The 278,110-nt window shown below is 43.2% G+C and overlaps 2 protein-coding genes across 3 annotated transcripts; both read left to right on the top strand.

Annotated features, from left to right (window-relative positions):
- Positions 1–48,909: 48,909 nt before the first annotated feature.
- Positions 48,910–67,802, top strand: API5 (apoptosis inhibitor 5). The gene is made up of 14 exons (XM_054972373.1): positions 48,910–49,042; positions 52,181–52,342; positions 53,489–53,582; positions 54,584–54,649; positions 55,026–55,177; positions 55,665–55,871; positions 56,016–56,120; positions 57,157–57,246; positions 58,237–58,418; positions 59,574–59,667; positions 60,735–60,791; positions 62,227–62,303; positions 63,291–63,427; positions 65,241–67,802. The coding sequence occupies exons 1-14, from the start codon at positions 48,974–48,976 to the stop codon at positions 65,318–65,320; spliced, it is 1,572 nt and encodes a 523-aa protein (XP_054828348.1). The 5' UTR covers positions 48,910–48,973; the 3' UTR covers positions 65,321–67,802.
- Positions 67,803–69,764: 1,962 nt separating this feature from the next.
- Positions 69,765–173,926, top strand: TTC17 (tetratricopeptide repeat domain 17). Of its 2 annotated transcripts, XM_054972262.1 has the most exons (25): positions 69,765–69,981; positions 92,426–92,515; positions 93,873–94,042; positions 94,801–94,912; positions 96,737–96,868; positions 97,188–97,297; positions 98,174–98,318; positions 98,649–98,788; positions 99,001–99,161; positions 99,851–99,963; positions 103,435–103,581; positions 104,110–104,225; positions 104,534–104,708; positions 105,815–105,892; positions 110,197–110,421; positions 113,056–113,242; positions 137,893–138,063; positions 139,187–139,440; positions 142,577–142,742; positions 148,116–148,236; positions 150,693–150,852; positions 152,159–152,242; positions 160,518–160,637; positions 161,784–161,927; positions 172,838–173,926. In XM_054972262.1, the coding sequence occupies exons 1-25, from the start codon at positions 69,766–69,768 to the stop codon at positions 172,967–172,969; spliced, it is 3,669 nt and encodes a 1,222-aa protein (XP_054828237.1). In that variant the 5' UTR covers position 69,765; the 3' UTR covers positions 172,970–173,926. The 2 variants fall into 2 exon arrangements, with proteins under 2 accessions (XP_054828237.1, XP_054828239.1); XM_054972264.1 differs by lacking the exon at positions 152,159–152,242.
- The last annotated feature ends 104,184 nt before the right edge of the window (positions 173,927–278,110 follow it).

The following is a 278,110-nucleotide window of genomic DNA, read 5'->3' as shown; positions in this document are numbered from 1 at the left end:
TATGATTACAGTAAAAAGGAATTGTGGGGAGGCATGGGGAAGCAGGCCCACCAGTGGCAACATGTTGATGTAAAACCTTGCCAGTGATGCTAGGAACAAGCTGACACCAGTGGAAGAAGGCTTAGAAAGCCCAGCGCCAAGAAGTCCAGGGCAGAGTGGGGAAGTGGTGATTAGCACGGAGGCAAGTTGGAGTCATCTCCCTCCCTCAGCAAGGAAAACAGGAGAGGGGGGTGCTCCAGAAAGGAGGAAACGGAGGGTGTTGGTGGCAACTCCATATTATCCAGCCTCTCACCAAGCAAAATTTGGCAGGGATGACCCAAGTGAAAGAACTCAAGGCAAGGGAAAGCTGGGGTGATTAAAGGGCAGCAGGGCCACAGCGGTGAAGGAAGACCATGAGTAAGGCTGCCCAGAGAGCTGCAGTAGCACAGTGGTTAAGTGGTTTGTCTGCAAATCAGCACTTCACTGGTTTGAGCTCACTGGTTTGAGCCTTGGGTCAGCCACTCCTCTCAGCCCCAGCTCTTCAACTGTATCATGGGGATTATAACAACACTAACTTGTTTACCGCTCTGAATGAGGCACTAATCTGCCTAGAAGAGCAGTATATAAGCACAGTTATTTATTATTATTATTTTATTATAAAAAGAAGAGACTGGAAAGGGCCAATGTTGAGGCTTAGGAAGGATGCATAGGGAGCTCCTGCTTGGGGTGAAACTAGTCCTTTGAGGTCCTGCCCCTTTTTCTTAAAATAAATTTTCCTCCCATGAGAGTCACATCATGATAGCTTTACCACATCAAAAGTGAATGAAAGAATCAAGCCTCAATTTCCCAAGTCTCCAGCAAAGGTGTGTTACTCCAGTGCTGCTGCTATAGGATGCTCAGCCCTAAATCCCTTTTACTCTCTACAATGGATGGTTTTAAATGAAAAATTCTTTTTAGCCTTTCCTGAAATTTATCAAAATTATCTATCTCTGCCACAGATATTCTATTTGTGCATGTTGATGTCCAGCCTCTCTTAGATGTCCAGTCTAATTACACATCAAGGAAAACTTACCTCCACAATCTGATTAAGCAACATGTGAGAAACATTTCCTTGGGGTTTTTTTTGAGCAAATCAACTTTCAGTTTAATTCCCCCACCCCCCATGGCTGGCACATGCTGCTGCCTTGATGTACACAGGCCCAGGAATACAGGACAGGGAGGAAATACAACAAATCTGGGATGAATGGTACCAGTCATCCAAGCTGCCAAGCACAGTCCTTTGTTCTCCAAGGTTCTCTGCATGTAGAATTTGTGTTGTTCGGTATTTGGGCCAAGCTTGGATTCTTGACAGTTTCCATATTTTGAAGAGCAAAATTTCAAATCATTGTAGCTTTACAGCTCTGAAAACAAAAACTATATGCAGAACCTATATACTGTTCTGCAGATCTACCATCTATACCTTCCATTTATTTATTTGTATTGTCTTTAATTGTATTTCTTTAAAATATTTATATACTGCTTCTTCCCAAATCAATGGGACTCTAAGTGGCTTACATCATTAAATGAGCTAAAATCTCAGTCCACAGAGATATAACACAAAAGAAGGAAGCAAGCCATTACCACCAGATACTCAACCAAGAAAAATGATCAAATCTACTCCCTGCTATGTTTTGAAGAGGAATTATTTAGGTTTATAATGCCTTGCCTTGGTAGATGATCCATTGGATTCCCTCCATCTTTTTGATGACCTCTCAGAGCTGGTCTATGTATTAAACTTACAGCATATATCTGAAGAAGAGAACTTTGCCTCTTAAAAGCCCATACCCTAGAAATCTAGTTGGTCTTTAAGATGAAACTGGACTCAAAACTAGCATGCGCTCGGATTCGGTTTCATTTTCTTGGCCATGTCGGACGCTCCTCTCCGCAGGTCCAGGAGGAAGCGCCCGAGCAGCCTGACCGGGCGGCTGACCTGCAAAGGTTAGCCCCCAAGACTCCCAGTGAGGGTGTCAGGGTCCGGAGTGCGACGGGAAGAACCCCCCCCGAAGTCGATGCGGGGGGTAAATTGCCCGTTTGCTCCTATGGAGGCCGGCAGACTTGCGCAGCACTTCACGTGCTGCCGGGCCATGGAGAACGGCAAAAAGCAGATCTAAGGTGAAAACCTGTAAGTAGCTAATCTCTTCTGTTACTACAAGCGTATGCGAAGGATTGGTGGGATTTGAAGCTAAGAAGGCTCGGATTTCTTCCCCCTTACTGAGTACCGAAACTTGGCTGGCGGATTTCCCCCCCCCCCTAAGATGGCGACGAAAAAGCAGAGCCCCGCTACGGGCAAATCTATCTCGACTGCTTTGCAGGGGAAAGGAGAGTCTCTGGAGGAGCTAGTAAAGCGGTCGGTCGTCAAAGCCATAAAGCCCTTTGTTGACAAGTTAAACAAAACTGATCAAAGGGTTGGCTTAATTGAGAGTGAAGTGAAAACCATTAAGGAAGCAGCGGGGGGGGGGGCGGAAAAGTCTGCTCGGGAAAACGCAGCACTCATGAGGGCAACAAACAAAGACCTAAAGCTGTTGGAGAACCAACTGATCGGTTTCAAGTGGATCGTGCTCAGACAATATTGCGTCTCCAGAATGTAAAGGAGGAGGAAAATGGGAATTTAAAGGATTTGGTGTCGGAACTTTTGGCGATACCCGTGAAGGCAACTAAAGAAGAGTTACAAAGCGCCATTTTGGAAGTCCGTCGGGCTTCTTCAAAATATGCAACGAAGCGTCAGCTGCCTCGCGAGATTATTATTGACTTTTCATCTAAGAAGATCCGGGACACCATCCTCTATAATTCATATAATGCGGACTTGGACTTTCTGGGCAATAAGGTCAAGATATTGAAGGACGTTCCATTTTTAGCTCGGAAAAGAAGATTTAAATATAAAAGGTTTGCAGCTTTTCTGAGGAAACGTGAAATAAAGTACAAATGGTTATTTCCAGAAGGTATTTGGTTCAGCTATAAAGATCAAGCTCACAAAATAACATCAGAAGATCAGCTAAGGGACTTTGTGTGTAAACACCAAGATTTTCAGTAAGAAGAAGAGGATTTCAAGCCTGAAGGGGGAGGGGAGGAGGGAACGAGCACAGTGACTGTAGCTGTTCAGAGAGAATTGCGACCGAGACCCAAAGGGGGGAAGAAGACCCAATCCTGATTGTAGTTTGTATTTTATAAGATCTACCAATCTAACAGCATTTTACAAAGTTTTAACGTTAAATAATTGCAGTATGAAGGGAATGCATTACTTGTAGATGTAGTGTTTGTGTTGTTATGTGTTGTTTCTTCCCCTTCTCCCTGTTCCCACTTTTTCCTTTTTGTAGTATTAGTAATTAAAAAAAAATTTAAAAACTTTCAAAAAAAAAACCTAGCATGCACTCAAGAGGCCTATTCCCATTGCTTAGCAAATATGTCCAATGAATACATCCTGCTTCCTCATTATATGAAAGATCTCCACTCAGCAATGTGCTCTTACTGAGCCAAGTTGATGGTGGTTTGGAGACACCTTACATCACTGAGAAATAGGGTTAGTATATGAATGCTACATATTAAAATAGTGGGAAATTGACAGGTTGGGGGGTTCCATGTGGTACAGCTGCTCTCCAATTAAGCTGTAACCTTACAGTTGAAGGGCTACAGAATGCAGCCTGGGGAAGCACTTCTGTTTCCCAACCTCACACTAACTTATTCAGTATGGAGAATGATTGACTGAAGTTTGCGGCAACCAACGTGTACACATTATTACATGGTACAATTCAGAGCCCCTTCCTTTGCTGCCTCTGTCTACGAAAGGATCTTTGAAAGAATTTGTTTTTTCTAAAAGACAATCTATCAATAGAAGGAATTTGTGGCTTTTCTTTTAAGGCGTAACTGAAAACAAAGTGGATAAGGCTTCTTTGTAAAACAAGGTTTATTGGAGGAAGGGAGCTGCCTTTGCCACTAAGTGTCAGAGGATTCTGGCCAACAGATGAGGCTGTTTATTAGTTTCCTGAGTCACAAAGAGCTAAAGAATAAAACAAGAGCAGGGGAGTAATGGAACAGGGAAATTCTTAAACCCTAGCAGCTTATTTTTATTATTTAATTTGTTTACATTTTAAATTTTTCATTTATTTGTGCAAAGTAAAAGAGAGAGGGGGAAAACAACAACAACAGCAATAGCAACAAAAATAATGGTGGTGAATCTATACATAAACTTCTGACAACTCATCTCCTGCCCTGGTGTGCCTCCAGAGGGTGCTGTTGTGGAGGGAAACCTAGATGAGGCAGCCTGTCCCTCCAGAGAGCGCACCATGGCAGGGAGCCAAGGCCAGGATCAGGCATGGAGCAGGTGGCAATGCCCACCCCCCCTTCACCTAGCTGGGATCAAGAGTGAAGAAGGTGGCAATGCCCACCCACCCCCATTTTCACCCAGCCAGGATCAGGAGCAGAGCAGGTGGCAATGCCCACCCCTCTGCCTTCACTCAGCTGGGATCAGGTGCAGAGCAGATGGTAATGCCCACCCTCCTTCATCCAGCCAGAATCAAAGCATGGAGCAGGAAGCAATGCCCACTCTCCCCTTCACCTGGCCAGGAGTGGAGCAAGTGGCAGTGCCTGCCCCCTCTTCACTCTACTGGAATCAGGCATGGAGTAGGTTGCAATGCCTGCCCCCCCCCTTCACCCAACTGGGATCAGGTGTGGAGCAGATGGCAATGCCTGCCCCCCCTCATCTGGCTAGAATCAAGCACAGAGCAGGTGGCAATGCCAGCCCACTGCCTTCACCCATCTGGGATCAGTCACAGAGGAGGAGGCAATGCCCACTTGCCCACCCTTCCCCTTTCTAGATCCTGTTGTATTTTTCCCCACAATGTGCTTTGTTACTAGTGTAAAAATAAGTCCATATGCAATTATCATCTATATGCAATACATTCAAAGGTTGATAAATGTATAAGGTCTTCAATCCAATGAGTTATGGAAAGTATTATACAAGTCTTTTATAGTGAAATCCTAAGCAGAGTTACTCCACTCTGAGCCCAATTGAAATCAATGGGCTTAGACTGGAGTAACCCGCATGGAGGGTCGATTTCTGCTGACCATTGGTCAAGTTCCATCAGACATAAAAATAATTTAAAAGTACATAACCATCCTCAAAAATAAATGAGTATTTTATTACAAAAACAATATAAGTAATTTTCTCCCAAAAGGATCGAACAACCAGACATGTGCAAACCATATGTTTAAGAGATGCATCTTGTAAGTTGCAATGCCAACAACTAAACACTGTACTTAATCTTTTATTTAAAAGACACTATGCTCTCCAATGTACCCTAAACATAATTTTTGCTGAATAAGTCACAGCATAAGATCCATGGAAGCAACAGGTATAAGGCTTAAAGCCATGTCCCAACTGTCCCATTGCTTTGGCACAACTGGACAATGATGTTCCTGAAAAATTTGCAGGTGGCGAAGAAAGGGAACAAGGTACATCCATTCACTGTGTAGTCTATCTCACTGCCTACCCAGTGGTGGTAAGACAAGTATATCAGAGAAAACTCTAGCTGCTTTGTCCCACACCTGGTAGTGGTGGGTATGCAGGGAGAAAACAGCAGCGTATGGGAAGTTTACTGTGCAGATGAAAGATTTCCTTTGGCCACCCCAGCACTCCCATTTGATATAAATACATTTCCTGTCTCATAATTCTTTGCCCCTACAATCCCTTAGTGTGCTTTTTTATTTTCCTGGTATCATTGGTACTGCTCCTATCTGAAGAACAAGTTTATCATGAAAAATGTGAGAAGAACAGAATACTCCCAAAGAGCATTGATGCCATGTACATTTGTTCCAATCCCCATTTGCTACATCGATTGTCTGCATTCTGCCAGCAGAGCCTTGTGCTTGAGCTTCTAGAGGCAGAAAGACTTATAAGCCTTCCTTCTGCCAAGCTCCTTAGGTGCAGAGAAAATGTATGTGCTCTTTGCTGTAACAGTCACTGTGCAAAAAAGGAAAAAAGGTCAATACTGTATTTTCTGCGCTCCTCTGACATCAATGCATTAACCAACAGATGCTGTTCCCAGAGTTCAGCAACTTTCTCATAACTCTAAACAAAAAGTAAAACCCAGTGGAGCCAGGCGGAGTCCTAATTTATCAGAAACAAGGTATTTACTTATTTTTCCTTAGAATTTATATCCTACCACATGGCTCTACAGAGCACACAGGGTGGCTGGATCTGATTCCATGAATTTCCCTCTCTTTTGCATCAGAACCCTGTATCTAAATCCCCAGGAGCTCCTAATCATGAAGCAAATTACAAAATGGGGGGACAGAGGACATGAGAATTTAGTTACTAACACCATCCCAGATCCAGTCCGTCCCCCCGTCCCCCAAGTTCAAGTATTATGGGAGAGGGAGAAAATCTACCCACTTTCTCAAGCTCATGCATAATTTTAAAAACCTCTATCACATCTCCCCTTAGCCATCTTTTTTCTAGACTGAAAAGTCCCAGACTCTCCAGCCTTTCCTCCTAGGAAAGATGCTCCAGCCCCTTGATCATTTTGCCCCCCTTCGTTGTACTTATCCAGCTTGTCAACATCCATTTTGAAATACAGCAAACAGAACAGCGTATAGTATTCCAAATGAAGCCACACCACAGTTTTATCGAGGAGTGTTACAATACCAGCCATTTTATTTTTAATTCCTTTCCTAATAATTCCTACCACAGAGCATGCCTTTTTCACTGCTGCCACACACTGGGTCAACAGTTTGATCAAGTTTTTCACTACAACCCCAAGATCTCTTTCAATCTGTCTCAGCCAATTTCAGACCCCATCAACATATATTTAAAATTAGGAATGTTTTTTGTTCCATTATGCATCACCTTCACTTACGCAGGTTGAACCTCATTTACCATGCTGTTGCCCACTAACCCAATCTAGAGAGATCCTCCTGTAGAGCTTCACAATCTGCCTTAGTTGTAACTATCATGAATAATTTACAAACTTGGGTATACCTCTGCTCACCCCCCGATTCCACATAATTTATAAACAAATTAAATAGCAACAGTCCCAATACTGTTCTATACTTGTCTCCATTGTGAGAACTATCCATTTATTCCTACTCTCTGCTCCTTGCCATTTAATCAGGCTTTCATCCATAAAAGGGCCCTTTCTCTTATTCAGTAAGTGCTAAACTTACTCATGAGTCTTTGATGAAGAACCTTGTGAAAAGCCTTTTGAAAGCCCAAGTATATGATGTCTACCGATCACCCTTATCTGCATGTTCAATTTTTGAGCAAAGTAATTGAAACAGTGGTGGCTAGACAACTTTAGGTTTTCCTGGATGAGGTAAATTGTTTACATCCTTTCCTATCAGGTTTTAGGCCTGGTGATAGGACTGTCTCAGTCAGTCTAGTAGATTAACTGTAATGGAGGATGAACAGAATCAACATAATTTGGGCCTCTCAGTAGCTTTCAGTACTACTGATCATGGTATGCTCCTGGACTGCCTTTCCAAGCTGGCAATGTGAGGCACTGTTCTGTGGTGGTTCTAGTCCTATCTGATGGGTAGGTTTCAGAAGATGGTGCTGGGTACCACTAAGTCCCCTTACCTGAGCAGCTTGAAAAAGTACTATGAGATTTTTTCCAAGGTCTCAGAGATTTTTAAGCCATAAATATTGGTTGGGTAGACCTGGAGTTTGAAGGAATGTTTGTTGGGGGGTGGCATTTAGGTGCCTTGTTTTGGGGCTTGTCCTGGAAAGGGTGGTTCAAATTGTTAAAGGATTGGAGTGGGAAACAAACTCTGTGTTTTCCCTTTCTTTAAATTGGCTAGAGAATTGAATGAATCTAACTGTTGATGTCTGTCCTTCTATCCCCATGACAGGCACTTGGCGGTAAGAAACAGACAATACAGCAATTGAGAGGGCAGACCAAGTTGCCCCAGTATCTAAAAGGCAAGAGTAGGTAACACCATTCACCTTAACTAGAGATGGGCCCGAATCGAATTACGACCCCCAAAACACATGAACCAGGCCGGTTCATGGATCGCAAACCAGTGGTTCATGGAAGCTCATTTCCACAAACTTCCACAAACTGGTCTACTGGTTCATTTGGGTCGTAAAGAGGCAGTTTAAATGGCCATTTCCCCAGGGAAATGGCCATATAAACTTTTCCTGCAGCTTGAAGGGGGATCCCCCCCGCCGCCTGCCAGCTGATAGTTTAAAGGGACCTGCTGCTTGCAAACGACAGGGCCCTTTAAACTGCTCAAACCCCAGCCCCCACCGCCACCGCCGCGCCAGCCCCAGCCCCAGCCCCAGCCCCAGAATTACCTTGCCCTGCCGGTCCGCAGCGTCCTCCCCCTCCTCCTGCAAGTGTGGGAAGGCCATTTTTGGCCTCTTCTGCTGTTGCGTGGGCTGGCAGGTGGAGGAGGAGGCTGCAGTGGTGGCTATTTGAGGGGTGAGAAGGTCATTTTCGGCCTCCTCTGCTGCCGCGCCACCCTGGAGGGCAGCCATTTGAGGGGCAGGAAGGCCATATTTGGCCTCCTCCTCCACCCTGCAGGCCCATGCAGTGGTAGAAGAGGCCAAAAACAGCCTTCCCACCCCTCACAGGAGAAGGGGGAGGATGTCTCAGGCCCACAGGGCAAGGTGTGGGGCTGGGCTGGGGGTGGGGCTGGGGGCTAGGGTTTGGGCAGTTTAAAGGGCCCTGTCGCTTGCAAGCGGCAAGTCCCTTTAAATTATCAGCTGGCAGGCAGCAAGGGGGGATCCCCCCCTTGCTGCCTACCAGCTGATAGTTTAAAGGGACCTGCCACTTGCAAGGCAGGAAAGGGCCCTTTAAGCTGTCAAATGCCCCTTTCCCTGCCACTGCTAAGCAGCCGGGACGGAGCATTTAAACCCCACATACCATGAACCACGAACTGGTTCATAAACTGGCCCCAGTTCGTGTCAGTTCATGGTTCATGAAAACCCACGAACCACGAACCTCATGGTTTGGGGTTTTTGTGGTTCGTGCCCATTCTAGTTAAGGTTAGAATCTGAGGATCACAAACAGAACAACAAAGGTAAATGAAACATTAGAAAAGGCTAAAAGGGAAAAATCCGATTCTTGCAGGAGATACCATCAGTATCATCTCTAAATATTTCTTTTTGTGGTGGCTGAAACTGAGGAGGGGTTCCCTGGGAATGAACAAGACATTCATTTTGCCAATGATCAGGCTGCTTACAGTACTGACAAACATCAGACAAATTCACATCAGACAGTACAAAAGGAGAAGAATGTGACACAGCAATCCCTCGACTCTGCCCCCCTGACACACTTTGGGCATCCCCACTGCGGATGACCTGAAATGGCAGCAGCTAAGCGAGAGATTTCCTCACACTTTTGAGCTTGTTCCAGTCTTAGTCGACATAAGTAGCAATAAAATAATTTCAGTCAATGGTGCAAAAATAATCTGAAACTGTTGTAAATACTTTTCAGGGTCTTCTCTTAGCTTTGGAAACTATTGTTTCCATAAGACAAGATCAGATGTCGAAAAGAGAACATGAGAGTATGCAATAACAACACCTCCTTTTTGGAGCACTGGGTAAGTTCGCAGTGGTGCCTGAACAACTGACGTAGAATCAGAGCCAGCCTGATTAACAGTTTGATTCTGAATACAAGCAGGGGACAAGACAGGAGCAGCTTGAGGAACCTGAGTGGCTTCCAGAAAAGGAACCGAAAGAGAGTGCACAGAAACAAAGTCTTGAGAGCCAAAAAGTCTAGGGTAGTGACAATAAGAAGGCAAAGACAGAGAAGGTGGAGAAGAAACAGAGTCACCCAGGGGGAAGAGAAGGCAGTTTAGCAGCAGTTTCACGGTTAGCAATATAAGACCAGGTATACCAATAATCAAGTTCATCAGTTTTTCAATCAATGTTATCCTTCTTTCGTCAGGGAAATTTAGTTTTCTTAGTGTGCTTTGGCTGTATTCTACAGCAGAGTTCTATTAGTCAACTTTGAGTTATATTGATGGTTGTTGTGGGTTTTCTGGGCTGTATTGCCGTGGTCTTGGCATTGTAGTTCCTGACGTTTCGCCAGCAGCTGTGGCTGGCATCTTCAGAGGTGTAGCACCAAAAGACAGAGATCTCTCAGTGTCACAGTGTGGAAAACTCACTACATTCCGACACGCACAGAAAACTATACAAGACAGAAGCACAGCCACCTAGACTATATGGACTCCCCAAAATACATAAGGATTCAGTCCCACTCCGACCCATTGTGAGTGCCATTGGTTCACCGACATATGAATTAGCTAGACATCTGGCCGATCTCCTGCAGGACCACATCGGGAAAACCTCGTCTTACATCAAAGATTCAGCAGATTTCATCAACAAAATCAGTTCTCTGAAACTCAATCCACAAGACATACTTGTCAGTTTTGATGTTGTATCCCTGTTTACCAAGGTTCCAGTAAAAGACACTATTGCACTTATTAATCAGATTTTCCCAGAGGATGTAACAGCCTTATTCCATCATTGTCTGACAACCAGTTACTTCCAATGGGATAACGAATTCTATGAACAGATGGATGGGGTGGCCATGGGGAGCCGTCTCAGCCCAGTTATAGCAAACTTCTACATGGAACATTTTGAAAAAACAGCTCTAGAATCAGCACCCCACAAACCTAGTGCATGGTTCTGGTTTGTGGATGATACATTTATCATTTGGAGCCATGGGGAGGAAGAATTGATGGGGTTTTTGAATCATCTCAACAACATCCACCGGAACATACAATTCACAATGGAGAAAGAAATCGAGGGAAAACTCCCATTTCTGGATACCTTGGTCATCCGCAAAGCAAACTTTCATTTAGGTCACAAGGTCTACAGGAAACCAACTCACATTGATGGGTACTTACACAAAAACTCCAATCACCACTGCCGACAGAAAAGAGGCATAATGAAAACATTAGTGGATCGTGCAAGACGGATATGTGAGCCGCACTTTCTCAATGAGGAAATTAATCATCTAAACCACGCACTTCAGGCAAATGGCTACTCCAGAAATGAAATCCGAAGAGCAATCAAACCCAGGATGAATCAAACAACCAAGGAAAAACAGTCTCCTACAGGAAAAGTGTTTTTGCCATATATCAAAGGAATTACTGATCAGATGGGAAAGCTTATGAAAAATCATAACCTTCAAGCAGTATTCAGACCCACCCGAAAAATACAACAGATGCTACGATCAGCAAAAGACAGTAGAGACCCCCTTACCTCTGCAGGAGTATACCGTATACCCTGCAGCTGTGGACAAGTTTACATCGGGACCACAAAGTGTAGCATCCAGACAAGAATAAAAGAACATGAAAGACACTGCAGACCAAAAAAGGAATGAGAATAGCACCCTTAACTGAAAAGGACAAGTCAGCCTCTCAGGTGGGACAAAACAGATAAGATCTAAAGAATTTGATGTGTGCCTACTGTCTGGTCGTTCCCGATGCGGGCTTGCCTCCTGGCTGGTTCGCCTTATTGTTCTGAGAACTTGTTCTTTGAGGCAAGCCGGGCTATCCCTAGAGGACTGAAACAGGAAACAGCCACTCTGTTTCTTATAACCTGAAAGCTTTATTTTTACCATGCACAGGCTCTGGGAGTCTCCTACAGAATAAATCACCTCATAACCTTATACTTGTTACATAAAAAAGAGCACAAGGAACCAATAGAAGTATTACAACACAACCATCTCCTTATATGGGAGAATTGACAGTTTTCTCAGTGTTGTCACTACACCCTTGGGCCTGGCATACATGACCTGCTTGCTTTCAGCTTATGGCTCCACTCCTGACCTCCACCAGTACCATAGTCAGATTTCCCAGGGACAGGTCCTGCAATAATAACATTTGATTTATATGCCACCCTTCAGGACAACTTAACATCCACTCAGAGCAGTTTACAAAGTGTGTTATTATTATCCTCACAACAATCACCCTGTGAGGGTCTCTTGCATACAGATGCAAGAGACTTTGACTTTTCAGTATTATGTGTGGTCAATACCTCATTAAATTCTAGTGTTCAAAAAACGTTGTTACTAGGGGTGTGCAAGCCAAAAAATTTCGGCTAAAGCCGAAAGCCGAAAGCCGAAAGAAGAATCTCTTTTGAATAAGCCGAAAGCCGAAACGGCCAGCCGTTTCGGCTTTCGGCTTTCAGCTTTGTTTCGGCTTTCTTTCGGCTTTCGGCTTTCAGCTTTTCAATGGGAAAATGCCTCCGTCTTCCCGGACGTCTGGAGGAGGCATTTTCCCACCGAATCAGCCCAAAATTGGTGGGGACCTTCCTCTAACCCCTCTCTAAAACCTCCGTTTCAGACCGATTGGACTTTGGGGGGCCAAGTTATGGCCCCCCAAAGCAGGTCCCCCTATCCTCCCATAAGAAAGCGAAGGAGCAGCATATTGTTAGCATGCTGCTGCTCATCTTCTTCATTATTTCCTATGGGGAAAAAATGAAGAGGCAGGCTTCCTTTGCCAGGGGTGCATGAAAAATGCCCCCTTACCCTCAGGGGCCCTTCTCCCACCCCTCCTAACACCCCCCACCAAGGCTCAGCCTGCTCCCACTTGGGGGGGCCATTTCATGGCCTCCCCAAGTAGGTGCTCTAATCTCTACCACTGACAGCTGGGGGAGGCTTGTCTTGCCAGGGGTGGCATTTTGCATGCAAAATGCCCCCCAGCCCTCAGGGGCCCTTCTCCCACCCCTCCTCCCACCCCCCACCAAGGCTCAGCCTGCTCCCACTTGGGGGGGGCATTTCATGGCCTCCCCAAGTAGGTCCTCTCAGCCCCTAATGTCCACCCCTTACAGCCCCACACAAACCCAATTCCCCCCCAGCTGCCACACACAGACCCAAATCCCCACATTAGCCCCTCACAGACCCAAATCCACCCCCACCTGCCCCACACCCATAACCCCAGAAACAGGCTGGCAAAGGCCAGCCCTCTCCCTTTGTTCCCTATGCTGGGAACTTCTAAACTCTCTTTCCCTGGGCAATTCTGCACAGCCCAGGGGTGCCACAATGGTGGGCACACTTCTGAGTGCCAGCTGGTCCCTGTGAAAGAGCACCTGAACCACAGACACCCTCCCTCAAATTCCCCCACCACCTACAGGGATGGCTGGCCAGCCAGTCCCATTGTTCCCTATGATGGGAACCAACTGCACAACAAAGAATAAAACACGAACAACACAAAATAAAGTTTTTTAAAAATTATTTTCTCCCTTTCAAAGTACAAGTAGGCAAAGCATTATGACACATTACACCAGCAGTCCCCCACACAGAAAAATTAAAACACAACTCACTTAACATCAGAGAATCACAAAACACGATTCCTGTCAAAAACACTTTATTTCTTGAACAGCTTTAGGTTACACAGCAGGGGGGCACACCAAAGGGCATGGCAGCAGTATCTTACACAAAAATAACACAACTCACTTAACATCAGAGAATCACCCCAAAATATTGCTGTCAAAAGCACTTTATTTCCTTAACTGCTTTAGGTTACACAGTAGGAAGGCACAAGAGGGCATGAAAGCAGTGTACTACATAAAAATAACACAACTCACTTCACATCAGAGAATCACACAAACACAACTGCTGTCAAAAACGGTGAAGTGGGTTGTATTATTTTGTGTAGTACACTTCTGTCATGCCCTTTGGTGCACCCCCCTGCTGTGTATCCTAAAGCTGTTCAAGAAATAAAGTGTTTTTGACAGGAATTGTGCTTTTGTGATTCTCTGATGTTAAGTGAGTTGTGTTATTTTTGTGTAAGATACTTCTGCCATGCCCTTTGGTGTGCCCCCCTGCTGTGTAACCTAAAGCTGTTCAAGAAATAAAGTGTTTTTGACAGGAATCGTGTTTTGTGATTCTCTGATGTTAAGTGAGTTGTGTTAATTTTTCTGTGTGGGGGACTGCTGGTGTAATGTGTCATAATGCTTTGCCTACTTGTACTTTGAAAGGGAGAAAATAATTTTTAAAAAACTTTATTTTGTGTTGTTCGTGTTTTATTCTTTGTTGTGCAGTTGGTTCCCATCATAGGGAACAATGGGGCTGGCTGGCCAGCCATCTCTGTAGGTGGTGGGGGAATTTGAGGGAGGGTGTCTGTGGTTCAGGTGCTCTTTCACAGGGACCAGCTGGCACTCAGAAGTGTGCCCACCATTGTGGCACCCCTGGGCTGTGCAGAATTGCCCAGGGAAAGAGAGTTTAGAAGTTCCCAGCATAGGGAACAAAGGGAGAGGGCTGGCCTTTGCCAGCCTGTTCCTGGGGTTATGGGTGTGGGGCAGGTGGGGGTGGATTTGGGTCTGTGAGGGGCTAATGTGGGGATTTGGGTCTGTGTGTGGCAGCTGGGGGGGAATTGGGTTTGTGTGGGGCTGTAAGGGGTGGACTTTAGGGGCTGAGAGGACCTACTTGGGGAGGCCATGAAATGCCCCCCCCCAAGTGGGAGCAGGCTGAGCCTTGGTGGGGGGTGGGAGGAAGGGTGGGAGAAGGGCCCCTGAGGGCTGGGGGGCATTTTGCATGCAAAATGCCACCCCTGGCAAAGGAAGCCTGCTTCTTCATTTTTCCCCATAGGAAATAATGAAGAAGATGAGCAGCAGCATGCTAACAATATGCTGCTCGATGGTTGTTGGGGGTTTTCCGGGCTGTATTGCCGTGGTCTTGGCATTGTAGTTCCTGACGTTTCGCCAGCAGCTGTGGCTGGCATCTTCAGAGGTGTAGCACCAAAAGACAGAGATCTCTCAGTGGACACTGAGAGATCTCTGTCTTTTGGTGCTACACCTCTGAAGATGCCAGCCACAGCTGCTGGCGAAACGTCAGGAACTACAATGCCAAGACCACGGCAATACAGCCCGGAAAACCCCCAACAACCATCGTTCTCCGGCCGTGAAAGCCTTCGACAATACAATATGCTGCTCCTTCGCTTTCTTATGGGAAGATAGGGGGACCTGCTTTGGGGGGCCATAACTTGGCCCCCCAAAGTCCAATCGGTCTGAAACTTTGGGAGTTTTTAGAGAGGGGTTAGAGGAAGGTCCCCACCAATTTTGGGCTGATTCGGTGGGAAAATGCCTCCCCCAGACGTCCGGGAAGACGGAGGCATTTTCCCATTGAAAAGCTGAAAGAAAGCCGAAAGAAGCCGAAACGTTTCGGCTTTTTTTCTTTCGGCTAGCTGAAACGTTTCGGCTTTCTCCTAAACGTTTCGGCTAACCCGAAAGAATCCGAAACACTTTTGTTTTGGCTTTCTTTCGGCATTCAGAAAGCCGAAACGCACATCCCTAGTTGTTACAATTAGAGTCACAGTGGATCTTTAGATTAAACAGCAACCCCCCCATAGATTCAAAAATGAAATCGATTATTCCTTCTTTTTATAATGGTCAATGCACCTTTAAGATGATTTTTTTTGTGAGGCTGTAGATACTTTAAATATAATGAGATGTAATGTTACAACACAGCGCCTGATCATCATTTATTAAACCAACTCGGTGGTGAGAATGTAACTGTTTACTGGGTTGTGAGTATATTTCAAAGGACTGTAAAATTGTTATTGCATCAGAGACGAAGGAAAAAAAGGGGGGGGACTCAACCCAAAATAGTATGTGAGACAGAAGGGTCAAGCTAACATTAAAAATATACCAAAATTACATAAATCTATTAAGAAGTGTATATACAAAATACAATTTAAAATATTAAAATTTTAATTTTGGTATATTTTTAATGTTAGCTTGACATTGCATCAGAGACAACAGGAGAATAAGGTTGAGTTATATATGTTTTTATTACAGGGACTATTTATTGAATAATACATTCGCCTTTGAAGAAGTTTGGTTCGAAATGGGAAAGTATCAATATGCTGGCAAAACCTGTTGGCTTTTTGTTACTGTGAATTTCGACTTTTCGATACATTGAATCCCTGTGACTTCTCTGGGTGAAGAGCAACTCATCTGAAGGGTGCACACCTATAGAAATAGAGAAAACAGGACAAGTCATCCAGGCATTTGCCACAACGCAAAATATACTTAACTTCTTCACTTCTCCATCTCTTAAAGGAAATAATGTCTTGTATTGAATGAACTCTCACTGATTGGGTATGTGTTAATCTCATAGGACTTTTGTTGATTATTCCTGAGATATTTATTCAGTGATATTTATTCATTGATTGATTTTTTTGTATTAAGTGTTATACTTCATAGAGGATATAGGACCAATCTGATTGTATAATATTATTACATCTTATAAGCTTGGCATTTTCAGCATGTTTGCACTTTAAAGAATATATTGATTTTGTAGCAATCATTCCATTACTATCCCCGTGCGGTTTGTTCCTTTTTGGTAGTAGCTCGTAATCTCTATGCCAAACTGACAAGGTTCCACCCTGTCCCCTATTCTCTTTAACATCTACATGAAACTGCTGAGTGAGGTCATCCAGAGATTTGGGCTTGGTTGTCACCAATATGCAGATGACACTCAAGCAGTTCATTTGAGATAAATATAAACATCTATTACATTTTGGGGAAGTTTTCAACACCCCTGCTCTGACCAAAACTGCATGAGAGATGTACTTCCTATAAGCCAGATACATCACTAAAAAACACATGTTGCCACCTGTAATTATTTGGCTCTGTCTCAGAGCCAAGTTAGACATGACAGCAGCCACTGGTTTATCTCTGTGGCCACTGACACCATGTTTCATGGAATTTGTAGTTTTTTAACACAGAGCCATGCACATGGGCCAGCTGGCTTGGCAGGAGCCGGGGTCTCACTGCCTCACCCTGGCATGCTGATGGAAGGGACAGGGAAGGAAGAGATTGCCCTGCAGTCCTATGCCTGGTTGCTTCTGCGTCTGCCAGCTACTCACCCGGCTCCCCACCCACTCCCTGCACTCTGGGTGATGGTGTGACACGGGTGTGGACAAACCCATGTGTCTCTGCTGCCATCTTCTTCCTGTTTTCACCTGGTTTTACAGGCTGAGTCACCTCTTTCTTCCTGGAAAACCAGGCAAGAGCAGGAGGAAGGGGGCAATGCACAACAGCCTGCACCCCCAGATGCACAGCCACTACCACATACCACCCAGAGCATAGCTGGAAGCTGAGCAAGCAGTCAGAGGCAGCAGCAGCTAGGTAGTAGTCTGCAGGGCAATCCCTCCTCTCTGTTGCCCCCACCCAACATGCCAGAGTGAGTCAGCAAGGCCATGCCTCCTGCCAAACCAGCTGTCCGGTGAGCCTGCACACCTGGTTCTGTGTTAAAAAACTACAAATCCCATGAAACACAGCATCAGCAGCCACAGAGATAAACCCGTGGCTGATGTCACATCTAGCTTGGTCTCAGAAAGCAGTATGAGCAGGAGTACAATGTGTTGGGCTCAAAATTAGAAGTTCCTGAGGGATTATGAGCTGATCTAAGACTGGGTGCTGATTGGCAAGTAGGGTTGTAAAAAGAGAGGGAAAAATATAAGAGGTGCAAAATGTAGCAAATGGAAGAAAAAGTGGGATTGATGGTGTTGGTGAAGTGGTCATTAAGTGAATTGGGCCAGATCTTAAATGTCACTGACCCCAGTTTGTTAGGCAGGATTGGTTAAAGAAAACTAATTATGTTTCTGGAGAAGTTATTAAAGGAGCAGAAAAATATGTGTTGCTTCTTCATCCTTTACAGCAGTTACAACTTCATATTTCCTCTTAGGCTAGGCTTTTGCAAGGCCCACTAGAAGCTGCCATTCAAGGAAGATAAGTCTGATAAATGCAACATCTTTTGTCTTCTGTTTTTGCTGCCAAACAAATTTCAGTCCAGTTTTTCTTCCAGATGGAGGCAAGACTTTCGAAAGAAAAAAGAAAGTAAGTATTGAGGAAGGGGCTCAAGACAGTTTTAGGAGACCACATGATGTCATGGTCATCAATTTGACCACATGGACATTTTAAACATACAACTCTTAGACTCTGGAACTCTGACCATTTTCAGACAGCATGTCAAGTGCATTAAAACTCTCCCAAGTAAGTAAACTTGAAGAGGAATTTTCCATTGCATGAAACTAAGGCAGCAATTAAATTGTTAATGCAACCATTTCAGAAGAGAAGGATCCACTTAATCTCCCACTCCAGAAAGCAAATGGACATAATCACCTTGCCAAGAGCATTCAGAATTCTGCTGACTTCTTCGCCCTATTCCAGAGTCAGCTGTATGGAAGGAAGGAAGGAAAGGATTTCACTGGGGGGGGGGAGGTGTGCCCTCAAAAACAAGAGCTATTTACAGTTCCATAAGCATGTTAGAGATGGCTGGGTTTTCAATGCTAGGCTTGTTCGAATACATTGTCGGTCTTGTAATTGACTGTCAGCTTGATTTACAATGGCAGCTGTGATGGGTTTGGTGATTTCATTCCAAAAATCTCTTTGAAATAAGTGAGGGGAAAAGTCAATCCACTGAAGCAACTCGATTTGTTAATATCATCAAAGTCTAGGGAAGGGTTTAGGTGCCACATCAGCTCCAAACACTCTTGGCTCAGAAATGCAGCAGCCTAGGAAGAGGCAGTTTATCAAACCAACCACAATAGCAGTTGGCATTAGAAAAAAAGATGTGAGAGGGAGGCAATGAATGCTCAGGAAGAAGAGCTGTGATGGAAACTTCTTATACAATCATGGCCTGATTGTTATGCCAGCCAGCTTGTAAAATAATTAACACAATTTGCAAAGTAGGCACTTGTGAAACCATCTAGTCATTATTAGTGTAGGCCTTTGTATGTCTGATGCTATAGGACCGACAGTGCCATCATATGTAGAGTTACACGCTTCTAAGCTCATTTACTAAATTCTGTTTTGGAAGGCAGGGCTATTTTACTTTTATTTGTTTAGAAAATTTATGCCCTACCCTTCTGCCTTCATTAAGGCCACCAAGATAGCTAAAAAATTTTTTAAAGATACACAATAAAACCATTAAACCAAGAAAAAAACATAATTAAAACAATTAAAATCAAAACTAAAATACATACAACACCATAAAAACAATTAAAACACTGAGCAGGAAGGAGGGATGATTGAGGGAATATAAAGCAGAACAAAAAGTCTTCACCTGCTAATGTAAAATAGCAATAGAAGGGGACGGATGAGTCTCCCTCAGGATAGAGATCCAGAGTTTTTGTGCCATGACCAAGACGGCCCTCTCCCAGGTTGCCACCCAATGCAAGGCCTTTGAAGATGAGTATAGTGGTCAGGTAGGTTCATAAAGGAGTACGCAGTCCTTCAGATATGCCAGTCCCAAGTCATATAGAGACTTCAAAGTCAACATGCACCTTGAATTGTGCCCAGAAACAGATTGGGAGCCAGTGTAGATGGGCCAAGAGAAGAGTGAAATGGTCTCTACAACCTGCTCCAGTCAAAATCCTGGCTGCAGCATTCTGCACAAACTGAAATTTCTAAACACTTTTTGAGGGCAGCCCAAAGTGCATTGAAATAATCTAATCTAGATGTAACCAGGACACGCACCACAGTAGCCAGATCTTTTCTGCACAGGAAAAGTCACAGTTGACACTAACCAGCTGAAGCTGGCAAAAGGCATTCCTAGCCACAGCTGCCACTTGCTTATCCAACAGTAGGCCAGGGTCAAGAGAGCACTCCCAAACTACAGGCCTGTTCTTTCAAAGGGAGTGCAACCCCATACACAATGGGTGACACTTTAAATCCTGAGTCAGACCTTCTTCTCACCATTAATAATTCCATCTAGGCAGGATTAAGCTTCATTTTACTATTGTTATTGTGCCAACAGTCAGAATGGTTCCTATCTAAAACTGTGGATCATTGGCCTCTGTGTCTCTTCAGATTCTTGATGAGATTTTCTAATGCTATGGACAACATGTGGAATATTTTAATAATTGTAAAGCATACAGAGTCCTGCATAAGTGAAAAGAGGTCAAATGCCAGGTGTTTTATCCTGAAATGAACCAGCCTGTTACCTTCAATTTATTAACCCTAAAATTTCAGTGGCTAACTGAAAAAGAAACAGGAGAAGGCTAATGATAGACCAGTTTTTGGTATGAGCATCCTGAATGCACAAAGAAGCCAAAAGCCCATTGCATTATATCTAATCACAACCAGTCAACCTTTCAAGTAGCTGAATTATGCTATACATTATCTGCCCACCTATCTAAAGGATGATCTCTCCCATATATCTTTAGAACCATATAAACCAATGCTGTGTGACTATTTGCATTAGTTTCATATTTCCCAGAAACTCCCACTTTCTGAGCTCTCTCATGCAGAGGTTCAATTCATAGTTGCCCATTTCAGGTCATTTTCACTCAGTATTCATTCAGGTAAGATTTGGCCCTTTCTTGTTGGCATTAAGGAAAGCATACAATACAGTATTGTTTTGGAGGGGTTTCTATTGAATGAATGAGTGATATTCATTATGATTTTAGGGTTGGTTTTACTATTGCATATTTTGTAAACCACTTTGAAAAAACTGTGTAGGGAATGGTGACCTAGAAATCTTTAAATAAATAAATAATAACAATCCCTGAAAGAACCCTGTACGATAGACCAATATTATTATCCCTATATAAAAAACTGAGAGGGGGATATGGGAGTGTCACTCAGCAAGTTCATATCTGAGAGCCAAACTAGACGAGACGAATTACACAAGGTCATGCGAGTGTCTAGAATCATGTCTGTTTCTAACAGCCCATGTCCATTTTACCCCTGATGAACACGTGTCCTGTAGCCCTAGTCTGTGCATGTGTCGGGTAACTGGTGTAGTCGTGGTTGCGAGTGTCCATAGCCATAATCAGTGAGTTGCCATTGCAGAGCATCAATTTTGAGCGGCTTCTGCTTCCCCCTCTTTTTGCCCTTAGATCCAGCTTACACTCAAACTGTTTTGCTTTTAATCTGTCAATATTTAAATTGACAGAAATTTAAATTTAAAGGCATGATCCATGGGTTTCCCCAGTTCCTCTCATTTTCTCTTCACAATAGTAAAAAATGGGGCAGCTGATGGCACCTACTTTGAGGGGCTTCAAAATAACCTCCTCAAGGTCCAAAATCCTACAAATTTGCTGGAGACCTACTCCTCATTGTCCTCTAAAGACCCCCCCTCCATTTTTCAGGGAGATTGAACCCTGGGAAAGGCATGATCCATGGGTTTCCCCAGTTCCTGTCATATTCGCCTCACAATAGTAAAAAATGGGGCGGCTGAAGGCACCTACTTTGAGGGGCTTCAAAATGACCTCCCCGAGGCCCAAAATCCTTCAAATTTTCTGGAGACCTACTCCTCACTGTCCTCTAAAGCCCCCCCCCCCCCGCCAAAGTTTCAGGGAGATTGAACCCCAGGAAAGGCATGATCCATGAGTTTTCCCAGTCCCGGTCATTTTCTATTCACAATAGTAAAAATTGGGGCAGCTGAAGGCACCTACTTTGAGGGGCTTCAAAATGACCTCCCCAAAAGGTGGCGGATGGAACTTTCTTTGGCGGTCCTAAAATGGCTCCCCAAGGTCTTAACTCCCTAAAACTTGAGGGGTCTTTAGAGGACAGTTAGCAGTTAGTCCCCTGAAAATTTTGTAGTTATTTTGCAAAATGCCACCCCACCCCCCTGGATAGCCACCATAGTTTTCCCTATAGATAATAATGGAGATTGGAGGTGGCTGAGGACAAACAGGCAGGAAAGAGTTTACTCTGGATGACAGCAAGATACGCTGTTGTGACTTCCAACATGGGGATTGCCCCCCCCCTTTGCATAGATGCCCTCCCTTCCTGGCAGGCCGAGCTGCAAGATCTCAGCAGAGGTGTGGAACCCTCATTTTCAGCAACCCCTGGAAACCCAGAGGGTTTTTTCCTGATACGTCCAATTGAGTAAATGTCTCCCTCTCAGAAAAGCTGCAGAGGAAGGTTTGAGCACGAGTGAAGAGAAGATGAATCATAGGATACCATCTCTCATCTGGGAGGAATGGGGAAGAAACACATGCCAATCCGATCATGAGATTGAGTGCAGTGTAGCCACATTGTGCGAGTGAACAGGAAAGCAATGGGGAAACACATGTAAGTGCATTCATGTGTCATACGCGTGTAATTCATCTCATGTAGTTTGGCTCTGAGCTGAGATTTGAATCCATCCATCTCGTCCCTTGTTCTTTTAACCACAACTATGCTAGTTTTATCACTCAATGGACATCTCACCTTTTCGACAATGAAGGACAGCCCTATCCTGTCTTCTGTTCAATTCAAATACCAATTTAGCCAAAACAACCAAAAATCTTCCCTGGATGTTTAGGCTATTCCAATCCTTACCACCATGAGGACTGGAAACGTGCTGTGTATTCAAGTGAAAGCTCTCATTATCAGTGTTCTTTGATGACAATGGGCATATTTTTCTATGCACAATGTTACCATTTGGGCTACTCTCTTGCCTCTTTCCTGCATTCTGAAGTTCATTACTCGGAGGTTTTTCTTTATCCCTGAAGTGCAAAACACATTTCTGCTCCAGTATTATTACAAGACTAACTCAGCTGAACAACTGATTCTTTTCTAGTCTCTTGAGTGGTGTCTCTTAATTTGTTTAATTCTGGCTTTGCATATTATAGCATACCTGCCAAAACCTAAGGGAACTCATTAAAATACCTTTATTCTGCCCTCCATCCCAGTGGAGAAGGTAGAACAACTGTATTAATTACACTATAATTAGATCCCAATGTCCCATTAACATTTCCCAAAAGGTACTTGGTCATGAGTCTCCCTCAATTTATAATCCCCCAGGTTGAAATTTTATTTATTTTTCTGTCTGCAGCTCTTTGGGGATTGGTCTTCGGCCACTTTTAAATATGAGAAAAGCTGTGCTACAGCTGTGTCACTTTATTGAAGTAAATTTGGAAATTTCCTCCAATGATCTCATTAGAACCATACTAATAGTGAGAGTAGAAGACAAAGGAAAACCCCCAAATGTCCTTGAAGAGTCACACTATCCATATAATACTAACCAAGGAGTTCCAGATACCACCATAAAGTAGAATTACACAGAGCAGAACAGGAAGAGCAGTCCAGCAAATACACTAGGCTGCGTCCATGCAGGAATGATTCTCCATCATGAATGCTTTGCCCCTGTGAAGGCAATGGCATTCACAGGAGCAATGGAGTGTCCATAGGGAAGTTTTCCCCTGTACTTTCCTCCATCACCCCCTTGCAGCTACCATAGCCCTTTCACGTGCCATCAAATGGGTTTTTGCCTGCTTTTTTAAACAATCAGCAGTTGCTATATCACTATAGTGTTTTGGATTGTTCCCCAGAGAATCTGAAATCTGCTCCAAAGTAGATCCAGACAAGTGCCTTTACAGGTATCTCCTTAAAGGTATGTGGAGTTGAAAGTTTTGGAGCACCTTTCAAACCATATATGGGAACACACAGATGCACCTCTTTCATATTACTTAGGTATACACCTGGGCCTAAAGGGTCTGGTTTGGAGAATATTCGTGAAACACATTCAGTTGTTTCGGTTATTTAGATTGATTGAGGCACCCACTAGTATATACTCAAAAGAGGACATTTCCTCCATCTGTTTGCTTCCTACATTACAAGCCAGTCTTGTAGCACGAGAAGCTTCTCTGGCTACTTTGTATAGTCATGATGACTTTCCCAGAAATGAACACATGTACAAGTTATTCCTGCATATATAGAGAAAAGATTTACAGGAGCATTGCTCTGATATTTAAAAAGTAACATCTTATATCTTATGAGAAATCTCCTGCCTTCCAGGCAGCAAAGGCAAAACCCCAACATTCTGTACCATCACAAGAGCAACCAGGAAAGGCCAGCAATATTTTAGATCTGATGGGAGCCTGTCTCAGATTGCATTCCCTATCATCTTCTTTGGGTGCTACTTTTCCACAGATTCCAGGAGTACAGTCAACTTGTACCACAGCTTCAGAGTTTAAACGTGGGGTGCATGACATGACCATGAACTTGTACAGATAATTACAGAGTAGAATCCTACTCAGGTCTATTCAATGGGACTTACTCCCAGGAAAATGTTCTTAAGATTGCACTGCTAGTTTATCTGGGAAATCAATGCCAGTTCCAAACATGGGATTCTCCCCCTCAACCCAGCTGAATCCCAGGTCCTAAAAAGAGGTACATAACTTGCTTGTCTTTCAGTGCAGTCCTAAGAACACTTTTCTGAGAGTAAGCCCCATTGAGCAGTCCTGGGTAGGATTCTGAATAAGCCTGCTTAGCATGACACTGAGGCAATGTCATGCTAAGCAGAGTTACATACTTCTAAGATCATTGGAGTCAATGAGCTTAGTAAAGTGTAACTCTACTTAGGATAGCACTGTTAGACACCTAAAAAATAGTACTTTTGACATCAGTGCTAAACAAGATACATAAAACCACCCTTCCTAAAACACAGATACAAATACACAATGCTTGCATTCTTTAAGCAATGATTTTTGATAAGCAGGTTGCTAGGGTACAACACGAGCATGCAGTAGCCCTAAATAATTAACTTTGTGCAGGGCTCTCTTTTCTCCTACTTCCTTGGTGACGCCTTGCAGTTTCCCTGCTTTTGGAAGGGTGTATACTTTTTCTCTTCAACACTTCTCCCATTTTTTAACGAGCAACTAGGAATTTCTTTTGCAGCAAGGCTATTTGTATAGGTTTTGTGCTGTTGTTCCAGAGTGAAGCTAGCAAAAAAAGAACCCTAAGGGGAAATCTCTTTTGATTTCTATCCAAAATTGATCATTTTTAGTAAGTTTTTACAATTCCATCTCTGATCTACTTGCCAATTCTGGATCTATCAATAAAGACCTACGACTCCAAGAGACAGCTCAAAAAATAATTAAATAGCAAATACAAGAAGAGAGGATGACTGAGTTTCCTGCTCACAATTTAAGGGAGGTAACAGTAATAAATGTCAAAAGAAAACCATCGTCCCCAGTGATTATTGGTAGCTTTTGAAATATCACTTGAATTAATATTCTAGAGTCTCTGTTTCACTAAAGATGGTAACATGTGAATGCTAGATCCCAAACAGATAAAACCAGCCATTGGGTCTGCCTCTCAAAGGAGCCATTAGTTTCTTGGTCCCTGCATTTGAGGATGAGTGATTACTTTTAAGTTAATATTTTAGATGATAAAAAGAACTTGATTGAAAAAGAAATAAAAGGCAATCAAAGGTCTTCAGAGGCAGAGGAGGAAAGAGGAAAGTGAGGGGAAGCTAATGAGGTCAGTTTCCTCATTAAAAACTAAAAGTAACTGCACCATCACTGTGGCAGTTTTGCTGCCTAGAATGGCCAGCAGAATTTGGCTGGAATCTGACTTTTTGTCAGCAAACCCTTTTGGCTGCCTCATAGCTGATTTCAACATGTGAGCGTCATGTCCTACCTGCCTCTTTTAAGTTAATATTTCACAAGTTAATGCATCTTATGTCTTCAAATGGAGAGCAAGTTTTCTTCTTACACGTTTCTGATATGCCTGCACATTGACTTCCTCTGCAGCACACAAATGTTGCTTACCAGGAAAAAAATGTACACGTTTTAAAAATAATAAAGGTAGCTCCCAAACTGTCTTGCTTCTTCTCAGATTCTTGGTACATAATTGCTTTAGCACCTTAAAGACTAATTCGATTTCCATGGTATGAGCTTTGATTCTCGGAAGCTCATACCCTGGCATTCTAATTGATCTTTAAAATGCGACTGAATCTGAATCTTACTCTTCTACTACACACCAATGTGGCTACCCACCTGAAACGGATCCAGCTGGTTATCCCTCTGTTTCTGGGCACAGTTCAAAGTGTTGGTTCTTACCTTTCAAATGGCTTGGGACTAGGGTACCTAAAGGACCATCTCCTCCCATACTATTGAGCCCGATAGATCTGCCTCTCAAACCCTGATCTCTGTACCACCACCCCTCACCTTCAGATGTGAAATGGGTGGTAGAGACAGGGCATTTTCTGTGGTGGTACCTTTGGAAAACCCTCCCCCTTGAGGCTTGCATTTTGGATTAGTATTTAGTATTAGAATCTAATCTGGAGAACCGGGTTTGATTCCCCATGCCTCCGTTTGAAGCCATCTGAGTGACCTTGGGTCAGTCACAGCTCTCTCAGAGCTCTCTCAGCCCCACCCACCTCACAGGGTGATTGTCGTGAGGATTACACACTTTGTAAACTGCTCTGAGTGGGCATTAAGTTGTCCTGAAGGGCAGTTTAGAAATCAAATGTTGTTGTTGTCGTCATCGTCGTTGTTGCCCAGAACCTACTGTACTTTCTTTTAGGTTCCCTGACAAAACACATCTTTTTAATTAGGAGTTTTATCTTACCAACTTTTAAATGGTCTGTTCCTGTTTTATGGATTGTTTTCATGTTCTTTATGTCCAATGTTTTTAATGGCTTTTTTTTTACATATTGTGATGTAATTTTAATTGTAAGTCACCTCGAGTAAGACTCTGAAGAGGCAGCATAGAAATATCTTAAATAAATAAAACTATATTCTGAGCTTTGTGCTGGAAACTTAATTCCAGGAAAGGGTGGACCCAATTTGGATCAGAATCACAGAATGTAAAGAGATGGGGCTTCATGTCTTCCCCATCCTATTTTCCTGACCTGAAATGGGCTGGGGGGAGGTGCGGTTTGCTCTCATGGGTCTCTATGTGAACTCAGGGGGTACATCAAGTTTCTCCATGGGGGCATTTCCAGTTGGGGGAGATGGGAGAAGGTTTATGCCCCCTCTCCTCGTGAGCCATGGTGCTAATCCAAATCAGCCCCACTCATGCCTGGGATTAAGTTCCCAAGACAGAACGTGCAATGCATGTTTTATCCATAGACCTGCGTAGGGCTCTGAGAAAACAGAATGTGTAGTTAGGGCCACAGTTAGTTTCTTGCAGCAAGAACAAAATGTAAGGTGTTCATTTTAGGAAAATTTGATACTGATAGAAAATAAAAAGGAACATTCTCTGGCCGTGAAAGCCTTCGACAATATAACATTAGCCATGATGAGCAACATTAGCCTGGTAACGTGGTTAAGAAAGATTAACGTGTAGTCTACATGTATTTACCTTTCCATATAATTCTGACCACTCTCTCATAGAGGCCCCACTCTATATGATCCTGCCTTCACAGGGGAGGTGAGCTATGAGGAACAAGGCCTTCTCTGTGATGGTGCATTGGTTTTGGAACTGCCTCTCCAGGTTAATTGGACTGGCTACTACATTATTATCATTTAAGCACCAAGTTAAAACTGATGTATAGAAGGAAGATTAATGTTGTTGATGAATGTTGCTGAAACTAGTCTTATCCAACAGTTATTGTCTTGATTCTGACTTCATAAATAAACCTCTGTTACTTTGGGATGACATGGTTAGTAGGCATTCTCCTCAGGTCCTTCTGTCGTCCCCTTATATATACAGTGTAGGGGTACCAGGTCCCCCAGGGGCCAAACTGGGCACATCAGTAGGGGCAGACACAGTGGGCATTTATCCCTCTTGCATATGCCAAGTATGAATGCACACCCATCGTGACAGTCACTACAGGTCGCATCAGGGGCACTTTACTAAAAATCACTCACACCCACCCCGCACGACCCATAGCTTCGACATCATGCTGAAAAACGACATTTTCTGGCATGAAGCAGAAGCATGTGCCTCCTCCTAAACTACCTTCCCCTCCACCAGCCAGGTGAGTAGAGGGGGCCAGGGGCTAGGAGAGGGGGCAGGGGATCCCTGCCCCAATGGGGAGATGACATCCTTTGTGTAGTGCAATTGAAAGCTCCTGGTTCTAGATGCCTTGAATCAACCTCAAATTTGCAGTGATGTCTGAATGCAGATATTTGGGCAAACTAGAGCCTGTTTCTCCCCACAAACTGACCAGGTTAGGTTGTAAACTTGCCCTTTGGGTCTTTCCATACCTCTGGACAATTCTGTGACAGGGTAATTCAAATGATTTACAAGCATGTGTACTTTGACTCCTTTCCACACATTCCACTAAAGACTTTAAAATATGCCTGAATGGTTTACACTGTTTGCCAAAAGTGTACAGCTAAAAGAGACTGATCTCAAACCCTGAATTTCAGCTTTATCAGAAACTATTTTAAAAAGCAGACTAGATTTAGCTGAATGGCCCAGGAGGGATCAAAAAGGCTTTATTGTAGAGAATTTCAACTTTAGAAGCAGAATTGCTTCACTTACAGTTACTCTGAGGCTGGGTCTCAGCAGAGTGTATGTGAATATAACTGTCTTAATACTATGTTCTTTAAAATAAACACACACACTTTTCTTGTGGCTTTTTGGAAACACTGAGTTCTTTCTGAAATACAGGTATATTACAGAAAGCTGATTGATACCTTTGCTAGACATCAATGTAGCATTAAAATGTTCAAAATATTTCATGTGGATTATTTATTATTTGACTATACCATACCTACAATTTATTTTTATCTAACTTAACAGCTATTCCAGTGGGAGGTGGGGTTAGTTGACAGATAAAAATGATAAAAAATAAAAGCAAAATAAATCAGTCCTAAAACTATAAATATGATACAAAAGAGCAGCAAAATCAACCAAGTACTAGCAGAAGACAATCTTAAATGATTCTAAAGGCGAACAAAAATATTTTCATCTTGTCTGTTGATGCTGCCCTCCTTTCTGCACCCCTCCCCCCATCATAGGGTTGCCAAGACCCTCTATCCTCCTGCTGGGAGCATTGGGACCTGGCGCTTACCTTCTGCCTGCTCCATTTAAACCCTCATGTACGTGTGAAGCACACGTGCACATGCGCTCTGGCATCAACGTGATGATGTCACTTCTGGAAGTGACATCACCACGCTGGCTGCATGGCAACAACACTTCTGTAAAGTGACATCATTGTGCCAGCTGCACGTGCAGCCCCGCATTCCACACAGAGCCAGTTCTGCTAGTTGGGGGCCCAAATCAGCCCCAAACAAAGCACAGAAATGCTCCTGCAGGTGGTGTAATGGTGTCACTTACAGAAGTGACGTTGCCTCACTGGTAGGGAGTGCACATACAGCTCATGCTCCTGAGGTGCCTGCTGGTAGCGAGCAAGCTCCAGGAGCTTTTCCCCTCACTGGGCAATTGGGGGCCAGGGGGGCAAATCCCTGGGAGTTTGGCGCCACTGGTGGGCACCTGGGAACCCTACCCCACCAGCCCTGCAGCAGCAAGCACCATCTCCAGGCACTGCAGCACTTCTTCCCTTGGCACCTCAGCCACCTCTCTCATCAGAACAGCAATTGCTGACACCCATACCCAACCCTGGGCAGCAATCCCCAGCCAAGCAGTTGACTCACCTTTCTCCTGCAGTAACATAGGCAGCTCAGTCAGGCCCGTGGGAGGTCACTAGCAGCCTGTGCAGGGCAGGCACAGGCCCCAGGCAGGAATTTGGAGCTGGAATTTCAGACAAGATGGCAATTGCTCATATTGGGAAGATGATGATCAAATGTAATAACTGAAAAATGCTGCTCTCTCATCTTAATCTGTCTCACAGGGTTGTTGTGAAAGGTGACAGCCATGAGATCCATTGATAAGCTGTGATGTGAACCCCTACTCAGCTGACTGGTGATAGAAATAAGTGTCCCTCCTCATTACAAGGATGACATTCTTTAGAAGAGAAAAAATGTAATTAAGACATGGTAATTAAAGATTGTGGCTAGGAACTGAAAACATGGGAATTGCCTATCTTTCAGTGATGAAGAAGGATATCAAAATAAACATGAAGCTGCCTTATACTGAATCAGACCATGAGTCTATCAAGGTCAATATTGTCTATTCAGACTGACAGCAGCTCTCTGGCTTCTCAGGCAGAGGACTTCCACATCACCTACTGCCTGGTCCATTTACTAATAGAATAAAACACCTCTACATTGTGGGAGCCTATAAGGGAGCTTGATTTTTCTTGGTCTTGGAGGAGTTTGGGAACCATTTTTCCCCTTAGGGCACATTCATAGACCCAGGTTAACATTAATTATTATTTATTTATTTAAAACATATCCTGCAAGAAAACTCTAAGGCGAGTGGCTGTTGAGGCAGTTTATTACTCCAAGGTATACATCAATGACACTTTCTAAAGTTAATCACAAAATAGCATTACAGTGAATGGACACCCTGATAATGGCCATCCTATTAATTTGATAGATCCTTACTCTTTCAAGCACAGGGCCTGGGTGGTTCTTTGCCGTTAATTCTGGTAGACATTCTGGGTTCTTTGGGCTACACAAGACTAGGGATGATGATTTGACGTAACATGTCGTTTTTGTGTTCTCTTCCCAAATCACCTCTAAGCAGGGCTTGTTGTTGCTATCTCAACCTCTCAGAAACTTTTCTGGACTCCAGCTTAGCCTGCCTTATCACTGTGCTTCTTACACTCTCTCCTTTTCTACTCAAAAGTGGCATTCTGGGCAAGTAATTGCTGCTCTGTCAAAAATAATGCAGTGCTCCATCTTTGCTGCATGCCTGAAGTATTATCTTCCCTACCGTAAAGAGAAACCAAAGTTAGACATGAGCATGTGTGTTACAGTCCCAAGTCAGGCCTGACAGCAAAGAGGAAAAGGCCAGGCTTATCAGCCTATAGCACATTCCATGGCCCTTTCTGAGGTGTCATCCATCACTCAAGTGAGGCTAGGCACTGCAGGCAGAGAGAACTACAGCATTGTAGCCTATGTTTCAAGATAACCTTTGCTAGAGAAAAACACCTTCCTGCCCTAAATACCAACCCAATCGTCATAGTCAATGAGATGATTTGCTCTCACTCCCTGGGTTCACTTTCTTTCCCTTAGTTGTTTTGAAACCTTTGAGACCATTTTTCTCCATTCCCAACCAGTTAAAGATATAGGTTAGTATCCCCTGTAAGAATCTAAAGTTATTTCTTGTTGGGTTTCATCTTTGGACTCTCCTGACCTTCACTACATCAGTGGCTCTACATATTTAACACATAGTATTTAGTGCCAAGCTGGAAATTACAATAATACATCAACTTTCTAATGACATGTGGATGAGAATGAAATCAAATAATCAACTGCTTTACCTAGAGATATAGTAGACAGAACTGTTAACAATATGAATAATGCAAAGAGCAGCATATTTAAGAACAATGACAATTCTTTTATGCCCTCTTTCAAATTCTGATGAATTGCTCCTGCTCACAAATTTATTTGTTAACTTGATGTAGCTGAGATCTTTGGAAGATGCCTATGTGTGGGGAAAGTAAGTTTAGGTGAAAATACAGAAAGGACTGTATTCACCCTGTTCCAGCTGTCAAGTTGGAAATATGGGCGATAGCTGTATGCTTGATATAGTGCCAGTAAATCAGAAGGATTTGAACTGAGGATCTCAGAGCTGTAAGTGAAAAGTGTGAGGAGAGATGCTCACTTGTTCAAGAAATGGGGAGCAGGCCACACAATATGCTGTCTGCAGGAAAAAATTAGAACACACTTAGGGGAGCATAGAGATTAGATTGGATTGAAAATTTACTTAGCCAACCTTTAGGGACCCATTCTTGCCTGTATGAACTGATTTCACTGCACTATTTGTCTTGGTAATGCAACCAGAATTGCTTTTGCCCTTCTGGGGATTCAAGTACCTGTTGCTCTAACTCTCCTGAGCTAAAACCACAGCAGTATTACTTATCAGAGAAATCTTTTACAATGAAAGCCCAAGCCTGTCTTATATTTAAAGACCAACTTCAAAATTTCTTAGTTAACATTGGCATTCTAGTGCCAAAAGCCCCCTTGTCTTAAAAAAGCAGTGGCCATACCCCAGACCTGAAAGTGCTTGGCTAGGAAATTAAAGGAGAAACAATTTATGTCTGAAGGCTGATTGGAGCTTGATTGCTGTCTTATGCATATCAGCTTTGGATTTGCATTTGTTTATTTTGGCTAAAGAACCTATGAAAGTGAAAGATGTTTGCCTGCTGGTAATACATAGCTGGGAGCATGCCCACCATATAAGGCCTCCCAAAGCTGGCACTGTAGTGCACACATAGAGGCATATGCAGCAAAGAAAATTCCTGGGATTCTGTGCATCTTTTCTCTGATATGCTCTGGGCTCAAGTGATTTTCCCCTGCTGCCCTGTGAAGTATACTGTGACCAATGAGACACAGGAACTGTGACTTGTGACGTCCCAAATCACTAACTGGCATATCTGAGACCTCGACACTTAATTCCCACAACAGCTTGGTCTAAGATAGGAATGAAACAAACCAATTATGTTATACAACCAGGGCTTTTTTTCTGGGGAAAGAGGTGGGGGAACTCTCATCCGGGGTGACTCCTGGGAGGAGGTGGTGCACGTCTCAATACATGCGTGCACACCACACCATGCTTGTGCTCCCAGGAAGGCATGATGAAGTCACTTCCAGGAAGTGATGTCATCATGCAGGCATAGCTACCCCAGGAGTGCTTCTGTGCTCCATGGGGGGGGGGGGGTCCAATTTGGCCCGGAACAGGCCGCTTCGCCACGAGGGAGCACTCCTCTGCCTGGCAGTGGCTGGATCTGGGTCATTTTCGGCCAAAACAGGCCCAAAATGGCCTGGATCAGCCTGGAACAGGCTGTTGCCACATGGGAGAGCACTCCCCCACCAGGCAGCAGCCCAATCCTGGCCGTTTTGGGCCCAATCCTGGCCATTTGGGGCTTGAAATGGACCCAAAATAGCCTAAAGGGACCCAAAATGGCCAGGATTGGGCCGCTGCCGGGTGGGGGAGTTTTCCCCCGCCCAGCAGAGGCCCAAGCCTGGCAATTTTGGGCCTAATCCTGTCTGTTTTGGGCCCCTTTCAGCCTTTTTGGGCCCAATTCAGGCCCAAAATGGCCAGGATCGGGCCCAAAATGGCAGGGTTGTGCTTCTCTGGGTGGGGGAGGTTTCCCCTGTTACCAGAAGTGGTTTCCTTGCAATAAATAATTTGTGGGGGGAATTAGCAAGCAAGGAGAACAAGCGGGAAATCTCCACCAATTTCTACCAGGTCCTTCCCAAAGTAGCATATGAGGCCGTTCTTGAAGTCAAACAATAACTTTTATTAAGAACAAGGCTTCATGCACATACACACAAAGCTACTTGGGGAAAAATAATTACACACACAGAGAGTCCTAAGAAACTTAGCCAGAGATTGGGAATAGAGAGAGAGGAAGTAAGTATATCTACCTATCCTGGAGAGTAGTCCAGTCCGCGGTGAGGAGAGAGAGACAGAGAGAAGCTTCAAACGTCCAGCGTCCTCAGCTAAGAGAGCAAGAAGCCCAGAGCAAACCTCAGGGAATAGCGCTTGTAGATCCGGAAACATGTCTGATTTGAATGAGGCCAGAGCTCTACCTTTATAGGTAAAATGTGCCCTGAGGTGGAAGAGCCCACCTAGCCGTTAGAACAAAGGCTCCAATGGTCAGTTCCTGGGGTTTGACAGAAGATTTGATTGCCGTGGTGGATAGCTGCCAGGGTGTGTGAATACAAATGTAAAACTAGTTCTAGCGCTGCACAAAAGGGATAGTTGGCTGATGAAGTCCACTGGAGCTAAGTTAAGTACTTTTAGGGAGGGACTGTTCTTTCCCAGGAATGACTGTATATACTTATGAATGTCATTTGCTTAGCTCCTCAATCACGGACAGGAGATCTCATCACAGAAGAAGGGAAAGGAATGTGTTAAGTGGGGATGATTCTGCGAGACCTTCATTGCACTGGGCACCTTCAGGGCCAGAGGGACTGCAAGTCCAATCATTCCTTAATCACCCCGCATTCCTGGGTGGCATTCTATTCATGCCGGGTTCTCCCAGGCGGGACTCAGTAACTGTTAGAGGCTCTCTAGTGGCAATACAGCAGCCATTTTAACTCCAGAGGCCTGGACATCTTTATTATCATAAACAGCCATATCCAGGACTGCTTATTAAAATGGTGGTGGCCGGTCTGACCACTTACACCCCTGCCTGGCTCTGGCCCAATCCAGGTTGTTTTTGGCCCGATACGGGCCATTTTGGCCCCAGTCCTAGCTGTTTTGGGTCCTAAATGGGCCCAAAATGGCCAGAACGGTCCTGAAATGGCCCAGATTAGGGCCAAACTTGCCTGGAACAGGCCACTGCCGGGCAGGAGAACCCTCTCCTGCACGGCAACGGCCCGATCCAGGCCATTTTGCTAAGGGCTAAACGGCCCAGATCGGGGCTGAACCACCCTAACTGGCCGCTGCCGGGTGGGGGAACCCTCCCCTGCCCTGCATCAGCCCGATCCTGGCCTAAATGGGCCCAAAATGGCCAAAACGGTGCTGAAATGGCCAAGATTATGGCTGAAACAGCCTGGATCGGGTTGCTGCCAGGCAGGGAACCTTCCCCCACCCGGCAGCAGCCCAATCCAGGCTGTTTTGGACCAAATCTGGGCCCAAAATGGCCAAAAAAGATATTTAAAAATACCCACATGACACCAGTCATGTGGGTATTTTAAAGAGCTGCTGGAACGCCATTCCAGGGTGTTCCAGCTCAAAAAAAAGCCCTGTATACAACTATTACAACATAGTTCTTCCCAGTGTCTTTCAAAGTATTCTGTATTTCACACAGAAAAATACAGCCAGACTTTCATATCTTTTCCAATGTTTGCTTCCAAAACTCTGTCTCTTAGTACCCTTTTAATATCAGCCTAGGATTTCCCTTGATCTTTCTTAGAGCCCTGCCCTGAGAGATTGATTTGATCTCTCTATGACTGGGAAATGCTCCCTTGTCCACAAGTTTCTAGTTCTGGCAATTCCTCACCCACAACTGCTTTGATCTATAGGAACAATATATATTGATTAGTGACTGGACATGAAACTGTGAAAGGCTGAAGGACGCTTCTTTTATTGAGAGCTGATTCTCTGCTCGCTCCATTTTCTTGTTATGAACATCACAAGCAAAGATTAATGATAGCCGTTCCACTTGTTTAAGCAGCTGATGTCTCAGCCCTGTATCCCACCTGGGGCTCCCTGCTGGACAATAACAATAGACCATTACTGAGCTAACCAAAACCCTATAAAGACAGGCAAAGCTTGAGCTTCCAGGCAGGCAAAGAAAAACTATGCTCTTTCAGACTCGCAAAAAGCTATTGGAGAGATTTTTAAAAGCATGCCTGTCTGTGGACCTTGAAAAATATTTAATGTAGATGTCTAGAAACTTCAAGAGAATGTTGTATTTTGGAGGGAGGGGGTCAAGTAGATATTTTAGACAGGGAGTATTGAAACACCATATGCAGCAGCTCAACAGCATTACTATTGTATACTATTTATCATTTTGTACTTTTTTATTTCTAAGTGTTATCTGTATGCATCTTACGTCTAACTCATAAAACCAATTGTATGTGCTTACATGAATACTAATGAAAATGAATCTCCTCTTTCTCACACACACATTTTTTGTCCCACCCTTTCTCCAGGGAACTTAGGGTGGCACACATTTTATCCCCTCATCTACCCTGTCTACTAGGTTAGGGTGAGAGAATGTGATTGGCCCAGAGAGCATTTCAATTAAGTGGGGATTGAGCACTGACTGATAAAAGTCAATGGTGATATGACATCTCTCTCAATGTATGGATCTCACCTTCTGCCTGCTGTGAATGCATCAGATTGTCCGCATCAACTTGATTTAGGGTTGCCAGGTCCCTATGCGCTCCCAGCAGGGGGGGCGGGGGCTGGCACTTACCTTGCACCTCTGGTAGTCTTTTTTGGGAAGTGGCATCATCACGCCAGCCACTGGCATGCTCCTATGCTTTGAACAGGGCAAATTCAGCCATTGGAAGCCAAAATTCACCACAGCGAAGCACACCTGAAGCTGGTGCAATGCCATCACTTTGGGAAGTAATGTCATTGTACTTCATTGGGAGCATGCCTAGTGTGTGCTTCCCTGGATTGCCTGCTGGTCGCAGGTGATCTCTGGGAGGGGGGTTGCCACCTCCCACCAATCACCAGTGATTGGTGGCCAATGGAGCAAATCCCCGGGAGATTCACCGCTGCTAGCAGGCAATTGGGAAGCCTAACTTGATTGTTTCAAATTGTCTGAGAACAGACAATTTCCTATTAGTGCATTGAACTACTGAGGGGATCCTGTCCTGCTCAATGCCGACAAATTCACTAAGTGACAGTTGACAAGTTAAGCAATATCTGTCTCTTCTACAGTTGCCACTTTCAGCCTGGGAAATTTAGAAGCAGTGCCTGTGAAGGAGGAGATTTATGGAGGGATTTCACCTAGAATCCATAGTATACCATAGAGTTTGCCCTCTGACGCTGCAATTTCCTCCCCAGGAACTGATTTCTGTAGTCTGGAGATCAGTTGTAATTCAGGGAGAAATCCAGGTTCCACCTGAAGGTTGGCCACCATACTCTCAGCCATTCTCTTACAAAGTGTACAAGGGCAACAATGCTGGCATATGTTACAGAGAAGATGATTTTCTTAAGGTGTTTCTTAAGAGTCCCTCTATGTAAGAAGTAAGGTGGGAAGCTTCCTGAGACAGGGCAATCTTTGTGGTATAATTCTGTTTCTGAACTCTCTGTCTATACCCATTTTCCTAACATCCACATTGCTGAGTTTTAAGCAGAACTTCCTTAATTACCAGCACCCCCTCCAACCATCCACAATTCTGCTGGCCTCCCAAGACAGGTATCCTATGACAGGCAAGGATCGGAGGTGGGTGGGGGTTGTACCACCTTGTTCCTTCTCCTGCACTGGAAGTTGCAGCACCCAACCACCTTTCCCTATGCTTCCTCCTTAGCCCTCACAAGAACCTGCTTTTTAAGGATTCCCCTTTCTTCACCTCCCTGGGTTTCCTTTCAATCCCCATCCAGCCTCCCTGAGTGGCCCTTCTCCTGGAAGGGTCAAGTAGATTGCAGTCTCTCAGCCCCTGTCACTCCAGCCGAATCCACACTTCCCTACCTTCCGCTTTTCATTTGCAGTAACCGCGCTGGATTCTATCCCGCAATGTCCCAGTCTGTGTTCACATCCCTTCTCTTACTGCTGCTGCCTTGCGCTATACTTCATCCACATCCCTGGTAGAATCACGCAATACGGGGCGGGTTTAGATCCGACGTCACTGATGATGACATCATGTTCATTTTTTTTCATTTTTTCATCAGACTTCCGCTATAGCGTTTTTTTGCTAAATTGCTATGGTGAGGCCACACCCCTATGATGCCTGTGATTGGTTTATGTTATTCTATGCCTTCTTCTTTGAAATCCATTGGACCATTATTCTGGCGGGCTAATTTGAACTGATATTTAAGGTGGGGGTGATCCAAACGGGCAGACTAATTATTTGATGCTTGAATGTAATGTTAGAATGACGGATTTCCGCTATAACAGTAATTTCAACCGTTAAAAAAAATTAATTTTAATAGCCTCCGATATTTCCGACTGTTCGGCATCCTAAAAATGATACGGAAATGGAAATGACGCCACCCCTTGATGTCTCCGCAGGGATTTTGGAGCACCCCGATTAAGATTTATGGCCGGGATTGTGCAACAATGCTGGGAAAGTCCCCTTTTTTAAAAAAAGGGGGGGGAAGGGCGGGCAGGCAGGCATGCTGCAGAGAGAGTGGAAAAGCTTGATAATTGCACGGCAAAGAGGGATGGTGTTCCGGAAAGGTTGCAAACACGGAAGTGGGGTGGTTTGAAGGGGGCGGTCTCCTTGTCAAACGCTTCTATTTGTCCACATCCACGGTGAGAACCGTGCAAGAGAAGCGTTTGCATGCATGACAAATTCGTCTGAGGCGCAACGCGAAAGACGCGAGAGAATGGCGGGATTGAGGTAAGAGTATGTGAACAGCCCTCTGAGAAGCAAATAATGGGTGGGGGGAAAGTGGAAAACTTGAGACGTGTGGATTCGACCTCCATTTCAGCCCAGGGCAAGGCATTTGACCTGGTAACAACAACAACAACAACAAACAAACAAACAACAACAAATGCACTTATATTCTGCTTTTCTAGACATATCAGTGTCTCACCCAAAGCAGTGAACAAGTTAGTGTTATTATTATCCCCACAATACAGCTGGGGAGCTGGGACTGAGAGGAGTGGCTTACCCAAGGCCACCTACTGAGCTACTGTCGCATGACCTGCCAAAATCCACTCTTCTACACTATCAGAAATGATACAGGAGCCAGGGCTGCCAGTTCCCCGTGTTGATGGGGCATTCCCCACCCCCAGCCACCTCCATCCACCATCCACCATCACCATTCAACTAGCCAGGAGGTGGGGAGGAAGGCACAAAATCTCCCAGCAGTTGCCAAGGTAGTATTGGGAACCCCAATTTCCATTCTTGCAAATCCCGTTATAATCTGGTGTGGGTGTGAGTGTGGTGTGTATATCCAGTCACATTAGTCTCTCAACGCTCTTAGGTGAAACTTTCTCACATCCATCGTGCAGCTCTCCAATGACTCTCTGAAAGCACCTGATATTTCCAACTATAATTAATGTAATCCTCATATCTAGGAGAAGAATCAACTGCTTTCGGACTGGCTTTGCCTAGAAACCTTTCTTTTATAGTTGTTGAGTCCCTCCTGATAAATGCATCTCCAACAAAGAGACACATAACTTGAGTATGTGCTTTGTGGGCACACAGATCCTGCTATAGGCAATGAAACAGCCAAAGGCCAAACTGCTTGAGGTGTTTTTGCCACATAAATGTACAATACAAAGTATTTTTCTCATTAGTCTTATCAGCCCTGTGAAGCATGCCTACTAATCCCTACCTCATGCTGATCCTTTGGGCCCTTCCAGCAGCCATTTCCAATAGTCATGGATTAATGATACACAGAAGTTGAAAAGAAATAAGAGAAAACCGAATCACAAGACACTAAATACAACAAAACAGTAGCTTCAAAGTTTCCAGGAAACATTAAAAAGCTTTCTTAGAAAAACAACATTTTCTAGGTGAATGTGTATCTTTCCAGAAGCACAGTATAAAAATAAGGATTTTCTATTTCCTTGACAATTAGCATTTCCAGAGACAAAAGTGAGGAATGTGGTTCAGTAGAGGGTCACATATGCTTTAAATGAAATTAAATGAAGGGCTTGATAAATTGCATTTTTAAAAATAAATTATTTTATTATTAACTTGTAACATACAAACTATAACAATAACAATATAAAATACTTAAATCGTATATTGCATTTTTAAATAGTAGCAGATTCCCATCCACAGAATGCAGAGTCAAATTGTATTGTTCTTCCCCCGCTCCCCCTACATATAGGGAATTTTTTAAAAAAAGGAAAGTTCTCCCTTTCTTATTAAGTTGTTTGTCTCCCATCAATGAGGAAGAGCATCCACACAGGAACCCATGATAAATAGTGAGGGAAATCCCTACCTATACGTTAACACCAGTGCTGTCAGTTTGTACTTTGGATGCACTGAAAGGGATGCCTCTAGAGGCCAGGGAACAAATTTGGGTAGCCATTCGGGTAACTTCGGAGGGGAGAGAGGGCTCAGACTACCATCTTAAGTGTGCCTGCTTTGAAATAAATGGAATCGGTTTCCAAACAATGAACGTTTTATCTGAACATGGTATTTTTAAAAAGCAGGTTAACTTCCTGGGCTAGCTTTAGGCATTTCAGCTTGCAAAGTCAAATACTGATCTGATGTCCTTGCAGGATCGTCATCTCTCCATTTATGTAACATGCATTTCCTGCTATGATACTGCCCCCACCCCCATACTGCTGCTGACTTTTTGTATAATGTTCCATATTCGTTGCACCAGACCGTCTAGTTCTCTTTGGCATGCCAGCTAATCCACTGAACCTACCATAACCTATTTTAATGCACAGCTATAAAAGATACTTTACTCTCATGATTTCTGGGTTCCTGCAAAAGCACATGGTATTCATGCTCAGTTCATGTTGACCCCACAGTAATTTAAACAGTAGATCAGTGCAATCACAGACAATGCATGGGGATTCTCAGTGCCAACAAAATGGTACAATCCACGCAAAGAAAGGGCATGCAAACCCCATACAACATGGTGCTTTCTTGGGTGTCCTGCTTCCCATGTTTCTGGTTTTGCTCTACAAACATGACTTATGGAAGCAACTGTATAAACTTGTGACTCTTTTACTTTGCAGACATATCGGTCCGATAAAGGATGTCTATACTTGATCTACTCCATAGCTCTTATTTTATGGAACCAGTATGACAACATGCACCACATCTTGAAGGACCCAAACATTTCAAAAGGTTGCAGGCTCACTGACACTGCATAAGGTCAAACTGACAACAAGAGTTGGTTTCCTAAAAAGCAGGCCTTGCTTGTACTACACAAACATGCTTTCAATGATGCATGGAAAAGAATTCTGCAGGTAACTGGCACAGATCTCCCTTGTTCTGCGCAGAGCTCTTTCTTAGCACTCATTCAGAATCAAAACATATTGTGGCCATGCAATCATTACCAAATTACAGAAAAGTGATTTCTAACAATGGGGGAAGCCTGTTAGTTGACAAGCAGCTACAAAGAAAGCTAGACTAGCTCAGCTCTTTCCTGGCTACTTTCTATTGAAAGGGCAGCTAATTGAAAATTATGCTTTTAAAGGAAAATCACTTTCTAATTCAGTATTGTTTAAAAGCACTTAAGGATTCTGTAGTCTACTGAATTTCCAGCATGCTTTGTATCCATTTTTTGAGAAGCCAACAGAGGGTGTTGCCAACTTTGACTTGGCAGGGCTACAATTAAACTTGACTGAAGGTTTGTAAGGGCTGGTTTAGAAGAACCAGTTAGAACAGCACTCATAGGACTCACTTTAGAATGCATGAAGGGAATGGTATATCTGAATGGTCCAACAGCAAAAAAAAAAAAATCCATGTATGTGGAAAGCAGTTTTGTAAAAGAGAAGGGTTCTACTTTACAGGAGTAAATGGATTTGAGAAGAGGTCGTATGTAGAAAGAGCCTCTTCTGTAGAAATAGCGTCTGGGCTATCTCCTTACTGTGTTATTTCTCTATTAGCAGGCTTTTAAAAAAATGTCTCCCTTTAGTCATGAAATTCATCCACTCATATTCTGAAATGGCCCCGTCCTGGACGAGATATACCACATGATTCTTCTGGAGGTGTAGCTTATTTCAAGATGCTAAGCTATAGTGGATCACAAAGAAGATAATTTTTCCCTGAACCAACACATGTGAGAGTCACACAGAGCTGTCTCCTGGGATAAGATTGAGAGAACTCTTGTTTTCGAATATCGCTGCTGAAAAGGTCCACCAGGTTCCTCCTCTATGTTCTGCCTTGTGGGCTATCAAACCACTCTGTAAATACATGAACAGATGTAGGTTCAAAACTGCTGTGGGTAAGCAGTTAATTATCTCTACCCACCTCTCAAATTATATACAATCTTAGATCATTTTTATGAGCTCCTAACATGTAAAGATGGACTCTAGCACATGTGGACATTTCTTTCCTATTGGAATTCAAACTATGTTTGCATCATCAGTCCCTGTAGCACTTATAGTTTCTCTTCATACCTTGTTTATTCCTGTAAAGCACCACTTTACATGATCCTTGTTCACATGAGCTTTTTCCTCTCAAAATTAATAAACTGTTTAGGGATTTGAGAAGTGGGAAGTTGCATGTAGAAACAGCCTCTTCTGTAGAAATAGTGGCTGGGCTATCTAGATGTTAAAATCTTGAGAGAGGGAAGGGCAGAGAAATAGCCTTGCTAGGTTGCCAAAAAAAAAAAAGTATGGGAAATGGAAACAACATGACTTGCTACCCAATCATCAACTTTTGTTTTTTTAAATAAAGGAAATCAAATCACTATTTCAAAGCATCAGTTGGAGTTTAGGTCAAAAGCAAAAAATAGATCATACTCACTGCTCTAGTTCACAGCGCCAGGGCTGAGTGGCAAAGGATGAGTGCCAGAAATTGCTCTCTGGGGCCATCTCTGTCAGCCACATCCAAGCAAAGCCCATTAAGTTCAAACTAGTTCCAAATCCTTAAATTCCCCTGTCAGTTTCGGGGGGGGGGGGGGTTCAGTCACATTTTCCTACTAATTGAATTCCTTTCCTCAGCTTTGCTGCTGTGCAAGTCTCTGCCAAATAACAAGGGATAGGCTGACCGTAGATAATAAAAAGGTAGTCACGTTGCCAAATGCACAACAGAAACAAGATGTGTGATAGCACGACTTTCCCAGTGTAAAGTGACCCCAATCCACTGAGAAGCATGACTGTAAAGCTGTTTCTCCATAAGGCAGAGAAAAAAATGTAAATCCTTCAGCGAAAGAAACAGTGGAAGTGAGGAAGTTCCTGAATGAAGAGATGGGAAATTTGGCAGGAAGGGATGCTTGTTGAAAAATTTGGCACTTTGAATTCTTAATGGCTCCTCTGCTTCACAAGAACAATCACTTCTCTTTTGCTGGACATCAGAATGCTGCCCAGCTTCTCTTGCCACCATTTTTTACTCAATTATCCTATGTCAACAGCTATAAGACTGGAGCAAAGGGTGTTTCTGTACATGCCTAATAGGGTTCTATCCACTATAGTGGTTATAATTTTAGCATTTCCTTCAAAAATCCCTATCAAAGTCAAAATACATTGGATGTTTTCTGAATATGTATGACTGGATATTTCATATTAAAGATTATCTTCAAACATCTGTGGTACGTTCCTTTTGGTAATACTGCCTAGCCAGCGTACAGCACACTCTTATGAGGATAGTAGTAGAACAGTAGATTGTCCAGTAGAACAGCAGGATTTGAGTCCAGTGACACCTTAGACACCAACAAGATTTTCAGCGTGTAAGCTTTCAAGCACCAGGGCTCCCTGAAGAAGCTAACGACGACGACAATTTATATATTGCCCTTCAGGATGATTTAATGCCCACTCAGAGCAGTTTACAAAGTATGTCATTATTATCCCCACAACAAAACACCCTGTGAGGTGGGTGGGGCTGAGGGAGCTCCGGAGAGCCATGACTAGCCCAAGGTCACCCAGCTGGCACCAAGTGGAGGAATGGGGAATCAAACCCAGCTCTCCAGACTGGAGTCTCACGCTCTTATCCACTACACCAAACTGGCCCCATTGAGCTCTGAAAATCTTGTTGGTCTCTAAGGTGCCCCTGGACTCAAATTCTGCAGCACACTCCTATGAAGAATTAGACACTACTATGCTCCCTGAAATATAATGAGTCAATTGCAAATACATCATTGTAGCTCTATATTCTTACTCTTGAAATCTCAGCTGTATGCCAACATTTAAAACTGTCTTGAGCAATCCTTCCGATAACAACCTAAAAGAGTATGCCTCCTATGCAGAGGATCAAGATACCCTGTCATAGTCAGACTTGCATAGTATCAACTTATGGAAATGTCAATGTTATCCCTCTCTATGAGAGACTTTTGTTCCCCACATAGAAATTACCTAGAATTCTTAAATTTATTTTTGTCCATCATAAATAACAATTTTGATCTTTCTATGTGAGAAAAAATTCATTGACTTCTTGATTGGGCACTTAATTAGAAGTGCTTGAGGCAGCCACTACATAGGAGGTTAATTGTCACAAAGGGAAATCAATCAGTTTTGAGGCAGATGTGGGGGCGGGGGGGGGGGGGGAGAGAAATGACTCAGAGTAGGAATCAAGACAAAAAGATCACACATGCCACTAACAGCATGGACCTATTGAGGAACTCTTAACCAGGAAATCTTTATTTGCCTTCTCCTTTATTCTCAGGTGCCCTTGACTGATTTGGGGGGGGGGTCCTTACAATAAATGAATATGCCTCCATTAAAAAGTGAAAATATAGCCATGAGGTTAGTGATATGTAAACAGCTATTACTATTCTACTACTAGATTGATCATCTTAAATTGGGGAAAGTATCCCTGGTCATTCCAAGTCCAAACAATCTTTTTGCTTTATATTATTTGTGCCATCCTTGTTGAGAAATGAGTGTGGTAAAGTGAGCAGGGACAAGAATGAAAAAGTGTGTATTGAGTGCCACCTGCAGGCCAGTGAAGCAAAAACATATCATGCCTGCAAGTGCATACATTTTTAAGTTTGTTCAATGTTAATAGCCTAGTCCACCTACCAGGCTGGGATGACTGTAGATAAACTAATTTACTCCCATCATATCTCAGTGGGATTAATATAGTTTAAATCTAAAGACTCTTGGATGTTAGATCTTATTGTGAGGCTATAACCCCAAACATGAAAACACTAGGAAATAAGCCCCATTGAGCTCTGTGGGACTTACATGTATAGCATCAACTGTGCCAGCACAGAGAATGGTTTCATAAATAAATAGTAATTGCCTTAAGGAATAAAGACTTGGCTGTCCTTATAGAAAAGTCAATGGAGGGATTCATTCAGTGGGCAAGCAGCATAATAATTGGTTGTATTAAACAAGAAGAGAGGGAATAATAAGTGAAATATCATAACACTCCACTGTGAGCATATGTTATGCCCTCATTTTGAATAATTCATGTAGTCTGAAACATCTCATATTCACAAAGACATAATATGAATAGCAAATTTCCAGAGGAGGATGATGGCAATTATTGGAAGCACTAGAGGAAAAAAGAATAAAACTACTGTTTGCAAGTGAGGCAGAGAGTGTCTCTTAATATCTCTACCACATCATGAATGTGGCCACTGCAGAGGCACTAACAGAGAATTATCTGAGTATTTTAACCATTTATTAGAGGTTTATTTTCATAAGCCATTGCTTTTTACAAAGTAATTTCCCCATAGTTCCTTGCATTGAATGATATAGGAATTTTAAAAACAAATTAAGGTACACATTATATAAGCACAAATCTGTTGCCATTATATGAATTGGGAAGCTAGTGTTTGGTTTAGAAAGCTCCTAAAACTGTGCAAAAACAACTTTCCAAAAAACAAAGATGGTTTTCAATAATCTAATGGCTATACCCTATACAACAAAGTCAATAGCAATGCCATTCGCAATTCTGTGTTGGAATGCTGAAGGTAGCATAGCACAACACTTGTGGCAGTTTGTTGATGCTGGAAACCAATCCTGGAACCATTAATAGCATAGAAACAGCCACTAGCACATGTGCACCCAAAGGGATTGGGAATATCTCAATGAGCCAAAGGTTTGAGACTGATCCATAGTGAGTACAGAATGCAGAATAAATTCTACAAAGGACATCATAAAGACTTGAGAAGTAGATGAACAAAGTGGAGAATTTCCTAGGTATCATGAATCCTGTGCAACTGACACGCTTTTGCTATGTGGGGATAGTCAATGGCTATGCCAATCAGCATTAGTCCAGTGTTTAATAGGGTTGCCAACACTGGGATGAGAAATTCCTGGAGATTTGGAAGTGGAGCCTTGGGAGGGGGTTAGGAAGAGGCATAATGCCATAGAATCCACCTTCCAAAGTAGCTATTTTCTCCTGGGGAACTGATCTCTGTAGTCTGGAGATGAGTTGCTATTCTGGGAGCTTTCCAGGCCCCACCTAGAGGCTGACAACCCTAGTGTTTAGCCAGGGCAGCAAGGGTGGCACAGACTATGTAGCATTGTAAAGAAGGGTCACTGAAACCGCATTTCATGGCCTCTTCTGCTCTAACGTGTGCCAATGCTTCCAGCATTTCATTTTTAAGGCTACATTGCAGGACATGGTCTTATCATGAGTGCCATTGATTCAAATGCTGATCAGATAGTAACAAAGGAATTGCTATAAAAACAGACAGCCCAGTGTGTTCATTTACTCAGTTTATTAGCTTAACTTCCCAAGTAAATTGGGGAAGACATTGATGGTTTAAAGCAAAAGCCAGTGTAAAATAAAGAATAATATTTTACTAAAATACAAACTTCCGTTAAGAAATATCCTCTACAGATCTTCTGTTTGGATCTGCTTATCATGGTTCATCCTGCACTTCCCTAGATTACGTCTGATTTTATTTGTCTGTCTATCAACAGCTGAGCCTGGTCCTCACCCACTCTGTCTGGATTGACTAATTTTCTGATTGCATCTTGTTTTAAACTGGCCTCTGTTTGTAACTTCTTCCTCTTCCTTTCTGCCTTTCTGTTGTTACAGTTTTTGTATAAGTGTGGCTGCCTGATAGACAAACAGTCACACATCTAATGAAGTCAGCTCTGATTAGACATGGGCACGACCCAAAAAAACCCCAAACCACGATTCGTGGTTCGTAGCATTCCACGAACCACAAACCACGAACTTCTGACCTTTTCCCAGTTCGGGAATTGCCCTGTGGCATTTCAACCGCCCTGCACCAGTTGCTGAAGCCGGTGTGGGGCGTTTGAAACAGACAGCCCCCTTCTTCTGCTGCCCGGGCAGCAGGAGAACGGGGCTATCAGTTTCACAGACCCCACAACGGTTTCAGCCTGTCAGATAAACCCAGTGCAGGTTCTGTGAAACTGATAGCCCCTTTCTCCTGCTGACCAGGCTGTCAGTTTCACAGACCCCGCACAGGTTCCAACTTGGGGTCTGTGAAACTGACAGCCCCTTTCTCCTGCCGCTCTGGAGCAGAAAAAGAGGCTGTCAGTTTCACAGACCCCACGCCGGTTTCAGCCCATCGGCTGAACCCAGCACAGCATCTGTGAAACTCCAAACCAGCCATGGAACGGCTGGAAAAATTCGTTTGTTCCATAAAAACATGGTCCCACGGAACGCGTGTTTCGCTGCAAACGAACCAGCCATTCTGTACGGATTTTTGTTCCGTGGTTCATTTCGTGCCCATCTCTAGATCTGATTCACAAAGCCTAAATTGCTATAAATGTTATTAGTCTTTAAGGTGCCTCTAGACTTCTTTTGCCTGTAGAGAGGTAATGCATATCTCAGTTCTAGTTTGAAATTTCTAAGTTTAAAAGTAACTAGAGAACTCAAGAACATACGGTTCTGGGGTTTCTTTACTAGCTAAAGGATGTAAATGTTTTGCTCTCACAAACACCTTCCTTCTAAGCAAAATAAATTAATACAATACTATGTGTGACCCAGAGTGCAAACTATCATGGACTTTTACTGCCACCTAATGGCAGTATTTGGCCTATGGAGTTGATCCCTGTTAAAATTAAACCTGTTGTGTGTTACTAAAAGGTACTTTTACCAGAACCGTAGCAAAAGCATTTTGTGGTAATATCACACTTCATATTACACTTGGATGAATGTAACAGAACCTTTTTCTTTGTGATTTTTTTAGTTTCTGATTTTTAGCTAGATGAGGCTAACATACATAAACATATTCTAATAACCAGATTGAAATTCTATAGCACCAATCAAGGTTGCCAGGTCCCCGGAGGCCACACTAAGGGGTAGGGATGGCAGGTACCTACCCGGCACCTACCCATCATGCCTTAAAATGACATAATTGCCAGCATGATGCGGAAGCAATGGGTTGCACTAGGGAATCAATTCTCTAAAAATTAGCCCCAAACGTGGTGATATCATTTTCCAGCACTATAAGTGAGCATGTGCACTTCACACACATGCTTCAGACCTGCCTCTGGCTCTTCCAGGTGCCTCTTCCTCTTGCCGGTCAGGTGAGCAGCAGTGGGGAGCAGGTGGTGGTGGAAGCTGGGTCCAGGGGCTGTACAAGGATATGTACAGCAACTGTTTTATTTTGCTGCTCTAGACTAACACAGCTGCTCATCTGGAACTCTATTTGCATTTGTGTGTGATTCTTTGCCAGGGTCATACAAACTAACATGGGGCAATCTACAAAGTGTAGGGTTTATTCAGAACTTCTGGAGACAATTTGGAGGCATTTGAGATTTTAGGCAGCCCCTTCTTTCTATTTGTAATGGTTTCTGACAGCCAGCAGAAGAGTTTCATTCTGCTTATTTCACCCCAAGGATAAAATCTCCACTCTATTAATGGTCAAGAAAAAGTGGTGCACAGCAAACAGGAATCAAACCAATCAGCAATGAGGTGGCTGATTGCCATCAGTGCAGGCTGTTAGTGAATATACGCCTGAGATCTGTATTCCATATGCATCTAACATAAAGGTAGGTAGGTAAAGGTGCAAGGACCGAGTCATTACTCACCCATGGGGGGACATCGCATCACGACGTTTTCTTGGCAGACTTTGTACGGGGTGGTTTGCCATTGCCTTCCCCAGTCATCTGCACTTTACCCCCAGGAAACTGGGTACTCATTTTGTGGTACTAGCATTCCTTTAGTGCCCGTTCTGGCCTGTTTTGTGCTGTTCTGGAAGCATTTTGGCAGGGAAAGGGTTAATAAAAGCATGCCAGTTCAGTGTTTTCACTTCTCAAATTATTTTCTGCAGTGTCTTTAATGTATCCCACTGTTTTTTGCGTCCTACCATTTCTTTAGTGGCTGTTCCGTTGTGTTCTGGGAATATTTTGGTAGGGAAAGGGTTAATAAAAGCTTGCCATTTCCATGTTTTCATTTCAAAAATATTGTTCTCCAGTGTCTTTAATGCTTCCCACTTTTTTGGGGGGGGGGTGGTACTAGCATTTCTTTAGTGCCTGGATCTGGCTGTTCCAGGAGCCTTTGGGCAGGGAAGGGGTTAATAAAAGCATGATATTTTCATGTGTTCATTTCTAACATATTGTTCTCCAGTGTCTTTAACACATCCCACTGTTTTTTGCGGTACCACTATTTGTTTAATGCCCGTTCCGGCTTTTACCCCTTCCCATAAATAAAGCTGTTCTGCCTGGAGTGAAGTAAAGTTTAAGAAACATTTTTCTTATTTAATCCCCCACGCGCATACATTCTTACACGTACATACGAAGCAACTGACGAAATTTTAATGCATTTCCTCGAAGAACTTTAAAACAACTACTTTTAAATGTCAATTAAAAGAAACACTTCTCCTTCTCAGCTCTGAGCTGCCGATCCTATCACTAGGCAGCGACAACCCAGGAGAGCCAAGCACTCGGGAGACGCAACGACTCCGCCTCGAACAGGAAACCTACCCCGCCGGCCGCCTTTTCTAGCTCTCGGACGCTCGCCAGGAGGCAGCCGTATCGGCAGGGGGCGCTGTAGGGAGAAAGAGGCCGGATGTTGCGGCCGGCCAAGCGCTTCCTTTCGCTTCGTCTGGTGGAGGAGGCGGAAAGTGGCTGTTGCAGTGGCGTTGGCAGGCTCGAGGACCAGCCGCTGCAGTAACAGAACGATGCCTACCGTGGAGGAGTTGTACCGTAATTACGGCATCTTGGCCGACGCCAAGGAGACCGCGGGGCAGGTGGGGTGCGACGAGGCGAGGCGAACGGATGGCGGGCGAGCTAGCTGCGCTCAGGGCGTTGAGGCCTATCCTGGAGAAAGAATTGGTGAAATATCGGGGCGCGGGGAGGGGAGGACAAGTTTTGTTAACCTTTCTGGGGAAGAGAGCTTGCTGGAGAGAATGGCTGGTGTAGAGCGTGTGTGTGGCGGCTGGGTGTGTTGCCCGTGCAAAGCAGCGTCTTCGTTCATTTACTCCCCACCCGGGCATAACTCCTTTACCGTAGTTGTTTATCTACGCCGCTATTCAGGGGGTCTTTGAGACGGAGGTGGTTGAAGTCTTTTCATCTAGGGATCCACCCCCCCCCCCCGGTCAGTTATGCTGAATCCGTCAGTTTCAGATGTGCAGCCTTAATGAAGGACCCCCTCCTAGTGCTGCTTAGAACCCATTCTCAATAGGAAACACCCCAAGGAAAGATGGTGGAAAGACTTTTGTCTTTCCTTGGTCCCCCTAATTGCGATCTGGGTAGACATAATAGGTGAAGTGCAGTGGTGGGCTAGAATGCCACAGTTGTGGGCTGCAGTCTGCAGCGTAGGGTTCTTCTTTTGTAAGAGTGAAAAACAGTTCTCCTTCTTGTAAACAGGCAACCCATCTATCATGAAGATGAATTTAGCATAACATTCTATCTGACGTGCTAACAATAACCGTTGTGTTTTGTATGTCGATGGGTCCTAATAAAATGATTTTTGCATTTAGGTTTTTGGTATACCAATCTACAACACACATTTGGGTTGCTGATTGATTACGTTCAGCATAATCTCTTTAAAGACCACCCCCACCCCCTTGTCTAAAGTGCTAAATCCAGAATTCTACCACTTCAGACTGCCAGCTTATTTCCACATACTGTGTAGCATGGCCCCACCCTATAGTGTATTGCATCCACAGAGCCTCAGGTGCATTCCCTTGCAAACATACTGTATTTGCTACCTAACATGATCCTCTACTTTTGATCAAGTTGACTTCTGCTGAGTGAATGAATGTTCAGTAGATGAGACTTCCTTCACCCTGCTAGCACCACCCACAAAGGCTTCGTGCAACCATTTCTTTTAAGGTAAAGGAAACCTAAAGTACTGTATGTTTCCTTTACTTTAAAAGAACGTTTTCTGAATCAGACTATCCACAAACTATAGAATATATTAGATGGTCATTCTAAAGTTTTGGGGAGAAGCTAGCAAGACATTAGAAAGTAAAGTATCCTTTACTTGATTGATTTTCAAAGCTAAAAGGTAGAACATGCTAAATCTTCAATTCTTTACTAGGTGAAGCCTGATCCGCCAAAAAACTCACACAAACAGTACAATCTTATGATGCTTAAATAAGATGTTCAGTCTTTGAGTATCTAAAGACAGTTCCATAGCTGCAGAACAAATACACAAAGCATCACCCTTTGCCTTTGCTAGTTGCTCATTTTGTTCCTTAACAGGATACTGGAATAATGTCTAGAAGGGGTGGATTCATTGCAGGAAGCCATGGAGTTTAGGCAGGTTCTTACCCATGTTAGCCCAAGCCATGCAGTGCTTTATTAGCACTTTCATTTGTGCTCATCAGACAATAAGAAGCCATTACAGATGTTACAGCACTGGAATATTATGCTCTTGGAGTACTATTCCTGTCAAGTGACAAGAAGTTTGGTTGTACCGGCTGACTTTCAGGACCATCATAAAGGACAGCATCATATGATTATTCTCAAAGCACCTTATCAGTTTGCCCCACAGCTCTTAATAAACCAGAGACCATAGGTCTAATATTATTATTATTATTATTATTATTATTATTATAAAAAAGGGTAACTGGCATCATCTGCATCGTATCTAATTTAAATAGAGTTGGCTTATGCTGCCATCATCGGGCCCCTTTGCATTATCCATTTGTGTGTGTGTTCGTAAGATTTTTTTTCTAATCTTTTTCTCAAATGTGAATGAACAGTTCCATAGCCCCACTAAGTTTTCACTTGGACAGGAGGAGAATTATCTACGTATTCCCTGGCACTCTGGCATTTCCTTTGGAGAGCTTGTAAGTGGTGGACACTGCTAATCTGTAATAGCCTAAGGTTACTTAGCTTTGATTACTTTGATCCAGGAAAGCATATTAGTTGTTGCCCAAAATGTGACGCTTTTATACTATTCATCTCTGTAATTTGTGTTAATGTTTGGTGTGGTTCTGTTTCCTGACACTTTTTATTCATAGTGCTTGTCTGAGTGTGTGAATAGTATGTGCGCAGCATCAGGCTATAATGGCAAAGTCCTTGGTGGATTTCAAGTCTGTTGATATTGTTACCAAGATTCACAGTCTAATCACAGTCTAATGCATGTGTATTCAGAAGTGTTCCACTGAGCTACATAAGACATACCATCTGATGAAGGGAGTTTTTACTGTCAAAACTTTATACCCTGGAAATCTTGTTCGTTTTTAAGGTATACTGGACTCAAATCTTACCCCTCTTCTACAGACTAATATGGCTACTCACCTAAAACTGTAATGATTTTAGTTTTAATTTCAGTGTTGAGAGATCAATTTTAGAAATTGCTTGGTGTAGGGTTGCCAGTCCCCCAATGGGAGTGAGGGATTCCCTGCTCCCCCCCCCCCCCCGCCCTCACTCATCTGGCCAGCGAAGGAGGGAAGGTGCAGGAACGGGCCTCCCAGGTGCACTCTTGGGGCGGCACGATGATGTCATTTTCTGGGGGTGATGTCATTGCGTCACCCCAAGAGCACACATGCACGCGCTGCTGCGCAATGACGTCCCCCATAAGTGATGTCGCCAGAAGTGACATAATTGCACAGGGGCATGAGAGAGAGGGACACAGAGAAGGTGGGTGCCAGATACCTGCTCTCCCACCAGGAGGGTAAGGGGACCTAATAATCCTATCTTGGTGCCATGTATGTTCACCTAAATATCTGTTATGTGGTAAGATGACAAGTCATAATGTGTTAACTAATATGTGCTATTTTACCCAACACTTTGTTGTCATTATGTGTTTCACTGTCAGAAATAAACATTTATGCAAATCTTTCCAATTAAGATAGTTAGTTTTCATAGATTTGAAAGCCTTGCTCTTAAGAGCCCTTACTAATGGTCTTCATTTTGCATATTTTCTCTTCTAGCACAAAGATGCATACCAAGTGATCTTGGATGGTGTCAAGGGTGGTGCCAAGGAGAAGAGACTCGCTGCACAGTTCATTCCAAAGTTCTTTAAACATTTTCCTGAGCTGGCAGATTCAGCTATCAATGCCCAGTTGGACCTTTGCGAGGACGAAGATGTTTCTGTAAGGATTTATTCTTGGCCTTAATTTATTAATTTTCTTTTGCTTTTTTTACTCCTTCTGAAGAGGTTAATATTAACTAATCTGTGAAGAAATAGGAAACGTTACTCTTCAATTCCATCTAATGACAGCCATTTGACTAGTCAAACATTTGGTCAGTTGTCCAGTCAAATACTTTTACAGCATTCACTTTATTAGAACAAAAACATACTTTTAGTTATCAAGAGGTTTGTTCCTTTTGCTAATTCCAAAAGTAAGTTGACTACTGTGAAACAATAAAACTAACTTTTTAAAAACCTATAATGAATTATTATAACTCAGAAAAGTGTCAGGTAATGTTTCCAGAAGTGTAATTTGACTGTTGCCCTGTTGTGACTGTCTGTCACAACATGATTGCCTCTTGGAACACTTCACACAGGAACGTGGGGAAGGTCTGAACCACTAGAGATATTGCCCAAGAAGAAGACGTGGTACGAAACGGGAATTGGAGAATCGTGCCTGCACCATCCCGTCGGCAATTCTGCCTCTTGGCATTATATTCACCTAGTGGAGACCAGCGAGTCAGAATTCCATCCCCCTTACTTCCTGGTGCTCTCTGTGATTACAAAACATTTCAGAACTTTTGAAACTCATTGGACAGACAAACATGAATTGATTTTGCATAGCAATATTTACTGATATATTTATTGATATATTTATTGTATTTATTGAATGTATTGTATTGCACTTTTGCACTTTAACACATGCTAAATATATTAATTGAAGAGTTTTTGACTGCACTTTATATCCCTGCTGTTCTTTAGTCTACTAGTGTTGCCCTGGAACAGCAAGGGCAACTTAAAATTTCAAATTACTGTAAACAAGTGAAATTAATATAGAAATCATGTACAGTAACACAAGCAGTGGAGTTTTTTGTTTTGTTTTTAGTCTTTAAAAGCAGTGATGCTGTGCAGACCGCAGGGCAATGCTTCCTGTTTGGGGATGTCTACAGTGGATATTAGGAGAAATTTTGCTATGTCTGTCCCTGCTAGTAAAAATACTTGAGTCGAAATGTAACTGAATTTCTTAAAGTTTTGTTGAAAGCTGGTAAAGATTGAAACATTGATTCAGTGTTTCTTCTTCAACTAATGAGTATGTATTTGTATATAGATCCGGCGCCAAGCAATCAAGGAATTACCTCAGTTTGCTACAGGAGACAATCTTCCCAGAGTGGCAGACATACTCACTCAACTTCTACAGTCAGGTAAGAGAGAATGGTGTTTGTATTTGTGTATAATTTATATCCCACGTCACTATTGCTCCTCCCTTACCAGCTTATTTGAAAAACCACATCTGAACTTGTGACTGATTGTCTCTAAGCCAGTTTTTTCAAGATAGGTAGCTGTGTTTGTCTGTAGCAGTGGAAGAGAAGAAGAGTCCAGGAGCACCTACGAGACTAACAAAATTAGTGGTAGGGTATGAGCTTTCATGAGCCACAGCTCACTTCTTCAGAGCTGTGAGCTGTGGCTCATGACATGAGCTATGGCTCATGAAAGCTCATACCCTACCACTAATTTTGTTAGTCTTATAGGTGCTACTGGACTCTTGCTCTCTTCCAGTTATTCCAGTTATGCCATAACACTATATATGTTGGGGTCCTATACAGCTTCAAGATTTGCATCTTAAAAGCAACATGGGCTTGTTGGATATGATGCTAAGTAAACTGATGGAGTAAAACCTTTGATACCTCAAAACAGCTAAAGTGTGGGTCATAGTTTTTAGTCAATATTTCCCCATTGTTACATGATACAGCCACAAAATATAAATATTATTTTTAATTAAACAAAATTGTTAACTATGTTTATAGTAGGGGGGGAAATTAGTCTGCTGGATTATTTCAGATTGTTTCTGTATCCTTGGCAACCGCCTTCTGGTTTCCTTGCAAATATTTTGTCACATTCAATAATTCTCGGATGAATTTCTTAATGTAAGAGATTTTTCTGATTCCTTTCAAAAGCTGCAGTTAGGCATGCTGACATGTTAGGAAATAACCCAAACCCAGCAGCATACTACATTTTATTAGCTAAAATGTCTCCATTCACAAAGTCTGCTTACTAATTTGTGATGTTTGTGTTGGCCCTAATAAAAAGAATTACATTACTGTTACATTTGAATCATTCTGCTTCCTAACTTCCAGTACTTGCCTTTGTTTAGGGCTTATAAAGTTATAAAGATTCTTGATTTTCACTATTATTGTTTTCCCAGATGATTCTGCAGAATTTAATTTGGTCAATAATGCATTGCTGAGCATATTTAAGATGGATGCTAAAGGTAAAATACACGATCTCATATTCTTGATACAACTTAGAACTTTAAATGTTTCTTAGACCCTGTTGACAATGTGAAGTGAGGCAAAAGATTTTTTACATTCCAGAGGATATAAGAAAATGGTAAATTGATGTGAATTTCCATTTTTTTTGTGACAAGCATTTTAGAATAATTTTTGAAGGTAACAAAAATATAAAGATCTGTACTGTAACTGTTATTCAAGGGTGTATTGCAGATTTATTCCTCCACAAGAATGTTTCTAATAATATGGTATAGCATAATGTAAACCTTTTCAGAGGTGTTATCCTTAATATTTCTAAGGTGCTTCTTTCAGTTATAATGGAATTTGTCTAATAATGCCTTTTGTTGGCTTTTTTAGGAACATTGGGTGGCTTATTCAGTCAGATTCTTCAGGGAGAGGATATTGTGCGTGAGCGAGCTATCAAATTTCTCTCCACAAAACTCAAAACATTACCTGAGGAGGTGCTAACAAAAGAAATAGAAGAGTTCATATTAACTGAATCAAAGAAAGTGAGTACATTCATTTTGATTTTTTTTTAAGTATAAAAATTATGCATTTTATCACAATTTTTATGGAGAAGAAACCCTGTTTATTTAAAGGTTTCTCTGCTCCTGGCAGTCTGGGAGTCTTTCCTGTTCCTGTTCAAAATATACTGTCCCATATTATGATGTGACCACATTACGTCAAATGAAAGATGCTGATTTAAAGCTGTCAGCAACTGTGCGACACAGAGAAGAGTGTTGGACATGGATAGTTAATCTTCAGATGTCTGATAGGAAACGAAACTTACTGGCTGCCCTTGGACAAAATACTCAGGCTGAACCTGACCCTTCACAGCTTGGAATCTATGAAGCTAAGCAAAGAGCATTGTACATTTTGAATGCAGAATGCTAGAGAAATTTTTAGAACTGCAAATAAATTCATTGGTGTCCTTCCTCAGTAATTTTGCCATGGCTATACATTCTCTTCTATTTTTCCCCTTTGTTTCTTTTTAAGGTACTTGAGGATGTGACAGGTGAGGAATTTGTGTTGTTTATGAAGATTCTATCTGGCTTAAAAAGTTTGCAAACAGTGAGTGGAAGACAGCAGCTTGTTGAACTGGTGGCTGAACAAGCTGATCTGGAACAGACTTTCAATCCATCTGATCCAGACTGCGTGGATAGATTGTTGCAGTGTACTCGTCAAGCAGTCCCACTTTTCTCTGTAAGTATTTCTCTAAAGCATGCTTGTTAATCTTGTCTTAGCAGTAGTTCCTTAAGTTAGTTCTAGTTGATAGAGAATGAAAGACTGATGTTATCCCTGGAAATCAGATAAAAGGTTACATTGAGTATTTTGCTTATTCCACAGAAAAATGTTCACTCCACAAGATTTGTCACTTACTTCTGTGAGCATGTACTGCCAAATTTGAGTTCCCTGACCACTCCAGTTGAAGGCCTTGATATCCAGTTAGAGGTAAGATAAGATAGTAATCTCTGTCATCTCAATATGAGTTAAAATTGTCATATATTGGATGGAAGCAAAAAGAAATCAGTCACTATTAATTCTGAACATGTCAATATTTTGTCTTTATGTTTTCATTTAAAGTTTTAGAGATAGCTTTGTATCCTTTAGAGATACTTTTGTATCCTTGAAGCTGTGCAGAACAAAACTAAAACTGATCTAACAAGTTTGCAGCCTGAAAAATTGGTAGAGAAACATTCTCCTGTTTTATGGAGTGTGACAAGTTACAAAGTACTCCATGCTAAGCACAGTCTTTGAAAAATCACCATCTTTGGCTGCTTTGCCTTGGATATTTGTTTGTGTTTGTGATGTAGTTATATTTTTTTATTATTATTTATGTTATTTATATTCCGCCTTTCTCACTGAGACTCAAGGCAGATTACATAGTGTGAGATTAGTACAATTAGTGGCAAGGACAAGGGCAGGCATTTCCATACAGTGTCAAGAACATTTCCGTAAACAATGTCAGAGGGTAAATGAATACAGTTTCAATAACATTTCCATAAACAATGTCATGGGGTAAAAGAATATATGTTTACAAAGATATAGTATTAGCAAGGATCCAGTATGGGGTTGCGGAGTTGCTGAAACAGAACATAATCAATTCTAGGACTTACGTTGAACAACATAAAGTACAGGTAGGATATAGGAGTACATATTTAAAGCAACAGATAATACGTAAGGCAACATAATGGTGAAATCTATCGTTTCTAACTCATTAACTAAACATCTGGGATCCCTTTCCTACAATACCACCCTCTTAGCTGAGAAAAAAGGTCTTTTTGAATAATTCAGTTTTGCATTGTTTGCGGAAAGCCAGGAGGGTGGGGGCTCTCCTGACTTCCTCAGGTAGGCCGTTCCATAGGGTAGGGGCCACCACAGAGAAAGCCCGTGTATGAGCAAGCCATTATTAATCTTGTTATTGCTAAGCAGCTCTTGTTTAAAAATATGCTGTGAAGTTGCAAGTTGTTTTTTTCCATCTTCACAGGTACTGAAACTGCTTGCTGAGATGAGTTCCTTCTGTGGAGATATGGAAAAACTTGAATCAAATTTAAAGAAGCTTTTCGATAAATTACTGGTAAGATGAGGGTCCTAGTGAAATAAAACAGAAGTCCAGTAGCACCTGAAAAACTAACATTTTATTCCAGTGTCACCTTTCTTGAGTCAAAACTCACTTCTTCATATGCAGTGAGAGGTATATTGCTAGTACCTGAAGAATCAAATCATGACCTGAATAATGATGGAAAGCTCCATTTTAAAACAGGCCATATCTTACAAGGATCATACTTTAATAGTTTACATTTTCCTAATTTGATTATACATCGTATAATCACTAAATAGAGTAATGTTATACTCTATAAAAGTGTTAAAAGTGCTTGAAGATTGGTTCTCCATGGACAGATAGATGTTTTTTCACTGGTAGCTATAACAGAATAAAAAGAAAGTCTTAGTAAGCTATCATATGAATAGGAAATGTGTATACTGTCTGAAATCAAATGTAAAGAATACACAACTGGGGCAGTGACATAATGGATAGTATACGAATGGAGTGATTGTGCTATTTTATTTATTTATTTACTTAAATTTATAGTCCGCCCTCCCCAACCAAGTGGGCTCAGGGCAGATCACAACAATTTAAAAAAACATTACAAAGTTCACCAGCAGTAGCCATTAAAAATATAAATAATACATATTCATTTAAAACATATATTAGCACCATGTATCAAAAATAAAACATAGCAGCACGTTATACATTCACCTATCACCGTCTATAGAGCAAATTACAGCGATCATATAAAGGTGTGAGATGACTTTGGGCAGGAGGGCACAGAATCTCACCCCCCCCCCCACTAGGGGGGAGGAGCACCGCCCAGCATCACCCATATATCTGGCGGAACAGCTCCGTCTTGCAGGCCCAGCGAAATGATAACAAGTCCTGCCGGGCCCTGGTCTCGCAAGTCAGAGCGTTCCACCAGGTTGGGGCCAGGGCCGAAAATGCCCTGGCCCTGGTCGATGCTAGGCGGGCCTCCCTAGGGCCTATGTGATCCTTCTCATTTCTGTTTCTCAGGAATATATGCCACTTCCTCCAGAAGAAGCAGAGAATGGAGAAAATGCTGGCAGTGAAGAGCCCAAGCTGCAGTTCAGTTACGTGGAGTGTTTGCTATATAGTTTTCATCAGTTAGGCCGTAAACTTCCAGACTTCCTGACTGCCAAGCTGAACACAGAGAAAGTGAAAGACTTCAAAATCAGGTACTATTTCGAATTACTTATGTAAATGTTTCACTAGAATGTCAGTAACGGAGTCATGGCTGAAATGTCAGTGTAGAATCCTATTCTAAAGGCAACTTGATGGACTTTCTGAGGTGAAATGGTTGATCACAGCTGTAATAGTTGGTCTTTCCAGGCTTGGGTTTAGTTACAGGGTTTATTGGAAGGAAGTTTTCCTTCAGTATATGAGAGCCTTCCTGCATGTAACCTATCTAAACTTGACTGAACATACCCTCTTAGCATTACACATACATAAGAAAGCTCCAGAGTCTGAAGTCTTCTCAGCTGTGGAATACTCAGGAGATGTGATAAAACTTCATACTCAGTATCTTCCCAAAGTGGTACTGACAGTTGTATTTTCACTGGTTCTTGTGTCAGGGATAGAGTGGTATATTACTATAATACATGGGTGTACAGCATGTGGTCCCGCAATTGTATGGCTTGCATTCTTCTCCCTTAGGCTGTGGGAGGGAGGCTCCTCCATAATCATGTACCAACTCCCACTCGGTCGTCCTGTGGAAATTTTCTTGTAGGGGATAGAAAATCAACTTTCGACTGTCTAGGTTGAAGTAGCTTTCTGTCTCCCTGTGGAATGGGAAACTTAACTGCTTTTCAGTCACAAGCTCTTTGGATGCAGTGGTGATATTTTTTTCATATTCCAAGGGGATTACCACTGAAATGCAATCCCTTAGAGTGTAAAAGGAAAACTTCCAATAGTGGAGGGCGGAAGCGGCTAAAAGTTGCCTGTCAGCCCAGAGAACAGTTGGCAGGCAGAGTTCTGAACCCCCGCTCCTGTTCCAGATGATATCATGGACCACCTGACTTAGCTCTGCTAAAAAGCCATAATGGCCCACATAACAGTTTTTGAATTGTGCTCTCCTGCTCTAATAATAGTCAGTAGAACTTAACCTGTTTAAAAGAGTTATTTAAAGTTGAATCTCAAATAAATCTACCCTGCTATTTATACTCCCTAAAGTCAGTATTATCTAGGTTATTCTGCAGAGCATATTTTACTAGTGGAAATTCAGTTTCCAGTAGTATTTTTTTAATTAACCCCTTTTTATTCTGTACTGAAATGCTTCACTTTGGTTTGCATATGTCCTATGTCACTACATACTTTTCAACTCTTTTTGCTAGACTACAGTATTTTGCTCGAGGTCTGCAGGTTTATATTCGACAGCTTCGTTTGGCGCTCCAAGGCAAAACAGGGGAAGCATTAAAAACAGAAGAGGTATGCAGCACTTTCCGATGTTACTCTTATCCATTTGAGTGAGTTAGTATAGTGTAGTAGGTACGTGAAAGAGCTGTGATCCAGAAGTTCAGTGGTTTAACTTTTATCCCTGCCAAAAATGCAGGTGACCTTTGAAAAGTTATTCTCTCAGCCTTATGCCCCCTTCTGCATTATAATAATATGGCTAACCATACCAAGCTGTAGTAAGAATTACCATGAAGGGGTTTAAATACTGGAATTGTTGTATAAGTGCTAATAATGATAATAATATAATAATAACATTCAATTTATATACCGCCCTTCAGGATGACTTAACATCCACTCAGAGCAGTTTACAAAGTATGTCATTATTATCCCACAACAATAATCACCCTGTGAGGTGGGTGGGGCTGAGAGAGCTAGAAGCTGTGACTGATCCAAGGTCACCCAGCTGGCTTTAAGTGGAGAGTGGGGAATCAAACCCGGTTCTCCAGATTAGAGCCCTGCACTCTTAACCACTACACCAAACTGGCTCTAAGTAGGAATATTATCAGCATATAGATAATATTGCTATAAAACTGGTGTATTATTTACACAACTTAGCTTGATTACTGACAGAAGCTGTAAAGGATCAACAACACATACAGCAGAAGCTGGGAACCTTTTATTGTCTACATGATCCAAACTACTGCAATGAAATTGCATGTTAAGTTGTGGTGAGTAACATAAGTTGCCAGGCAGAGCCAGTATTACATAAGTGTAGGGCTTGGACTGGGGTGAGCTGAGTTCAGATTTCCATAGTGTCTTTAAACTCATTGGATGACCTTGAGCCAGTCTGACACACTCCATCTAACTTTCAGGGATGTTCTTCAGGTGAAATGGGATAGCCATAATTTATGCTGCCCAGAGATCTTTAAAGGAGGGGCAGGATATAAATGCAAGTAGGAGTAGCTTATAAGCACAAAGTACATCAAATTACAGTAAAGTGCACTGAAAAATAGTTGTCCTCAAATGTCTTAAAACTTTTCAATTGTATAGACTTTAAAATTGTTGCAACTGAAAATGCTGTATGTTTTCTTATCTCGCAGAATAAAATTAAAGTGGTTGCGCTGAAAATTACAAATAACATCAATGTGTTGATCAAGGTAAGTAATTCTGTTTTTCATCCAAGATCTGTTAAAATCATTTCCTTGGGAACCCTGTTTTAGGAGGAAAGGCAGCATATAAATGTTTTAAATAAATAAAATAATAAAATATTTGAGGAAGTTCTAGTCATAAAACAATTATACACTGTATCAAGCCTGTGAAAAATGAAGTGCATGGTGGTGTATCTCCAGAAACAATACAGGGAAAATAAGTATTCCATACAATTTCATGAGCTGTAGATAGGAAGAGCAGTACATTACTTTTCGTCTTCAAGCAAAGAATATGAAATTCAGAATACTCTCATTTCACTTTATATTACTGTGATCGTGTTGGGTTTTTCCTCTTACACCAGCAATGCCTTTTTATTAATACTAGAGATAGCAATTAAAGTTTTTCAGGAAGCTTTTGTAACTTTCTATGTTAGTTGTGACTAAAATTAGTAGTGCATTGTGCTAATCTGTTCCAGGAACTGTTGGTGCAGCCTACTAATATTTGGGGGATAATAATAATAATAATATTCGATTTATATACCGCCCTTCAGGACAACTTAATCACTTTTTTAAAAAGGCCTCTACAAGAAATCTTTATTTCATGATTCAAGGATGTTGAGGAATTTAAAACAAAAACAAATTGTAAGGTAGTAGACAGAGTGTTGCATATTTGCATCTTCCCTCAGGCACAGCCTTGAGCCTATCTTTGAAATCTAACATTACCTCACAGGATTATTCTGAGGAGTGGCTGCCTTGAACTCCATAAAGCAATGGTGTAATATCAATGTATCTAATTCTCAACTTGGCCTGATCTGCGGATACTTAAATCCAGAGATTGGAGCCATGAACAGTCAAGACAGATCTTTCTACAAGAAAAGATGCAAGTTTGCAGAAAAGTGTGAAATCTTTTTTTAAAAATGGGGGGTTAACCACCACCCCGCGTCATAATAGAAGCAGCACCTGTTGCATTAAAAAATGGATGCCTTCTCTGTGGTCATTGCTAAGCAACCACAATAGTATTGCCAGCCTTGAAACCTTGGTTTCTGCCAGTAAAAGGCAGCGGAAGGGGGCAGGTCCCTTTTCTGACCTTTGAGTGAATACTTACTGGGCCAGGCCTGTCAGCAGCCACTAGATGACTTCTTATCACGCAACTTGCATGACTCACCCAGAACTGGCTGCTTGGTTACTGTTCAACAGCAGCTATCCTAAAAAAGCCAGTGTGGTGGGATACCCAGGTTCAAATCCCCACTCTGCCATGGAAGCTCACCAGGTGAGGGGCAGGAAATGGGCTGTGAGGGCTTTCAGGGAAGAGAAAGAGGAGCTAGTGAAGATGGGGAAATGAGATGCCTTGTGTAAATCCTTGCAGATCCCTTTCTTGTAGATTATAAAATGCTTCTAACATAGATTTGATTTCAGAATGAAATATTTCTCACTTTGCCTCTAGGATCTCTTCCACATTCCTCCTTCATACAAGAGCACAGTTACACTTTCTTGGAAGCCCGTGCAAAAGTCTGATGCTGGGTAAGTTGCTAACTAATGAGATTGAGTTAGTTGCCTGCATTAGAGAATCTTGTTTAGTTTAACACTGGAATTTTGTGTCAGGCTTATGGAGCCCAAAAACTTTAAGATGAAATTAATCTGTAATTTACTGTTGTACATGAGCTGTGATTCTTTGTTCAAGTTTCTTGATGATTCCAATGTATTGATCCAACAGAATGAGAGCGGTAAACAGATAATATATTTACTGTAAAATAGCAGTTTGTTAAATGCTCCAGTTGTAACTTTAATTTCATTACATATATTGTATGCATGATACTATGTATAGAGTCTGACAAGATCCATAAACACAGAGCATTCCCATGTGCACATAGGGGGAGTAGGAGTCTGAACCCCCCTTTAAGTGCTGCTCCAAAGGCTTCCTGAATTGTTCTTTGACTGTCACACAAGACTGAGGAGATACTTTGGATCCTGACTGTAACTGTTTTATGCTGCTCTTCCTGAAATATACTGAATCATTGTTTAACAAGAGTCTACCTAATTGCTTCTTAATTAAATGCAGACACGTGACAGGTTTTTCAAAAGAATTCCAGTCATTTTTACTTTATCTTATATCTGGAAAATTAATAGGAGCTCACTGACGTATGTTTTACATGTTCTAATAAGGAAAACAGGCTTACTAATAGCCTTCTTTCTCTAAGAAATTTAATCAAGATTATTCTTCAACATAACATTTGGTAGAGATTTTTTTACATATCTGAAATACTCACATAAAAAATCTTGTACTAGGCTGTGGGCTGAATCCGTGAGCTCATTTTTGTGGAGTAAAATATTTCCCTCCTACAGCCCAAAATGCCCTCCCCAAAATGCATTAGGGCCTTTTGGGCTGCGGGGGGAGTCATACTACACAGGTAGACATCCTTTCATCCGCAGAAACACTCAAGTGCATCCAAGCATGTATTTATCTTGAGATTCTACAGTATGTTGATGTGGGCTATGTTTTCTTTGAAGACAAAAAAGAGCTGGTGAAGATACAGCTTCAGATTTACCAGTGAAGAAAGCTCCAGCAGGACCAAAAAGGGATGCCAGACAGATATACAACCCACCCAGTGGGAAATACAGTAGTAACCTGGGCAACTTTTCTTATGGTAAGGATTGTATACACTAGGAAGAAGGGGTATTGGTCTTAAATATGATTTTGTCTCACGCTGATAAGTTCTGTACACTGAATATTTCTCATGTATGTTTTTATAATCTTGCTTTTCTCCCTGAAGGGGACCGAAGCAGCTCACAGCAACACACTACAAGATAAATAAACCAAAACATAATGCTAATTATTTTTCTTGCTATCTGTGATATCTTTGAGATATGAAATCAGCATGATTTTTCTTTAAATGTCTTATGAATATTATCTAAGATCTCTTCCTTTCATCACATCTAACTTCTTACCCCTATGAAATAATACAAGTTTGTCTAGTACTATGATTATTTCAATAGGATTTTAAACATGACCACGTAGAGTTGCCTTATACCAAATCAGACCGTTAGTCCATCTAGCTTGTTTACTGTGACTGGCAGCAGCGTTGACCTCAGGGCATAGAAATTTTTTCCAACATCTCTTACCTAAGATCCTTTATGTGGAGATGCCAGGGATTGGACCAGGGACCTTCTGCATTCAAACCAGGTGCTCTGCCATTGAGTAACTCCTCCCCCTGAACATGAAAGTTCATTTGCATTGCGTGGGAAGAAGGCATTGCAGGGAAATGGTGTTTGGATGTGCTGAATGCTATTTTACTTTCACATTGTTCTAACTGAAAGGTAAGTAAGAATTAGGCACTCACTAAAACAAGTCCATTTGTGCTATTTCCGTTTTTTCTAGAGAAAAGCTATATGCAATTCCAGTTTTCTTGTATCACTTTAAGCACTTAGAACAGATTCTGTGGTTTGCAGGTAGATGATGTGTTGCATGTAGAAGGTCCTAGGTTCAGTCTTTTGTACTCTAATTAAAAAGGATCAGGTAGTATGTGATGTGAAAAGCCTCTTCCAGAAACCTTGGAGAGCAGCTGCCAGTTAGAGTAGACAATACTTACATTGATAAACCAATGGTCTTACTCAGTATAAGGTGGTAGTTTCATATACTGATTAGACTACAAAGTGTCTCTTATGTGTACATGTGCTGTATCTCACAGGTTTACCAGAGTTCAGAGTGGCTTAAGTAGTGTGAGGGGCTGTGGGTCATATTTGAGAACCTTGCAAGCTCTGCTGCATGCAAAGACCTGGTATCCTACTACTTACATAAGCAGAGGCTGGTTGTGTTCTCTAGTGGAACATTTTATGTGCTCTCAAGCCAATGCTGCAAATAATCTCATAGAAATACCTGGATGGCTTGAAAGAATGGGGAAATGGTATGTGAAACAAGGCTATCGTGAACTGCATTGTACATGGTGGGTGTGAGTTGTTCTATATAATCATGTCCCTTTGTTCATGGTCACATGAAGAAATTTATGTAAAGAAACATCCTTGTCTAGTATTGTCTTTATTGGTCATTACAGCAATTCCTCCTCAGTCCTTTCCCCTTATGTTCTGCCCTTGCCCACTCTTGGTCTCTTTCAGTTGTTGTCCCAGTATCATGGAATAGCCTTCAAGAGGCAGTTTTAAGACCCCCAACTTTGGTGGCCTTTCATAACACTTGCAAGACAGTCTTCTTTAAAAGGGCTTTGTATGATTCAGCCTTGTCTTCAGTAATTTGGTGGTGACTGTTACTATTAAAACTTATGACTCGTCTGTATTTTCTGACTGTATGGTCATAGTTGTAGGCAATCTCAGCTTTGGTAAGAAAGAAGGTGTATAAATATATTAAATGAAAATAAAATCTGACAGCAAAGTCCATCACTATATTGGTATTGCTGCTATACTTAAAAAAATGTAACATTAGATGACTTTGTTTGCATTTATTTTCAGAACAGAGAGGTGGCTTTCGTGGTGGTCGAGGAAGAGGATGGGGTGGACGTGGTAATCGCAGTCGTGGGAGAATTTACTGAAAGTGGCATTTCCCATAACTAAAACATCTTTAAAGTTTGAAGGATTGACTGAAGCGCTGCATAGGTTGATGGACTGCCTTCTGCAAGAGACTGATTTAAATGTTCTTATACCTTTGTATGTATGATCTACTTTTCTAACGGACTACAAACTCATCCACAGTGAAGCTACAACTGTATTTTTGGATGCTTAGCAAGCTGGTGTTTTTAGTTGTTTTTTTCCTTAAGCATCTTCCTGATCTGTTCAAGAAAAAGCATGGGTATTCCAACTGAAGCTACTTCGGTATAGATGTTACATTCACAAGCATGGGTAATATACAGTGGACTATAGTGTAAAGTACATTCACATGCTAAATAATGGATGGAAATGTCATACCTGAAGTTGGTAGCAAATTTTCTTCTGATAAAATTTATTTTTTGCAATAAGTGGGGAAGTGATGTTGCAAAGAAAGTAGTACAAGCTGCCAGTGGTGGCATTGATTATTGATAGAAATCCTTCATTTTTAAAGCGTGCAGCGTGGTTTCGGATGACTGTGCTGTTATCAAAAGTCAGTCTATTTACTTTTATGGAGAATGTGGTGTTTACTTGAACGTATCTTGCTCTTCTCCAGATAGTATGTGTGTTTTGCAAATGGCATTTTTAATGTTCTCTATAAGTGTGCATATATATATGTATAATATATGCATACGCCATAAAGTTCTACAGAAAAATGATAAAATTGCTAGAAACTCTACCCCCAAAGTGGCAAATGTGGCAGATGTGATGTGATGGCAATTATTCCAAGGTCTGGGGAAGAGTAGTACTCTTTTCTGTGAACTGAGAATTTAAATTGCCTTGCCTTTAGAAGTAGTTTTGACTTTTTAATAGTTAAATAGCCATGTTAAAAATGTTAAACACAGCATATTAGATTACCATAATATTCCAGCTATTCAGTTGCACTTGAATGGAAATTTAGATAATCGTTATGTAACGAGGACCCTTATTCTAATGCTAGAAGCCCTTAAACTATATTAAAGAGAAAATGAAGTATCAAACTTTTTTTTTTAGCTTTCACCACTCTCGTTTCTTGGGTCACTTTGTGAAGAGCAAGGATCATAAAATGTAAATGTCAATAACAGGGAAAACTCTTAATGCAACACGGATATTTAAAGTGCCCCATGTTCATGCTTTGTTTGGATGACTGCAAGCTGCCCCATTTCCCTCCAGCATTTTTGTATCTATACTGCAAACCAAACACCCATATGTAAATGTATTCCCAAGAGGTTTCATGTGTATTTGTGAGCAAATTGGACACACACGTCTTCATAATCACTCTTCATTTTTACAATATTGTTTCCTATACCTAGCACAAGGTTTTCTGGTCAAAGTATTTAGGAAGGCCAGAACAAAAAAAGTTCAAGTTCAAAAAAAAGGAAGAGGTTGACTCCCCAGTTGCTCATGACGACAGGTGATTTTTAAATTACCTGATATCAAGTATGTGAAGAAACAGAGAAGCTCTAACCAAATGAAAGTATCTATGAGTTTCTCTACACAAGACATCTGGCATGTGTTTTTCAAGTGTCAGGTGACACAACGTTTCCTGGGAATTGTAGTTTTTCAAAGAATCGTTTGGGATCGCTGTGGAGAGAAAGTTCAAAAATACAAGCAAAAGTAGGTTAGAGGCATTTTCATAGTGTAGTTTATGAGCGCAAGCCTTTAGTCCCTCCCCCCCACCACCACTCTGGATAGAATCTGCCAGGTCTTAAAACAAAATTTTTCAAAAGATCCCTGGGGGAGAGGAACTTTGCAATTCCACCTAGAGTGTGGAGGGGTGCGGGGGAGAGAATTGCAAAGTTCGTCTCTTTTAGAAATGTTTTGAAAATGTTTAAGACCTGGCAAATTCCACCCAGAGTGAGGATGGAAGGGAGACTAAAGGTTTGCACACTAGAAAAATGCTTCTAACCTAATTTTGCTTGTATTTTCAATCTTCCTCTCCGCAGTGATCCCAAGCGACTCTCTTAAAACTACAGTTCCTAGGAAACATTTTCATCACCCTATACTTGAAGAACAGGTGACCGATGTCTTGTATAGAGATTCTACGTCTCATTATTTCTCTAGAAACTGGCCAGTTTTAAATACAGATTGATAGTTGGTCAAGATGGATTTTTACATACTGTCTCTCACTTTGGTATGTTGCATATTTTGGCAATTATGGCAACTTGTGGCTTTTCTAAGAATTTCAAAGACTAATTTTTTAAGAATGAGTAATCATTGCACGTAGCTTTGTGGATTTTTTTGTTTGGCTGGACCCTCAGGTTTGAATAACAAGATGATTTCAGATTTTTTCCATCCAGAGATAATGTGCAGATTGTCCTTAGAAATAGCTAGTGTTCTTCGCATTGCAGATGCAGTGAATTCGTTAGGTGATTTCCATTAAGCCAGTTCATTTTCTTTGTAAAAATTTCCTTTATGCCTTTCCAATAAATCCATTTTGTAATTTTGTTAGTGACACTGTTTTTTATTGGTTTTTAATAACTTGGTAAGACATTCTGAATTTGAGCAAAAGTGGTGTCTAGATTTTTGGAACAGATTTAATGGGGCGTATGTGAACAATTTTACTGATTGAGATGACGTGGTGCATTAAATTGTGTTAAACACATTTGATTTAGATTCAACAGCTTAGTTGTGTGCTCATATTTGTACTTGGTTCTGTGCCCAGGAAGTTGGAGATGCACCACTTGCAGTAAAATGTGCTTGTACTGATTAGGAAAAACTGAAAATAGAATTTGGTAAGAGACCTCCCTCCTTATGGACTTTGTTGCTACTTATCTTTCAAATTTTTCTCTCAGTGTGTAGTATAGACAAGCTTTTCAAGTTGGCTGAGCATACACTGTCAATGAATAGCACCATTATAAAACTCACCCATAACATTATGAAACTAGAGGGAAGTCCGTTAATATGGTAGAATATAATATGGAGAGTGAAAAACCAATAAACATAGTTTGCAAAAACTTGCTGAAGGGGTACACCAAACAACTACATTTAGTGAAATTTAAGCCAGTGTTGGTGTCATTTACCAAAACACAGAATCTTTTTTTATTACATCTCTGGCAGTAAGACAAAAAACTGGTTTTCACTCTTAGCTGCTTGCAGATCCTCAGCTCAGATTTAGACTGGAGACAGCTGCTAATACTGTGATCACACACACACACAGACTTAGACGAGGGATTGCTGTTAATTTTCACTTTTGCTGAGCACATTTTCATACTATTTCAGAAATTTGTTTTGATCATATATCTTTGAGGTGAAAAAAGAGCATATACCTATTGTCTGCCTTGAACCTTATTTAAGCATGACACTGGTTGAAGCAAAAGCACTTTCCTGTTGGTTTCTGCACTTGTACAGCATTTCATTTAGACCCAATTTATACATGCGAAAGAATGAAGACTTAAAATGCTTAACATGCTAGCATGGGCTGTTCTACTGCAAAGGTTCACATTTGGAATGTTTTTTGCAAACAAATCAAGAATTTGCTATTTTTCTCTATTCGCTGAGTTTCTCCTGCATCTATAAACAAGGCCTTAAACCAAGCTTGTACCCATGCTAGCTAGCCACAGTGCTGGGTAGCTGATTTCCATAGGTATAGCCCAGTTAAATATTGACACCATACTTGTGCAATGTTTTAACGAAAATGCTTGTGCTTCTGCTGCAAAGTTTAGTGGAAGACTGAGGAAAAGGAGTTCATTTAGGGTGCCCAGATGTCCTTTTTCTAAGGTGTGCCCTCTTAAATGTCCAGGTTCTGCTTTCTGTAAAACTAGCTGAAAATGCTATGGAGGCTAGATTCCTGAGCAACTACAGGGTTGAGCTGCCTGTAGTTGGAAAAAGTGCTATTAAAGCTAATCAGAATGTCAAGGAAAGGAAGACCATGGGTGCTGACTAGTTCTCCCTTAACGGTTAGCACCGGGATAGCAGGTGAAACTGGTACCATGGTGATTTGTGTTTAAATTACAGGAAGGATGTATCAATGTGCGTTTGTGAGTGCAAATTTGCACTTGCAATCTTTGGCTCATGCTTTTTTTGATCATCTGCAGTTAGCTACAGTTAGCCTCTGAGGACGCCCAGCTTCGTCTTGCACGCTGGGGCAAGCCAGGCCCCGGGCTTCTCGCCACGAGTACAGAGCAGACAAGAAGGGCAGCCCAGGCACGCCGGAACAGGGGGAGGAGCTGTTCCAGCTAGCTCTTCGATATGCGAGGCTCGGCCCTTTGGGGCTTCCTGACCGTAGGACAAAATGAGAGCGGTTTACGAGAACGCTTTGTCCGTGAAAATGACTGGCCTCTTGAGGACTCGGCAGTGGTTTGCGATGTCCCTTTTGGCAACGCCCCCTTGGCTGTATTCCGTTGCTCTCCCTGGGAGGGGCCGAAGAGAGCCTCTCCTTGTAGTCTCTCTTTCCCAGCCTTCCTCTGTCAGAATGGTGGCTTCAGCAGTTCCGCTTCCGGATAGCACGGCCAGGCGGGGCTGGAGGAAGATGGCGGCAGCTGTAGCAGAGGGAGCGTCCGGGCGGGAGCCGGTGCATGCCGCCTTGGGCTGGCTGTTAGGCTTCTTGTTGCTGCTGGGCTTAATGCCGCGACCTGGCGCAGCCACTACCCACTGGGTGGTCACCGAGGACGGCAAGGTCCAGCAGCAGGTAAGGGAGGGGCTCCTTGCGTCGCTGTGGACACCATCTCCATAGAAACATTCTCCCTCGTCCCTTTTCGGTAATGGGGCGTCTGTGCTGGAGGGTCCCTTCCCCTGTATGTGCTGCTTCAAGGAGTATCTGAGTATTGATGTAGCGTTGCGGGGGCTGGGGGGGCCGCACCAGGCACAAAATTTTGAGGAAGCGCCTGGTCCGTGGCCCACCCCAGGAGAGCCGCTTTGCCGCTGCTGCCGCCTGCCCGCCACTTGGCTGGTGCTGCCGGGTGTCCTGACAGGCGAGGGAGGCGAGCGGGGAAGCGGGCTGCCTCGCCGCTCGCCTTCTCGCCCCCAGATGCGCCGAAGGGCAGGGAGGCAAACAGGAAAGCAGGACGCCTCGCTGCTCGCCTTCCCACCCATTCACCGGCGCTGCTGGGCGCCCCAACAGGCGGGGAGGCAAGAGGGAAGGTGGGCGGACTCGCCGCTCGCCTTCCCCCCCTTCACCGGTGCTGCTGGGCGCCCCAACAGGCGGAGAAGCAGGGAGGCAAGAGGGAAGGTGGGCCACCTCGCTGCTCGCCTTCCCGCCCATTCACCGGCACTGCTGGGCGTCCCAACAGGCGGAGAAGCCTGGAGGCAAGAGGGAAGGTGGGCCGCCTTGCCGCTCGGCTTCCCAATGCTTTCGCCTAGCGCCCCGACAGCTGGGGAACCAGGGATGCAAGAGGGAAGGCAGGCCACCAAGCTGCTCGCCTTCCCACCCTTTCACCAGCACTGCTGGCCACCCCAAGAGGCAAGGAAGTGGGAGACAAGAGGGGTGGTGGGTCGCCTCGACACTCGCCTTCCTGCCCCTTCGCTAGGCGAGAGGGGAAACGGGCTGCATCGCCGCTCGCCTTCCCACCCCTTTGCCGTCACTGCTGGGCGCCCCACAGATGTGGAAGCAGCAGCCCTCTCACCTTCCCACCCCTTTGCCGGCGCTGCCGGGTGCCCCGACAGGCAGGGAAGTGGGGAGGCAGGAGGAAAGGCGGGACGACTCATTGCCAGGCGCCCCAACAGCTGGGGAGGCAGGAAGGGAAGGCAGGCCACTTCGCTGCTCGCTTTCCCGCCCCTTCACCAGCACTGCTGGGAGCCCCAACAGGCGGGGAAGCGGGGATGCAAAAGGGAAGGTGGGCCACCTCGCCACTAGCCTTCCTGCCCCTTCGCTGGCGCTGCCAGGCGCCAGGTGGCATAGAAGGCAGTAGAGAGGCGAGCGGGGAAATGGGCTGCCTTGCCGCTCGCCTCCCTGCCCCTTCGCCGGCATTGCCGGGTGCCCCGACAGGTGGGGAAGCAAGGAGGCAAGAGGGAATGCGGGACACTCACCTTCCTGCCCCTTCGCTAGCGCTGCCGGGCGGCACGGAAGGTGTTATGGAAGCGAGTGGGGAAATGGGCTGCCTTCCCGCCCCTTTGCTGGCACTGCCGGGCGCCCCGGCGGCACAGAACCCAGTGGGGAGGCAAGCAGGGAAGCGGGCTGCCTCATGCTCCTCTTGCCAGCACTGCCAGGTGCCTTGACAGGCAGGGAAGTGGGGAGGCAAGCAGGAAGGTGAAAGCCACCTCCCTGCTCGGTTTCCCGCCCCTTCGCCAGTGCTGCTGGGCGCCCCGACAGGCAAGGAAGCGGGGAGGCAAGAGGGAAGGCGGACCGCCTCACCGTTGACCTTCCCGCCCCTTCACCGGCGCTGCTGGGCGCCCCGAGAAGTGGGGAAGTGGGGAGGCAAGAGGGAAGGTGGGCTGCCTGGCCACTCACCTTCTTGCCCCTTCGCTGGCACTGCCGGGCGCTCCAACAGGTGGAGAAGTGGGGAGGCATGAGGGAATGCAGGCCCCCTTGCTGCTCGCCTTCCTGCCCCTTCACTGGCGCTGCCAGGCAGCACGGAAGCAGTATAGAGGTGAGCGGGGAAACGTGCTGCCTTGCTGCTCACCTTCCCACCTCTTCACCAGGGCGCCCCAACAGTGGGGAGGCAGGCAGGGTGAGCCACCTCTCCCTTCGGCTCCCCCCCCCCACCTTTCGCAAGCCTTGCCTTCCCTGCGAGGAAGCAAGGAGGCAAGAGGTAAGGCGGGCTGCCTAGCCACTCGCCTTCCCGCCCCTTCACCGGGGCTGCCGGGCGCTCTGACAAGCGGGGAGGCAAGAGGGAAGGTGGGCCACCTCGCCGGTTGCCTTCCCGCCCCTTCGCAGGCACTGTCGGACACCTCGAGAGGTGGGGAAGTGGGGAGGCAAGAGGGAAGGCAGGCCGCCTCGCCACTCGCCTTCCCACTCCTTCACTGGCACTGGCGGGCAGTGCGGAAGGCAATAGGGAGGCGAGCGGGAAACGGACTGCCTCACCGCTTGTCTTTCTGCCCATTTGCCCACTGGGCGCCCCAGCGGAAGCCACCTTGCCGCTTGGCTTCCCACCCCTTTGCCAGCACTGCCAGATGCCCCAACAGGCAGGGAAGTGGGGAGGCAAGAGGGAAGGCGGGCCGCCTCGCCACTTGCATTCCCGCCCCTTCACTGGCCCTGCTGAGCACCCCAAGAGGCAGGGAAGCAGGGAGGTGAGAGGGAAGGCAGGCCACCTTGCCACTCGCCTTCCTGCCCCTTCACTGGCACTGCAGGGCAGCGCAGAAGGCAGTAGGGAGGCAAGCGGGGAAACGGGCTGCCTCGCCAATTGCCTTCCCACCCCTTCGCCCGCACTGCCTGGTGCCCTGGAGGCATGGAAGGCAGTGGGGAGGTGAGCAGGGAAGTGGTCTGCCTTGCCGCTTCTCTTGCCAGTGCTGCCAGATGCCCCGACAGGCAGAGAGGCAAGAAGGAAGGCGGGCCCCCTTGCCATTCACCTTCACGCCCCTTCACTGGCGTGTCCTTCCCTCCCCACTTGCTTCACTTGTACAAAAGAGAGGTGAGGAATAATAAACTTATACTGCAAAAAATGTGCCTTGCAGGACAACTCTGTTAATTTTAATTTTAATGTTTCATTTTCTCATGACAAGGAACTGTTTATATTTACTTAAAGGAAAACTTCTGCTTATAAAGGTCCAATAGAACACTTGTGCAACTATTAAGACTTAGTTTGAGCTTAGAAGCCAACTAAATGTCTTTAAAGAGGAGAGGAGACGGTGACAATTTACTTATTAATAGGAAAATGTAGGTTGGATTTTAATGACTAAATGAAATGTCTGGTGGAAATTTGTCACAGGCGAGGGTGTTCTGGTTGGAAGTAGAATATGGAATTTACAAAAGGCTCGTAATCTTTCCTTTAGAAGTTCACATCAACATCTACAGTGAAAAGTCCTTGATTTAAAAACAACAACAACTGAGGCACGTTTAAGGAGTTCCTTTACTATCCATTCTCTTCTCTCCTTGTCTTGCTACCCTTGACAGGAGTTGAGAATGAGGCTGCAATCCTATGGCTGTTGACCTGGGAGTAAGACCTATAGAATGAGATGGGACTTCTGAGTAAACATGCATGTGTTGTGCTGTATTTTCATATTTCTTGTATGCTGTAGTGGCAGTGCTCTAATGATTCTATTCTTAGTCATATAACGTAATTAGAGTTTCAGATTTAATACTCTTGTCATTATGTTTCAATACAGAGAAGATTAGTAAGACCTGTTGGGCTGCAGATCAGAACTTGTGGGATGCATTTTGGTATTAGGAGCCCTGTGGCGCAGAGTGGTAAGCTGCAGTACTGCAGCCCAAGCTCTGCTCACAACCTGAGCTTGATCCTGGCGGAAGCCGGGTTCAAGTAGCCGGCTCAAGGTTGACTCAGCCTTCCATCCTTCCGAGGTCAGTAAAATGAGTACCCAGTTTTCTGGGGGTAAAGTGTAGATGACTGTGGAAGGCAATGGCAAACCACCCCGTAAAAAGTCTGCCAAGAAAACGTTGATGCGACGTCCCCCATGGGTCAGTAATGACTCGGTGCTTGCACAGGTAAACTACCTTTACCTTTTTTACCTACATTTTGGTACTTGTCAGTTTTATTCTGAAGTTAGTTTCAAGTAGATGTACATAGAACTATATGCATAATGCAGAAGTTCATCCACTCTGGCATTCTAGCTAATTACTGTAAAGTCTCCTGGGAGTAGTAAGTTTTTTCCCTTTACCCCTGTCAGACTTAGTAACTGCGGTGCTGTCCTCACAGACCTGGCCCTCTGGCTAATTTTTTCTGGTTCACTGTGGGCAGCATGCATTTCAAAGGTGTCTTTTTACTCTAGTCTTTGTTCCTGTTTGGGTTCTTCCTTGGTTTCCTTTGGGATCCCTTTTGTCCCCTTTCTTGTCCATTCTTGCCTAAATGGTTAACTTTTGAAGACCATGCTATAAGTGAGATCCTGTAGATGAGCTCCCTTTAGATTTTTGGACTTGTCATCTTGAAGTCTTGATGAATTCTGCTATTTGCTTGAAGGTAACAGCTGAAATAAGCTTAGGGATTTCTAATGTATGCTAGCCTAGCTAAATAACGTTTGTTAATTTACTTCTCCTGTGGCACTCTTCTAAGCTCTTTGATAATCGGCTTTTTGCACTTCCTTAATAAATTTTATTAATTCACTCTTGTGTGGAGTCTTTTCTGTTGTTGCTTCAAACTGAATCCAGCCCATTTGCTACAAGCTGCCTAGTTAATTTATCTCTGGACTCAGCTTGCCAGGTGCCTACTCTGCAAGGCCGACTCCTCTTTGTTTAATGTCCTGAGGGCTGGAGGCTCTCCTCTCAGTCTCTAGCTGTTGGATAGTCCGAAGGGCTGGTGGTAGCCACTACCTGGGAATTGGAAATCCACTTCCTATATCTATGGTTTTGTTCTTGTGACCACTGAGACCTAGGGCAGCCTTCTTGAGGAACCCTGGCTGGGGCAGCCCTCCTTCTCGTACATGGATTACTTTGTGAGGTCAAGACTCACAGGGGCATCAGTTTGGATAGTCAAGCCCGGGAGGTTGATGGATCCTAATTTTTTCCTGATGTCTCTTGAGGATTTTCTCATCAGGTGGACACTCCTTCCACTATCCTGATCAACCTGTGGAGTGCAGAGATTATCCAGACATATTTCTCCTAAGTGCTCTCTCCACTCCTGCAGAATCCAGAATGCTCCTTGGTTTACTGAGCACCTGTGGATAATGAAACAGTGAGGGTGAGGTGCTGGCTATGGGAGAGGATGGGAAGCCAGTGAATGGATTTAAATTCTTCTGTCACAATGATTTAGCTATTATTGTTGATTTATAGATTTTATTATTATGTATTGTGAGTCACCTTGAGTATTCAGAGGAGTAGAAAGACAGCACACAAATATATTAGAGAGCTGCCACATATTCTCATGAGAAATTCTTTTGGTAACAGAAATCTGGATGGAGATGTTAATGGAAAGCCAAACAAAAGATGTGTCCATTATTCAGGATAGGAAGTTACTAGAGCCATGAGTGAGAGTTTGATCAAAGGATTAGAGGTTTGCATAAACTAATTGACAATTGCCATCATTGCCCAACAGCAGTCCTATCTAGACTGAGATCTGTAGTTTATATCCTGGTCCCAGACAAGGGGAGACATGTGTACAAGCCAAACTTGGCTTTCTGTTTTGACTACTGCAGTTTCTGCTTCTGAGAAGAAAAACCTCTTTTAAAATGCTGCTCATCAGTTTAGCAGTGGGAAGAGTTATGACAAACAGAAAGCAAAACTTTGGTTGTGTGTTTTCTTTGCAGATTTCCTTTGCTTCCCACGTGTAACTGGGAAGTGCTGGGTTTCCCCAGAAAGTAAGGCTGTGAAATAGAAAAGCTTTATCTACTTTTGTCTCCTTTGTGTGTTTCCCCCCAAAGTATCAACAAATCAATGTGATAGTCTTATAATCCCTGCATTCTATGGTTTATGCAATTAACAGTGTTTAATGAGATTTCAAACTAAGAGTTTTTGCATGGCAACTTATGTTACTGACTAAAACCATCTTGATAAAGGACCATCTGCTGTAATTTGGGCACACATCTACTGTAATTTGGGCAGTTTAAAGGGCCCTGCCACCGGCAGGTCCCTTTGAACTATCAGCTGGCATCCCCCCCCCCCGCCAGCTGATAGTTCAAAGGGACCTGCTGCTTGCAAGGCAAGAAAAGGCCCTTTAAACTGTTAAATGCCCCTTTCCCTGCCACTGCTAAGCGTCCAGAAAGGGGTATTTAAACCTCATGAACCATGAACTGGTTCATAACTGGCCCCAGTTCCATGCCAGTTTGTGGTTTTTGGTTTGTCAAAATTCACAAACCACGAACCTCATGGTTCAGGGGTTTTTTGGTTCATACCCATGTCTACTTATAAACCATGTTGGTGCTTATTTCTCACACTTCTGAATGGTGAAGTACAGGGATAGTAATGCAGAGTTTTTAGTCTCCTTTGGATGAGAAAGTACTGAAAGTTTATAGTGTCTTTATAATATCCATTAGGTTTACAAATAAAAACCAACTTGAAACTGTTAGTTTCCAGTAAGGAAACCAGTGCTTTCCCCCCAGCCCCGGCCCCTTTCTGGTTGAGCTAATTCCAGTTTTTGCTCTCAGCTCTCTATCTGTGTCTCTGAATTCAAAATCAAACCATCTCCAAACATTTTGTGGCTGCTTACTGGATTTACTCATTACATCTGAACAAGTGAGGTCTGGCTTGTGCTTTCCTGTGAGCTTCTTAAGGGAGAAAGAGAGATGCACATCTGCAGAAACATTGGACTTCATCAAAACCAGCAAACAGCTAATCATGTGAAGCTACATAGAGAGCTGGTATTGTATAATGGTTAGAGTATTGCACTAGGTTCTCAATCATGATGGTTGTTGACAACCTTGGGCCAGTCACTCTTTGCACCTCACCTAGCTCACCAGGTTGTTGTGAGAAGACAAGGAAAAACCATATACATTGCCCTGAGCTTCTTGAAGGAAGAGCAAGCTAGAGATACATTAGATAGATCAGGCTTTGATGAATTTCTTTGGTTCTAGAACCAGCCCAAAAATGTGGAAGCCAGACTCCATTTTTCAGCCTTGAGAGTTTTTTATCTTTATAACCATTTTTTCTGATTATTGTTACCATAAAATCTAATCCTATTCAGTGTCTCATAATTTTATTATAACTATGAGAAAGGTGTTATAGTGTGTAAATAAACAGAGGGGTAAAGTTAAGTTTATATACAAACAAGCAAAGGCAAGAACTTCATGCACATATACTTTTATTTATTCATTTATTTACTTTATCTGTAGTCTGCCTTACACACTTAGACTCAAAATGGGTTTCACAATTTGAGTCAATACAATCCATAGGGCAGGACAGCCAATAAACAGTACAATAAGATCTGGGTCACAGAAATCTGAAACAGAGCTGAAACAAAGTACGTGCATTAATATGACACACTAAATTATGTAGAAATTACTTGAGTCACTGCTGTGGACAAATGACTAAAAGTGAAAAATCTGAAATTCAACCCAGACAAAATGGAAGTCATGCTGGTTGGAAAGCAAAGATCTTTTGATGGAGTTTGTTTGACCCTTGCCGACTCATTTAAGAGCCTAGGAGTAATACTTAATCTGTCTCTGCTGCCAGAAAACCAAGTAAAAGGAGCAGCAAGAATGCCTTTTTCAATCTCAGTCCAACCCAGAAGGTGGCCTCCTACCTTGATATGTCCAATCTGGCCCAGCTAGATCCACACAACAGTAACATTGAGACTGTAGTGCTATAATGCACTCTGCATAAGTCTCCCCTTGAGATTTGGTTATTATCAGGAGCTAGGCGGAGCATGCATATTTCTGTAGTCACTTCATTGGCTACCCATCAAGTCAAGTCAAGGTGTTGACTATCACCCAGAGGGTGCATGTACAGGGACTTGATGTTGCCAATTTGAAGGGTGACATCTGCAAAAGTCTCTACTCAGATGAGTGAAACTGTTGTGGCAGATCATAGGGGAGAGGCAGTGCAGCAGATATGAGGGACCAAAGCCATGAAGGGCTTTGTTATGTGAGAGTCTCTTTTACTACTGTTAAACCTTATCCATCCCTTGTGTATGGGAAGAGGTACCTCTCTGCTTTCCTACTCTCTCTTCAGCATAAGAGTATCCAAAGGACAGCAAGCTGGTCTTGGAGAAGGAGCAGTCAAGAGAAGCTCAATTGCTCCTTACAACATTGAACACTTCATTTATTTTGCTCTGGCATAAAATGAAACTCTTTTATTCCAAACACTAACTATGCAAGCTGAACACTTGGAAGTTTACTGATATTTTTACCATTTTTAAGGCTTCAGATATTTTGTATATTTTATTTCAGAATTGAATCTTGTTCTTTCACCTGTGAGAACAAATACTAGAAATATTCGTATTAGTTGTTAAAGCTTCAAGGGATTTGGTGGATTGTTCAGTTTAAGGCCAGCAGCCATTTTCTGTGTACAGATTCATACTAGTGTAGTTTCCAGTTCATTGTCCTTTTTTCTGTTCTGTGATTAATTCTGACAGATTTTTCATGAGATTCTTCCAACTACTGATATACATTTAGTTCAGTGCAATCTCTGATCTGTATTTGGTAAGTTTTGGGGATGTTGCTTAAGTAATCCCAGTGATTTAACAACTTTGTGCTAATGACTAAAATAGAGCTGTCCCTGCTTCCCAAACACAACTTTTGCTTCAGTTCGAAAAAAATACTTGTTTGAAAGTAAGACCATCTGGTTTGTGGTGGTGCTTGTTTCCCAGTAAGTATTTAAATTATAGGCTTAAAGCTGTGATACTCACTCAGTGGCTTGGGAGCCACATGTGGCTCTTTTACATGTAACTTGTGGCTCTTCTGAGCACCATTCCTCATTGTGGCACCTGCCCTGTGTTTAGGATAAGTGAGAAAGACCCTTGCCCAGTGCAGCTTGTGGTTAGCAGTTGACTCCCACTTTGAAACAGCTGCTGCTAGAGGAGTTGGTAAGCTGCAGACATTATGACAGGGTCTGAAGTAAATGTAGCACTTCTGATTGATGGTAATTGTGAATGTGGCTGTCTTTGAGGCACAGAGTGAGCACCACTGGCTTAAATCTATCCTATGCACCTCAGGAACATGCGCCACGCACGCGCTCCCAACAGGTGCAGCAACGTCGCTTCCAGAAGTGACGATGTTGCACCGGCCGTGGGAGCATTCCCATGCTGTGTTTGGGGCTAATTTGGGCCCCAAACGGGCCAAACCAGCCCTGTGCAGAGCACAGGAGTGGTCATGCAGCTGGCAGGTGACAGCCCTGGGGTGTGTGCATGCATTGTGCACATGTGAAGAGGATCCTTTTCTTTTTATTAATTTTTTTTTATTTTAATTACTAACATCAAAACTACAAAACTACAAACTACAAACAGAAAAAGGAAAAGAGAAACAAGGGGGGAGGGAAAAAACAACATAAGAACACAGACTACAACTACAAGTATTGAATTCCCTTCATAATACAAGTTATTTAAAGTTAAACTTTCTAATATGCTATTAGATTGGTAGATCTTATAAGATATGAACTACAGTCAGGATCAGGTCTTCTCCCCCCCCCCCCCCGCCTCTCGGTCTCAGTTCTCTTTGAACAGCTACAATAGCTGCACTCACTCCCTCCTCCCCACTCCCCCCTTCAGATTCTGGATCTTCTTCTTGTTCGAACTCTTGATGATTAAGCACAAAATCCCTCAGCTGTACTTTCGATATTATCTTGTAGGCTTGGTCTTTATATCTAAACCAGATACCTTCCGGAAATAACCATTTGTATTTTATATCACACTTTCTCATAAGAGCTGCAACCCTTTTGTATTTGAATCTTCTTTTCCGAGCTAGAAATTGAACGTCCTTCAATATCTTAACCTTGTTGCCAAGAAAGTCCAAGTCCACATTAGTCGAATTATATAAAATGGTGTCCCGAGTCTTCTTAGATGAAAAGTCAATAATAATCTCGCGAGGCAGCTGACGCTTCGTTGCATATTTTGAAGATGTCCGACAGACTTCCAGAGTATCGCTTTTTAACTCTTCTTTAGTTGCCTTTGCGAATGACCTCAAAAGTTCTGACACCAGATCCTTTAAATTTTCACTTTCCTCCTCCTTCACATTCTGTAAACGCAATACCGTCTGAGCACGATCCACTTGTAGTCCTATCAGTTGATTCTCCAAAAGCTTTACTTCTTTGTTTGTAGCTCTCATGAGTGTTGCATTTTCACGAGTAGATTTCTCTGCCTCGAGCGCTACATCTTTAGTGGTTTTCACTTCATTTTCAACTGAACCAACCCTTTGTCTGATTTCATTTAGCCTATCAACAAAGGGCTTCATAGCTTCAACGACCGACCGTTTAACCACCTCTTCCAGAGTCTCTCCCTTCCCCTGCAACGCAGCCGAAACCGATTTGCCCACAGCAGGGCTCTGCTTTTTCATCGCCATCTTGGGGGGGGGGGAGTCCACCAACTAAGTTCCAAAACTCAATGAAGGGGAAGATATCCGAACCTTCTTAAGCTTCAACTCCCACCAATCCTTCGCATATGCTTAAAGTAACAGAAGGGATCCGCTTACTTAGAGGTTTTCACCTTAAATCTGCTTGTTGCCGTTCTCCATGGCCCGGCAGCACGCGATGTGCTGCGCAAGTCTGCCGGCCTCCATAGGAGCAGACGGGCTATTTACCCCCTGGAATGACTTCAGGGGGCTCTTCCCGCAGCGCTCCGGACCCTGAGCCCCTACCTGGGAGTCCTGGGGGTTAACCCTCGCAGGTCAACCACCCGGTCAGGCTACTCGGCCGCTTCCTCCCGGACCTGCGGAGAGGAGCGTCCTACATGGCCGGGAAAATGAAACCGAGTCGCACATGTGAAGAGGATCCTTGTGGACAGCACGAGGTAAGTACAAGGTGTCCCTACCCTCCTGGCAGGAGGTGAGAGGGACCTGGCAACCCTATATGCAACTCAAAATAAATCCATTAAAATCAAAAAGACCAACCTGCACATAGGTGCAGATAAGATCAGTGGTTCTTTCCATATACTAATGTTTATTTTTCTGTCACACAATTCCACATGGTTGTGGACTACGAATTGATGACTTAGCCCTGGAGTAGAGGCAGTTTGTCTGAATCTTTTCAGGAGCTTGTTCTTGAATGAAATATTGTACTGTATGTTGGATCCTATTAGAGCTTCTGTGTAAAAGTTGCAACTTTCATTGAAATGGCTTTGTGTTGCAGTAAGTTCCATTTAGTTTTGGCTTACTCTCAACTGGCATGTGTGTAAACTTTACAGATGTACTGCTTTTTAAAACATGCAGATAAAAAAAAGATAGTTATTGGTACGAAATCCTGTAAGAGTAATCTTGACTCTTGACATTCCTTAGTTGGTGATCTAGTTCACTAGTTCCCTTATAAAAGAATATAACAAGCCAATGAGCAAGTTCCTACAGCTGAGATTTTCAAAACTATCTGAAACCTTAATTAAAAAAAACCTTTCCCAAACAAAAGAGATACCTCATTAACATGATATGGGGGTCAAATAGCCCCCACTATAAGACATAAAAACAGTGGGGTTCTGTGAAACCGAGCTCCTAAAAATCAACGATCAGAAAACTAAAATTGTAGCTTTTGGGAGCAGAGCAAAATCTAGAAAGTAGGCAATTAATGGCCATCAGATCAAACAAGTCGATAGTTTTAAATACCTGGGAATAGTTATGCAGGCCAACGGTTTTAGGGTTAAACACAGCAAGTATGTTGCCATTCAAGGGGAAAGACCGACAAATGCCATACTGAAATTTTTTCAGACTCGAAGGGGACGCTTCGTTCCTGCAGCTCTAAAGTTACATAAGGCCAAATCACTGGTGCATCTGTTATATGGAACTTTTTAGAACCGCCCTCCTCATGCTTTGCCCCACAAGAAAGAGTCCAGTCTAAATTTTTGAGAGCTGTTCTGCAAGTCCCAAATTGTGCATCCAGTACCTGGATACAATTGGAGTCAGGTATTCTCAGGAAAGAAACCAGGGTATGCATTCAATCCATTTATATGTGGCTAAAAGGTCATTTTAACCCACAAGGTTTGTTTCCCCTGATCCTTCATGATGACTTCCAGTCTAGCTGGCTCAAGGCTGTTCATAGCTGTATTGACAGAATAGGCTTTTCTCCCCAGGTACTCTTAACTTATGTAGCCAATCAAGCAAAAGGGCCAACCAGACAAAGAATAGAGGATGTTGAACATCAATCTGACATTTCCAGTGCATCCAAACTTGGAGTGTTGCTAAACGTCAAAAGCACTTTTGAGCCAGCAGCGTAATTGGTCTCTGTGGAAGTTTATAGTTTCAGAAGGGCGTTTGCACTAGCTAGGTGTTCCGCTCTTCCATCTGCAGTTATTGACGGCAGGTATAATAAAATCCCATACCTAGAAATGTTGTGCTCATTCCTCCTAGGAGAGGTTGAGTCTGTAGAGTATATGGTTTTTAGCTGTCCATTTTATAGGGAGGTTCATCTTAGATTTATTACTCCAGCATTTGATATGATCTCTGGTCATATAACTACCAATAAAGCAAGGCTTCACTGGTTTTTATCTGATAAAAATGTTATGATTACATGTCAAGTAGCTAAATTATGTGCATTCATTCTTAAACTGCAGGATTTGCATCTCAGAAGTTGTTAAAATTGATCTTTTAGACTGTATTTTCTTTCTGATTAATCTGTATGTTGGTTTTAGGACCTTAATAAACATAATCTGAAACAGTGAGATTTCGTTGCGAATGACACTGCCCGTAAAAATAAAAATAAATGATGCTTCATCAAGTATTTCCCTTTGGCAGTACAGGAATAGAATTACAGTAAAGACACCAGTATAAAAGGTTTAAGTATAATTTTATGAAGGTCACCCAATATTCTAATTTCACTTTTCTGTTCAGTGTAATAGATACAAAAATGGCTCTGGTGCTGAGTATACACTACAATTTTCAAAAAGTTAGGGGTGGAGAACATGAAATACCATAGAGCAATTGACCTTATGGCAGAAGAATTCACAGAATATGTAGGATTGAAACTTAAATGTTGCCAGCATTTTCTACTCCAGATCAACTTGAGTCCATTTCTCAGTCAAGGATTTGGTTCTCCCAAAATGTTGTATTTATATTTTATAACTAATAATGCTGTTGATATTGCTAATATTACATATAAAGAACCAGTTTGTGTGCTTGCTGAAATTTGAAAGAGATACTACTTTTGGTGACATAATCTAGCCAGAACTGAGCATGTTAGATTTAGTTGATTTCAGTGGACAAGACTGAACCATAAATTTAACTAACCAATTAACAGGAGTTAAGTGGACTTGATGGTTTTGTAGAAAGAAAGTAACCTGAAGTGGTATATAACTGAGAATCAGTGTGGTGTAGTGGACAGAGTATCATACTAGAATCTGGGAGGCCCCAGGTTCAGATCCCTATTCTGCCATGGAAGCTTGCTGGGTGACCTTGGAGCAGTCACATCTTCTTAGCCTAACCTATCTCACAGGGTTGTTGTAAGGATAAAATAGAGGAGAGGAGAACAATGTGAGCCACTTTTGGGTCCCCATTGAGAAGGGGGGGGGGTTAAATAAAGTAAAAAAGTGAAGTATTCGCCTTGGGGGGAAATCATTGACCATAATTTGATATGGTCTAGAGGCTACTTTATGTGCTGTTTTTTGGTTACAAATATTAATATTTTGTTTGGGGAGAATCACAATTTTATAATGTTTGAGTGGCAAAGCAAAGATCTGTTTCATTCCAACATATGTTTTATTATTTACATGCACGCACTCTTGATTTTTCCTTTGTGAAAACACCTGAAGAAACTCATCAGAGTCCCATGAAAGCATATCTCATTCAGTTTTAGAAGCAGCTATGGGTGGTTATACTTTATTCTTTCCTTTCATTCATTCACTAAGGACAAAGCTCCACTGTCCTAAAAACATTTCTGATAGTGCAATGTCTTCCATGTACATTTTTAAGGCACCATGTGGTCAGCAAGACACAGTGGTGTTGAATTAACCTTAGCCTAATGATAGCTGCTGTCATGCATCACCATTTGCAGGCACAAGCTTGAATCTAAATGGAGCATTTGTGCAGATTGATGAATTTCTGTTTGGTAGATATTACTTTCTTACTACCGTCTCCTGCTAATGCCCAAAATGCCACCTGTCTTGTCTCTTTCTGGAGCAGCATTTTGGAGGGCTGCAGCAGGAGGAAGAAGGCAAAGCCTGCTCTGTGAACAGAAGTAATTCCCAAAGATTTTGTAAATAATCTGGTTTACAGTTAAGAAAAGTAAGACTGCTCATCATAGTAGAACATCAACATTTGCATGTACTACCCAACATCAAGCTTAATTTTGGAATGGGATGAATCTCTTGTAGCTCTGCATTTTCTTACACCACTGTTGCTAGATGTGTCATAATTTTCCTTTTCTCTGTCTTGCATTTCATGAAAAGCAATAGGACAAAGAAAGAATTATTGTGTGATAGGGAGATTGATTTGTTCAACCGTCTTCAGAGCAATCCTAAGGGATGCTGCATCAGGGGCATACAGACACCTGTGTAACATCAGTGGCATTCATCTACTCTCTAAGGGCTTTCTAGAGGAAGATATGCCAATGGGCAAACCCAACCAGGCTCAGACAGCAGAGCAAGCTCTCCAGTCTTCATTGAAACGCCAACAGAATCCACCAGTCACACAACAGCTGCTGTTGACTGCTCCATGAGTGGCAGCTAAAGGTGGAATCAGTCTCCAGCCATGAATGCAGCTGCCGCTTGTCAATAGCACCCCCTCCCAGAGAGCCAGAGGACAAAGGCATTTGGCTTGAGGGACACCCTCCCCATGTGGCAGACAAGTCACTCACCTCATGGCTGATGAGGGCCAGACTGGCAGCAAAAGCACCACCCACTCACAAACACTCCCCTCCCCCAAGCCACACACCTGATTCCCCTGGAAAAGTAAAAACAGAAAGTCAAAGAGACCAAAAAGACCAGACCAGTTTCAAACCCACAACCCCTGACACTCAGGACCAGTCCTCAAGCTTCAGAGCCAGGAGAGGAGGTCCCAAAGAAACATGCCATCAGGGACTAGACACCTCGCTGACATCACCACTAGCCATATGGGACCAGGCTGAGAATATCACACAGAGCAGCATGGCTCAGTAGAATAGCATGGCTGGGGCTCCTAGTTCAAATCCCACTTGGGCAGAAAGGAAAGGAAGACTAAAGCCCCAGGTCTGACTCCCGTCCACCCTCCCCCAACAAATGGAGAAGGGAGAGCAGGATGGCCTACCCAATGGGATGCCCCAGAGATCCACCAGTTTGGCTGGCACATGGCTTCACAAATCCTCTGCTGCATCCATGGCCATGGTGCTCTGGTGTTGAACTTGCATCCCCACATGTGCTAACTATTTACAGGGCTTATCAGACGCCAGCAGTACTGTGGGAGAATGTGAGCCCCCCTTAGAGCCGCCCTTCCCAGAGCAGCTCCACGCTGTCTTGGACAACCCTCCAAGTCATACCCTGCTCCCTGCAGTGTGTCTGAGGGGGAGGAGGGGGTGTGTGGAGCTAAGTGAGGGCTCAGCCTCCCAGGTGCCAGCGAACCTCTGCTCTGTTACACAGCAGAACAAACAGAAGTCCAGTGGCACCTGGAAAACCTTACGGAGCCACCCCTTCATTGTCACCTCCAAGCCAGAGGCCATCTCCTGGGATGTGTGAATGGGCAGCCCTGCTGGCATCCAAATGATACTTGCCCATCCAACGAGGAAGTGCTCTTTCACTATCAATTTGGTTTGATGCTGCTGATACTGCCACTGCTGCATGGAGCTCTGACCCTACAAGGGTATGAGACTAAAGATTGCTTGGCCACCATAATGGGGGAGTACAGAGAGCCAGCTTCCAGGCACCCTAACCCACAGTTAAGCCCTGTTCTCTGCAGGGGGGAGGACCCGTCAAGGTAGTCTGTGCACAGCCCTATCTAGCTCTGTCTAGTATTCTTCCCTGGGAGCTTCCCCCTTTGTTAGGCATGGGCCATGGTGGCTAGAGGGCCAGAGTCAGGCCATTGCCACCCCCCCACATGCTGTTGGCCTCAGCTGTGGAGGCCAGCATTTGAGGGGCAGTGCCCAGCCTCATATGAGGATGACGAGGGAGGCTCCCCAGTCAGCTCTTGCCTGTCATTGTACCCTTGCCTCTTTGAGCTGAGCCTCCGGAGTGACAGGGGTAATTGTTAGAGGACTGCAAGGAGAGATGTTAGTAACACATTCTGAACTTAGCCGTCCCCCTGGGGTGTAAGTACAAAATGTTCACCCAATTTTGCTAAGTCCCCACTCTGTGCTCGTCCTGCCATTGAGGTGCCTTACACTCCAAGTCACACGGCAGGGAGCTCTTGGGCAGAGCCCTGTGCCATGTCCCCTGCTTAATGAAGTAATGGGTGTCCTGACCAGGGTTTATAGGGCCATGATTGGATGCTGGGGAGGGGGCTTGGCTGCTACTGGGGCACAAGCAGATTGGTTGCAACTTTAGTTGGCATCCTGTGCTCTTCCACGCCATTTGGTTGGGGCTAGCATGGGGGGGAGTCAGTCAACTTTCCGCTTTGCTTGGGTGTCTATGGGCTATGCTGTCTTTTTCATGCATAACATTCTGTCACTGTTTAAGGTGTTACCCAGCCTGGAGCAGTTTAGTGAGCAGACTGTCTCCTGGTCGGCTCACTCCCTATGTTTTTAACTTGTTTTTAACTACAATCTTGTGTACACTCATATTAAATACTTACTTGGAATATTTTTTAGTTTGTAACTTGACCTTGTATTTTCCCCCACTCACTCCCATGCCAGGATTTACTCTCGAGGCTCGCCAAGGCGAGGCACTGGGGAGCTGTACCAGTGTAACTCAGACTTTTGGTAATGTAAGTTTGGGATGCATCAGCAGAGGGGCTAATCAGATTCCTGAGCACCCCCACGCACCCCCGTCTTAGGATTGCTCTTTTTGTATTGTGTATGTATTAAGGATGTTGCTTTCCATTGTCTGGCTATTGCTCTCTATTAGAGATGGACATGAACCGAAATACGAACCAAACTTCATGATGAACCAGGCCAGTTTGTGGTTCGCCACAGTCCATTTCTGACGAACTGTCACGAACTTTAGGCTGGTTCATTTGGTTCGGTTTTTTGGTTCGTCACTGCAGACAGCCTTGCACCAATCAATCAGTTTCCAAGGCAACAGAGGATGGACTTCCTGCAGACCTTCTGCTGACCCAGAAGTGACAATTTGCTGACCTGGATGTGACATTTTCACAAACCAAATGAACTGGTTCATGAACTGGGGCAGGTTCGTGAAAGTTTGTGGTTCGTGAAATGCGACGAACCATGAACTGCACGGTTTGTTTTTTCTGGTTAGTGCCCATCTCTACTCTCTATTATTTTGATACTGTGAAAGAGGATATGGTTAATATTTTTGTTATGAGTATACAGAAGGAACAATTCTAAGCGGAGCTACTCAGAAGTAAGTCCCATTTTATTCAGTAGGGCTTACTCACAGGAAAATGCTTTTAAAATTGCATTGTAAAGAGCACAGATTGAATCAGAATTAGGATATAAGATCTCCACTGTAATGATTCACGTCTGGAGTATGGACTAGCATGATATCTCTGTCCATACTCCAAGAGGACTGGCAGCGTGAAAGCAGAACAAAACGTCTTCCAGAAGCTTGCTCTGTTTGCAATTCTTTGGATCCATCTCATCTCTTGAGACTTTGTCTTAAGCTAAACACTAATCCTTTTTATGTTTATCTCCCACAATGTATATCTGATTTCACACTGTCCCACAACGTATATCTGATTTCACACTGTCAACCTGATCATAACCCGCCACTAAATTAGTAGAAAAGCAAATAATCAGTGAATGGAGGTAACAATGATTCTTCTTGTTAATGTCATTTACCTCAAGAAATAAATTTGTCTTCTATTTTATGTCTTCCATTTTATGGTTCATAGTTGTTTTCCCCTCTAGATATCAGCAAGTAATTTAACTCTCATGAGAAAATTATAACCTTGAAGGCTTGCTTTCCTGTAGAGCAGCACTACTAAATTCAATGTACTTGTGAGGAAAATCAGGTTGTAGGCATTTAACAAAGTGGGACTATTATCTAATACTAACTAGATAACAACATTAATGATTAACCTCTCTACGTAAGGTAGAATTTTAACCTTAACAGAGTTCCACCCTTATTAAGTATAAAACTTTAATCTTAGAACCTAGCAACAAACACTGACTACACAGTACAAAATTGCAGGTGGTGATTGTGCTCTTTGGAAATAGCACTGTGCCATTTAGTGCCATTGTTAACATGCTCTCTTGATTAAAATGCATGCAAACACTTCCTCAACTAAATCAATCCTCAGATTAACTTGGCAAACTTATAATATTTGCTACGCTATATCATCAGTGTGTATGTCAGTTCAGTCCATCCCATGCTCCTGAAAATCAGGAGAAATAACTGTTCTAGTTATGAAACCTATACTTTTGGCTAAGGCCATGTCTCTCATTTTCCTCTTAATATTTCTGTTCCCCTGATGTATACATCAGGGAAGGGAAGGATATGTAATTTTAACAAGTAGGAACAGCCCTAGTAAAAATCTGAGAATTACCTTTTTTATTTCTGAGAATGCAGAAAGTGATATTAAAACATCCCTTGTGATGGCTCTTGTAAGTAATGACACTGTACTAATACATAGAGATGAAGTTATGAAGACCTTTCCTGTGTATTAAAGCCATCATTTTTCCACTGTGAGAAGTCTTCGAATGTAGTAGACTTCTGAATGATAGTTTTGTGTTTTGTGTGTTTAATCCTCTCAGAACTGAATGGATATATGATGTTGTTCTGTAATTCACTTGGCAAGATGTTGCAACCTGCTTGAGCTTTGGTGATGGAGTGTCTGCTTTAATGTGGAAAATCTTGGGGGGATCCACAAGATGCAATCTTATGCCCCATGTGGTCCAATTTCTGCATAAAGCCTTTAGGAGAAATCATTCACAGCTGTGGAATTGGATACCCATCAATATGTAGATGATATCCTGCTCTATATCTCACTTTCCAAATCTGGTGATGCAGTAGAGTTACTAAGTTGCTGACTGACAGCTGTGGTGGTCAAATGACTGAAAGCAAACAAATTGATACGGAACCCAGGCAAGACGGAAGTGAGGCTGGGTTCCATTTTCAATTTGTTTGGGTTAAGAGATCTTTTTTTTTTTTTTTTATAAAAATTTTTATTGGATTAGACACATAATATTTATTACAATCACATTCCCTTAGATTTTCCAACTCTAACCCCCTCGCTTTCCCCGTGTGAGGTAGCTAGGCAGTACTGGGGGGAAATAATAAGAGTAATGAGTGAGATTTTACAATTTCAAGTTAATAAGAACCCAGAACTCCTGCTACTGAACTTGGGAATGGAAGACATTCCAGCACAATACAGGACATTGTTATTTTACATGACAGCAGCAGCTAGACTTTTGTACGCGCAGAAATGGAAAGTACAAGAAGTGCCAACTATTGAGGACTGGATTTATAAATTGCTGTACATGGCGGAGATGGATAAAATGACAAGAAAATTGAGAGACCTTGACCCAGGACAGTTTAACACGGACTGGGAGAAGCTGAAACGATATTTGGTGAAAAAATGGGAGGTGGGAGGACTGTGGCAGTTCGAAAATTACTGAAATATAACAAAAGGAGAGGGGAGTGACTATACTGGGTTAAGAGATCTTGAAGGATGTTGTGTTTCCTGCCTTTGTTGGGGTTCAGTTAGGGGGGTGCGCTTCGGGTTTCCGATTCAGGTAAAATACCTGAATCAGATCTGATCTGTAAAGATTTGGGATTCTCAAATTGGAGCCAGCTTGCTGGCCCCGATTTGGAAATCCCAAGTCAAAGCTTCCTGAAGCATTCAGGTCGCTTCGGAAAGCTTTGAGACCCGAGTTTAAAGGGCCCTATCCCTGTCTCTTGCAAGCAGCAGGTCCCTTTAAACTTCAGCTGGCAGGCAGGGGAAATCTCCTCTGCTGCAGTGGTAGAGGCGATGGTGTGGCAGCGGCAGTTCCGGCCTTCCCAGCTGCCCAGCAGGCCACATGTTGCTGGATCTGTCCCTCCCAACTGCCCTGTAGCAGGAGGAGACCGTGCAGCAGTGGCTCCAGCCCTCCCTGCTGCTATGCAGGGCCGTGTGGTGGCAGAGGAGGCAGAGAAGGCCCTCCCTGCCCCTCAAATGGCCACCACGGCTGCCATTTAAGGGGCAGGAAGGGCCGGAGGAAGTGGTTCCAGCCTTTCTTACCACCCTGCAAGCCACTGCGGGTCCGGAGGAGGCGAGGCAGTGCAGCAGCGGCTCTAGCCCTCCCTGCTGCCCTGCGTGGCTGCGCAGCAGCAGAGAAGGCCCTTCCTGCCCATCAAATGGCCACCGCAGCTGCCCTTTAAGGGGCAAAAAGGACTGGAGGAGATGGTTCCAGCCTTCCCCACCACCCTGCAAGTCACTGCGGGCCCGGAGGAGGCGGTGCAGTGGCGGCAGTGGCGGCTTTGGCCCTCCCTGCTGCCCAGCTGGCCGCTGAGGCAGTGGAGGAGGCGGTGCAGTCCCACAGAAGCCTGCTCCATGCTTCCCCATCGCCCAGCTGTCCGCTGCAGTAGTGGAGTAGGCAGCACGGGCCATGCAGGAGCCAGCTCCACGCTTCCCTGCCGCCCAGCTGGCTGCTGCGGCAGCATAGGAGGTGACGCAGGCCCTGTAGGTGTCAGCTCCGTGCTTTCCCACTGCCCAAGCTGATCGGCCTCCCTTCTCCCTGCCAGCAATGTAAGTGAGGTGAGTGGATTTTCCCCAGAGGGGTGGGGGGTTGCTCCTCCTCACTTCAGTATGCTCTGAATCTTTATGGAGCATACCAAAGTGAGCGAAATACCAGAATCTTGAAGCGGCTTGCCACTTCGGGTTTCTGATTATTCCAGATTTTCTCCCCTTTGGGTAAAACCGAAGCAGGCAACTCAGATTTGGGGGGGGGGGGGTGGAATCTAGGGGTTTTAATGGTTCCAGTGCTGCTGCTAGAGAGGCAAGTAAATACAATGGCAGAAAAGCTTTCTCCTAACTCAGACTACTCTGAAGATGGCCCCTTCTTGACACGGCTAATCTAACTCTCTAGATCCACAGTAACATTTAGAGTAGACTATTGTAATGCATTCTACATATTCAAGTCAGAGACTTCGAGTGCTGCAGCTCAACTACTGTCAGAAGTTAGGCATATTACTCCCATTCTGTAGTCACCCCATTGGCTACCCATCTGTTACTGGCTCAGTCCAAGATTTTGGCCATCAGATATAAAACCTCATGGCCTTGGTCTCTCTGATATGTGGGATTGGCTCTCTACCTATGTTCCACCACAGCAGCTTTGTTCTGAACAGGGCCTTCTGCAAATGGGCAAAATCAACAACAGCCTGTTCATGCACATTCTCTGTTGTGCCACTCTCCCCCTTTATGGAATGGCCTACCTGAAGAGGTCATGAAAGCTTTGTTTTGGCTTTCTGCAAACTGCAAAACTGAATTATTCAGAAGGGCTTTTTTATTCAGGCAACAGGGCTGTGCTGTAAGGAAATTTTTAGAGAGATGCTTTGATAAAGGGCCAGGGACTGTAGACTATACTGGGTGCTATCTGTTTATATCGACATGCTCCTACCAGGTAGTTTCTACATTGTTTAATTTGTCATGTCAAGTTACTTACGTTTTGTTTCAGCAATGTTTTACCTCTGTATTCCTGTGTTTTAATTTTAACTGTTTTTCCCATTTCTACAATTCATACCATACTGTGTTTCTTTAGGTTCCAGTTGTTGATTACTGTATGTATGCAATATCTCTTTAAGCCCTACACAACCCTCACTGTTTCTGGGACACTTATTCTAGTGCTGTCTCCAGGGGCTAAGGTAGGGCCATCACCTGCTGCCAATGAAGAGTCTACTGGAAGGGAAAGGACAGAGCAGCATGTGGAAAAGCTGGTACTGAGCAAGCTTCTCTTCACGCAAAAGGGAAAGAAAAGGTGGATAAGTTGGCGACTGGTGATAAGTCATGCTTTCTCAACTCCTAGCCATTCCACAGCAAGCATGTCTTCCCAGCTTCCACATCCTGTCTCTTGTCTTTTACCCTTTTGCGCTAAGAGAGGAGCCAAGGACTGATGAGACATACTTGTTCTGGGTGATGAAGCACTATCTTTTCACACTGATGTTGACTTTTCCTGGTGTGTATTACCCAGAATGCTTTAGCCAATTTTTAATTTGCTTTGGGACCTGAGTGACAGGCATAGTCTAGAATCTCAGTGTCCTAAGTGTTTTACTTATATAAAAATGCAATTTGGATGGATTCCCTAGAATGTAAGTATCACAAAGATTTACTGTGTAGTTTCTGATATGGACACAAGGAGAAGTTTGTTTTATAAGTGGTATAAAATTTGTCTGAATGATACTGATTTGTGAAAACAGGTTAAAGAGAACTTAAAATACTGGCTATCTTTGACTGTCTTCCAGGTTGATTCACCAATGAACTTGAAACACCCTCATGATTTAGTAATACTAATGAGACAAGAAACAACTGTTAACTACCTCAAAGAGCTGGAGGTGAGACTCGTGTTACAAATTAATTTTAAATTTTGTAAGCAGTGGGAAGAGTTACACTAGTTCCTTGGTAAAGCGTATGCATTTGAAGAATTTAAATAAAACTATGAAGAACATATCGTTGGCACATAATAAAAAATAAATATTTTAATGTTTATATAGAGAACTCCTACAGTTTAAAAATTGTTTGTTATCATATAGCTGTTCTGTGTTATCTGGCTTGGCCAAGAACCATGAACTTATTTTTACTAGTCCATGGGGGGTTCAGGCTTGTTTTTCTCGAACAGCAGCTCTTGCTGATTTCTTCTGGAACTGGAAGAAAGTCCAAAGCTACTTGATTAGTGCTTATAAGCACTTTGCATCACTGTCTTTTATCTAAGTAACTCTTTTCAAGTTTTTACTAAACACAGTTTATTGCTACTTAAAATGGTGTATCTTTGCTAACAGCATTAAGAAAAAATTACCCCCTTTCATGTCACTTGGGAAAAATATTTCTCAGTTCTATAATAACTGTCTCCCAAGGTAAATATATAAATATTTTGGTATTCTAGACCTCTGTATCCAAAGATGGATACAGTAAGCTTTGGCTTTATGAAAAAGTAGTGCCCCCCCTTTGCTGGAAAGCTTCTTTTGAACCAGAAGGGTCTTTCAAAAGCAGTTGGTGATACAGCTTGTGAGGAGGTCTGGTATTATAAAGAACATTCACTTGGTTTGTCCATCCTTTTCTATATACCTGTGTAGATTCCATTCCAAGATTTTTGGAATATTCAAAATACACCCACTGTGAAGTGATTTAAAATTTTCCCCCTTAAGTATCTAGAGCACTCCTACTTCTGTTTTCTACAAATTATCTAAATGAACAGACTCCCCACAGTTTCTTGGCAGCCTTGCCACACTGAGAGATCTCTGTCTTTTGGTGCTACACCTCTGAAGATGCCAGCCACAGCTGCTGGCGAAACTTCAGGAACTACAATGCCAAGACCACGGCAATACAGCCCGGAAAACCCACAACAACCATCGTTCTCCGGCCGTGAAAGCCTTCGACAATACATCTTGCCAACAATATTGTCCCCTCAGTGCCCAACTGTTTTGAGTATAAAATGGTTGTACACTTGAGTTTTTCATAAAGAGAAATGTTTATTGAACCATGGCTGAATACACATTACCTCCGTGCGTCCCGGTGTTGCACTAAATGTTCGCTAAACACCCGGAAGTATAGCGTCTTTCAAGCGCGATTTCTGAATCGCGCTAGAAAGACGCTATACTTCCGGGTGTTTAGCAAACATTTAGTGCAACACCAGGACGCACGGAGGTAATGTGGATTCAGCCCATATGTATTACTTATTTTGCTTTCTTGTAGAAACAACTGGTTGCTCAAAAGATCCATATAGAAGAGAATGAAGACAGAGACACAGGGCTGGAACAAAGACATAATAAAGAAGATCCAGATTGCATTAAAGCAAAGGTACCCTTGGGGGACTTGGATCTCTATGATGGCACATATATCACCTTGGAAAGCAAAGATATCAGGTAATGAGATGTATAAAAAGTTAAAATAGCTGTCCTTTCAGGAGGAAGAGTGTGGAAATCCCTCTTCGAGCAATGATGAAGCTTCTGAATTACTGGATGATCTTTAAATTATGGCTACATGTTTGAAGGATGGGGAGGATACTTGTTCTGTTTTTGTGTAGCACTTTTTAAATGTACTGAATGTTGAACACACTCTACAAAAAAAACTTTAAGGAGTGTAAGCATTGCTGTGCTCATAAGAGTAGCCTTCTAATAAGGCCACCATATTAGCAGAAGGGAAATGCAAACTGGGGATTTTCTGTTTCATAGCAGAATCTTTTAGCATCTGTGCTTTTCCAGACTCTACAAGTATCTTAATAAATCTGTTTATATCACCAGTAGAGATGGGCATGAAACGAACCATGGAACAAAATTCTGAACGGAATGGCTGGTTTGTTTGCAGCAAAACACACATTCGATGGGACCACGTTTTTAAGGAACAAATGGATTTTTCCAGCTGTTCCATGGCTGGTTCGGAGTTTCACAGACCCCGCACCGGTTTCAGCCCATCGGCTGAACCCAGCATGGGGTCTGTGAAACTAGCAGCCCCTTTCTCCTACCCCTCTGGCAGCAGGAGAAAAAGGCTGTGAGAGTCACAGACTCCGCGTTGAAACTAGTGCGGGGTCTGTGAAACAAAATAATGAATGTTTAGCGTCATTCTTACATGTCTTATAGTTATTTGTGATCTAATATTCTATTGTTTGCATTTTTTTATTTAGTCCTGAAGACTATATAGACACAAAATCTCCTTTACCCCCAGACCTAGAACAACCAGAATGTACCAAAATTCTAGACCTTCCATATAGCATTCACGCGTTCCAGCACTTACGAGTAAGTTACAGTTCTTTAAGTTTTTCTGCCACTTTGCCTCTGACCTGTCCCTCCTGCTGAAATCACTAAATAAATTGTTGTAGTCCATATTGCTTCTTATATCATTACCTCATTTACAGAATCATCTTTGTGAAGCAAACAGTTTTTTTATCTTTGTAGCTACACTTTCTTTATAATATTTGCCAAAAGTCTCAGAATGCAGGGCAGGCTAGACCTTCAGGTAGTCAGTTCAAATTTCTGGCCTTATATTTCAGCTACTGTTTTATGGACATGCATGTGCCCACACCCCACCCCTTTTGACTAACTAACACCAGTCTCTACCCTTCAGATTCTTTTTTCTCAAGTATTTTGCAGAAATGTTCAAATTCTTTTGATACTTTGAAAAATAAATACATGTATATTTTAGTCATAATTCATGACAGAGCAGTACACGTTCTAGATATTTAAACATTAATTGTTAGCATACAGGAGGAAGTGAGGTTTCTTGGTGTCCCCTTGATGCTATCAAGATGTTGTATATTTGTGTTACTAAGTAGGCATACATGACCAAACTCCATCAATGCTAAGATTTCTTGCAGTAGCATATAACTAGTAATAGAACTACTGGTAAATGAACACGTGAATTAATTGCAGTGCTGTAAAACAATAGGTTGGATCCCAGTGAACATTTCCTCTGATCTGGAGCAGGGGGACAATTTTCACTGGTTCTCCCTCCAGTTGCAGACCTCTAACTCCCCCCAACCCCCGTGCTTTCCTGGTCATCCTCAACTGCCCAGGAGAATTATTTTGCTGTTCATTTTGTGCTTCAGCAAGCAGAGGGAGGCAAGACAGTCATAGTCTGCTAATGGAAATCCTTCCGTGAGCTGTAATTTTTTGTAGGATTCAAACAAGTGTAATTGGTTCCATATACAAATATATGTGATCAACATTCAGCACAGAAATGCTTTCCAGAGCAGCCCTATTGTGATTCTTGGCCGTGCTAACCCTCCCATAAGGAATGTTGCAACTCCTGGCTTTTTCACAACTTGTGTTGAAGACTAGGGCAGAAACCACATTGCTTGTGTGCTCAGTACACTCTCAAGCAAATACTCTAGTATCAATAGCAATACACTGTTTCCAGTGGCTTTTCCAAATGGAGAATCTTCCACACTTCAGACTTCGCAACATTCAGGAACACATGATGTCTTCTCCATTTCCTGCGTGCAGTACTAAGCTGTTCAAATCTGGGTTAATGCAGTATGGTTTTTTAGTTTGCTTTATATTTTATTTTTTGTAGTCTACCTTTGGCCTTTTAAACAAATATTTTTATCAGCACCCAGTGACACTCTTAAAAATCATGCCATAGGTATATCAGATTTGGAGACACTGTATATCGTAACTGTTTTGTGGTAAGTATTTTGCCAACATTAAACACAATATCTGCCTTGTCAGGAGTTCAGCCTAATGTTTATTCATGTTTTTTGAACCATTCAGTAGCTCATGTTAAAAACAGAAGTGAGCAGAATGTGAAATGCAAAACTACCAGACAATTCTTTGTGGACTGCTTAGCATTTTGGGGTCTTTCTCAAAAAATGTTGGACCTAGGCTCGCTGATTTCTTCTAGCAAGTCTCTTAAGCAAGAGTGCATACTCAGGCCTTAACTTTTTTTTTTAAAGAAGTGCTTTAACTGTTTAAAAATACCTTTGAGTATGCACTCTTCGTTCTTTTAAAATACATTAGTGGAGAACAAGATTTCTAGTAAGGGTATACAATACAAGATTAGAGTGAAGTGTGTGGCCAGATCACTGTGCCAGATCACTGATTTTTCTCTTCCTCCCAATCTAGGGTATTCAAGAAAGAGTTAATCTTTCTGCACCTTTGTTATCTAAAGAAGATCCTATATTTACGTACTTATCCAGGCGGTTAGGAAGAAGCATAGAGGAGATAGGCCATCGCATTTATGACAGTCTCATGAAGGTATGATTACCGTGGCCACCTTGTTTGTGTTCCTAAAAAGACTATCTAGAAGCACTGATACAGCATGAATGCACTAGATGTTCAAGACATCTTCAAACGTGGACTATGTACTAGTTATATGAAAATGTCCTAAGAAGTAAAGATGTGCTAGTGGAATGTAACTTCCTGGCTGATTTTATTGCTGATAAAGTCTGTTTTCATTTTTCTATCCTTCATGATTACCATTTACTGTGAAAAACAGATCTGGTTTCAGCTTCTTCTACAAAACTCAAAATTTTTGTTTTGTTTTTACATTGATTTTATCTTTTTATTGTTACAGAACTCATCTTCTTGGGTATTGTATAACATGGCTTCCTTCTATTGGCGAATAAAGAATGAGCCGTATCAGGTGGTGGAGTGTGCCATGCGGGCACTCCATTTTTCTTCAAGGTCAGGACTTCTGCATGAAGCAGGGAAATAGCATTTACAAGTAGCATACTATTGTACGGTTGAAAATTAAATTGAACAAAAGTTGCAGTCTTATCCCATCTAGATTGAATAGGCAAGTGTGGCTGTGACATGAAATTTAGCCTTCATATTCCATGTAGTTGTCTGTAGGCCTAGCTGCCTTTTGTCCCAGCTTAACTATCACCAATGGAGGCCTTAAAATGCTCAACACATGCTGTAAGTTAACCTGGAACAAATCACAGTGAACATTTTATCTTCATGTTAATTATAAGGCTTATGTTGAGGTGTCTGTAAGCTGCTTTAGGTCCCCACTAGGGATGGAGGGACGGAGGAAGGAAGGAAGGAAATTGGCAAAGGCTTGATAAAATTAGGTACATTGAAATTTGTTCCTTGTGTAGCTGTTTCAGATAGTTTATTCTGACACCAAATAAGGCTAATAAAATGCTAAGAGTAGCAGCAGAACTGTATAGTATTTTAGAACTAGTCTAATCCAGCTGCTTTCTTCAGAGTAGTTCTTTCCCAACAGTCTAGCAGTCCAGATGATTTTAAGAATATATTTTAGCTTAGTATGGTCAGTAAATCATGAATCAGAAGTACAGTTGTGTGAAGTTAGGAAATTAAGAGCTGCTTCATGTGGAGCCAGATCTGCAGTTCTGCAAGCCTAATGCTGTGTTGACTGGTAGTTTGTCTAAATCTATCTTAGCATGAACTCAGGGAGGTAGTTTCCTAATTCCATCATCTTGGCTTCCTTAAGGAGGAATGCCAAAGATCAGACCTGGAGCACCAGATTTGCCAGCTATGTTAGAAAAGCACTTTCGATAACATCTCACTGCGAACTTATTCTTTCCTCTCTTTCAGGCACAATAAAGATATTGCACTGATAAACCTGGCAAATGTGTTACACAGAGCACACTTCTCTGCTGATGCAGCGATCGTGGTCCACGCAGCTCTGGATTACAGTGATGTCTTCACTAGCTATTATACTTTGGGAAACATATATGCAGTAAATACGATATTTTCAATCCTCTAGAATGGTTGTGTCCCGTTGGTTAGTTCTGTCAAGCAGTGAGACGGATGCATTTTCAGGATGAGAGTGACTGGATCCAGCTGCCTCTACAGAGGAATTGATTTCTCAACTGACAGATAGATAGCAGCTTTTTATCTAAAGAGGTTTTTTAAAGAGCTTGACTAAAGTGGCTAATACATTACACATAATTCTGCTTTCTGAGCAATCTCCTGATGAAGCTAGTAATTGCTATAAAGAAGCTCCAAAGTGATATTTTATTGCTATCTGAATGCTGCTAATGGGCATTTTTTCTCAATCCTTTTTCAGATGCTTGGGGAATACAACCACTCAGTACTGTGTTATGATCATGCTTTACAGGCCAAACCAGGGTTTGAGCAAGCAATAAAAAGGAAGCATGCTGTCCTATGCCAGCAAAAGCTTGAGCAGAAACTGGAAGCCCAGCATAGGTAGGTGGTACATCGTCTTAAAATTCAAGCAAAGTTTCATCAGTGGGCTCTTCACACTGTGGCAAGCTAAAACTCTACCTAGTTCAAACACAGTTAAGAACAAACAGATGGAAAGCCCCCACTCTTTTGAAACTAGTGCTAACATATATGTGTGGGAAAAGAATATTTAAAGTATTTTGAACTTAATATTCATTGACCTTAAATTTTTCAAGATCACTTCAGAGAACATTAAATGAACTGAAGGAATATCAGAAGCAACATGACCATTACTTGAGGCAACAGGAGATTTTAGAAAAGCACAAGCTGATTCAAGAAGAGCAGATCTTGAGGAACATCATCCATGAGACACAGATGGCAAAAGAAGCACAACTTGGTACCTATCAAATAATGAACATTCTTTGACCATTTTGGAAAATAAAAAATATCCGTGTCATTCTTGGAGGAATTCTGTTTTTATATGGAGCCAATGCTGTTTCATGTGTAAGACAGGAGGTATTCTATGGAGTGGAAAGTTTGCTTGGGAAGTATTCCAGCTCAAGAATTGTTTGATCCAGAAGTTGCTTTTCAGTAAGTTCTGCTTATCTGTTAAAGTTCCATTAGCAAGATCTAATGGGCTATGTGTGAGCTTGTCAGCCCTTCCCTTTTGGCTTCATCACCTTGCATACACCAACCCAAGCTCCTGCCAAAAGTCAGGGGGTCCTTCAGGGCAGCATTGTATTAGGCATACGGGGCTGCTACTGGAAGGATAAGTGGTGCTAAAATGTTCTGCATGCAGACAGTGGCCTCTTTAGATGCTGGCCAACAAATACAGGACATGGAGCGCTCTGAAAATAGTCAGCTCTTGGACATCTTGACTTTTGCTTAGTGTTGAATCTCACGTCTGCTGGCTGTGTATGAACACAACTGGAACATAGGATCTGAAATGTCCATGTTCCATGAAGGTTTTTTGGGGAATGATCTTTTCTGTTTTTGGACACTTTGGTTAAGCACCCATATACTTCGTGGCATTAAATTATGCTGGACAATATCTCATTAGATATAATTTTTTTTTATATCCTGCAGGGAACCATCAGATCTGTCGCTTGGGCAACCAGCAGCATAGTTTGCATTGCCAGTGGGACCAACCTGTTCGCTATCACCGTGGTGACATGTTTGAAAATGTTGAATATGTTGAGGTTTGTTGTAATTCACTGGTCTTTTTTGCTCTGTGATCTATAAAGTTCTTGGTGCTGAAATAGGCACCTCCATGAGCATGCATAAAGCTGTGGGGTTTAAGGCTGCCTTGAAGTGTTCTGTAACACTGTGTTCAGCACACTATGGTTTAAATGTAAACTTAGGCATTGTTCTGTATAAGTGATTGTAAATAATAATATCCATTGTGCAAAAGTGTATTTAGCTTGTTCCTGGGAAAACAGAGCTCCTTTTTCTGGTTCATAAAGGCTGACCACTGCAACACCCTCTGACAAGGAAATTCTTTGTTGTCCAAAACAGATGTAATAAACAGGTTCTGAGCTGAAATTCCTCTTTTCCATTGGTGGAGCCTGGTATCCTTGTGAGAGCTGCTCCTCCCACCAGTTCCCCAGCCAGGGTTATGCTGAATATCTTGCACAGTTCTTCTGTTTTGAGCAGTAGACAAATTCCCATGCATTTTCTTCCTGCTCCATAGAAGCAAAGCATTTCAATATCTTTGTTTCTCACCTTCAGCTCAACAGCACCACCTTTCTTCCTAAGGCAGTGATCCCTCTTCCCTAAAGCCAAAGAGCCAGTCCTGGCTTTCCTCCATCTTACTGGAGGCAGTGACTGCAGGAGTTGAATCTATTCAGAGACAACTGCCTCCATCATAGGAGGATGTTTGTCTTGCAGCTTCCTAACATTCTGTAATTGGTTCCACCACTGCATGGCAGTGATTTTGTGGTGGTGCCACTCCCTGTCCTCCAAGTCAAAAGTGCCCACAGGCTCAGCAAGATTGAAAACCTCTGCCCTAACGCGGGGGTGGACAACATTGGAATCATGCTGTTGAAAGCTTTTTAAAAGACTACTGTTTTCTCAGATGTGTCACAGCTTGTCTCAGTTGAAGACAGTGCCAGCTCCTGTAGATGCCTAGAGACCTCCCTTCTGTCACTGTGGAGGCTCGGAGTAGTGTCCTCCAGTGATCTAACCAAAGTCTGTGATAATCAGCCAACAGAACCTGAGTCCTAGCAAATCTCTTCTACTCCTTCTCCTTCTTCTGTTCAATGTGTGACTGACCTCATTGAACAGTCTCAGGAATCCACCAGTGAGCCCAAAGGGAATTCCAAAGTCTACCCAAGATCAAGGTGGCTACGCAAACGATCCCTTTCCCAAAATCCTTCAAGAAAACAATCTGCAAATTGTGGACCACTCCAAGTGTGATCAAAAACATTGCCAAAAATGTATGCACTCCCTGGTACAGCTATCAACTCTTCCGGTATTCCACTAGAAGATATTCCAGTGGCTACTCTTCTGTCAGGGCGCATAGTCCCAAGGAATGAAGTTCCCCATATCAAAGAGCCCAGGGGCCAAAAAAGGGGGGTGGCATCACATAAGGTGCATGGATCTAGCCATTAGAGCTTGTATTACTAACTCAGTTTTTTCTAAAGCAGTAGTTCTATGGGCAGAATAGCTCCTTCAGACCTCTTCGCTCCCCCAGGCTACAGTCAGAAAGGGAATGAGGATGTCTGCATATTCATTATTTAAAAGCTCAGAGGTTCCTTATCAGCCATGACAAGTTGCAAGAGGCCATCCTGCATATACTCCAAAGGGCCGAAGTGTATCTGACTCTTCCAAAAATCCAGAGCCTCATGATCACCTATCTCAACACTGTTCCTTGGATCTGCCTCCAATTTCTTCCTATTCAGGAAAGCATTGCCCAACAACATCGGATTCAGATCTCTACTTCTTCTACTCAGAAGTTCACTGCTTGTTGTTCTGGCCACTTCAGCTCCAAAACCTGCCAGTGAGCAGGCCACTCAAGGCTCCAGCTCCAGTCAAAGTCACTGCTGTAACTCTCTAGCTGAAGGTAAATGGTCTCCAGCAGAAACAGTATACAGCATAAATTGACTAAGCTACCAAACATCAGACTAGCCCTACATGTTTTCAAACAATAAGTAGAGAAAAAGCTGGTTAAGAGCTAACACAGTGTAGTCATTAGAGGCTGTTAATAGCATATCAATAGCCAGGGAGGAACAAGGTCCTGCAAGGCTAGTTGTTCAGGCTAGGAACTGGGAGACCCAGGTTCGAATCTTTGTTCTGCCAAGGAAGCTTGCCAGGTGACTGGGGCCCACCATACACTCTCTCAGCCTAAACTACTTTGCAGGGTTGCTGTAAGGATAAAATGGAGGGGAGGAGAATGTTGCTAGCCACTTAAGGTCCCCGTTAGGGAGAAAATGCAGGTATAAGTTAAGCAAATAAATAGACACCACCACAGCAAAGTTGCATATCAACAGCCAGGAAGGATCAAGGTTCTGCGAGAAGTCCTCCTGCTCCTGCCCTAGCTGGAGTGACACCACAATCATTTCAGTCCAATGTGTAATTGGCAAATCAACACCAAGACTGGCTGGATCCAGACCCACAGGGAAAAGGTCAAGAACAAGATTTTCTGAGTAATTGCCAGAAGACTAGGGCAATCAATTTTAGATTTATTCACATCACCATCCAACAATAAACTTCCTAGATTTTTGTCTCGTTCAGAGAGAACAGAAGGTGAAGATGTTCTAAATGACCCCTGGCCCAGAGGTTTGCTGAATGCCTGACCTCAGATTCCCCATAATAGGAGCAACCAGGACAGGGCAGAGGTGGTTTTCGCTGAACCTTATTAGCTAAGGATACCATGGATCTCAGAACGGATGAGCATGGCAACTCACCTCTTCTGGATTCTTACACTACCACATTAAATGCACATTCAGGGTCCTCTGACAACCCCAGGCCACCTGGAGCTGAAAAGAGAGCCTTGCAATGCTTTCAGATATGCCGGATCAGTCTTCTATATACTACTGACTACTTGAATATCTTCAATGAACAGGATCTGTGAAGTGACTTGGAAGGCATTCATCAGGCTGTGTCAAAACCTGAATTTCTCAAAAGCAACAGAAAGGGAAGTATTAGGCCTTCTCTATGATAATCTCCAGCAAGGGCATTGCCCTAAAACTCTGGAGAGTCAGATCACGTCCCTCTCCAATGTCATGAAGACCAATGCCACACTGTCCATGTATCCTTAGTCTGATGCTTCCTTAGAGATTCATCAGTACTTAGACTTCCAGCAGTTCACTGCTTCCCATGTGGGTTTTAAGCACAGAGACCTCGGGAGGATTCAGCACAGAAAACCCCCTTGGATCCCAGAATTTCAAGAAATTTGAGATCCAAATAAAGATTTCTAACGAACATTTTACTACAAAAAGCATAAGTCATGACTAGGTTGAAGCTTTTTTTTCATGCAAATGTATCCTTGAGTATACCCAAACTTTGCTGATGTTTCAGAACCACAAAGTAACCTAGAACCATGTTTTTAAAAAATTGGGCCAGGCATTTCTGAATGCAATGTTTATAGTAATTTTTGTAAGGCAATTGCTTTCATTTCAAAGAAATCTTTTGAAGGTATCTGTCTCATTCTACTTTTTGTCTTGGTTTAGTTTGGTAGTAGTGATTCAATTTCAAGTATGACATCCATGAATTCTGAACCTCTTGCCAACCACAGTGATGTGAGCCACTCCTTGGGATCATCCCCGTTAATCCATTCTGTGTTCTCCTTATGGGGTCTAGATTCTGATGCTTACAGGGTAAGTGAACAGAATAGCCCTTTTTCTTGAAAGAATGTTATGGATGGTAGACTTTTTGTTCCATAATGGTGATAGCTCAGAGAAAAAGTACACAACTATCCATATGCATATGTTGGAGAAAATAAATCTTACTGGCCTTATGATACCTTATAATACATTAAAACTCAAAACAAGCTATTTTATGTGTGTGAGTATAGCATGCATGCTCTTTTCCTTCCGAATTTAACTCTTCCCTAGCCCGTGTGCCAGTCTTCATTGCACTCTAACTATAACTTGTGGCACAGTGCAGACAAAAGTGCTGTGATTGCAACGCAGATGCATAGAGATCAAAACTACAGAAGAGATATCTGTCAAGTGATAAGGCTTGGACTGCTACAACCATGCATTTAGCTTCAGAAACTGTGGATATTTAACTGCTCTGATTTGCAGTTTGCCTGTGTTTTGAATACTTTATCCTAGCTGCTAGCCAAGTAATACAATTTACAATCTTTTTGACAATTTAAGAAAGAATGTATTTTCTTTGACTAGGAAAATCAGAATATTCTGTGGCCTAAAAGATCAGATTGTATAAAATCCTATCCAACTATCCCCACCCCAGAGGAGCTACCAACCTATTTCCTGCAGCCAGAAAACAGGGGACAACCGTAAGTGTTGATCAATCAGAAAAGTGGGAATTGGCTGTAATCTTATTTGGGCTTATGAATAAATATTATTGAAATAATTGGTATGTTCTTCCAAGTAAGCCTATATAGTATCACACTACACAATAATTATTTTGTGGGCCTTTGGTGATGTGATATGGCAGAGAGCACAAGCTGAATGTTATTGTGCATTATCTGACAAATAAAGAACATTGGTTCTTCCGTTGCTAATTGTATGAGGATGTAGCCATGCTCTCTGCGGTAAAAGCAGTCTGAATATATATTTGTGTGTTGGTTTCTATGATTATTAGGATCCATTCATTACTCAACAGCGCAGAGGAGGACCATGCACACTCAGAGGTCTATGAGCCGGATTGCTCTTCCATTTCTGATGCCCATACGGCAGACTCATTGTACTTCTTGATCAAAGAACTAAACAGTCATCTGGACCTGAAAGAAAAGATGCCAGACAGTCATGCAAAGCAAGTAAGTAATGTGTGTGGTCTCAGTGTCGTCTTCATCCTGCAAATAGCCGTTTCCAGACTTGAAAGGTTCTTTAAAGCAAGAAGTCCTATCACACAAAACCAAATTTGGATATAAGTCTTTAATAGCTGACATACCTACAAGTCAATTAAGGCAGCACAGTCTTTGGCACTGATCAGATCTTTGGGGGCATGATTTGTTTGGTGAGCTTACCCAGTTCTTATAAAGGAGGGTATTAATTTACTCTGACATTTGCTCTGAGCATATTAAATTAATCCAGGGTGTGTTACTTTGCTGGTGTAGCATAAGAAGGAGCTACAAATCAGAAAAACCCCAGTTCAAATTTCTCCTTGAATTCATGCAAGGTACTGTTTCTCAGCATCACCTGCCTATCTGCAGTATGGAGATAATAAAATTTGTTTGTAAAGTTGTTTGTAAAGTTTTCAGCAAGCTTATGTCTGTGAAGCACTTTGAACACTCTACAATGTTACGTAAATGCTAAGTGCTATTTTTCTCCCACTGCCTACCATAAGTGAGAGGAGTAATATACTTTAGAGTATATTGTGTCTGTTTTGAATCATGGTGATGGGAGTAACTTACTATGTCTTCTTCTAGTCTCTACTGCCAACTGTTAAGGCTTCACCAACTGAGACACTTTGGTACTGGTTCTGATGAAGGGAGCTTTGACTCTCAGAAGCTCATACCTTGGAAATCTAGTTGGTCTTTAAGGTGCTATTGGACCCAGATCTTACTCTGGTTCTGGTGCAGTTTCCACTTGCTTGCTGTCTGTTCTGCTGTTAGAGGAGCACAACCTGCTGTCTCTTCTATATTTTTTATTCTCTGGTCAGACTTCATCTATATCAAGTTTATGAAATTAATGTAGCAGTTCAGATTTTTTCCACTTAAGTTTAGTATTGCCAATTTAGTATTGCCAATTTAGGCAATTTCCCCCCTTAAATTTAGTATTGCAATTTTGCTGTTAGCTTTGCATTTTGTTATTAAAATCTAGTGATCCTTTATGGCTGTAAATCTGGATAGCCAAGCTGGTTTTTCTGCATTACTTTTATACTTCTGATTAGGATTTTCAATGTTCTTTCTATATTGTCCAGATCTTATACTCTCGTGTCAACAGTCAGTTGTCTTCCCAGCAACAAATAGGATCATTTATCCATCATGCCATTGTAAAGGTAAATCTGCACCTAGTTACTACAATATGCACTTTTTGCTTACTTTTCAGAACATAACATCTTTGTTAGAAACCATGTGCACAGTGACCTACGTGCAAAACAACTATCTTATTTCATAATATAAGGCTTTCTATTTATTTCTTTTAATTTAAACAAGTAAGTGGATTGACTTTGATTTTCAGAAATGCTAGGTTTTTTTTAATTATTGAGGCCATGCAATAAAACTATGAAAGAAGATATAGGTATGCTTTCCTACTCATGTCCAAGGGGTTGGATCCTATGGATCACTGATGGTGATGCTTTTCTCCAGTGTAAGGCGCCTTCCTCACACAAAACGTTATTCCTCTGGTGGCAGAACCTCTTAGGTGAAGAGAAGACTCCTTGTGCCAGAAGAAAACACCACCATTGCAGAATGTATCTGCAGATTCCAGCCCAGTTATCTGCAAATAAAGATTTTAATATCTACTGTGCAAGGGTAACTAGAAGCAGACTGTGGCATAATTGAAAATATATTAGTGACCGACCAGCCTGGGAATACAGAAAGCTGTGGAGCAGTGAATTACAATCACAATTCCTCTTGCACAGTAGAAATAATGTGGCTATATCTAGCCTTCAATTTCAACAAATGAAACAATTGAGGAAAATCTTATAAAATGTTGCTGTTGGCAGTATAAAATGCCAGCTAAAATAAAGAAAATACACAGTGCAGTGCATTCCTAAGCAGTTATACCTTTCTTAGCCCATTGATTTTAAAGGACAGTCCTGTAGATAATTGTTTTTCAGTTGTTCCTAATGCTGCTTCCAATGCAAGGGAAAATCAAGTTGAAGTTGCATAACTGTAGCTTGGCAGAAATTCGAGAACGCAGTGAAAGTAGGTCTCTTTCTCTCCAGCGGAGGTCTCAAGCGCAAGTGGGCAGAGCCCTGTATAAAGGCGGAAAAGGCCTTGTCCTTAATTCTGAGTCCTGATACCACTGAATTTGATGCAAGTTAGCCACTGTTAAGGGAGAAAGGAGCATGCATGTGATTGCCATCATTCTTGGAGCTACTTAAAGAACTACTGTTTTTCCTTATTCATAATGCTAAGACTAATAAAAGCAGTCACAGAAGCACCTTGAAGGATCTCATCCTTAGGTAAGAGAAGGAAGAGAATAACCATCTTCTGCATCTCAGCATTTTTCTGTTTATGCTTATGAATTTGGCTAAGTCAGCTATGGCTGCACTGCCTTTTATATCTTAGTAGAAAAAGTCAGTGGAGGAAGGATGGAGTTGTCTTTTCTCCAAACACATGGCATTTCTCTATTTCCTGTCCTCTCATCACAGAATCACAGAGTTGGAAGGGGCCATACAGACCTTCTAGCCCAACCCCCTGCCCAATGCAGCCCACCCTTCACTCGCTCCTTTCCCTCCAGCACACTCCCCCATGGAATGACTCTCAAGCCTCTGAGTTCTTTGAAGTTGGCCCTACGAAAATCTAACCTACGAGTCTGGCTACAAACCTCCTTGGCCCCCCACAGCAACTGGAATTCAAGGAGGACATAGTCACTTCCCCACCACCTTCACCCCATCTACCAATTTTTCCCTGTTGGTTAATATTAAGTCTAGTATGGCCGAGCCCCTTGTAGCTTCCTCCACCATTTGAAAAAGGAAGTTATCGGCCAGGCAAGTCAGGAAGTTGCATGATTCTTGTTGCTTTGCTGATCTTGTCTCCCAGCACACATTGGGGAAATTGAAGTCACCCACTTGTCATCTATTCCTTCATCCAAGGCATTTATAATGATGTTGAACAATGAAGGGCCCCTGACAGATCCCTGAGGCACTCCACTGGTCACTCCTTTCGAAGAGGATAAGGAACCATTTACAAGCACTCTGAGTGCAATCAACCAGTTACAAATACACCTAACAGTGCTAGGATCCAAATCACATTTTACCAACTTGTCAACAAGAATATCATGTGTAACCTTATCAAAAACCTTACTGAAATCAAGATAAATTATGTCCACAGCATTCCCCTGATCCACTGAAGTAGTAACTCTCTCAAAAAAAAGAGTTAAAGTTAGTCTCTCATGACTTGTTCTTGAGAAACCTATGCCAGCTCTTATTAATCACAGATGTGTTTTCTAAATGCTCAAGGACTGACTGACTAATGATTTCTTCCAAACCCTTTCCAGCTATGGACATCAAGGTGATGGGGTGATAGTTACCTCGATCCTTCTTTTTCCCCTTCTTGAAGATGGGGACAATATTTACCTGTCTCCATGGCAGCTCATCTCTTCTCCAAGAATTCTCAAATATGATAAACAGAGGCTCCGCAATTACATCAGCAAGTTCATTTAGTAGCTAGGATGAAGTTCATCTGTCCTTGAGGACCTGATTTCATTTGAAGAAGCTAGGTAGTATGTACCACATCAACGCCTATCCTAGGCTGCAATTCCCTTCCTTCATCTTGATTTCTCTTTTTGCTAGGTGAGCACAGTTTGTTTATTTATTTATTTATTAAACTTCTATCTCGTCCTCCCCGCAAGTGGGCTCAGGGCAGGTTACAACAATAAAACATAATTTACATTAAAACTTAAATATAAACATAGACTTCCTGTTACCACCCCCAGACAGGCTAGAGCCAGGACAGAAAAGGCCCTGGCTCTGGTCGCGGCCAGTCTAGCCTCCCTGTGGCTTGGGACCACCAGCAGATGTTTGTTGGCTGATCTCAGCACTCTCCAGGGCACATATGGTGAGAGGCAGTCCCGTAGGTATGCCGTTCCCTGTCCGCTAAGGGCACGTTCCCTTTGCAAGAGGAGACGGAAGCAAAGTAGGAATTGAGCAGTTCTTCCTTCTTTATTACCTGTAAATGTGTCACTTTCCCTGCAGTGGGCCTATCATTTCCTTATTCTTTTTCTTGTTCCAAATATAACCAAAGAACCCTTTTTTGTTGTGTTTAGCATCCTTCACTAGCCTAAGCTCATACTGATCTAACACTCTCTCAACAAGCACTGGTAATTTGTTGATATTCATCCTTGGTTACACAGCTCTCCTTCCATTTCTTAAATGTGTCTTTTTAAAATTTCACATCTTTAGAACACTGTTTATGGAGCCACCCTGACTTATTTAGTTTTCCTCCCATTTTTCCTTCTCATTGGAGTTGTTTGTGGTTGTGCCTTCAGTATCTTACTTTTAAGAAACTCCCACCTTTCTTGAACTCCCTTCTCCTTGAGTATATCTGACAATGGGGCTTCTACTCAGCATAACTTTGAGTTTGTTAAAATTAGTTTTTCTAAAATCCAACCTATAGCTCTTAAATGCCAAAATTACATGGTCACTAGGTGCCTGCTACTTTTTTCACCTCATCAACCAGTTTTTTTCCTGTTGGTGAGAATCAAGTCCAAGATAGCAAATCCCTTTGTCTTCTCCTCCACTTTCTGGAAGATGAAGTTGTCAGCAAGACAACTCAAGAATTTATTAGACCTCACATTATTTGCAGAGTGACTTCCAACAGATATCAGGGTAATTGAAATCTCCCATGACCACTCTACCCCATCTCTTTAAGAATTCTGTATTTTCTCAATGGGTCTGAAGAAAGATGAGAAGATTTGATCTACTTCTAGCTTTGGTAAAGATGTTCCAAATCATAACCATATAATTTGTCTTACAGTTTTCTATCAGATCTATACCTTGATACCAACATAAAGGCATATTGGAATCTTGCCTGATCCACTAGTAATTCAAGAAAAAAAAACAGTTCAAGTAAAACAGCTTCTCTCAACATCTTCCCATCTGACCTTTCACATACCCATCAAAATAGTTATTCTTATGTGTGTCCTTCTTCTCCAGATCTTCCTGACTGGTGAAAACTACTTGAAAGGCAGGTTTTGTCTCTATTGCAATGCTGTGTCCAAGAGTAGGGCTTTAATTTCCCTGTAAAAAGGAATAATAGTGATTCATAGATACAGGAGAAAATAAAAGTATGTATTCAGGGATGCCGTTGTTGGAGGACTTAAACCTCCTCCTTGTAATTCCAGTCATTTATAATCAACCCCATTCCTCTATTTATTGCTTTTGTGTATATATCTTGGACATACTAGAGTGTGACATAGTGGAGTGGAATGTTGGGAAATGGTTTTTATACAGATGGAATCCTTCAGAGAGTGTAGTTTTGTTTCAGGTATGCATGACCCTCTGTTGATATTCTGTATTTGTATACCTGTAGCATCAAAAGAGCATTAAAGCACTACTACTGCAAGGAAGATGGTGAGGATAATAAGAACAAGCTTCCTCACATGCACACTTTTTTGTTTGTTTTAAAATTTCAGGCAAAGAATCCTTTATGGCTGGTGCTCAATGAAGCTGGCCTTTACTGGCGTGCCTTTGGAAATGGCACCTTTGCTTTCACCTGCTTACAAAAAGCATTGAACTTGGCTCCACATGAATTCCAAGATATCCCTTTAGTCAATCTAGCAAATCTTCTGATTCATTATGGCCTTCACTTGGATGCCAGCAAGCTTCTGCGAAAAGCATTAGCCATTAATGGCTCAGAGGTGAGGTGTTTGCCTTGAAGTGCATCAACAAGAAAGAAGCAAATTTCCTACCTGTGTTTGTTTGTTCTTAAGCCATTTAAAGGTCAAATACAATAATTGCACTGATTTGTTAGATTTGAATCCTAAGCTTAAGGTGTTTCTGTACTACCTTTAACCAGGATTTGAACATCAGCAAGAATAATAGATCAATTAAAAAGTAAACATAGGCAGTGCACTTGATTGTCTTCCTGATCCGATAACTAGGCACTCTGTGATGAAATTTCACTACATGGTGGCAGCTACATCCAGCCCAGGGAGTCAGTGGTATGTAAGGAAGCTAAAGTGGCTGCCTCATGTTATTGGGCATTTGGAGTATTGTTTTATGTGAGCTTCATATCGAGCTTTCAAGAATTATTAGTTCTCCATGTGGAAGTTCTCCATGTGGCTCAGCTGCCTTGAGCCCATCTGTGGGGCGTGTGGGGTTTAAATCGAATTAAATAAATAATAAATAAATACATGAAGCCTGATATAGTGAAATCACAGGTGTGCACACACACACAAATTCGGGTTAGCCTCAAGTCCACAAGCTTGTAAAGTTATAAATATTTCAAGTATAAATATTTTAAGTATAAGTATTTCAACTTGAAGTTTCCTAGGTCTTGCCTCTTTGCTTCATCTGGTCTCATATCTTTATTGTCTTTCACATAATCCCTTGCCCTCTTATTAGAATGCACAATATTTATTCCTCTAGGATTCCATATTTATTTCTCTAGGATGAGGAAGTTTGCTGATCAAAATATAGAGCATTTTAAGCTGTTTAAAAAATTAGCCTTTAATGTAAAATGAAGGTAAGAATAGATCAGGGCCCTTTGCATCTCATTTTTTCTGTGGTTCACACTTCTTAATCATTTCCAATACAAATTTATCAATTAGAAGGAAACAAGGAGAGAAGTTGAATGAATGGTTGATGCAAGCTAAGATTAAGCTTTGAGCCCACATCATAAGGAAGAGAAAGATGGTAGAAAAGTTTTAAAATGAATTAGAGCATCATATTTATGCTGAAACTGAATTTATCCCTGTGGGTATCATATACCTTTTAACTACTGAATTTAGTTTATCCAGTCATGTTTAAAAAGACCTTCTGAAGAATACTTCATAGGAAATATTTTTGGAAAGCCTTACCATCACTAAAATTCTCAGTAAATAAAAATTAAATTTTCTTGGTTAAACAAATTGATTGCCCATGACTTGAAGTGTTAGGGGGTTCCAGCCATATGGTTTATTTGAGCCTTTTTATTTTAAAGAGCGCCTTTCGGCTTTTTGTAATTAAACCATAATTGTTACAGGAATTAATGCTTTAAATTATACTCAAAGCAAGTCTGAAGAATGAAAGTACTCAGATTGCTAACATTATTACAGTGTTTTATGTATCTAGTACAAATATTTCTGACTCATAAGAAACAATGGGCAACAGCTGAAACAATTAACTTGTATATATGTGTTTGAACATAAAGAACTGTAGCCCTGTTCATACACCCTTCATGTACACACGTACATCTGTTTCTGAGAAAGAGCCAGTGCACATTCAGTTTACAAATGAAACCAGGGACTAGTACCTGGGTAAATATGCAGTTACAGTCCCATGTTCAGCTAAATTGATGTTACATTTTGCTCCCATGTACATGAGCTAAATGTAACATGAGACAGAATGTAACATGTAGACAGAAAAAGCAAGTGTACACTGTGCATGGATTGTACATGCATTCACTGTAACTTATGAACAGGGTGGTATGTGGGTGTATTAGAGCCTCTTTAGGAACTCTTGTCTAGAAATGTATTTTTTATTCTGACCTTTCACCAAGGAGTGCAAGGAGGCATATGTGACATGCCCAAGTTCTCCTAGTGAGCTTCAAAGCTTATATGGAGAAAGAGAAGCTCTCTAGTCTGTACATAACATATTAAGCATGCTGAAATCAACAGGCATAACTGTACTAGCTCAGCCCCTGCGTAATTGCCAGTTTATGAGCTCTGTCCCTGTAACCAAGAGGAGCACCACCTTTTCTACTGTTTGTGATTTTGGGGTGGGAGACTATACATGTACATTTCCTACATTCATAGACGCTATGCTAATTAACCAGGGATTGCACATAGGCAAGAGGCAAGACCAGCTTATCTGTGCATGCTCCCCTTCTGCACACGCTGATTTCAGTGCATGTAGAGAGCTAGAAGCTATATATATTTTGAGGCTCAACTGCTCAAAAGGATTGAGTAGTGATACCTTGCTGCTTTGAGGAGGATGCATTTTATTCTTCCTAGATCTTAGAACTTCTTGATAGTATATTTATAGTTTTGATTTAAAGGCAGCATTATATGACTATATTGATGTTTACAGTTTATAATATATGTTTACATTTTAAACCAGGATATGGAAAGTTAAATGTTGTAAAATTCCCAATTCTTTTTTCCTCTCAAACAGATGAATAGGATTTCTGTGCTAGTTCCTAGTATTGTCAATTTGTTAAAAGACTTAAATGTTTTCTCCAACAACCCTTTGGGGATGTTAAAGGCCTGATCATTTGGCAAGGTGTACAAGTGAAAAATTCTGGCTTCATTTCTGTCTGTGCTGATGTAAGTTTGCTTTTCTCCTTCTTTTAGCCTCTGACATTCTTGAGCTTAGGAAATGCCTACTTGGCTCTGAAGAATGTCAGTGGGGCATTGCAGGCTTTCAGGCATGCCCTGGATATTACCACCAAGTGTCTGGAGTGTGAGAAGAGCCTGAAGCTGATCCGCTGCTTGCAGTTCTATCCATTTTTGTACAACATCACCACCTCCTCCTGCAGTGGTAAGCAGCTGATGATGAAAAGTCCCCAAAATTATAACCTATCTTTGTAAGGCTTCCCACAGAAATTGGACTACACCTCTCACCAAGAAGCAGATTTTATCCACTACACTGTTTTTATTTATTTAAATATTTATACCTCACTTTTTTGCCCAAGGAGGACCTAAGTCAGCTTAAATCATTATTCTCCCCGTGTCCATTTTATCTTCACAACAATCTTGTGAGATAGGTTTGACAGAGAGAGTCACTAGCCCTAGCAAGCTTCCGTGGCAGAATACAGATTTGCACCTGAAATGATATTGTCCCTTCGGATCTAGTTGTGAGTAATTTCTAGAGGTCTGGAGGAAAATGCTGTTCCCCTTATTCCTTACCCAGTTTTTCTGAGACTTCTCTGCAAAGAGCATTAGGACAGTATTACCGTTACCCTTGGAATGTTTATATCCCATCTATTTATTTCGAAAATATAAAGAACCCAATATTAGTGGGAAAGCTATTAAGGAGCAATTTGTCATTTTAAGTCTAACCTTTCCTTTCTGTATAGAGAGTGCATATATGCTCATTTTAGGAAAGGTTTGGGAAATAGTTTTAAAGCCCCTACCACTGTATTAAAAACAAGAACACTTTTATTTTTCATTTATAGTCTGCCTTTCTTACTGATACTCAAGGCAGACTGATACTTACTTCTGATAGCTTTTTAAACTCAGCAGTGAAAAGTTTGAACAAATATCTTCACAATTAAATATAGAAGCTGGGATGAAGGCCACATTATTCCTTCTGCAGTTCAGGAAAAAAATGCAAGACAGTGTTTTTTACAAGCACCTTTGACTAAATGTGATTTTTACACTAGCAATCTTAATGGTTTTTACGATGTTATTTTTCATTTTTGTATACTGTCTGGAAGGAAACCACTTTGAGCTTTCTTAGGAAGAACAGTATATATTAATATATTAACGACATTCTTGCTTGTTACCACTTGTACTTTATTTAAAACATAGAGGTGGGAAAAAAAACTGGAAGTGCACACTAGGTTCCTGCACCAAACAAGAGATACCCAGATCTTACTCAAGAGGTTCGCCCCACAAGTGACAATTCTATTCCAGTCCCGTCCCCCCCATTTCACAACAGTAGTATTTTTCAAGGACTAAAATAACATGGCAGCTGAAGCACTGCTCATCTGGTTCACAGAACAGAACAGAACCTGGAATTTGGCTTCCTGAAACTCTGTGTTAGTTTCTAGATCTTAGTTGCAGAGAGAAATGTGATGCTACAAGGAAAATTTCAGACAGAGACTCAAGCCTAATACTAAAGTGATGCTGGGGAAGTCAGAAGCAGGAGATAAAGCTGTCTGCAGTATACAGAGATTTTTTATTCTCCCAGAGCTTGTTGACACCAATCCCATTCTCCTCAAAATCCCAATCTCCATTCTTCTCCTCTTTTGCTTTTTACCAGCTTCTGAGATTCTGAGCCTGAACCCCAGAAGTGGGCTTCCATAATTGAGTGAAGAATCTTTCTTGGAGGATGCTGCTTACAAATATTTGCCATTCACTATTCTTAAATTTCTTGGCTGTAGCTTATCTTTTGGGTTCCACACCATGAGTAACCATGATGTCCATGGTGGGTAGCCTCAGCATACTAAATTCAAGGCCTTCTATTTGCTGATCATAGCCTGGTTCTGAGTACCAGGTGAAGAAATCTGTCCTTAACAAATTCTAATGGCTGATAAGGTTAAGTGTGTGGATTTTTCATGCCATGTTTCCTGTACAGATATTTAGAGAAAAACCTTAACCACTGTATTCTTCAGTTATGTGTGATCATTAAGAGTTATTTATTAAATGCAGACCTTGAGGACTGCTTCATTCTGCAGTAGCTCTATTGGCTTGCTTAGCTTTTCATGGGAGGGAAATGGAAAGCCTGCCCAAATTATTCATAGAAATGACATTTCTAATGTGGTTCATGCTAGTTTGGTGCTAGCATGTTGATTTCTACTTCTATCATTTGTTTACTAGATTAGGTCAGCTGATATATTAAAGACATACCAAAAGGAAGTAAACAAAACAGAAGTGGTCTAATCATCTTAATGTTAGGAAGTTCTTTATTTACATTGTTCCCTCTATGTTGCTCCTCATGTATTGTGTTCCATTCTTTTATAGACTACAATGGTAGGCAACACTTCAGGTCATCTTGTCCATCCCCTGCTAATGGGAGAGTAGAGGTGGACACGGAGCAGGAAAAGACCATGGACCGACAGTCCGTGGTCCGTAGACTTCCCCGACAGGGATGTCCCTGCCAGTCAGCTGGAGCAAGGGGGGTTAAAGCTCTCCCGGCACTGCTTACAAGTGGCACGGAGAGTGCTTTAAACCTCCCCTCCTTGCTCCAGCTGACTGGCGGGGACTTCCCTTTCAGGAAGTAGGCATCCCTGCCCAGGAGAGAGAGTAGAGGTAACACTGAAGGTGCAGACAGGGCACCCACCCTATCACCCGTCGAACTCCCATTTCCGATGAAGGCCAGGCTGGCAGCTGCAGCTCCTCTCACTTGTAAATCCCCCCCCGCCACTGTGAGAAACTGGTGCCCCCTCCCTGAAAAGTAGGACCAGAAAGGCTACAAAGAGTGAAGAGGGACCCAGCACCCAGGATCAGACCCCCATGGTCAAGGAGAGGCAGCTGTGTAGAGGCGAGCGGAGGCAGGTGCCGCAACAACCGGCAGTGCTGCTCATTAGAGACTGTCAGGAAGACTGGAAGGACCATTAGATGTGATGGGAGCAGCCAGTGCCCATTGACTTGCAGCGGCTCCATTACACATCACACCCCTAGGTGATCACCAGATCAAAAAGGTGTGAGAATGCGTGGTGGACCTCATGAGCCATGCTCCAGTCCCGAGATGACACCCTCCAGAATGGCCTGTGGGATCAGATAACCTGCTCCAGGGGCCATCATCCCATTCCCCAGCACAAGATCCCCAGAGTCCATCCCTGGCTCCGCAAAGCACAAACAAGCCCCCAAGATCTCAAGACGTTGCTCCATCCCCCTCCCCCCACAACAACCTCGCTCCCTGTATTCAGAGGTCCTCTGCCTGGCTTATTAGAAGCCAAGAGAGCTGTTGGAGAACTGGAGTCCTGCAGGGCACCATTACTACCCCCACCAGACACATACAGTCTACATTTCAAGTCCCACCGTGCTGCACACCATGAACCTAGGCAGGGGAAGGGGGAGGGAACCTGGCCGGGGTTGGAGTCTCCAAGGTGCAACTGGAAACCTGTTCTTTTGGCCTGCAGAGCCATGCAAAGGCACGGAGCCATCTAGAGCCTTGTTGGAACCACCCCACCTGTCCCATCCCAGAGTCAGAAACCATCGGCAAGCAAACAAACCAGAGGGGTGGTGGTGTTCAAAACAAATGTTATTGAACTGTGAAAAGGGAAGAGGGTGTCTGGACACATGTCTTCCCAATGTCAACCGGCCAGACCAGAAGCAAAGCCAGCCTGCGCAACTGTCAGAACTGCGGGATCCATTCCTCGTTCTGCCCTCACAGGAGTGAGGTTGAGATATGGGCTACCTGGAGAACCACTCCCTAGGCTGGACTTGAATGGCAGTCGAGGAGGATCATGGCGGGCTGGAACTGCCATACTCCTTGGCCTCTCTGATGGGCCATGACCTGCCTTAAAGGGAAACAAACATGTGTGGCAAGGGATATGGTGCTGTGCAAGCCCCAGCCCTGTCTACCACATTCTTGGAGGGTTCCATGGGTGGTAATGGCAGTGGCAGCTCTGTTGTCACAGGTGTAACCCGCAGACACGTGATGCATGCCTCTCTGGCAAGAAATCACTCCTCTTCTGCATCAGGAAGTTCTGATCCTGTGTGAGAAACAGTTCAGGGGCTGAGCACCCACCATCACCAGGGACTTACAAAAACTCAGTCACCCCAACCTGCAGCCATGCTTCCTCCTCTGTCGGTGGGGTATCCAGCTGAGCGGATCTGAACAGAGCCCCCACATGGGAAGCTGGAGCCCCCCTCCCAAATGGCTGTGTTGAGGGTGGTTGCCTGGACAACGGTCTCCGTGACCAGCAGGGGCTGCCACTGCCCCCTCCCATCTGCAAGCCTCACCTGCAGAGGGTGGGGGGGCCCTGGTGCTAACAAGTGAGCCAGGGTGCTGCTGCCCCAGCTCCTTCTTACCTGTCAGAGCACCCACGCCGTTCACAAGCCACAACTCAGGTGTCAGATAACCTGCAAGGAAACTTGGTTGGAGTATGTTAGTATGACATTCCATACTAGGAACATTTGCCCTTGATTGAGTGCAAAGTATTCTCAGATTCCTCAAAGTCCCCCAAGTGCACTCATGCCCCTCCATTGTTAGTACCCTCTCCCACCTCATGCTTTAAGTCCCCAAAGCTCTAAGTCCCTGCAGCAGGGGGCTGCCAGGTAGAGCCTCCAGCCACCTCCCAACTTACCTGAGTTCATGGGCACCTCACCCATATAGGGTGCCCGGTGAGCTGATTAGGTGCATGGAGTAGGGGGCTCGGCTGCCACAATGGTGCACACGGACTAGTCCCGGTGGTAGGCATCCTGTGTTCTGCCAAGCTGCTTGGACTGGGATGGGCATTGGACCGGCGAGCATGTTTTCCCCATACAGTGGGCGCCAATGGACTACCACCATTTCTTGCAGTGTAACTTTCTGCCACTGTAGTGGGCATGCCCAGGCCTGGAGCAGCTTTGGGAGCTGACTAAGTTGCAGCCCACCCCCCCCAGCACCGGCACGGGGACTTACTCCTCACTCTCGCCTCTGTCTGGCCATCTGTCCTGGCCGCCACCGGGCCGCAGTGGGGGTGCGCCTCACCCAGCCGCCAGCGGGGGCTATGCTCGTGTAAATCCAAGTTTCAGCGGCTTAGTCTGCTCCCTTAGTCTGCTCCCTAAGCCCTCCCCCCCCTTAGGATTGCACTGTAAAAGACAGTGGTAGCTGAACATGCAAGAAATATCATTAATACATTAATTTACCAACAGCCAGAAGCCAGTGCATAGTGAATAAACTGATGTTAATTTCCTCAGATGACCATTTTGAAAAAACATATTCTAAAATGCACACTATTAAAAATCATAGTTCTTAAACAAAAGGAACAGACTGAACTTACAAATGCACATAAGTTCAAAAAAGGAATATAACTGACCTGTAGAATAGCATTACCAAGTGTCCATAGCAGTTGAGCTTTGAAGCAAAGAGTGTGAGCCACACACAGTTTTTATCCCATGAGCAGTAGGAAATCTGATCTTTCATTTAACCCATAAGGGACCAGAGCGTTCAATCTCCAGCTTCACTCAGACTCTTTTCTCAGCAGCCTTCCGTCCCTACGATGATCTATTCTGCATATAGCCCCAAATGTAAAGCCTGTGGGACAATGGTTGTGTTCTAAAAAATATTGGATCAGTAGAGCACCTGTTTTTTTCTTAAGAATGTCACTTTTATGTTCAGAAACGTGTATTCTGAGTTTCCTAGAGGTCTTGCCAACGTATATCTTATCACAAGGGCATTTTTAATATAAACCACTCAGTCAGAATTGCACGTGGTAAAAATCTTTAAAATGTATTGTTCCTTGTAAACTAAGATTAATGGAACTTTTCTTACTCCGAGTGAATTTGCAGTGTCCCTGGGGCAAACTGGATCCTGGCAAAACCAATTGGATACTGGCTGGTTGAGACAGCAATATGCCCCAATCTGCTTTTCCTTGTTCTGGTTATTGTGGGCCACTTTTTTGCACTCTTGTTTTTCAAATTCCCATGACTTGTTAAGCAGGTATGAAAAGCTGTTTGGGGGAGATTCTGCCCCTTGTAGTCATCTTCCCTGCCTACTGTTTCCAGCTGTGTATAATTACATCTTCTGATATATTCCTATCACTGTTTAAGGTTATTTAATATGTTATACTTAAGTATAAAAAGTAAAGATGCTCCCTGCAGGCTGGTTGATACCACCACTAGCCTTTACATATGAACAGCCTAAGCTTTCCTCTCCCACCCCCATGTTTACCATTGTTTAGGCAATGAGCTCTACACAGATACTGCAAGTGACAGTGGACAGCAGTTGCCATGACAATGGCATCAGTCTTGGGAAATGCTTTTGCCAGGGTCCATCTGTAACCTGATTTGCAGTGGCATTTCTGAATAAGAATGTGATCCAGGCATAACACCGGTTTGTCATGGCTAGGAGAAACTTTGTGTGAAAACCAGCCCTATGACAAACTGGCACACACAAAAAATATGCAGCACTTTGCAGTGGTGTATACTTTGTATAATCAAGTACATTTTTTAAAAAAGAGAGCTTGTATTGTATGAATAACTGAAGATAATTCCCAGTTAAGTCAGTAGGTAAAAGGTAAAGGTAGTCCCCTGTGCAAGCACCAAGTCATTACTGACCCAGGGGGCGGGGGGGGGGCGGTAGTTGATGGAAAGTTAATAGTTGATAGAAAATTGATCTTTTTGGTTAATTTTGAGTACAATTAGATGGTGGTAGTAGAAAGTGCTGTCAAGTTGCAGATGACTTATAGCAACCCCTGCTGGGGTTTTCAAGGCAAGCATTGTTCAGAGGTGGTTTGCCATTGTCTGCCTCTGTGCAGCCACCCAGGGTTTGTTTATTTATTTATTTATAGTTTGCCTTTCCTGCTAAGGCGGATTACAACAGTGCACGTGAAAATACAATATAATCAATAGCTAAGACATTCACAGAGCAAAGTATAATAGTGAAGAACAGTTAGGACATTTGGGAAACATACAATAGAGAATGATGGCAGAATTTTTTTTAAAACAAGCATAAAATCGAACACAGATGAAATTTATCTGAAACAAAGCATAACTAATTTCACCTCTAAAGATGCCAGCCACAGCTGCTGGCGAAACGTCAGGAACTACAATGCCAAGACCACGGCAATACAGCCCGGAAAACCCCCAACAACCATCGTTCTCCGGCCGTGAAAGCCTTCGACAATACATCATAACTAATTTCCATGGCATGTATAGCAGCATGGAAATTTGCTAGTAGGCATATATCTACATCAGCAGACAGTACAAATAGTGAAGTGTTCAGTCCTCGTCCCTACCAAGGCATCTCTCTGAGATATTCCTTATGACGTAGTCCTGTAATCTGGGTAGAAGGTTCTCCTGAATAATTTTGCGTAGTTTGCAGAAAGCCTGGAGAGAAGGGGCTTTCCTGACCACCTCAGGAAGGCCATTCCATAAGGTGGGGGCTACCACAGAGAAAGCACAGGTGCAGGCAGCGGTTGATTTTGCCCAACTGTAGGGTGGTATCTGCAGAAGGCCCTGACCAGATGAGCAAAGCTGCCATGGTGGAACATAGTGGGAGAGGTGGTTGCACAGATATGAGGGGCCAAGGCCATGAAGGCCTTGAATGTGATAATCATAACCCTGAATTGTGCCTGGTAACTGATGAGAAGTCAATGGAGTGACTGTAGAATGGGAGTGATATGCATGTTCTGTCTAGCTCCTGAGAGTAGACAATCTGCAGTGTTTTGCACCAATTGAAGTCTTTTAGTCAACTTTGAGGTGGAGACCAATGTATTACAGTGCATTACAGTAGTCTAGTCTCATTGTTACTATTCCTTGATGGTGGTCAGATTGGCCTTCTTTCAGGCTAGTCTGAGTTGGCCTTCTTTCAGGCTAGTCTGAGTTGTAAGAAGTTCTTGTTTGCAGTTGCATTCACTTGCTTCACTAACAGCAGTGCTGGGTATAGATAGTATAACCTCTGTTCTCTTAACTGAGTCAACCAGGGTCCAAGTACTAATCAGGGCTGACCCTGCTTCATTTCCAAGATGTGATGAGATCAGGCTAGCCTGTGCTGTCGAGATCACAGCACAACTAGATTAAGCTCCTCTAATAAACCTTGGGTCAGTCACAGCTTCTAGGAGCTCTCTCAGCCCCACCCACCTCACAGGGTATTTGTTGTTGTGGGGATAATAATGGCATACTTTGTAAACCGCTCTGAGTGGGTGTTAAGTCAACCTGAAGGGCAGTATATAAATCAAGTGTTGTTGTTGTTACTGAATGATGCAGAACAACGAATGTCCAGAGACCTGCTTAAAATACGATTCTAATATCAGTGGCATTCACCAGGGATGAACTTCCTGCATATACATGGGGCGTAAAGTTTGTTAGCAGCCAAAGATCTCAGATAATCCACTTTACTCTCCTCTGTTTTGCATCTCCCATTTTCTCCAAATCAGTCAAATAAGCTTTTGTACATTTTACAGCAAGATTCTAATCCATTGAAGTATTTCATGAAAAAGTTATACAAGATTTATTTTTATTTTTTTGCCAAAGGGATAAGCAGGATGAGATCTGTGATTATCTCCTATCTCCTTATTCTTATTTTAAAGGCAGCTGGGGCGGGGTCTGGATTATGATACTGAAAATGAGACCTTTCCCACTGTGCTGCTTTTGCCAATATAAATAACAATCCCACCCCACCCCTCCTTGAAACTACTATTTACGCTGCTGGGGAAATGTAAAGATACCTGTATATTTTCCTCAGCAGGCAAATAGCCTGGAGGGGATTTATAACAGGAAAAGGACATAAAGAGAAAAGGTTAAGCCCACCTCTGCCAGCTGTGCAGTTCCAGTCCAGCAACCACACCCTCCCCCAGTTGTCTTAAAAATACATGTAAAGAACCAGAAAAGGATCGCAAATTTCCATCTCAGCTGGTTTGGCCCGAAGAATTTACCGAGTGTCTAGCCACAACAACTGTCATATTACAGCACCTGTTTCCATGCTTATGCAAGTATTAAATATACTCTGCAGTGTGCATTGGGCAGCTTTTTATAGTCTCCATGGCAATCATGAATTGAAGTCCCCTCCCAAAAGAATTGATTTTTTGCATGTATATTCATACCAATCTACCCTAATGCCCTCTTTCTGTTCTCCTCATCTATCAGTTGTGATGTTGTGGCTCATTTTTCTGTCTTTATGCATACTGGACACCTGTATTTAGTTGCAGCCTTCCTGCACATTAATGCTGTTGTATTAAGTAAAATAGATGTCCGTACAATCAATATAAGGGTGATATGCTTTTCATTCCATGAAAGTCCAGTCTTCGTAGGGGGAAAATTTACTCTTGAAGCAGCCCTACATATATCTAGGGAAGAGGTTATCTGAAACTACTGAGGTGATAGGAAGATGACAAATGCTGATGGGGTTATGAAATTCACCACATTGTCCAGGAAGAATCCCTCCCTGCCTTTGCAAGTCTTTTTTCTACATTGTATGAAAATGGCAGAAGTGAATAATTGTTTGGATAAACTAATAATGGGGAAGATCATTTAGCAGCACTGTAAGAATAGAAATGATAGGTTAATCTGTGTTATTTGTATCATGCTTATAGCTATCTAAGTTATGTACAAAGATAAAATAATCTGTACGGAGTCCACCTGCCTGTAAGGACTTGGGGTACTCCATGAAATATAATACTGTTACTCTAGTATAAAAACACAAATACTACAAAATACTTTATTAAGGAAAAACTTGCTATAACACACTGTAATCAGCAGAATTGGGGACAGTTACACCCTTCTAAGTCAACTTGAAGTAAAATAACTTAGAAGGGTGTAATTCTTCTTAGGGTCGCACTGAAAAGAAACCTACACATGAGAGCGGTTTTCAGGCAGTTCTTAGGAGGAGGAGACAGGCTTTGGGGGCCAGTTGAATCCAGAGAGCCTGCAACAGTCCACACGTTTAAGGTTTGTTGATGCGATTTCCAAGGAGCGGATGTTATCTAATTACAAAGTAACAACCAGAGAGGGTTTAACAACACACTCTAGACAGAAATTTATTTAACAAGACTAAATATTGGGTTGGATACAGAGGAGCATTTCCATGGATGCAAGGATTTCTGACCATGCAAAGTGATTTTCTCACTTACCCACTCTCGTGCGAGCTTAAAATTCTCCCCAAAATGCAGGGGGATCCAAGACAATGAGTAAAAGTGTGTTGGCATCCCCATGAACATTTATTGTGTAAAAGTGTGTTGGCATCCCCATGAACATTTATTGTGTAAATATCCATTGAATTCAGTGAAACCTCCAGAGTAAGTATACAAAGGATTGTATCTTAGGGCAGTCTCAAAAAAAGCCACCCCTAAAATAAGTATTTGGTGCTCATGGTTATTCAGAGGAATTATAAATCACAATAGCAAGAAATAATAAACAATCAAGGAGAAGACAAGTAAAAGAACTCAAAATGTGCTTTTCAGTCAAAACAGATGTGATACTAGTGGGATTGCACTAGAAATGAGAAAGTCTTCTGGTTGTTGTGGATTTTCCGGGCTGTATAGCTGTGGTCTTGACATTGTAGTTCCTGACATTTCACCAGCAGCTGTGACTGGCATCTTCAGAGGTGTAGCACCAAAAGACAGAGATCTCCCAGTGTCACAGTGAGGAGAAGATGTTGGCAGGTAATTTATATCTACTCAGGAAGGTGGATTTGGGCTGAGTCATCCTGTAAGAGTTTCCCAGGGTGTGGAATGCTAATGGAGGGAGGTTTCAGTGTATCCTGAGGAGGTTCTTTTGCATATGGATTGGTGCTTGATATGCTAATCTTCTCTGCAGGGAAGACAACCATCGTGAAAGCCTTCAATAGAAAGTCTTCTGTTTGGATGGGGTTGCACTCCCCTTAAAGGAGCAGGTTGGGGTGCTGCTGGACCTGGTTTTCTTGTTGGATAAGCAGGTGGTAGTGATGGCTAGGGCACATTTCACTAGCTTTGGCTGGAAAGCCAGCTGCAGCCCTTCTGGGGCAGAAAAGATCTTGCTACTGTTATCCATGCCCTGGCAACATCTACATTAGATTACTGCAATGTGCTGTACATGGGGCTGTCCTTGAAAACATTACAGACGCTACAGTATGTTGTGACCAGATTGTTGACTGGAGTGAGTTATAGGGACTATATAACTCCAGTCTTATTCCAACTACACTGGCTCCCAGTTTGTTTCCACATCCAATTCGGGGTTCTGATACTAACCTTTAAATCCCTATCCAACTTGGGACTAACATACCCCCAAAGACTGTTACTGCTGTTATGATAGGAAGGGGGGGGGGCTTTCCTTGCTGGAAAGCTTCCTTAGGCCAAATAACTTGCTGCCACCGTTCAGGAATCTCCTGAGAATATCTAGACTGGCCCACAGAGACAATGTCCTTCCAGTGCAGTACTAGAACAATACCAAGGTATCAGGGTAGAACCATGGAAGGTACCTTATAGCAACTATGTAGCACCTGCTCTGAATGGCATATGGAAAAAAGATTCCAGAGAAATATATTGTACTAAATGAAGCGAAAGGAAAAATGAATGTATCTGTAAAAGAAGGCTTATTATAGAAAAAGGGTGGAAATGATGGTTGGATTCAAAGGGAGTAGGAAAGAGGACAAAATACAAAACATAAAACACACTAACACATAGCACAAGGTCTATCAAAAGTAGTAAAGTTGGTCTAAACCAATTAAGTACACTTTACCTAGGTTCAGCAGGCTCTTCAGACTATGTACAGAGTTCCTTGTAGTGGGGTGGAGTCTTTAATGCCAGCCCACTGGTCTTGGGGTCTCCTCTCCGGTTGTTATGCTGTTCCAATGTGTGAGACAAAGAAAAGGTCCCAGGTACTTATTGTCAATGGGATCTGACCTAAGCCAGCCTGCTCTGTGAGATGGATTAGCAGATTCAACCAATCCCAAGTAAAGCATCATCTCTGTACTGCTTCCAATCATAGAATTCCCAAAATGATTGTCCCACCCTGACTTAAATCAGCTGGTCCTCAAACCAGTTGGTCTAAAAGAGATTACGTTTACTCAGGTAGCCCCATGTGAAATAAGAAAGAGCTATTCTCATGTAAAGCCCAGGGCCCAAGATTTCAAATGCTCTAGATGGCACTCTTGAGCTATATGGAATGTAGGGTTTCTATCACAATTTCCTACTTCCATGTGAACTTACTTGACCAGTCCAGTCATCTTCAGAGGCCTTGATTTAAGTGTCCCCACCATCAGTGGCTAGATGAGTGGCAACCTAAGGGCCTTCTTGGCCATGGTGCCAAACTCTGAAACTCACCCCTCCCCCCCCCCCCGAAGATTCTTCTGTCTCACTATGTCATTGTTTTCTGTCAGGGTGGGTGAAGTCTTTTTTGTTTTGTTTAGTGGTCCCGCAGTAACTCTTGTTAGCCCTCCACCCTGTTTGCATGTGTCTCTGTGTTTTAAATGTTTTATTTAATTATTTTAAAGTATTTTATACATTTGTATCAGTATTTTTAATGTCATCTTGTTTGTTCACTACCTTGGGGACATTAAGTTGGGTAGAAAGGCAGCATACAACTGTTTTAAATAAAAATGAAATAAATAATGTTCAAGCTTTTTCAAGATCAGGAAGCATGTGATATTCACAGGGCTACCCTTGAAGGGTGTTTGAAAGCTGCAGCTATTGCAGACTGCTGATTACGGCCAGCTACGAGAAACATGTGATCCCAATATTACAGCATTTACACTGACTAATGATCTCCTCCTCAGCCCAATTCAAGGTGTTGGTCTTATCCTTTAAAGCCCTAGATAGTTTTAGACCTGAGTATCTGAAGGACTGTTCGCTTGTTTGTCTTTCTCACTGAGACAGTCAATACAGTCTCTTTCAAAAACATTTCAATAAATTATGTAATGAGGTCTATACATGCAAATTAGCAAAGATTTAAACCCAACACGCATCCAATATAGCATGGAAGAAATGTCAAAACAGAGCATAAGCAATTTTAAGACTGACATATCAAACAACATAGGAACTAGTCCCTCCCTATCCCCTTACTGATGCATCTCTGAGATAACTCCCTTACATTATAGCCCTTCTATCTCAGTAAAAACTCCCTCTTGACTAGTTCAGTTTTACATAGTTTGCAAAAAGCCAGGAGAGTGGGAGCTTTCCTGACCTCTTCAGGTAGGCCATTTTATGTGCACTACACAGAATGCACATGTATGGGCAACTGTTGATTTTGCCCGCATGCCGTATTCAAATGAGTGAAACTGCCATGGCAGAACAGAGAGAGAAAGAGAGGTGGTACCGTAGCTATGAAGGATCGAGGCTGTGAAGTGCTTTTTATGTGATAATACCTTGAATGAGCCCATAACTTATAGCCAATGCAGTGACTGTAGAGTGGGAGTAGTATTTATGTTCCTCCTAGTTCCCAATAATAGCTGATCTGCAGCATTCTGCACCAACTGGAGTCCAAGTTAACTTACACGGAATCCTACGTAGAGAACATTACAGTAGTCAAGTCTCAATGTTACTATGACATGGATCCAGATAGCCAGATCAGCTGTGTCAAGGTAGGGGCCAACTTCCAGGCTAGACCCGAATTTATAGGGGCCAATTTCCAGGCTACACTGAGTTTATAGAAAACATTTTTTTTTGTAGCTGCCTTAATTTACTTTTCTTGCAGTAGCATTGGATCCAGTATAATCCTGAGGCTCTTAAATGAGACTGCAAGTATCAGATGAACTCCATCAGGAGTGGGGAGTGGGGGTGTGCCCGGGGGTAAAAATTTGGTTTCCCCACTTTGGTTTACCCGAAGCATGAAAATAATCCATAAAAACCTGAAAGCCGAAGTGGCAAGCTGCTGGGAGACAGCTTTTCCCCTATTTCGGTATGCTCCGTAAATATTCCGAAATAGAGGGAAAGCATACCGAAATAGAGGGAAAGCATATTCCGAAATAGAGGGAGCATACCGAAATAGAGGGAAAGCTGTCTCCCAGCCCACCCCCAACCTCCACTTAGCCCCCCGTACCTCCATTCCCACCTCCACCCCCACTTACCTGTCCAGGAGCAACATCAGCTGGGAAGGCCAGAGCTGGTGCTTCTGCCGCCCGCACTGCCTCTTCTACCACAGCACCGGCCTGCGGAGCAGAGGGGAAGGCCGGAGCCGATGCCTCCACCACCTGTGCCGCCGTCTCCACCACCACAGCAGCCAGAGGGGTGGCAGGGAAGGCCATAGCCGGTGCCTCCGCCTCCCATGTTGCCACCACCACTGCAGCCAGAGGAGCAATGGGGAAGGCCAGAGATAGCGCTTCTACCACCCATGCCACCTCTTCCACCACAGCAGCAGTCTACGGAGCAGCAGCAAAGGCCACAGCCAGCTCCTCCGTTGCCTGCGCCACCTCCCCTGCCGCCATGGCAGCCAGCTGGGCAGCAGGGAAGGCCGCAGCCGCCACCCACACCACCACCTCTGCCACAGCAATGCTGCAGCAAAGGGCCAGGTAAGTGGGGTAATGGGTGGAAGGGAGGAAGCCCTTTAAAGTTTAAAGGCCCTGAAGCTTCCCAAAGAGATACGAATTGCTTTGGGAAGTTTTGTTTCGGAACCCCTGATCTTTACAGATCGGGTCCGATTCAGGTATTTATCCCAAATCAGATACTTGAAGCACACACCCCTAGTGGGGAGTACAATGGCTTCAAGTTCTCTTTGTTCCTAGCAAGCATAACTTCTGTCTTTTCAGGGTTCAGTTTCAGTTTGTTTGCTTTCAGCTATTTGATCACAGCTGTCAGACAACGACCTAAGATCTCTGCTGCATCCCATAGTGGTTTGGATAGTGAGATATAGAGCTGGGTGTCATCTGCATATTGATAGCATCCAATTCCATAGCTATGAATGACTTAAGCTAAAGATTTTACATAGAAGTTGAATAACAGGGAGAATAAGATTGTGCCCTGTGGAGGGCACAACAGCAACCCTTTGAGGCGCATCCCTTGATGTCCACTTCTGCCTCCAAATGCCTCAAAAAGATGGCATGGTCTGTTGTATCAGTGGTTGTAGATAGATACAGAATGAGCAAAAAGAAGCATGGTCGTTATCTATATTCAAGCCGAAATCATTAACAAAAGGCACCAGATCAATCTCCGTCCCATTTCCTGGCCTGAATCCAGACTGAAAAGGGTCCGATATGTTCCTGCCCAGGACTTAATCAGAGGGAGAGGCTCTCCTTGCTGTCTCATCAACCAAAAAAGCTTGTCTCATGGGCATGCAATAGAGGCCTTTTCAGTGGCAGCCTCACAATTATAGAATAACCTCTCCATTGAGGTATGCTTAGCCCGCTCACTTTTAATTTTTAGAAGGCAGCTGAAGAGAATTTTATTTAGAACTGCATCTGATACTTTTAGATTGTGCTTTTAAATTCAGTTTTTAATGTATTTTATGTCAGCCTGAAGGTAGAAAGGCAGCTAATAAACATGTGCACTGTTTTTTATGCACCAAAAACATGCTTTTCAGTACTTGGGCATTCGTAGTAGGGTGTTCGTTGCTGGACAATTTTCCATCTCTGGCCAAAGGCTTGGAGCTCCATGTTAGGGATTAGTGTAATTGGTGAAGAATTTGATGCAACCAAATTCTGCCTTATTCATTTCTCTGAGATCCATATGCAGCTTCAAAATTTTCTAGTACTTACAAAGCAGAACTGATCTTCAGGCTTCCTACACTATGTGTTTATGAGAAACATTTTGGTATTGAGCAGATGAACTAAGAAATATTACCAAACATATTGTATTCACAGTTCTATTTTCCTGTAAATTGATACTGTTCTAATGATCAGAAGTTAGGGTTTATATCAGCACGTAGGAATATAGTAGCATATTACTGAAGTTGCTCAGAATAGGTTATCACCATTCTGAGCATCTGTGCCTTTCTCTCTCTCCTGCCTTCCAAGGACAGCAAGTTATTTTTGAGGCATTAATTGAAATTCAGGCCACTGCGCTGCTTAGCCCGCTGCTCTATATGTAGCTTCAGAATACCCTGAGAGAGGCATTGCAAATAGCATTTTCTACTCTTTCTTATCTGCTGACGGTGTTGGAGAGTTAAATTTAGAAACCATCTTCCATGTTGGGCCTCGTTCCCAGACAGTACTGAGAACACACTGTGGTTTCTCTATCCACGTCACAAAGAGAACAATCCTGTTCTGCCCAGTGATGAGAGAGGACGAAGTGCTGGGATGTGGTAGCTTATAATACCACAAGTCCAGCCACTATCCCATTAAGGATCAACTGTACATTAAGGGATTTCTGCATTGCATTCAGTCATCTCAGTGAATTCTCTGGGGAGGTGGGCTTTATCTGTTTTATAGCATGTAGTAATTGAATTAAGCAGACAAAAATTTATCCCAGCTTTTTCTTTTGATTATTTATTTAGCGATCGTGTATATTTCATAAGAGTAGATTTTAGTGCTGTACAGGACTTTTTTTCTGGAAAAACAGGTGGTGGAACTCACTGGGATCATATGCACGCACGTGCTCCCAGGACCACATGATGACATCACTTCCGGGTCAGTTTGGTGTACTGGTTAAGAGTGCAGGACTCTAATCTGGAGAACTGGGTTTGATTCCCCACTCCTCTACTTGAAGCCAGCTGAGTGACCTTGGGTCAATCACAGCTTCTAGGGGCCCTCTCAGCCCCACTCACCTCACAGGGTTTTTGTGGGGATAATAACATATTTTGTAAACCGTTCTGAGTGGGCATTAAATTGTCCTGAAGGGTGATATAGAAATTGAATGATGTTGTTGTTATTGTGCAGGGCAGAGCCACCCCTGGGAGCGCTCCCATGAATTGGGCCCACTCACCTCCCCCGCCCCAAATCTGGCATCAATATTCCCGTGGTGCAGTGTTGTGAGCCAGAAATCTAATTTATGAGCAGCAACTTGCAAGTTTTGACCACGCCTTTTCCAATACCAGAATTAGGGGTGCCAGACCCCCAGTGGGGGCAGGGGATCCCCTGCCCTCGCCCCCACACCCTGCCCCCACTTACCTGGCCAGCGGGAGGGCATGCATCCTCTGTGCGTGTTCTCCTGCGGAGCTGCGCGCTCCCGCGGATCAAGCCTGTTTTGAGGCGCTGCGGAGCACAACACCCCAAAACGGGCCCGATCCACACCAAAATGGCTGGATTGGGCCCGTTTTGGGACGCTGTGGGAGGCAAGAGCGCTCCTGCACTCCACAGTGGCTCAAAATGGGCCCGATCTGGGCCAAAATGGCCCCGATCCATGGGCGCGTTTTGGGCCGCTGTAGAGTGCAGGAGCATTCCTGCACTCCACAACAGCCCCCAACGCGAGCCCCTGCGGAGCGTGGGTGCGCTGGGGGGGGGCATGTGCAGCGTGATGACATCACTTCCAGGAAGTGACGTCATTGCGCTTTGCGGGAGCATGCGTGCACCCCCAAGCACAGCGCAGGTAACAGCCAAGCCCCGATCCCCCACTGGGCCTGGCAACCCTAACAAGAATCCATTGGATTAAAAGATTTTTGAATTAGATTGTCTGAGGCATTGGTACTGGGTGCCATCAATATTTTGATGACACCCAGTTATGTATGTGGTTCTCAATAGCTTATGCTTCAATAAAGTTGGTTAATCTTAAAGGTGCTACTGGACTTTTTACTATTTTGCAACTACAGAATAACACTGCTAACTCCTCTGGATATTAAAGAATGCATCTGTACTATATGGAATTCACTGCCACATGAAGTGGCAACTGCTAGAGGATGTTAGAGACTTTAAAAACTATTAGAGAAATGTGTGGGTGAAAGGTATATTCACCCTTCTTGTAACTGGGCTTCTTGTACTGTTTTAAGCATTTTATAGGGAAAATGAAGCATCTTTTTTCTTTTAAAATGCTACCACAGCACGGGGAACACAGCTTCTATTAGCAAAAGCAAACTGAGCTTGAAGTGCCAGAACTCTTTCCTCTCCTTGCACAACCCCAATCTAAATCAGGGATGAGCAAAGTGAGACCAAGCATAGGCTTGAGACCGTAAGAGTTAACTGGGACAGTATACCACCTGAGCCCAGACCAGGACAACCCAGGCTACCCTGATCTTAGATCTTGGAAGCTAAGTAGGTGATCCCTCTAGGATTGTTTCACAGAGGCAGGCAATGGTAAACCACATCTATTAAAAACAATACTTCCTTTTAAATTATTAAGACAATAAAGAGGTATCAAAATTAAAAGAGGAGAATTACAGGGGATTTAACATAACTACCAGGGAAAATTTGAAGGGAGGATATGCAACAGAAGACACAGCATGAACACACAGGGTGAGGGCTGGTTGAGAGGGAGGGGAGGAGAACACATGATCATGTGATCTCTTTGAACTACTGAAACAGAGTTCCGGCTCATTCCAGCAGAAAAAAAACCTGGTGCTGTGTTAACTAGAAACAGTCTGACATTAGCTTTCTTTATTTTCTTTTTTATAAAGCACAAAAGAAATCTCATGGCTCTACATGTACTATTGGACTGCATGGAGTCTTTTCATTACAGTTCGTCTTACAAGCTAAAGCAACCTGCTTGATGCTTTATCCCAAACCCCCATAAATTAAAACAACCCTACGCTTGGAAATACTTTGAGGGCATCCTATTTTTGAAAATCATACAGATAATAGAGAAATTGAGTGTATAAAAATAAAATATATTATCTTCACTTTGTAACCGAAGACTTATTTCCACAGAGCACACTACACTAGTGTACATGGATGAAAGCATGTAGTACCAGCCAAGTTTAACCTATTTCCATTTTACAGAAAAAGATGAACTCTATAGTTTAATAAGCCAATAACCAGGGAATGGCATTTGTTAAATTGACTTTAGATAATTCTGTTTCCAGAATTTATATTGTTGACATCTTTGTGAGGGATGAAAAAGGAGAACAAGCTAAAAGGCTAGCGATAGCAAGGCATCACCAGAGACTGTATAGACAAAAATCATGGGAGCTGGCTAAGGATGTGTAGAGGACCACTGAAGTACTACTATGACCACTTGAAATACTGGTCAGTATCTGTAGTTCTTTGAGCCTTTATGGTCTGCATTCTCCTGTTTTAATCTTAAAGTCAGACTATGAGAGCCAGTGTTATGTAGTGGTTAGAGTGTCAGATTAGGACTTGGAATAACCAGGTTCAGATCTCTGCTCTGCCATGGAAGGTAGCTGGATGATCACACATTGGATCGGTCATACTCTCCCAGCCTAACCTGCCTTACATGGCTGTTGTGAGGAATAAAATGGAGGCAAGGGGAACAATGTAAACTGCTTCAGGTATTGATTGGGAAGAAAGGTGAGGTATAAATGAAGTAAATAAATGAGTGAGTATTCACTCAAACTTTTCTTTTAAAACTTTAAGTAGCTGGAGAGAAGGAGGTTACAGTCTGAATAGATCAAGTGAAAGGGATGGTTTTTCTGCAAGACATTTTTCTACTAATATTACTTATCCTCCAGCCACTTTTTGATGCAGGTAGTACATGAGATTGAGATTCAAGAACTTGGTTTTGAATCTGCTGGAATATGATACCTTTTTAGTAGTGTAGGCATATTGGTTCGGTGTTGACTGGAGAAAGACATTTTCCTCAAAACAGTACATTCATGTTTCTCATGGCCCTGAACTGGATGCCCTAGTCCAATCTCATCAGATCTCAGAAGCTAAACAGGTTCAGCAATGGTTAGTAGTTGGAGGGCAGACCAACCAGGAATTCAAGGATCACTACACAGAGGCAGGCCATGACAAACCACCTCCTCTGAAGTCTCTTGCCTTTAAAAACCCTACAAGGTTGCCATAAAGTCAGTTGTTGTGACTTGATGATACTTTCCACCACACTTTTCTCAAGTAGCAAAAAGTGATGGCTTGCATGCATGAATGAACTATCAGAGATCTGTAACACTACAATGCAATTTTCATACTGTTTTACGTTAACATTGTTCTTTATTTTAAATTGCAGTGCACACCTTTAATTCGGAGTTATAAAGTGCAATTATCAAATAATGCACAAATGTTTTATCCAGCCTCTATTTAATTCAAATTTATTACCTTTGTGTTAACCTTGATCATAACGAAGAACTGTTGTTAATAGCATTTTTATAATCAACAACAACAACAACAATAATAGAGTTTATATTCCACTCTTCTGGACAGATTAGTGCCCCACCCAGAGCAGTGAACAAGTTAGTGTTATTATTCCCACGATACAGCTGAGGAGCTGGGACTGAGAGGAGTGGCTTACCCAAGGCCACCTACTGAGCTCAGGGCAGTAGTAGGACATTCCCACCTCCAACACCCTTTTCTCTAGGACAGACATAACCAGACACTTCAAACTTTTTTTAACCGAGTAATGTGTCTGATATCCTCAACCCTTTATAACTTACTTTACTTTTCCTGTGCCTTCCCTAATTTCTTCATAGCATTAAAATGTGATACCTAGATGAAAGCTTAATCATAGCTGAGCAGAGCAGTTCTGTTTCCATCCAGGTTTTGCATATGATGTTGTCTCTCACCAACATTTCATTATGTATTTCATTGTTATTTATGTCATTTACACCCTGCCTTTCTTCCCAATGGGGACCCAAAGTGGCTCACACCATTCTCCTCCATTTTATCCTCACAACAATCCTGTGAAGTAGGTTAAATTGAGAGGATATGACTGGTCCAAGGTCACCCAACAAGCTTCCATGGCAGAGGTCTCCCAGATCCTAGTCTGACATTCTAACCACTATACAACACTGGCACATTGCATTTGCATTGATTGAAACAGTTTGTCATTTTGACTCATGTCCTGTTCATACTCTAATAGAATTCCTCCTCAGCAGTAGTTTCTACTATTGCTGTTGCACACTTGGTACGCCCTATCAGGGACCATCAGAATTTCAGTGTTTTGATATCTTTTGACATGATGTCTTTATCAGATCTAAAAGCAGCTGTAGAATGGTTGAAATCAGGCAAATTACGTAGTTTAGCTTTCTAAGAATAGCAGGGTTTCAGCTCTCCAGTAGCCAATGCAGTCGATTTTAAATTGGTAATAAAGATGGTACTAACTTAATCGATTTGCTTCAAGAACTTTGACTTTCTTTGTCCTCCTGACTTTCCTCATAATGTTGTTTTTAATACTCTGAAGTGTTTCCATAACATCATATCTGCTTAAAAGTCCTCTTCACCCCTCCCCTATCAGAATGGCCAAGGTTTCTCCTGTGGAAGGACATCACTTTTTTAGAATGCACCAGGCTTGTGCTGAAGTCAGTCTGGATGTGATGTCAACTAGAAGGTCTATTTTCAGCTCTTGGGTCCTGCTTTCACTATCTCTTATAATTAACACATGAAACTCTGCATATTGGATTGATTTTAAAAGATGGAACCAATCACATTTTAATGGGGAAGGGAGAGAAGATGGTGGAGGAAGTGACTCAGCTACATAGGGGAGCAATGACCGAGAAAATTCCCCCATCTCTGTGTGTGGTTTAGCTATTTTTTCCCAACATATTTGTAAAATATTTGTGGATACATCTCCATTTTGTTATTCAATAGTATATTGCCTATCAGGACATTAAAGGCAAGGGGACAGCTTTTTAGATTTCACTTTCTTTTGTTTTCTTCCCTCCTCATAAACCCAGGGAAAATGAGTACCCATGTCTGTTCAAATTTTAGTGTGGTATGGCATCTCAATTTTATCATTGGGATGTAGAATTTACCCGGTTTTCCCAAGGTCTCAAGTCACTAGACCTTTGGGAAGATTACCCCCTTACAGCCTACAGCCTTGTTCCGTCATCCACAACAGAAATAAGAACTTCTACCACTGCCACCTGCAAAAGCAAGTAGAAATCCATAGGTTTGGATGCTAAGCCTTGCTTCCATTTACATGGAACATCTTTGTATGTTAGGGAGGTGGTCATCTACCGCTGCACTTCCATAGACAGACTGGGGCTTGGGTCAAATGACTTTATATTAATAAATAGCCACAGGGGAGGGATTTAGAACAGGGCCATGTTTGGGGAAGAGGATTAGCTCTTTCCCTCTGCACTCTTCCCTCCCAACCTCACATGCCCCCACCCCCCAGAACTGCCATTTGCCCCATTAGGGGAAGCACACAGGTGACTGGTATGCATCTTCTAGTGGTTATAGTAGGAAGGGGGGGATTTGAGATCAGTAAAAGAAAGCAAAAATGAAAACATGTTAAAGAAAAAAAATCCTTTGCCCAATCCATCTGATGTAAATCGATCCTTCCTCTTCTCCATGACTGCTACCTAGCAATTTTAAAAATGCACCAGAGGTCCATTCACAATTCTTCCAACATCTCATCTGGATTGATCCTGCATCAGAGAGAAAAGAAACAGGATAAAGATGTATGTGTATGGCTTTTAAATACTGAAATTATGCTGGTAGAAAGATGTTTTAGCGTAGGGAGTCAAATTATTACTTTAGGTTTGTGCAAGTAATTTTTAATTGTTTTTCCCTCCGTAAACATTATGCAATGTAAGAATACCACTCAAGAAGAAGCACCCATCCCATAACCTTGGATGTGTGAGTTTTGTGCTGTACCTGTTTTATCCATATCTGCAGCTGAACAAAATCTTTAGGACAGGGTGGAGTGAAAAGTAACATACAGCTTTAACTGAATTCTCGTGGACAGTTACAACGTTATCAACTGAGCCTTCTGTGCCAAGAAAGGATCAGAACATAAGGTTAGCCATGCTAGATTGTACCAATAGTCCACTTAGTACAGCATCCAACAGAGAATACCATAGGGAAGCCCACAATCAAGACTCTTCACATTTCAGTGTCTCCCACATGTCCTTAACGCTTCCATCTCTTCCCTTCCCCCCATTAAATCACTTTTGAAAATTACATTTCTCAGCAGCCTTTTAAACAAATTGATGGTTATTTGTTTACTTCATTTATATCCTGCCTTTTCTTCCCAGTAGGGACCCAGAGCAGCTTACATCGTTCTGCTCTCCTTCAGTTTATCCCTACAACAGCCCTGTGAGGTAGGTTAGGCTGAGTGTGTGTGACTGGCTCAGGGTAACCTGGCAAGCTTCCATAGCACTGGAGATTTGAACTTGAGTCTTCTAGATCCTAATCTGACACTCTGAACACTACAGTGCACTTATGAAAGACAGCTTACAAAAAATAAATAGTTACAGCCAGCACTGAAGCACATTTTACTGAGTATCCAGGATCAGAACAGAGGCTTCTTTGATCTCTGCTTATTTCTGTGAGCACCTCCATCAGAGAGAGCCTGCATATCAAAGAGCTTCAGGCAATTCAAGCCAGACTTCATACTATGGAGGAAGGTAAGGGTAGGAAGCTGGTCACTAGCTGATGTTATCTGGACAGTGAAATTCATTATATCTTGAGAGTCGTATTTAGAGATGGGCACAAACAGCAATACGAACTTTAAAAAGCCACAAACACCCCAATCAGCTGTTTGCAAACAAGCTGTTCGTGAGGCCCCATTCTAAACGAACAGGTAGTCGTTGCAAGACTTGTTCGTCAAGCCTGACAGTCTGGCACCTGCAATCAATTCCCTTGGCAACCAGAGGAAGGGACTGCCTGAACTCTGTCTGAACTCCTGCTGTTGCCCTGGGAACCCCAATCTAAGCCCAATTTAGCTTAATAGGCAGGTCTTCCTTTCAAGTGTGGAGCTCCAAATTTGTTACAAGGAAGCAAAGAGCAGGGGGGAGGGGGGCTCCCAGCACTGGTTTTGCAGACAGTGGAGAGGGAGAGACATTTGTTGTTGGTATTTTGAGAGAGAGAGGGAGGGAGAGTGCATTGGAGCTTGAATTTTCTTTGTGTGTGGTGGGGTAGGGATCTACCTTTTCAAGTTCCAGGGCTGCTGCCAGGCTCTGGGCCAAGCTATTATTTATTACTGGTACCTTTCCTGCTGCCTGCTCAGGTAAGGTTTCTAGGAGTGGTGCGGTAGGGATCTTGATGGCTGGAGGAGAGCCTGCTGGTCCCCATGAACATGTTCATGAACAGGTCATGTTTGTCAATGTTCGTTGTTCGTTGTTCATGGATGGCAATGAACACCATGTTCGTTTTTTTCTGTTCATGCCCATGTCTAGTCGTATTTTGCTCATGCTAATGACTGACTCTGTGACTCTTCTCAAGCAAAACTGAGGAGTGTGAAAGTCACCAACACCTAATGCCCCAGAAGAAAGAGCAAAATCATTATAGACATTAGTATTAAGAAGTTTTAATTGTGGCATTGATTGGTCCTTTGCAACCATAAAATCAAGGCTGCAGCTGCAGCTATTGAATTCAGTACAAGTCTGAATTTTAAAAGCAAACCTAATAGTACCTTTCTAAGTACTTTTTCCAAGACTGAATTCTCAGAGTTTTGTTTTGATGCTATGTGTGTAGGAAAATCTATACAAGACTAAAAAATGTTGCTTGAGAAACTTTTTCTTCTGGCCAGCACACATTTGTGCACACATGAACCCTGGCACATGGTGGCCACTTCAGTCTTGAGTGTGTGTATGAGTTTTCTCATGAGTTATGTGTCTTCTCTACACATAACAAAATTATTTGCATGCCATCATAATGGCGGATGAGATTTGCCTTATGGTCTATACAGTGTGGTTCTTGTACTGAAAGGGCTGCCTTTTTCCTATAAGAGATTGTGAGTTCTCCACTGTGTGCCAATGTACCATATCAGGAACATGAAAACCTGCTATCTGAATATGCTGTAATTGAGATAGGGATAATAAGCCATTCGAGGATCTACTAAATGTGGTTACTATTTGACTTCCATCACTTCTGTACAGCTGCATATAGTTACCTTTTACTCATATATATAAATAATTCAGGCTGTGTAGTAGTTGCTTTGCCCAGAAGTAATTGTGTCTGCATTTCTGTCTCTCTCACAGGCCACTGTCCTGAGAAGAGCCCAAGTGAAAGACATTCCAGGCAGAAGTACTTTGACTCACAGAACTCTGCAATCTTCTCAGTGGAAGAAAATCTTGAGACAGCTGTTGAAGATGATTCGACAGATCTCATGCATAGTTCCACAAGGGATTCGACCTCTTTGACTTTAGAAAGTAAGTAAATCTTGGAACTACCGGGCACAGCAACAAGGCTGAGCTTGCATTTTCAGAGCAGATGTTATGTTGTACTCTTCTAGATACGGTTTGGCCAACAGTTTCGATATTAGTACTCCTGAGCCTTTAATAGTGGTGTGAAAGACAGAATTTTGAAAAGCACGGCTTCTCATGTCACTGTTCTGTTGCAATTTGAAAAGCTATGCCTGCCAAAAATCCCACTTCTATGCAATTATTAAGACTTCCAGAGCCTTGGCATGTGGCCTTTCCTGCCATAGGTATACCCCAGTCAGATGTATACAGGATGTAGACTACAAGTAACTCATTGAGTTCCATGCATACAGTGTCATGTTAAAATGCATTTACCTGGCATGCTGAGGACACACCAGTTTGGGCTGTGCTCATATATGCCTCCTTACATGGCAAGCCTATTGAAACATGACAGGGATGTGTAAGTGTAAGACTAACACAGATAAGTGATGTAATGAAGGCCAATGTGTCATACAAATCAGGCTGCATTATGAACTTTACAACATCATCTCAAAACTATAAAGGAGAAGTTGAAAAACAATTTTAATTGCACTGGGAGGGAAACTTTCATTATAGAATTCTTTTCCACAAACAAATGATACCACAGTCCTTTGATTCTGCTTGTGCATTTTCTGTTTGAAAGTATGGTTGGATGCTTGATTGGATAAGAATATTAAAGAGCCCTGTTAGATCACACCGAGTTGTCATTTAAAAAGGGAAAAGGGAATTGGGATGAATGGGGAAATTGTCCTGCTTGAGCCCCTAAAAATTCATAATATTTGGCGGGGAAGCTTTGGGTAAGCGGAGCATCATCCATTCATTTAACACACACACACACACACCGATTTTGTTGCAGGCTCCCAGCTTGGGTGCTTTTGCCCTTCATATTTGCAAAGTTAATGGAAACGTGCTTTAAATGAGGGAACTACCTTCCTTAAGAACAGTATGACTTTCAGGGGGTATTTTTATACCATCTGTTCTGCTTGGTTCAGGGAAACAAGAAGTGGCTTGTTTGTTTTTTGCACAGTATCTGAGCATAATAATACTACAGCTTTTGAGCCAAGTGATTTAATTTGTTGATCCTCCTTTACAGGCACTGTTATTGCAGAAAGCAATGGCTCAGAAGGAGTGGAGAATTTAGGGAACACTCAGATGTCCGAGGAGATGTTGGCGCTAGTGGATGAATTTGAAAACTCTTGGCCACTTGAAGCTTTTGAGGGGGCACTGGAAGTGAAAGGCCATCGGATGGACTTGCAAGGGATCCGTGTCCTGAAGAAGGGCTCTCAAGATGGACTGGGCAGTTCCTGTTTTGGTGACTGTGGAGATGATGATGATGAAGCTGAATGGGTAAGAAATCTCCTCGGATTGGATTGTAAATTGGATCCAGATTTTCTATGAGCCTACTCACATTATTTTTGATTCAAAGTATTTCTCTCAGTCATCATTTTGCTTCTGATAATGCAGTCCTATGCAAGGTTACTCTGGCCATTCATTTAACTCAGTTTAGAATGGAGTAACTTGGCTCAGTATTGCACTGTGAGCCATGTACAAGTTGCACAGTCTAGTGGTTTCACAGTACAATCCTAAGCAGAGTTATACTCTTTTAAGATGTTAATGGTTCTAAGTTTCTACAATACAACTGTAATCACTCTGTGGGCTACTTTTATGTGGCCTTTTTCACTCATAACAGTAATAACAATAACAACAATAATAACAAAACAACAATAACAATAATTTTATTTATACCTCTCTTTTTTAAGTAACCATGTTGGTCTGCAGTAGAAGATCAAAATTCACGTTCCGTAACACCTTAAAGACCAAGATTTTCTAGGATGTAAGCTTTCAAGAGTCAAGCTCCCTTCTGACGGAGGAAGTTTGATTCTCAAAAGCTTGGTACTAGAAAGTGCCATCAAGTTGCAGCTGGTTGTGGCATCTCTGTAGGGTTTACAATGCAAGAAATATTCAGAGGTGGTTTGCCATTACCTGCCTCTTCATAGCAACCCTGGTCTTCCTTGTTAGTCTCCCATCCAGTTATTAACCAGGGCTGACCCCGCTTAGCTTCTGATGAGATTGGGCTAGCCTGGACCATCCAGGTCAGGGCCTCAACACCTTACACCCTGGAAAATCTTGTTGGTCTTTAAGGTGCTACTGGGCTCAAATCTTACTCTTCTATTTTCTTTTTTCCCATTAACCCATTTTTCTCCCTATAACTCATGCACTCCTTTCTGTACCACCACAGATCTCATTGCAACCCTATCTGTGTTAGACTCAATCCTTTTGTTCTGTTTCCTCATTCTAGGCACATAAACCCATTTTTCTGTCACCCACTCTCTTCTCTGTAACAGCACCAGTCTCTCTGCTTCCCCATCTCTGCTGCCTCTTTCTGTGTTCCAACCTGCTTTTTTGTACTTTGCCTCCTCCTCCTCTCTGTTACATCTAATTTGGTCCTAAGAACCAACCAAACCCATAACACCAGTAGTGAGATGGGAGAATGATCCTATATATTCATGACTGTCCTTTTGGGATTCAGAGGGACAGAATGGAGTTGATGCTAATGTAGGTTGTCTCAAAGTCTTCTGAGAGTGTAAAATGTTCAGGGAAAGAATTTTTTCCGCCTTCCTTTATACTGCATGTAGTTCTTTGTGCCCTCCCTGCTCCCCAAAAACTCTCTCTGTTTTTGGTAACCAGGGAGCTCTGAAGATAAATTGGATGTGGCACAGGTTGCTGCATCAAGACAAGAGAATTGGCAGAAATCACTTTCCATACCTTTTGACAAATGAAATAATGTCTGTGGACAGAACAAAGGGCTTTTCTGTACACTCAACTTATTCCTGATATTCTTAGTAACCGATTCTTAAGTACTCGAATCAGTTTGGGTACAGTTCTTCTACATGTCTGTCCTCCCTCTGCATTTTAACAATTGTGGAATCAGTTTATTTTCTTCCTTATGTAAATAATGAGGATTTTCAAGAGAGAGTGCTGTCATCATTAGTGGCATCATCTGTGATGTCATAACATACTCCCCTTTTTATTTTTACCTCATGCTTATGTTCCCACCTCCGTGGGATTTTTGCAATTTTTTTAAAAAATCATCAATTTCATAATCTTATAATGACCTAACATTGTAATAATAGATGCAACAGGTTCTCTGAATCCTCGGATTTCATTTTTTTAAAGTGTCTAGCCCCTTCCATTGCAGAGATATAGCTTTTTACTTAGGTTGTTTTAACTTTTTGAAGTTGATGATTTAAAAAAAGAAAGTGAAACCAAGAATGAGGGAGGAAGGCGGAGGGAGGGAGGAGTGTTTGACCAAGAAGAACAATCAATCATTAGAAAGTGGTTGGAGGTGGGTGGGAGTGGGCAGGACAAACAAAACCAAAAGAAACATTCTGCGCAAAGAACAAAGGCAACTCAGAATCAGCTTTTTAAAAAAGATTGAGGTAAAAGTGATCTCAAAAGAACGAGGAAAAAACGGGGAAAACAAAAAAAAAAATCCCCAAGGCAATCCTAAAGGCAAAAACATGTGTGTGGAAATTGGGGTATAAATTGAAGCTGTGTAGGGCCAAAACCAACAAGAAAAGCCCAAATTTGTCCCAGGGGAGGGAGGGAAGGGATTTTTGCGGATTTCCCCCTTCTTGCTGCTGCCCCCTGTACTCCCTGCTATACTGTCCCTGAGAGTCCCCTGATTTTCAAGAGAAAGGTTTTAGAGGGTTCAGGAAGATGTGAATGGGGAGGAGCTGGTTGGGAGTGTTGTATGATTTTTGTTTTTAAGTTGCTTGTTGGTACAGCCCCTGTACCAGTTCCCATGCTACTCCTGAGGGTTTCTCAGTAGGGTTGCCGGGTCCCTCCCTGTGGGGGAGGGGGATCCAGCACTCATCTTCTTGACGATCTTCATGCGTGCTTCCAGTGGCGACACGATGATGTTACTTCTGGAAGTGACATACATTGCATCTGCTAGGAGCACATGAGCTGTACATGTACCCAGGGTGCCTGCCAGTGGTAGGTCATTACCAGGTGGCTTGAAATCATGGGCCAACCACTGGGAGATTGCCTGCCACTGGTGGGCACCTGGGATCCCTATTTCTCAGTAATATCTGGATGGCTGGAAGACTTTGTGAGGCCTGATTTGGGCATCATCATTGGCCTGGCACACTGATTTAATTTAAAATTTCATAATAGAAAATAGAATATGCTGATTTTTTGCAGCTGTTCAGACTCATTTTTAGTGTGGATTTTCAGTGCTAAAACTGTTGCATAACCTTGTGTTTAAAGGAATTATTTTTATATGATTATATTTGTACAATTTGATGCACTGGGACGCGAGCAGAATGGGGGAGTGGTTACAGATACAAAGAAAAGAGAAACTGTCTGGCAATTGCCCTTGAAATCAACTTAGTCTGCTGGAAGTCAGCTAGCACTTCCTTCTTAACAGCATGTTTAATAGATTTAGTTCTGTTACCCTCACAATATTTCTGTTTGACAGATTACATTCCAAGTGAAGCGTGTAAAGAAATCCAAAGCAGAAAGTCTGGATCCACAAGAGCCTGCTGGAAGAATTGGGGAGGATGGGGTAAATGGAGAAAAGGAGAACCTTTATCATATGGCACTAGAGATCAGTGGGCCAAAAATACGTTCCCCTGGTCCACCAGGTACAATTTTTTTAGTAGCAAGAGTGAAACTTTTTCAGATGCTTTTTATTTCTACATTAGGAGACAGGTTGCAAACTATTAAAATGCATCTTGTGATTTTCATTGTCACAAAAGTAACCACTGAGTCCTTCCGTGTGTCCTCTCTCATAATACTGCAGTGCTCATGCCCCCAGACCTTTTTATCCAAGCAGTTAAGGTGGTGGTGGTAACTAGCTACTGTCATGACTGTACAATCCCTTACATTGTATGTTTGAGAGTTCAAGAATTTGAAACTTTGGTAAGAAAACAGTGGTTGAACATTGGCTACTGTTAGTGGAAGCAGATAACTTTTATCATCCCTAGTTGTGTCCTCCAGCCCTAGCAATTTAAATGGGTGAAATGGACCTTCCACCAGGGATCTAACAGGAGGAAGAGTCTGGAGCTGGCAGCAGTTACTGGCCTAGTTCCTAATGTAAGCATTCCACTGGTGATAGGCGCTCCACCAGCAGAAAAGGAGTGATATTGATTTCAGCCAATTCTGTCCCCCCACTCAAATGCAGATATGGCTGCCAGCAGGGTTGGAGAAAAATCTCCTGTTCCTTTAACTGAGGCTTAATGTGTGGAAATGAGCTGCTGAAGCTTTTCATGGTTTGGAAGTAAATAATATCCCATTGAGCCTCTGTTAAAGGAAGAGGGCATTTTGCAGTTGGCAACCCTAGTTACAAGTCCCCACTTTGTCCCTACACAGTTCTTAGGTCCACTGACAAAGACCTGCTTTCAAGAGTCATAGAAGCCATATCTGGAAATCAGAGTTTGGAAGTTTTGTTCTTGTGAGTAGACGTGGGCACGAACAGCATTACGAACGGAAAAAAACAACGAACAGGCTGCTCGGCTGCTCACAAACGGGCTGTTCATGATGGGCCATTCCAGCCGAACAGGTGGTTGTTGCGACTCGCAAGCCTTCTTGCGCTCGGCCGTCCTTCAGGAAGCCAGACACTCAGGCGCCTTCAATCAATTGCCTCGCCAACGGAGTGGGGGAGTGCCTGAACTCTGTCTGCACTCCCTCTGTCTCCCCAAGCTCTGTGGGCACCTCAGCTGAGGGTTCACACCCCAATCAAAGGCCAACTTAGCTTGATGGGCAGGTCTTCCTTCCAAGCATGGAGCTGTAAATTGGTAACAATTGGTAACGTGGGAGCAGACACCCAGCGGGGGGAGGGAGGGAGGAGGGGGTGTTCTGTGGCCATGGGAACTCTAATCTCATCCCTGCAAACCCTGTTAGGCAGTTCTGACTGCCAACCACAGACCTCTTGCGTTTCTCCATGAGATCTCTGCTTATAAAAGGGCACTGCGCTTCCAGTTCTGGTTTCACTTTCAGCAAGCAGTGGAGTGGGAGAGAGAGCCTTTTGGGAGAGAGACAGGGAGAGTGCATTGGAGCTGGGCTTTTTTCTGTGTGTGGTGGGTGGGATAGGGATCTATCCTCTCTGGTTCCAGGGCTGCTGCCAGGCCCTGGGGCCAAGCTCATTGGGCACCTCAGCGGAGGGCTCACCCTGATTATTACTGCCTGATCTGGTCAGGTCTCTGGGAGTGCTGGGCTAGGGCTCTAGCTCCAGCCTGTGGTTCCAGGGCTGCTGCCAGGCCCTGGGGCCAAGCTCAGTGGGCACCTCGGCTGAGGGTTCACCCTGACTATTATTATTACTATCAATAGCAGTGCCTGATCTGGTGGTCAGGCTTGTGGGTGTGCTGAGCTAGGGCTCTAACCTCAGCCTCCAGTTCCAGGGCTGCTGCCATGCCCTGGGGCCAAGCTCAGTGGGCACCTTGGCTGAGGGCTCACCCTGACTACTATTATTACTATCAATATCAGTGCCTGATCTGTTCAGGCTTGTGGGTGTGCAGGGCTAGGGCTCTAGCCTCACCCTCTGGTTCCAGAGCTGCTGTCAGGCCCTGGGACCAAGGTCAGTGGGCACTTCGGCTGAGGGCTCAAATTATTATTCGTGCCTGATCTGGTCAGGTCTCTGGGAGTGCTGAGCTAGGGCTCTAGCCCTAGTCTCTGGCTCCAGAGCTGCTGCCAGGCTCTGAGGCCAAGCTCTGTGGGCACCTCGACTGACATTGATTATTATTACTATCAATATCAGTGCCTGATCTGGTGGTCAGGCCTGTGGGTGTGCTGGGCTAGGGCTCTAGCCCCAGCCTGTGGTTCCAGGGCTGCTGCCAGGCCCTGGGGCCAAGCTCAGTGGGCACCTTGGCTGAGGGCTCACCCTGACTACTATTATTACTACCAATATCAGTGCCTGATCTGGTCAGGCTTGTGGGTGTGCAGGGCTAGGGCTCTAGTCCCAGCCCTCTGGTTCCAGGGCTGCTGCCAGGCTCTGAGGCCAAGCTCTGTGGGCACCTCGGCTGAGGGTTCACACTGATTATTATTACTATCAATAGCAGTGCCTGATCTGGTGGTCAGGCTTGTGGGTGTGCTGGGCTAGGGCTGCTGCCAGACTGTGGGGCCAAGCTCAGTGGGCACCTCAGCTGAGGGCTCACAGTGTTATCTCCTTTTCTGTCCTCCTTAATTCTAGTTTGGTGGCACAATGAGTCTTCCTGTTGTGGTGGCCGCCATGGGTGGTCGTGGGGTGAAGTGTAAATGCAGTCCTCCTGGTTTACTTGTGGAAAGCAGTACTGAGTGTGGCTCGGGGGCAGCAGAGAGTACTCCCGCTCCCCGAGATTCACCTGTGGGGGCTGTGGAGGAGGCCAAAGAGGTCTTTCTGCTAGGGGGGAGGATCTCTCTCAACGTATCGAGGAGGGGGTGGGTGACAGATCCCTGGAGGAATGGTTTGTGTTTTATGAAACATCCCTCCCGTCCCCATCCCAAACTCTCAGTGGTGTCCCTGCCTGCAGTCCACCCCTCGCTCCGTCGTCCGTGGCCAGCTCCGCAGCACAGCCTGTAACCGTTCATCCTCCTTCCCATGGGACAGTTAGTGGTCCACGTTTCAACACCTCCGTATGGTTGTCCCCTCGGGGTCTGGGACAGCGCTGCTTACAACGGCAAGATTGAGGGCTCAGGAGGCGGGCCTTCACGTCTTGGCAGAGACAATTGCCCTACATGGCTTGCCCATATCCATCGTGGAGTGCGTGGGGTTCCACAGGCTACTAAAACATCTTGCCCCTTGGTTTTCCATGCCGTCGCCATGCACCCTTGCCCATCGAGTCCTGTGGATATCTCGAATGAGGGCTGGCATATTTGGGTCAGGTTTAGCCAGCCCACTCCCACTGCTAATAGGCTTCTGAGGCCTTTCTAGGCCTTCCTGGCATAGCCAGATCATCATGACACCTCCTTTCTGCGAAGGCAGGAAAGTGGGTGATGCTGGCGGCAGCCTCCTTTGGGCACTTGCGCAACAGCTCAGGAGCTGTTGCACATGTAGTTTAGCCACATGGTGGCCCTATCCATTGCAAACGCTGTGCCCTCTGAGCGGGGGGAATGGGTCCCTTGACTCATATCCTTCCCGCAAAGGCAGGAAGGTGGCCGATGTCAGCTGCTGCTGCTGCCCTGTTTCTCTCTCTCCCTCTCTGGAACCACTCTAACTCGGCCAAGCAATGTCTCCTGTCCCATCCATCCCCTCCTTTCTGCAAAGGCAGGAAGGCGTTTGTTGTCTGGCGGTACGGCCCAAACTGTTATGAGTAGTGCCCGTACTACCTGCACAGGTGAGGTGTCTCAGAGCGGTGTGGAACTGCTCTGGCCCCCCTCATTTCTTGGGGCTGCTGGTCCCTCTTTCTACCTCTCCCTCTGTGGAACCTCTCCGACCCTTATGAATGACCTCTCCTTTCCTGCCTATCCCCTTCCTTCCATGAAGGCAGGACAGCGGGTCATGTCAGCCACCACTTCACGAGGGACTATCCTGTTACTGCTCCCTCCTTGGTCACAAGGGACAGCTCGGCTGCGATTGCACAGCTAATTGTACCATATAAGGATACAGCACAGTTGCACTGCGTGGTGGCTCCCCTGTCAATGAGACTGACTGGACCACTTTGAGCTGGGTGGGAATGTGTCCCTTGACTCCTGTCCTTTCCGCAAAGGCAGGAAGGTGGGCGATGGCAGCTGCTGCCGCTGCCCTATTTCTTCCTCTCCCTCTCTGAGACCCCTCCAACCCCTCCCAACTACCTCTCACTTGGGAGCTTTCCAGTTCCCAGTCCATACCTCTCCCTCTCAGGTACTTCCACGAGTCCCTTCCCCACCACTTGCATTGCCCCATCCCCTCCTTTCCGTGATGGCAGGGAGGTGGTTGATGCCAGCAGCCGCTGACGGATCAGGGTCTTCCAGGCCCTGTCTCAGGATCTTCCAGGTGTGGCTCGTCACCGCGGCTGGAAGCCCTTGGTCCCCCTCTCCCACCCTGACCACTTTGTGTTCTGTCTGTCCTCCACTCCCTCTTGGGTACTGCCACGAGTCCCTTCCCCACCATTTGCACCGCCCCGTCCCCTCCTTTCTGTGACAGCAGGGAGGTGGTTCATGCCAGCAGCTGCTGATTCAGGGTCTTCTCGTCCCCCTCGCAGGATCTTCCAGGTGCGGCTCATCACCGTGGCCGGAAGACCTTGGTCTCCCTTTACCTAACCACCCAGTGGCCACAGTCATCAACCACCTTGCTGCGTAAGCGGATAATCTGTCCACCTCCGATCCAGAGGCCTGGCGTGCGGGCACATGGGGGGTGCTGCTGGCAAGCGGCCAGACCCCCCACCCCCTGTGTGGAGGCGGCATGCCACCACCTCCCTGATCCCGCCAGGCCCAGTGGCTGCAGTCATCAACCACCTTGCTACATGAGCGGATAATTTTCCTCCCACCCGGAGACCTGGCAGGTGGGCACATGGGGGGTGCTGCCGGCCAGTGGCCAGACCCCCCCCCCACCCCTGAGAGGGGAGGTGGCCCACCTTCAGGTCCACTGCACGAAGTGAACTGGACTGGAGAGGGTGGCTCTGTTTGTATTGAATGGGAGTTTGCTGGGGGCATCAAATTTGGGAATGTATAACTCTGAGATCCATACTGCAATCTTGACTAAGCTTGGATGATGGCTGGAGAAGAGCCTGCTGCACATTTCCTGGGAATATGGGCTCTCTAAGTGCTAAGGGGCTGCTCTGGCGCCAACGAACACTGAACACGTTGGTTAACGGGACGAGTTCTGTTCCGGTCAGCTGTTCGTGTTCATCGTTGGGAACGAACACTGAACAGCCTGTTCGGGGTTTTTTTCTTGTTCGTGCCCATGTCTACTTGTGAGTGGCAATCTGCTCTTGTTAAATATAATACATATCATTGCAAAATGTAAAATTGTACAGGAAAATCTACTCTTAAGTTTTCTCTCTTATGTTTATGCTCTTATGTTTACTCTCATTTTTTTCTTTTCACTTGTTTGCTTTTTTCAGGAAAAAGGAGAGATTATCGTAGCCTAGGTTGGCCAAGTCCTGATGAATGCATAAAACTCCGCCGAGTAGAGCTTACTACAGTGGCCAGCACATGGTTAGCTGTTTCTGCAAAAAATATTGAGTGAGTATTTTCACAAAACAAAACTAGGCCAGTACACCAACTACAATAGCTGTTTACAGCATACAGTATTCATCCTAGTCAGTGATACGAGGAACTGTGGCTTTACTGTAGGTAAATGGATTGCCTGTAGCGTACTGGTTAAATGGCTGGACTTTGAATCAGCACTCTGCTCGTTCAGTTCCCACAACTGCCATGAACTCAGCAGGTGACTTTGGGTGTGCCACTCCTCTCAGCCCCAGCTCCCCAGCTGTTTTGCGGGGATAATAATAATACTGACTGTTCACTGCTCTGAGTTGGGCACTAACCTATCTAGAAGGGTGGTATATAAGCACACTGTTTCAGTCATTGTTATTAACTCTGTTATTGAACCTAATAATGTCATCTGTACTATCCCAGGTTTTCCCATTGTGTATCTTCTAATGTCAAATATGTCATTGCCCATTAACAATGCCTTCCGGCAGTTTATAATACTTAGCCCCTGTAGAAGTTATTATTAGGGGTGAGCTAACAGCACTGATAACACTCAGGGTAAACTGTGAGTCAGATTTGCTGACAACACCAAATACAGGATGCAAACCCAAAGATGAGATTCAGTGTAAACAAGTTCCAAGTGATATGTGCTGGGGCAAAACTTCTTGTTTGTCCCCTCCTTTGATATCTTCATTATAAACTAATGAAAGGTGTGTAAAGAAGAGAGATCAATTTTACTCATATACTTGTAATACTTGAACTAACCCAATGACATTGATTTGTAAATAGTTTTGGGACAACCAAAAGAAAGTACATTTTCACACAGTGAATAAGTTTTAAGATTCCTTGCTGTAAAGATGTGGCAAAGCAAACAAATGTTCTAGACTAGATGTACCTTTCCTCCGATACACCAGAATAGTTCTTCCATTCTTAAAGAGTGGAATGGACACACATTTAAAAAATGAATGCATAGAGGAATTCATAGAAAGAGAATTCTTTATGGGCATTTTGTTTAATGTCAGGATTATAGTGTGTGTTACTAGAAAATGGAACCCCTTGAGAAACCTGACATTTGTTAGGCTTTCAACAAAGATTATAGGTGGTTCTCTTATTACAAATAATTATTCTCCCTAATTTGGGGATACAGCTGTTGTTTAGTATCCAGAAACTGATCAGCCAACAAATATTTAAAAGTTGAAGTTCAGATTACATACTTTACAAATTTACTGTCCTCTGTGAATCTTTTGTATAAGCTTGCATATATTTAAATGTGAAAGAGACCATGCCATTTTGAAACTTTGTGTTCCCAAACGGCCCAAGATTCTTGTTGATATTTCTGCAGCTAAAAAAGGATTAGGCATCTGAACTGATTTGTGATATAACAATCAGTGAGGAGTAAATGTTGACATCTGCCGGCTACTGAATTTGCTTTCTGTCCAGCTGTTAGTAATCTCCTCAAACTCACCAACAGCATTTACTCCCTCCCACTGTGAACAGTGTAACCTCATGCTGTTGCAAGGAAAGATGGTGTTAATCTTGAGCTGTTCCTTTAGACTGTCCCGTAAGTGTTAGTTGCACAAGTTAATAAAGAAATCTATTGGGCCAGATCCCGTAGTCCATTAGCAGAAGATGCAGTGGATGCGGATCTTTGTCGTATTCTTCTCCCCTCAGTCATCCCTTCCAGCTCCAGGAAAGTTGGTTCCTGGGGTTGTGGGATTTGTGGTATCTGTATGAACTAAAAGCCAAGCAAATGAAGGAGTGCTACATTGAAGAGGGGGAAGGGGACAAAAGTGCCCTCTCCTCCCACTTCCGTTGGCGGAGCTGTGACTACAGTTAGAGGGCGGAGAAGCTATTTTGCCCCCTCTGCAGTGGAACCCCCCCCCCCATGCATATTACTGTTAGTCCTCAAGGATCCAGTTTTGCACCTACCTACCCTCTCAAATTCCTCCATTATGCCCAGATGTTACACACACACACACACACACACAAGTCTACTACTATACTTTCAGCCAGTTTGGTGTAGTGGTTAAAAGCGGTGTGACTTTAATCTAGAGAAGCGGGTTTGATTCCTCACTCCTCCACTTGTAGCCAGCTGGGTGACCTTGGGTCAGTCACAGCTCTCTGGAGCTCTCTCAGCCCCACCCACTTCAGAGGGTGATTGTCGTGAGGATAATAATAACATACTTTGTAAACCCCTCCAAGTGGGACATCCTGAAGGGTGGTATATAAATCAAATGTTGTTGTTGTTTTGTTGTTGTTGTTGTTGTTGTTATGAAGCCAAGGGGTAAGAAGCAAAAGAAGGGCAGAGAAACAATCCTGCCCCCATTCCCCAGGGCTAATACTGAACAGATGTACTTGATGCATATCAGTTAAAGATATCTTGAATCCAACCTTAAGAGTGCAGACATTGAATGTCTAGTAGAAAATCTACAGCTGCATTTGAATTTCTGTCTTAGCGTCCTCTGAAGACTTAATGTATGATTTAGTATTACAGATCACATAGATTTTGCCACTCAGCTTCAAGAGCCAGCCATGGAACCTCTCTGCAATGCCAACCTACCTGCCAGCATGCATACTTTGGATCACCTTCAAGGGGTTGCCAGTCGGGCTAGCCTTCATTATACCGGAGAGAGTCAGCTGAAGGAGGTAGCTTGTGCTTTCCTGTGGGTTCAGTATACATAGATCCTTCTATCTGGAAATACTGCCTATGGTCATGATTAACCATACATCATTCAAGTTGCATCAACAAAATAGATGTTGATAGATTGTTTCGTATTGGATTATGGCATATGGTTGCATCAACAACAGCAAGGCCCGGGAGGGAAAGGGTGGGGGTTGAAATAAATTAGGTATGATGGGGAGTGTATGTATTAACTATGTACTCACCAATAAAAATTTTAAAAAAACAAAAACAACAGCAAGGCCTGCTCTCCCAGCTTGAACTTCACTATTAAAGTAGCTGTTCAGGAAATTGTTGAATAAGAATGTACTAAAATACCAATCTCTAATACAACACAATAATGGGATGCCCATTAGCATGCCCATGCAAAGGTGAAGAACGCGGCTAAGGAATGAAAGGATCAGAAATTCTGAATGAGTGAACCTTGTTGCGCCATCATCTCTTTTCCCTCTTCTTCCACATACAAGTTTTCAAGTAGTCTATCAAAACAGAAGCACCAATAATCAGCTTAGATAACAGACTACTTTTTACCACCTCCCCAACAGAATAGAATGTAGCCACTTTCTCATACTTCCATCCTTGCTGTGCTATTCATTGCTTAACCATTCATCAAGCTCATTTCACCATCAGTATCTCTCTAGACAGAAGGTAACTAAACTTGTTACCATTGTATATGAGTTGTAAAGCACCCTAAATATCAGTTAGATTTTATCATCTTGAGGTTTAACGTATTATATTATATTACATTTAATAAATTTTATAATTTTTTGCATTTTATAAATTTTTGGAAACATTTACTTAACTTTCCTATCAGATTTTTGTCGCACTATAAGCATTTGCAAAATTGTTTGCAGGGAAGAAATGACAAAAGATTGCACTGGGCAAGAAGCAGAGTCATGTTAAGAGTTACAGGGAGGAACTTAAACTTTGCCAAAGGGTGATGACTGGAGTACCCATCCTGGCGATCCATGAGTAATCATGAGGACTATAAGCTGCTGTTCTGCAGTTGAAATATGAACATAGTAACATGTTGCCAGATTCTGTACTAGGCTGATACATTTTTCAGTGCATAGCATTATCGTATTTTATATATCATCACAGTCAAAGTCTTTCTCTATTTGACTATTATCTAGTTGCATTTTTAAGTTACAGAAAATTACATGGACCCTATACTGGAAGATAGACAAGATCAAAAGGGAGGGTCCAGATTTTTAAAGCCACTGGGTTGATTTGGTTGTAGTTTTCTCTGAGTTGCCTTTTCTTGCATCTTAGGTGTTACAGAATCTTGGGAAAGACCATTATCCACCACAGTCATTAGAACAAGTTGGTACTCGAATAGCCAAGGTTTTAGAAAAGGTAAGTACATAGAACAGACAGCAATGCAAGTTTATATTATTCTGATTCTAGCTGGAGGGCGACCTGCTGTGTCATCTGCAATGTCTCAAAACCAGTTAGGGAGGAAGTTGGTGCTAAATGTAAGACTTTTCTGTACTTGCTATCTGAACAAATCCACAGGTATCTTCTAGTGGTCTTCACTCTTGAGTGTCATCTGGTGCCTACCTTGTGTTCTTTTAGGCACCAGGCCAAACCGTATCTCCTTGCCTAAGATATCGTTCCAAGCTTTTAACTAGGGTTTGATCTTTTAACTGTTTTTACAGTCTGCTTCTAGCCTGAGGAATGTTATGACAGTCATTTAGGCTGCTATATGTTTTGTGCTCTGAGTTTTTATTAGCTGGGTTTTTAAGGATTTGGTTTTGTGTTTTTATGGTTTTATTTTATTGTATGAACTGCCTTGAGCATACCTCTGAAGAGGCAATGTATATTATAAATAAGCAAATTTATGCTCTATGAGACATAGAGCATGACTTCCTGCTTCAGCTGTTCTGTGTTCCATCAGCCCCCACTTCTCCCTGGTGTGGGCCATCTTCATTCTACCACTAGGCCCCTTGCAGGCATGGTCATGCTGCTGGGGATAATCTCCCATGTGCTTTCAACTTTTTTCACACTGTCAACATGTAAACCTGCCTTCAGCAGGTGCTGTTATCCATCAGATCTTTTCAGTACAATGAGTAGTTAATATATTTGCTTTTAAAATTTTTGTGATATTCTCGGAATCTAATTGGATCACCCCTACATCAAGCAGCAAAAATATTTAACACTTTGACTTCTATTATTGGATTCCAACTCAAGAGTTCTAGTATGATGGAAGAGGAAGAAAATATCCTCTCTGTTCATTTTCTCCCAACTGTATAGAATTTTGTAATCTTCTGTCATATTTCTCTTAGCAGTCTTTTCTTTAAACTGAAAAGCCCTCCACATTTCTTAGCTTTGCTCCAATCCCTTAATAAGTGAGGTTACCCTTTTCTGTGCCTTTTCCAACTGTATAATAGTTTTGAACTGTTCATGCTATTCCAAATATGGACGCACCACAAGCATTACAATATTTGCTGTTTTATTTTAAAGGCAAATTATTCCTTTCCTAATAACATCAGTATTGGGCCAGTTCAGTATCCTACAAGTAGCACCAGTGCTATCATTTTATTAAGAAATCCCTCCAAATTCTACAGTAGTTCATGGTCCTGATAGAGGTATAGCACTGTGTGTTGCAGGTCTGATAGGCAGAGCTGGGTGTAGGGCAGAGATTCTCAATGTGATAAGCTCTTGGATCTAAGGTCTATGACCTGGAGAAGATGAGAGGGACATGTAAATGTGACTTTCAGGGACATGCTAGAGGTGTCCTATTGCCAGGGAGAATGAGGACCTCAAAGTAGAGATATAAAAGCAAAAAGTTGTGAAATGATTCATCAGAGGGAACCTGTTCCGCATATGGCAAACTGATACCTTTTCACACCAAAGATTGTTTAACTGATCTGGATTATTTACATGGAGGCGGACTAGAACAGTGATTCCCAAAGTAGGTGGTGCCACCCCTTGGAGGAGGCTGCGAAATTACCTAGGGGGTGCTAAGCGGCAAGGGGTGTCAGGGGTGCTGGAGATGGATCTCTCTCTCTTTTTTTATATAAAAAAATTTATTAGGTGAGTACAGATTACAAATATAATTTTCAATTAAAAACCTAAATATCACTTTTCCCCCACCCTTTCCCTCCCCCCTTTTTCATAGACTTCCAACAGCTTTCCAACCCATATCTTATTCTATAACTTCCTTATCTATTCCCTCTATATATTATTATCTCCTATTTTGTTAATAAACTAAATGATATCCATTAAAATTAAATCTATTCAAAATTTAAACTAAACAATAATTAAAGCTTCACTTTAAATGGTAAAGATCCCTATCCCTAGTAATTCCCCCAGTTAATAACTTTCAAATTGCCATAATTTCCCCTTCACGTCCCACTTTTTCTCCAAGATGGATCTCTCCAAGTATGTTGTTAGCTTATTCACGATTGACCCGGCTAGAGCTTAGAGTGCAACACCTTCCTCACTCAAGGTTCTGCCTCTGCATGGTGTTGAAATCTGGTGGTAACTATCAGAATATTTAGTAAACATGCCACTAGAGCACTAGTCAAACCACCATGTTTTGAGAAACTGTTGTCACCATGCGTGTTTTTTTCTGTCATTTTTCAAGTTTTTGCTTGAAAAATTAAATAGTTTTTAATCATTACATTATTTCTTTCAGAATAGAAATGGCAGAAGCAGAAGCAAAAAAATCAAAGAAATGTAGACAATATAGTAGAGAGTCCAGTAGAACCTTTAAGACTAACCAACTTATTTGTAGCATAAGCTTTTGAGAACCACAGCTTTCTTTGTCAGATGCATCTGACGAAGAGAGCTTTGGTTCTCGAAAGCTTATGCTACACATATGATGGTATTGGTTAATCTTAAAGGTGCTATTGGACTCTCTACTATATTGCAACTACAAACTAACACAGCTAACTGCTCTGGATCTGTAGACAATATAGTTTGGAATTAACTAAACTAAAAAAATTTAATTAGATTTTGAATGAATATGCAATTAATTGTTAGCGTTTTGAATTTTATTGTTATCTTCCTTAGTGGGTCCTTCAAACTGTTCTGAATAGTGTGTTTTCTGGGAGAGGGGGCTGGGTTTGAGTTTACGGAACCAAGGGGGCAGTGGCCTGAAAGAGTCTGGGAACCACAGGCTTAGAACTTGAAAGCAAGAGCGACTCAGGAAACCCATCATTTTAGGAGACCAAAGAGCCATAGGATGAAAGGGTACCTCAAAGAGCAACCAACATGTATAATAGGGTTGGAGCACCTTCTCTATGAGGAAAAGCTAAGGATTTTGCCGGGGTGGGGGTAGTTTAGGAAAATATAACTAAGGGAGATATGATAGAGATTTAGAAAATTATATATGAGATGCAGAAAGTAAATACTGAGAATAAGATTAAAATGTTCTAAATAAACAAACAGGGAAGCATTTCTCCTGTTGGTCCCTAGATACAAATTAAGAGTACGAAAGCTATTTTAGTACCATGAATAAGACAGAAGCCTGCAAGAATATGCCTGAAGTTATTTAATAACATTCTCCAAAAAATGACAAAATAAAAACAAGTCAGACCATCCCAACTCAAGGATAGTTTTTTTCTACAAAACAAGAGAATCCCAGCGGCATCTTAAAGACTAACAACATTTATTTCCACATCAGTTTTTGTGAGTCTGAGCTCACTTCATCAGATGCAGTGAAGGAAGTGAGCTCTGAATCATGACAGCTCATGCTGGAATAAATGTTGTAAGACTTTAAGGTACCATCGGGCTTTTGGGTTTTTTTTGCTACAATAGGCCTTTTGTTTTCTCCCCACCCCCCAAATAGCATTACCACTTCTTTGATGAAAGATGACAGAATTCTATGGTCTGCCCAAAGAGGCATTGATTAACTTTAATAAAAATTCCCAAGTTCTTCAGAAATTCCAGCACTCTGTCCTTAGTGAGCAGGTGATTCAAGCAGTTGTACCAAGCAGCTGCTTGTAGCACCTCAGGTCAAGACTCTATTATAAATAGCATATGAGTTGGAGAGGATCTGGGGAATTTTGTTAACAAATAATTGAGAGAAACCCATTACAGTAAGCAAAAGAATAAATATCTTCTGAAGAATCACTTCTTGGACATAAAAAAAAATCAGCAACCTCCTAAACAGCTCTGCAGGAAGCAAAGTAAAAGGCAGGTGAGAAGGAAGATTTCGTCACTTTCTTCACCAGCACCTCAGAGATCTAGAAGAGGACTCTGTGGCATGACTAGACAGAGATTGCACAAGTCTTTTGTCATTTCTACTCAAGTCTTGTCTCTACTTGTCTCATGGGCCATTTCCACACACATTGAATAATGCACTTTCAATGCACTTTCACGATCCTTTTGAAGTGGATTTTTTGTTCCACACATGGAAAATCAGTTTCAAATGTTCACTAAAGAGTATTGAAAGTGGATTATCCAACGTGTGTGGAAGCAGCCATTGTCTGCAGCTCCTTAGAATACCAGGGAGTTGGTGTTTTTTGAGATAGGAGGTTCCATTCTTTCTATTGTCCTAGTGATCATTCCTCCAAAAGGGCATCAGTCATCACTGAATTCAATATTTTTGTTGTTATAAGAAGACTTGTTTGTTCAAAAGTAAATAGAATGTGATTAATTGCAATAAATCTTTCAAAGATATCATAACATTTTTTCTCAGGCAGTAAAATATATTTAGAACTAAAGACCCTCTCCCTTATTAATTTAGGCCTGTGGAATCTAGGCCAAAAAAAAAACCCTCAAGAACATCTCACAAGATTTCTAAAAGATGCTAGGTTCAGCCTTTGAAATTATTCCAAACGAATTGAGGTCTGTAATGGGAGAGTTGCTGAGAACTCCTGTCATTTCACCTTCTCTATTCAAACCCAATATAAGGATGATGTGATCAAAAAGGGGGCTTGTATCCAGATAAGTTCCAGCAGAATGCTGATTTTACTTATATTTCTTTCCCTCTACCCCAGCCCTTTCACACACACAAGAGATTATTCCTGCGATTACAGGATTTAGGTGGATACCCAGCTGTCCCTTCCCCTCTGCTCAACATAGCTCCCCAGCCTACACAATTGCTCATCTACACAGACCTCATGATCCCAAGAACAATCTCCCAGAGTTCAAAGGGGATTTCTCCTGCTTTTTACTGGCAGCCTCTTGGTCTGGGTGTACATCCTGCCATTATATACAAGAGGATGTAGTATATTGAATAAGACGATGTTAACACATTTGAAAACAGCACCCTGAATTCCAACAGAAATTATTCAATGAAGAGGCAGAGGGGTTGTCCAGCCATCTTCTGTATCAACATGGATAAGTATACCTGTGGCCAGGAAATCTTACACTGTCATTTATCATTTCCTTTGCTAGTGTACCAAGGGCTTGGATATCTCCTAAGCAGCCATGCTCCAAGGCTGTAGGTCCTTGTTGGCCTTCTTGAAGAAAAATAATGCTAGTGCCCATCCTGGCCTCATGCTGTCCTCTTGCCTCAACCCGCCTTACTCTTTCAAGGCTCCTCTTTCTAGGGTAATGGATTACTTCAAAATATTTTAAGTAGCTGCTATACATCACCACAGAGTGGCAGTGTTTCAGTGCTGAACAAAAAATTACTTCCCTACCTTGTAAGAAAACATATTGCTGGTGTTAATTACAATAAATATCTGTGAGTATCCTCTGACAGGAGTTTCCATGATCAGGCAAAGTGGGTTGGATCCGATAATCCATTCCACTAACAGAACCATCATAAGATCCAACCCTTTGTCAAATATAAGTTCTCAGTTCCCTAATATTAAAAAAAATCTTATTTATACCTAGAGATGGGCACGAACAGCAATATGAACAAAAAAAAGTCACGAACAAGCTGTTCATGAGGCCCCATTCTAAATGAACAGGTGGTTGTTGCAAGCCTCGTTCCTTGCAGTTCATCAAGCCAGACAGTCTGGCACCTGCAATCAATTCCCTTGGCAACCGGAGGCAGGGATTGTCTGAACTCTGTCTGAACTCCTGCTGTTGCCCTGGAAACCTCAATCTAAGCCCAATTTAGCTTAATAGGCAGGTCTTCCTTTCAAGTCTGGAGCTCCAAATTTGTTACAAGGGAACAAAAACCAAAGGGGAGGGGGGCTCCCAGCTCTGGCTTTGGACAGGGAGACAGCTGCTGTTGGCATTTTGATAGAGAGAATGCATTGGAGCTTGACTTTTCTTTGTGTGTGGTGGGATAGGGATCTACCCCTTCAAGTTCCAGGGCTGCTGCCAGGCTCTCGGCCAAGCTATTATTTATTATTGGTATCTTTCCTGGTGCCTGCTCAGGTCAGGTTTCTGGGAGTGGTGCAGTAGGGATCTTGACTTAAATGATGGCTGGAGGAGAGCCTGCTGGCTCCCATGAATAGCCAGCCACCAACATGTTCATGAACAGGGCCATGTTCGTGGTTGTTCATGAGTCCCTGTTTGTGGATGGCAACGAACATCATGTTCGGGGTTTTTTTCTGTTCGTGCCCATCTCTATTTATATCCTGCTTTTCTCCCCAGTGGGGACCCTAAGCAGATGGCAACAACATTCTCCCCGCCTCCATCTTCACAATAACCACTCTGTGAGGTGGGTTAGACTGAGAAAGTCACTAGCCCAAGATCATGAGCTTCCATCGCAAAGTGGGGATTTCAACCTGGTTCTCCTAAATTCTCTTTTTTTTTTTTTGAAAAATTTTTTATTGGGTTAGAACATTATTTTTACATTTACATTCAATTTTCCCCAATTTTTTCATCTCTAACCCCCTCCCTTTCCCCCCCTTTTTGTTGACTTCCAACAGCTTTCCCACCCTTTGTCCCCTTTCCCTTATTTTTATTAGCTTCCTCTATCTAAAACAAATATATATTCTCCATTATTCTAAGCAGTACATCCTTGACTATTTTTAACATTGTATGCCCAAACTGTAAGTCTTTGTTTCCATCTTAGATAAACAATTTATCCCATTTTTCAATTTCAAATATTTCTATATATCATAAACCATATAAATCATACATTCATTTATATCAAACAATTTGACTTATTCTCTATATATTGCTCATTCTATCTCTTTGTAATAATTCTATATATCTCTCATCACATAGTCAATCAATTTGACCCATCTATATCTTCAGACATTCAGTTTGGTACAAAACTTACCAAAAAGAAAGAAAATATTGTTAGTTAATCAATCCTTATATTTAATCCTTATAGTTAATTATTTTCTATCTATATTCTGTTTATTAACCTATATATATCTATATATATGTCAATCTATTAGTCTAACTGCTTATTAATTCACATTTATCTCTTCTCCCCCCGGTAAAGTCTCCCCCCTCTACTTCAGTACTTCAGTAGTTCTCAAACTGCCACAGTTTTCCTCCCACCTCCCATTTCTTCTCCAGGTATTGTTTCAGCTTCTCCCAGTCTGTGTTGAACTGCCCTGAGTCCAGATCTCTCAGTTTTCTTGTCATCTTATCCATTTCAGCCATATACAGCAATTTGTAAATCCAATCTTCAATAGTTGGCGGTTCTCCTAAATTCTCATCTGACAGTCTAACCGCTGCTGCACAGAGGATGAAGGAAGAAAATCTATCTTTTCAACATTATCATTTTTTTTTTAATTGTATTTTATTCAACGTTTTCAATAATTTTTTTTAAAACAACAAGAACCAGTTAACAACATAGTATATTACATACAACAATCAGAAAAGTACACCTCCTGTTACATGGTTCAATACTCAATATTCAATTATTTGAGCGGCTGTTGTGTAACAAAAATATATAGGAAAAGCTCTGTTAAACAAATTTTTTCCAGGTTTGGTTACTGCTTAGTGGTGATCCTATTAATGTGCCAACTGGTATCATAAGTATGCTAGGGAATAGTAGAGGTCATGTTTCTTGCTTACATTTGTCATATTTTCATCTTTTGTTAAGTAATCTAGAATTGGGGACCATTGCTCCAGAAGGTGGGATTTATAGTTTTGGTTTTCCCTTTGGGCAAGTTGATCCGAAAGTTTTTCCATTATAAAATGGTCCCAAATTCGGGCTTGCCAATTAGAAATTGTCGGTGTGGATTTTTGTTTCCAATTAGAAGCTATAATTAGTTTTGCAATCGCTAATAATGTGAGCATTAGATTTATTCTGCTTTTTGGAATCCTTGGATCTTTCCAGTGGCTCAATAAAATTACTTCATAACATTATCATTTTAGAAATACTAAGGTCTTAGAAGAAATAATCTGGTTCTAGTTTAACTCAGATGAGCCTTTCTATGCTAAACAAAGATCTTACTTGAAGACCCTGTTCTATGTTTCCAACACTATCTTAAGTGCAAAAGATAATTATATGGGACAGTGTCTTCTCAACAATGTCACTGAGATTGTTCAGCACCTTACCTAAGAAGATCTATGTCTTTGATGATTTTCAGTACTGGGCAGAGCTTCTTCTTCAAAGAGCCTTTGTAGTTCATTTTGTTTTTTCATTAAAAACTGCTGATAGTTTCTGCTGTTTTGCTTGATGTGGTTTATTTTGATGCTTGTTAGTTCTTAATCTAATTTTTAACATATACTGTAGATTTAAAAAAAAATGGCCATGGTTTGGATCAAAAAGTAGCATAATTATTAACGCTATTTTCCTTCCCCCATGTCACACTAGAATCAAACCTCTTGGGTCCTTTCCAGCATGGCAGCCCTCTACTGGAGAGTAAAAGGTCAAGGGAAGAAGGCAATTGACTGCCTCCGGCAAGCTTTGCATCATACACCCTATCACATGAAGGTGTGTGTAACACTGCCGATGTCATATGTTTCCCTGCTTTCAGTTTGTACATAGCAAGATGTACTTTTTCCTGTCCTTCTTCAGCATTTCTGACCTGACTACATTACTGAATACAGTTTCAAGATTGCTCTAAACTGTGGGTTGGATCCAGCCCCTCCACTTCTATTCACCAACAAAGCTACAAGCAGCCCCCTCTTGGCCTTGAAAGAACTTCTTTGGAGCCAAGGAGCACTCCATAATAGCCTGGGTTAGGATATCAGCCCCCACTACAATAAAATTTTGCTCACACTCTAGCGGTCTGGATCCAAACTTCTGTTTATTACATACTTGCCTGTATACTGCCTGTGTTTGAATGATGTCCTAGTGACAAAAGGCAAAGTGGACCATAAACCTATACATCAATAAAAGGCTGAACTCAAACTTTCAAGTATCCCAAACTCTTTCTGCGTTAACAAAATGGAATGTTTATCGTTCTACCTTGATTTATGAAGCCATTTATATTACTATATTTACTCAAAAGGAAGATGGCCCTGAATGTAAAATTAAAAAAGAAAAAAATTAGACATGTAATTTGTATACAAAGACAACTCCCTCTTTTTTCTGGCATAGCTGGCAGAAAAACTAGTCTTGTGTTTGAGAAAATAGTATATTGGAGAGTCAACTTGTCAACTTGCTGTCAAAGAAGACAGTGGTACTCACACTGGACCAAAATGCAAAATGTTTGGCTTTTTTTTGTAATTATACCTTAAAATATGTCTATTGGCAATGTAATAAAAGGAAAAAAATTAAGTTGACCTTCCCCTGTAACCAGGGTCAGTCTTATCGATAGTCTTCACTGCAATCACTGGCCTGTTTCAGGCTAAAGCTACATATTCTGTTGCTATAGCGTAGAGGTTAAGTGATCAGGCTGCAAATCAGCACTCTGCTGGTTGGAATCCCACTACTGAGCTCAGCACATGGCCTTGGGTAAGTCATTCCTCTCAGACCCAGCTCCCCACCTGTATTGTGGGGATAATAGTACGACTGACCTTGTTCATTGCATTTTGACAGGCATTAATCTGTCTAGAAGAGTGGTATATAAACACAATTGTTGTAGTTGTTGTTATTTTGTGCCCATGGGATTTATTTCACTTTCTTCTCTTTCAGGATGTGCCACTCATAAGCCTAGCAAACATCTTCCATAATGCAAAACTTTGGAATGATGCCATCATCGTGGCAACAATGGCAGTAGAAATTGCCCCACACTTTGTTGTCAATCATTTCACATTGGCTAATGTCTATGTAGCAATGGTGAGTGAAGAATCACCGCAGTTTATTATGTTTCCTTTTTTGAATCCCGAAGCTCTATAGTTACAGATGGACAGAGTTCAGGAATGAGGATAGAATCCGCATCTGGATGTACAGTAGTGCAGTTAAGGCTAGAAAGAACCTTCTCTTTTGATTTTTTTCCTAGTGCTGACAGTTACATCAGCTAATTCTAAAACAGCAATCATTTTGCATTTTAGATCTTATTTACAAGCATTTGTACCTACAGTCCACACTAAGTCCATGTAAAGATGTGCTCATGTGGTCAAGGGCCTAGTCACTTGCATGTAATATAAATACAGCGCTTGGAAGTGCCATATGGGCAGACGTTCTTGACGTGTATTCAGATCAGCATCAACCTTGCTATAAAGTCAAAATAATAATATATGCTTTGTACTGATTGTAGAAAAGCTGCTGATAATCTACTTTCAGTACTTTGGAGACTTTCTTTATCTTTGAATTATACAAACTTGCTTGTCTCCACTGTTCTTGTTCTCCAACACACTCTTCATTATGTCCTACAGTGGTTGGATTAATTCCATATTCATCTTTGTTCTTCTGTGCAGTCCCACATTGGGACTATGCATGTTCTGGCCTGTCGCTTGGAAAAAATGTTCCTATGCTCTTTAAAGCTCCAATAAGGCTGCTTCTTTCCAAGCCCGTGATAGTGCCATTTTCCCGCCTAAATAGTTACGTGCTCTGAGGGAGCAACCTTCCCTCAGTTCTCTCTCAGCCACCACAAGGAGACTTTCTTTAGTGACTCTGAGGAGAAATATTTTTCTGCCTTACTCCAGCCATCTTCCAATTGCTAGTCACCTTTGATCTCTCACAATGTCTCAGAAGGCATTATTTTAAAAATGGTCCAAGAGTGCCACTAAAATGACCACACAGATAAGCATGAAATGTGCCTTTTATGTCTTGGTGAAGGGCACAATGTTTCAGCCTGTACATTTTTTTCAGCAGTTCACCCGAATGCCTGAAATAAGAGGGCTCTCAGGCTGAAAGCTGCACTTTGGGAAAAAGTGCTTACTGGCTCCAACTGTCCAGCAGATGAAGTTGCCTCCTGTTAAGGAGCGCTCTTTCAGGGCTGGAACTGTGATGTTGTTGAGGTCAATGTCCAAGTTGGAACTGACAGGCAAAAAATCCAAGTCCGCTATTGAATCCAAAGACCACATTGGAACAGCCTTTAAAGAAGGCTAAGAAATCAAAGCACACAGCCATGGAGCATGCAAAAGCCACTCTGAGTCAGTTGCCTATGACAGAGACTGAGAGTGTGGACATTTTGCTGGTTCCAAGAACCCGTTTTTCCATACTTAAACTCTCCTGACCGCTCCTTGTCAGGAGGTGAGGTCAAACCTTCACATTGAATCCAACATGACTTCCATTTACTACCATCTACCTTAAAGGTTTTACTCACTTCTGGCCATCCCTCCATCTTCAAGAGCTCCTCCATCTTCCAACCCACCATTGGATTTAAGGGATTTCGAGTAATCAGCTCCATGGCAAGAGGTCCACCCACATTATCACTCCTACTATCTTCCACCATGCCACTGTCAGTGACCAGAGGGGCCAAGCAAACATTGATCCTCTTTGGATCCAATACCTTCTTCCTCAGCTGGACATCATTAGATCCCCGTACCTTACCACACCTAGCTGGAGTGTCAGTCTTATGCTGACCCCAAAGTGGAAGAGGAATCTGCTGTACTGGAGTCTGACTTCGGATCCAAGATGGCATCAGATCCATCACCCAACGATGCTGTGGGAGGACCCCATTCTAGTTATCCTTATGATGATGTCTGTCTTGTTTCAGAACAGATGTCTAGAATGACTCAAGCTCTCTTCTTCAGATCTGAAGACTAAGGACAAAATCCGTAGCCATCTTTATTTGGATTCACCTGCTGTTATTGCTTTATTAGAAGGTTTGGGGGAAATTATTAGTGACATCTGGGAGAAGTCTGCTCTCTTACCTCCATAAAGAAAGTTGCTTTACAAAATAAAGCAGGACACCAGTCCAGCCTTAATTCTTCATCCACCTTCTTCACCTTCGGTGACAGGAAGTGAAAGCCAGACATCAGCACAGGTCTTACTCTGCACCTGACGACAAGAAAGGCAAGAAGCTACACACCCTGGGCAGGAGGCAGTATTCCACCTCAGCACTCAATCTGAAGATTGCCAACTACCAGACAATAATGGGGTCCTACCAGCTCTGTCTGTGGGGAAAGTTGTCCGCATATGTTGACATTCTTCCAGAAGACAAAAAGACCATGATGACGTTGCTGTAAACAGAGGCCATCAAACTTGTGAATCAGCAGATGAATGCTTGGAGGCATGCTGTGAACACAGCCCGTGGCATGGTTGGTGCTGCAATCATCAGAAGTTGCCACCTGGCTTTGCGTAGCTACTCTGTCTCCTGAAACTGAAATGAAGGTTGAGGAGCTTCCAGTTGAAGATGAGGTGTTGTCTCAAAAAAAGAAAAACAGACAAATAGCAAAGTCCCTTGGTGTTATGCCAGCTGACTCCCATACCTATAAGACAGGCTACTTACCCTGCCATCAGTACCAATATTATGCCTAACTGCAGAGGTAGTACCAGCCACAGCATCCATATACTGCCCCACCACCTTCTCAAGCCAGGAGGAGAGTTCCTTAGAGGCCCAAGTCTATCCATCAGCCCCAGCAGCATAAAGACCAGCAGGGCGTCTCCAAGCAGTTCTCATTTACTCCAAGAACTACAGTTCTTACTTACTCCAAACAGTTCTTAACTTGTGAACCAGTCAGCTATATTGGTAATCTATGTTTCAGACTGGGAGTCTATAACATCTAACAGGTCTTAGCCATAATTAAATACCGTTACAGGCTTGAATTTAAAGAGAGGCCTTATTGTCAAATGGCCTGTACAGCTCTTAATAACTTCCTCCTAAACTGGCAAAGCAGATACAACCCCTGCTTGCTCAAGGGGCAATTGAAAGTGTATATAGTGATGAATCTCAGGGTTCTAGATTTTTCCTACTCCCTTAGAAAGATGGAGGCTTCAGGCCCATTTGGGATATTAGAAATCTTAATGCTTTCCTAGAAGTGTCCAAATTCCATATGGTCACTCCTTTTTCTGGTCCTTTGCTGTTGTTGTCCTAGATCTCCAGGGTACATATTTTCATATATCCAGTCATGAAAGCTATAGGAAGTACCTTCATTTTAAATTAAATGGTTCTGTTTTTCAATATGCTGTGTTGCCCTTTGGCCTTTCTACTGCCCCTGGAGTATTTACGAAATATGTGGCATCTGCAGTTGTTCACCTTAGGTCCCTAGGATGCACTATTATTCCTTATCTTGATGATTGCCTTATTACAGCATTCTTCAAGAAAAGCTTCAAGAGCATATTAACATGGTACTCAGTACATGTCAACAGTTGGGTCTCGTGATCAAGGCCGAAAAGTCCAAGTTGGTACCCACTCAAATGGTCACCTATAGAGGTGTAATATTAGTTTCCTCTTTGGGTAAAGTTATATTACTTGTAGGCAGTGCTCAGACCATCAAAACTATGGTTTTCCCTTTTTTCAAGAAACTGCTTTCAAACTAGGCCACATTCAGTGGCTACTAGGGTCAATGGCTTCGACAATTGCTGTAGTTAGTTCTCTGTGCGAAGCTGAACATGCACTCCCTTCAAAATTGGTTTGTTAGAGTATTCAGAACACTAAATACACTCCAAAACCATAAATTCTCAATTCCCCATAAGATGGTGAAGTCTCTGGCTTGGTTGAGAGTAAATGATAACTTGTTTAATGGGTTTCCTATGGACCTCAACACCATGAAAAATACTTTTACTACAGATATCTCCTTAGAGGCCTTGGGTGCATATTGTTCTGATGTGGCCATACAAAACAAGTGGCTGTCATCAGAAAGATCCTTTCACATTGTTAGAACTCAGAGCTATATGATTTGCTCTTGTATCTTTTGCAGCTATACTCTAAGGTAGAGAGCTGCAAGTACAGACAGATACCACCGTGATCTATTACATCAATAAACAGGACAGCACCATGTCCCTGATCCTTTGTGTAGAGTCCACCGCTAGCTGGAATTGGGCGATTCTCAGCAATGTCTCTATACTATTCACATAGCCAGCTCAAACAATACCAGAGCCATGGTGTTGAGCAGAGTGCTGTATTCCCATTATGAATGGGCTCTCAGAGAGTCTTATCTATAGTCTGTATTCCTTCAATGGAGTTTTCCAAGTATGGATTTCTTCACAACAGCAGAGAACACCAAAGATCCCTATTTTGCTCCCTAGCTGGGAGTGATCAATCCACAATTGATAAAGGATGCCTTCAGTACATCTGTAACGAAACCCTATTTTACACATTTTCACCAATTCCATTGTTAGGAAAGGCCATATGCAAGAGCATGATGGGCAACAGAGATTGCATTCTGATAGCACCATTTTGGCCCAGGCAAATCTGACTCCCCAAACTTCTTAGGCTGTCCAAACAGAATTACATTACTCTCCCAGTTGCACCAGATCTACTGCACAAGGGTGTGGTACTTCTACACAACGCTATACCTCACAGCATAACAGATTCTGCCACTTATCTCAAGATATCACATTACCTGTGTTTTTTCCAAAACCTCTAATTAAAGCTGAGAAAGTACTACACACACTAGGTGTAAAAAGAGTATTATCCTTTTATTTGCTTAGAACATACTTGTTTTGTACAGATCCTCAGCTCTTCCTGTATCATGATGTTCTAAATAAGGGTAAATGGGCCACATCTCAGACTTGTCCAGATAGATTGCTTCAGCTATTCTGCTGGCGTACCAACAGCCTTTCTCCGTGGTGTACCTCTTCTGGACATTTGTAAGACAGTTACATGGTTTTCTACAGACACTCTTGTAAAACACTATGCTGTGGACAAAAACTCTAGACAGTTTGGAAAAGCTGCATTCCTTGTTTGCCTGAAAATAAAACTAAAATATGAATATATTTTCTATGCAGTACTAAAGCACATTTCTCAAGGTTATTACAGATACTGTTGTGCATTGCACCTTTTTATGTTGTTAGTAAAAGAGTTATATTTTTCTGGAGAGATTCATCCCACCTCCTTTGTGAATAGTTGGTAATCTTCCAATGTGGGACAACACAGAAGAAGAAAGATGAAAACAGGGTGGCACTTACCTGTAACCACTGTTCATCTAATGTCTTCTGTGCAGGCACACATTCCTTTCCTCTTGCCCTGGTGTGAACTCTCTAGTATGAAATATCAAGTTCTGAGCTCATGGAGTCTCAGGAGAACAGAGGGAAGGGGTCCCTCAGACCATGTGACCATTTAGGCAGAAAAATGGCACTTTTGCGTGCTCAGGGAGAAGTAGTCCCTATTGGAGCTTTAAAGACCTTAGGAAAACATTCTCCAAGCTGCAGGCCTGCTCATACACAGTCCCAATGTGTGCCTGCAGAGAAAATACTCAGTGAACAACAGTTGCACTTGGGGAACAGATGTCCACCCGCCATTCCTTGGTGAGCGGCATCCCTCAGGGGGCAATTCTTTCCCCAATGCATCTAACATCTATATGCACCCCCTCGCCCAGGTGGTCCGCAATTTTGGGCTAGGATGTCACCAGTATGCGGATGACACCCAGCTCTATCTGTTGATGGATGACTAGTCTGACTGCTCTGGATTCCTTGGCCAAGGATCTTGAGGCTGTGATGGTATGGTTACGTCAGAGTCGCCTGAAATTGAATCCCCTAAAGATGGAGGTTCTGTATTTGGGCCGTGGAGTAATGGGGTTGGGGACCTGGCTCCCAGCCCTCAACAGGGTACAGCTGAAGCCTTCGTTGACAGTGAAAAGCCTGGGTGTGATTTTGGATGCCACACTTTCAGTGGAGGCCCAGGTCACAACCGTTGCCAGGTCTGCCTTTTTCCACCTTTGACAGGCCAGGCAACTGGCACCCTCTCTCTCATCCCAGGATCTGGCAACAGTAATCCATGCAATGGTCACCTCCAGGCTAGATTACTGCAATTCACTCTATGCTGGGCTGCCCTTGGGCCTGACCCAGAAGCTGCAGCTGGTCCAGAATGCAGCAGCACGCGTTCTTACAGGAACGCCTATTCAAGTGCATATCCATCCTGTGTTGTGCCAGCTGCACTGGCTTCCAGTGGAGTTCTGGATCCAGTTCAAGGTGTTAACTTTGGTGTTTAAAGCCCTCCACGGACTGGGACCGGCATACCTGCGGGACCACCTCTCCCACTATGTCCCTTGCAGGGTGCTGCACTCTGCAGATAAACAACTCCTGGTGGTCCCCGACCCGAGGGACATCCAGCTGGCCTCCACCAGGGCCAGGGCTTTTTTTGCCCTAGCCCCAGCCTGGTGGAACACTCTCCCGCTGGAGATCTGGGCCCTGCGAGACCTATTACAGTTCTGCAGGGCCTGTAAAATGGAGATGTTCCACCAGGCCTTTGGTTGAGGACCAGCGGGTGTCCCCTCTTATCCTATCTAAGATCGCTGCCTCTTCTATGACTGCCCTTGGCTATGTGTTCTACCCACAGCTATGACTTATGCAGGTCTTTTATTAGTATCCAAAGTAGCCTATGTATAATGGCGCCAGAGTATTTTAATATAAGTTTTTAAGTGTGTTTTTAAAATTGACTATTAATTTGTGTTTTAATGATGATGTGAGCCGCCCTGAGCCCATTCGTGGGGAGGACGGGATATAAGTCAAATAAAATAAATAAATAACTTACCACTTGTCTCTTAATGATATCCATCTCATATTCAGCCTTTGCCTTCCACTACCAAAGATAGCCTCTTACATGCACAATCAGTCCGCCCCCTCTCCTCCAGAGCACCACAAACTTACCTCTTCCCGCCTTTCAATTCTTCCTGATTCTGAATATGCTTATTTCCTGGTATCCAGTTATCTTGAAACAAGGAGAAGATACATTCCGGCAAAGACCAGTGAAACAAGAACAACCAATAAATTTCCATGTCAACCATATTTTTCAAAACACTAAACCGGCAACATTTCTTGATAACCTAACTTCTTCTAAATAAGTGTTTGAATGGACATTTTGCTCCTGCCTGAGAGAAATGCCTTTTTTCTGGCATGTATCAGAATCTAGTAGACACCTGAAAAAGAAACTTATTTGCCAAAGTTGGTCTGTTGTTTCCTTAGATTTTCAGCCCTTTGGGGAGCCAGAACTTTTTACAAACTCACCATGGAAAACAGTTCGCCTGCTGTAGCCTAAACTGGTTCAAATTTTCTTAGCCATAACAGTAACTGAACAATTTGATAGTGACTGAAGACAAAAAAAAATGAAGCTGGAAAACATCATGGCCTTACAATCATGTATTAGTTAGTTCAAAATATTTTACTTTATTTCCATTCTTTATTGCTCTTTGTAATGCACAGAAGCAAAGATCATTACAGGAATTCTTGTAGCTTGCCTCTTCAGAAGACAGGCTGAAATGCCTACTAGCAAGAAAGTCTCGTCAAGAGGTTCTTCAGTTTGTCACCTACCACAGCAAACAAAAGGGAGCACAGTCCTTTATGTTTGTCTAGGCATCACAAGAAGTACTGTGGAAAAATAATTAAGATCCTAGTTTTTCTAGAAAATAATACAAAATTGGATTCTTAATGAATGACTCCATTAAGGACCCGATATAGGCTTCAGATTTTTGAGAACACATGCTGGAAAAATGAGCAGACTTAACTAGAGAAGTTTAGTTGTCTCTGATTTTAGTTTTTTTCCTTCCATATTTCAGTACAAATCTTTGATGTTTCTTTGATGCTTGATGCTTTCTCCTTCTTGGATTGTGGGCTTAGGCATTTACACCATATAATACAGTGCCCCATACCCTTATGTGTTTGCTGAGAAGCCCTTGAGAGTTGAGATTCATGAACTGGATTCATTACTGTATGGTTTGTAGGGTTAACAGGTACAAAGTCACAAATTATGCATTGGGGGGAAAGTCCACCATAAATGGAATATGGTTAGGACAGTGACCAGAAGGAAGAGTGGTACAAGAATTCTGATCACTACCTTTTGTATGCAAAAACTGGGAAGTATAGGGCAAAGACTGATAGTGCAATCCACGCTGTATTATGTAATCTATCTGCCTCCTAATGAGATTTTCTGTAGCAGATTGTACCAAAAGTGTTGCTTTGGACATACTTTTAGGGCTTCTTTGGACCAAAGCACTAAATCATGAGAAATTAAAATAAATAACCATTCAAATAAGGTGATATTTATTATTATTTATTTTATTAGATTTATATCCCGCCCTCCCCATGAACGGGCTCTGGGTGACTAACACCAACAGACATCAATAAATAGTCTTAAAATACATAAAAACTATAAAAATTATCATCAATCACAGCAATTCAATACCAGACCCTCAAGGACTTGCTGCAAGCATCTTATTTTCCCTGCCCCTGCCCCTGCCCCTTCTTCCTTTTGTTTCTCCTTCCCACCCACCTTTCTCTGCCCCCGTCTTCACTTTCCCCCTTCCCAACAGCCCTTCCCCTATGTCCCAGTTGCATGGTGCTGGCTAAGCTGGGACCAGTTACATGTTGGGGAACCTGCAAGGACGTGCTGGGAGTACTTTACTTTTCCCTGTATCCCTGTTTCCTCTTTACCCCCTCCTGGCAGCCTCCATATGCTCACCTTTCTCTAAGTCCTTCTCTCCTTCAAACCCACTAAACAACTTTTATCTGCCCCTTTCTTCGCCTATATTTATTAAATTAGGTCAGAAATATACTGCCTTTCTCCACAGTGGGACCCAAAGCAGCTTAAATCATTCTCCTTGCCTCTTTATTATCCTTACAACAACCCTGAGAATTAAGTTAGGCTGAGTGTGTGTGACTGGATTAAAATCACCCTGTGAGCTTCCACCACAGAGTGGTGATTCGAACCTGGGTCTCCAACTCTGGATCTCCTACTCTGAAACTCTAACCACTACATTACACTTGCTTGGAGGGGGAGTGTCTGCTGTTGAACAGTAGCAAGCAGCCAGATCTGGGTGTCATACAAGTCATGTGGTATTAAGTCACCAGTGGTTGCTTCTGTGCCTGGCCCCAATGAGTCCTCCTTTAAAGGCTAAAACAGCCTTGGAAAGGTCCCTCCCCCCTCCCCCTGTCTTTTACTGACAGAAACGAAACTGGGACTATTGGCTAAACTGTTATAGTTGCCTAGCAACAGCTACTGAGGGCATCTATTTAAAGCTACTTGTACTCCTTTTACCATTTGGGGTTTTTTCCAGGTGTGTAGGAAGATGTGTCTTGTCTGTTCATGGCTCCAATCTCCATTCTTAAGTATCCACAGATCAGAGCCACTTGGCTATTAGTATATAAGATATAAACATTTCAGTGAAATTTGAATAAAACACAATCAGCCAAAAACTGAAACCTCAGTAAAGGTCCTCAGTAAAACTCTTTAAGAAAAGGCACCAAGTAGATATTAGCAAGACGAGTGTGCTGGAAGCCAAAAGACACCTTTGAGAAGGTCCTGCCTCCCAAAGCTATCCACTTACCTCAGATGGTGGAGCATACACAGCAATAAACTTAGTATAGATCTTAACAATTAGGATGTTTCTGTGGAAGGTGGGAGTCCCTATGATGCCCTGGTCCTTATTCATTTGTATCTTTAAAGATAAGTACTTTGGAATTGCATGCTTCCAAATATGTGGTCTTTTAGAACTGGAGAGATGTGTTCCCATGTGGATGGAGGTGCTAAGAAGGAACAAAGCTCTATGAAGCCGGTGAATGAACCATACATTTTGAAATGCCATCAATGGGATCATCTGGAGGAGGATAGGAAAGCAGGAGTACTCCATCATGCCTGGACGCAGCTAAGGACTCCCTCCCTAAGAAATATTCCATATTTAACTTTATCATTTGTATAAAATTTTGATAATGGTGAACCACATTAGAAGTCGATTATGGTCTGAGAAGCAGGATAACAAGTCAAACGATGGAACTTTTCCCAGTCTTTTTCTGTTTACAGGAACTAGACAACTCTTGTTTTGTAAAGCATTAAAAATGAAACAGTTGAATATATCTGTTTTGCAAATTATTCTGGTTTAAGGACTGTCTCTTGGAAGCCAGCCACACTCAACTTGCACTCTTCTTTTTGTCATTTGAAATCCTGAAGTACAGTTTCCATGACCTAGACCCAGTTCATGTTTTACCTCTGTGACATTATAATAGCTGAAAAACAAATACCCATGTTTCATTTCATATGGGAAGCCGTTTATATGGTGACTACCTATGCAGTTTGTCCATACTGGTGCAGTTTAAATATATACTTTTGGGATCTAAACTAGTAGTTACATAACAGGAAAGAAATCTTGGAGTGGCAAGGTAATTTAACAAACATATTGATTCAGGACCAACCTACATGTTACAGCCAGCCATATATTTCTGTTCACATATCTGCCCTGTTCAGGCGTTTTATTGGTTTTTACCATTAAGAGTTCCCCCTACCTTACCTCACTGAACCATTCCTACTCATATGTGATGAAAGGAGCTTTGACTATTGAAAGCTTATACCCTGAAAATCTTGTTGATCTTTAAGGTGCTACTGAACTCAAATCTTGCTCTTGTACTACAAATGAACACCACAACCACCTGAAGCTATCTTCATTGTACTCTGTTGTTTTAAGCACTTTTCTCTGTAGCCTAGATTACTTCCAGTATCAGAACTGGGCTAGGTAAAAGGTACACTAAACAGAAAAGTGCAGTTAGGTAAGTTTTTTGCTCCCTTTGTCTTTTCCATGTACAGAATTGCAGGATGTTCAGTGTTATAGCCAATAGCTTAAATCTGTAGTTATCCAATAGGCTCTGCTTGTACCAGCAGACTATATGAGGCTCTTTAACCCCTGATTGTTTTCTATCTATGATCCCTACAGGAAGAATTTGAGAAGGCCATGGGGTGGTATGAATCAACATTGAAACTCCAGCCTGAGTTTGCACCAGCAAAGAATCGAATCCGTGCCATTCAGTGTCATTTACTCATGAAAAAAGAAAGACGTTCTCCTTAAGGATCACAATCTTCTACCTTTTTTTCTTTATTTTTGTTTAAAGACAACAAAATCATTGTTTGCTGTTCTGCTTATAATCAGGTGTGCTAAGATAAATTCGGAAACAGAGATTTCTATTAAGAATCAGGGGTCATTTTTTATTATTCAGAAACAAAAACATCTTTTGAGGAAATCACAGTAAAAATAATTATATACATTTCTAGTAAAATGAACACCAAGACAACAAACCTTCAACAAGTCTGTGACCCAAACACCATTACATTCTCCATAATAATTAAATTGGTGCCAACGTAGAATATAACCTGCTTCTTGCCTTAGCCTATCTATGAAAATGCAAAGCACATCATTGCACCAGACACTGTATGTAGCTAAGAGCCAGAATAGATTGTTCATCCATCAGGAATTCATGTTTGACCCACCCCACTCAGTCCATAGTGCAGCATTACTACTTCAGACATAGATTGTAAGATAACAGTACGGTTGCAGGCTATTTTTTAAAAGAGTTTTAAGAACACGCACACACCCTTTTTAACCTACTATGGTGTACATGGGGGCAGGAGAGCAGGAGAAAGTGAGAACAGGAACTCGTAAAATCATTTGTATTTTGGTTACAAGCAGAAAAGAGAATCAGATAAGGGAAAACGCTGTTTAAGGTGTTTATATCCATATATATTTGAAATTCTCTACAGCCCTTGGTCTGTCTTTACTAATTATTTGTTAACAGGATTTTTTACCCTGTTGAGAGTAAGATGCGAGTGTTTGTGGCATGTGCACACGCACTCACTCTCTCTGTTTCTCTCATAGCTAAAGAGGACATTTTCACAAATAAGATAAGTGATCTGTTTCCAGATGAGCATCACCTTGGTCAATGAACACCCTGAGCCTTTGGGTCTCATTGTTGAATCAACAAGGGCACATAACTTGGAACAAAAATAAAAATTATGTTAATGAACGGAATGTTGGCCTCCACTTTTCATTTTTTCTCTTACAAGCATTAACACAGCATTTAAAGGTGGTGTTCAATGGCCATTTCCACATGTTGTTAAAGCAACGGGCTACTTACTCAATGCTGGTGGGTTTTTTTTTACAGATTCCAGATACCTCCGATTTCAAAGCGGAAGCAGGCAGTTTGTCTTTCGTCTGTTCAGCGTCCTTGACCCGGCACAGGACAGAGCGGGAAATCCCAGTCTCAGAAAAGACGCTGATCAGACGCAAGACAAACTGCCTGCTTCCGCTTTGAAATCGGAGGCATCTGGAATCAGGGGGGGGGGGGATGCCAGCATTGAGTAAGTAGCCCGTTGCTTTATCAACATGTGGAAATGGCCAATAACAGTGAAGATCATAGAACTCATCATTGTTCCCACTGTGGTTTGGGAACGTAACTACAAACCAAGAAAACAGGGCTGATAATCTGAGCCCTGCTACTAATGTTCACTGAACATAGACCAGATCTGAAGCACGGGGTTAAAATTGTGGGAAAGTATGTGGCTGACAGTTGTTTTAAAAAAATCACTTCCAAAGTACTTCCTTTTAACTACCATAGAAAATAACATACCTTTACAATCAGGGCAGTTGTATTAACATTGAAAAACCTCCTGAGTTTTCTCCCTTTTTTCTTATTGTTCAATGAAAATTTATTGAAAAAATCTAAACATAATATCTTTGGAGAGATGAGAGATTCTTTTTATTTAAACTCAAGGACTCAGAGGCTTTTCATTTAAAGCTTGAACAAAGTCTTCAGCCAAGAGTAACCATTTTCTTAATGTCATTTTGCAGATCTGACATGCTATACTAATACTGATCTCATATCTATTGCAGCAATATTTAAAATTAATGTAGTATAAGCTGGACTGGAAATGAAAACACAAAGGGTTATATCCAATGGTCTTTTTCCACCAGAAGAGCATTTCTGCAGGCAGAAGAAGGGTGCGATTTTTGCTGATTTCCCCACTCCCCCTACGGATCACCACACTGCACCCAGTGCTGTTCCTGCTTGTCCCCCTGCAGCCTGGGCCAGTGTTGGGTGGGGGGCGGGGGGCACAGACATGCAATGGACTGCAGTAGTTAGGAAAATTTCACTGGTTGGATACAAGCCACTGATTACAGACAAACTCTACAATGAAGGGGCATACAGAAGAAATGGCAATACACAAAACCAGGCCCAGCCATTGTTTCTGTTTAACTAGTATAAAGTTGCAACACAGGCTGTCCTTGATTCCATCACTAAAAGGAAAATTTCTATTTCCAAAATGTCAAAGCACACACATCTGGGCTGCAGGTAATGTGAACCCATTTTCTTCCTTACTCCCCCACTACATTAGGGCTTTGCATACAACTGATGGCCCAAGATGGGTCTCATCTTCCAAGAATGATAGGAAAGTATAATCCCATCTGCATTCTGAAGCACAAATAGACAGCTTCAACCAATATGTGCATATATAGTTTCAAACCCAGTGAGAAAACTGCACAGCTTGCTTCGTTTGTTATATTTTACAGAGTTTTACACTCGGTTACACTGCTGGATAGCTAGCACAGTTATTCGTTTTGCAAAACCCATTAGACAACTAAATCATTTTTAATACCTCATTTTCCAAATAAGAAATATGTACTTAGAAAAAAGGAGATCTAAATTATTTAAACCATTTTCCCCCAAATAGCAGGACTAGAGAACTGGAAGACTTGAGTTTTAGAATAATGTTTCATAATTTGGCTTTGAATCTCTTTCCTCTGGAAATATGAGGATAAAATAGGCACCTGAGTATTGCCCATTTTGTTGTAGATGTAATATCAGGAAAATGTGGGGAAAGTTCCAGTGTAACAGAAGAACTTTGAACATGCACTTCCAATGTCTGAGTTATCTGAACACTCCTTCCAACTAACTTTCACTGTTCAGAACTGCAGCAAATATGAGATAGAACTTGTTTGAGCTTTATTATACAGCAACATTTGAAGCTATTCCATGTATGCAGTGAATTATGAGTGTATACCCATGGTATGGGCCTTTATATAGCTTATACAACTAAAGGTTTTTTATTGATTGATTTGATTTGATCATTCTACAGCTCCCATTCTTCTTTACTTTCCGATTTGTTTATTGTGGTTTAGAGCAAAGGAACAAGCAGGACTCATTGACAATCCTAGAGTTACAGTTCTCAAAATGTGGATGTACTTTCTTTAGAAGGTACCAGTAGTTATTAGAAAAGACTCAAGATCTTCCTTCATTTTGCCAAGCCCAATCATACCATGTTTTAATGTCACAAGCAAAATGACCCAAGAGTAAGTTTTGATCAGATGTTCATACATTTATATGTTGACTGTCTATCCCAGGAGGCAAGATGGCAACATTCTATTCTAGGCAAACTTCTTCCATGGTATATTTCCTCTGAAGACCTCAAGGCATTCCATAAATTACGATGAGCCATTTCTTTTTTTCTAATTAACTTGCCATACTTCCTTTGCTGTTCTTCCTTAGCCCAATATAATAGTTTAGCACTGCCAACCAAATCTTTGGGGGCAGAAGGTTAGGAAATATACTTAGTATCATTACACATTAATTATCCCTTAACACATTTAATGCATCTCTTAGTATTTCCTATGCATGCTTGAGTTATATGCTGAAGTTTGGGGTGTTATCAGCATTAGTAATGATATTCATAGGTCCAGATTCTTATAAATTAGTTAATCAGTATACGTTTGACCATGTGTATATGAAGTCAAGTTGAAGAGCCCAGTAGGATGCTATGAATGTTAAACTGATTTTGGTTTGTATTGTAGGTTTGGCCTACCTCATTCCCATGGATCAGAGTAGCTACAGCAGAGCACACAAGCAGGTACAGGGTTGGTTCTGTGACTGTAAAGGTGTTTAAGAATACATCAGGACTGAGTTATACATAGTCCTACACTTGGCTCCTCTGAGTAACAGACAGCAGCTTGGCACAACACTCCTGTTGTGGATACTGCTAATGTGACAATACTTATTTGTCATAGCTTGATGTTACTCATTACAACAACAGCATTGGAGAATTTGCTTAAGGTAGAGAGACACTACTTTAAACTCAAAGGGACAAGGTTGGTGTTGCATGCCAATGTATGTAACAAAGCTCTGACTTTTAACAGCAACCTCAGCAGACTTCTACAGAGTACAGGAGCAGCTGGAAAGACAAGGGAAAAGAATATTTAACCCTATTCCTGCTGGCTTTTTTTGCTCGTACCACCACAGCACCACCTGGTTTCCCTCCTCCAGTTTCCAGAAATATAGCTAAAGGGGTAAACAAACATTTGAAGACAGGGCATTTGCAAACTGTTTGAACAGTAAACATCCAAAAGGAAAGAAGTTAAGCAACTCATCCTTCCTATTGCTCAAAGTTTCAGGATCCCAGGCTGTTTTTCATTTTAAACATCACTTCAAACTCTCTGCACACTAAAGTTGTCAACAACCTGGGGAAAAACATGTCCTGCCCAGTTAATAGAGGCTTTGTGGGATGTTATTTACCACCTCCCTACCACGAAATGCTTCACCTGCCCATTTCCATGCATTAAATTTCTATTAAAACAGCAGGACTTTTTTTAGTCTGAGTTGTTGACAACCCTACTGCCCACCCTCACCTTCATTTACTTACCATTTATTAGCAAACTAGCAACAAAGCCCGTTGTGGGGAAAAAATACAACGGGCTCTAGAAAAGGGAGGGCAGACAGGCAGGCATCGGCTCATCCTCCGTCACTGTTTCCAGCTAGTGAAGGAGGAGGGTGGGCATTTTCATTTGCTCCATGCCTGATCTTGACCATGTGAAGGGCTTTGCTACCTGCTCCATGCCTGCTCCATGCTGGGTAAAAGGGGGGGAGGATTGCCTCCTGTTCTGCACCTGACTGTGGCTGGGTGAGGGGGGTAGGTATTGCTGCCTGCTCCAAGCCTGATCCCAGCTGGGTGAAGGAGGGTGAGTATTGCCACCTGCTCCCCGCTGGGTGAAGGGAGAAACAGGCATTGCCTCCTGCTCCATGCCTGATCCTGACAGGTGAAGGTGGACGGCAGCCTTTACTACTTGCTCTGCTCCTGATCTCAGCTGGGTGAAGGGGCTGCAGACATTGCCACCTGTTCTACTTCTGATTGCGACAGGTTGAAGGGGGGGAGCCATTGCTGCATGCTTGGCTCCTGACTCTGGCAGGGTGAAGACAGGGTAGGCATTGCCGCCTTCTCAGTGGCTTAATCCGGTAGGTTGAAGAGGGCGGGCATTGCCACTTACTCCTCTCCTTATCCCGGCTGGGTGAAGAAGGGCATTGCCTCCTGCTCTGTGCCTGACCCCAGCCAGGTGATGGTGGGGGGTGGGCATTGCCACCTGCTCCACCACTAATACCAACTGGGTTAAGGGAGGGGAGGGCATTGCCACCTGCTCCACTCCTGATCCCATTCGGGTGAAGGAGGGTGGGCATTGTCAAGTGCTCCACTCTTAATACCAGCTGGGTTAAGGTCAGGATTGGCATTGCCACCACCTCTGCTCCTAATAACAGCTGTGTTAAGGTGGGAGGGGAAATTCCACCTACTCTGCTCCTAATACCAGCTGGGTTAAGGCGGGGTGAGGGCATCGCCTCCTATTCTGCTCCTAATACCAGCTGGGTTAAGGTGGGGGGCGGGCATTGTCACCTCCTCCACTTCTGATCCCAGCCAGGTGAAGGAGGGTAGGCATTGCCATCTGATCTGCTTCTGATCCCACCCAGGTGAGGGGGGGTATTTTCACCTGCTCTGCTCCTGATCCCAGCTGGGTTAAGGCAGGCAGTGGGCATTGCCATCTGCCCTGCTCCTAATACCAGCTGGGTTAAGGGGGGGTGGGCATTGCCACCTACTCCACTCCTAATACCATCTGGGTTAAGGTGGGGGGGTGGGCATTGCCACCTGCTGTGCCACTAATGCCAGCTCGGTTAAGGCAGGGGGCAGGCATTGCCACCTGCTCTGCTCCTGATCCCAGCTGGGTTAAGGCAATGGGTGGGCAAAGCCACTTGCTCTGCTTTGGATCCCAGCTGGGTGAAGGGGGGTGGGCATTGCCCTCTGTTCTGCTCCTAATACCAGCTGGATTAAGGCAGAGGGAGGGCATTGCCACCTGCTCCACTCCTCATACCAGGTGGGTTAAGGGGGGCATTGTCACCTGCTCTGCTCCTAATTCCAGACGGGTTAAGGCAGGCAGTGGGCATTGCCACCTGCACTGCTCCTAATACCAGCTGGATTAAGGCAGGGGGAGGGCATTGCCACCTACTCCACTCCTAATACCAGCTGGGTTAAGGTGGGGAGATGAGCATTGCCACCTGCTCTGTCACAAATACCAGCTCAGTTAAGGCAGGGGAGGGCATTGCCACCTGCTCCGCTCCTGATCCCAGCTGGGTTAAGGCAGCAGGTGGGCATTGCCATTTGCTCCGTTCCTAATACCAGTTAAGATGGGGGGGGGGCATTGCCATCTGCTCCGCTCCTATTACCAGCTGGGTTAAGGCAGGGGGGGTGAGCATTGCCACCTTCTCTTCTCTTAATACCAGGTGAGTTAAGGCGGCGGGCAGGCATTGCCAACTGCTCCACTACTGATCCCAACTGGTTCAAGGGGGGCAGGATTGCCACCTACTCCCCTCCTAATACCAACTGGGTTAAGGCGGGGGGGGTTGGCATTGCCACCTGCTCCACTCCTAATACCAGCTGGGTGAAGGTAGGGGGTGGGCATTGCCGCCTGCTCCACTCCTAATATCAGCTGGTTGAAGGCAGGAGGTGGGCATTGCCACCTTCTCCCATCGTGCTCCCATGGCACGTTTTCTGGAGGGACATGGTGCCTTACCTAGGCTTCCCTCCATGGCAGCGCCCTCTGGTGGTGCACCAGGATATAAAGTGAGTTGTCTGAAATACGCTTACTCAATTATATAGTGAGATGTTTCTGCTGCTCCAAATTTAGGAGGAGCTGAAGTAAATCCAGTGCTGTGAACAATAGCTGTTGAAACTGCATTAACTGATGTATGAAAATTCTCATGCATACACAAGGATCAAGGGCCTTGATATGGGAATTGAGGCTTGCTCAGTGCAACACATATCTGACTAGTAGGGTGGCAGTGTAGCTAGCAAGTCCAAAAGGTGAACCCAAGAACGTCCTGAATTGCTGAAGATAAGGAGTTTATCTGCTTCACTGATGTTGCTGCTTCCAAGGTGGGGGGGTGCTGCTTGCAAAGGAGAATTCTATTTGCAGACCCTCTCCACCATCTCCTGCTCAGCAGGAATATTTATAACTTCAGAATATAGAGAAGAGGACATCCTTCTCAGTTTGTATTGTATTGGGGCCGAGAAATTGCAGATGGCAATGCCACTGAGGAACAGGTTGAGTGGGATTTTTTTTTTGGCAAGAGAGCAGATGGAGAAAACAGCAGGGAAGATGGCAATTCTTCCCCCCTTTTAATTGGGTAGGGTGTGAGGCATGGCAGATATTCCTGGGCAGGGGTCTCTCTCTAGATTTTTATCACAGAGTGGTGTATGCGGTTCTGCTCACTTCAATTTTATTCTTACAACAACCCTGTGATGTAGGTGAGGCTGAATGAGCGTTACGGTCCCAGGCCACTGTTGCCATAAGGAAGAAGGGTACTTTTCTGAGGTGGAACACAGAAACGGGTTAAGGCTTTGATGGTCATGTTTACAATCAAAGTAGGAATCTGATCCTATCCATTACACTTGATCTTAAGCCAAAAGGCCAAGAAGTGATACTTACAAGTGTTCTGAATAAATACTGAGAGTTTTGAAGCTCTGTGATGAGGATTCCAAATGGATAATCTGGCAAGCACTCTGTTGGCAAAGTCCACTTGCATGCACAAAAGATCAGCATGTAGCCCTTTGAAGCCACAACATGGTCTGACCAGAATGTACATGCTTGCCTTTCTAACTACAGCAATGGCACAGAGACAACACAAACTGCCATAAGACAACAGTGAATGAGAATAAAGAGGCAGTGGTCTCATAAGGGATACTCCTCTATGCTTCTTAGTAACTGGACATCAGAAATCAAATAGTACTATATGTCCATGCAGAACTCAGAAGACACTGTCAAGAGACTGAAAAGAAGGCTATTATGTAATTTGCTTTCAAAGTTAGGCATTAGGCAACAGTGCATTTGGATACTGAATAACAACCTATCGGTTGATGCAAACTACTTTAGAAGTAAATTGTCTGAAAGTGGGAAAGTAATATAACAAGTAAACAGATATGATGACATACTTTCTTTCCATAAATTTGGGAGTGAGCTTGAGCACGCCACTTAGGAAAGTAAAGGCGTACTCATTTTTCCAGTAAAATAAAGCCCATTCGCTTTTTCAGAGTTCTTTTTATTATCACACAGATAAAGCTGCCATATATTGAATCAGACCATCAGTCCATCAAGGTCAGGACTGTCTACTCAAAATGGCAGCAACTCTCAGGCAGAATTCTTTCACGCCACCAACTGGTAGGTTCTATCCTTTTTAACTGGAGATGATGGGGATTGAACCTGAGAGCTCTGTGTGCAAATCAAAGGCTCTTCTACTGAGCCACCGCTCCTTCCATCTATCAAATGATCCATTCAAAAATAGAAACCTCATACATTGGATAAGTACCACATGTACAGTTCCTTAACATTTCTTAAGCTTAAAGCTACAGTCCCTGACCTCCTAAATGAAATACAGCCACTCAAGGTTCCTGGATAATACAAACTGCAATAACATTATCTTCTCAAACCTTGATGGCCACAAAAGTGGAAAGTGGCCATTAGGCATGGATGGGAAGTGCTGTCAGTCTTTTCAACTAGACTGATAAAACTAATAAGTGACTAACAGTATGCTAGATATTATGATGCCGAATGTGCAAATTTGGCTAAGTTAGATAGATTCATTACACATGAAGAACATAAATTCTTGGGTTTTTTTTTAAATTTTCCCAGTGCAGTAGAAACAGGTTTTATGAGAAATGCAGATGTTTCTGATAGATTTGTATCTCAGTTTAATGCAACAGGGGTCCAGTAAAGTTTAATCACCTTCAAGGCTTGAAGTTGCAAGATGTCTTCCCTTGTATTTTGCCAAAGATAATTCTAATAGTAAGCAATACCCCTTCTATGTGGTCCCTGTGTAATCTACAACAAGCCTAGAAGTGTACTGCACTGATTGGAAAGCATTTCATTCTAAGAGCCTCGAAGTCCATGAACCCTTGAGAAATTAGGCAAAAGTGACTGAGTTGGCATCCAAGAAATGAGAAGCCTGCAAAAGCTACTTACAACTTATAGAAACCTTTGCTGGGCATACTTTCTTCAGCCTTGAAACATCTATTCATGTTCTTGCTTGCTTTCCCTTTCCTCCCCCCTCCTCCTTTTCCTTCTTGCCTTACCATATAAGCAACATGAGCTTCTTTACATTCAGGATCATTACTCCTTCTTGACATCACTGCTCCTGTGGAGAAAAAATTACATTTTTTAAAAGATCATTAACAGATTCCTTATTACATGGACATGTGGGTGATAACCGGGAGAAAAGTGTTAGCTGGAACCTATTTGATACCCTATTTATGGCAATTATGTTATCTTTTGTTTTATAAAAAGCAATTGAAGTATCAACAGAAAAATGCACATTCGTAGATGTGACTTTATGTGTACTGTGTGAGGAAAGAAAAACAATAGCTGAGACAAGGGTGACTCTTCCATGTATTTGCATACACATACCCCATGCTAAAGAGCATGCAAAACACTAACGTCAGCCAGCCCCTTTAAAAGGTGACATAGAGAGCAAGTCCTCTCTAGTATCCACTCATGAGGTGAGCAGAACTGCCAGCAAGCTGGAGGAAAAAACGTCCTTCTCCCTTAACAGAGGTTTTATTTACCAGGTGATGTTATTTGCCTGCACACCAATAAAAGCTTCATCTGCACATTTCTACACATAAACCTCTATTAACAGGGCAGGGCATTGAATACATGTTGTTGGCAATCCTGTTGGTGAGGAGAATATACCACACCACTGTTTTCAGGCAGAAACCTGGGACAGCAGGGAAAATGCTCCTTACTGCATGGGGAAGGTGCAACACATACCTCAAGCATGGGGGGAAGTGCAACACATACCGCATGCAGTTGTATGTGCACTAAGAGAAGTTATCATTAAGAATGTGAAAATATCCAAAGTGACATCATATTTTATCTTCTTGAACTTACATACTTAAGCATATCAGAAGATATACATCCTTCCTGTACATTCAGTGACTACATCCTGTATCTGAAATCCATAGTGCATCTATACACAGTACCCCTTAATGTCCCTTCACAGGGCCAAGTCAACATATGGGAACGTTTGATGCTAACACAATGTCAGGGCCAAGTTTTCTTCTGGATTGTTCTCCCCTGCTTCTTGTTAGCATGAATATAAACTAGGAAAACACTGTACTGTGTGGATGTACCCAGTTCATCTTTGCTGATCCCCTTTCCTATTAATAAACAAACACCTACAGGTTTAGCCTTCTAGAAATGTAAAGAACACTGTCTAAGCTAGCAGCAACGATGAGATCTCCAAGTAGCAGAGCAGCGTAAATGGGGCTTGTACTTCTTGCATCCTCCAGGTGGCAGCTAGATCCCAGTTTAAGCAATTCATGAAATAACTACTATTGTAAACATACCAAGGCACAAGTCTGAGTTCAGTTCTTCTGCCCTGTGAGAGCTAAATCTGGAAAGAACAAAACAGAAACTCAAAAGGGAGAAAAAGCCTATTGCCATTGTGTCATTTAATGTGAATTGCCACGTTTTTCTTTTGTCCTTATGATCTTAGAAACATTAATACTATCCATGATCTTTTAGAGAGTTAAAGTCAGTTGGAAAAAAGGAACACTGGTCACTGTGCAAAATCATCCAATTTTTGCCCCTGTTAAACAAGTTCTGTAAGGTTTTTATTGTTTTAAAAAAATTTAAAATCCTGTTTGATCAGAGGGGACCATGGGAGATGATGTCTCACTCAAATCACTTTCAACATCCTTAAAAGCTACTTTCTGTCTCTGACCTCAACTTTCAATTTCAGATCAAAGTATTTGGTTTGTTTTTCTATTCTACAGCTTTCTCTATAAATCAAAATCTCCTGCCCCACCTCTCCAGACAGTCCACTTAAAATTTCCAAGTTCAAGTTAAGGAATGGATACAGAAGACATTTGTTATCTGATGAATAGCTATAAGCAGGGCTTTTTTTTCTGAGAAAAGAGGTGGTGGAACTCAGTGGTGGAACTCAAGACCACACAATGACGTCACTTTGGGTCAGCTGGAACAGGGGGGGGGAGGTTTTTTAAAATTTAAATTGCTCTCGGCGAAAATAGTCACATGGCCAATCGCCCCGCCCCCTGATCTCCAGACAGAGGGGAGTTTAGATTGCCCTCCATGCTGCCAAGCACAGAGGGCAATCTAAACTCCCCTCTGTCTAGAGATCAGGGGACGGGGCCACCGGCCATGTGACCATTTTTAAGAGGTGCCAGAACCCGATTCCACCACATTCCCGCTGAAAAAAAGCCCTGGCTATAAGCATAGTGTCAAAACAACCTTGTAGGGAGCTGGTGGTCTGCAGCATCTCACTAAATGATGAGGTGCATTTCACAACAAATTCGACAGTCCACACTGTTTGTTGGGTTGGGTTGGGGTGGTGTGAAAAAATGAAAAGGTAAGGGTATTCCATACATGATGCTGGTCATGTGGTCTGCCTGGACTATGATACACCCTGAGAACTGGGGCTCCGATGACAACTACTCCCATATGAACTTGCTTGTTTGCTTGCTAAGATAAAAAGTCTTGGTACAGGTGCCCCTATCTTCAACATCCCAGTTAGATGCCTGATCCATTTAGCTCAGCAATTTCTGTTCTGATTAGCAACAGCTCTTCAGAGTCCATAGCAGCGAAGGGTCTGCCCCAGTGCCTACTACCTGAAACCCTTTAAATGGAGATGCAAGGTATCTTATACAGCAAAGCATTAACACAGAGCCACAGCCCCTCTTCCTCTTAAGAGACTAGAGGGTGGTGACCAGAAGCAGAGTTGTTGTTTTTTAGTGCCCCTGCCCAATTGTGCTACACCCTTTCCCAGAATCCCATGCTCAGGTAGATTTTGGTATGCCTGTGAATAAAAGGTGAGGGAAAGATGAGGGCAATACTTGGCCAGAAACACTGGGGTTAGGCAGGGTTACCTGAACCTCAGAGACTCATCTTAGATGGGCAGCTACGAGGGTCCAGCTGGCAATTATGTACGTAAGCTATTCTGTCAATTTCTTCCACCCTGCTGACATCAGCAGCACCACAAACACCTCAGGAGCTTGGCTCAGTTGCTTGGATGGAGAACTGGCCCCACGTGTCAAGCAAAGAGGTCTGATATGCGGCTGTTCAGCATACTACTAGTTTTCTGCCCCTGGTTTATCATGGAAGCCACAGTGGTATACATAGGAATTTGGGTTGCCAACTTGAGATTGGGAAATTCCTGGAGATTTTGCAGGTGGAGCCTAAGGAGGGGAGAGTTGGGGACAGTGCTCAGCACAGATGTAATGCCAGAGGGGCAACCTTCAAAGCACCAGTTTTCTCCAGAACTGATCTCTGTCATCTGGACATGAGTTGTAATTCTGAGAGCTCTCTAGGAGCTACCTGGAAGTTGGCAAATCCTAGTAAGATTTCACAAGAAGTCCCACATTGCTCTAGGCAAGTGAACACTATTAGTAAGGAAGGTTTTAGGTAGGTAGACATGTTGGTCTGCAGTAGAAAAGCAAGACAAGAGTCCTGTAGCGCCTTGAAGACCAACAAGACCTGACAAAGAGAGCTTTGATTCTCATATAATCTTTTGAAATCCTTTTCGTCTTTAAGGTGTGTGACACTGAAGAAGAAAAGCAGCAGCTGTTTGGCACCAACCCAATGAAGAAGTCATGCAGCACATCTGTTCAGGGGGAAGTTCTGATTCAGCAGCGTCTTCAGGCTCAGTCTCAGTCTCGGCTGCTAGCACCACCACTGGGATCCTGCTATTTGTAATAAGAAATGAAATGCATATTTCTATCTGCTGTATCTACATGTAGGCCTTCTTCATTGCAACCTTTAGATGGCAGATAAAAACATGTGTGTTCAACAGGCTTTCTGAGCATTTACAGTTTGTTGGATTCTCAGTTGCTGTTTAATTATTGGTCTTTTATCTTTACTGGTTGAATGTTACTTTTCATTGATGCTTTTATGTTGTTGATGGTTTTGGGACACTGAGTGTGTAAAACTTTTTGGCCCCAGTTTGGAAGCACACTTTGGCTTGCACAACCCTTAATATGTCCATTAAGATATGATGATAAACTTATTATTTTCTCACACAAAGGAAGGAGATATAGAACTAAGATATGAAAGGAAAGAACGAAGATGGAATATGCAGCAGATTCCTGATCAAGAATGTGTTGCCTTGAGCCAAGGGGAAAGGGGGGAGGGTAGACATAGTTTAATAAATAAAAAACAAGTATCTGAATCACCACAATCTTTTTTCTTTGGGGAAATGTTGTTTCTGTTTCTACGTATGTTAGGGGTCAGCATACTTTAAAGATCAACTTTTTCCTTATGAACCTATCCAGCTTCTCTGGTAATCTTTGGAAGCCCTGCTTCAGGTTAAACTGCCAACTGAGGTTAGCTGGTTGGCAACATGAGAAAGGGCCTTCTCAGTTGTGGTTCCAAAACTTTGGAACTCCCTCCCCAAATTCCAGGAGATTCATCTTTCTCCCTCTATCACTGCCTTCCACCAACAAGTGCAGACCGGGGGGGGGGGGGTGCATTCCCTCACTAACTCTCTTTAGCCCTCCTCTTGTTTGTCTATATGTTTACATGTTTTATCTAATTTTTTAAATTGTATTTTAAATGCTGCTTTTATGTTTGAAATGTTTGCTGCCTTTGGGAGCCTGAGTTGGGTGGAAAGGCAGCATAGAAATGTTTTAAATAAATACTTTATCCATTACTATCATGAGCATTGTGTAAAATATGACTGTGTGGGGATCACTGAAATCTGTAAGTATTTTCCAACTACATAACTCATGCCCCCACTTCCACACAGACATATAACCATACCTTCGTCAATTTGGGAACTTTTCAAAAAAAAATTTTTGTTTACTTTAAGGACCAACAGGGGGGCTTTAGTCTTGTCTTCCCTGCTTCATTTTTATATGGTTTATCAATACATTTGTCTGCAAAGCAATAGTGCGTACTCAGGATCCCGTAACAGTCAATAATAAACAAACATTGATTAATAATGTTTGTGTGTTTTATTTCATTTAACATGTTTAGTCCTCAAGTTCTTGGTCAAGGAACCTTGAGACAGCTTATAGTTATAAAATAAGGATAGGAGAACAACATCATTATAAAACACTGACAAGAAGACAGCAGTCTAATTTTTTAATCCTTAAAAAAAGGATCTCATCCCTCCTCAGCCTCACCAACAGCAGCCACATACAAGGAAAGTAGTTAAGCCTCTCTTTAAATTGTGTACATCCCCTTTAACAAAAGCTTCCAAGCATAATAGCCACATTAAGACTAGGAGGACTACTTGCTGATCATCACATCTTCCTTTTTATCTGCCTTAGATCCAGGGCCGTTTCCAGATGGCTTACCTGCACCCGGAACGTCGCGCCACGTTGCGGGGAAAACGCGAAATATTGCGCGAGATATATGCGAAATACTCGCGTGAGAAAACGCAATATTTCGCGTTTTCCCTGCAACGTGGCGCGACGTTCCAGGTGCAGGTAAGCCATCTGGAAACGGCCCAGGTCTGCTCCCAGGCAAGATCCTGCCCAAAGCCCTTTAGCAGCTGTCAGTCACTGCACCCTTATGACAGGGTTAGGTCCTGAGGCAGCTATACCTCTAATAGCCCTGTGAAGTAAACCCTAGTTCTTGCTTTTCCTAGCCAGGAATGCTTCTCTTTTACCCTGACTGAGAAAAACTAAGACTGTACTTGCTGTTGTACTCCTAGACATCCTACCACAGCCAGAAAACTATTCTTTTCCTCCTGCTTTTGCCTTTTAACTGCTTCCTTCCTGAGACACCCACTCTCTCTTATCCTATTTATGATCAGGACTGAGTAGCACTAGCAGTCATTCCTGTTTTCTACTCCTTAGTTATCCCTGAGAGTGTGTTTGACTCTCCCGCCTCTCTATAGTTATGCTGTTGCTTCTCTTAGGTTTGTTCCTGGGATCCTATCCTACTCCCCCAATTCGAGGTGCTATATGGTATGACACTATAATACATTTCAGTTGAGGAAAATGAAAAGTGAGGAGATGAACCCTAAAAAAAAGTTTTAAAAAATTTAAAATCCTGGGTAAAATGAAAGTCTTTGTCAGGAACCTTGCGCTGACCTGGATAGCCCAGGAAAGCCTGATCTTGTCAGATCTCAGAAGCTAAGCAGGGTCGGCCTTAGTTAGTAATTGAATTGGAGACCTCCAACCAAGACCGGGGTTGCCGAGGCAGGCAATGGCAAACCACCTATGATAGTCTCTTGCCATGAAAACCCCGCCAGCGGGTGCCATAAGTCAGCTATAACTTGAGGGCACCACCACACACATCAGGGATCTTAAGTTCAAACCACTTGGTACCAAGTGCACAGCTCCATAACTGACAGTCCTCTCTCTAATGCTCGCCCATCTCACATGCAAAGCAGGAGAACCTAATGATTTAAACTGATAGACAGGAATAGATGAATCTTCAGGTACTCCCATCTGAGACTACTTCAGAGTCTCACATGTATATTGAACTGGGCCTGAGGAAAAATTGAGACCCAGCAAAAATATTTCAGAAATAGTAAATTATGTTCCTTATTATAATATCAGCCAGCAAGCAATCTTGCTGCTGTCCTTTGTGTCAGATGAAGATTTCAAATAGACTTCAAAGAAAACTCCACACAAAGAGCACACTGCACACTGGATGGAATCAGAGCATGCAGTATGCATTTTTGCTAAAGAACACAAAAAGTGTCTTGTAGGATCAGATTGGTAGTTCAACTTTGTTTGTCAAAATTCCAGAAACTAGGAAGCTTTAAGTAGAAGGGCTGTAGTACAAGATGCAAGATCCTCTGCATTGCATGAAGAAGGTCTCAGATTTAGAAGCATAGAATCATAGAGTTGGAAGGGGCCATACAGACCATCTAGTCCAACCCCCTGCCCAGTGCAGGACGGGCCTAAAGCCTAAAGCATCTCTGACAAATATTCATCCAGCCTCTTCTTGAAAACTGCCAGTGAAGGGGAGCTCACCACCTCCCTAGGCAGCTGATTCCACTTTTGAAAGTCCCCAGCATCTCCAGTTAAAAAGACCAGGCAGTAGGTAACGTGAAAGACCTCGCTCTGAGGCCCTGGAGAGCCACTGAGAGTCTAAGTAGACAATACTGACCTTGATGGACTGCTGGTCTGACTCAGTATAAAGCAGCTTCATGCCTTTGATCAAGTAGTGCACCCTCACTTTTAAGCAGCCCTTAGGGCCCAGTACTGACCTTGATGGATCACTGGTCTGTTTCACTATAAGGCAGCTTCATGTGTCAATGGAAACCAGTCAGTGATTTGCCAGTGAACTACGATCCACCTTCTGCCCATTTGTAGAGGAAAAAAGCTGTATCCCCCTTCCAATAATCCACCATTTCATTAACCTTTTCATTATTTCTTAAAATGTAATTCTAAGCATAAGAGCAGCCCTAATGGATCAGACCCATGGTCCATCTAGTCCAGCATCCTGTCCCACATAGTGGCCAATCAGTTCCCCTGGAAGACTAACAAACAGGGAATAAACCCTTCACAGATGTTGCCACCTGGCACTCATATTCAAAAGTTTACTGTATCTGAATTTGGAGTTTCCCTTTAGTCATCATGGCTAGTACTGACTGATAGAGACCTATCCTGCATGAATCTAATCCTCTTTTAAAGCCATCTGTGGCCATCATTACAACCTCTGGTGGCAAATTCTACTAATTAATATATAATATATGGAGCAGAGGTCCATCAGTGGCTATTAGCCACAGGAGATAGATGGTATTCTCTTTGTGGGGAGGTGGTGCTCTGTTGTCTTGGTGCTGGAAGGAAGGCAGTGGGAGGGCTTCTGGTGTCCTGGCCTCACTGACAGTCCTTTAGATGGCACTGGATTTCTAGCCACTGTGTGTGACAGAATGTTGGACTGGATGGGCCACTGGCCTGATCCAACATGGCTTTGCTTATGTTGCTTAATCACTAGTTGTATACAGAAGTATCTCCATTTTCTATTCTGAATCTACTGTCATCAACTTCATTAAAGTTTTAGTATTTGGGAAGAGGAAGCAAAAGTTTTGCCTGTCTTCTCTCTCTATCCCATGCATAATTTTATAAATCTCTATCATGTTACCCCTCCCTTGGTTGTCTCTTTTCTAAACTGAAAAGTCCCAGATTCTTTAGCCATTCCTTTTAGGAAAGACTCCAAACCCCTAATCATCTTGGTTGTTCTCTTCTGTACTTTTCTCAGCTCTATTACGTACTTTTTGAGATACAGTGACCAGAACTGCACACAGTCTTCCAAATGAGGCCACACTATAGATCTGTATGGGGGCATTATAATATTGGCTGCTTTATTTTCAATCCCTTTTCTCAATAGTCCTCAGAATAGTTTGCCTTTTTCTCTGCTGCAGCACACTGCAATGACATTTTCCCCTTTTCCGTCTTTTGAAATAAATTGTTACTGTTTTGGACTTAATAGCATTGTGGTCACTGTTTCCAATTGGTGCAACAAAATCTGCATTTCTCACCAGGTCCTCCTGAACCCTGATCAGAACCAAGTCCACCCATCTGGTTGGTTCTATGACCGGCTGTTCCTGTGCAGGTCATTTATGATGTCTATGAATCTCACTTCTACAGCATGAGCATGGATTTACCCAAACAATATGAGGATAGTTCAAGTAACCTTATATCACATTAATCTGCTTTAGTCACCTCTCTTATTTTCTTTGCCATATCAAGATCAGCCTCAAGGGTTTGAGGGTTTTTTTTAGCTCAGTAACAGAGCATCTGCTTGGCACGCAGAAGGTTCCAGATAGACATGGGCGCAAACCAAAAAAAATTAATGAACCAGCGGTTCACGGTTCAATGCCGACAACAATCCCAAGATCGCAAACCGCAACGAACATTTTCTGTTGCCGAACCAGTTCGCGGTTTGCAGTTCACTGGGCACAGAACGGCCCCCGTGGCACTTACAGAGCCCATATTCCCGGGGAGTCTTTTGCAGGCTCTCCTACAGCCATCATCCAAATTTGGACAAGATTGCAAAAGGGATCTTGGAGTTATACCCTCTCCAATCCAAGGCCCCCAGGAAACTCCCACACGACACAATTAGAGCCACCGGATGACGTTGGCCCACTGTACAGAAGGTGGGTGTCGACAGTGGCCGCTGGGCCTGGCGGCCACGGGGGAACAACAACAAGCCACCTCCCCTTTAGTGGGTGGGGGGTCTGGCCGCTTGTCAGCGGCACCCCCCATGTTCCCATCTGCCAGGCCAAAGAGGAGCGCACTGGCATTCCCAGCGTGAGTGGGAGAGGACATGTCATTCGGACGGGGGCCTGATCCCCCAGCAAGCGAATGTCCTCATCTGAGGATCCCACTGAGGAACAGTGCGGCAGCACCTGACAGCACCTACCTTCCTGCCTTGCCAGAAAGGACGGGAGGGAGAGGAGATGTCATTTAGAGGGGAAGTGGGAAGATCCACCAACAGCCGCGAGGCCTCCTCTGAAGCTCCCACTGAGCTACTCTGTGGCGGCAGCCGACAGTACCCACCTTCCTGCCTTGCCAGAAAGGACAGGAGGGAGAGGAGATGTCGTTTGGAGGGGTCGGAGTGCTCCAGAGAGGGACAGGTCGAAAGAGGGTCTGTGAAGTTAGAAGATCCCAACAGTTGCGAGGCCTCCTCCGAGGATCCCACTGAGGAACTCTGCGGCAGCAGCCAGCATCAACCACCTTCTTGCCTTTGCGGAAAGGATGGAATAGGACAGGACCGGAGAGGTCGTTGGGAGGGGACTGAGTGTTCTGGAGATGGCAAGGTGAGAAGAGGGACCATGTACTTGTGTGGGAGAGGAGGGCCGAACCCAAGGCTTCCTGGCCGCATTGCATAGCAGGACTGGGACGGAGGGACCCCACACCCACCCTGAAGGAGTGCGCAGACTGCTGTGGCAGAGGATTGTCCACTCCCCGTGTCACAGTGGAGGCTGTCACCAGCATCACTCACCTTCCTGCCTTCGTGGAAAGGACATGACTGGTCATGGCGGCATTACCCATTCCCCCCTGCTCAGAGGGGGCAGCAGGTGCCCATGGAAAGGGGGGGTACCATGCGGTGCCACGCTAACACCAGCAACAGCAGCAGAGCTGCTCCTCGTGGCAGAAAGCGGCATCAGCTCGCAGCACCACACCTTCCTGCCTTTGCGGCAAGGACATGACTGGTCGTAGCAGCATTACCCATTCACCCCTGCCCAGAGGGGACAGCCACTGCTGTTGGCAGGGGCCACCGTGACATACAATCTTATGTGCAACAGTAGTTGATCTGTCCCTCGTGGCCCAAAGCCGAAACGTCATACAGCACCCACCATCTGGCCTTCACGGAAAGGGTGTGAGGGCGAGGGTTCCATTCCCCCCTGCTCAGAGGGGGCAGCAGGTACCCATGGAAAAGGGGGTACCATGCAGCACTACACTAACACCAGCAACAGCTCCTGAGCTGCCCCTCGTGCCCAAAAGCAGCAGCGGCAGACCTCAACCACCTTTCTGCCTTCGCGGAAAGGACATGTGACTGGTTGTGGGTCCCATTCCCCCCATGCACAGAGAGGACAGCAGGTGCACATGGATAGGGGTGCACCATGCAGCTCAAACCTGTCAAGCTCAGCAAAAGCTTCTGAGCTGCCCCTTGGGGTCCAAAGCGGCGGCAGCAGACAGCACCCAACTTCCTGCCTTCATGGAAAGGGTGGAAGGGACCCATTCCCCCCTGCTCAGAAGGAACACCAGGTGCCATGGAAGGGGGGGGTACCGTACGGTGCCACTCTCACATCGGCAACAGCAGCAGAGCTGTTCCTCGTGGCCAAAAGCGGCATCAGCTGGCAGCACCACACCTTCCTGCCTTCGCAGAAAGGATGGGATGGGAAAGACAGGAGAGGTTGGGTGACATCTGAGCAGATCCAGAGAGGGAGAGGTGTGAAGAGGGAATGGGAACATGTCTGGGAGAGGAGGGGAAAGGGTCACCAGCCATGGAAGCAGCCCCGAGAACTGAGGGAGGCTTGAGCCTGCTGTGGACGAGCTGGGCCGGCTACAACCCCAGGGTGGCTCAGAGCCTGGGTAGGTCCAGGTCCACGGGAGGGTGCCCAAGTAGGTTGAGGTTCACCTTGATGAACGTCAACATGTCCACCAGGTCCGGGTGCAGACGTACGCGGCAGGGATGGAGGAGGTGTCCTAGGTGGGAGAACACCCACTCGCTCTGCACGCTGGTGGGAGGGCAGGACAGAATGTTGGTGGCAATGATGGACAGGTCCGGCCATCAGACAGATTTCCTCGCCCAATACTGCAACAGCTTGGCATGGGGAGGCTCGATGGGCTCAGAAAGGTACTCGCGCACCATGGCCCCCGCTGAGTCCTCTACTGAGAGGGACGCGCCTGCCATGCAGCGGCCAACCATGCAGCCCATGGACGAGGCCCAGAGATCGAATGTGGCCGTTGGGGTGGCTCTTCCCTGGCGTGGCTCTCTTCCCACCTCCTCCCCCTCCCCCTCCTCATCCACCGCCTGCCCCTCGCCGCTGCCCGGTTCCTTCTCTCCTGCCCTCTGTCTCTGGAAACGGAGCACCACTCTGCAGAGCTCCTTTTTCCAGTGCTGCATCTGACCCACCTGCGTGGCGATAATGCACTTGATGTGGGGGTCACAGAGTGAGGCCAATGTGAACCCTCAGCCGAGGTGCTCACTGAGCTTGGCTCCAGAGCCAGGCAGGAGCCCTGGAACCAGAGGAGATAGATCCCTATCTCCCAAATCCAAGCTGAATTATACTCTCAATCTCTCTCCCCAAAGGCTAGCAAGTGGCAGGCAAGAGCTCTGTCCCACTCCGCTGCTCGCTGAAAGTGAAACCCAGCCTGGGAGCCCACAGCTATTTATAAGCACAGGTCCCATTGAGCAATGCAGGAGGTCTGTGTTTGGCCAACAGAGCTGCCTATCAGGGTTTGCAGGATGAGATTGGAGTGCCCATGGCTACAGGACACCCCCTTCCCCCTCCCTCCCCTGGGTGTCTTCTCCCAACTTGTAACCGCTTTGCAGCTCCGTGGTTGGAAGGAAGACCTGCCTATCAAGGTAAGCTGGGCTTCCATTTGGGTTTCCAGGGCAACAGAAGGAGCGCAGACAGAGTTCAGGCATTCCCCCGGCTTCCCGAACCGTGGCCGAACGCACCGAACCAGGCTTCTTCCAAACGCTGGTTCGTTGGCTGTGGCCGATCACAAACCGCTGGATCGTGATCACGCGATCGCCATTTTCATGGGTTTTTGAAGTTCGTAATGCGGTTCATGCCCATCTCTAGTTCCAAGTCTAATCCCTGGCATCTCCTGTTAAAAGGATCAGATGGTAGATAATCTGAAAGACCACTGAGACACTGGAGAGCTACTGACAGTCTGAGCAGACAATACTGACCTTGATGGACCAATGGTCAGGCTCAGTATAAGGCAGCTTCATGCCTTTGATCAGGTGGGTAATACTGCACCCTCACTTTTAAGCAACCCTTACAGCCCAGTATTTCCACCCATATTGCTTCTGTTGGGGAGTTCATTCCCCAAATGTCTTCTCATTTTATTTGATTCTATAGCCTCTTTGATATACAAGGCAATCGCCTCCCCGAACTTGCCCCTCACTGTTCTGCCTAGACAGCTTTCACCCAGGGATGACCCAGTTCACTTCCCTTTTGCAGAACTGAATCTCCTGTTGTTTTTCAGCAGCAAACAGGGCTGTGCAGCAAAGCCGCTCCCTTCCATGGTGTAAGACTGGATCTCAAGCTGTAAGCATTGCACAATAGCACAAGTATAACTCTGAAGTGTGGGGGCTTTAATAATCTCTTAAGGCACTTATTTTCATACCTGCACTGCAGTCAGTTTTTTGGCACAAGAGGGCACCATTCTAAAAGAACTGATTGGTTCTATTGCAAAATGGGATAAATCAGGTTAATAAATCAGATTAAGACAACAGTCCAGTCTAATATTAAGAAGCTCATTATTTCCTATTTATTTAAGATAAGAAAAATTAATGCAAGCAAGTTTTTAAAAGAAACATTTGAAGAGCTTTGTTAAGGGGGGAGCCTTAGGGAAGGTTCAAGCAACCATAGTTTTCTGGGTGTAGGAGAGAGGACGCTGAATTCACTGATTCATAATGTAGCCATGGAAATATTGACTGTGGTGATCTAGTTTAGAATAGGATTATCCCAGGCAATATATTCCTCAGACAAATTTCCTACGTAGAAAGGATTTTCTTATCTACATTTACAGTTTTCTGATGGTCTTCAATCTTTGTCTCTTTTTTTCCAGTATGAGTCAGGGTTTCACCTTCCCACTATGTTGAATTATTTCTGTCATTCTTAGGTATTTTGTACATTATCATACCAAATTCTCCCTTACAACTCTTCACAGTGATTCTCCTCACTGAAGCTCACTCTATTTTATCTCTGGTAATAACACAACTAAATGTTAATGGTGACAAAGCTAGTTACTAAGGAACTTTTTCCTGTATTGGATGATACTTTAGAAAGAGTATTTCACACTTTACATAGGGGTGAATGTGTGTTTTCCTATCATGTGTACCTGTAGTGTGGGGTGGAAGCTGATTTCAGCTACCTTTTCCATTTAGCTTTTTATCACCTGTTCTACAGAAAACACTCGCTTGTCATGCACATTTTTTTTCATTCTAGGGTGTGCATGGCACTTTTAAAATAATGTGAGAAAAGCCCTGCATTAATATAAAATCTGTGTCCTTTACACACCACTTTTCGTTCCCAAATCTAAAGGCCACTTCAGACAATCCAAAGAAACAGCAAAAGATGAAGCATTAGAGAACATCATTCCAGTTTGAGGACTGCCTCTGATTATTCAGTGGTCATCTGTTTATCACTATTTCCCCCTTATTTTTTGATACTATCTATTGATTTTCTCCCCAGTATAATTCTTTTGCAAATTACAAGGGTTATGGTTTTGTCACTGAAGGCTGTATACGGAAGTAGAATAAAATTTTCATGTTTATTTTTCTTGTTTTAATTAAAAAGTGTAAACCGAACAAGAAGGTGTGGTTTTTGCAGGCTGTAATAAAAACACTGTAGTGCGTAGGTACTGGGTGACCAAGGTAGTGATGTCTTGTCTTCCCATTGTATACAAAGTCTCTTCTCTTTGGAAACTGAAGATGACTGTAAATCTAACCTCTGTTGCCAGGTTTTTAAGTGTTGCTCAGAGAAAAGGAGGTAAAATACTATTAAATGCAAAGAAATCATGAAAAATAACAAGGAACAAAAGCTCTCAATACAAGCTGAGCGCTGCACAGACAGGAACCTGCTCTGACGTACATGAGAACCCCACAGGGATTAACTCTCTCTTACCCATGAAAGGCAGTCTCACAATATTTGCTTTGCCGTGTATGTTGTGTTCCTTCTGCTATACCTATTCGACAAACCTTGATCGATGCTTAAAAAAAAATCAGTCCACCCACTGATTCTTCTTGCATAAAGTGCTTAATGATGGGTGATTTGAAGGTAGAAGAGGTGACTTTCCTTTCTGAAACTGTTATGTTATATCAGCAGGAAAAATACTCAAGCAAAACAGAGAACAAACACTTTCCAAACAGTTTCCTCAGCTCCTTTTACTGGTAGCAGGGCTATTACAATACTGTATTGCAGGACTTTTTTTCTAGGGGTGCACACCAGCGACACCTCTTTCCACGTTACTGGTATCTCTTTCAGGCAGCAGGCTTGAGCCTCCAAGGTGGTGAACCTCATGAGTACCAACACCTCTTTTTTAAGAAAAAATGCTGCTGAACTATACTACGTTATAACACTTTGTCAGCAGTACACTTTATCAGAGGATCTGAAAGTATTTTATAAGTACACAATTAATGAAGACTTACATCACCTCAAAGTTACACCTGCCCAATGCAATAAATAAATGGCTTCCCAGAATGGCTCAGTAAATTGGCACTAAAGGGTGTAACAGAATGTAGAATTCATATCAGTTAGTTATATCTATTAATCATCACAAAACTGCAATACAGAGATTGCAATTCTGTCATCAGTTCTCTGAAACATTTATGATGATAAGACAGAAGTAGGAGGGAAAGAAAATTGAGACCTTGCATACATCTTCAAGTAGCCCCAGGTGGCCCAGGATACTTCTGTGATATGACAAATCAATACTTTTAAGCATATAATATGTAGAACAACACATTACATCAGCCATCCTTTCCACCTCTGCAATGAGGAAAGTTAAGTTAACATTAGAACAACACATTACATACAGTATATTACACAACAGCAACCTGTAGCTTCATTTGGGTGTTTCTGTGGGTTTCTCTCTGTGACATATGGTGTGTTGTTCTCTGCTTTCCCTAGCATCTCTCTCTGACTCTTCCCATCCCAGTGGCAAGAGAACATTTCTGGGGCCTCTTTTCTCAGTTATCTGCAGAAATCTGTGCTAACACAGACTGGTGGTTTTGAGGTCTGTGGGGAGAGTCCAAATTGCAGTGTACATTTGTTGTGTCAACTGAATCAACTGTCCTTCTTCTGTAGGTTTTCTACCTAACTTTTAAGTCTTGGGAGAAGCATTTTTCCCCATTGCACACTTCTCCCAGCGGCACAAGACGACGCCACCTTCACATGCTCCTACCCCCAGCATAAAGGGTTGCGATTATCACGCAGTAAGCAAGAAGTATGCATGCTGCAACTGACGACAGGTCCAGATGTCCCATGTGAAGTGCACACAGCCCAATAAAGGGAAGGCACCATGGTCCTGCTCAGCGGAGTGCAAGCAGGGGGTGTGTACCAAGGACAGACTAGCTGGAGCAGCCCTTGGAGGCCAAAGTCCTCTGCTATGGAGAAAGTCTGCCTGCCTACAGTGATCATCGCCGCAGTCTTCTGAGTGATAAGCCTAGATGCCCTCTGGATCTCCCCTCTTGGCACACTAGTACCATGCACACCAAACATCTCCCACAGAGATGCTTGGGATTCCCAGCTACTCCTTAACCCCAATCTACAGGCAAGCCTGTGACAAAAAGCCTACTTCTAATGTGCCTGGCCTGGCTCCAAGGGAGCCAGAAGTAGGCTGGGGAAAACCTGGTTAAATGTCGTTAATGGGTGGCCTATTTATCTATAGAATTTGAGTAGAACCTGAACTTAATTCCAACACAAGCCTATTAAAGGAGGAAAAAACTCTCTTTGGTCCCTACAAGCTTCCAATTAAGTTTTCCTTTACAAGAACTACAACTAGCCTATCTTTAAAAAAAAATTAAAAGTTCACAACTCTCTCAGAATACCCAAAGTTCATCCAAATACCATTAGGTAATTTAAGTTAACGAACTGAATCAAGCACCCCAACAAACACATATACACCTCAGAAGAAGAAGAACTGAACACCAAACCAAATTTCTATGCCAATAGAAAAAACAAAGCCTAGCCAAAAAAACAAGCAAAACACACTATAAAGAAGGAGCACCCCAGGTCCCAACAACAGAGGAAGCCAGCTCAAAGAATAACCAGCTTCAAAGAAAGCACCCACAACAGGAGAAAATAGTCCCCCTGCAAATAACAAGTGGATTTAATAAAATTAAGAGGAATTAAGACTCCTCCCCAGAAGAACAATTAGCAAAATGAACAGTAAATATAACCAACTTCAAACCAAAGCCCACACACAACCAAAACACTCCTTCACAAAGCAAAAAAGCAGTTTTTAAAATGCAAAGTAAAAAAATCCTTTCCTCTTCCCTTCCCAAGCCTCTCTCTCCCAGACACCAGGCTAATCCCCTCCTCCCAAAGAGAGAAAAACAACTACAACTCTCAAACCAGGTGCAGCAGAAGTCCTCCAGGTGCCAAAGTTCTCCAGGTGCAGGTCTCAGCAGACAGCAGCAGGCATTCACTCACTGGGCAGCAGGGTCCGGTCATAGTCAGTCAAAGCAGGCCAGGCCCAGGCTAGATCCCAGAGAGAGAGTCCACAGCCAGCAGCAGGCAGGGTTTCAGATTTCTCCAGGCAGTCAGAACACACAAAAATAGTGGCTACTCTGAGACAAGCCTGCCTATTTAACTCCTTGCAGGGCAGTTTTAAAAAGGCACTCTCTTTCTAGAGAATCCCATTGACCAGAGAAGGAGAGCTCTTGCAAGGATTGGCCACTCACTTCCCTTCCCCTTCCTTCCCCTTCCCTTCTGCCTCTGCCACACTCCCTCCTCCCATCTCCCCCCTCTTATCTGGTAAAAAAGGCAGGAAACAGTGTTTCCTTGCTGTTTCTTAGCAAAGGAATAGCCCAACCAATTACCAAAGTTTACTAAATTAATCCAAGCCAATTTGGTGTAGTGGTTCAGAGTGGCAGTACTCTAATCTGGAGAGCTGAGTTTGATTCCTCACTCCTCTGCTTGGAGCTAGCTGGGTGACTTTGGGTCAGTCACAGCTCTTTCAGAGGTCTCTCAGCCCCACCCACCTCACAGGGTGACTGTTGTGAGGATAATAATAACACTCTTTGTAAACCACTCTGAGAGGATGTTAAATTGTCCAGAAGGGCAGTATATAAATCAAATGTTGTTGTTGTTGTTGTTGTTGAATCTGATTCAGTAATACCTTTTGAGTTTGGTAATACTGAATTCTACTGAATCAGGTAAAATTTGGTATTTTTAAAAGAATACTGAACCGGAATTGAACACCCCTACCCATCACATCCTTAGGCAGCCAATTCCACTGCTGAACTACTCTTAATATGAAGAAGTGTCTCCTAATTTCCAGCCAGTACCTTCCCTCCTGTAGTTTTAAACCCACTGTTTTGCGCCCTATCTTCTGTTGCCAATAGGAACAGCTCCCTTCCCTCCTTTAAATGACAGCCTTTTAAATACTTAAAGAGAGTAATCATGTCGCCCTTCAGCTTCCTCGTCTTCAAACTGAACATTCCCAGGTCTTTCAGTCTTTCCTTGTAGGGCTTGGTCTCTAGGCTCCTGTTCCTCCTGACTGCTCTCCTCTGCACCTGTTCCAATTTGTCTACATCCTTTTAGAAGTGAAATCTCCAGAACTGCACACAATGTTCCAGGTGGTGCCTGACCAACATGGTATATAGTGGGACAATGACATCTTGTGATTTGGATGTTACATCTTTGTTAATATATCCTTAAGATTGTGTTCACCTTACATTGACTGCTCATATTTAGCTTCTCATCCACCCCTAGTGCACGATGCTATTCACACTCACTGCTATTCAGAAGTGTATCTTCCATCTAGTATGCATGTTTTGCATACTAATTTTGTATTAGAATATTCATTTATTTTTGAGGATGTTTATGTACTTTTAAACCATTTGTGTATCTCATGGAACCTAACCAACTGTCAATGGAAATGTACCCTCCAAGCCCCTACAGTTTGCTAAAAGGAAATATAAAAGCCAACTTCCCATAATTCATTAGATTGAGGACTTTATAAATTTATCAGCATTTAAGTGTATCGCATATAGATGACAATTGTGTATGGACTTATTTTTGATATCTGGAGACATTTTATAGAAGCTTATGTATAGAGTTGCTACCATTGGGTTTTGTTATTGTTGTTTGTTCTTTCTTACTTTCTTTTTTTGTTTTGTACAAATAAATTTTTAAAAAATTAAAAAGGAAAGTGCAGGATAAGGTCAGTCAGAGATCTGGAATGAAGTGTTACCATTATGTTGATGACATGACATTCTATTCCTCCCTTTTCTCTGGAAAGTTTTGGAACCCTTAAAAATCAGGTTCAAAGTCTGGAGGTGCTTCTGAATTTATGCAGCTGAACTACAAATAGTATATGTTCCATAAAGTGGTTTCCCCCCCGCTTTGGCTGATATGCCACTGGCACATCCTTTTAAACAGAAATGATCTTGAGATTATTATCTATATTCTGATAATATATGGACTTGATTACTACAATGCATTTTTGTTGGGCTGGGGACTAGGATACTTAAGCACTGTTCGTGTTATATCAATCTGCTTAGCACTTTGGATTGTCCAATGAGTCCCTTCTCCATTTGTCCTGTCTTCATAGATTAGGTCGGCAGTTACCTCAGACAAGGCCTTTTCTGCAGTTGTGCCCTGACACTTTCCCACACATATTCATCTGGCACGTAAGTACCTTTACGTGTCAAATGAAATCCATACTGTGTACTCACTCATTTAACATATAAGAAAGGTACGACTTCAGATATTATTATGAATTTTATTGTCAAATTTATTAATTTCATTATTTGTGTACTCTGTAATATTATTAATTTAATTTGATTAATTTGATTATTTGATTTAAAACTGGTAATCATTTTTTAAAAGAAATGTAGGAGGAATTGAATTCTTAAAATAATAATAAACAACACAATAATACAATGAATTTTCCAGCTTAGTCCGGTTAGCCTGTACTTTCAAGTGACAGAAAGTATATGTTTAAAAATCTTTACAATGTACCACATTATTTGAACCTATATTTTGCTCTACAAACCAGTTTAAAAGTTGCTTCTGCTATCCAGTCAGTAAGAATACTATACACTACCTTAGCCAAGAAGCTTGAAACCCCAGAACTTCCTGAGCCTCAATATCTTTGTGCTGCTGCCATGACCACGATATCAGAGATTTTCCCATAGCTGATTTCCTCTTGCAATCTCCATTTGTTAATTGTGAACATGAAAATCTGATACCTGGTAACCTAATACTGAAACTTCACAGCTCTCCAATTTTCAAAGAAGCCCTTCTCATAGCTAACAACATAATTAAATTGTTGGAAGTAAAGTTTACCTTCCAAACGAATACTTTAAAAAGGGCTTAAAGGTATGGTCCAGTAACATATGACTCATTTATATCAATCTTCATTAAAACAGTGAAGAATGAAAACAAATCAGTTGTTACAGTGCCATTGTGAAATAGTCAGACCAAACCACAATGGCAACTCATGTTGGAATCAGATCTTCACTCAAATTCAATGAAATCCTACCTGTTTCAGTATGGTGCTTTTAGGACAATTTAACACCCTGGTTATATTTGTTTATTTTGTTTGTACCCTGCTGTAACAGACTTTTTAAAGGAAGTGCTATACAAACAGCTGAAGGACTGTGAAGGGTTAATTCTTCACAGAAACAGATTGCCTTGAGTGACAGGCTACTTCAAGGAACCTTATTGGGTAGCAGGAGCTGAACAGATAAAGATTTCTGAACTGGATGCTGGGGAGAAAGGAGTCTGACTTCAGCCCTAGATGAGAGGAGCTGAGTACTGACAGTTCCGAGATTCAGCCCTGACTGAGAGCAGTTTACCACAGACAGAAGAACTTAAGAGAAAATTGGCAAGGAAGTTTGGGAAGTAAGTGCAGACTCTCATTCTGGCCAAAGAAAGAGGATAGAGAGGAGAATTTCCCTATCCAGTCAAACACGGACTTAGCTCTGAAGAGTAAAGAGATCCCTGGTCTGGTGTGTTTAGAAACTGTCTTTGGAGACCTTAAGAATCAGTTAAAAACTCAAGATGAGTACTGGTGTTTCAAGAGAAGGGATTTGGGTACTGGAAAGAGAGTACCAGCCTTCTTGAAACCAAAAGAGTAAGAGAATACTCACAGAAACTGTACTAGAGTGATTGGGAAAATCCTGGAACAAAAGCCTGTCAACATAAAGATTTAAGTACTGTGAAGAGCTTAAGAAACTAGGAACTGAAGTCTGTGCATGTACTGATTTTACCTCAGAGTTGTCTATACTGAGTTACCTCAGAAATTTTAAACCCCTGGTTTCACCTGATGTTTCCCATCTATGTTAAATAAAATAAAACATTTTGTTATTTTTAAATTTTAAAATGCCTCTAGTGCCATTTAAGTTTGGGGAGGGGGAATCATACCTGCCTTTCTCCCAATTCTCCTCTCTATTTTATCTTCACTGCAATCCTGTAAGGTAGGTTAGGCTGAGAGGGTGTGACTGGCCCAAGGTTACCCAGCAAGCTTCCATGGCAGAGTGGGTTTCAAACTGGGTCGCCCAGATTCTAGTCAGACACTCCACACTGGCTTTCACACCCTAATCCTAGTATCCATTGTTGTATGCTTTATGGTAAATTTGTATTTATTTTATTGTATTGTTATTTGATTGTGTATGTAACTTTGAGGGTAGGTTATACTGAAAGACAGGAAATGTGTTTCAAATAAACACACACTCCAATATGCTGCAGCAAAAAGTCTCACAAACTTACTGTGGCATAAGCATTCATGAACCAGAGCCCAGTTCATTGGGCAGGATGGATGAATGGATGGACAGATAGATAGTCGTGCCAGCCAGCTAAACTGGACTACTTCTTCTAAACATGAGAATAAGTGGACACAAATTAAACCCTACAAACCAATCACACAGAAAAAAATGGAGCAGCATTTCAATTTCTCTTGATGTTCAATAATAGACATAGACCCTTTCACACAGACTGGTAAAACTTTTTGACGGCTGGATTTTTTGCAACTTCAGACAAAACCAGTTTGGTTGCCAGTTGCTAACGGATGTTTTTTTTAACCTTTTCACACAAAGCTGCTTGTGTCCTGTCTGCAATGCGGGGTTCTGCCATTTTCCCCCCTTTTAAAAGCCCTTTTCTCCCCATTCTCAAGTCTTCTGTATGCTTCTGATTTGCAGCAGATCACTGCTGAAATGTCTGCAGCACTTCTGCCAGTGCCACCATTTTAATTTTCCCACCCATTTCCACCCATTTTTTAATGTTGATTTTTGCTATAGTGCTACAGTGGTGAACTTTGGTATTGCACATATGGTACGGTATCACCATATTAGTGCATGGACACTCTAGCTCTAAAGTTTGAACCATTAAAAAAAAAAGTTCAGCACCACTAGAAAAAACAATGAAATGTTTGTTTCAAATGGCCATGGAAATTTACATATGGTTGATATACAGTTCATAAAGGATATATAAATGCTGTTTAAAACTGCAGTCTTCCACATTGCTTTACATGGAGTTGGGGCAGTGATGGATAACAACTGGGTTAAAATGGAAATGTGAAAGGGCATTGTCACACTTCAGCAAAAGAACTTTGGAATTTATATGCAAATTTGGCACTGGTAAACTTGAATTCATTAGGCACTGGGAATATTTTTCTCAGTGCAGAAAGTAATTTTTGCTCTTTACCATTCTGTTTCACTATTCATTTTACTTTGCCAATTCTTCAGCAACTGGGAGTGATCCACTCACATGTACTATTTACTCTTCTGACTAGCTGTTGTGTTCATCTGCACTGCAATTTAATACACCTATGTCCTGGGAGACTGAACCATCTGGACTCTGTTGGTAATAATCTTTCCCCACGACTCACCCTAGCCATGCTTCTTCTCTTAGAACTTTTGTATTCATACATTTATTTATTCATCTAAAAGAGTTATATCTTGCTTTTCCACAATGTCCAAGGCAGCTTACAAAATATAAACATACACAAAAACATGAATTAAAATTCATCGTTAAAATTGCAAACATTGTCATTATCACTTGCCAAAGACATTCATTCATTATTTCACCTAAAAGGACATCGAAATAATTCCGCCTTGCACTTTTTACATTTTAGACAACTGAATGTAAGACTTCAGGCATTTGACAAAATGGGTTCTGCCTCACAAAACCTTATGTCATAATAAATTCAAGCATTCAGACAAATCTTACAATTGTTTTTAAAGAAGAAAGAACTTGTTTGTTTTTTCACAGAGTTTTAAAAGAAAAATGCTCAAGGAAACAGAGAAGGCTAAATAAAAACACAAATCAAAGATGAGAGACTTCAGTTATCTCCACTGATAACATAGTAATACTAATGGTTTTAAGAATATAGAATATTACAATAAACATTAGTACTATAAATGTATCTCCAGCATATTCCCACTTTACACACAGGCCCATGCTCTTTGCAACCAATGCATTAACTCCGATTCAACAGCCAAGGCTGTCAGATAGGCATGTTCAATTTTTGGTTTGCTGCTTCTTGTCCTGCCATTGCAGCATAAAGGCAGCAACTTCTGCAGCAATGCAGTGCAATGATGTATGTATTATGAACTGGCTAGCAAGGATTATTCTGACTCCACAGAATATTACTCTTTGTATTATATTCCAGAGATATAACACAAAAGTAGATTCTTGCAGAGTTGTAAGCCAGTGCCCACACAGAGTTGTTAACAAAAGGCACCAGTTCAAATGTTGCCTTCAGCCACAAATTCAATAAAATGTGAATTGCTTTTTACCATCTGTCACCTCCACAGCCCACATACTATAACAACAACAACAACATTCGATTTATATACCACCCTTCAGGATGACTTAACATCCACTCATAGTGGTTTACAAACTATGCCATTATTATCCCCACAACAACACACCCTGTGAGGTGGGTGGGGCTGAGAGAGCTAGAAGCTGTGACTGACCCAAGGCCACCCAGCTGGCTTCAAGTGGAGGAGTGAGGAATCAAACCCGGTTCTCCAGATTAGAGTCCCGCGCTCTTAACCACTACACCAAACTGGCTCTCAGCATTGCTAGATGCCACTTACCTGTTTGAAGACCCCTCTTAACCTTTATTTTGCATATATCCCAGGATTCCCAAATTCTGTGCATCCAGGTCCCCTGCACAGAGGTGTTTTAATGATGGGTATAAGAATAACATAGGATAAGGAAAAATAGAGGGGAGGAAAGGATCTGGAAAGAAAGCAAAAACACACATGTAAGAAACAAATTTCATCATAAAAAGGAATTACTCATTTATTCATCAGTGAGCTTTCCTACAAAAGGACTCACTTTGTAGCATGTAAAAATTAACAAAAAGAGTTGATGATGGATGGGCTGACATCATGGAGATGAAGGGGAAAGCAGAAGTAAGGTTAAAATACCACACATTTCCCTGATTTTAGCAAGTCTACAGTTCATGATATCTGCTCACAAGACAGAAACGTAAGTATGCAAATGAATACTTCATGGCATTCTGAAAAACAACATGAATATGGCCTTGGAGTCCAATATGTCATTTTCTAGAGAAGCAAAATGAGTTTGGAGTACAGGTGCTTACCTGTTCTGTTCTTTGGATGTTGATGTCTGCAAAAGACAACTTTAACCATTCAGGCCAGAACTCAAAGAGTTACACAAGCAGCTGCCAAGCCTTCCAGCAGCAGCTTCCCACACCTGTCTACTGACCAACAAGTCATTTCAAAAATGTGCAGGGCCTTGAGGAATGGCCTCTTTTATAGTTTGAAGAATTCTGATCAGACAAAACTGTGGAAGACAAATAGTGTTTGTGCATTCCTGTCACACTGTTTCAGTACTGGCTGTTTATTTATTCTACTCCTGTTTACAAAGCATAGAACAGGGGTGGGCAAATTGCGGCCCGCGGGCCATATGCGGCCCTCTACAGAGTTTTTTGTGGCCCGCCAAGACAGTAGAAAAGTGTGATAGGGTACATTTGTCTCATTAAACTGATTCTAAAATTAAATGTGCTTGCAGCTATAGATGATATGAAATTAGCACAATAAATAAATTGAATAAAACTACCACTATTTTATTTAATTTATATTTATTGATTTTTATGATACAATTTATACCTTTTCTGAAATGCAAAGTTAACTAATGAATGCAATCATTTTAAAAGGTGCGGACCTCCGCTCCCGCAAAGTGGCCCCCAAGCCAAAACAATTGCCCACCCCTGGCATAGAATATTTTGTGTTTATTCTGTCGCACAATCTGGAGGAATGGAAAGTTTGTTCATTTACTGTAAAGTTCTTTTTTCAGCAGTTCTAGGATGGGCAGTCACAACTAGGCTTGCCACCCCCCACCCACCCCCCGCCTACACCTGCTGCCCACTCACTTGGAAGCAGGGGGGAAGCCCCAGGAGTGAGAAGTGTGTTCATAGAATCATAGAGTTGGAAGGGACCGTACAGATCATCTAGTCCAACCCCCTGCCCAGTGCAGGATCAGCCTAAAGCATCTCTGACAAGTATTCATCCAGCCTCTTCTTGAAAACTGCCAGTGAGGGGGAGCTCACCACCTCCCTAGGCAGCTGATTCCACTTTTGAACTACACTGACCATGAAAAAGTTTTTCCTAATATGCAGCCAGTACCTTTGTGCATGTAATTTAAGCCCATTGCTTCGCGTCCTACACTCTGCCGCCTACTGGAACAGCTCCTTGCCCTCCTCCAAATGACAGCCTTTCAAATATTTAAAGAGAGCAATCATGTCCCCCCTCAACCTCCTCTTTTCCAAACTAAACATTCCCAAGGCCCTCAGCCTTACCTCATAGGGCTCAGTCTCCAGACCCCTGATCATTCTCGTCACTCTCCTCTGCACCTTCTCGATTTTGGCCACATCCTTTTTGAAGTGAGGCCTCCAGAACTGCACACAATACTCCAGGTGTGGCCTGACCAAGGCAGTATAGAGAGGGGCTATGACCTCCTGCGATTTCAATGCTATGACCCCTTTGATACAACCCAAGACTGACTTAGCCTTTTTTGCCACCGCATCACACTGACTGCTCATATTTAGTTTACGGTCCACTCTTACCCCAAGATCCCTTTCACATATACTACTGCCCAGAAGTGTATCCCCCATCCAGTATTTGTGCTTCCCATTTTTGTGGCCCAGATGTAATACTGTGCACTTGTCTTTGTTGAATTGCATCCTATTCCCAGCTGCCCACTTCTCCAGAGTATTCAGGTCTTGTTGAATTTTAATTCTATCTTCTAGGGTGTTTGCTACTCCTCCCAATTTGATATCATCAGCAAATTTAATGAGCAGCCCTTCCACTCCTTCATCCAGATCATTGATAAAAATATTGAAAAGTACCGGGCCCAAAACCAAGCCCTGCGGCACCCTACTGGACACCTCCCTCCAATCTGATGAAATGTCGTTGACCACCACTCTTTGAGTGCGGTCCTCTAACCAGTTCCCTATCCACCGAACTGTCCTATAGTCCACTCCATAGTCTTCCAATTTGCCTATCAGAATGTCATGGGGGACCTTATCAAAAGCTTTACTGAAATCCAGATAAATCACGTCAACAGAGTTCCCCCGATCCAGTAAGCTGGTCACTCGATCAAAGAAGGAAACCAGGTTGGTCTGGCAAGATCTCTTGGGAACAAAACCATGCTGACTTCCCCGGATCACTGAATGGTCCTTCAGATGCTTACAGATTGATACCTTTAAAATCTGTTCTAATATCTTCCCAGCAACAGAAGTCAGACTGACCGGCCTGTAGTTTCCCGGGTCATCCTTCTTCCCTTTCTTAAAGATTGGGATAACATTCGCTCTTCTCCAATCTTGTGGCACATCCCCAGTCCTCAAGGAGGCCTTGAAGATGATGGACAGGGGTTCTGCAAGTTCTCTAGAAAGTTCTTTCAGCACTCTTGGGTGCACCCCATCCAGCCCAGGGGATTTGTATTCATCCAGTGCAGCCAGATGCCTCTCCACAACCTCTCTGTCAATGTCAATTAGCCACTCAGGTGTCCTGCCACATTTTCTACTATCTCTAGATGTGCCTGAGTTCTTCAGGGAGAAAACAGAGGCAAAAAAGTCATTAAGCCTGTCTGCTTTTTCTCTGTCCCGTCAGAGTTTCTCCATCTACTCCCAACAGCAGTCCAATTGCCTCTTTTACCTTGCATTTGCTTCTCACATATCTGTAGACGTTTTTCTTATTGTAGCGAGCCCTCCTGGCCAGACCCAGCTCGTACTGAGCTTTGGCCTCTCTGATGGCTGATCTGCAGTACCTAGTAACCCTCATATACTCCTCTTTAGAGGTCTGTCCTTCTCTCCATTTCCTGAACATTTCCTTTTTCTCCCTTAGCTTATTCTGGAGCTCTCTGTACATCCACATTGGTTTATTGGAGCCCTTACCATGTTTCCGTCTTGCTGGGATACTGAGGGCTTGAGCTTGCAAAAGCTCGTGTTTGAGAAGGGCCCACCCTTCACTCGCTCCTTTCCCTTCCAGCACACTCCTCCGCGGAATGACTCTCATCAAGCCTCTGAGTTCATCGAAGTTGGCCCTATGAAAATCTAACCTACGAGTCTGGCTATGAACTTCCTTGGCTCCCCACAGCAACTGGAATTCAAGAAAGACATGGTCGCTTCCCCCTAAGGTCCCCACCACCTTCATCTCATCTACTAATTCTTCCCTGTTGGTTAATATCAAGTCTAGTATGGCCGAGCCCCTTGTAGCTTCCTCCACCTTTAGAAAAAGGAAGTTATCGGCCAGGTAGGTCAGGAAATTGCGTGATACATGACGCTTTGCTGAGCCTGTCTCCCAGCACACATCAGGGAAGTTGAAGTCACCCATAATTACAAGGTTCTGATGTCTGGATAATCTACCAATCTGTTCAAAGAGGGCAGCATCCGTTTCTTCTCGCTGGTCACGTGGTCTGTAACAGACTCCAACAATAATACCCTTTGTCCTTCATGCACTCCTGTGCTCCCACATCACACAGGCAACAGAGGAATCATGGTGTGCACTGAGACCCAGAGCTGTGAAAACCACCACCACCACCCTCAGAAAGCAGTTTTTACTGAGCTACACTCAGTGTGCACAGTGACTCTTCCATTATGCTCATTTCCCAACACAGAGAAGTCACGGTGCACGGAGTTCAGTGAAAACTGCCTCCAAAGGGCAGCTCAGGAGAACGCATGTGCTACTCATGAGCACAGGAGGTGGGGACCCCACTGTTACCCAGGCAACCCTAGTAAAAACCAATGGGAAGAAGTTCCTCCTTGAAGGCAGTCAGGGTCATTAACCTTTTTCTGACTACTTGCAGGAGGGGATTCTCTCTCACCCTCTCTGACCAAGTCCAGAAGCCGTGTATCTCCCATAACTATAAAAAACACACTAACTCCAACAGTCAATGATTAAAATGAATCTGTAAGAGAACAGGAGAAATAAGAGGCCATGCTCCAAGACTCTTGACAGTAGGGAATTTTGGTCCTAAATGGGCTGAATTAGCCCCGCACAAAGCAGGGAAGCACACCCGTGGCTGGCATGATGATATCACTTTCCATCACGCCTCACCAGGAGCACAGGTAAGTCCCAGGTCCTGTTCACCTTCCAGGAGGGTATAGGGACCTAGTAACCCCAGTCACCACCTAGAAGTTGGGAAACAATGCCATAGAGACAAACCAGAAATGAGATTTCCTCACAGCATTAATTCTATCAATATAAAACTCAGGGCAATGCCAGTCCCTTTCTTGTAGATGTTTGGAATTAAGGAAAAAGAGGGCAAAACAATTTCCTCCAATTTCTGAAAGCACAAGTTGACTTTGGGAATAAAGGCCAGGTCCGTTCCCAGTACCACCTTGTCATTGTTGAAGACACAAAGTTCTTTATCCACAGGAAGAGCACAAAGCACAGAAACCCTGTGGGCTAAAGTGATTCCCTCTAAAATGAGTTTTGAAAGTGAATTCCTTCAATAGACATGAAGCCATAGGCTTAAAGGGCACACTAGTAAGTGCTTTAATGCCCATATACATCCATGAGAGAAACCTATGAGTAATGGGAGAGTTTAGCAGCTCTGCTCCTTAGAGGAACCTCTTGATATGCAGACGGGAAAAGAAATCTCACCACTTATTTGCCCCAACTATTGCCAAAATGGCTACCACCTGATGTTTGAGGGTACTAGTCATCAAACCCTTGTCTAGCCAAGCTTGGAAAAAACTCAACAGCCTTCTCCCCACACCAGGATGAGAAGACCTGCTACGTGTTATTGTACACTCTACTGCAGGTCTTCCTTCTGGACACTCAGGGTCTTAATGATTTCATTAAGGTAGTCTATCTCCCTAAATTTCTGCCACTCAGCCTTCAGGATGTCAGTGTTAATAGGTCCTATTGAGGATGGGGCCTTGAGTGAAAAGGTCCCTCATACTTGGAAGTTGCCACAGGGGCTGGGACGACAACCAAATCAGATCCTGAAACCATGCTTGACAAGGCCAGAATGGTGCTATCAGAACCACCTCTGGATCACCTTCTAGAGAACTTGCACTGAAGAAAAAGCACACAGAAGCTGTTCTGCTCACTGGCAATTTAAAGCATCTATTGTTGTGGGGATAATAATGATATACTTTGTAAACTGCTCTGAGTGTGTGTTAAGTCATCCTGAAGGGAGGTATATAAATTGAATATTGTTGTTGTTGTTGTATTGCCTGGCATTTGGTCCTTGAGAAAAAGCTGGGAATATGATGATTGTTTGCAAGTGCAAAAAGATCTACTTAAATTCTTCTGAACTTCTGATAAATAGTGTGAAGGACCTTTGTGTTCAGCTTCCACTCTGTCTGGTCCAGTTTTCTTTGGGTGAGCCAATCCACCATGACATTGGTTGACTCCTTCATGTGACTGCTTTGATGGAGGTCAGATGGTTCTTTGCCCAATATAACATCTGAATCACCTCTGAATTTAAATACTTTGATTTGGATGGATCTGGTGATTGCTATAAGCCTTTGCCATCATACTGCCAGAGTGAATGATCACGTTTTCCTGCCAACATGTCCTAGAACGTGAAAAGGCTGAGGAATGTCACCTGGAGTTGCACATGACTGATACTCCATTTTGCTTGTGTTGGAGACCATAGCCCTTCCAAAACTTTCCCCGTAGAATGAGCCTCCCATCCCAGAAGGCTGGCATCTGTAGTGATCAGATTGTGGCGATTCCCTTAGTGTTACCAAAAAGGTTGACCCCTTTGAATATAGCACTGGCTCCCTGAGTCTGAGAGGTTGAGTCCACTTCTCAACTATGCAGTCAGGTATTATAGTATGTCCTGATGAATGGCATCTGTGGATAGCATTGCGGGAAGTGCCTGCTTTGAGCGCTGCTGTCAGGACACTTTTCTTTGAATCATCTTTCAGCTCTTTGTGGATGTCCTTGTTGATGGCAGAGAGGCCCAAGGTCCAGAGATAGAAGTGCTCTGGTAAACAGAGAGCCCGCTGTGAAAACCTGAATAGCTACAGAAGAAGCTTCAAAGTTCTTACAAAGAACCTTTAGTCACAAGGAGCCCTGGGAAGACTGTCCAACTCTGCAGAAATTATAGTGTTGGAAGTTAGCTCTGCCATCATAGCATCAACTACAGGGAGGCCAAAAATGTTGGCCACTTCCAGAACTAGAAAATAAAGACAGGAAGTAATTTAGAGTTTGACCTGGGCCTTAGAGGTGTTAACCAAATAAGTGGTCTCCTAATTAGTTGGAGGATTTAGCTTTAAAGGAGACAAGCAAGAGGGGGCAACTGAGATTTTCCATCTATGTTTACAGGGATTATTCCCTCAGAGAACTCTCAAAGAAGCCAAGCAGATGTTCAACCAGAAAATTTTTTTATTATTAAGGAGAAATAAAAGGGCAAACATACAGAAATCACACACAGCACATATACAAGGCTGAGAAAATCAGGGAGGAAAGGGGGAGAAAGCAGTTTGGGGAGGGCAATAGTTAACAGTCTTGAAGGTAGAGGTTCACAGAGGCAGCAGCAAAATGACCACTGTTTCACAAGGAGAAGAAGAGGGAAAGCCCAAACAGATTTTGGGGTGTGTGGACAGATCCAGAACATACACACTCACTAGTGGCTAGGGAGGCCAGATACAGGGTGAAAAGTTCCCTGAGGCAAGCTGACATCTTTGCTCCAAAAACAATAATTGAACAGGTTGTCTGGAGGCTGGAAAATAAGTTGGGAGAGGTTTGATGGGTCCTTTCTGGGGTGTACTCTAGGTGAAAAGGTGTTTGATGTCCCTGCAAGTACTGAATAGGGGGAGCTACCAGGTTTGCTGAATATCTTGATTAGGGTAAGCAGGTGCAGAGAAGTAAGATTGGGCATTGACAAGTCAGGAGTCTCTTGTCCTGAGTTATGCATCTCTCTCTGGGGCATAGAGGGGCATCAGTCAGCCACTATGACTCACAATCTGGTAATCTTCCAGGCTCCTGACTAGCGGACATCTGCTCTGAGCCAGGCAGTGCCTTGGGCTTATGATATATGGGGAAGGGTGTTTATGATATTCCATTTATAAACTGCCCTCATAGGAGTGAGGAGGGATCTGACTGCTAAGATAGGGAACTCCCATTTCATCTTGATGCCCTTATCAAAAACTAATGGGAAGACCTCAGGAAGAAATTCCCGCATGAGGGAAGGCTTTTCCTCCAGCTCCTTCTTGCTGCATGGAATCTTCAGGATGTGGAGACCCTTGGGAAGCAATCTGGGGAAACCCTTCTGTGACAAGTGATGAGTTTGCATGGTTGTCACCAGAGGTTCCTCTTCCTCGGAGAGCCCTCCCTCCTCCCTAAATTAGAAGGAATCAGTTCTGAGACTGCAGAGTCTGGCTTCAGAAAAGGACTATATTCTCTACAAACTGCAGATGAGAAAGACTTGTGCCTATCAGAGACCCTAGAGTTCTTGACTGAAAAGCAGTGGCTAGTACATCTGGAGGACTGGGCATGCCTCTCAAGGTGGAAGCAGAATAAGACTGGTTTCTGCTTCTAGATTTTTTTCACATGGGTTGCAGTGTCAGTCTGCAGTAGAATACCAAGATTTTAGTCTAGTGGCACCTTAAAGACCAACAAGATTTCTAGAGTATAAGCTTTCAAAGAGTCAAAGCTCCATTCATGCTACTGGACTTGGATATTGTGCTTCTAGATTTGCATGTTTGGTCCCTCTGTGTTGGATGCAGGCAGGAGAGATACAAATGGAGGAATTTATCTCCTTCTGCATCTCTTCCTTAATCTAGGCAAGGATGTTAGAGTGCATATTCTTGCCTCATAGATAAGACACTGACAATTCCCCCATTTTTTATTATTTATTATTTTATTAAATTTGTAGCTGCTCTTCCTGCATTACTAGAGAATGGGCAGTTCTGTATCCTGGAAGGGGGAAGGGCTAAACTGAAAGGAAGAAGGCCCTCCTTCTTCTAAACACTGCTCCACACTAAAATCAGTCAGATTTTAGTGCTGCCATCTTGCCACTTTTTTCTCACTCTGATCCCAAAGGAAGGGGGGTGGATTCTCTCTTGCTGTCCCAGTCAACTATGGTCCTAGCTTACCTGGTCTGGGCAGCAGTAGTGAGAGGGAAGAATCCTGGAAACAAAGGGCAATATGGCAGGAATTGAATGAGGCCCCAAATACTTCCCATCTGACCCTAGTCAAGGCAGAACAAACATGACTTTGCCTGGTCTTTTGCTTAGATCAGGAGGAGGATGGCTGGGTGGCCATCAACATTCCTCTGCTGCCTTAGAAGGAGCAACAGGGGAAGCTCATGGCTGAAGCATAGATGCCCTGCAGTGTTCCTCCCCTCCTGGGGAAAGAAACCTCGAGTGGGGGGAGGGGCAGAAAGGAAGCCCCAACCCCGGCTTCCACAGCAGCTGACAGATACTGCCCCTCAAGTAAGGCAGAGAGGGAATGGTTGGAAAAACAAAAAAGGCTGTGGAGAAAAGGAACCACTTGTCTGCATGCCAGACAGGGGTGAAACTGGAAAACTGAAACCCTTCCCACTAGGAGTCAGAAAAAGCTTCACAATCCTGACTGGCTCCAGAGAGAAGCTTCTTCCCATTGGTTGTGACTGCCCTATTCTGGACCACTGGAAAATAATCTGGTATTGCCCTATCTTTGTCTACAATTTTCTAGAACTGGATTATGAGATGAAGAGGTATCGTATGATTAAGAACAATAACTGAACAGAGATGACCTCATTGTAGTTGAGCTATTGGCTCCATGAGGACCAGCGCCATCAAGACTGCCGAAAGAAAGCAATGGACCTCATGGAGAATTCTGTTTCTGTGTGTGTACTGAACAACAACTCAAGTATAACAGGAATCAATGGCCCAGTGATGAAAAAAGAATAGCAAGGAAAGTTAAAAATAAAGGCTCATGAACAAAAATCTCTTGTTTCTCAGTTAATTCTTAGGTCTGCTTTATAGCTTCCTTTCCATTCAGCTTTCATGAAAGATAGGGTTACCAACAGGCCTGGAGAAAAATATTCTGCCCCTTTAATAGGGGCTTAATGTGTGTAGACTGGCAGTTGAAACTTTTCATGGCATAGAGGCAAATAAATCGCCAGGTAAATAATATCAAATTAAACTTCTGTTTAAGGGACAGGGTATTTTTCTCCATTCTGCTGGCATCCCTAGTCAAAGGTGGGACTGAATGTACATTACTATTTGTAACTTAGTAAATATTTTCTTAACCAATATTTTTCACAGAAAAATTGGGTTTAAAGCCAGAAGAGAATTTCTAATCTCCAAAGGTTTAACACTGATGTTTATTTGTCTATAAAAAGCAAAAAGAAATAAAATGTGACTAAAGTTCTCTGATAATCTCTCTAAAGTAGCCCAACTTCAGTGACTAAATCCTTGTGCTTGTTGTTGCTCCTCAGCTGTAGATCAATATAACAAGAAAAGTGTTGGTTTTCCCCCAAGGAAGCCCTGGAATTCCATAAAGAGTGAAATGCAGGTCGATCAAAGCATGGTAGGTGCCCAATGCTGAGTTGGAGCAGCTGCGTTCTGACTCCCAAAAAATGTCACATAGAAGCTCATTTGGGGAAGACAGTGGGGTGTCCCTGAATTCTGATCCTAAAGGGCTAAGCAAGCCTTTTCATTTAGTTGGGACAATGGAACCAATTTAAAGATGTTCTGGTGGAACTACAGGCTGAACACTGACTGATACTCTGAGGCACGATTATCACTACCACCACTCCATGACTTCCTTAGGAAATAACTAGCTCATGTGCAATATATTAATTCAACACTTTCAAAATAAGCAAGACTAGACATCTTTCATGGTGGTTATAATGAAACAGAGATGTGACTTGGAGACTCAGTTGCTGAAGGGAAGCATTGCAACTGAGCACTTGGCGAACTCTACACCAATGTGACTACTAAACAAAGCTCACACTCCCAAGCACTCGATTCATGCACTGAATTGTTACTGAACAGAATGCAGCAAAGAATACAGGATTTGCTATTCTGTTTTGACTATTTCAGGTATAAGCATAAAGCAGGGAGCTTTCTGGCTGAGCTCAGTGCTTCTAGCTGATGAGCAAAAAAAGAGCTCAAAAGCCTATGCAAGATCCAAAGGGCTCACCATCTGGCAAGACAAAAAAAATGAGTAAATTAAGGTGCTTCCAAGCTCACTGTGTTTTGTATTCTCTTATTTTTCTATTATTCTAAGTACTGTTCATTTTTGAGGGTCATTCTAGACAATTAAAAAAAAAAAAATTTCCCCTTAGTGCTACATTCATTTTAGCCCCAGTCCTGTGCCTGTAATGTGATGCTCCACCATCCTGGCACATGGGTGAGGAGTAGTTTTGCTTCAGAAGATGATGCTCTCCAGTACTAGAAAGAGTGCACAACCTGCAAAGATTTCAAGGACTCTTTAAATGGTTGGGCATTTTGGAAGTCTGAGAGTGGCATTGCTAGTATTCACCACTATATTTGTTTCTGATTGCTTCATGAGCACTCCTACCCTTACAGGACCACATGAAGCAGACGTACACCCTCTAAGCATCAAAGTCAGGGTGTTTAACTCTGTTTAGGATGGGACTGTTAAGCAGTTGAGTGGCCAGAAAGGGTTGTTTATTATTATACTATTCAGAAAGTCACAAAATGATAAAGGCATAGCAGGAAAGAGCTGTGTTACTGGTGTCACAGGCATTATCCAGTGGAACCTATGATGTCTGCATAAGCACATACCACCTGACACTCTCAATAGCAAAGGCAGGAAAAATCCAACCACAGACAATACATTGCAGTTCAAGTGCTGGGGAAATATTTCTGAACTGAAGAACTATGTTAAGGAAAAGGTATTCTGAGGGAAAAGACTCCTACGTAAGAAACAACTGTACACGTATTGCACAAGCCAGCCACTGTCCATCGTCTCAAAAAGTCACATGCCCTCTGCTGACCTCATGCCTTATTCTAATGGTTTTTTCCAGAATTTGTTCGCATTTTCAAAAATCAAATAATCCTTTCTCCTCCTCCTCCTCCCATCAAAATAATCCCCTTCATTCTCTATTTTCCCCATTCTAAAACAGGATCCCAACGACGGCACATAACACACCAAATGTGTGTGATGTTTAATTCATGGTGCTCCTCACTACCTGTGCACAAATGTAAAATACATATTTTCAATAAAATGCTTAAAGTAACATGCCATTTGTAAGCTTCATAAATTCCACTTAAATAAATAGAATTTGCCTCTAAACGAATGAAGGTGTTCCCTTCCAAACACTAACAGCCTACATTAAAAATATATAGCCTCATGATGGCAAAATTGAAGGCAGTTGCTAGCTGGGATTCAAAATATTTATTCTCTCTCCTGCCTTGTCCTTTATCTCTCAGACCACCATACGTCACTAAAGCAACATCCACGACTCCCAGCCAGGGCTGCCTCCTTGTATGTGCTCCACTGTTATTAATGGAAGCAAGCTCTATTTGGCAGTATTAAAAATACTCCTTTTTCTAAATATAGGCTATCTCTGTGTGCCTAACTACTACAATGAGAAAACTGAGGAGAACCAAAATATTGACATCCATTGAGTGTGTATAATTTGTTTTGGTTCCTGCTCTCTTTCTGGGTATTATCCACACCTTCATGGAAAATCTGTTATTATTTAGCAGGAGGAATGTGCAAGGTGTTGTTGAGCTGCGGTCTTGTTGGATGGAGTTTCCTCTGTTTGTTTTTCCATGCTCTGTCCAAACCATGTCAGTGAGAAAAGCGTTTACTGAGCTATTTATAATCTCAGTTCTCCTTCCCTCCTGCTTTATCTACTTCCCCCCCCCCATCTGACTGCACCTTTTTCATCAACATTGTAGAAAGATGGCATTGTTTGGGGTGAGGGGAAGATTTCTAGGGACAGTTTGTCTGGTGTGCAACATGGGGAGGGGGGATATTAGCAGATGCAAAGGAGATTGAAGGAAAAGGGGGTAGAATCAGGCACCTAGTGGTATAAGAATGGAGAATCAGGGAGAAAAGGTGAGAAGACATTAGAGAGAAGTATAATAACCTGGAATTAGAAAAAAGGATGTGCAACAAGGGATAAGCTCCATGTTCATTCAAACATTGCCATGAATGACTGTATTCCATTCACTACCAGTCCTCCACGTTTCTCTTCCCTCCCTCCTCCCATATAGCTTGTTCTCTCTCTGTCTCATTCACTCACTCATACACAGGTGTGCACCTTAATTTCCAAGAATATACCATCTCTTATAGTGTCTAATTCTGAACACACACATTTTTAAAGCTCTTTTTCTTCTAGTTTGCAATTGCTGACCACTGCCTAGCATTGCAGTGCCCTTTTGTCTGGCTGTATAGATGGGTGTGGTGGTGGGAAGGGGAAGAGATGATTCACTGATTTGTTTGTGCTACTGCATTTTTTTTAAAGGTGATGCACAGAGCAGCTGGCACAGCCAGCCTCTGGAGGCTTAGAGGAGACTCCCTTTAGTGTGGTTTGCAGGACTCAAAGTGTTAAAATTTGTGCTTGCTCCACCCCTTCTGCGTATGGTGGGTATATATAGCTTATGTGGGTCAGCATAAATATGCTGAGTCCATAAGGTGCACTGTTGTCTCTGAGTTTATATACTCATATATAAGGTGTACATCCTGTTTTCACTGATAGAGCTCTGTTCCATCCGCAGTGTTTTTACAAAGAAGAGAATCTCTTGAAGCATATTCTCACCACTGAACAACCAAAAAGAACTCACACCTTAGAAATTATAGTGAAGGACTTGAGTTCCAAGCAGGACCATCCCTCCCTAGTCTCAGCACCTCATGGTAGAAATTAAGCTATTGGGAGGAAGGCATATTGAAAAGATGTCTCATGGAGTATGGTCTCTTTATGAATTCCCATAGACAGTATTATATGTAGAGAAACTTTCAAGGTTGTTGGGGAAAATACAAACAAGAATGTTCTAAAGTGCTGGTTTAATGAGCGACAAATTTAAAAATCCATAGTTTGAACCGCTCCTCAGCCATGAACTCACAAGGTGATCTTAGGCAAGTCATTCACCCATAGCCCTCCATCTCTGTATCAGACAACACTGATGAGAAAACCAGTGTAGTAGTTAGAATGTCATACTAGAGTCTGGGAGACCAGGGTTCAAATCCTCATCCACCCTAAGGACACATTATGTTTTTACTCATGCTTGCCCTATATCCAGGTGATCAGATTCACACCACAAGTTCCAAGCTCAGAACTCAATTCCCAGGTGTGTTTGGGCTAATGTGGACAGGACAAAGGGGGGGGGGTGTTATGCCACTGCCCTGAGCTCCTTGGAGGGTGAGATAAAATTTGACAGTGTATAAAAGCTAGCTTCTGATTCCCCCCACCCCCACCCCTTGGCCACGCTTCCTTATCATCCAGAAAGATAGTGATGGATACCCATCAAAATTTGCAGACTAACCCTGCAGTTACCAGTGCTGCATCTCATCAGCTCAAGTCCTCCCCAGGCGCGTAATGGTAAAGGGCTCTTTACATGGTATCCTATCCCAAACTATCTATTTTCATCAAGTGCTTCTATATCCTGTCCAGTAGATCTGTTTAATGACTGTGGTAGTTGGCTATATAAGGGCCCTTAAACAAAAAGGCTGGGCTAAGGCTAGCTACTCTCTCCCAACTCTGCATAACATAGAGGTTTTTTCTGAAATATATTTATAAAAAACAGATTTTTTCTTAAATATATTTACACAAACCATAATTAGAAGAGAGGAGGCTGGAAATGTCAGTACTGGTGAGAGCAGGTGGCTTGCTGTTCCTAGCCTAATAAACCCCATTGTCTTCTGTGCTCATCTTCTATCTTAGCAGTCTTTAACCTTTTCAGACTTAGAACTATCTTTAACCTTAAACATGGAACCCTGTTTTAATTACTTAAAATAATGCATCTCTTTCTCCTTCCCTGTCTGCCTCAGTTTCTATTTACACTACAGACATACTAGTTTCAGAATAATTCATTGTCTGTGAGAATGGGGAGGTGTCTTTAAAGTACCCACATTAAATTACAATTCCACTTTGGGGGGGGGGACCTAATATAGTATGCTAGCATAGAATCAGTATTAAATCTGTTGTAGAAAATAAACTCATTCTTTTCCTTCCTCTTTTATAGCAAACTAGCAATAAAGCCCATTGTGGGGAAAAATACAACAGGCTCTAGAAAGGGGAGGGCAGGCAGGCGGGCACTGCCTCCTCCTCCACACCTGATCCAAACCAGGTGAAGTGGGGGACAGGCATTGCTGCCTGCTCCATGCTTGATCCCGGGTGGGTGAAGGGGGCAGGCATTGCCTCCTGCTCCGTGCCTGATCCTGGCTGGGTTAAGGCAGAGGGCAAGCATTGTCACTTGCTCCACTCCTGATCCCTGCCAGGTGAAGGTGGGGGGCAGGCATTGCAACCTGCTCCATGCCTGATCCCGACTAGGTGAAGAGGGGTGGGCATTGCCACCTGCTCCAAGCCTGCTCCTGGCCAGGTGAAGGGGGGCGGGCATTGCCACCTGCTCCACTCCTGATCCCAGTTGGGTGAAGGTGGGGAGCAGGCATTGTCACCTGCTCTGCTCCTGATCCCAGTTGGGTGAAGGCAGGTGGCAGGCTTTGCCATCTGCTCCGTCCTGATTCCAGTTGAGTGAAGGTGGGGAGTGAGCATTGCCACCTGCTCAGCTCCTGATCTCAGCTGGGTGCAGGTGGGTGGCAGGCTTTGCCACCTGCTCCCCTCCTGATCCCAGCCTGGGCTTCCCACTGCAGCGCACTCTCTGGAGGGACAGGCTGCCTCGTCTGGGCTTCCTTCCACGGCAGTGCCCTCTGGAGGTGCACCAGGATATGAGATTGTCTGGAATACGGTTTACTTTTTACATAATAGGATATGGAGTCACGGGTGGAACCTACCTTAAGTCGAGCCATGACTAGAGATGGGACACGAACAGCAATACAAACCCAAAAAAAGCCATGAACCGTCCAATCTACTGTTCGCGAACAAGCTGTTCATGAGGCCCCATTCGAAACGAACAGGTGTTGCAAGCCTCGTTCGTTGCTGTTCCTCAAGTCAGTCTGGCACCTGCGCTCAATTCCCTTGGCAACTTAGGCAGGGATTGTCTGAACTCTGTTTGAACTCCTGCTGTTGACCTGGAAACCCCAATTTAAGCTCAATTTAGCTTGATAGGCAGGTCTTCCTTTCAAGTGTGGAGCTCCAAATTTGTTACAAGGGAGCAAAGAGCAGGGGGGAGGGGGGTTCCCAGCTCTGGCTTTGCAGACAATGAAGGAGAGAGACAGTTGCTGTTGGCATTGAGAGAGTGCATTGAAGCTTGAATTTTCTTTGTGTGTGGTGGGATAAGGATCTACCCCTTCCAGGGCTGCTGCCGGGTTCTGGGCCAAGCTATTATTTATTACTGGTAAGTTTCCTGCTGCCTGCTCAGGTAAGGTTTCTGGGAGTGGTGCGGTAGGGATCTATCCCTTCAAGTTCCAGGGCTGCTGCCAGGCTCTGGGGCCAAGCTATTATTTATTATTGGTACCTTTCCTGGTGCCTGTTCAGGTTAGGTTTCTTGGAGTGGTGCAGTAGGGATCTTGACCAAACTTGGATGACGGCTGGAGGACAGCCTGCTGGCCTCCACGAACAGCCAACCATGAACATGTTTGTGAACAGGGCTATGTTCGTGGCTGTTCGTGAGTCCCTGTTCGTGGATGGCAACGAACAACAAACGTTTGGGTTTTTTTCTGTTCGTGCCCATCTCTAGCCATGACCCAATCGACTAATCCAAGATCATACACTGTTCTTCATGGAAGGGAAAGGCACACAAAATTGCTATTGCTGCCACAAAACCACTCTACTCTGAGATCTTATCGTTTGTTCTACTGATGATTTGCTGCTGAAATACTGCTACCATTTTACAATTGAGTAAGCTTGAGTGGCAACTGTGCTAGTGATCACCATAGACTTCAAATAGTAGGTCCTTTTGCCTTCTAACTCCAGAGGAGTAGCAAACGTAAAGATCCAGTCAGCTATGAAAGCATTGGGAAGCAAGCAACAGACCTGTCAACCTATCACCCTCCCTCCAAAAAAGGCTGGTGCTTAGTACATACTTTCAAACTGAAGAAAAAGACAACAGCTTGATGCTAACCCAGACATGTTATCTATAGGTCACCTGGGGACACATTACCACACTCCACATCTGGCAGACAAGTCCCAGACTGTACAATGGGAGAGGTTTGAAATGCCCATGCCCATTTATTTGTATTATAAATTGTATTTTTGAGCAAATCATGCTGTTCTCTGTCTATAGCCTGTCTTTCCCTGAAGAGGCTGAGTGTGATATTTTAAGACTTATTTGAAACTGACAGACTTGTGGAAGGCCAGTTCCATAGCTTCATGGCAGGTATTTGAGCCTGGCTTCTTCAGTTCCTATTATTCATGAAGGCTTTGCCTAGAATGCAGGTGAGGAGGAACTAGACACTCTAATTTGTTTTCAGGTTATTCCTCTGGATCATTTCTGTATCTGGTCAGTAAACACAACAAAAGTTGTAATCCTGCTGAGAACACTTTCCTGGGAGTAAGCCTCACTGACTAAAATGGAATTTTATTCCACATAGAGCAGCTCGGGACAGCTCCCTTTGTGTCTTCAAACTGACTTGTTTGCTTTGGAACCATGATAATTTAAGTCTAATGATCGCCTAGAGTGGCCCTTTCAACCTGTGTGGTCTCCTCACACTAAAACACGAAGCACCCACTCTGCATCACTGAATGCACGTGCCGTTCCATTCTCTGCTGCGAGGGGTTTATACGTGCAAAGGCTCCGAGGGAACGGGAGGGGTGGGGCGGAGCCCCCTTCCCTGCGCCTGCCGTAAGCTAAAGGATTCTGCCTGGCTGAACGAGCTGGCGCCGCGCCGCTGGCCAGCTCGAGCTCGCCCAGGGAAGGCGAGGAGGGGGCGGCCAGATGGAAGGCCGAGAGGAGGGGGGAGCAGCAAGCGCGAGACACCTACGCAACCAGCCCGCAAGAGGAGATCCTTGGATGCAAACGCAGGCGGCGACGTCCTCCTCCCGCCGCTCACATGCCCCTGATTCATTTCCACATGCCGTACACGTGACATGCTAATTCTGGGCTACTACACCATTCCAGGGCCGCGGAGGAGAAAGAGCGTCGAGCTGAACGCAGACTGCAAAGCGGGAGGCGCGCCCCAGCCCGCGGGGGAGCGTGCCTGGTACCCCCATCAGCTCCGACACATACTCCCCACCCCCCGGGCCCCGGCCGCCCCACCCCGCGAGCGGGCCTCTATGTAGCTGCCGCCCAAGGGAGCAGCGGCTCCCGCCTCTCTCACCCTTCTCGGGGACGCGGGCTGGGCGGTGGCAAACGAGGCACCCTTCGTCTTCGCTTCCGAGCGGCAGCACAAAGGGCCGGGGAAGGCGGGGCGAGGGGCCGCCGGCTACCTCTGTCCTTCTCACAGCACAGAAGCCTTGGAAGAGCTGCGGCTATATTTAAACACAAACAAACGCAGGCTCCCATTCGCAGGGGAGTGGAGCGACGCAAACCGAGTCGAGCCCGTCCCTTGCCGCCCGGGCTCCCTGCGCCTCCCGCTCCTCGGAGAGAAGGTTGCTGCCTCCTTGGGAGGATGCCTTTAACTTCAACCGGGTGAAAAAGGCAGCCTGTAAGAGAAACTCTTCAATGGAGCAAGTGGCAATCACCCTGAGCGATGCGTTTAGGGAAGATTGATATATATGCACGCCTCACAGGGATCCATCAGACTGCAATAGAGCACAGGCGTAAGAAATTCAGGTCGTCATCACCTGGCGATGGCTTTGCAGGTGTGAAGAGGTCCTCACAAATGTATACAGATAAAACTAACGTGCAGAATGCTTTTCAATGGAATCAGCCTATACATTCAAGAGTAAGGAACTCCAGTCATATAAGCGCATGTTAAAATTACAATAGAGCCCTGATCGCTGCTTATATATATATGCAGCCTATAAGTACAGATGAGATCATTATATAAGTCAACACAGAGGTGACAAGTTAATTCATATTTCTTTGCATTTTTCCCATCTAGAATGTAGCTAATGTATGAAGCAGTAGTTTGACTTCGAAAACCAGGGCCTGCCACAACCCTAGGTAGTTGTATGGGTTCCAGCTCTACCAACTGCAGCATCTAGAAAGAGGCAGCACTTTTGCTGAAGCAACAGATGAAAGACATGTTTCCCACATACAAAGCTGGAATGTTGAAGACATGCATGGAATCAAGTGCAGTTACTGTGGTTTGGAGAAGGGAAAAATGAGGATTTTAAGAGTATTCTAACTTCCTCATTCCAGTAAATGAAATCTACTTGGACCACTTTAGTATGAATAAGTGACTTTCCAAGTACAATTCTAACCCCTTCATTCTTACTGGCAAGAATTCTCAGTAAAATCATTTTATTTATGTACTAGCTTGATGCCCGTGCTTCGCTACAATATTTAACTACTTTAAATCCAGTTATAATATTTATGGGTAAGTAATATTTTTGGTTTGGGGTGGGGCAGGTTGAGTTGGTTTTGTAGTATAATAGCATAGTACCCGGCCTCATTGGTGGTTTTCCCCCACTTTGGAGCTCCCACTTTGAGAAGCTTGTGGGCTTGGAAACCAGGAGGGTTGAGCATGTTGAGGAACTCCACAGGGTAGTGGACCGCATCATCCATTTGCACCACTGAGTCCACAGATCTGTATTCCATTTCTGCCCCTTCGAGGGAGTTAAGTTGTGTTTCATTAATGATGGCAGCCTTGTCTTTTTTGGGGGTCAGAGTGGCACACTTGCACAGCCCGTCCATGGACTTCTTCATGATAGTGACAATATCAGGGTATATCGTGGCTGTTAGGTCTGCTAGGGTCATCGCTACTGTGCCCAGGCCTGCAGGGATGGTCACCTTTCCCTTGGACTCAGGACTTGCTGGTACTTGCCCACTGCTGCTCAGTGCACTGCAGGAATATGATGTGCATATTTCTTTGCTGCATCTCTAAGTTGCTTCCTCCTCTTAGCATTGGTATACCTTGCACAACGTCTGCCAGGAAGCTTCTTGGGGGCAGTAAGAGGTGATGGCTACAAGAGGTGTGAGGTGGACTGAGGGAGGGATGGTATGGTGAGCCTTTTGGCAGGTTCATGTGAGAGACTCGCATTGAAATGGCCCCTAGAAAGGTCGTGCACCATCTCCTCATGAACATTTTAAAACTCAGTTGCCATACTGACTTTTATATAAAATCCCTTTTCAGGACTCTTGTACTGTCTTTCTTCAACTGTCTGCAGTTTCCTTGACCTAATTTTTACCTCAGAACACAGAGTTCCACAGTTGACCCATCAGCCTGCCAGCCACACAGGAAAGCCAGGCCCCACAGGGAGATTGGCAACCCTAGAGGGGAGGTGTATTTTTACCTCAGGACATGTTCAATGACTGGGAGTCATTGAATGTGCCCTGAGTACTCCATGTGCCCTGCATATTGTTTAGAATGTTGGGATGATGACCAATCAAGGCTACATATGCAAATGACCCCAGGGCAGAGTGGCTGAGTTGGCAGTTGGTGGGGGAGGAGGATGAACAGCCTCCCAGCCACACACAGAAGCTGTATCCCTATGGGAAAACACATTTGACCCCCTTTTCACTCCCTTAGGGGGCGAATGTCTTAAAATCCCTTCTTAGTGAGCCTCTACATCACAAAAGGAACGTTCTGCCCAAATTTCACATTTCTAGGTCCAGGGGTTTGGGCTGGGCGTTGATGAGTCAGTCAGGACACTTGTCTTTATATAGAGAGATTTATTTAAAACATTTGTATGCTGCCTTTCCACCCAAATAGGGTGGCAATCATCAAGGTATTAAAACACTAAAACAAAGTGTATACATAAATATTTAACAATACAGTAAGAATATGTAGACATACATAAAACCAGGGCTTTTTTTCAGCAGGAACGCGAGGGAACGGAGTTCCGGAACCTCTTGAAAATGGTCACATGTCTGGTGGCCCTGCCCCCTGATCTCCAGACAGAGGGGAGTTGAGATTGCCCTCCGCGCTGCTGAGCAGCGCAGAGGGCAATCTCAACTCCCCTCTGTCTGGAGATCAGGGGGCGGGGCCACCAGACATGTGACCATTTTCTCCGAGGGCAACTCACAGAGTTCCACCACCTCTTTACCCAGAAAAAAAGCCCTGCATAAAACATATATACACAAGCAGGTAAGAGGGTTAATAAGAGTTTACTAGAGGTATGCCAAAAGAGAGAGAGAGAGAGAGAGAGAGAGAGAGAGAGAGAGAGAGAGAATCTTTCACCTGCTGGTGGAAGACAATGACGGAGGGAGGCAAATCTCCCATGACTAAAAGGCCCTTTCTTGGGTTGTCACTTCTCTAATCTCAGGTGGTGGGGATACCTGAGGCAAGGCCTTATAAGATGACAAGAGTGGACAGGAAGATTTATATAGGAGAAGGCATGCTGGCTCCAAGCTATATAGGGCTTTAAAGGTCAATACCAGCACCATGGCCAGCCCAAAAGACGAAAAAGTGGGTTCTAGAAAATATAAAGCCTGAATTCTCCCTAGAAGCTAAAATGGCAAAACTGAGGCTATCATACTTTGGTCACATCATGAGAAGACCAGATTCTTTGGAAAATCAATAATGCTAGGAAAAGTGGAAGGCAGTAGGAAAAGAGATGGCTTAACTCAAATGACTCTATAAAGGAACCCACATCCCTCAATTTGCAAGATATGAGCAAGTCTGTTAACAATAACAACAACAACATTCAATTTATATACTGCCCTTCAGGACTGACTTTTTCATTCAGAGCAGTTTATAAAGTATGTCATTATTATCCCTACAACAAAACACCCTGTGAGGTGGGTGGGGCTGAGAGAGCTCCAGAGAGCCATGACTAGCCCAAGGTTACTCAGCTGGCTTCAAGTGGAGGAGTGGGGAATCAAACCCGGCTCTCCAGATTAGAGTCCCGTGCTCTTAACCACTACACCAAACTGGACATTTTGAAGGTCTTTCATTCATAGGGTTGCCATAAATTGAAAACAACTTGACAGCACATAACACACACACACCAGAACCATGAGTCTGGCCAAGGAGCAAATTGGGAGCCAGTGTAGATGGAACAATACTGGAGAGATTGGTCCCTGTGACCCAAATTATGTGACTCATGCTAGTGAATTAGTTCTGATCTGTACTAACAGCTTTGTTATGGTATAGATGGTATTCTCTTTGTGGGGAGGTGGTGCTCTGTTGTCTTGGTGCTGGAAGGAAGGCAGTGGGAGGGCTTCTGGTGTCCTGGCCTCACTGACAGTCCTTTAGATGGCACTGGATTTCTAGCCACTGTGTGTGACAGAATGTTGGACTGGATGGGCCACTGGCCTGATCCAACATGGCTTTGCTTATGTTCTTATGTTCTTATGTTATGTTTAGGGGGTCATCTGATTAGTTTTCTGGGAAGCAAAACTACTGTTTTGTTCATACTATGAGACTTTTCAGAATGGGTTGTATGGATGGATGCTACAAATTTTGTGGAGAAAATGTTCAACAAGCAGACATACCTTATTCAGCTACAGCGGTCAGATCTGAGCCAATCACTAGATACGTCTGGTTCAGCACCAAATGACTCGAACACTTGCCAAAGAGGTTTACATCAGGTTTCTGCAAAACTGCATATGCACAGAAACGCTGCTGATCAGCAACCATTAACATCACTAAGGACTACATAAATGAATACCCAACATGTTTAGAAGCACAGCTTTTATTTACAACTGATTTATATATGAATTGCAATGGATTTATCTGTCTATTAAAACAGTTACCTGCAGAGTGGAGCAGCAGAATAGCAAGGGTGGGAGGGAGTAGAACTTGATAGGACTGTGTAAGAACACACTTATGCAACAAGCCAACTATACTGTATTGTTAAGAAAGTTGAGGGTCAATGAACAGTCCGTCAAAAAAATCAGCTGCCTGATTGTGACTGGTGAACAGGACATGAGTCAAACTGACAGGTGTTTCAGTATCCCCAGTTGGATGGTGCTGTGCAAAATTGTAGTGTCTGGTGAGTGATTCAGGAGGCCTGTTCAACACAAAAGCTACCGGTGGCTAGAGGAGAGGCAAGGGAGAGAAGTAGTTGCCTGGGCCAGTTAGCCATGCACTAAAACAACTCACAGAAGATATAAATTCAAACATATGTTCTTTTGAGGAGTGTGGATACAGCAGCAAGAGTGATCACTACCTAGGCACAATAGTAAAGAGTCCAGTAGCACCTTTAAGACTAACCAACTTTATTTTAGCACTAGCAACAAAGCCTGTTGTGGGGGGGGGGGAAATACAATAGACTCTAGAAAGGGGAGGGCAGGCAGGCATTGTCTCATCCTCTATCAGTGATTCCAGCTGGTGAAGGAGGCGGGTGGACATTTTCATCTGCTTCATGCCTGATCTGCCTGATCTCAGCCATGTGAAGGGGTGGTGGGCTTTGCTACCTGCTCCATGCCTGCTCCATGCCGGGTAAAGGGGGGCATTGCCTCCTGTTCTGCACCTGACTATGGCTGGGTGAAGGGGGGCAGGTACTGCTGCCTGCTCCAAGCCTGATCCCAGCTGGATGAAGGGGGGTGAGTATTGCCACCTTCTCCCCACTGGGTGAAGGGAGGAACAGGCATTGCCTCCTGCTCCGTGCCTGATCCTGACAGGTGAAGGTGGGTGGCAGGCTTTACTACCCTGCTCTGCTCCTGATCCCAGCTGTGTAAAGGGGGTACAAGCATTGCCACCTGCTCTGCTCCTGATTCCAGCAGGTTGAAGGGGGGGAGCCGTTGCTGCATGCTTGGCTCCTGACTCTGGCAGAGTGAAGACAGGGTGGGCATTGCCGCCTGCTCAGTGGCTTAATCCGGTAGGTTGAAGAGGGCGGGCATTGCCACCTGCTCTGCTCCTTATCCTGGCTGGGTGAAGGGAAGAAGGGCATTGCCTCCTGCTCTGTGCCTGATCCCGGCCAGGTGATGGCGGGAGGTGGGCATTGCCACCTTCTCCCCCACTAATACCAACTGGGTTAAGGCAGGGGAGGGCATTGCCACCTGCTCCACTCCTAATACCCAACAACCACAAGAGCTGCTCCATAAACACAGAACTAACACAAAACACACTAGCTATCCAGCAGAGTCAGACTGTCCTGAGCTAACCAACATGGTGGTGTACTCTTAATTAAAATGCTAGTAATGAATATTGCCTATGAAGAAGTGATTGGACGAAACGGGGTGGAGATTCTATGCTGGCAAAACCTGTAGGCATGGCTTGTCTATACACTGACTTCTGCAGACGAATGTCACAGAGATTGCTTCTCATAATTTTTGTGGCGTGGCTTGTCTACACGCTGTCTTCTGAAGGCGAATGCTACAGAGACTGCTTCTCATAATTTTTGTAATGAACTGCCTTTGAATGCCTGCGTGCATCCTAGAGATTGTATGAGATTATTTTTGTACCATTTGTATTTTCCCACCAGTTGGACATGTTTACAACTTGTATGGATTAATGAAATTGACAGTCTTCATTGAGCAGTCTTGCACTTTATACTCATTAAAAGGGTTATATAATTGTCATATATTGTCACTCCAGATAGCTAGTGTGTTTTGTGCCACTCCTAATACCAGCTGGGTTAAGGTGGGGGATGGGCATTACCACCTGATTCACTCCTAATACAAGCTGGGTTAAGATGGGGGGGGGAACATTGTCACCTGATCCACTCCTGATGCCAGTCGGGTGAAGGAGGGTGGGCATTGCCACCTGCTCTGCTCCTGATCCCAGCTGGGTGAAGGGAGGTGGGCATTGCCAAATGCTCCGCTCCTAATACCAGCTGGGTTAAGGTCAGGCTTGGCATTGCCACCTGCTCTGCTCCTAATAACAGCTGTGTTAAGGTGGGAGGAAAAATCCCACTTGCTCTGCTCCTAATACCAGCTGGGTTAAGGTGGGGGCAAGCATTGCCACCTCCTCCACTTCTGATCCCAGCCGGGTGAAAGAGGGTCAGCATTGCCATCTGATCTGCTCCTGATCCCAGCTGGGTTAAGGTGGGAGGTGGGCATTGCCACCTGCTCCGCTCTTAATACCTGCTATGTTAAGGCAGTGGGTGGGCGAAGCCACCTTCTCTGCTTCTGATCCCAGCTGGGTGAAGGGGAGTGCGCATTGCCACCTGCTCCACTCCTAATTCTAGCTGGGTTAAGGCAGGTGGTGGGCATTGCCACCTGCACTGCTCCTAATACCAGCTGGGTTAAGAGGGGGTGGGCATTTCCCTCTGTTCTGCTCCTAATGCCAGCTGGATTAAGGCAGGGGGAGGGCATTGCCACCTACTCCACTCCTAATGCCAGCTGGGTTAAGGGGGGTGGGCATTGTCACCTGCTGTGCTCATACCAGCTGGGTTAAGGTGGAGGATGGGCATTGCCACTTGCTCTGCCACTAATACCAGCTGGGTTAAGGCAGGGGAAGGCATTGTCACCTTCTCCACTCCTAATAACCGCTGGGTTAAGGCAGGGGACAAGCATTGCCCCCTGCTCCGCTCCTGATCCCAGCTGGGTTAAGGCAGCGGGCAGGCATTGCCATTTGCTCCATTACTAATACCAGTTGTGTTAAGATGGAGGGGCCATTGCCATCTGCTCCGCTCCTATTACCAGCTGGGTTAAGGCAGGGGGTGGGCATTGCCACCTGCTCTGCTCCTAATACCAAGTGGGTTAAGGTGGGAGGCAGGCATTGCCAACTGCTCCCCTCCTAATACCAACTGGGTTAAGGCGGGGGGTTGGCATTGCCACCTTCTCCCCTCCTAATACCAACTGGGTTAAGGCGAGGGAGTTGGCATTGCCACCTGCTCCGCTCCTAGTACCAGCTGGGTGAAGGTAGGGGGTGGGCATTGCCATCTGCTCCACTTCTAATATCAGCTAGTTGAAGGCAGGAGGCAAGCATTGCCACCTTCTCCCATTGTGCTCCCAGCTTGGGCTTCCCACTATGGCACGTTTTCTGGAGAGACATAGTGCCTTGCCTAGGCTTCCCTCCATGGCAGCACCCTCTGGTAGTGCACCAGGGAATAAAGTGAGTTGTCTGAAATGCGCTTACTTAAATATATAGTAAGGTAAGCTTTCAAGAACCACAGTTCTCTTCGTCAGATGCAAAACACATCTGACCCTACAACATGCATCTGATGAAGAGAACTGTGGTTCACAAAAACTTATGCTACAGTAAAGTTGGTTAGTCTTAAAGGAGCTACTGGACTCTTTACTATTTTGCTGCTACAGACTAACATGACTAACTCCTCTGGATCTAGTACCTAGGCACAGGCATAGATGACTTTTGACCTTGAGAAGAAGCTGCAAACTAAAGCAGTTGTGGAGTGTTCGGCACATCTCGGTCTATTGTATCATGGTTGTTGAGGAATACTTTTACCTTATAAAGTAGGAGTCTGGTCCTTATACTGTGAAAAACAGCCTATTAAGGCCTCTCAGGGTCAGAAAGTAAGATAAGTGAAAGACTCTACAAAAAATATGAGATGGAGCTTTTGCAGTGTCTTCCTATAACAGGTTTAAAGCACCATGGCTGTTGTGGGTTTTCCGGGCTGTATTGCCGTGGTCTTGGCATTGTAGTTCCTGACGTTTCGCCAGCAGCTGTGGCTGGCATCTTCAGAGGTGTAGCACCAAAAGACAGAAGCACCAGTTGTTCACATTTTCCTATAATACATATGTGAAATCTGCATTAACACAGTGCACATTCAATTTCTCATCTATGTTCTGCGCCTCATTAACAATTTTTGTACTTTTCAAGACTAGACTGCATGTATGAAAATGGTCCCCCTTGCTATTCCTATCTCCTTCCTTTTCATCAGTATTTCCTTCCTTTCCCAGCTCACCATTATCATGGCCTTCCCCCCGCTCCCCAAAAAAACTTGAATACCTGGAATAAATATATCTAGACTTGTCTCATTTTGTATTAGTTCTGAGAGCATAATTTGGATTTCTGTAGCATACAGCACCACTATTTCATAGGCCAAAGCGATTTACGGTCACTTTCTGAATTCTCATATCCATTTTCTTTATGTCTTTTCCAACAAAGCCCAAATAGCATCTCTCATTAGTTCAAAGAGGGGCATCTCAGGACAAATGCTTGCTTGTTTCTGCACTCCTTCCAGGCACAGAAGGTAATTTCAGTCCATTCAGAGCTCAAGGTTCCCTAGACGGGAGGTAGAATTAGGGGGGAGTGTTTCTAAGACTCAACAATGGGTGGCTATTTACTGTTCATTATCTTCCCAGTCCAGTTCCATGGATTTCTAGCATTCTCCTCAATTTTCAGATGGATGAATGGCTGCACAGCTAAGTGACAGTTTGCATTCAGGTCATCTAGTTTCAGATCCAACATGTGACAAAACTTAGGACCACTTAACACAAGCATTAAATATCATTTGATTATTCACCATAGGATAGGACTTGCAGCCTAATACATGAACTGGAGAAATATTGTGCTTGGGGTGACTTGTGGGGTATGAAACTTCTGTCTGTATTGCTTAGCTCATTCACATGTACCAGTCTGATCCTGCAGAGGATGAATATTGCCCTTGGAAAAGATTGAATAAAGGAGGCACTTGCAACAGATTGGTGAAAAATGTGATTGATTTCTAAAATGAAAGGTGACACCGCTCTGTTTAAACCTAGTTCCTGGAGTGTGAACACTGACATAGATCCAGAGGAGTTAGCCATGTTAGTCTGTAGTAGCAAAATAGAAAAGAGTCCAGTAGCACCTTTAAGACTAACCGACTTTACTGATCACTGACAGTTAGTGGTGAGCAGAGAGGACACGGCATTCTGATTTTTATTGTACAACCCCACCATTATTGCTTTGCATTAGGGAATGATATTAATGTGGGCAAAACAAGAAAGCAGTGTTTATTAATATACTGTGTAGCCAATGTAGTTACCATCTCATGCTCAGAAGCACTTTTTTATTGCTGTTGCCGCACATGCCACAGGACTGCGCTTACCATTCAAAGTAATTTCTAGGGCTGCGCCCTGATGAAGACCCCGGGATGCAATAAGGCTCTGAGTGCTGGGAAGAAAGAAAACAGATGGGTTAAAGTTCTCATCCAGAGTTTCAAGCAGACCATATTCAAGATCACTTAAACTGGATTGTTCTCCCCTCCATTTATTTATTTATTTTATTTATGTCATTTATAGTCTGCCTTTCTCACTGAGACTCAAAGCGGATTTCATAGTATGAGGTTATCTTAGCCAGTCATTATTAAGGAGATACAACAGTGGATTTCTCCACACTTTGAATGGATGCTGGGAGATCCTAATCCATTTTAAGGATTGTGTGGGTGTACAACCTGGGTCCAAACATGAGTGCAAGCAGGAGATGTTGTGTATGGCATCAGGCAACTCAAATGGAGATTCTCACTTGTTTTTCTCCCTGTATTAACAGCGGTTGCTATCTCCCGGCCTTTGGGAGCGCTTCCTTCTTTGCGCCCTTGGATTTCATCAGGTCATTCGCTTGCGACGGACGATTTGTTCCGGCACACGCCGCCCTTTCGCAGGCAATGCTCCGAGAAATCCAGCAAACATCCTCTTTCTCGTGTCACCCGCTGGGGTGTGGAAGGGGCTTGCGTTACAAGGGAGCCAAGGCAAGCCACAAGGGGGCATGTGCTGTCCTAATTCATAAAATGTGGATTCATTGACAAAAACCCGCTCAACACTAGGTGAATGGTGTGTGCATAAGTTAATGCCGCGGCAGTCTAAAGTGACAACTCGCGTTTGGGTGCAGAGAAAGGGAAGGGGATGAAGTCATCGCTAGATTTGAGAAGTTGGAGAGGGAGGCTTGGATTGGATCTTACGACGGATTTACGGGGTATTGTGAATTCGGGGTCGGAGACTGTGACGTGGCCTTTGGGAAAATGTTTTGTGCTGATGGGGGCTCCCTTGACATAACATCACTTTCTTAAGTTAAAGTGAGGGCAAGGGAGGGTTTCAGCGTCACGGGCAGCAGAGGATCGTCATAGCCAAGGTCAGAAACACCCACCCCACCTCTCCTTGTGTGAGGCTTGAGCCAAAGGCAAAGCAAGATCTTCGTGGGCAGAGGAAGCAGCAGGCACATCAGCATGCATCCAGAGCACTAATGTCTAGGCAAAACTTAGGTCTCAAATCCTGACGCATCCTGAAGTCCTAAATAGTTTTTAGAGTTTCCTGACACCAGGAAGAAGCAAGTTTGCTTGGAAGGCTGAGATTCTAAACCCATTTTCTTTGAAGCAAGGAAATAAATTTAGGATCAGGGTTATTAGATGGAAGAGGCGGGTAGTGCTTCTGTCACTAAAAGCTTCCCCTCACATGCGGCACGAAGGGAGACTTGCCTCTTGACTCTCAAGAGCTTATACCCTCGAAATTCTCTGTTGGTCTTCAAGATGCTACTGGACTCTAACCTTGCCTCCCTTTGGTTTTCTTTAAAAACTTACCCAGCCACCAAGTGTCATTATGCTAGGATGTGTATGTTATGAGCCATCAAGTCACCTCCAAACTATGGTGACCCTATGAATGAAAGATCTTCAGAACGACCTATCATTAACAGACTTGTTCAGATCTTGCAAAGTGGAGCGCATGGCTTCCTTTATAAAGCCAGCTCGTTTTGAGTCTTCCTCTTTTCATACTGCCTTCGATGTTTCCTAGCATTATTGACTTTTCCAAAGAGTCTTGTCATCTCATGACAAAGTAGCCTCAGTTTTGTCATTAGCTTCTAGGGAGAATTCAGGCTTGATTTGATCTAGAATCCACTTATTTGTCTTTATGGGCGTCCATGGTATCTGCAAAACTCTCCTCCAGCACCACATTTCAAATTAATCTACTTTCTTCCTGTCAGCTTTCTTCACTGTCCAGCTTTCACATCCATACATAGTAATGGGGAATACCATAGTCTGAATTATCTTGATCTTGGTCCCCAGAGAAACATCTTTATTTTTAAGGATCTTTTCTAGTTCCCTCACAGCTGCTCTCCCAAGTCTCAATCTTCTTCTTATTTGAAGTCTCCATTTTAGTTCACAATTGAGCCAAGGAATAGAAAATCTTGTCAGGATATCTAATCCTTAAGCATGCGCCAACGCGAGCCTGCCATAATCAACCATAGGGCAACTTTAATGTAACCATCCTCTCTGTCATTCTGTTGAATCAGGTTGGTTTCCAGTTTCTTCTAAAGTTATAAACAAGACTCCTAATGGACATGGCCAGGCCATCTTTGGGTTGTCTCTCCTGGTCAGGAAGAAGGGCGGTTGGCAAATGACAAAAAGTCATGGCGTGAGTAGGCCCAGAGAACTTGGAAGTGCTTGAAAGCGCCCCCTCTCATCGATGAAAAGTGCCTCTGAGATGGCGATGGTTTATGGTGGAACAAGATTCTCTAAGGATTACTGTCCCACTAGCAAAAGCCAGAGATTTGTCTGCAGCCCTCCCTGGTCTCAGTCGCTCCAATAGATGGATGCTCAAAGCTGCCCCAATAACTAGTTCACACTTTTGAGGTCCACTGTGACTGCAGCCCCACCAGCATCAAGTGAAGATGTGCGAGTGAATGAGTCCCCGCAGATAAATTCCCACAGCTAAAATGTTGAACATCTTAATTTTCAATGGTACTTTCACACATTCAACTACCAACTATCAAGCAAACATGCAACTGTAGAGAAAGTGACAAGTCGCTATGCTATGTGTGAACAACCAGGCACAAGAGGGTATTTGAGTACACTACAGAATACAGAAACAACCAGACTTCTTTCTAGAGAACATGTATTATATAGACAGAACTCCCATGGTAAGAAAGAATGGGACTTTCCCAAAGAGATGGAAAGGAGAGGGCAATGGAGTCAAGCAGTTTCCACTTCATATTCCACTTTCTTTCACATAGGAAGGTGCTTCAAGAGTGACCGAAGGGTAGATTTTTCTTTTTCTACAGATATGTAGTCCACTTTAAAGATCGTTTCGGGAAGAAAGTAGAGTCTATACACAGAGTCCCAACTAACCAATGGGGAATAAATCTGATTTGTCAGGAACACATTAGTTGTCTAGTTTCAAAGAGGCAGATGAGTTGGACTAAGGCAGGAAAATTAGAATAAAGCATCTTCCATGTGAGAGGGTGATTTTCTAACAGGTAACTATGCACTACCCAACTACCACCAAGGAGATAACCACAACTCTTAACCGTTATCTTAATTGAGAAACTTAGCCTTGTGGTTCCTGAAAGTAATTAGGTCTTGTAAAGATAGGAAGTGGTCACCTATTTTATCTCAAATACTGGACCAAGACATTCTCTCTCTCTCTCTCTCTCTCTCTCTCTCTCTCTCTCTCTCTCTCTCTCTCTCTCTCTCTCTCACACTCACACACTCACACACACACACACACACACACACACACACACCAAGGGCACCTCCACATGCTTCTGCTAGCTATGTTCTTTGATACTTATCTTTTGTCCCTGTACACCCTGAAGTCCAACTCAATCGCTGGTAAAAAACTTTCATCATTCTTCAAAGGAAAGTTGGTCTCCTAGTTCATTTGTGAGCCTAATGGTGGGAACCCCAAACATTCCTCTTTTCTTTGCAAGAGTTTTCACCCTGCCCCCTAGCTAACCATTGCAAAAACAGTTAAGTTGAAAATTAGCGTGTTATCCAGGTGCAGGAAGTAACCAGTGATAAAAGAACATCTTAAGAGGGTTTTTTTTGTGTGTTGATCTGAAAGAAAGACAACGAAGATCAAAGGTGTTTCAGGTACTGGACGAGATGTGTCCAGAAAAACACAGGTGCAACCAAGATTAAACTCTATAGGATTTGACTAGGGAGCAAGTCTCGCTTAACTTCTGAAGAAACATGCAAGGGGTCTGGCTTCAGATCTGAAATCGTCAGCACCTATACTTGAGGCCAAGTCCCATGGAACACACAGTACTGGGTGTAGGAGCTAGATCCTTTGAGGTGAAGTTGACAAAACTGGCTGTGGAAATGGTGGTAATGCAGATGAGGAGGAGGCGGGTCTTAACAGGCTTTAATGTTTACCAGTTTCCAAAAAAACAAGAGCAGAAGCAAAGCACACAAACACACACACCCCTTCACTGAAGCACCCAGGGCTGTAAATGTCAAGATACAACTTCAACACTGGGCGCATCATCTGAACATGAGAAGCAGGTCTCCAATGGACTAAGTTGTTGCATCTCCTTCCTTGCTCACAAGCAGGTCAACAACCCGGGTGATGACTGTCCCAGGTGTTTTAGGATTCCCTGGGTGGCAGAAGATGTGCTGAGATTTTTCAAGCTCTGTGGTTTGAGGAAGGCTAACTATATCAATCAGTCCTGAAACCTTCCATGACCAAGCAAAAGTATTAATCATCATCTGAGCCACTGCTGAACTTCTCATCCTTTGCCCCCATAGACACAGTAGTTACTGAGGTTTCTAAGGCATATAGAGGGAGAGACTTTAGGACTAAATAGATGACAGGATCTTTTCTGCTAGGCTTCATTCTGACTTGCTAAGAGGAGAAGAGTTTAGGGCCCTGCAAGCCCAGCTCTCTTGTTACGAGTTTGCATTGAAAGGTCTGGTGCAGAGGATCTTTGGGGTTCTTAGATTGCCTTCTGAGCAAGGAGTCTGATGAAGCTTCTCTGGCTATAGAGTTGGAGGGAACCAAACTGAAGAAGTTGAGGGATTGTTGAAGAGGGGGGTCTAGCAACAATATTTAAGAAAAGCAGAGTCATCTGGGAAGCAAGTGTGAACAGACTGTAGTGAGAGCACCAGGCAGTTCCCCAGCCAAGAGGTGAAAGCCTAATGGGGGTGAACGCCTAATGGTGGGAACCACAAATGTCTAGCTAATGCCCAGATGACAGCCACCAAGAACTCTCTAAGGACAGTCTCTATTACAACCAGCCTCTAGTTCTCCAGACTCAACATAGAAGAGGTGTGCAGGAGAGTCTGTCAAGCAATTCTCAAAGTGGATCCCCTAGGAGTTCTTTAGAAAGTTGGAGGGACAGGTCAGGATTGGTAAAGGCCAGCAGCAAAAGCCAATGGCCATTCAGGAAGGTGGTCAAAAGACCATCGGGAAGGAAAATTCTACAATACTATAGTGCAACAGTTTATAAACCTTTTCAAGTGATTTTAACAATAATACATAATTACATCATATTACATATCATATCATTTTTCAACATTTTTCAGCAATCTTATTCATAATACATAGAAACAAGAGTCCTCTGCAAGAGGACCTGAGGGTGTGACAGCAATGCAGCAGGAAAAGTCTTTAAAGACTCAAAATAACGTGTCTTCTTTAGCTTTTTTCTTTTTTTCTTTTTTCAAATTTTTCAAATGCCAAGATGGAAAAGTACGTGGCTGGTCCAAAGATGAAAGCTGGAAAGCCCAGCGGTGCCCGGAACTAAGACCGGCAGATTTTCCTATAGTTCTTCGTCCATAAGGACTTCCTCAGGGGCATCCAGCTATTTCTATATTTCAAAAAATAAATGCCATACAATATAAGCCACTCCTGGCTTTACGTGTATTTCTTTACAATGATAATAGCAAACATAATACATGACCATCCAGCTTACCCGTACACAGTTGCATCATATACGCGCCGAGAGAACACCCATTTGAAAAATTTGAAAAAAGAAAAAAAGAAAAAAGCTAAAGACGATTGCTGAAAAATGTTGAAAAATGATATGATATGTAATATGATGTAATTATGTATTATTGTTAAAATCACTTGAAAAGGTTTATAAACTGTTGCACTATAGTATTGTAGAATTTTCCTTCCCGATGGTCTTTTGACCACCTTTATTTAGTGACTGTAATCGGGAACAGCCTTATCTTTTGGAATGGCCATTCAGGAAGCATTCAGCTATGCTTGCAGGAGATGAACCACATGAACCTATTAGACTGACCCCTTACACCCTTTGGATCACAACAAAAATTAGGGAAGAAAATAAGGGAAATGTTAGGATCCAAACAATGCAGCAAGACTATCATTTATTTAAAATTTCAGATTAATTTATCAGGAAGGGGGGAATAGCCACCTTTCTATATTTTATGGGTACTTTACTAAAACTTTATCTATTCATGGCTGTCACACACTGCTTCATGCGTGTGTGTATTCATTCATTCCGTTCAACGCATTTTAAGAACCTAGGATAATCCAGGGGTTCCAGTGTGGTCAATGTAGGTGCCATGGCACCTGCCAACACCTTTCCTGGTGTCCACCAAGTGTTTTTAGAAAGTGGGTGGGACCAAGTGGAGCTCTTGCCTATCAGGGCTTCTGATTGGCATTCAATATCTGATTGGCTGTGCAAATTAAAATAACATTTCAATGGCAGCTGCCACTACTATGTTCTTTCTCATTTCTCTTTCCCAGTGTATTTTTTAAAACTAGAGCCAGTTTGGTGTAGTGGTTAAGAGCGTGGAACGCTAATCTGGAGAGCTGGGTTTGATTCCCCACTCCTCCGCTTGAAGCCAGCTGGGTGACCTTGGGTCAGTCACAGCTTCTAGGAGCTCTCTCAGCCCCACCCCCCTCACAGGGTGATTATTGTTGTGGGGATAATAATGACAAATTGAATGCTGCTGCTGCTGCTGCTGCTGCTGCTGCTGCTGTTGTTGTTGTTGTTGTTGTTGTTGTTGTTGTTAAAAATACTCTTCTTGTCACCTGCACTTGGGCCATTTTGTGGTTGCAGCCAAGAATTCCAAAGGTGCACATAGGCTCAAAAAGGTTGGGGACACCTGGCATAATACATAATTCCTGCTGGATTAGACCAAGTTCATGTAGCCCAGCATTCTGTCTTCAACAGGTATCTGGATGCTTCCAGGGAAGTCCCTTCCTTGTTGCTTGTCCCCCATAAACTAGTATGCAGTGAAACTGTGTTTCTGACCATGAAGACACAATGCATGGCTAATAGCTGTTGATAGACCCTCCTCAAGGAACCTGAATAAAAGTCATCCAAGGGTCAATCTACATATGTGGCAAGCAAACAAAAAAAAACTATTAAAACCTAGCACAACTGGAAGAAAGATTCTGCCCCATTTTGTACTGAACAAGTTTGTTGCTTGCAGGGATTTTTATTTTCAAAAACTCAGTTGATCACTAGCCTGAAGTGGAAGGTGTTCTACAATCAGATGCCCACCTAATTCTGCTAAATGTGTATGTAAAATTTCAAATTAATGCCTCTTGCTGCAAAGAACTTCATGTTCTGTGTAAAGTATTTTCTTTGGCTTGATTTGAATCTACTTCCAATCAATTTAATTAGGTGACCATTACTATTATGAGACAGAGAAAAAAACCTCTGCTCCCTGTCTCCAGACTATTCATAATTTATAAGAAAATGTTGTTGCTTAATCCCATTTTTCTAAACCAAAAAGCACCTCACAGAGAATGTGCTGCAACCCCCACTAAATTTTGATTGCCGTTTGCTATCTTTTTAAAGATGAGGCAATCAGAAGTGTACAGAGTAGTCCAGTAGTGCAATTCTATGCAGAGTTTCTCCAGTGTAAAGTCATTAAAGTCAGTGGGCTGAGACTGGGATATTTCTGCATGGGACTGCATTGCAAACGTGACTGCATCATATATTGATATAAAGGCATTATGATGCTGGCCATTTTATTTTTAATCCCTTTCTTTATAATTCCTAGCATGGATTTTGCCTTTCTCACTGCTGCCACCAAACTGACCATATTTTCATTGAGCTATCCACCACAGCCCTGAGATCTGTTTGCCAGATTAGTTGCATGTATTTCAGACTCTATATGTGAAATTGATATTTTTTGCCTCCATGCACAGCAATTTACAATGAATTACAATGAATCTCATTTGCAATTTTGTTGCTCTTTCACCAATTTCGAGATTTTAAAAGTTCTTCAAGATGGGTTTCAACCATCTTGAATTATTTACTATCTCACTACTCACTCATGACTCCAGATAATTTATGAAAGAGTATCTCAATACATATCTTTTGGGGCCTCGGTGCTTACTTCTATCCATTATGAAAGCTGTTTATTACTTCCTGTTCTTAACCAGTTATGGATACATAAGAGAAGCTGTACTTTCTTTGCATGTCTGCAAACTTTATACTTTATACAAGAACCTTTGATGAAAGACTTTATCAAAAAGAGTATTATGTCTATCTATATGTTGAGACAGTTAGGTCCTCATTTAGCCTTTCATATTAGTCTCTATTTAGGAGACAAGTGATTACGCTACCTTTGCACGGTTAGGATACCGCGGCCGTTTAACGGTTAGTCACTGGGCAGGCATCACCTTTAATACTTGTGATGCTAAAGGCTATGTTTTTGGTAAACAGTTGGGACATGTTAGCCGAGTTCCTTTCATAATGTTTAATCTGTCTTTGGGCATGCCTGTGTTGGGGTTACAGTTGGTTGTACAGAGCGGCTTGATGTTAAACTGTAGTGCTGGTTATAGTCTGTTAATTATCAGTAGTTTATCTATTCCTGATTAAAGGTCATGTCAAAAGAGAATGTTTCTTATTACTAGTTTTAGCAGTAGTTCTTCTATTATATAGAGTGGCTCAGTGTGAAAAATAGGAGGTGGGGGGTAATCGTGGGATTTATTTTGGTTAATGCTTTGACGTGAATTTTAATGGTGGCTGGTTTAAAGACAACTGGTAATTTGATTTACAAGGTCAACGCTTTAAAAGATGGTTTAAGTTACTAGGGATATCGGTTGATAAGTCGTGTTTCTAATTTATTTGTTAGGGGCATTATGAGAATTAATATGAAGTGTATAAGTGAGGCGAGTTGGCCAATTTTAATAAAAGGCTCTTCCACTGGCTGGCTGCCGATTCAAGTTAGGATAAGGATGTTTGAGATGAATAGTTAGAATATAGTTTGGGATAGTGGGCAGAATATTTGAGTACGTTGTTTTGTTGTGTGTAAGTTTGGAATGATTAGTAGAATAGCAATAGATATTATAAGTGCTAGTACGCCTCCTAGTTTGTTTGGAATTGAGCGGAGGATGGCGTAGGCAAATAAGAAGTATCATTCTGGCTTACGTTGGCTGACACTTGCAAATAATTCTGAAAAGGTACATTAAGTTGTGCTTCCTTTTGCAGAAACAATGCTGATCATTCCTCATTAAGACTTCTGCATATTTAATGATTTTAATTTTACTCATGCTTTCTACCAATTTAGTTGGGGCAGATCTTGGTTTAATGCAATTTCTAATACTGTAATTTTTTGTCTTCAACTTAGAGCTCTTTGTTTCAAAATTGGTGTTATTTGGCTACCATCCAATTACCCAATAACAAAGTTGATTCTAGTGACACTGTAATTTTTAAAAGAAATTCTATAGCTTCACATCTAAGATCCTTAAGAGCTCTTGGGTATATGCCATCTGGAGGTTTGTTGGTTTTAATTTTATACATTAGCCTAGAACTTCATTGTTTTATCATTGCTATTTAGGGTCACCGATTTTGGGTTGGGAAATTCCTGGAGATTTGGCAGTGGGGCCTGGGGAGGGCATGGTTTGAGAAGGGGAGGAACTTAATGCCATAGAGTCCATCCTCCAAAGCAGTCATTTTCTGCACGGAACTGATCTCTGTAGTCTGGAGATCAGTTGTAATTTTGGGAGATGGCCATGCTCCATCTGGAGACTGGCAATCCTATCACTATTTAAGTTAGTTCTTCAGATGCCCTTCATGAAAAAAAGATCCTGTTGTGAGTATCTGTCCATCATCTTCATGATGAAGATAAACAGAAAGGATTCATTCATATTGTCTGTTGTCTCCCTGTCCCCCTAAAACAAATCTTCCTTGCCTTTGTTGTCCAGCATGCCATCAGCTTCCCTGGCTTGCTTCAAGGGATGTTCGTTTTCAGGTCTACTTAGTGTAGAATTTTCTTTTATTTTGTATCTGTATTCTGTATGACTTCCCTGATCTTCTCGCCTTATAGTCAAACTTACTCTGATACTGTCCTAATTTTTTCTTGATGTTTTGTCACTCTGACTTTGACCTTGCATGTTTACTCCTTCATGCTTATGGAGCAGTGGCTCCTTCACATCTGCCTGGATCAACTGTCACTTGGGCCCTTCCCTCTGAGGCTTCGTCAGTGGCCAACATGCAGGAGGGCAGTGATGTCTATTCTAATGAGCAATAGCTGCATCTGCTATTGAGAACTGAGTGGATTTTTTTATCTTTGTTACACATCCCAGCTGTGTTGAGAGAAGGGCAGACCTAATGTAAAATAAATAAATAAATAAATAGTTTGAGGAAGGATGGGTAGATGGAAGCAAGTCCCTGAAAGACAGGATAATGGTAGAGGGTGCCATCAAGTCATGGCTGACTTATGGTAACCCCTAGTGGGGTTTTCATGGCAAAAGACTAACGGAGGTGATTTGCCATTGTCCACCTCTATAGAGAGATGTTGGTCTTTCATTGTAGTCCTCCATCCAATTATTAACCAAGATCTACGAAGATCAGGCTTGCCTGGGCTATCTAAGTTAGGACAAAAGGCAGCGTATAAAGTGTTTAAATAAGTAAATAATAGTATCCCCAAACTTGCGGCTCACTCTTTTGTAACCTGATTTCTGGTGCAGCCAATTATTCTAAGAGGGCCTAACTTCAACCAACATGTGAATTGCCAACATTCTGTTTTGAAACCAATTCAATGCAGTGAGAAGGTGCAGCGGCTGTGGACTCAATAAGACACTTCAAATAGCAGTGATCAAAGATCCTGGGAGATTCCCTGAAACCTCTATGTCACTTTAAGCTTGGCGTGGCTAAACCTACATTTTAGTTTTAAATTTTTTTTTCTGTTAGTCTCCTAGTTGTGGCTTTTTTTGCATGGCTGAGCCAACACAGATGAAACACTATTTTAGAAATATAATTTCATCTCGCATTATCTCAATGTCTTTCTGTAGAGGTATTTCACATATTTAGGTATAAGTCAATTATGTTAAATAATTTATCAGCAATCAACTTATGTAGATGCATGGGTAAACAAGCCCTAATAGCGCAATCCTAAGAAAAGTTACACCATTCTAAGCCCATTTATTTCAATGGACTTAGAGTGGAGTAAATCTGCTTATGATTGCATTGTAGATGTTTATAATATAATCTACTGATGTCTTCATTCTGTCTAGAATGCCTTTCACTCCACAGGAATAAACAGGCTCTAATCCCCAGTTTTTGATGAAACCTCATATGCAGTCTCATTTACTTGGTTTGAGCTACTGTCTAGCAACTCAGGCTTATAACTGGAGAAAAGTGAGGGACCAGAAAGAAAGCCCTCTCAGATGCTGTTTCTGATTACCCTTTGCAAGGCAATTGATAATAGTGGACCCAGAAAAGGTCACTGCTTAGGGAGTCATTGCTCCCTTTAGTTTCTATTCTTTTTTAATGGTATAGAAACAAAATTTCACTAGATTCAAACAAGCATGCCATTTCAAAATGTAAAGGTTATTGTTCTATATTAAATCAAACCTAGAATTTTTAGTTATATTTGACAAGGTCCGGGGAGAAAGAATAGTCTCTTCATTGGATGGTTGATAACACCAATTCCGAAGGATGATAGATCAAATCCAATGTTCATTTCAGTATTAAAACACCTGATCTGGAATTTTAAGTATGAAATACAAGCCCAGATATTAAATTTGGAATACCAATTTAATTTCAGCACTACCAAATTCTTCATGGTTGTTGCCTCTCTTGACCAGTCTATCACAAATGAAAAGATCAAATACACGTAAGCTTTATACTGTTGTGAAGGTTTCAGTTAGGCTAATTGTTAAGGAAAAAATTCTTTAAAGGTACTCTGCCTTCAGATTATATTTCCCAACAGCCATCACCCACAATTAACTAAGACACCAAACCTTTGTGGAATTTTGGGTGTCTTCCTGAGAGGCTGCTGCTTATCCAAGCTAAATTCTTGAGTACAAAGTCAAAACAAGAGAGATACTGCCCTTGCAATAGGGCTTTCTAACCCTACTTAACCGCAGTGTCAGAAGGAATCTGCTTACAAATAAAAGCTTTTGCCTTCTGTGCAACAGGTCAACTTCAATAAATGCTCATACATAGGTCTTTTAGAATAGGGGTCATAGAAATTCTCTAACACTAATATAGCCATTTGTTATGGAGAGCATTGGAAAAGGGGAGCACCCATCCTTGCTATAATGAAATTCTGGGAGGTTCATGTCTTGGGCACCGCACTAGGTTCTTTAAATGGCACATGCATGTTAAAACCAACTTCTTAGTCAACGAAGTATAAATTCGCTTCCATGAAAGTTGGACTTCAACACTAAAAAATAAAATCATGCATACCTTTATCTGAAGTTAGTATTTTGACATTTTGCAAGTCTAAGAATATATTTTCAAGATATCTTGGGGACAGGGGAAATCAAACGTGTCAGAGATTCTGGGGGTGTCAAAGGAGACTAGGTAGCCAGGCAAGACACAGTGGCCTTTCCCCATGCACTTTGAAATCTGTAGATTTTGCCTGTATATTAGCCTGTATATCATACTGAGTTTTTCTCTTCCTTCACTGTAACATCTATACAGCTTGCTGTTTGTGCTAAGGCTACTACATTGAGTGTTTCCCTGTTTCCATGTTCCATATTAATTGTTGCCCTGGGAATGGGTACTGTATCATGAAATCAAAACACAGCATATGTTTTTAGTGAGTGGCGTAATTGGCATGAGCTTGCCACACAGGAAAAAGTAACTTAAATTTCATACCACCACTGTCTCTCAAAGGGGCTTGAAGAAGAAGGTAGGAGGTACTGCTCTGGTTATCTTCTTACCAGTTTTCTGTATCTCTATACTGGCAAGCAGTAGTACTGAGTGTCTTGCAACATGTAGCTCCACCCTTAGAAACATATCTCCAAACTCATATGAGCAAGAAACTTACTTCAGATGCTTTCTTCCTTGGGTACAATCAGCAGGGAGTTAGATTTGCAACATATGCCTTATTCAAGGAACTGATCCTTATTTATTGTTATGTGAAAGTCTCATGGAAAAGAGGAGGTAATCAAAACTACAACAGCAATTCCAATAAATTACAATGTGGTATGGATAGCCCAGGCTAGCCCGACTTTGTCAGATCTTGGAAGCTAAGCAAGGTCGGCATTGGTTAGTTATTGGATAGGAGAACATTAAGGAAGACCAGGACCTCTGTGCAGAGGCAAGCAATGGCAAACCACCTCTGTTAGTCTTGTCCTGAAAACCCCAGCAGAGATCACCATAAGCCAGCTACAACATGATGGCACTTTCCAGCACAATGTTTTGATCAGGCATCTGACGAAGAGAACTTGATTCTCGAAAGCTTATGCTATAATAAAATTGGTTAGTCTTAAAGGTGCTACTGGACTCTTTTTGAATGTTCTAAAAAAGAACTTTTAAAGTTCTGGCATCTGTAATATTATATCATTTTGTTACAGCCTCACAATGTACTCTTTATTTTGGATATCTTCATGTGGCAATCCTAGGAAGACCATCCTCTAAGTTATATAAGTAATTCTTATCTTCTTACACCCTCTGGCTTTAATAGCTGAATGACCTTCAATGACCTGAATGACCAATGTATCTGTGTACTAGGAAATGTTTCACACTGAATTCCAGCTTTTTATGTAGCTATGAAAGATGTACATGCCCTGCCAAGAATTTTAAAGGGCTTGTGACCCCATAAATGTATTCTTTAAAAGTGAAAGTTGATACTCTCCACAATCTAAATCCCATGTTAGGATCAGATTCCATACAATGCATTCATATATGTTTTATTAAGTGATTTTCTACATTTATTTCAGAACTAGTAACAAAGCCTGTTGTGAGAAAAAATACAATGGGCTCTAGAAAGGGGAAGGGTTGGCAGGAGGGCATTGCCTCCTCTTCCGTGACTGATCCCAGCTAGGTGAAGGTGGGTGGTGGGCGTTGCCACCTGCTCTGTTCCTAATCCCAACCGCCTGATTCCGGCTGGTTGAAGGGAGTCAGGCATTGCAACCTGCTCCATGCCTAATTCCAGCAGGGTGAAGAGGGGGCGGATATTGCTACCTGCTCCACTCCTGATTCCAGCTCAATGAAGATGGGGGCCAGGCATTGCTGCCTGCTCTGCACCTGATCCTGGCCTTGGTTTCCTGCCACGGTGTGCTCTCTGGACGGAAAGCCTGCCTTGTCTTGGTTCCCCTCCACAGCAGCGCCCTCTGGAGGTGCACCAGGTTAGGAGGTGAGTTGTCAGGAATACAGTTTGTCTTTTATATAGTAGGATGTGATGCATATGTGAAACCATTAGACTTTTCATTGCCGTGCTGATAATCTACATATTTCAAGATATAAATTGCTCTCATGTTAATTATAAACCTAGGCCAGACATTGCATGATCCAATGCACCAACAGACATCTTGGTATTTAATTTTAACATAATCTATCACTACTGTTATGTACATATGGGTTGTTTCCCTGGCTTAGATATTGTTGCAAAGTGGGTTTTTCCTCACATCCCCACAGCATTGTGGAGCTTCCATTCACCAACCAGGTATTTCCCTATATTTCCAATGATCTTTCCCAAACCTGTTTTGCTGTGATGTAATTCCTCCTCCATTAGGGGACATGATAGGGAAGTGGAACTGGTCCTTTTCCAGGGCTGTTTTATCCTCCAGATCTTTAGAGAAACCAAAGCTTGAAAGGCTCAGCAATGTTGTTGTAGTTGCAGTAGTTGCCTAGCAACCTCCAAAATGGCCACAGAAAGTTCGGTGGGCATTGTTTTTTTAAAGTTACTGGTGTTGTTTCTATTATTCTGGAGACTTTTAATCCCCTCCCCTTTAAGATCCCAGATTTTTCTGCAAAGCTGGGATTTCCTTCAGGTTTAAAGAGAATCTCCCCTATCTGTCCCTAGTGTACTGGCTTGCCAGCTTCTGATATCAGGTTACAGCATCACTTTCTGTCTCTCACTGATAATGAGGCCAAAGGGGGTATCCAAAGTCCAGATCAGTTCAGTTGTTGCCAAGTAGGCCCCCTCCCCTGCTTTAAAGCCTGCCATGGACTGTGTTAAAGTTTCCTGCATTACTGTTTCACTACTGCTACACAAAGATTGCCTTGCACATGTGTGCTCTAATACACGTGTCAGTTTCCTGCCTGCGTGTTAATTACCTTGCTGCTGCAATAGACTGTGTAGTTCACTGACTCCATGTTTGGTTAACTGCACAAAGGACTCTTTTTCTGGGCAGCCCTGCCCTGACCTGTACCTGGACTTCCTAGTGTGTGTTTGGACTTTATTACAAGTGAGCCCCGTGCCTGCATTGCCATCTGCCACGGACCGTGCCTGTTCCCTGCTTTGGACTGTGTTTTAAGTGTTGTTCCCCCTGCCTCCATGGAAGCCTGCCTCATATGGGCCCAAGCCGCTGCTAGCAGCCAGGCGCCTGCCGGGGAAACCTCCAGTGAGCCTGGCTAGGCGCTCCCTGGTCAGTTCCCGCCTGGAGCCTCCCGCGGGCCGGTCGCCGAGCTTGCCCTCGCTACCGGGCAGCCTGCTATCCAGCCCCAGCTATGCCCAGCCGGCATCCATGTTCTCAGGCACCCAGAAGACCCAGGGAAGAAGACTGCTTTGAGAAGCCATTTCGGCAAAGCGGGCACACCACGTCCGCAGCGAGAGTACCTCGCCCCGCTCTGCATATCTTAGGAGCCGCCCAGGAGAAGGAACTAAGTGCCGACCATCCCGAGCACTTAGAGAATGCATCTCAAAGAAACCTCCGCATTCCAGAGCTGATGACATCAGGACAAGCCCTGTCCGCTGGAACATCCTTTCAGCCCACTTGGATTTCCCCCTCCCTCTTTTGTCCCCTCTTCCTGAGGTGTCACTTATCACAATCTGATTACCAAAGTGGCCCATCCAAGCCATTCAGTAGCCCATTAGAACCTTTGTTTTAAACTGTGAGAACCACCAAGTACAGCACCAGCCCCAGGGTACGTTTTGGGGTATTTAAGCTGGTCTCCCAGACCACTCGGTGCTCGTGCCATCCTATCCAGAATTCCTTGCTGTCCGTCTGTGGTCCCAGTGCTGGCATTGGGCCACCTCGCTGTTGTGTCTCTGCTTCGCTTCAGGATAAGTGAGTATTCCCCACCATCGTTGGGAACCAGCTAATGCGAACGTCTCTGTATTTCTTACTCTGTATTTCTTAGATCTTGTGTGTTCTCTGTATGCTTGTGCAGGTTTAGGCTTACGCCACATTGTTAGCAAATACACGTGTTTGGAACCTATTTGTAGTCTGCCTCTTTTTCACTTGAGTGTCTGGAATCGGGACCTCCGTAGACATAGGTTAAGATCCGCGCTAATTTTAAGTTACAGACTGCTATAGCTAATTCCCCATTATAATAAAGAGCAGTTCTGGTAACACAGTCTGGGGTTAGGTTCTTCAGCAATCAATCAAGATAGTGTCAGGCAGTTCAGCATCTAACATGTGTCCATGCCCCAAAAGCATCTCTTGGGAGACTTTATAGCCCCATATCCAAACATCACACAAACATCCAGCTTCTCAAGAACAGTCCTGTAAAGACTCATCTTCACTATCAACAGGCTGGTGTTGAGGCAGAAGATATGCACTTTGCCTCCTCGCCTGTAACTCTGTTCTCAGCCTTCTTCTGAAGCATTCCAAAGGTGCAGGTGATCCTGGAGGGCTGGGAGCGGCTAACTGACCTTCACCTGCTGAATTAGAGCTGGACGGTGGAAGTGATTCTAAACCAGCTTTTGGCTGTAAGTCCTGGCATGCCTGCACCTCATTTTCCTGCTGGTTGGCTCCTATCAACTCTGGGATGGCTATGCAGGACCCTTCCTCCTCTGAGGAGTCTTCACTGTCGCTGAGCCTTGGCTAACCCATAACACCTAGCTCCATTTTGCTGATATATTAATCCACATTTTATGGCCCTGTTTGGAATTAGATATACTGATTGTCTTATGTAATATTATACATGTTGAGGGACCATAAGGAATTGTGTTGGGGAGGGACAAACAACTAGGAAATTTCTCCCAGAGTGCAATGGTAGAACACTGCTAAGCACAACGGCTCTGACTGCTCAAGTCTGGGCCAATGTCTCATTTAACCTCATCTAAACCTGAACTTCAACACTACAGTGGAGGACACAATGTGTGTAATTTTTACTTTTTCCTGTCTGTGTTCTATGGAAGTTGCACATTTCATTGTATCTATGACTCCATTTGCCCCATTCAGATGAACATTTAGTCTTTTAAGAAGGCCAGTTCTCCTTCCATCTCTATTTTCTTTCTTATTTTTTTACACTGGCCTCAGTAATCTGAGGCTCGTCAAGTTATTTGCTGATTTATTTTTTAAATTGACAGTTTTTAATTTCCTTTTCCTAGCCCTGCCACACCTCACTATTCCACCTGAGCTATGGGAGGGGGGCAGAGACTAGGGTTGCCAGCTCCAGGCTGAGAAATTCCTGGAGATTTGGGGGGGGGCTAGGGAGGGCAGGATTTGGGGAGGGAATGGACCTCAGCAATGTTTAATGCAATAGAGTCCACCTTCCAAAGCAACCACTTTCTCCAGGGGAACTGATCTCTGTCACCTGGAAATCTGTTGCAATTCCAGGAGATCTCCAGCCATCACTTGGAGGATGGGAACTCTAGCAGAGACAGCTAGCACTTGGGCTAGGCTAGGATGAGGAAATAAGGATGGCCAGTGGACAGTGCCTTTCCTTCATCTGCCAGGAGAAAGCCACATGGGAAAGAGGAGGCTCCTCTCCCCTTTCTGGCATACCTCATAATCTGGTGCCCCGGGGCAATCACCAGTGGTTGGGCTTAGTGGCTGGGCTTGCCTTGGGAAGGGAGAAACAGTTTGAAATCCCACCCTCCTGCAACAGGATTCTACAAGCTATCAGGGGTTTCAGCAAGCTAGTTTCCTCTTTCACCTTTTCTTCTTTTAACAGACTCTTAACTGTTGTTGACATTCCATGCCCATGAAGCACATTTACTCATCAAACAGGGTTTGTTTTGTTTTTGAGGGAGAAAGTGGTTCTTCATACCTAAGCAGTCGTTCCAATATGTAGAGATCCCTTCCTTATCTGATGGTGGATAGATTTTGCTGCTTTGGGGATTGGCATAAGGACTAGTAGCTTAGCTTAGCAATGGTAATGAGCTGGAGGTCTGTAAAAAATTGCTCAGGGAGAGAGGTAAACACTTTGGTAATCACACTCTACTCTTCATAACCAGCATTTTACAGAGGGCTAATTTTCCTGCCCTCTTTTTTTTTCTTTAGCTGACTTTCAAGATATCTTAACATTCCTTCCAACTGGAGCAGAGTTCCACAACCAGTGTTTCATGGAACCCTGGGGATCCACAGGACATTGTTAGGGGTTCCATGAGAAATCATGGAATAAATAAATAAAAATTTTGAAATACCATAAGAAATATAAAATATCCCGTACAATGTATTTATTAAGGTTATATTTTCCTCTATTGTGTCTGTGTTTATTTTGTATTGTTACAGAACACTGACAATACAAATGACAAAAATAAAGCAGCCGTCAACTTTTTCTGGCCTGTAAATGTTTTTATAGGTAGAGGTTTCTTGGGATTTGAAAAATAAATTTAGGGGTTCCTCTATGGAAAAAAGACTGGGAAATACTGATCTATAACATATTCAGTTCTCTCATCAAGCCATTCTATCGTGTGTGAGGTTTTTGGGGGGAGGGCTTAATGCACAACATTATTCTCACTGCTGTTCTTAACTGTCATTCCATCATTTATCAGCTTCTATTGACTGTCTCTGGAACAGGCAGAACTGGACCTGTTTATCACAATCTTATTTTTCTGAATACTGAGAGAATCCTGTCTTGGTGTGGCTTCATTATTGTAACAGGGGCTAGTCAATTTGGTATTTAGTGAGGACTATTATATTAATAAGCATTACACAGACTCTTCAAAGAAGTGGTACGACCAAAGATGGAGAGCCTATTGCTATATGTTAAATACCAGTTGTCTGTGCTACATATTTTTCCTATTTACCCCATGGACTAAGGTAAAGTATAAACAAAGCTAAAAAGGGGTACCTGACTATATTCACATGGGAATGTGAAAACGTGTGGCAACAAGCAGTTTGAAAACAGGCAGGAATGGCATTCTCACATACATACCCATTCTCACACTGTTTGCTGCTGCTGCACACCCCTCCACATTTTCCCATCACACCCACACAAAACTTCAGGGAGAGTAACAATCAGATCGAGACTACTCTGGCCTTGAAGGTCTACCTTTCCCTTTCCCTATTGAGTTGTGTTGTGACTCTATAGCATGGAAAGGGAGGAAAGACCCTTAAAGGGTTTAAAAAGCAGGACAATGGTGTGTGACAACTAGCTGTCTCATGCCATTTTGAAAGCACAGCTCATCTCTACCCCACCCCCCACCCCTCCTGGTGGCCACAGGAAGGGGGTCCAGAAAGACCCCCATGAGAAATTCTGGGTGTGAAAGCAGCCACTCTTTTTTATCCAGTGGGGGGGTCTCTTCATCTTCCTCTTGTGATTAAGAATTAACTTGCCACTCATTTTAATGTTGATATTGCCCTTCTCTTGATCCATTTCCCTCCTCTTGCTTGGGTGGTGGTAACCTGCCTTTATACTCTTTAAAGTGCTGCTTGTATGTTTATGCAATTAAACAGTGACGTAATAACTTAGATTTTTTTAAACAATCATTTTCATTAAAGTCAAAACATTGCTTCAAGGGGGAGATGGGATAGAAAAGATACTGGCACTAGCCAATCAGTGCTGGGCACAGTGGTTTCTATTGTGAAATGACAAACCTTGTTTCCACTGAGATTGATCCCAAAGACAAAATTATACATCTGAACAAAATGTGGCCTTGTGTATTTTCACAGCAGTGTCACTAGTCAGATATTTTATAACTATTAATGGCAATTCCCTACCTTTGGAATACTGCTTTTGTTCCACACACACCCTGTAGCCACTCCTTTCTCAGCTATACTTTCCCCAATACCTATCAACCCACCTATAATAACTGAAGACTCTCATTCCCTATGGATGACTCTCAACCTGGCATGGGTACTGTTGCCCTACTGCATTCAAAGACTAAGTAATTGTATAAATATTGAAAATATCCTGCTTTTAAAAAATGTAATGATTTCCAGAATGATCCCCTCCCCCATTTTTAAGGTTAAGGAGAGTTCAATGAAAGCTCTATTTTTTTTAAAAAAAATACACCAAGATTCTCAAATTCCTCTGGGCTAGGATGTCCTTTCAATGAAATCAACCTGCATGAAAGAGACTGCGTTGCTGTTTGTGAATGTACCATCTCTGCACATTACCTACGCTCCATTGCATTGTGTTTGTATGAATGGGGGTTACATGTGCTTGCCCACACGTCCACGTGAGGCTTGGGAGAGGGGGAGAGGGATGTGTGTGTGTTTTCTACAAAGAAACTGAATGAAAAGGAGAGGTGGTGGAAACAAGCTGTGCTTTAAATGAAAGCTCTGAACGTATCCTAAAATAACCTCTTTTGGGGGGGGGGCTATACGCCAAGCTAGGCACCCTTGGTCAAAAATCCAGCTGCCCTCATTGGCAATTCTTGGTCCTGGTGGAACCTCAATAGATCAATATCTTGTGTGCCTCTCTGATCTCCTGCGGGCACCCTTCCTCAATGGCTCATGCAAAGGCTAAAAACAGAAAGATGCAACACAAAAGACACCGCAGTCAGCTCAAGCAAGGGGGTTATTTTTAGATCAGAAGGGGGAGAGGAGGAGGAGAGAGAGAGAGAGCGAGAGAGAGAAGGGGAAAAGAGGGGGGGAGGCAGGTCTGGGGTTTGCAATCTAATTTGATTCGCTTTTCCCCCTTATTTCTATCAATGGTATTTTCCATACAATTTGATTTTTTTTTTCTGTAAAGGAGGGGAAAATTTGTTGGGGAGGGAGCACAGCAAAGCTGAGCTGAAGATTCTGGAGTTTTATAGCTCATTCCAGCGAGTGGCCTCTCTCTGCCAGTTGAATTAATTTGATACTATTTTTGAAAGTCAGTGTTTCTAAGGGAGACCTAATGACGCAATGACGTCAATGCAGGTCAATAGCACACACTGGAGGAACTGACTGTGCTACCGGGAGCCAAGGGCTGGGAGCCTTTTCCACAAGAACTCGGCTCTTGCACACCACATCGACATCTCTCGATGAAGTCGCCTTTGCACAAATGAAACCCCAAGTGATGGGCTCAACAGTGTGTGTCTGTGTGTCCCACTTCTCCCGACCATTACCAAGAATGATGCATGTTGTTTGCACGGGCGCACACACAAAAATCTTTTTAAAACTGTGATCAGACGCACTGCAGTGCAAGCAAAAAAAAAAAAAGCCTTTTTACTTGTCAAAGTCGCGTTATTGATACACGCACACACATAGAGTTTGTGAATGCAACGCACACACAGCATTAGGAGCCTATAAATAGAGCTAGCGAAGGTGCGTGCATTGGCAATTTGCTCCCCAAACGGAGGGGGGAGGGGATAGTGGAGGGAGGCTTGCAAACGTGGGTGATGAGTTATTCTGCTCTGATCAGTTACTCAGGAGGTGCCTGGATTGGTGGTGTGGGGGTGGATGCGTGGGTGGGAGGGTGAGTGGGAGGGGGTTTGCTTCTCTCTGTCTCCAAGTCAGGCAGAGAACACGAACTGGTTTTTTTTTCCTTTCTCCTGGAAGAGTACAGACACATTACGCGAAATCCACACAGCCGTGTGCTAGGGTGCACCGCTCCAAACGCTGGAGTTTTATTTATGTAATTCCCCCACACCCTTTTCCTCCCTTCGCAGTCGTCGCCAAAATTCCCTAGAAAACTAACTAAGGCGTGTGGGGAGGAACGCGGGGCTGTTTTTTGGGAGGGTTTCTTTGGTTTTCTTTTGCTTTTGGAAAACGCTTGAGTTTTGTTTATTTTGTTTTTCCTTTGCACATATAAGTGAAGAAGATTTTGCAAGGTAGGTTTCTCTGCACGCTGTCTCTCCGTCTCTTGTGTGTGTGTGTTGTGCTTTTGCTTTTTGCAAAGTTTTTCTTATTTCAGTTGCTGGGTGCTTTTGCAAAGAGCAGACTCTGCTGATTTGCTGTGGCTGCCTGCCTTTTGGAAAACTGCACGATGCACTGGCCAGCAAATCCTCCCTTTTAAGAAAAGAAAGTTCTTTAGACTGTCGTTGATTGTATTTGCAGTGTGTTTGACGATTTCAGTAGAATTTTAAAAAAGAAAAAGCATGACACCTTGGAAAGAGAAATGCTGTGGGTTTTAACTCCCCCCCCCCCAAAATTGGATGCAATATGTTAATAGAGATTCCACCTGTTTGGGGCCAACCTTGCTATTTTTACTTTGCCACAGTGGGTCAAAGAGGGTACTCACTTTACTTATGCTAGTGCTTATGAAATGCTCATGACATAGAATGGCATGCACTGTGCTGCAGGAGAAGAGGTAAAGGATAGAAGCGATCTGGCATTTCTGGTAATAGAGAATTTACCACCATTGGGATTAGGAGACAAACCCTAGGAAGAGGGTACAAGCGAAAAGCTAAGCAAGTCGAATGTTGAGTGGAAATGAGACTCAAACAGCCTTCTCTGATGCAAGAGTAAGAAGCTGCCACAATCTCCAACCACCTGTAGAGGGAAATCTTTATACACAGTAATTCCTCCTCCCCTATAGCTGTGCCTATAAGAAAATGAAAGAATGTTTCCAGATTCCAAACTTTGATGGGAAACATGAATGGAGTGCCAGGGCCATGTTTATTTTGGGGTGAATTCCCCATGTTCTTTGGCATCTCCCCTTTTTCTTGGATGTGGCAGAACACACTAATCTTTTGGCGTTTACTTCTTGTGAAGTAGTAACTACCAACAGATAGGTTGCCTGAGAAGTTTTAATATATGGTTCACTTCAGGGTGCTTTCATGATGGGACCTAATTCAAGAAAGCTTTCTTGTTCTATGAAAAGTCATAAACTAGGCTGTTAAGACTGTAATCTTAAGCAGACTTAATAGGGAGAAAGTAAGTGGCACTTACTTGTGAGTAAACATGCTTAGGCATGCTCTGCACCTGTCCAGAGGGATAGAGGAGAGGCTGCCTTGACAACCAGCCCTTTGCCTATGGTGAGTATAGGTCAACACCAGGTTTATAGTGAAAATATTGGGGACAGATACAATTTTACTTTGAATGGCAGTGTTTTCATGCTTTAACTCTTTACCTCTAGTGATCCTGAATCTCTGTCTGCGCTGGAGTCCCATGTACAACCAACTGTAGATTCGGTGAGAGTACGTGCAAGCCTAGTTGGGTGGGGGAGATTTCAGGCTGAGGCAGTCTAGCATAGTAGTGGCTGATAGCTCAATAGGTTCAAGATTGCAGCATATTATTGTAAAGGAACCAAGAGAGTTGGGGTTGCAGAAGCCAGAGCTAACATGGCACTATCGGGTGGAAAACCACCAGAAGAGTGACTTACGGAGGTGAATCCAACATTGCAATGAAAGGCAAGTTTCTCAGTCATGCTGAGATGTCAAAGTTTATAATGTTTGCACAGTTAGTTAAATCTTTGGGTCTTCTCTTGTGACTTCCTATCAGGGTCAGTCACAAACAATTCTTAAACATGGGGTGATTTTTTTTGCATTATATACACACACTTGGATCTACAATATACAGCCAAATTAAGTGCACTGTTATTAAGTACACTGGAGTCCATATGGTTATACAACACGTGTTTTCTAAAATAATGGCACGATGGCCAATCTTCAATATCTCTCATGGATGGAGTAAATGTAGAACATATCAAGTCAAAATCTTGTGGGCATCAGTATTCTTTGTAACCACAAAAAAGGAGCAGTAGAATGGTAGAATAATGACAATGGCAAAGGGCAGAAGAATGGTTGATTGTTTCCTGCTGTCCTCTTATACATTGTTGTACCAAGTGAGCTCAGTCATTATCTTCATAAGGCTTAATGCCACTTGATTAAGAACTCTTGCACTGGTTGAATTGTTCATCAGCTGACTATCAGTTTCTTTCCCAGTTTGGCTTCCTTGGATAAGACAAAGACAACATCAAATCCTGACTTTTATGAAATTTCTGATTCGTCAGTGACTTCTGTTCCAGGCAATCCATCTTTGCCTTATCCATAGTTAGATTATTCTTTTCTTAAGTGATTGGTGGTTAAGCTTCCTGAGATTGATGGAATAGAACCCTGAAAGGTCAATGTTCCAGCATTTTAGTGCCTTCCATGATTGTGCCAGAGGGGTAGCTGCAAGACCAGTCCAAAAGCTGATGAATGGCCTCTTTCAACAGAACACAGTACTTGGGCTCTTTTCAGTGGCATAGTTAGATTAGAAGCCTGAATATAGACATGGCTGTGAAAGTCTCATCCAGTTCAAGTGGGTCTGGGTGCATGCCACTGTGTGTCATTGCAGTGGTGAAGAGGAAACTAATGAATTGGGTCTATGTTATTTATCATGAGTACAAAGTTATATGCCATGAATTATTTGTAGTCATAGAATAAACACATAATCAAATGTGAGTGACTGAAGATGGGAATACATCAAATGGTGGAATACATCATACAGCTAAGAATAGAAATAGGAGATCGGGCACAGTCAGACAAATTACAGAATGAAATTTGTGGATTGGTACAGGATGCTGCCTCAAAAACAAATACTTGCTGTGTTTTAAAAAGACAAAGGTTATGATGAGATAACTACAGCTGGTAACATTGGTCATGATACATGGCACTGTGTCATTTCACACATATTTATGGAAAACAGCCTACAAAATGGTATGTAAATGGAATGGCCAACTGGCCGAACAATATTTTGGTATTTTGCTTTGTTTCTCCTGTATCATTTTACAATTACAAACCTTCATGCATAGCACTTCTCTTTTATAGGTGAGTAGTTGCATCCCCGTTTCAGAGCTGGGGACATACTGTCACAAGAAGAATGTTCATTATGTTCTCTCAAAATCCAAAACCAGAGCATGCGTTTTAAGCCTGCCCACCAAAGGTCAATATCCTATCCACATATTCTCTCTCCTTGCACACATTTCATACCACAGAAACAATTGTCACAGAAACTGTTTAAGGGCATCTGACAGAGTATGCTGTAGGTCACAAAAGCTTATGCTAAAATGAAAACTTTTTGTTAGTCTTTAAAGTGTCATTATTGCCAAGCAGTTACAAAGGAAATTGCTGCCTTGTTCTCCAAATACCTTAACCATATGGTCATCAGAGCTTAGGAACCAAGGATCTAAACTCAGAGTGATTCTCAGAAGTCCAAACAGAGTAAAACCATCCATACATATGTACATCACTTTTACCTAGGTGGTTTCTGAATACCAATATTAAAAGTACATATATAGTAGGTCTATGAAAAACCACATTCTAGCACTGTATAATTTGGAACACATTCACCTACAGCCCAATGTTTTGATGGGCAGTCTTCATTTGGAAGCCCTGTCCTCCAAGTATTGGAAGTTCAGGAAAGACTGTTTAATTTTTTCAAAGCCAGTTAGGGAAGATTGGTGAAATTAAAAATTAAAGTTCATATGGGGTTTCCTACACGACAAAAAATATTCCAGAAGCATAGCTGAGAATATGGCCTCTGGAACTGAAACATATGACAAGAGAGAAAAAGGATTAGGAAGGGGTCCGTTGGATAGCCCATCGTATTTTTTTGGTGAGGTCAGGCTACCAATAATGCTACTACATTGTTCTTTGTTATGACTTCTTTATTCTTTGTTCAACTGAAGACGTTTGCCCTGACCACAGATACTATTTATTTTCAAGTACAGCAGTGTCTCTTGCTACTGCTGCACGATCATGATAGGGCAGGAATAGGGGCTTTGTACATCACTGAAAAGCAATGGTGTGCATAAGAGCACCATGCAAGGACACTGTGCAGTTCCCTTCACCAGGTACACAGCAGTCATGCGGTCTGATCAGGACTTTATGAACCACTATATAGCAAACCTGACATAAGTGTTCAAAGCGATAGTCAGCAGCAGCCTTTACATAGCACAGTTCAGCTGTCACTTTTGTGGCTTTGAATGTCTATGAATAGTAAGAATTCTGTACCATTCAGAAGGTCACTTTTAACATTTTGAGTATTAGCTAGCACCACTGAAGTGAGAGCAGTCAACAATCAAACCACCAAGCTTTATAAACATAATTAAAAGTATGAATTTTACATACTAATGAGAATATAATTGCGAATGTTGTGTCTGTATATGTAGTTCTTGGTATATGGAAATAAATTGTAGATTTCTACCATAAATTAATCTCACTAGCATAACTTTTCTCTTTAAAACATACAATTTTAACAACTACACAATGGATTTTGGTCCAGGCAATACAGAACTAGATACCTTGGTCAGGTTTCTGTTCTATACCCAGAACAGTTTAGGGATCATCTCTGAAAGTATTTGCAAGGAGGCACATAGATCTATTGGTCTTTATAGAATTATGGTGGGGTGATTGGTCCAAGAAAGATTAGATTGTGGTCATGTCTTCGAGTTGATTCAAGCATAATCTTACTAGAGATGGCAATGGGTTTTCACAAACTTCGTATCAACAAATAACTATATCTACCAGTTGTCAAGCCTTATTTTAAGAGATCCTTAGGTGAAATGGACTCATTAAACCTTTGGTGGTGGAGAATGCCCTCAAGTCATAGCTGACTTACGGCAACTCCTGGTGGGGTTTACATGGCAAGAGACTAACAGAGGTGGTTTGCTATTGCCTGCCTCTGCAACCCTGGTCTTCACTGGAGGTCTCCCATCCAAGTACTAATCAAGGCTGACCTGGCTTAGCTTCTGAGATCTGATGAGATCAGGCTCACCTGGGCTATCCAGGTCAGGGTCATTAAACCTTTAGGTCCCTTTTAAAGGGTCCAATTTTTGCCCCATTTCATTTTATGGATTTAGAAGACACTGTCAGGTGCCATGTGTGTGTGAGAGAGAGTGATATGCTGTCAAGTTGTCTCTGACCTATGGTGATCCTATGAATGACAGACCTCCAAAATGTCCCATCATTTTTCCCGGTGTCATAGCCACATTAAAAGAAAAGGCTATACTATCAGTGCAGTCCTATGGAGAGACTTCAGTCTAAGTTCATTAACTTTAAAGTGGGCTTATACCAGGGTAATTCTGTATTTCTATGTTAATAGTGTTCAATATTTATGCCATGGATCCCATATATACATACTTTTATATGTTTATATGCTATATGCGTGGCAATATGCCCTCTGCATGGTTTTATCAGTGGTATTCAAACATGCTGCCCTCAGGAAACCTGTTCCATATCAACAAATCTTATAAATTTAATCAAATAAGGAACACCCTATAGCATTGCAGTGAGCTAGGACTGAAGGGACCTGGCTTCAGAGCCTCATTGAGTTCACTGAATAGCCTTGGGCCATTCAGTTTCTCTCAGCCTAACTCATCTCTGTGATTTGTTGTGAGGATAAAGTTGGAGTGGGCCATGCACACTGCCCTGAGATCCTTGGGGGAGGGGTGGGATAAAAAAATGTGATGGATGAATGCAGTGAGTGCCATGGAATTCTAATACGACAGAATATTTTGCTGCATATTCTCAGGAATATATTGGGGTCACTTTCAAGTCTTCTGGACTTCACATTGATCCATATGAACCGAAACAACAATCTAGAACAGCCCCAACACTTGTCTGCGCATTATAGGGGAGGATCAGAAACTGGACAATCTGCCTTTGGGGGGAAGTTTATCCACCATTGTAAATTTTCAAACTAAGGAAAGCCTGGTAAGCTTTTGAGGAACCCTGGAGCTTCCCATAACTTAATATGAAAACCACTGCTTTACAGTTCTGTTCATATAAACTCACAGACTTTAATGTCTGTGGATCTCAGAGCCCTTTGGTAAACAGACGTCACAATCTGACACCAACAGTTGCTCAAACATTGTCACGAACATTGTCACGTTCCATCAGCTTCAGAACTCAAAAGCAAGCTTCTCTGATTCCCATGGTACTCCCTTACTAGTAAACAAATACAGGGTTTCAGTCCAAAGAAGAGTTTACACCAAAGAAATGAGTGGTCACAATATCAATTTCTTCCATCTTTAGTCAATATTACCATAATAAAGAAGATAGTAAAAAGCAGATGTAGTACAAAAAACAAGGAGAAGGACTGGATTTGATGTACTTAATTTGGAAAATATACCATAGACCATTGCAGCGCCTTCTCTTCCGTCTCTTTCCGTCTTGTTTCCTTTATCCTGTGCTCTTTATTTTCAAACGTGGATTTAATCCCTAAGAAACACCAACTTGTAAACGCTTCATTTTCTGTTTATCTATTAGGCTACTACATTCATCCATCGATGAACAATGTAACATTCTTGACCTTTAAACTAACATGGCTTTTTTCCCTCCCAATGGACAAATTAATTATAAGACTCACACCTAAACACATTTTGTTGGAAGCAAATTTCATTTATTCCTATGCAACTGAGTATACTTAGGATTGGCGTATTAGGAGAACAGAAATAATTGCTTCCATCAAGTATCCAGGTAGATATGCTTGCCACGAGAGAGTGTTCGGAAAGTCTTGTTGGTTCATGGTATCTTGTTGATAAAAATCCCTTACCCTTATGTAGCCTATAAACACTGCAGTACAGAAATATGGTAGGTTTTAATACTCAACATATGAACACTTACCAGATTGTGCATATTAATGTTTTGTGTTTTATGAACTTTTATAATTTTATAGATATCTCTCTCTCTTACAGAAAGTGTAACAATCTTTGTTGTATTACCCATTACTTTTGATGATGAAAGTTGATCCATATGAATCTGTATCTTGGTACCTGCATTTTTTGATTAATCGATACTGCCATAAATACTTACTTATTGCTCATCAATCTGATAGATAAGTTGCAATATGTTTAGCAAAATAATTATTCCTCTATTAGTACTTTCATTATACTCCTACATATCAATTGCACTGAGAAGTAAACATTTGAAAGATCCGTATACTGGTCATATAATTGATTCATCATCCCTGTAATGTTTCCTTTGACTGACAGCAGCTCCCCAGTATTTCAGACAGGAATCTTTCTCAGCCCTGCTAAATCTTTAAACTTGAGCTGCCTGGTAGGGAGGGACCTTGTGTGTGTTGCAACTATGTCCTGCTGCTGAGTGATACGTTCATACCATTTCACATAATCCAATAAATTGTATTGGAAAAGTTGGGGATCTTCTAAGGTATCTTATTCTGAGAAGGTATTATAAGGATTTTGATCACGAACCATCAAAGAAAGTAATTGTCAGTCTTGCCTTCATAACCTTACACTCCTCAGTTCAGTCTTCAGCTCCACCTTTAATGGATGGGAGACATTCTCCATTTTTTTCAGCAAATGCTTCTCCCTGAGGGTAAATTGGGCTACTGCTGACTCAGTAAAGCTATATTATTTCTGCTTTTCTTAAAGGCTGCCTGGGGCCTCAGTATTTTTTACTCTTTTTAATGACATTTGACTTAAAACCTCAAACAAGGTTGCCAGATCTTAATTGCCTTATGACTTTTATCACTCCAGAAGCAAACGCAGATCTCCAACTTTTACCTATATTTTATACTCAGCATTAACATCAATATGGCAGATGCATTGTAAGGGCTATAGATCTTATTCATGTGATGTTATTGGTTAGTTTAGGGCAAACAAAAATTCTAGCTAGACTAAATTAAAGTCCTTGGTGAGTTCACTAACAATAATGTGTTCTACATTTGAAACTAAATTTTGGTTACTTTTGTTCTGTATGAAAAATTAAAGTGATGTGATTCCTTTAAAAAGAAAGTCTCCTTGTAATTTTATTATGTTCATCACTTTGTTAGCTCCAGTTACTTTTTGTCCCATTTAATTTCTTCATAGATTTAGACAGGGCTTAATTTAAGCCCAATTTTACCAGATCTCAGCCCCTAGCTGGAAGCCATTTGGAATACCTAGACTCAGGCTTTGAACATGTACTCCAGTCTTGTGCACAGTGCACTTCTTTAACCCAGAATAGCCGTTTTGCTTCTGAAACAGAGATGCAGTGCTTCCAGGATGTGATTTAAAAGAGCCACAGGATTTGAATTGAATTAGCCCAGGATCATCCACTTTGACAAACATTTGTTCTCCTGACTTCCAGGCATGGGTCTTCCTTTCTCCTGTACTTGAGATCTTTTTCACAAGAAAGGCCTGATACATGTACTTTATGCATTTAAAGCACGTGCTGTACTGCTAAGCTATGGATGCTACTGTTCCAAAGATCTACATTCTCTTTTTGGTAGCATGCATTTCTGATATAAATACATTAATATATAAAAATACAGTTTAGCAGAAAATAAATACTTTATATGATGTGATGTGGGTTAGTCTTTAATCTTTAAACTGGCTGTATACTTTAAACTGGCTGTATACTATTTGTGAAATATAACTGCTATTTTTTACTTGTGTAATGATGACATTGATGCACTATGACATCCAATTTCTTAGGCTGAAGGCCTGAGTTTTAAGTTTCTTTGCAAATTCTATTAATTATTAGTTTGGTGTAGTGGTTAAGAGTGGCAGGACTCTAGTCTGGAGAACTGGGTTTGATTACCTGCTCCTCTGCTTGAAGCCAGCTGGGTGACCTTGGGTCAGCCACCGCTCTCTCAGAGCTTTCTCAGCCCCATCCAACTCACCAAGTGATTGTCGTGAGGATAATAATAATACACTTTGTAAACTGTTCTGAGTGGGCATTAAGTTGTCCTGAAAGGTGGTATATGAATCAAATGTTATTATGTTATTATTATCATCTATTAATAATGACTGTGCCAGCTTTTGGCTTCCTGGTATGTGAATTCTTCCATTGGTAGTGGAAAGTGCCATCAAGTCATAGCTGACTTCTGGCCGCTCTTGCTGGGGTTTTCAGGGCAAGAGACTAATAGAGGTGGTTTGGTATTGCTTGTTTCTGCATAGATGCCCTGGTCTTCCTTGGTGGTCTCCCATTATTAAGCAAGGCCGGTCTTCCTTTGCTTCCAAGATCAGGCTTGTTTGGGTTATCCATGTTGGGGCAAGTTTTCCATTACTAAAGTAAAATATATACTCACAAACCTTTGTCCAAAGGAATAGGCTTTTTAAAATGCTTCCTTTATATGTAACTAATTTTTAAACCAAGCCTATTTAGATTCAAGGAGTTCTCCACTGTCATTGGTGGTGGTGAGTCCTCTTGTACAAGGTAAATACAAGATGCTAACATTAACCCTAGTTATACCAAACTTTACTTTCTATATTTACAAACAGCAAATCAGTGACCTTTTTCTTGTGGAACTGCAGACCACCTCAACACTAAACAGAACCATATGGAAAACTCCTCCCTGTAGTCCAAAAATAGCTGATAGGATCTATGCAGCAGCATTGGGATGAAAAATAGGTAATAAAATCAAACAAAGAGACCATAGAATGGTAAAGTTCTCCAGTACTGTGCAGTATCTCTCCAGATTAGACCCAGGTTCAAACCCCCACTATGGCACAGAAGCTCATAAAGTGTCTTGAGCTAGTAATTCTTAGCCTAACCAATCTCCCAGAGTGGCAGTTGTGAGGATAAGATGGAGGAGACGACAACAGTGCCATATAAGCTGCTTTGGGTCCCCATGGAGGAGAAAAGCAGGGTATATATGTAAATGGACCAAAATGGTCCTCTAGTTTGTGGCTGCCTCTACCATCAGCCAACTAAAAATATCTTTGTGAACTATGCATTACGAAGACTATGGGTATTTTTCTTTGGTGATGTATGTGTAGTTTCTTTAAAAGTCTCTCTGTAGACTCCTTGAAAAGACAAGAATACGAAATGGATATGAAGATGCTTTGGTTTGAGAAACATGCCCAACACAAAAAAACCCAAGCCATATTGCAGCACTCTGGATAGATCTAATACAGTACTAATCCATTATCTGGTGGTATCCATCACTATTCCATCTGAGTATGAATGATACTATGATTCGAAATAGATGAATGAGTGGAGATCTGTTGATGTCATTATGCTCCTGTTATCATTGTCTTAGTTCTTTAGGAAGCAAAAAGTTGCTGATAACCATAACATACCAAGTTGAAAGATGAAGTCTCTTTTTGGTGCACATAATGATCTAGAGAAGGAAAACAGCAGAGTGGCTTGCCAAAAGGTCCCATCTACCCCAGATAAGTTCCATGTTCTTGAAACCAATGATTCTTTAGGCTTGGTGCTTTTATAGGTGGCATGTAAAAAAGACAACGCAGCCTAAATGAAAATGCAGTACGTCTATAATAGTGTCTATTTCACTAGTTACAAGCAATTCCTTTAAGTAAAGGTGACCATACTTCATTTTGCAGGAGCTTGGTAGAACCTGAGAGGAAGAAGAAAATCAATATATTAGATCATTGGCTATCTATGGCAAAACTATTTTTAATTCAAAGAGAGAAACACTGTCATGTTAAAAATGGGCTGGACAAGAGCCTCATTATCCAAATCTACAATCTGATCTATATAGATAATACAATTAATTAACTATTAATACTTAGATTTCTACCAAGCAATCCCATCTGCGTTGCTGTTTCTGTATTTTCTCTTACTGAAATAACTTCCAAGCCATTGAATTATCCTATACCAATTTATACACTAATAACTGTCTTGCTCATACCAGAAATTGGAATGCTAATGAGATAACTCAGAGTTTTGATGAATCTATACAGTTCTTTGGTAATGGAAATAAGAATGAGTCGGGGGGTGCATGTATATTTTTAATGTATGTGCTAATTCCAATAGTTTTCTTAATACAAGGTATCTGTATTGAAGCTCTTTAAAAGACAAACCTAAACATAGCTACATACAGACTTATACTACAGCAGTGAGGCCCAGGCAGTTGTTGGCTGTTTGGCAAGCTCTCTCTCACCTTAGGTCCCGCTACTGAACCAAGGCTGTATGTCCTTGTGTGTTAAACAAGGAGACTCGGTCTTCTAAAGCAGACTGCTAAAAAGAGATTGTATCCTGCTTTTTGTTGACTCGTTAAATGGGTCTCTGAGTTTTGATAATGTATGGTTATTTTGTATTAATTTACTTGTAAGTTATCTCAAATACCTTTTGGCAGACAGTCTACTTATAAAGTCTACAGATACCAGAGATAAGGAGAGGGGAGACTAAGGTGTGTGGGGACTTGAATCCAGTCACAGCTGCCTAAAGGCAAAAAGTGTCGCTGGGTGTTTTCCAAGCCTGTTTTTCTCATTAATTCAAAAGATTGAAGTGCACTTCCTGAAGGTGTACTCGTTGGATAGTCTCCCTTCTGTCCGCAACATTTCAGGTGTAATATCTTCGTGTAGGTATATGAACTGGTCCAACAATTGAGCTCTCAGTGCCAGTGCTGGCAATGCTGGTATCTCTCGTTACTTCATTGATCGCAGTGTTTGCACATTAGAAAATTCATCATCTGTCCAAAAAGTTGATCATAATCAAATGAGATAATAAATGGAGACTGTGTGTGCAATGTAATAGCTTAATGTATCAGACTGTACCCCACATTTGGTCTTTTTCCTTTATTCAGCCGTGGGGAGTGCACTACTTGGAATGGAGTATCTATTTGACTGTATAATCAAAGTATATTTTAAAATCTGTGGTTTCCATTCATATTCACAGAGTTGTCTGTTACTCTTGTCTGTGTGGGTGAAGTGTTTTGGTTTTGCCCAATCCCATATCTCCCTCTTTCCATTTTTACTCAGATGCCTTTTGCTATGCTCCCCCAAACTAAATATTTTAAAATAGCAGTAACCCATCGAGCTCCCCTTTGGACATGCTTATTTTAAGAAGAAACGTCCATTCTGCTTTAAAGGTCTCGATTAACCCTCTTGAGGATATGCAGTGGTTTTTCTCTCCCACTCACACCTAGCTTTCATCCTCAATGTTTATTTTTCCTGCCAGTGCTTGTAATATGGATCTTTGCAGATGTATATTTTAAGGGGGGGGGGATGTGTGTGTAGGAAATACCTATCTTTGCCAAATAAACTCTTCATTTGTCAATAAGACAATTTCCTTTGGGTTAATTGCTGCTGGATAGATGGCATTGGTGTGCCTTTGTAACATCAGATTTAGTTTTGCATATAGAGACCTATACGAGTATTATAATTTTTAATTGCAATTTCATTTATTCTTTTGCCTCTCCCTCCCCTCTAATCTGGATCATTGCTCTCTGTAGCTGATTCCGTGGGAGACCAAGCAGAGTGCGTGGGTGCAGAATATAGAAAGCCAGAGCCATAGAATCTGTTATTTGCGTCACTCTAGGAGACGGGGCTGTTTGCCTGACAAATATATAGCATTAATCCCAGTTTTATCAATATATGGCTTTTGCTACTGTAGCCAAATAAAAGTGTGAGGTGCGTGCCTGTTCTGTATGTGTGTCTCTCTGGTGTGTATAAGGGGGTAGGTGGTAAACATTAATTTTCTCCAGATTTTTCAGTGCGTGGGTGAGTGAGTAGAAGGGTGGGGCTGTTAAAATGCATCCAGACTCCTCTCCTCTTTGCTTGGCAAATATGCAAAAATCTCAGATTTTAACCCCCCCTCCCCCCACCCGCATAAAAGTGCAAGAGATGGGGAAGCATGGGAGATGCCCCTGCATGGTGTGCTTGCCTCGCTATGCAGTTCGTGCTTTTGAGATGTGTGGGCTTTAAAATATATTCAGCTCCTTACACACCCTTTAACATTACCTTTGTCTCCCTTTCCCCTCTACGAAGTCCCCATGCAGTATGAGGGTTTCAAAGAGATACACAGAGGTGGGAATGCAAGTGCACAAAGAAGCACTCCCCAAAATGTGGTGCTTGCTAATTAACTCTTTTTCCTCGATTTGAAGTGCTTTTCTGCAAGCACAAAGCTCCAAGCACAGACATCTTTTATGATGAACTGGAGCCTCTGAAGAGGAGAATCTGAACGTGACGTCAATAGCTGATAACTGACGCAGCCTTGCAAAGGAGTCTCAGGCTGGCTTCTTGCAGCCTGCAAGCCCTAATGGTTCTATTTTTTTCCCCATCTCTCTTCGTAGTGAATTACAAGAACGCAATCACACACACACATGCACGTTTTTAAATGTGTGTGAGTGAGTGTGTATATTTATAGATTCTTTATTCTCCAGACAAAGGATTTTGGGGGGAAGGGTGGGGAAAGAGGAATGTAAAAAGCAACCATTCTTTGTGCTGAGTGGAATTCACTCTCTGCTAGGCTCTCTTTTTCTCAGAACAAGCAAGCCAGCTTGCTTGAAATCCACATTTGTGCATGTTGGTACAGTAGTGCATGGCCATTGTATGTGGTGGTTGTTGTTTAAATCTACTTATGAAGACACTGCAAGAAGACAGGCACAACAATGCTTGCAAGGCAACAGGCAGAAAGGCAGACTCAGTACAACTGTGGGGGGGGGGGAGCAATATGGAAAGCGATCAATATCCCCCCTCCAATTCTCTGCAATGTTGCACCTAAAACAATCCTGAGAGGTGATGAAGAAAGAAGCTGGGGTTGTGTTGGGTGGGGGTGAGAGACTTAATGCACGTTTAATATTTTGAACGTAACGTTCCAGCGAAATGCCTTTGTGTGGATTTTTTTTTTCTCCCCAGCACTTGCTAAAAATAGCACCAGGGTTTTGATCGCGTTCCAGAAATAGACAGAGGGTTGCACTTGTATATAAACGCCAGCGCGGGTGGAAGAAAACCTGGACATCACCGCAATATATTTCCCCAACTACTGTCTCGAAATTAATTGTTGGATTTTCCCTCTCTCTGTCCTGTGTGTTCTTCTCACCACCGTACCACTTCCCCTCCTCTCCCTAACCCCAACTCTCTTCCCCTCCCATCCCTACCAAAGGAGTTCCCGTTTGGGTAAGTAGTAATATTTCTTGTGCATGCGGCAGAGAGACTGACGGTGGATCTTGCCTTTATTTTATGCATGCTTGGGTTTATTTTGTCTCTCCTGCTATTTTTATATTAACGGGAGGGGGTGGAGGAAGAGGGAGGGGAGAGAGGAACATACTCGTCTGCTTAACGAATTTGGTGCATGCACGGAACCCAGACACAGGGAATTCTTGCAGAAAGGGGAATCACCCTGTCGGTAAATCTCTGAATCAATAGCAAGCTGCAACTCTCTCTCGCCTTCTCTGTCGGCGCTGTTGAGTCTCTCTCTCTCCGGCTCTCACTCTTTTTTCATTTTTCAGAAGGGTGGCTAGACACAATCTAATGGCAAGGCTCCTGTGCAGCGAGGGGAGGTGGGGGGGGGGGACTTGGTAGATTGCGTAAAGGGATTGTAGAATATGCTGACACTGTCACTTGCTCTTCCTCGAGCTCTGCCAGGAAGCCATCGAAGCGCTGGGAGCTGTCCACGGAAAAGGGTGCTGAAGTAGCATTCTCTCTCTCCCCCACCCCCTTAACTTGTAGGCTAGGGAGTTACCGCTTTTTTTCTCCTCGGAAGTTCTAGCTGTCTGCCTTGTTCTCACAGGCGCATCCTTTCTTGCACAGATGCTGGGAGGGAGGGCAACATTTGCCGACCTTTTTGCTCATTGTTAAGTGCTGGGAGCTTCCTTTCTAACTCAGGTTTTCCCAACGGCTGAGTAACAAAGTCGCTGTGCTTGGATTTGCCTGCCCTTTTCCCGCCTGTGCGTTTGAAAGAGCCTGCACCTGATGATGGTGCTTCGCAAAAGAAGAGTCTATAGGTTGTTTTATTTGGACTCACCCCTTCTCCTCCCACCCCTTCCTCCCCAAATGTCCACACCTTCTGCCGAACGTTTGTATCTGTGTTTGTTGTTATTGCCCTTCCTTTGCTTCCTTAGACATATTCCCACCAGATAAATTGGTGGAATGGCTGGAAGTGGAGGCGAAGAGATACTGAAAATTGTTGTGGTGTGTATGGAACAGATGCACCGTTACCTTGCGGATGCAAACCTCAATCATCAACCCCCACCCCCCACCCCCAAATACCTTCTTGAAGCCGGGGATGTTCTTGTAAGTCAGTGATCTTGCAGGTTCAGAGGCATTCTAGCTAGCATAAGCCATGGCATCAGATTGCTCTGAAAGACACAGCACTCACTTTTATGAATCCCTGTGTCTCAACACCAAAAAGGGACAGTGCATTCCCAACCTAATGGAGGGGGGGTCTTTTAGTAGCAGCCTTACATCTGCAAGATGATAAGATTTCAGGCAGACATCGCGAGGGAAGGCGATTTCCCAAAAGTACATAAGAGAGTAAACAAAACGTATTTCAAGCTTAGAAAATCGGTGCACCTACCACACACAAAGCCCAGCAACACCTGCGGTTCCTGCAGACAATGGGAGAGATGCAGACATGGCCATCAGGAGAGCACAGAAGACAGATAGAGAAATAAGCTTGGTCACAGCAGTCCTGGCTCAAACTGCGTGCAATCGCTTGGACATTTCTTGCCACTGAGGCAACGCAAGCCAGTGAATCAACTACTGAGCACGCCACCACCTACCGATGTCCTTATAATGTATAGAGAAACCGTCACCTTCCTTAGGCTTGCCTGGCTGTATTTACAAATGGGTCCTTTTGGTTTTAGCAAACGCAAGCCGCTTCCAATCTTTAGAAGTCCATATGGGTTGTGTATCAATATTATCTATACCCAAAGTCGTTCCAAACCAAACAAAAAGCCACCGGTTCTGTCGGACTCCCAACCCTCCTGTATCTTTCCTTTATATCCCCCTACCATGGGCACACTTTTGCCAGATCATCCTCGCACATCTCCTGGCACAATGCATAAGATTACCTTTAACTGGATCCTATTAAATAATTCAATGGTGGCGGTGTAATTTTGGTTGCAAACTGCACGGATTTCCAAGTCGTGACTGTAAAAGTGAGTAATGTGTGCTGGCTGCGTCATGGCTCCAGTCACAGATGGTTCCAAACTGAGGAGGAATCGTGACTTCGACTTGAGACGTCCCCTCTACATGAAAAGACCATCCAATCAAAACGGCGTCAGGGGGGCAGATGGACTCCTTCGAGCTTGCTTTCTTGTTGCTTCCTCATTCGCATGTGTGTGTGCCTATTATATATCTATATCTCTCTGTGTGTGTGTGAGTGTGCAACAAGTTGCAGAAGAGGAAGGGAGCTAGCGACGAAGGGGTTAATCTTGGGAAAAGCTTCTGCACTTAGCAAGATCGTGACCCTCCCACACAGTACTGTAGTTTATATACATACTTGGAGGAAGGGATGCTTTGCCACGAGTTTCCTAAAAAAACACACACACACACATTGGGGGAGGTGATGCTTGTATCCCCAGGAAAGGATCCTACTCACAACAGTGGCCCCTTGAGCGCCTGGAAAAAGGTAAGTGAAGGGGAGAGGGGGGGGGCTTGCAACTTTGCGTCCTTCCTCCGAGCATTGCTCCCCTCCGTTGCAAGGTGCCAGTCCAGAAGGTCTCTAAAGCAAGGAAGTTGGGAGCGAATCCGCAGCTGTGGGTAGCAGCAGTACTTGAAGGGGAAGAGGGAGCAGGTAGAGCTCAGTAGGAGCTTGCATCTCGACGAGGATGCCTTGGCTGCGCTGCTGCTGCTGCTGCTGCTGTTGCTTAGGATGGATTTGGTGGAAGGAGGCAACGGAGAAGGTAGGAACTTTTTGATTTCTTGGTAGGGACTCGGTGCTCTTGAGGCGTGACAGCAGTTGCAGGGCGGAGGCAGCCCACAGGGGGAACTTCCAAGTTCTTGTCTGTTGGCTCTGGGTCGAAGATTTCTTCTTGAACTTTGCCTTGGAACTCCGATGAAGTGGCGACTCTTCCCCCATTGATTTGAAGCAGACGGGCTCCTTCGCGAGGCTTCCAGTTACCAGCAGACAAGTGAAGTTAGTTCAGGGGCATGGAACTTTTTAGCTGGGAAGTACTCCCCCCCCCATATTTTTTTTTTTTGCAGGGGCTGAATAGAGGCTCAGAAGTCACTGGTGCAGAGTGATGGGCAAATTAAAGTACAGCCCTAGCTTTTCCTGCCACCCAGCATCCCAACGCGGTTGGGTCTCATTTTGAGTATTCAGTTTATGGATCAGCAGCGGCCATTGGTTAACCTCCACTAGCGGGGAATGCAATTCTTGGGTGACATTGCTGGCTGACAAAGGAACCTTAGGGAATCGGAACTTTTGACTTGGAATTTTGGTGCACTTTTCTGGAGACCCTGTGGCACAGGACCCAGCCCTTGGGACGCATCGTCTCCTCATCCCCCCCCCCCCCGCCGCCCGGTCTATCTGCTGTACTCATGCCTCAATGGCTGTTTTGTAAGCAGCTTCATCGTGAACCCACTCGACCCGAATCCCTCTCTTCAACCCCACAACCCCAGGGCGGACAGCAAAAAGAAGTCTGGCAAGCATAGCAACGGTATGGAACGTGGTCTTCTCTTGTCTAGGGTCTGTTGAATAATTAGAAATGGAAATGTTTCTTTCTCTTGCTCTCCCCCCTCCCCTTTGGGGAAAAAAAGGGAGAGAGGGAGAGAGAAATGTGAGGAGCCTCCTGATTGGCGAGTGACGATTTTAGCCCGCACCAATGAACGGCCTGCCTCGTCTCTATTTATTTAGTGCTCAGGGGGAGAGTTTTCTCTTTACGCAGCGTCTGTGCAGAGCGATAGACCCTCTGCTCGGGAGCGGAGCGCTGGAGGGGTGTGGGGGGAGCACCTTCCGAACTCTGCTTTGCTTGGAGAGCCCCCCGAACCCGCAAGCCAGTGTTCTCGGCCTCGCCACGGGGAGGGGGAAGGAGGAGGAGGGCCGGGTGCGAAAGGCTGGGCCAAGGGAACCCCCTACCTCTCCTTCCCCACCTCTTGCTCTCCTGAGTTGGATACCTCGGCTTGGGCTTGGAGAGGGACTCGGTGGGGATGGAGCGTGTGCGAGTGAATGGACGGTTGGGCGGATGGCGATCCCTGTAGTGTCTGGGAAGAAGCAGTCGGCCGTCTTTGGGTGCTTTGGATTTTTTTCCCCTTTGGTGGCAGCCGGATGGATGGATGTAGGAAGCCACGGGAGACTTTGTCCTTTGCGAATCTTTTTGCGGTCTGGGCTTGCTGTATATAACTACCTAGCCGGGAAGCCCTTACCCCAAAAAGCATTCGCGGAGGGCGCTTTCGCCGAAGGAGCAGCTGCGCGACGCCGAGCCTTGGACTTACCTAGACTCTTTGGGCTTCCTCCTTCCCTTTCCCCTTCCCCGTCACCCCACGACCCCTTCATCCTGTGTGTGTGTCTCGATAGAATTAAACGCCTTCCCCCGTACCCGCTCCCGCGATCCTTTCCCAGACTAACTTTCTTAATCGACTTTTGCTCGCTCTTTCCCGTGGACGATATGATGCTACTGCCTTTAATTTTTTTTCTTTCAGAGAATAAAATGCAATAAAACTTTCTCAAAGTTCAGAGGACCCCTCCCCTGCCGCTAAAAGGGTGTGATGTGTTTCATACCCCCCCCCCCCTCGGTCAGAGTGGATGTCATTTGCCCTCTCCCCAAAATCGCGACCAGGCTCCTCAAGACACTCTTTCAAAGGAGGGGAAATTTCGCTTTAACGCAAGGTGGGAGTGGGTAGGATAGTTGGGAATCACCCCATAAATAATGGGGGAGGGGAGAGATCACGAATCAGCCGCGGTTTAGGGGAGAATCCCGTATCAGGCGATGCCTCTTCCTCCAACCCCCCCCCCCCCAGTCACTTCCAACCTGCTTTTAGACAACTTCCAATCCTTCGATCCCCCGGGTCTTCCCTTTCCCAACTCCAAGTGGCCCCAATCGGGGTAAAAAAGGCCAAATCCGGGGGGAAACCCAGCCGAGACGTTGCTTTTGGACGAGGTGATTGGTAGCGAGCGAAGCCGCCTCAGCCCCAGCTGTCTAGCACTGGAAAGTGCCTCGTCTTTGCTTTGCCATACACACAGCGCTGAGAGGAGTTAGAGCCTGCATTGCTTTGCCTTCCCACTTTGCTGTAATTAGCAAGTCGGCTGTCTTGGACAACAAAAGAGAGGGGTGGGTGGGCGGCAAAGGTTCTCGTAATTACTGCCCCCGTCTCCTAAGAAGGCACCTTTCTTTCCCAACCTCGCCCCGTCCAGACCAGTGAAGGAGACAAGAGGCGAACAGCAAGTTGCCAGTGGAATGCCCGGTTGCCGCAATCTAAAGGCCTATTGGTTGCAAAAGCCTTCGGGGGTGGGGGTGGGGGGAGCCCTTCTCCAACTATTGACAACTCTCAGGATTCCCCCTGCCTAAAGTCCTCCAGCCAACACAGAGGGGAATTCGGCTGAGGAAGAGAGCGCTCTTGCTTGGGAGAGGAGGCTTCAGTGAAGCCACTCAGGGCGAGTGGCAGAGCCCAGGCAAGGGGCTGCTGTTTCTCCAGAGATAAAGGAGATTTTGTCAATCTGATGGTGTTTCAGGAAAGAGTAAAAGGCTGTTCTAGGGGTGAGCAGAGAGGCCAGGCAAAAGCAAAGAAACTCCTCGGATTTCTTGCACGCCTGCCCTTGCCAACCTTGGCCAAAATTCAGGGCTCTAACCTTCCTGGTTCAAACTGGCTTGAAGGAATCAACATCAGAAGGGTCATTCCATTCTGAAGCCAATATGCACTTGCCCAAGATTTCCCTTTCTGCCTTCCTGCCACCATCAGTGCCATCCAAACCCATTTTTAGCCCTCTTTCTCACCGCCAGCAAACCTTCTTTGTAAGCTTGCATTCTCGAGAGCATCCCTTAAGGGAAAAACACATGGGACAGACAGGGGCACTTGAAGGGGAGGGGAGGGGGTCAGTTGGGGAAAGAAGCGCCCCTTTTTGCCGTGCCCATTCCTGCCGGAGGAAAATCCCAACCTCAGTAATCTGGGAGGGGAGGGGTGTCTGAGGAGAAGCGTTTGGAAAGCCAAGCCACCGTGGATTAGCTCATCTCCTCGGCTCTTTACATTGGCAGCCAACTGTTGCTGCCAGTCTGGGGAAACTGCTGTGGTTGCGGGGACCTGAACTACTTCTCTCCACTCCAAGCCCTCTTCTTCAACGCAGGTTAAAAGGGCACCAGCAAATCGTGGCGTCTCTTTCCCCCTTTTTCCTCTTTTCCCTGGGAAGTCCCCACTCCCCAGCCGGGTTTAGTAAAGTAGCATCTGGAAGGGTGATGGGAAGTTCCACCAGTAGTTCTCCGCGAAACCGCAGCAGGCTTGCTTGCTCGACGGAGAAGGCAAGAGAGAGAGACCCTGCCCTTCTCAAACTCGTTGGATTGGGGGTGATCCACGTAATCGGGGTGGCTTGCTGCTTGGCGCATCTGCAGCCCTTGGCATCTTTGTCGCTGGAGAACATGTCTGCAACGCCAGCAAGGCCTCATCTTCCCTTCTCTTCCTTCCCAGTGCAAAAATATCCCGTCCTTGCAGGCGAAGGCTGCGGGAAAGCTGGGGGTGCGTCAAAAGGGAGGCTGGGCTTTTTTCTTTCTTTCTTTTTTGCGGGACAGGAGTGAGGGTGGGAATGGCTAACCTTCTTCAGTCCGGCATACCTCGCTGTTATGCTGCCTTTGCACTTTGTGAAGAAAGATGGCTTTCCAAAGGAGACGATAATAGAGAAAAGTTCCCTCTAGCCCCAGAAAGTCCCCCTCCAAATACTTAGTCCCCCTCCCCGCCTTTAAATTTCCATCCCACCCTGGGAATGACCAAACGCCGAGTCTAGCTAGCTGAAGGACAAGCCATGCAAGCTGAGTCAGGTGAAAGAGCCGAACGCCCCTCCGAAGCTTCGAGAACTGCGGTGTAATGGCTAAGGGGAAAGGGGGATTCTGCACAGCCTCCCTTCTTCCCTTTCTTTGAAGGGTGCTCCTTATCCGCAAACTCTGCCCCTGCCTTGTGCTTCGAAGGAACTTCCGAGCTGCCCTCGAGAGCCAAGGCCGTCGAATCGAGGCAACTGCGAAAGGCTCCTTTGGTGGTGGTGGGGGGGGGGGAGTCTCCTTCCCCGAAGCTGTGCCTGGCTTCCTCAAGTCCTTGCCCCATCTCTTTGCCCCAGGCAGCACTAACGTAGAGGGCCATTGTGCTTCTTGCAGGCGGCTCGTGTGTTTGGGCTCGTGCGCGGCGGGAGGCCTCCGTAGAGAGATCCGGTTCCCGAGGCAAGGAAGGAGAGGAGAGGACTCGCCTAGTTGGGAGATGCAGGTGAGATTCACGCCCACACACCGCACATACACAACCCTAGCAGCATGAGCTGCGTTTGCACCAAAGGTCACAGCAGCGACGAGAGCGCTTGGAGAGACTAAACAGGAGCCCAAAGAGACTAAACAACGTGCTCTTGATTTCACTCCCACCTACTTGGAGCAGAGGAAGCCCTCTTAGGTAGGTACACCCTGAACCATCCCACCCAGCATAGCCTGCCTGTCTCTCATGAGTAGAATTCAAGGCCTGCCAGCAGAAGAACAGATGAGAGGGTTTTTTGGGCCCAGAAAGAAGTAAGGTGCTGATCCTGATTACCTGCCCTCTTTAAAAAGGGAAGGAAATACTCTGACGTGATTTTGTGCCATCCCTTCAAGACAAGAAGTTTTCAATGAGGAAGATGGGTTCATCCGTAAAAGGAGTCAGGCCAAGGTTTTTCCCTCATCCTGCAAAGATCATATCAAAATTTCCACAGAGATGTGAGAGTAATTCACACTGAGTTCTGTAACTCCCGTTCTGGTCCCCACCCTAGCCCAAAGGAATTGCTTTCAGTGCCAGTGGCTTCTAAAGGCCTCCTGGTTAATGAATCTGTGATGTGTTAGGCCAAACTGATCGTTCATCTTACGCGCAAAGGGAAGGACCAAGTACAAATCAAGCTGAAATGGGAGTTTATTTACTAGTCTTTTCCTTGCTGAAAAAGAAATGAAACTAGTACTTCTATTAGCTTGTAAGGCCTCTCCTTTTAAAACTGAATATATTCAAAAAAATTTCTTCCCAATATTTAATGCTTCGTGAAAAGGCCATTTTCCTCTCCAGCAACCTAAGCTAAACCCATTTTCCTTTCTTTGTGTCCAATCTATGATTCAGTTAAGACATAAAGGACAATTTACACCCTCTGCAGCCCGAGAACTGCAGCCTTACCTAGGCTGAGAGTAATTCCCTCTCTCTTTGAAATGGGGTTGCAGCATCCCTTTGCAAAGGGCCCAGTTTTTCTTTTTACAGAATGGCTGTGGTGGCTTTTAGAATGAGGCACCTTTACATTGAGTTGACAGGGGTTAACAGACATGAATATTGGCTACACAAAGTAAAGTGATGAAAACAAACTTGAAAAGGGGGGTGGGACTTTTGACCATTTACATAGACCATGAAGGATCCAGCAAATGCCATCTCCATGTCGGTCAATTGTTTTCCAAAGGGAATGAAAACCCTCTCTGTGAGCAAGATAAGATTTTATAAAATTTCAGTTAGCATTTTTTTTAAAGTTTCCAGTCCTAACCACCAGCCTAATTAATTCATACATCTTCATTGAGAAAGACGCTCGATCCAAAACCAGCAGCATTTTTTAATCATAAAAAAGTTTTTAACTATTTACCAGTTGCATTAACCCAGAATTTATAAGCGCATGCTTCAGTCCTTCCCACTAATATATGCTGGTCAATCTCAATTCATTTAATAACACATACTCAGAATGATGCTCCAATGGGCAGGACTGCAGCCATGATGGTAGCTCCACCTTTTTACCTGCTGATGTTGAGATAATTGCACACTTACCACTAAGTCATGGGTATTGGCTCTTAATATTCACTTGAGGCAGGCAGAATCTACCAGAAGTAGCAGTACCCTAGTGTCACTGATAGGCAGATGGTACCCAGCCTGGGATAAAAGCTGACACTACCACCACGTCCCAAACAGCCTCACAATGTGTCTTAAAATTCTGAAAAAGTTGGTATATATCTAAAGAATCAAAGGTGTATTCTACAGACTGAATTTCATACACAGAGAGACAATCCTGGCCTGTTTTTTTTTTAAAAAAAAACCAGGGGGAGGGAGAAAGTAAAATATTTGATTTAGTCTTATCAGACAATTTGAAATAAGTGGAAAGAGAAATAAAACAAATTAATTATGGATTTATAAATACCCTAATCTGAACAACTGGTCCAAAGTATATCTAACAGACTATATTTAGTATTATGAGTC

Source organism: Eublepharis macularius, chromosome 2 (genome assembly GCF_028583425.1).
Source record: "Eublepharis macularius isolate TG4126 chromosome 2, MPM_Emac_v1.0, whole genome shotgun sequence".
Taxonomy (NCBI): Eukaryota; Metazoa; Chordata; class Lepidosauria; order Squamata; family Eublepharidae; genus Eublepharis; species Eublepharis macularius.
Note: the sequence above shows the minus strand (reverse complement) of the source record. Positions and strands in the feature narration are given on the sequence as shown.

Coding starts and splice junctions, on each gene's coding strand:
- API5 (XM_054972373.1), top strand. CDS start 48,974: ATGCCTACCGTGGAGGAGTTGTACCGTAATTACGGCATCTTGGCCGAC. Junction 56,121..57,156: donor GCCTTGATATCCAGTTAGAG/GTAAGATAAGAT, acceptor CCATCTTCACAG/GTACTGAAACTGCTTGCTGA. Junction 59,668..60,734: donor AAGCATTAAAAACAGAAGAG/GTATGCAGCACT, acceptor CTTATCTCGCAG/AATAAAATTAAAGTGGTTGC.
- TTC17 (XM_054972262.1), top strand. CDS start 69,766: ATGGTGGCTTCAGCAGTTCCGCTTCCGGATAGCACGGCCAGGCGGGGC. Junction 96,869..97,187: donor TTTATGACAGTCTCATGAAG/GTATGATTACCG, acceptor TTATTGTTACAG/AACTCATCTTCTTGGGTATT. Junction 113,243..137,892: donor CACCACCTCCTCCTGCAGTG/GTAAGCAGCTGA, acceptor TCTCTCTCACAG/GCCACTGTCCTGAGAAGAGC.